The following is a 288,358-nucleotide window of genomic DNA, read 5'->3' on the forward strand; positions in this document are numbered from 1 at the left end:
GGGTCAGGAAGCTGAGGGAGTTCATGACTGAAGTCTCATTGCTCAATGGGTTTAAGGAAAGAAGTGAAAGTTGGAATGGCTGTTACAAGGTATTGGAAAGGGAGCTGATCTGTGAATTGACAAGAGCAGTGAAAGTTGGGCTCCACACATCTATCGTGTCATCTGAATAAAATGGTTATGATTTTTCTGCATCGGCATTGAACTGCCTATGTGTGGCAACCAGGAAAACAGATTATCAGATTGATCCAAGATTTGAATGTAACAAGGATGTGGTGGAAAGGTATGGTGGTGAGGACACTTGGAGATTTATTAACAGAGAAAGTGAGGAACTCCAGGAACTAGGCTGGGGGAGAACAAGAGGAGCCATGGTGGTAAAATTGACGGGACAAAAACAGAGAGAGCAGAGGTTTTGTGGGTCTTGGTGAGTGTGGTAAACAGGTAAACTGATAGACCAGGATGATAGTAGGTAATGGTCAAGAGTAGGGTACTCAAGTATAAGATTTCAGAGAGGGGCCGGCCCCGTGGCCCAGTGGTTAAGTTTGCACGCTCTGCTTTGCCGGCCCAGGGTTTCACTGGTTCGGATCCTGGGCGCAGACATGGCAACGCTCACTAAGCCATGCTGAGGTGGTGTCCCACATAGCAGAGCCAGAAGGACCTACAACTAGAATATACAACTATTACTGCGGGGCTTCAGGGAGAAGAAGAGGAGGGAAAAAAAAGAAGAAGATTGGCGATAGATTTAGTTAGGTGCCCATCTTAAAAAAAGAAAAAAAAGATTTCAGAGAGAAGACATTTCTGGGTGATGTCAGGTCCAACCAGGCTGTGGGAGTGGGAGACTGAAGTGAAAGAGAGAAAGGTCATTGGTGCCCAGGCTACAATGTTGCATGAGTCTTTCCATGAGTGTTAAAATCCCCAGGATGATGTGGGTAGAGAGGAGTATCATGAATGAGGTGTCAAAGTCCTCAAGGAGTGGGGGAAGAGAAGATAAGAAGGTCAGAAGATGTCAGCCACACCTATGGCGAGTCTGGCCCGGATCAAAGGCGAAGTTCGTACATGAGAGTAGCAGAGTCATGGTCTGAAAGAAGCAATAGGGAGCAAGGGTGCTGCTACCCGAAGGCTCCAAGATGTTGATGGTATAAAGGAAGACGGGGTCTCCACCTTAGAGAGAGGTGGGGGATGTTCTTAGGGCTTGGCCAGGTTTCTCCTAAGGCTAGGACGTGGAAGAGTTTGAAGATGGTGGGACCACTGATCTGGATGACAGCAGGGCAGGGGTCAGGAGGGAGGGGAGTAGCTGCCGGGCTTCAGGGAAAGGAAGCGCAGCCTGGTCTGGGCGTGCGAGGACGCCGTGAGGCCCACGTGTTGGCTGGTGACTTAGGATGGCAGGGATGAGAGGCACAGGCAGGGTGTGTTGGCCGCAAAGTTCTGGGCAACTGCATGTGGAGGCCTCAGGGGTCTTAGATCCAAACAGAGCGATGAAGAGTTTTGCTGATGTCCTGGAGGAGGGAGAGTAGGAGACTCTGCAGAGATCATGCCCGGAAAAACTCCTCCCCAGGAGGTTGCAGAGTTCCCAGGACATTGACCACTTGCTGGAAAAAAAACAGTTGCTTATGGTTACTTCGAGGACAAAGATATTACTTGTAGACTCTTTAAAGGGCAAAGATTAAGCCGAAAGGTCTCTTAATGGATATTAGTTTAAGTGAACTGAAATAGAGAGTTGAGCTCCTCTGTTACTCATGGAATACGAGAACTTCAGAGCCGGAGGGACCCATAGGAGAGCATCCTCTCCTCAGCATACACTTTAGCGGTCTCCACCCTCAGCCCCCGTCTCCTGCTCCAGCTTGTCCCCCATTACTGCCGGGGGGCTGCCCTTCAGCAGGCTCCGACTCCTGCACCTCCTTGGACTTGTCAAGCTCCCTCATAGCCCCCTGATACGAGCGCATGCTCTTGTCTTTTCTTGGAAGAAATCTTCCCCACTTCTGTCTGCCTAACTCCAACTCATTTTTCAAGCCTCAGAGCAAAGCCAAACTTTCCTCCTGTGTAAAGCTCTTTCTTGCTCTCCCCGGTGTGCAGTGTTCCTGCTGCGCTCTCTCATGCTTCCATGAAAGCAATGATCTTATCACAGTAGAATTGCTTGCTGCCGCATTGTGATTTCTAAGAAATACATATTTGGTCATTCAGATGACCAAACTTTATTTCTCATATATGTTCGGTCTTTGTCCACGGTTCCTGGCTCACAGCTCTCAAATTTCCTGAGCAATGAGAGTAATGGGAGCATCTTTTATTATATTTGGCCTCTTGTCCTCAGTTCCTGAAACTGCTTTAGAGCCATAAAGGTGAAATTGGTGTCTTGTTACTCATAACAAGCCTCTTTCCGTCACAACTGGGTTTATACTAATGAAGTGACTTTTGGAAAGCACGTAGGGATGGGGAGTGGTTGCCAGGAGAATCAACCATGAATAGAGGGTTGGAACTTTCAGCTGCCCTGACCCACCATCCAAACTCTGGGGAGAGGGGAGGGGCTGGAAGTTGACTCAATCGCCAGTGGCCAATGGTTTAATCAACCGTGTAATGAAACCTCCATACAAACCCAAAAGGACAGAGTTCAGAGAACTTCCGGGTTTCCATGTGCCTCTGTGCCAGGCCCCAAATACCCTAAGGACAAAGTTCCTTTGTTTGGGGCCTTACCCTATGTATCTCTTCATCTGGCTGTTGATTCTTATCCTTTAATATCCTTTGTGATAAACTGGTAACCTAGTGAGTAAACAGGTTTCCTCAGTTCTGTGAGCAGCTCCAGCAACTTAATCGAACCCACGGAGGGGGTTGTGGGAACCTCTGATTTACAGCCAGTCGGTCAGAAGCACAGGGAACAACCTGGCCTTGCACCTGGGCTCCGATGCAGAGGCCAGTCTGATGGGACAGAGCCCTTTACCTGGGGAATCTGAGGCTATCCGGGAAGATAGTGCCAGGATTAGTTGAATTGTAGGACCCTAAGCTAGTGTCAGAGAATTGCTTGGTGGTGTGGGGGAAGCCCCCATCCACACACTGGAATTGGGTCCAGAACCCCATTCCTTGCCTATCTCTTAACTGGACTGTACACTCTGAGGTTGAAGACTGTCTTTTCACGTTATATTCCTAACTCCTAGAACAGCGACGGACAGTACAGATTCCCAGTAACTTGTTGGTGAAGGAAGGAATGAGTGAGTGACTGAATGATCGAATGAACAAACGAATGAACAAGAGAATGAGTAGTGGAGAGAGACTTGGGAGTCTCTGACCCAGGGGGGTAACGCTTGCCCGGCGTCGCATGAACAAGGCGGTCTGTGTGTGTGGTATTGTTCAATCCTCGTAGTAACTTTGAGGCAGATGCTTCTAATTTATTAGTTAGTCTTCACTTTACAGGTAAGGAAACCAAGGCTCAGAAAAGATAAGTGATTGTCCAAGGTGACATGGAATCTCATTTGCAGGATGGGGCTTTGAACTCTGGTCTGTGAAGTTCTGTGTCTATTATGCATCTTCACACCCAGCTCTTTTGAGCCTCAGGGTCTCAGTCAGTGATTAAATGCATGGATTTTGGGGCCAGATAAATGCTGGACTCAAAGCCCAGCTCTGCCACTTAGGAGCTGCTGTCCTTAGGCAAGTTACTTAGCCTCTTGAAGCCTCAGTCTCATTATCTATAAAATGCTGCGGGTGGCGGGGGTGGAGGAGGAGGAGGTCGAAGCGGAGGGGCTGCAATAGCGCTGTTCTGAAATCTAAGTGAGACCACGTATGCCAAGCTCTTCGCACAGGGCCTGGCCCATAGGGAAGTCTCAGTATATATTAACCTTCATTTTGATTGCTGGTTTTTTAAAAAAAATAAATTTAGAAATTTTCTTACAACCTAGATCTAGTCAAATCCTGGTGAACAGATTCATACCACTTTATAAACCAGGATATCAAATTATTAATTCACAATAAGATTGCCGGGCAGACCAGACACCATGTTACCCTCCCAACCTCTTCCCTGGGGACAGCGCCAGGGACATACTGAGAAATTCTCATTACTCACCTCACGCTTTTTTAGATTCTGTTATGACTATTATTCCTCTCTTTGCAATGTCATTTGAGCTTCTTTGCATACATGTGCATACACATTTCCGCCTTGATTTACATGGAGCCATGCTGGTGAAGGTCTCCTTAGTTAAACTTCAATCAAAGAGGATGCCCCTTCCCTGACCTTTGAGCATACTATCTTGGGCTCTGTCTCCCTGTGAGAACTGAGGTCCGTCCCCGTCCATTGACGTCGCATCCTGTTTATCCTCCAAGGAAAGGAAGGCAGGTTTTTATTTATGGGCCAAATGACGTATCATATAGAGTTGCAAAGAATTCCTCCCTGGAAAGCTCAGCAGCGGAGGGCCAAGTTCATCAGTCAAAGACACTACTGATGTGAAGGGAACAGGACCAAGTGTCCTCAGCCGCCCTGAGAACGCCTTTCCTGAAGTATTTGTCTGAGAGGAGGCCTGACGTTTCTGCCGTTTGCGAAGGAGCCCGTGGGGCTGCTGTCTTAACTAAGGAGGCAGCTGGTAGCTCTCTCCTCCAGTCGGCCCTGAAATGTGGTGAAATTCCTTTGTTTTCCACAGCCAGTGGAGGGGAGCTGAGAGGTGGGAGCGGGGGTCAGTACAGAACATTCTTAAGTCACACCTGGCTCCCGGCCCCCAGAGCCGGCCAAGCAGATTCTTTACGGTCCTTCTCTCTGTCTTTCTTTTTCTTTCCCTTCCACCCTTCCTTTTACTTTCCTGTGTGTGTGAACCTACATAGACCACTTTAATAAACCTATAATGAAGATTAAATATATTTAGGATAAAGTGTACTTTTACTGTAATTCTTTTTAAATTAAATAAAAATTCTGAAAGGTCAAGGAATGTATCATAGGAGTATCAGGAAAGAGCAAATCTCCAACATCTTATTTGAGAAAAGAGATTTCAGATGTGAGTTGAGGGTTGCAGTCTTCACAGAACCGGGTCTCAGAGCTTGGCCTCGCCTCTGACGACACGTGGCCGCGTCCAGCCGCGTGCTGGTTTTCTCCTGGGTGAGAAAGCACAGGGTGTGTTGTATTTGGGGGTCATGTCCACTCTGACTCGTGATGTGCCTTCTCGTCCAATTCTTGTTTGGATGACTGAGTGCTCTCCTGGGTAACGGGATCGAGCAGTTTTATACAACTCAGGGATCGCCACCACACGTCTTAACATCGGCAGTGATGAAACTTCTAAGGCATTAAGCCCAACAACTCAAAGAAATACCATAACATATGTGAGGGTTTGGCTTTCCAGCTTTACTTGAAATTATTTTTTCCCAAGAATAATTTTTTTCTTGGTTTGACCTAATCTCTTTCAGTTGCTGGGATGTGCAGTTGATATTAGCTCAACGGAGTCAGGTGGGTCCATGCAATGATGCTTCCAACATCCTGTCCTCACGCTCCTGCATCCTCTGTAACCTCTGTGTCCCTGCGTGGCACAGTGACACCTGGGGCTTCGCTACACCTTGGAACTGCTTCCCTTCCCTTCTCCCAACGGCCTGCCCCTCTGCCTTAACGCACTTTTCAGTCTGTCCCTCCATGGCACTCATCTGTCCAGCCTGGAAACATTCTTGCCTTCTCCATCTTGATCGTGGTAGTGTTTAACAACTGGTAGGGGGTGAGGGCGGGTGGCTGACTTGCAGCATTTGCCAATTTCTGTAGTAGAAACACTCTCATCATGGGAGTATTTCAAGCCAGTTTAACAAGAAGCTCACAGAATTCCTGAAAATTTAATAACCAGCTCTCCCAAAGGTAGAGGATTCTGGTGCATCATTGCCACCTTCCCTTGGCTCTGCGCTTACTTGAACTTTCTCCTTCTCTTGGTTGTGAAACTTCTCAAAAAGCAAGTATAATTATTACTTATACTTCCTGACTTTATACTCTCCCCTTGAGTTTTTATAATCTGGGTTTTTCCTCTTTAAGATCATTAGTAATTTTTGTTGTTGTTGTTGTTACAAAAGCTATCCATTCAAAGTTCAAAAGCAAAAGTAAATTCCATCAACAAAAATGAAAAAGAGTACAAAAGAGACATGGGGGCCGGCCTGGTGGCGTAGTGGTTAAGTTTGTGCACTCCGCTTCAGTGGCCAGGGGTGAGCAGGTTTGGATCCTGTGTGTGGACCTATGTACTGCTCATCTAGCCATGCTGTGGCAGCATCCCACATACAAAATAGAAGGAGATTGCAACAGATGTTAGCTCAGCGACAGTCTTCCTCAAGCAAATAGAGGAAGATTGGCAACAGATGTTAGCTCAGGGCCAATCTTCCTCACCAAAAAAAAAAAAAAAAGAGAGAGAGAGACACCATCGAGGAACTTAGAATTGCAAACCTACACTCTTGTTTCTCATTTTCTCTAGCTTCTCTGCCCCTCTGGTCACTAGTGACCTCCCTCTCTCCAGAAGCTCTCCTTTCTTTGGCTTCCATAAGGCTGAACTGTCCTGTCCTCCTGTCTCTCTGATGTACCTTTCTCCTCTCTCACTTCTTCCTTCTCCACCCTCACAATGTCCATGTCCCAGAGCTCTGTCCTTAGCCCTCTACTTTTCTCTTCATCATCCCCATCAACCTTGACGTTGATGACTCACAAACAGATCTTTCCATATGGGACCTCTCTTATGAGCTCCAGTTCAGTATCTCAGGCGCCTGCAGATCCTTTCTTCCCAGAAGTCTAGATAGTCCAGAATAGACTCCATCAGCTTGACATCTACATCTCTGCCACCCGTATTTCTCCTGTTTCTGTTAAAGAAGGCACCATCCTTCCAGCCACTAAGGCTACAAATATCATAGATATGGCTTCCTCCGCACTCTTCACCCATACATCCTACTTAACGAATTTCTCAGCTACCTTTTACTCCACTTTACCTCCACAGTTTAGACCATTATTACCTGCTGTCGTATCTTCTGGCCTCTAGAATTGATAAGAATTCCTCTCCTGTTGATAAGAAACCCAGCTATAAGATTTATATTTATAAAGCATAGCTCTGACCAGTCTCACCTTCCTGCTCAGAAGCATTGATTACACCTGAGGTTGAACCCTAGCCTAGCATCAAGGCCCTCAGTGACACGGCCCCTGGTTATCTCCAACATTATCTGCCACTCCAGCATTCACCTGCCCCTGGACCTTGTCCATGTTGTTCCCTCCGTCTGGAACTCCTCGTCCCCTGTTTCTACATATCTAAGTCTGCCCATCTGCAAAGTCAAGTTCACATGCCGCCTCTTCCATGACTCTTTTCTGAGCTCCCCAGCTGTGAATAATTGCACCTCCATTCTCTGCACTCTTAGAATGCTTTTCTTTACCTCTCTTGTGACACGTCACTTTCTGCCTTGCACTAGAGTAATTTGTGGAAGGAAGGAGGAAACTAACATGTATTAGACGGTCACTGCGTTAGGACTTCTTATTACCTCCTCCAATGTTTACACAGCCCTGGGAGGTGGATACTACTACTGCTTGTTATAGAAGAGGAAACAGTGGCTCAGAGTGGCACCATGGACTTGAACTCCTATGATGGCCTGACTTCACATCTGTGCTCTTACCACTCCATCGTGTGTATGCCTTAACTCTCCTCTGGACAGTAAGGTTCTTGAGAGTAAGGACCATACTTTTTTCATCTTTATACACTTCAAGACTCCCAGTACAGGGCTTGCCACTGGCCGGCGCTCTGAATGCTGAGGGACTGAATGAAGGATGGATTGGCTGGTTGGTCCGCCCATTGCTCGTTTCCCAGCTGTGCTGCGATTGCAGCTGTGCATTCCAGAGTTACACATGCTATAAATCTCTTGCGGCCCCTTCACGTTTAGATGTTTTTCCTGCTCTCTGTGTCCTACTTATGTGTCCCTCTTTGATTGGCGAGCTTTGAAGGAGGCTGAGATTGAATCTGCAGTACTCTTTTGTCCAGATCCTGAGCATAACAAGCAACAAATGATTTCTGGAGATGAAAACAAGTTGTTTTTCAGGATGATATTATGCTGCTTTTTAGACAATTCTACTTGCTTCTCATTTCCTCCATCTCATTTTAACAGATCAAAGTGTTTGTAGAGTCCACTGTGATATCACTTCTCTTAGGAAAACTATTTATTCTCAAGACCCCAGCCTATTGTGACCTGTGCTGCTGCTCCCGCCATCCACCCCCACTCCCCGCTCATTGTTCTCCAGGGGTCTGTGCAGGTGTGGGCCTTCCTACGAGCCACACCTCTGGTCCTGACTCCCTCCCACCGAAGCTTACCTGTCCTGGTCTCTGCTAGATCTACTTAACTAATCTTATAAATTAACTGGGACTAGACAAACTTTCCCAGGATTATTGCATTAATTCCTTACTCTTTCCAGTTGAGCAGTGGCTTTATGGAATAATTTTATTGAAAAAAGTAACTGTAATGGTGGGCATTCAGGCATCACGGTCTCCTGTTGAGAAAGATATTTTAGGGCAGGGGGACTTCTCTGAGGAACCTCCCATTGCACCAGCTACTTGTACATCTGGCCCCATCCACACAGCATCTCCCTGCTCCCACCTCCAACACTCCACACTTGATTTGCAGCCAGGAATGGACAACGAGCAAAGCTCCCATTGCTGCTCCCATGACCCGTCTGATACGCAATATGACTCGCAGACCAGGCTGATGAAACTGGTGACAAAGACAAATGTGATTTCCCCCAAGAGCAAGAGTGACAGACAGCCCCCGTGGGGCTGGGTACTGCCCGGCCTAAGGGAATGGTCATCAAACCGGTGGAAGAGCCTCAAAGAACAGCAGGGCAGAGCTGCTGCTCTCCTGCCTCCCTGTGTATCAGCCATGCCTCTGACAGGAGGTGATGCTGACCTGCGCTGTGTGGCACACCTTCTTGGTGCCTTGTGAGACAGACAACGGGGCCCCACAGAGACACAGAGCTCCTTGGCAGGGCTGGAGGGGAGGGCACCACACTTTCACTGCCCTGCAGATAGTGGGACAAGTAGGACTCACATTTGCTTTTGTTTTTTCAAGAGCTCCAAGGAGTCTCTCCCGCGGTGTGTTGCTTTGATATTAGAAAATCCTTGTTTGCCTCCGAATGCATGAAGAAATCCCACCAAGGCCCTGGCTTCCTGGGGGTGGATTTCACAGGCATCGCTGGCCCTGAGCAGCTGTTGTGGGATTTCTGACTTTTGAACGCACATTCGTTCCCATGAGGAGCTCCAGGGACATCTAAGCCCTTGGATCCTTCCTCCTCTGCCTGTCCTCGCTCTGTCCCCAACATGTATTACTGCAACGGCTCTGGGCTCGTTCAGTAAAAGGTTGTCCCTTTTAATCCAGCATTAATAAAATGTGTTCTAGCTAATTTGCATGTGTTTATCTGAATCTCAGTGTATGAAATGTAACGCTAAGAAGTAAAATTGTTCTACTGTGACTATGGATAATGTTATTATTCGCCTTTTTTTGGATATGGGAAAAATTTCATTTGTGGCAAAGTGATATATTGAAGAAGAGAGAGCGTATGCCCCTGATAAAAGGGCTAAAAATTCACCAGATAAATGTCAGGCATTCTAAATAGACAGACAGGTAGAAAACTGGATAAAAATATATACACATTATATATGTGTGTGCGTGTATATATATAATTATAGTTATAGAGAGATGCTAATCTTAAGTACTAAATGATGGGGGTTCAAACCTCCTTTTTCTTTAGGGAGAAGGAAAACTGAGGCCAGGCTGTGAGACAGAGGAGAATGGGCTGATCTCCCATCAGAGATGGAATCTAATCTCTTGCATAATTGACCAGAACAGTTGTTTGTCATGTGCTGGCTCCTGGCCCTGACACCATGGATTCACCTACGGGGCTCACCAGTTCAGGAGGGAAGCAGAGGTCCAGGGCTGTCCCCAGCGTCTGCAGAGGCAGGCCATGACCAAGGGTGTGCTCACAAGACAGGCCACGCCAGGGCCCCAGGAAATTCCCCCTGAAACATCCTGGGAGTTCAGCCTTTGGAAAGGCCTGGTCCGCGTGTACTTGACCTTTCAGCTGCCACGCAAGCAGGAAGTAATCCCCAGCAGCAGCAGCATCCTTGAATATGAAGAACAGCTCAGTCCCAACTTTGCCAGCAGTGTTAAGGAATGAGAAGCTCTGAAACTTAATCTTCTAAGCTCTTTAACATTTTGAACAGTTTCTTGACCTCTCAGAATCATCATTATGAAAAACCATAAATGCAATCTTCACTTTAGAGGCAAGATCATCTAATCTAGCTGCTAGTCTCAGGACTAGCTACATGAAATAATCTGATAAACTTGCCGAGAATAGATTCCTACCTCCCATTCTAAATTCTAGTAGTGGGTCTGGAGTGGTCCTGGAATCTGCATTTAAACAAGCTGATGTATAGCCAGATTTGACACCAGCCTGGTCTAACTCTCCATGAGCATAGAAATCTCTTCCACAATATTTCTGGGCCAAAGAGTCTTAACCACATTGTTTCTCTTACTGAGCTGAAATCTGCCATAAAGAAATGTTTACCAATGTGTCCTCGTTTACCCCTTAGCACAATAGATCAAAGCCTCTGAATTTGAGGGGTTGCGAGAACAGCCCAGGGCAGAGGAGTTGGTGCGTTGTGAATAGGACACTGCATGTGTGCGCATGTGTGCTGTGCACAGAAATGCATGCCTGCACGTACTGGGGGCACTGGTTGGAATCAGGCATGAGGCAGAAGAGGGAAGCTAACATTTAGAGACGAATTGAGGGCTTGGAAAATCCATGTCCAGCAGCCATCAAGATCCAAGGAAGCTGAAATTGGGGCAGGATGAAAAGGACAGGTGTGCAAAAGCAGAGCAGTGCCAACAAAAGACCAACTCACCCAGAGACTCCATCAATGATGTGGCTGGTGGAGGAGGAACAGAGCCCGATCTTCAGAAATGGGGGACTGGAAGAGAGGGGGCAGGAAGCTGGCATCAGGCACCAGCTGATGTTAGGGGAACTGGTACAGGGAAACCTCCAAATGCCCAAGAGTCTTGAGCAAAAGGAAGCCAGTCATTCCTCCTAGCTGGGGGAGGAGAAGGAGTGGCTGGCTTAGAGTGTCAGAGTAGCATCAGAATTGTTTCTAGCACAGATCCCATTAGCTCATGGGGCAAGAGCTGTCATCAGCATGGGCCCTTTCATTCTGAGAAGTGACAGGGGACCGGACAGAGGGATGGGTCTCATTTGGGGCTTCTACTGTGCTGCCAGGATGGAGCAGGCCCCAAATCCTTGGGTCTGCAGCTACTTCTCAGTTTTCATGGACCCTTTGGTTAGGCACCTTCAGTTACCATATTCCAGAAGCAGCTTAATCAGTGTGGAATAGAGTGGAACTAATACCTTCTTTGTTCTGGACATCACACTGCTCTTACTGTAGCTCCCAAATTGCTCTTTCGACTTTTAGCACTCCTTCACCAAGACTGGTATGCATTGACCTTCAGACATCTAAACCCCCTACAATCTTCTTACAGAACTTCTCTTAAAATCAGATTTGCATATAAGTGGAGACTTTACATTTTTCCCTATTTAGTTTTATCTTTTAATTTTGACATGCCGTTTCCAGGTTTTGGAGGTTTTTCTGAATCCTGATCCATGGCCAGTGTATTAGCTATCCCCCACAAGTTGATGTCAGTGGCAAATTTGATCAACATGACTTTGATGTCGTCATGTAGTTTTTAAAAAGAGTTTAGACAACACAGAATTGATATAAATCTTGGCGGTACAGTAGTAAGGACCTCTGCTCACCTTGATGTTGAATAATTGATGTTCTTCAACCAGAACAAAGTCACCTGCTTGCACTGTTGCACACAGCAGTTTGTAAATGACTCAATTACAGGATTTATCAAAGTGTATCCTAACTACGTCTTTACATAGCTGTCTCACTCACCAGGCTGACTTTCTCCGAGGCAAGGACCACGTTTTATTCATTTTTGTGATTTCAATGTCTAGCGCAGCCTGCCTCGTAAGTGTGTGACGTCTGTGGTACGGATGACTCGTCTGGCTGACGTTTCCCCAACTTGTCTACAGAGATGAGTATCAAGAAGACTCCTTCATCATCTTGTCAAAACGAAGGTCTTCTCTTATCCCGCATTTCAGTCTATCAAGAAATGGAATGAGGTGTGAGGTTAACTGGACACAAGTTAACTCCCCGGAATCATTCATGCTTCTCCGTAATGAATACGAAACATCAGCTTAATAACATGCCATCAGTTTGTTAATCTAACCTAGACATATGCTAATACTCAAGGTCACATTCATTGGTCTGTGTAGTTTTGGGTATCCACCTACTTCAGTGCCCCACCCCCCTGCCCCAGTTGAATATCTGTAGTCCTTTTGCCTCCCACCATTCCCTATGATTTCTCAGATTCCTAACTGTCTCTGCCTCCAGCGAGCCTCCCCCACGCTCCCCAGTTGTTCCTCGCTGGATCCTGCCTTTCTGAATTGCTGGACTGCCTTCAGTGCCAGCTGCCTATTTCCTCTCCTTTTTGGGGGGGGGGGGGTGAGGTGAGGAAGTGCCCCTGAGCTAACATCTATGCCAGTCTTGCTCTATTTTTTGTATGTAGGATGCTGCCACAGCATGGCTGGTGAGCCTTGTGTAGGTCCACCCCTGGGCTCCAAACCCGCAGACTCCGGGCCACCCAAGCAGAGCGTGCGAACTTAACCACTCTGCCACCAGGCCGGCCCCATCCTGCCCTTTCTTGAACCACACTTCCCTGTTAGCTAGGAGTCAACATAGGTCTCTGCGTTCAGGTCTGGAAGAGAGGGTGAGAATGTTGCCTGGGGGCCCGCGCCCTCTCATGCTTTGCCTGGCTCGGGGCAAGGAGCCACTGGAGAATACATGCAGGGCACTTTTAAGCACCCTCCCCCCAAGAATGCTTGAATAACCCTGCGGGGAAGAGGCCTCCACAAAATCATGGAGATTGGATTTCCTGCTCGCCCTGGAAGAAGGGGTAAGAGGAGGCTTGACGCGATTGAGAAAAATTGAAGAAAGTGGCTTGTCTTCCTTCATGAGCATCTCAGGGCTCATTTATACCATTACATAAGCATGTCTTCCCTTCTGGTTTTAAGATCATTTCCACTGATAGAGAAGACAGGGAGAAAGCTAGGACTGAGCATTTCTGTCTTCACCAAGCTCTCTTTTGCCATCAGGCCACCTGCCAAGCACAGCTTCGACGCTTCCAGGCTTTATGCTTCCTGAGTCTAGTCTCACGTTCGCATTACTCTGTCCTTTGTGTCCATCCTCAGCTGTATGTTCCCATCTTATATATTCTTTCAACAAAGAGTTATTGAGTGCCTGCTGTGTACCTGGCAGTGGGCCGGCTGGAGGTCCAGCACTGAACAAAACAGGGAACAAGCCACCATCAATCCTGCCCTTATGGGGCCTATGGTCTACCAGGATTCAGACACAAACAGGACACATGAGGAAAACAACTGGTATGTTGGAGGGTGAAGACTGCTGTGGAGGCGAACAAAGCCGAATAGGGGATTGGGTGCTGGCGTCTGAAGGACGAGGAGTTGAGATGTTAAATAGTGTGGTCTGGGGAGGCCTCACTGAGGGTATCTGAGTCACCTCAAAGGGGAGGTGGTGGGGGAGCAGGCCGTGCAGGTGCCTGGGGAAGGGGGTTCCGGGCAGAGGGAACCACAGGCCTGAGGTGCAATCTACATGCTTGTTCAAGGAGGCCAGACTGACAGGCGCAGGGAACTGGAACTGGTGCTGTTAAAATCGGAATTCCCCAGAGAACCTGCTAGTTTCTCCTTCCCTGTGTCAGAATAGACTACTCCGGACTCTGAGGCAGCAACGCTTTAGGGGACATGGAAGTAAGCATCCAGGGCTCTGTCCCACAGGAGGTGGCCCCAGGTGGTTATGCTTTCTGAGTTTTTGATAATAGGTCATCTGCTGTCATTTTGTTCATTTGTTACATACATAATCACTGTGTGCCCATTATATAGCCATGAATGAAACATTCCCATCCCTGACCCTATGTACTAGAGGATGCCAAGAATACAAGCAATTATGCTGATAGAGGACACACAGAGAGGTCCAGGTGGCTTCTGGTGAGAAATGATGTCCAAACCGCCTCTTGAACACTGGGCAGGAAGGAGTGGGCCAGGCAAAGAGGTGGGGGAGAGCCTTCCAGACAGAGCCTGCCCAGGGTGTCAGAGGGCCCTGCACTCCTTCAAAACACTCTCAGATAGTTCCGGATGTCCACGAGGATGTGAGGGTGCTGAGGGTGAGTGGGGGGAAGGATGCAGAGAGACAAGAGTGGCCAGGCCTGGTCATGTCGAGTGGTGTCAAGGAGGACTGGATTCTAAGTAGAGAGGAAGTCATTGAGCAGTTTGACTAGGGAGTGACATGGTCCCATCTGCCGTCTCTAGTGACGTGAAGAGAACAGATTGGAGAGAAGCATGACAGGCAGCAGCAAGACCTGCGGGAAATGATGGTACCTGAACTTGAGCGGCCTTAGAGGGCAGAGAGACAAAGGGATGGACTCAAGATTAGGCACCTGGTTTGCAGGTCTCAGGTTCATTTGTTGTCTGGCGTCGGGGAGAGTGGGGAGTCACAGATGACACCCAGGTGTCCGATTTGAAAACAGTGGGTGGTGGCGCCTCAACACTTCCTCTCTTCCAACCTCTCAGTTCCAGCTCAGCTTTCCTAGAAGCAGAGACTGAGAGGAGGATTCTGACACCCACGGTTTCTTGAGGGAGTCTCTCAGGAGAAGGGCAGTGGAGGGAGCAGGACGGCGCAGGGAGAAAGCTAAGCAAGGGTGTGGTCCCAGCCGGAGACTGCTGCACCGGAGCTCGAGAGCATGAACTGCACCCAGTTTGGTGGCACCTTGAGGTAAAGCAGCCCACCTTTATCAGTCAGCCCCTGTATCAGTCAGCTGTTGGCTGTGGGCTGCCTGGGTGGGGACGGTAGGATGCTTATAACCCCTGAGTGAGCTGGATCTTGTTCTGCCAAAGACAATTCTCTTAAGAAGGGGACACCTGTGTGCCAATAACAGCTAATATTCCCAGGGGGAAAGGGGAGGCAGGAGTATATGCCCAATGAAAGTGGCCTGGGAGGGGCATCCACTCTGCTCTCATGCGCTTCTCGTCTTCTGCTGGCTGGGAAACCAGATAACCAAATAAGCAGATAACTGATTTGGGGGATGTTATGGACTGAATGCTTATGCCCTCCCCCCAATCTATATGTTGAAATCCCAGCCCCCAATGTGGTGGTATGAGGAGTTCATGAGGATGGAGCCCTCGTGACAGAGATCGTTGCTCTTATAAAAGGGACTTCAAAGAGCCTCCCTGACCCCCCACCATTGAAGGTACAAGAAGAAGGCAGTCTGCGGCCCAGCAGAGGGCTCTCACCCCACCCTGACCACGCTGGCACCCCGGCCCTCGGACCTCCAGCTCCAGAACTGGGAGTCATAAATTCCTGTTGTTTATAAGCCACCGAGTCTGTCATACTTTGTGACAGCAAACAGGAGATGTACCAGAGACTGAGGGCCTGATTCGCTTGCTAATGAGTGATTTTGAAACGCTGGCTTTAGAAATCTTTATTTCTACTTCAGAAGGTTTGTCTGCTCCCATCCAGTTCTTATTTGTGTTTGGTATAGTTGAAAAAGTAGGTTCTGGGTAAATGAGCTGTTGTTTGGATCCCAAACAGATTGTCCCAGTCTTACTGCAGGAGGACAGCTGTGGCGCAAGACTCTGGAAGGCGACATTCGCATCTTAGCCTATGCGAACAGCGCCCCCAGGAGCTCGGGGTCGGGGGGTGGTGTGGCCTGCGCAGCCCTGTGCGGGGGCCCAGGGACGTCCGGAACTCGGCACCAGGAGATGCGCGCCAATCCTGCCTCAGTTCGCTCCAGGCGCAGCCCTTGTTGCTGGCTGGAGTGGGGCTGGCAGAGGAGTGGGGAGAGGCTGCTGGGCACGGGGCGCTGCCAGCCTTGCTGCTCCGTGAAAACGCCGCAGCGCCAAACACGGATTACGAAGGTCCGAGGGCCCTGCAGGAGGCCTGCGCCGGGCCTCCCGCCCGCGGCATCCGACGCGCGACCGTGACCTTGCCCCCGCCGGACTGTGGCTCTTTCACAACATCGCTGGGACGTGTCCAGGTTGCCCTGGAAACATGCATGGGCTCTACTGTCAAAACCCAGACCCCTCAGACCTGCTGCAAAATAAACAAGATGTACAAGGCCAAGGGCCTGTTTCCGCGGCCCCCCCGGGCTGCGGGGAAAGGGCTCGGGAAGGGCCACAGTCCAGCCGCGGGCCTCTTGCTGGAGAAGGTGCCTCTTCCTCCCTCCAGGAGGCTCTGCTCACACAGTGGACTTTCCCTTACAGGGAGCTAGGAAAGGGAGTGAAGGGGCGTGGAGGGCGGAGGGCTTCGGGATCCGGAAGGCTGGATTGAGATTCGGGCTCCTGCACCCACTAGCCACCCCCTTGTCAAACAGGCCCCCCACCCATCTCCCAGGGTTGTGGTTGGGCTGAGATGAGAGCATGCGGTCAAGCGCTGAGCCTGGCGCGGGCGCATCCCTCCAGTGGCAGCTGGTGAGGGAGCTTCGTAAACGGCCTTCTCCCACAGCCTCGTGCCATTGGCGGATTCGCGGAGTCCTCGTTGGCGTCGGTGCCCGGAAGCTTGATAAACACCGGGACTCTGCTTCTTCCGAGGGGATTGCTGCTTCCCTGAATGGCTCATCCCTTGACATTCAGTCTAATTATTGCCTTTTTAGTTTGCCTGCAATGATCCACATTACGCAAGAGCTCAGCCTGGTAAACACCTTTAATGTTTGTAACTATGGTTTCTTTTGTGTAGTCCTTTTCACGCTCCAATAAGGGAGATTAAAAAATAAGGAACTCTAGTAATACGTAATTATTGTAGAAAAATTAGATAATATAGATAAGCAACAACCAAAAATATAATTAAAATAATCCTAATCATTCCGCCCAGAGAACACCACTGTAACATTGATTCCAGACTTTTCCCCGTGTAAACATATGTCGTTTTTAAAACAAATTTGGTTCATATTCTACGTATAGCTCTTTAAACTGCTTTTCCAACTTATATTTGCTGAACATCCTTTTAAATAAGTAAAGATAGAACCATAATTCACAGCATCATTTAAAACGGCTATCTACTTCTCTTTTACAGATCCTTTACCAAATATTCAGTAAGTTTGGATAATTTTTGCTACTATAAACAACACTGCAGTGAGTAATCTTGCGCATCTATCTTCTGCGTTTATCCACTCGTTTCCTAAGAACAAACTCCTGGAAGTGGAATAATATAAAGAGTATGCATCTGTCGAAGGCTCTGATGCACATTGACGAATTCTTGCACAAATGTGCCTATTTCCAGTCCCTCCAGTCAGAGAATGTGGGTCATTTTTCTCATACTCACACCAACACTGGTTATTGTTCTTTTAAATTTTTTTCCAGCCCAGTGTATGAAAAATGCATTCTTGTTATGTTTTCTTCTGTTTGTTTAATTACTAAGGAGATTTGTCACTTTTGCTACTTATCGGCCCTCTGTCTTTCTTATTTTATTAAATCCTTCTTCATTACTACTCCTAGTCATTTTCCCATTAGGGTGTTTCTCATTCTTTGTTGATTTGTGTGAGCTTTCTATAATAAACTCTTACACAAACCTCCACCCAGGGTTTATTCTCCTTAGGGCGTATGAGAAATTACCGCGGGAACGCTCTGGCGGAGGTGCCGTTGAGCTCAGGTTCCCTCAAGGGGGCCTTTAAAAGAGAGAGGTCACTCCCACTGGAGGGTGGGGGGGCTCCAGGGCTTCTTGTGTTTACTGTTGAAACTAGTACTAACCAAGAGGACTGCACTTGGGGGGCAGCAGACCCAACATTTGGCCTTGGCAGGACACTGGGTCCAGATGCTGCGAGGTGGGGATGTAGGTGGCGCTGTGCTGATGTGTCAGCTACACTTGTGGTCCTCAGACGGGCAGCATCGGCACTGCTCAGAAACATCTTTAGCAATGCAGATCGTCAGGCCCCAGCCCGGGAGACTTATAATCACTTGTAAGACTTGGTAAAATGTGCAGATGTAAAATTTACCCTCTTAACCATTTTTAAGTGTACAGTGCAAAGGCGTTAAGTCTGTTCACATTGCTGTGCCACCATCACGACCACCCATGGTAGAACTTCATCATCCCAACTAAAACTCCATACCAAGTAAACACTGACTCCCTCCCCATTTCCCCCTCCCCCAGCTCCTGGCAACCGCCATGCTACTTTCTGTCCATGCATTTCACTTCTCTGTCCCTCATATAAGTTGAATCATACACTATTAGTCCTTTTGTGTCTGGCTTATTTTACTTAACATAAGGTCTTCAAGGTTCATCCATGTCACAGCCTGTGACAGGATTTCCTTCCTTTTTAAGGCTGAACAATAGTCCAGTGTATGGACATACCACATTTTGTCTATCCATTCATCTGTTAATGGAGCTGACTGCATTTTGAGGGGCAATATGCACATGATTCAGCGGGGGCAGGGTTAAACGCAGATTTTAGTCAATTATTTCTGGGATGAGGCTTAAGACTCCACAGCAAGCCTCTGAAACAGCTGTCCTGCAAGCCAGGCCAATGCTTCACCTACTGCGTCCCATCCCACTCATAAAAATAAGACACAGCACCAAGGGCTCATACCAGTGAGTGAGTCCCACAAATCTTACAGGAAGCTTTTTAAAAATATAAATTGTTCATTTTGTTCCAGCCACCACTGCCGTCTGACAGGCCAGAGCAGGTCTGAGTGCCTCTCGGCCAGACCAGGCCTCCTCAGCTGGCCTAGTTCTCAACTCCCTGTAGGCCCCCCAACCTGCTTCACCCTCCCCCCCACCAGCACTGTTTTCATCTGTTCTGTATATTTGACTTCTCTCATTTTGAATGAGGATCCTGAGGCTAAAAGCCTGTGTTGTGCATTCATTCATTCAACAAATATTTATTGAGCCTTGCTATGTGCAAAGCACTGTTCATTCTTGATATGGAGGATACAGCAGAGAACAAATGAGACGAAATCCCTGCCTTTATTAGCTTTCATGCTGGTGGGGACATTGATAAGAAACAAGATACGCAAGCAGAATATTGGCTAGAAATCCATATTAAGCATGACAAATAAAGCAGGGGAGACAGAGAGGAATTTCGGGGGTGATGTTGACATTTTAGAGAGGGAGGCCAGAGCACTCTCCACTTAGGAAGTGACAGTGGGGTAGAGACGTGAGGGAGCCAGCCATGTGGGTATGTGAGAGACTCATTCCAGGCAGAGAGAAGGGCATGTGCAGAGATCCTGAGGTAGAAGCTGCCTGGGGCATCTGAGGAGCATCAAGGAGGCCAGTGTGATGGGGACAGAGCGAGGGAGGCAGAGGAGGGAGGAAGATGAAGCCAGAAAGGCAGCAGGGTTAGCTCATGGAGGGCCCTAGGTCAGCGCTGCCCACTAGCAATGTGAGACCACAGGTGCACCTTTCAGTTTTCTAGTGGCCATTCTAAAAATGTAAAAAGAGACACGTACAATTAATTTTAATGTATTTTATTTAACCAATATATCTGAAATATTACTATTTCAACATGTGGTTGCTACAAAAATTGTTAATGAGATATTTTACTCTTTTTTTGGTATCGTGTTTGAAGTCCAGTGTGTATTTTGTGTTTACAGCGCATCTGATTGTTGACTAGCCACAGGTCAAGTGCGCAATGGCCACATGTAGTTAGTGGCTACGGTTGCAGTGGGCAGCAGAATCTAGATCATATGAAGACCTTGACTTTTGCTCTGAGGGTGTTTTAAAATGTAGGTTTTATTATTATTCAAGTCTGGCAAGGCCAGTGGATCAGGATACGGCTGCCATTGAAAAGTTAGTTGGTTATACCCACAGTTCCCAAGAGAAAGGGGCACGCCATACCATGGGGGCCACACAGCGAGGCACCAGGTCAGTCAGGAGGCAGAGGGCAAGGGGTAAATGTGAGCAAGAGCCTTCATTGTAGTTTCTATGGGAAGGAATGAGAAAGTCCGGGCAACAGGCTTAGGATTGTCTAGTTTGGATAATCCCAGTGGGCTCTGGGTGCTGAGGGCAGGGGAATAGTGGCTCAGAGTGTGCGAGCTCCATGGAGGAGGTGGTGGGAGTGTGGGCTCTGGACTGGCTGATTTGCCTAGGAAAGGCCAGTTGTTTGCTATCCCTAGGAGCTGGCCAGCTCCGGGAAGAATAGTCTCTCCATGGGCAGCAAGGCCCCCAGAAGTCAAAGTATCAGAAATATGAGGTTAATACAAAGAGAACTAGGAGCACTGCAGGGCTGGAGCCGGAGGGGTGCGAGCTGGCTGCCGAGTGTGCCGGACTCGGGCGTCCAGTGGAGGGGAGGCAGAAGGGCAGTGAGGGTGGAAACAGGCACATCTGGGAGGCTGTGGCAACCCTCCGGGGGACAGGAAGGGGCCTGGGCAGGGATGGAGGCTCTGGGGGTGGGGGCTGCGTTCTAGACAGAGACAGACAGACAGACACATGAGTAAAATGATTCCTCACATGAGCACCTGGGTGCTGAACTAAATGAAAATAAGCACTTCCCAGTGTAGTTTTGGGGAAGAGCAGGATAACACATTTGTTGAAATACTTAGGGATATTTAGGAATTCCATAAAATTCCGCGAGAGTGTAGACAGTGAGGTAATACTGAAAGAGACACAGAGTTATTCTCCGCTGGCTCCTCACCGCATCGGGACAGTCCCTCTGCCAGGCCTGGTTGGGTCATTACATTTCCCGGCGTCCAGTCAAGACATTCCAGAATTACTTGTTGATATTTTCTTCGTAATCTCAACAGAATGCTTTGGATGCCTGGGGTCTGGCCTCCTCGTGCATTGTCACTAACCCCAGGCCAGCTGCAGGAAGCACAGCCTCTGGGGACATTGCCCCTTTGCATTCAAAACAAAAGTGAGTCAAGCCATACCTAGAGCTCACTGAGCCATGAGGTAAGAGAGAAGCACTGAGTCAAACGGAAACCACCGCTTTCCTGGAAAGCAGGTGCCGCAGCCGGGGACTCTCTTTATCTCGGGTGACTAGAAAGCCTCAGGGCCGATCTGTTAGCACCTGTGCCGGAAATCACAGACCAGGGAGGGGCCGCTTGAAGGAGCCCCTGCAGAAGTGATATCCCTATTCCGAAGTTTTTCCCATGACTGGAGCACATCTGGGACTCGCTTCTCCTTGGCAGTGGCTGTCAGAGTCCATTTAAGCCACATTAGAAACCCCATCTCATTTTTTAGAAGAAAACTAACGGTGTTACCCATTTTGATCTCATGTTATCTACTATATTTGACTCTAAATTATGTTTTTTTGTTACTTTCTGAGTCCATTAAGAGAAAACAACAACAAAAGGCCCATGTCCTTTACATCCGAAGTAATTACATGCAAAGGCTACCAATTCGTTCAGTTCATTATTTCATCGCTGAAATAAGCATATCGTTCCAACTAAATATGTATTTAATCTCTTCTAGAAAAATTATTTATGGAAAGATTATCCTGAATTTACAGACAGAAAAGTTTACAGATCATATGTGTACAGGCTGGTGGATTTTCAGGAACTGAACCAGGGCCCACACCGCCACACAGAATAGTGGCCTGGCTGGCCCCTGTGCTCCTCTTGGGCTAGGTATTACCCTGACTAAGGCCAGGGTCAGGTGTAGCAAGTGAGGCCCCCAGGTGCAAAATTTAAGGAGATGCTGGCTCTCAGAGAGAGCGTGTGAGCCTCCTTATGTTTTGCTGGAGGCACCTGAACTTCCCTGTCCCTGGTCCCAACCTTGATCCTGACCTCTAGCAGCACAGGTTACTTCTGCCTGCTTTCGAGCTCTGTGGAAACGAAATCATCCCATATGCACTCTTGTGTGTCTGACGTCTTTCGCTCAATGTTATATTTGTGAGATTCATCCATATTTTTGTATGGAGCTGTAGTTTGATCACTCCTGTTGCTGTAGAGCAGTCGTTCTCAAACTTGGGTGGACACCAGAGTAACCTGGGGGCTTATTAAAACACAGACTGCTGGGCTCCATTCCAGAGCTTCTGATTCAGTAGGTCTGGGGTGGGGCCTTAAAGTTGGCTTCTCTAACAAGTTGCCCCATGATGCTGATTCTGCTGGCCCAGGGACTACACTTTGAGAACCACTGCTGCATAGTATCCCACTGTGGAAATATCCCATCAGGTATTTGTCCATTCTAATGTTGACGGGCAGCTGCGTTTCCAGTTTTGGACTATGACAAATAGCGCTTCTCCAAACAGTCGTGTGCATGTTTTGTGGTGAACTATGTACCTGCTTCTGTTGGGTGTACCCCTAGGAGTGGACTTGCTGCGTCTTAGAGTGTGCATATGATCAGTTTTGGATAAATACTGCCAAACAGGTTTCCAAAGTGGTTGGATCAATTTGCATTCCCCTAGCAGTTTATGAGGGTTTCTGTCACTCTACATCCTTGTCAACACTTGATGCTGTCCATCCTTTTTCTTTCAGACATTCTGGTGAGTGTGTACTAGAATCTCACTGTGGTTTTAATTTGCTTTCCCTTGATAATGAATAAAGCCGAGCACCTTTTCCTATTGTATTGGCCATTTGGATATCTTCTCTTGTGAAGATCTGTTCAAGTCTTTGACCCGTATTTCTGTCGGTGTCTGTCTTTTCTTCCTTGTCAGCAGGAGTGCTCTGTGAGTCCTTTGTCAGATGTATGCACTGCAAATACCTTCTCCCACTCTGTGCTGCTTTCTCACTTCCTTCAGTGTCTTTTGATGAACAGAAGTTCTTACTTTTAATATAGTCCAATTTACTATCTTTTTTCTTTATGGTTAGCATGCTGTGTCCTCTAAGTTTCCAGATGACTATTTTGAATTAGGCATCCAATGCTCACTTGGAAATGTAAGTGTGGGTGCAATGAACCCAACCTTTTGAATCCAGAGCTGTCAACCACCATGTGTGCACTTTCTTCTCATCGTGGGTTGTCCTCAAGCTTTCCCATTTGTGCTGCATCCTCACCTTGTCTGCTCCTACCCTGATCTCCTCCCTCCCACCCTCCTATCGAAGGTTCTTCCATGTGGCCTCATACAGCTCCTGCAAAAAACACACCCTCTCCAGCTGGCAGTCTCCCTCCTCTCAGGTTCCTAGAGCTCATGGCAGGGTCCCTGTTGGGCTGTGGACTTGGGCTTCAGTCCTTGAATGTCCCCTGTGATGATAATGGTAGTGACCTGCTCCACAAAGCCCACTGGTCCATAGCACAAGATGGCTGATTGGCCTAAGTGCTCCTGAGTCAGACATGACCATGGGGTCTCCTTCTCAGGCAAGAGTCCTTCCTTCCAGGGAAACATCTATCTCTGTTACCAGCTGGTGCTCTTTCATTACTCTCCCCATCCGGATGTCCAAAATCCCAAATGTCATGACTGGATTTTAGAATGGAGTTCAATCTCTTAAAGTTGGATTAGGTCAAATTCAATTCTGCAGATTATATTTATCACACCATGAACATGCCTCCCCAGTCTACCAGGCAGGGCGGTGTGGGTCCTGGGCAGAGCCAGCCCCCTCAGGTGAGCAGGACTCACATGGGCTCCCACGAGCAGGTGGGTTCAGCATGTTTGTGTTTGGCGAGAGGGTGAAATATTGGTGACCACGAGCTCACAACAAGTGGCCAAGAGGAGTTCACAGATAGACAGTGAGGCTGTCAAGGAAGCACTGAGAGGCATAATCATGGAAAGGAGTTGGGACCAGGAATAAGCAAGTCAGGCACTGGATTGAAAATTTCTCTTCGAATGTGCTCTGGATACCTTTATTATCAATGTGTGGTCTTCACCTATAGGGATCTTGATCCACTTCTGACACAATAAGCATCACTCTCCCCAGGGCTAATAGAGTTCATTAAACATGCACACCCCTCTTCCTTGACAGAGTGGGAGATGAGGAAATGCCCCAGCCAGGCACCCTCGATATATGTCTATTACAGAGAATTTTAGATTTTCCATATTAGTGGGTAACCAGAGGCAGACAACAGAATATTGAAATTTGTTTAGGTTTTACTTTGTAAAGCATTAGATGAATTCTCTCAGCAGAACTGCATCTTTTTTATGTTTTGTCAAGTTGAGTGTTACACATTTTCATATTTCCTGAGCACACATCAGCGGCAGGGGCTGTGGGCAAGGGCCAGGAAATCAGCTGGATACGGTGAGTCACCCGACAGCTCTCGGTGTACGGCAGACACGCCAGCTGGGCCCCTGGGGAGTATCAGCGTTTTGCTTACCAGTCATATCAGGTCTTAAAACTGTGGCCCTCTCTCTCCACTCCTTTTCAGCAATCATAGTCTTCATTCCTTAACTCTCTTTACTTATCTTTTTATTTCCTTACTTGTTTTCTGGTGGTTTCATTTTCAGCCCAGCCATCCAAGCTGTGGACATCCTCCCTCCTTTGCCCTCATCCCTCTCCCCTGGTTAATTCCATCAGTCCTCCACAAAATCTCCTCCTCACAATCCAGTCCTACAGGTGAGTACTTTAAGACTCAGCCCATGATTGCCTTGTTCCTGCTCCCTGTCTGCTTTTGATCATTTATTGCTTTTCATCATTTATTGCTTGGGAGTGTTGGGAGTTTTCCCCATTCACCAGTGGTTAAAGTTAAATTTTAAAAATCAAAATTTAATATTCCAAGAAAATTATCATGAATATATGCAAAAGATTATCAGGTTGTTCATCACAACATTGTCTAGAATAGCAAAAGAAAGAAAAAGAGGTTTTGGCTGGAGGTCCAAATATCCATCTGTAGAGACTTAATTAAAGTAAGGTGTGTTCTTACAATAGTGTGTTAAAAGCTATGCAAATAATGCTGTAGAATAATATTTGATGATGTGGAAAGTTGTGTATAACATATTGTTGGTTAGAACCAACATGTAAAGGATGACCCTATCTTTGTAAATGAACCAAAATTAAGCATCTCTGGTCATAGAAAGGAAAAAAACAGCGTGAATGAGAAATAAGTGTTAATGGGATCAGCTCTGAGTGCAGGAGAATCATTCTATTTCCTTATTTTTCTTTATCTATATTTTCTACAAAATCCACATGTAAGTTTTCCAATAAGAAATAAATGAGGAGAAGAGGGGGTGGAGCAAAATGGCGGGGTGAGCTGATCCGGGATTCTCTCCCCTCCAAAATACAACAAAAGATTGGAAGAACTGAATTTCAGAGAATAAACATAAGGCCAGCTCGTTAGAGACCTACAATACCAAGAAGGCAGAGATCATAAACCTTGCTTACACCCTCGGAGGCACCAGAACGTAGGAGAGAACATCGCTCCCTCCCCTAGAGTCTGCGATCGCTGCAGCGCGGGTCGGGAAGGAGCGGGGGAGGGGCCGCGCAACCGGGGGATCATCCAGGACTCCTGCCGCTGATTCAGTGGAGACCCACTGACGGGGGGAAAGCTTCCGTCCGCGGGGACCCTATAAATCAAGGGCCTTGGGAGACCAGAGAACAGAACTGATCTCAACCCAGACCGGCGCATGTGAGTAACAGCCCCTCCCCCCTAACAAAGCCAGTGGGCGCAGCCATCTTGCCCCAAGGCAGAGAGCTAACACGCCACTCTCGACCCCCATCTAGTGGCGACAGGCTGTAACTGCAACTGAATTCTACCACCATGAGAAAAAACCGCTCCTCTACCATCCAGCAATTTATAAAAGCCCCAGACCAGAAGGAAAACAATAAAAACATAGAATTAAGTCCTGAGGACTTGGAAGTAGGTAAACTAAGTGATAATGAGTTCAGAGCAGCTATAATCAAAAAACTCAATGAGGTAGAAAGATAGAGAAACAAGCCGAGTTCTGGAGTTACTTCACAAAAGAGATTGAAATCATAAAGAAGAATCAAACAGAATTACTAGAGATGAAAAACACAATGGACCAGATAAAACAGAATACGGATTCCCTGAATGCCCGTGTAGACAACATAGAGGAGAAAATTAGCATAATCGAAGATAGACAGGCTGAATGGCACCCGACAGAGGAAGAAAGAGAACTAAGAATTTAAAAAAATGAGGAAAATCTCCGAGAGATAATGGATTCAATGAGGAGAAAGAACATAAGGATCATAGGAATTCCCGAGAATATGGAAAAGGAAAATGGAGCAGAAAGTGTGCTTAACGAAATTATTGAAGAGAACTTCCCAAATCTAGGGATCAACGGAGAAATGTGTGTAGAGGAGGGTTTTAGATCTCCTAGATTTGTCAATGTAAAAAGACCTACTGCAAGGCACATAGTAGTAAAGTTGGCAAAAAGGGAATATAAGGAAAGAATACTCAGGGAAGTAAGAAAAAAAAAGAGAATAACCTATAAAGGAGCCTCTATCAGACTGTCAGCAGATTTCTCTACAGAAACCCTACAAGCTAGGAGAGAATGGAGTGACATATTCAAAGCTTTAAAGGATAAAAATTTTCAGCCAAAAATACTCTATCCAGCAAGAATTTCCTTCAGATATGAGGGAGAAATTAAATCTTTTCCAGACAAACAAAAGTTAAGGGAATTTGTAACCAAAAGCCCTCCATTACAAGAAATCCTCAAGAAGGCTCTCATACCTGAAAAAAGAAAAAAGGGAGAAAGGGGACACAATCCACAGACTAGGGAGACCGATGGATAGAACCAGAACAGGATAGCAAATATTCAATTATAGCATTAGGGTAAAGGTAAGGAAACTACCAAAACAAGGACGATCTTAGCACTCTAACTACCAATTAATAAGATGAGTTGGAATAAAAAATGAAAATAATTATTTAGGAGGGGAAGAGCAAAGGGTCTTAATCAGTATTGGTCAAGTAAGTAAGAGACCACCAGAGAATAGACTATATTATACACGAGATTCTAAATACAAACTTCAAGGTAGACACTAAAATAAAGTACAGAACAGAGTCACAAATGATAAATAAGGAAAAATCTAAGAAACCCAGCATAAGAAATTGCAGTATTAAATGGGTAGTCTAAAGCAAACAGGAAAAGAAACGCAGGAAAACAAGATAATGAGCGACAGATTAACAGCACTAAGTCCACATGCATCAATAATCACTCTCAATGTGAATGGATTGAACTCTCCAATAAAAAGACACAGAGTGGCAAAATGGATTAAAGAACACGATCCAACAATTTGTTGCCTCCAGGAAACACACCTCAGCCCCAAGGACAAACACAGACTCAAGGTGAAGGGTTGGAGGACAATACTTCAAGCAAATAGCAAGGAAAAAAAGGCAGGTGTTGCAATTCTCATATCAGACCAAGTGGATTTCAAAATAAGACAGGTAAAGAGAGACACAGAGGGACAATATATAATGATCAAAGGGACACTTCATCAAGAAGAAATAACGCTTATAAATATCTATGCACCCAACACAGGAGCACCAAGATTCATAAAGCAACTATTAACAGACCTAAAGGAAGATGTTAAGAACAACACAATAATAGTAGGGGACCTCAACACCCCACTCACATCAATGGACAGATCATCCAGACAGAAAATCAACAAGGAAATAGTGGAGCTAAATGAAAAACTAAAACAATTGGACTTAATAGACATATATACATCACTCCACCCTGAAAGAGGTGAATACACATTCTTCTCAAGTGCACATGGAACATTCTCTAGGATAGACCATATGTTGGGAAACAAGGCAAGCCTCTACAAATTTAAAAAAACTGAAATAATAACAAGCATCTTCTCCGATCATAGTGCTATAAGGCTAGAAATTAATTACAAGAAAAAAGCTGAGAAAGGCACAAAGATGTGGAGACTAAACAACACACTACTGAACAAACAATGGATCATTGAAGAAATTAAAGAAGAAATGAAAAAATACCTAGAAACAAATGAAAATGATAGCATGCCATACCAACTCATATGGGATACAGCAAAAGCTGTATTAAGAGGAAAATTCATCGCAATACAGGCACATCTTAACAAACAAGAAAAATCCCAAATAAGCAACCTTAAAGCACACCTAACTGAACTAGAGAAAAAAGAACAAATGAAGCCCAAAGTCAGCAGAAGGAGAGAAATAATAAAAATCAGAGCAGAAATAAATACTATTGAAACGAAAAAGGCAGTAGAAAGGATCAATGAGACAAAGAGCTGGTTTTTTGAGAAGATAAATAAAATTGACAAACCACTAGCCAGACTTACAAAGAAAAAAAGGGAGAAAGCTCAAATAAACAAAATCAGAAATGAGCGAGGAGAAATAACCACAGACTCTGCAGAAATACAACAGATTATAAGAGGATACTATAAAAAGCTATATGCCAACAGAATGGATAACCTAGAGGAAATGGATAAATTCTTAGACTCCTACAATCTCCCAAAGCTCACTCAAGAAGAGGCAGACAATTTGAACAGACCAATCACAAGGAAAGAGATTGAAACAGCAATCAAAAACATCCCAAAGAATAAAACCCCAGGACCAGATGGCTTTCCTGGGGAATTCTACCAAACTTTCAGAGAGGATTTAATCCCTATCCTTTTCAAGCTATTCCAAAAAATTAGGGAAGATGGAACACTTCCTAACACATTCTATGAGGCCAACATCATGCTGATACCAAAACCTGACAAGGACACCACGAAAAAAGAGAACTACAGGCCAATATCACTGATGAACATAGATGCAAAAATTCTAAACAAAATTTTGGCAACCAGAATTCAGCAATTCATCAAAAGGATCATACATCAGGATCAGGTGGGATTCATACCAGGGACACAGGGATGGTTCAACATCCGCAAATCAATCAACGTGATACACCACATCAACAAACTGAGGAATAAAAACCACATGATCATCTCAATAGATGCAGAGAAGGCATTTGACAAGATCCAACAGCCATTTATGATAAAAACTCTGAACAAAATGGGCATAGAAGGAAACTACCTCAACATAATAAAGGCCATATACGACAAACCCATAGCCAACATCGTACTCAATGGGCAAAAGCTGAATGCCATCCCCCTGAAAACAGGAACGAGACAAGGATGCCCTCTATCACCACTCTTATTTAACATAGTACTGGAGGTCCTGGCCAGAGCAATCAGGCAAGAAAAAGGAATAAAAGGAGAGAGGATCCAAGATGGCGCCGTGAGTAGTCCTCTTTGTCTCTCACCCTTCAAGTCTACAATTATTTGGACACTTATCGCTTGACAAAGGATATCCAGACAACATCTCAGGACGTCTGAGACACCCACGCGACTATACATCGGAAGGCGGATGGACTTTCCTCTGGGAGGATGTGGAAATAGGTGAAAACTCTCCGACCCCGACGGGCAGCCTAGTACCCGCAAGCGGCTTTCTTCCAACGGACGCCCCCAGAGGATCCACACACATCTAGGCCAGGAGCGAGAACACAACAGAGGAGCGACGGTGGAAACAGGTGACCAGAACCCTACCTAAACCCCCCGCAATTACTCCTAAACGCAGAGGGAAACTTTGGAGTTGCACACCTGAGCCCGCGGGGAGAGTCTCTCCCCGCCATTGGCGGGGAGACCCAGCCTGGTGCTCGGGGCGCCCGGAGGGTCCCAGAGAGAGACACGGAGGGCACAGAGGTCTCCCAGCTGCCGTTGCCCGCCCCGTGGGACTAGGGATTGCTGGAGATCTCGGAGAGGACCGGGGCGGGGGGAAGTTTCAAAGGCCGGTTCTGCGACCCGGAGAGGAAGCACCGGAGCTCCGCCCGGGCAGCAGACAAAACTCTCTGTCTGCCGTTAGCAGAGGGGCCACGCTGAACATTCACGGCTCCGGGAGAGGCCCGGAGAGAATCCCAGAGAGCGGGGCGACCCCCAGCTGCCGTTGCCCGCCCCGTGGGGCTAGGGATTGCCGGAGATCTCGGAGAGGACCGGGGCGGGGGGAAGTTTCAAAGGCCGGTTCTGCGACCCGGAGGGGAAGCGCCGGAGCTCCGCCTGGGCAGCAGACAAAACTCTCTGTCTGCCGTTAGCAGAGGGGCCACGCTGAGCATTCACGGCTCCGGGAGAGGCCCGGAGAGAATCCCAGAGAGCGGGGCGACCCCCAGCTGCCGTTGCCCGCCCCGTGGGGCTAGGGATCGCCGGAGATCTCGGAGAGGACCGGGGCGCGGGGAAGTTTCAAAGGCCGGTTCTGCGACCCGGAGGGGAAGCGCCGGAGCTCTGCCCGGGCAGCAGACAAAACTCTCTGTCTGCCGTTAGCAGAGGGGCCACGCTGAGCATTCACGGCTCCGGGAGAGGCCCGGAGAGAATCCCAGAGAGCGGGGCGACCCCCAGCTGCCCTTGCCCGCCCCGTGGGGCTAGGGATTGCTGGAGATCTCGGAGAGGACCGGGGCGGGGGGAAGTTTCAAAGGCCGGTCCTGCGACCCGGAGGGGAAGCGCCGGAGCTCAGCCAGGCAGCAGACAAAACTCTCTGTCTGCCATTAGCAGAGGGGCCACGCCCAGCATTCAGGGCTTCCGGCAGAGGCCCGGAGAGAAGCCCTGAGGGCGGGGCGACCCCCAGCTGCCGTTGCCCGCCCCGTGAGGCTAGGGATTGCCGGAGATCTCGGAGAGGACTGGGGCTGGAGAGAGTTCCAGAGACCCAGCTTAGTAGCCTAGTGGGAAACCCTACAGGCTCACAGCAGCCTTAGGGAAAGCCTCTGCACAGCACCAGTAGAAGGCACCCAGCCGCCAGCCACAAGGCTGGAAGGCCCCAGGGCAAAAGCAGCATAGCTAGGTGTACTAACCACAGACTGTAGAAGATGCCAATAGCTCTCCTGCGACCCATAGAGGACAAGTGAGTTTTGGTGGGTGCAGAGAGCAACGGAGCAACAAATATAAGTGATCCCACCCCTGGCCGCTGGAAAAGCCCATAACACCGTTGCAGACCCCAAGGAGAGAGCACATCTAGGTGGGCTGCAACAGTAGGCACCTGCAGCCTGAAGCCCCCCTGTGACGGCCCCCACGGCAGAGGAGGGAATACAAAGGGCCACTGTGGCTACGAAGAGGGGCCCAGGCCCAGTTAGCAACTACGGACAGGGTTCCTGGTTGGTGAAGTATAAACAGCGGCTCCCCCCACCACAGCAGCTGAAACAAGTGAAAGGAGCAACTAAACTCTATCTCCATGCGGAGGCACAAATCAACAACATCAAGCAATATGAAAAAATACATTAAATCTCCAGAACAGAAAGAAGGTAACAAATACACAGAAAACAATCCCAAAGAAAATGAGATATATAACCTAAATGATGACGACTTCAAAACAGCCATCATTAAGATTCTCAATGAGTTAAGAGAGAACTCTGACCGACAACTCAACGAGTTCAGGAGCTATGTCACAAAAGAGTTTGATACGATAAAGAAGAACCAAACAGAAATATTGGAAATGAAGAACACAATAGAGGAGACTAAGAAAAATCTAGATGCTCTGAACAGTAGGGCCGATAATATGGAGGAAAGAATTAGCAATTTGGAAGATGGCAATATAGAATTGTTGCAGGCAGAGGAGGAGAGAGAAGCAAGACTTAAAAGAAATGAAGAAACTCTCCGAGAATTATCAGACACAATTAGGAGATGCAACGTAAGGATTATAGGTATACCAGAGGGAGAAGAGAAGGAGAAAGGGGCAGAAAACCTATTCAAAGAAATAATGGCTGAGAACTTCCCAAATCTGGTGAGGGAGATGGATCTGCAGGTGACAGAAGCCAATAGATCTCCAAACTTTATCAATGCAAGAAGACCAACTCCACGACATATAGTAGTGAAGCTAGCAAAAGTCAACGACAAGGAGAAAATATTAAGGACAGCCAGGCAAAAGAAACTAACCTACAAAGGAACCCCCATCAGGCTATCAGCAGATTTCTCAGCAGAAACTTTACAGGCTAGAAGAGAGTGGAATGATATATTCAAAAATCTGAAGGACAAAAATCTACAGCTGAGAATTCTCTACCCAGCGAAAATATCCTTCAAATACGATGGAGAAATAAAAACTTTTCCAGATAAACAAAAATTAAGGGATTTTATTGCCACAAAACCTCCTCTTCAGGAAATCCTCAGGAAAACCCTCACTCCTGAAAAATCCAAAAAAGGAAAGGGGCTACAAAACCAAGAGCAGAGGAGATAAGTAGCAGGACAACAACAGAGAGTAGCAGCTCTACATCAGAACAGATTAAACCATGGGACGAGAAACAAAGGAAACTGAAGAAAACCGGAAAACAAGACACAAAATGGGAGTGGAAGGCCCCCACGTCTCAATAATCACTCTAAATGTAAATGGATTGAACTCCCCAATCAAAAGACACAGAGTGGCAGGATGGATCAAAGAACAAGATCCAACAATATGCTGCCTCCAGGAAACACACCTCAGCCCCAAAGACAAACACAGACTCAGAGTGAAGGGATGGAGAACAATACTCCAAGCTAATAACGAACAAAAGAAAGCAGGTGTCGCTATACTAATATCAGACAAGGTAGATTTCAAAGCAAAACAGATAAAGAAAGATAAAGAGGGACAGTATATAATGATAAAAGGGACTCTCCACCAAGAAGACATAACACTTATAAATATATACGCACCCAACACAGGAGCACCAAAATTTGTAAAGCAACTCTTAATAGAACTAAAAGAAGACATCAACAACAATACAATAATAGTAGGGGACCTCAACACACCATTAACACCAATGGACAGAACATCCAGACAGAAAATCAACAGGGAAATAATAGAATTAAATGAAAAATTAGACCAGATGGACTTAATAGATATATATAGAACACTTCATCCAAAAACAGCAGGTTACACATTCTTCTCAAGTGCACATGGAACATTCTCAAGGATTGACCATATTTTGGGAACCAAAGCAAACATCAATAAATACAACAGAGTTGAAATAATATCAAGCATCTTTTCTGATCATAACGCTATTAAACTAGAAATCAACTACAAGAAAAAAGCAGAGAAAGGTGCAAAAATGTGGAGACTAAACAACACGCTTCTCAACAAACAATGGATCATTGAAGAAATTAAAGAAGAAATCAAATATTATCTGGAGACAAATGAAAATGAGAACACGACATACCAAATCATTTGGGATGCAGCAAAAGCAGTCCTAAGAGGGAAATTCATTGCAATACAGGCTCACCTCACTAAACAAGAAAAAGCTCACGTAAGCAACCTCAAACGACACCTAACAGAACTAGAAAAAGAAGAACAAACAAAGCCCAGAGTCAGTAGAAGGAGGGAAATAATAAAAATAAGAGCAGAAATAAACGATATTGAAACAAAAAAGACAATAGAAAGGATCAATGAAACAAAGAGTTGGTTCTTCGAAAGAATTAACAAAATTGACAAACCCCTAGCCAGACTCACCAAGAAAAAAAGAGAGAAATTGCAAATTAATAAAATCAGGAATGACAGAGGAGAAATCACAACAGATACCAATGAAATACAAGAGATCATAAGAGAATACTATGAAAAACTATATGCCAACAAATTGAACAACCTGGAAGAAATGGACAAATTCCTAGACTCCTACAATCTCCCCAAACTGAATCAGGAAGAAATGGAGAATCTGAATAGACCTATCACAAGTAAGGAAATAGAAACGGTAATCAAAAACCTCCCCAAAAACAAGAGTCCAGGACCAGACGGCTTCTCTGGAGAATTCTACCAAACATTCAAAGAAGACTTAATACCCATTCTCCTCAAACTGTTCCAGAAAATTGAGAAAGATGGAGAACTCCCTAATACATTCTATGAAGCCAACATCACTCTGATCCCCAAACCTGACAAGGACAACACAAAGAAGGAGAACTACAGGCCGATATCACTGATGAACATAGATGCAAAAATCCTCAACAAAATTTTGGCAAACCGATTACAGCAATACATCAAAAAGATTATACACCATGATCAAGTGGGATTTATACCAGGGACACAGGGATGGTTCAACATCCGCAAGTCAATCAATGTGATACACTACATCAACAAAATGAAAAACAAAAACCACATGATCATCTCAATAGATGCAGAGAAAGCATTCGACAAGATCCAACACCCATTTATGATAAAGACCCTCAGTAAAATGGGTATAGAAGGAAAGTACCTCAACATAATAAAGGCCATATATGATAGACCCACAGCAAACATCATACTCAACGGACAAAAGCTGAAAGCCATCCCTCTGAGGACAGGAACAAGACAAGGGTGCCCACTCTCACCACTCCTATTCAACATAGTATTGGAGGTGCTGGCCAGAGCAATTCGGCAGGAAAAAGAAATAAAAGGAATCCAAATAGGTAACGAAGAAGTAAAACTCTCGTTGTTTGCAGACGACATGATCTTATACATAGAAAACCCCAAAGAATCCACAGAAAAACTATTAGAAATAATCAACAACTACAGCAAAGTAGCAGGGTATAAAATTAACGTGCATAAATCAGTAGCATTTCTATACACTAATAATAAACTAACAGAAAAAGAACTCAAGAACTCTATCCCATTCACAATCGAAACGAAAAGAATAAAATACCTTGGGATAAACTTAACCAAGGAAGTGAAGGATCTATACAATGAAAACTACAAGACTTTCTTGAAAGAAATTGACGATGACATAAAGAGATGGAAAGACATTCCTTGCACATGGATTGGAAGAATAAACATAGTTAAAATGTCCATACTACCTAAAGCAATATACAGATTCAATGCTATCCCAATCAGAATCCCAAGAACATTCTTCACAGAAATTGAACAAACAATCCTAAAATTCATATGGGGCAACAAAAGACCGCGAATTGCTAAAGCAATCCTGAGCAAGAAAAACAAAGCCGGCGGAATCACAATCCCCGATTTCAAAACATACTACAAAGCTACAGTGATCAAAACAGCATGGTACTGGTACAAAAACAGGTCCACAGATCAATGGAACAGAATTGAAAGCCCAGGGATAAAACCACACATCTATGGACAGCTAATCTTCGACAAAGGAGCAGAGGGCCTACAATGGAGAAAAGAAAGTCTCTTCAACAAATGGTGCTGGGAAAACTGGTCAGCCACATGCAAAAGATTGAAAATCGACCATTCTTTTTCACCACACACCAAAATAAACTCAAAATGGATCAAAGACCTAAAGATTAGGCCTGAGACAATAAGTCTTTTGGAAGAGAATATAGGCAGTACACTCTTTGACATCAGTTTCAAAAGAATCTTTTCGGACACTGTAACTCCTCAGTTGAGGGAAACAATAGAAAGAATAAACAAATGGGACTTCATCAGACTAAAGAGCTTCTTCAAGGCAAGGGAAAACAGAATTGAAACAAAAAAACAGCTCACTAATTGGGAAAAAATATTTACAAGCCACTTATCCGACAAAGGGTTAATCTCCATAATATACAAAGAACTCACACTGCTTAACAACAAAAAAAAAACAACCCGATCAAAAAATGGGCAGAGGACATGAACAGACATTTCTCAAAAGAAGATATGAATATGGCCAATAGACACATGAAAAGATGTTCATCATCGCTAATCATCAGGGAAATGCAAATCAAAACTACACTAAGATATCACCTTACCCCCGTTAGATTGGCAAAAACATCCAAAACCAAGAACGACAAATGTTGGAGAGGTTGTGGAGAAAGAGGAACCCTCATACCCTGTTGGTGGGAATGCAAACTGGTACAGCCACTATGGAAAACAGTATGGAGATTTCTCAAAAAGTTAAAAATAGAAATACCCTATGACCCAGCCATCCCATTACTGGGTATCTATCCTAAGAACCTGATATCAGATATCTCAAGAGTCCGTTGCACCCCTATGTTCATCGCAGCATTATTTACAATAGCCAAGACGTGGAACCAGCCTACATGCCCAGAAACTGATGATTGGATAAAGAAGATGTGGTATATATACACAATGGAATACTACTCAGCCATAAAAAAAGACGAAATTGGCCCATTCACAACAACGTGGATGGACCTCGAGGGCATTATGTTAAGCGAAATAAGTCAGTCAGAGAAAGACGAACTCTATATGACTCCACTCATAGGTGGAAATTAGTATATTGAGAAGGAGATCTGATCGGTGGTTACCAGGGAAAAGGGGGGGTGGGGGGAGGGTACGGAGGGGGAAGTGGTGTACCCACAATATGACTAACAAAAATGTACAACTGAAATCTCAAAAGGTTGTAATCTATCATAACATTAATAAAAAAAAAAAAAAAGAAAAAGAAAAAGGAATAAAAGGAATCCAAATAGGGAGGGAAGAAGTGAAACTCTCGCTGTTGCAGACGACATGATCTTATATATAGAAAACCCCAAAGAATCCATTGGAAAACTGTTAGAAGTAATCAACAACTACAGCAAAGTTGCAGGGTATAAAATCAATTTGCATAAATCAGTAGCATTTCTATACTCCAGTAATGAACCAACAGAAAAAGAACTCAAGAATACAATACCATTCACAATCGCAACAAAAAGAATAAAATACCTTGGGGTAAATTTAACTAAGGAAGTGACGGACCTATATAATGAAAATTACAAGGCCTTTCTGAGAGAATTGGATGACGACATAAGGAGATGGAAAGACATTCCATGTACATGGATTGGAAGAATAAACATAGTTAAAATGTCCGTTCTACCTAAAGCAATCTACAGATTCAATGCCATCCCAATCAGAATCCCAATGACATTCTTTACAGAATTAGAACAAAGAATCCTAAAATTCATATGGGGCAAGAAAAGACCCCAAATTTCTAAAGCAATCCTGAGAAAAAGAACAAAACGGGAGGCATCACAATCCCTGACTTCAAAACATACTACAAAGCTACAGTAATCAAAATAGCATGGTACTGGCACAAAAACAGGTGCACAGATCAATGGAACAGAATTGAAAGCCCACAAATAAAACCACACATCTATGGACAGCTTATCTTTGACAAAGGAGCTGAGGGCATACAATGGAGAAAAGAAAGTCTTTTCAACAAATGGTGCTGGGAAAACTGGAAAGCCACATGTAAAAGAATGAAAATTGACCATTCTTTTTCACCATTCACCAAAATAAACTCAAAATGGATCAAAGACCTAAAGGTGAGACCTGAAACCATAAGGCTTCTGGAAGAAAACGTAGGCAGTACACTCTTTGACATCAGTATTAAAAGGACCTTTTCAGACACCATGTCTTCTCAGAGAAGGGAAACAATAGAAAGAATAAACAAATGGGACTTCATCAGACTAAAGAGCTTCTTCAAGGCAAATGAAAGCAGGATTGAAACAAAATAACAACCCACTAACTGGGAAAAAATATTTGCAAGTCATATATCTGACAAAGGCTTAATATCCATAATATATAAAGAACTCTCGCAACTCAACAAAACATCAAACAACCCAATCAAAAAATGGGCTGGAGACATGAACAGACATTTCTCCAAAGAAGATATACTGATGGCCAATAGGCACATGAAAAGATGCTCATCATCGCTGATCATCAGGGAAATGCAAATCAAAACTACACTAAGATATCACCTTACACCCATTAGAATGACAAAAATATCTAAAACTAATAGCAACAAATGTTGGAGAGGTTGCAGAGAAAAAGGAACCCTCATACACTGCTGGTGGGAATGCAAACTGGTGCAGCCACTATGGAAAACAGTATGGAGATTCCTCAAAAAATTAAAAATAGAACTACCATACGATCCAGCCATCCCTCTACTGGGTATTTATCCAAAGAGCTTGAAGTCAGCAATCCCAAAAGTCCTATGCACCCCAATGTTTATTGCAGCACTGTTTACAATAGCCAAGACGTGGAAGCAACCTAAGTGCCCATCAACAGACGAATGGATAAAGAAGATGTGGTACATATATACAATGGAATACTACTCAGCTGCAAAACACAACAAAATCATTCCATTTGCAATAACATGGATGGACCTTGATAGAATTATGTTAAGTGAAATAAGCCAGTGAGAGAAGGATAATCTGTGTATGACTCCACTCATATGAGGAATTTAAAATTATGGACTAAGAAAAGTTTAGTGGATACCAGGGGAAAGGTGGGGTGGGGGGTGGGCACAAAGGGTGAAGTGGTGCACCTACAACATGACTGACAAACATTAATGTACAACTGAAATTTCACAAGATTGTAACCTATCAATAACTCAATAAAAAAAAGAGAAAGAAATGACAGTTTTAATTTTTTTAATTTAAATTTTCAATGAATACAGACATAGTCCTACTAGGGCCTATGGAGGAGGCAGATGGGGAAGCAAATGCTCATTGGACCCCGAGCCCATGCTGCCAGGTAGGCCCGTGAGGAGGCCTGGTCTTCACAGGACGCCCAGGGGGAGTCTTACCTGAATTAGGACTGCAACTGACGCCTTGCAAGAGGCCGTTGGAAGACAGGACGCAAGTTTAAAGAACAGATGCTCAGTGATACACCAGATGTTTAACTTCCTCATCAGTGGGGAAGCTTGTTCCTAAACAGTGCTTGCATTAGTCTGCTGGGGCCGCTGTAACAAATACCACAGGCTGAGGGCCTTAAACAACAGACATTTATTTCTCACAGTCCTGGAGGCTGGAGGTCCAAAATCAAGGTGTCGGCAGGGTTGGCTTCTCCTGGTCTCCTCCTCAACTAGAACACGGCTGCCTTCCCACCGTGTCCTCACATGGTCTTTCTGCTGTGCACCATGGTCCTGGGGTCTCTTTGTGCGTCCAAATTTCCTCTTGTTATAAGAACACCAGCCAGATTCGATCAGGGCCCACGCTCAAGGCCTCGTTTACCTTAACTCCCTCTTTAAAGGCCTCATCACCAAACACAGCCCCATTCTGAGGTACTGGGGGCTAGGACTCAACATATGAACTTGAGGGGAACTCAGTTCAGCTCACGGCAGCAGCGCTCCTGTTTTCCGCGTGAACAATGAGCTCAGGCAAGCACTGGAAGCAGCCTGCTGCCTAAAGTCAGAAAGAAGGGCATCACCTCTCTTAACATTACACGCATTTTTACCTCTGTCCACCAGAGGGCAAACTTTTAAAGGGCTTATTCAAAAATGTTAGCCTTGATTTTTAGCCCTTTCTATCCTAAATAGTTTCTCTTTTAAATAGAAAATTGTTAGAAGTAGATAACACTGTGTTGTTTATTAACATCACCTACTTTCAGTTCAGGGCTCAACAGGCCATTCTTCCCTTTCTTTGAAAGTTCAAGGTCATAGACTAAGATAATTTTCTATTACTGAGCGTGAATATCTTGACTATTTCAAAACCAGTTGTTCAGGAAGGTGACTTTTTCTCATATTATCTTTTATTATAACTCCTATAATTTTGTTTTCATTATCTCATCTCCTAAACACCTTATGAGATAATGGAAGACTTATCAGGCAAGAGTGGAAAGAAAATGGATTTTCATGGCAGACTACTTGGATTTATGTGTTTGCTTATTCAATTATTCATCCAGTCAACAAACATTTGTTGTTGTATGCAAAGCAATGAGTTGGGTGCTGGATTTAAGTACTAGTTCTGCCACTTGGTGGCTATTGGGACCACAGACAAGTCAAACTTCATACATTTCCACTTCCTCATTTGTAAAGGGGAAATGATACTGACCTTGAAGGGCTGTCTTAGGACTCAGTGCAGACAGGTACTTGAAGAAGTTTGGAAAACTTCAGAGTGCAAAGCCCCTGCGGTTGTCACACACTTCCAAGCTGAATCTCCAGTTCATAGAGCAGTTTCTGGCCACCTGCTTCTGTATCTCTGGGGTGTGTATATCAGGGTGGGGTCTTAGCCCAAACCTTCTGATTGAGAATCTCTGGGGCGATTGCCCAGGAAAACCCACCTGTTAATAAGTTCACCAGCTAAAGCAAGTGCACCAGGAATCACCACTTTATCTAGCCGCAGTTTCTCGATCGCAGCACTCCCGCCATTTGGGGCTGCCTAATTCTCAGTTGCGAGGGCTGCCCTGTGCATTGCAGGGTGTTGAGCCACATCCTCGGCCTCCACCCATTAGATACCAGCACCACATCCCCCTCCTCCCCCAATTGTTACAACGACACAAATGTCAGAGACGTCACCAAATGTCCCCAGGGGTCCAAATTGCCCCTGGTTGAGGACCCCTGAGCTAGAAAAATGGAATTGGTTACATTGCCACCAAGCAGAGCCATAATCCAGTCCGGTTCCTCTGTGGGCACAGCACAGTCGGTCCACACTGCTCACACCATCATTTCTAACCTACTCGTGACCTCAGCTGCCCTTCATCACATGATACCACGTGCCAGGATGCTTTACAGAAATGGGCTCAATGGACACTTACAACCTCTTGGCGGTGGATATTAGTGTGAATTCTGGCTTATAAGTCAGGAGCCCGAGGTTCAGAAACCTGTGCCCAAGGTCACAGGTGAGTCCAGATCTGTCCCTGAACTCAATTCTTTCAGCATCACTACATCCACCGGCAATTAACAACACCCTGCCTTGTCACTCACCTTCAATAACTTACCTAATCCAATGACAGGCTCTTCAAGGACAGGAGCTGCTCTGGTGAAGAAGCTAGACAAGGTGCCTGCCTCCTGAGCCTCTGCTGGAGGTGGGCAGACAACAAAGAAGCTTCCAGGAGTAGTAAGAATCGTGAAGGAAATTTAATGCGAAGTGAAGGGATAGGCTGCAGAGCGACAGAGTGCGGAATTGGATGTCTGGGGAACTTAGCAGAGAAGGTGGCAGGCCTCTGCTCCAGGTTTTTTCTTTCTAAAGGTGGAGTTGAGTCAGGCAAAGCTGACCTGCAAGAACAGGCAGGGATGCAAGACCGCACGAGGCTGAGAGCCGTGATAAGGCAGAGAAAGCCCCTCCCTTTCTTGGGCAGGTTGATTGTAGGGAGTCAGGGTAGAGAAGTAAGCTACAGGACTGTCATAATTATTCAGCAAACTCTGTGGAATAGCGAGCGTTCTTAGTCATTCTGGGGCATCTCCACCTGTGGGGCCACCAGCAGCTTGTCTAGGGACACTCGAGCTGGGCAAGGATATGGTATCGGAATTCCACCTTCAGATCCTTGGGGGGGGGGCTTCAAACCCAACGGAGGGTTTGTATGAAGGACCCTAGTGGGCAAAAAATCAAGATGTCATCTAAGTCATCACAGGCTACCACAGCCTCAGGAGCTGCCTGGTCTCTGCAATCTTGCCGTATCCCCTTTGCTGGCAAGAAAGTTGGACAAGGCTGGCGAGGCCAGTGGCATCTGGCAAAACTGGAGGGAAAGCTGGAGTGTCTACCGCCCTCAGCTGGCAGCGCCTGGAGCCTGCAGGGAAACCCAAGGGAACCGCAGGGAGACGAGCCCAGGAAGTATGTCTGCAACAGGTGACAGGCCTGGGCAGGATGGGCTTGTCAGAGAGGCCCAGGACGAGGTGAAAAGTAAGCAGAGGAGGGGTTGGAATGGTCCAATAGATACCCATGATGGCAACCCCCAGTGAATTGTGCGGGCAGACCCGACCCTTTCAGGGCCCAGCACGGATGGCACTGACTGGGGGAGGCTCCTCCCCGGATGGAGGTACAGTGCCTCTGGTTGGACTTGAGCAGGAAGCCTGGCGCTGAGTCTTCTGCGAGGACTCGTGGCAGGAGGGCATAGAGAGGTACATGCAGAGGCACGACCTGAGAGCTTTGCTGCAGCCACCTGCTGTGGCTGGTGCTCAGCTTCTCTCCCCCTGCAGGACCAGTAGAGGGTCCCTCCTGGGGTGGGGCCTTTCCCACTCTTTCCCTTTATGAGGAGGGCCAGGGGGAAGCCAGTGGGGCTGGAAGCACACCAGCATGAGCTCTGCCTTTCTTCACCACTCAGGTGAGTGAAGACCAGCGCCCTTTGCCAGCCTCTCCGCAAGGCTGGGAGCCTGTGAGAGGGGTTTCTGCTTCCGACACAAGTCTTGCCTCCTCTGAAAGAGCATCACGCTCGCCACAGGGCATCATAATCGTCTTTTTGCTGGTGAGTCCCGTCACATGCACATTTAGCTCAATTGAATTCAACTGTAGAGGCTCAAAGAAAACTTTAAACAATAATGTAGATGAAGTGTGTGATTCTGCCCGCCATCCCCATCATGAGCATATGCCTTGGAGTATGAATCTGTGAACATTTGCATCCAGGTCTGATCTTCTCACGCTGGGAGCATCTCATACACCAATGTTTAAAGTACGATACATCCTTTTCATGCAACGTGACCTCAAAACGCAAGCCAAGCCAAGCACTTCCTCTGGTGCTCAGCCACAGAAACAGCTGTCCGTTCCGAGGCTGCGGAGAAACTGGCTGCACTGTATTTTTGGAGAGGAGGCAATTCAGAGGCCAATGGACCACCTCCCTGAGGGATGTTTTTCCAAGGATAATTTTGATTATACTTGATTTTCTCCTTGATGTTGACTTGAGAATTTACCTAACCACTGCCCGAGATGCAACTGCCCTCTGGCTTTCTTCCCTACTAAGCAGTGAGCTCCCTGAAGGCCAGGCCATGTCCAACTCATGTTTCTATGCCAAGTGCATGCCTGGCACACAGTAGGCATGGTACCAGGAATGGACGAAGAGGCAAGAGGGTAGCCAAGGCCAGGCTCCTCACAGCCTTGCTCATTTCCCTCGGGGTGGGTGGATTGAGATCTCAGAGGATTATTTGGTTCTCCTTCCAACGGGGTGAAGTGATGCAGCTCCATCTGTGCGGTGTTCCCCACTTCATCTTCTAATGTTTCTTTGGAAGGTCGATCTTGTGTTGGTGAAACTGGAACAACTGACACACTGTAAACTATACCGTATAAACTCTTACCTTTTCTCAAGGACTGCAGCCTGATGCACGGTAAGTACTCGGTAAGTACTTGCTGAGTGTTGAGTGAACACGTGATAGATGAATGAACCCACCCACCTTGTCATCTACAATGCAACTTGCTTACACTCCTTCCCTCCGAGTCTCTGGTTCCCGCTAATATGCAGTCCGCTCTCCCCAGGGACAGTCTTATGAGCTTCCTAAACACAATGTCTGAATGGAACCTGTTCCTTCCTCTCCTGATTTGGGTTCCTCCCAGCAGGATGAATGTAACACCCAGCAGGGTGAATGTCTGGCTACAATAATGATAACCTTTTTGCCTCTATTCTATATATTCCATAATGAGGAGTCTTACTCTGTAAATCTGAGTGCTAAGATGGCTAAGGACCACGGCCTCCTCCTTACTGCCCCTCACCCCCACCCCAGGATTTAGACTGGAGGGCTATTTTCCGAAGCTCTGTATTCTACAGATTGTTATGTTAACCTAAATACAAAACCCCTTGCCAACATCAGGTGTGGTTTTAATGGCACGGCCACCATCCTACTGCTTTTCCCTAGCCCAGTGTTTTTCAAACTTGGTGCCATTGAATCACCTGGAGAAAGTTTTTTAAAGGCTGATTCCCATGACTTAACCCAAGAGATTCTGATACAGTTGGCCTGTGGTGGGGCCCCGCCATCGGCATAGTGTAAAACTCCAGTAGTGATTCTAACGTGTGTCTGGGTTTGAGAACCATTTCATGTCGTCACTTCGTCCTGCCACTCTCTGGAAGGTTGTATCACACCCTTTCTTCCCTCTGTCATTCCCCTTCCAAATGCTCACCACCAAGCCAGCACAGCCTCGTCCTCCCAGTGCCGCATCCACACACCCACGTTTGTACCCAGTGCTCCATCCTGGCGTCTGCAGCAACCACTCTGCTCGCGCACTGGACCCACCCATCGCCAGCTTGAGGGCTTCACTCCCACACGTGTGGCACTCACAGCACACTCACAGCACACGGTGCTATCAGATCTTCTGTCTAAAACACAATTTCCCAGTCCCCACGTCCCCTCCAACCGTGACCGTGGCTCAGCGCCTTCCTCGTGAGTCTCCCGAGGGGTTGCCAATTCTCCCGGTCTCCCCTTCCTACCCCGCTGTTCTCTTCCTCGGCTCTTCATCCCCGGTATTCCATTGCTCTGCTCCTGTCAAGGGCACCAGTGACCTCCATCCAGCCCAATCCAATGGTCAGATCTCAGTCTGCATCTTACTGACCGTGGGCTACATTTCCCCTTTGGCGTCTAGGTTTCCACACTCTCACTCTCGTTTGCCTCACTGGACGCTTGGTCTTGGGCTCCTCTGCTGGATCCTCCTTCTCTCCTAACCGCTAAACACGTGAGAGCCCCAAGCTCAGCCTTTGGTTCTGTCCTCTCCCCTGCTCCAACTGCACACGCATTTCCAGTTATCCTGCTCAGCCCCGTGGATCTCAACACCGTCTAGCATTGTGCTGTGCAGTGTGCTAGCCGCCAGCCATGTGCGGCTACTGAGCACTTAAAATGTGATGAGTCCAAACTGAGATGTGCTGTCAGGGTACAGACACACTGGATTTTGAAGACTCAGTATGGAAAAAAATGTAAACTATCTCATTAACATTTTTGTATTGATTACATGTTGACATGATAGAATGTTGGCTCCATTGGGTTAAGCAGAATACATTAAAATTAGTGTCACCTGTTTCTTTATACGTTTTTAATGTGATTTCTAGAAATTTTAAAATTATCTATGTGGCTCGCACGTTATTCCTATTAAATGGCTCGTATGTTGATGACGCCCAAATTTCTCTCTCTAGCCTCTTTTCTCTGAGTTTTAGAGTGCTTTATCAGTCAGGGTTCTCCAGAGAAACAGCAACCATTAGTATGTGTGTGTATATACGTATATATATGGAGAGACAGAGAGAAAGAGGGAGAGGTTCATTTCAAGGACTTAGCTCACACTCTGGTGGGGCTGGCGAGTCTGGTCTCCCAGCTGGCTGGAGACCCGGGTTGCAGTCTCGAGCCTGAAGGCCATCTGCTGGCAGGATCCCTTCTTCCCCAGGGAAATTCTTTTCTCTTAAAGCCTTCACGGATTGGATGAGGCCCACCACATTATGGAGAGTAATCTGCTCTACTCAAAGGCTGCTGATTTAAATGCTAATCTTATTTGAAAAAATACGTTTACAGCAAAATCCAGACTGGTGTTTGACCAAATATCTGGACACCACACTCAGCCAAGTTGACACGTAAAATGAACCATGACGAGTGGTCTGGCCTGCTTGGTATCTGCACACTGATGTCTAGCGGCCATCTGAGACTTCAGATGTCCCAAACAGACCTCTCCGCTCCTCCCCCACCCTGCTCCTCCCCATCCCTGACAAAGACCACCCTGGTCCAAGCCACCACTGTGCATTGTCCAAACCATCTCCCTGCTTCCCCTCCCACCCCCCACCCACAGATCTCCACACAACAGCTATGGTCCCCTGTTTAAAACGCCAACTGACCAAGTAACCCCCAGGCACAAAACTCTAATGGCTTTCTGTAACATTCAGAAAAACATAGAAATCTTTACTGAAGCCCACAAGATGCAAAGAGCAGCCCTTGCCAGTTCCTCTGGTTGCCTACCCTACTACTCAGCCCCAGCCAAAGAGGCCTTCTTGAAGTCTCTCAGACACGCCTCAGAGGGCATTCCTGTCTCAGGGCCTTTGCACACTCGGCCCACTTCCTGGGAGCACTCTTCTTCCTGGTCTTGCTCCTTCCCTCCCGTCCTGTAGTGCTGAGGCGTCCTGCCAATTCCGCCCTGCTGCCCAGCCACCTCTCTGGAGCCCATCCTCGCTCCTTCGCACACCATCAGGGTGCTGTGTGCGCCCTTCCATCTCTCTAAGGGACAAGGCTGAGAGGTGACCTCACTCACCCTGTGCTGCTGGCTGCTGGACTCCAACTCCAGGCCATACTCAGCCTCTCCCAGTCTCAGTCTCTCATCAGTAGTGACAATAAGAAGAGTTTCCATTCTGTAAGTTTGTCTTGGGGGATTAAAGTGGTAATTCTCGTAAAGCGATGGCACATAGTAAATATTCAACAGATGCCAGCTAGGACCTCAGTGATTTTATTAGTCAAATGTACAGATCAGGAACTGAGAGCCTGTAAGAGGACAGTGGCAGCCTATAATCCAGGTTTGTGACTCTTTGTGCCAATTCACCCCTGAATAAGAGACTAAGCAGTAGAGTTATTTTGGGGGTGGATGGGGGGAAAATGGGGTCACATCATCCAGTTTTTAAGAGAGATTCAAGTTTCACATTAAATACAAAGTTAGCGTTGGCTACCAAGGGAGGGTTCCATGTCTCCCCTTTACTGTGTTAGCCATACTGGTTTGAATCACCACTGCCTTCCAGTCTTCCTTGTTTCCAACATAGCATGTTTTGCCTTATGGTCCCAGCAAGTGACATATTGAGATATATATATATTTTGTTGAGGAAGATTGGCCCTGAGCTAAGATCTGTGGCAACCTTCCTCTCTTTTATAAGTGGGGTGCCTCCACGTCATGGCTTGATGGTGGTGTGTAGGTCCACGCCCGGCATCTGAATCCACAAACCTTGAGCCACTGGAGTGTGCAAACTGAACCACTGCCGGCCCCAGTGACATACTGACTTTAAGGAGAAATTTGGTATCCTGGCCAGTTAAGAGTACACTGGGAGGGCAAGCTTCTCCATGAAACTGATACATAAAATGGGAACTGCAGCCTCTAATCAATGGGAAGATACAAGAGGGCAGCATTCGGCTTGCAGCGAATCCAGCCTCTAGACAGAGGAGCTGTAGCTGCGGACTGCTGACGGGGTTTACAGATGTCATCTCGGAACCACGTCTGTAATCTCCGAGAAACACAAAACGGGAGGAGCACCAGGGACTGGAGACAGAGAATGTCACAGGAATTTTCAAAATGCGGAAACAATAAGAATATACTGCATTAGACTGAACATAACTTAATCTTTCTTTGGTGATCCAGAGGGTGACTTAGAATCATTGGGCTGACGAAGCACTGTGTGCTGTAAATGGACAGATGTTCACACTTGCACGTGAGCTGTTCACAGTTAACAGCTTCCTGGACAACAGGGGTTGATTTGTTAATACTCTCTTCCATTTATTGGGCACCCTCTGTGCCAGGAGCAATGCTGAGTGCTTTCCTTACATTTTCCTGTTTAATTCTTTCTGCCACCCTGTGGGGTGTGGGTTATGAGGAAAGCCAAGCTTAGAGAGATGAAACAGCTTGTACACAGCTATCCGGGTAAAATGAGAGGACCTGAGACTCCAGCACAAATGTGTCTAATTTAAAAGCAATTGCTCTTGACTACTACTCGATCCTACCTAGAAAGAGCCAGGCTGTGTTTCAATGAGCAATAGGCCCAAGAGAAGTCAACAAAGGAGACGGAAAATCAGCACTGTGGGGAGAACAGGCAGGCGAGGTTCTGTGAAACGCCTCCGCCCTTTCCACCAGGGTGGACTTTCCCTGCTGGACGGAACAGATTCGTACAGGACAGGCGCTGTTCCACGTGAAAGGCCATGAGAGGCTTTAAACCAAGGTTCCAACTTGTGTCAGGTGAAGCGGACCTGATTGGGTGGATGGGAATCTGGAAACCTGCCCTGTTTATGCTATAGTTATGGTTTCCCATCCACACTCCTAACACCCTTCCTCTGGGACCAACACATCATTTATACTCTGTTCACCAAAACAGTCCTGCCACTTTCACATGTTCTACTTTGAATTACGTATATTTTGTTAGTCACAGGTCCTGGCAGGAAGCAAACAGAACCTCAAACTAGATAACTGAGCAGGGTTTAATGAAGGGGCTAGTCACGAAGGTCCAGGCCGGATGGGGGAAGCCAACAAGGTCATGGCGAAGATGTTTAGCTCCTGAGCTCCCCTGGCCTAGAAGGACCACGAGCAGGGGGCAGATTCCAGAGCTGGGGAGGGCAGCTGTAGGCAAGGCTGTCTGACCCGAGCCCATGACCCGAGCCCATGCCCGCACAGGATCAGCAGAGGGGGAGGGGAGGCCTGGGGGCCTGTGTAGTCTGACCTCACTTCCTTCCCAAGCCTGAGCCCAGCCACCGCCTCTCAAAGGAAGTCACCCAGTAAGAGAGCCTGTTGCTGCTCCCAGGACACAGAGCGGGGCGGACAAAGATGGAAAATGGATTTGAGTGGGGTTAACAGGAGACACCTAGCACCACCCTCTACTTCCAAAAAGAAAAAAAGGAAATTGGACTCATTAAAACAAGAGCAAATAAAAAAAAAAAAAAAGTAATAAAATGAAGTGATAAAATTCTTTTAAAAAATTAAAACAGAAAACACTCATTGAGAGGTCACCAATAGGCCCTTGAGCAGAAAACAGCCCCAAGACTATTTGATTTGGCCTGGTACGTGTCATACACATCTGAGTTTATTGCCAGAACTTAAATACGGAGAGATTTTACACAGAAATCTGGATTTCCTGCTTTTCTTGAACAATCCAAAGATCCTGCGGCAGTGGCCCCCCCCCCCCACCGGGGGCTGCTGCCCCCTGCCGGGAAGGCCCAGCCAAGCAACCTCCAGGTCCCAAAGGTCCCCATCCTCCCACAGTACAGATGTCCTAACCGCGCTGGCCCCTGTAGGCAGCTCTAACTCACACAACTGAGAGAGGCTGATGCAACTGAGTAGAAAGATAATTCCAAGCTTTGTGGCCACAAGGCAAAGAGGGAACTGGAGAAGGCTCTTTGTGTCGTAAGAGTAAGCACACCAACGCATCAAAGGCAGAAAGGTTTTTCTAGTTCCAGGGTCTGAGAAGATGGCACAGAGGCAAGGCACTTCCACTCCCCTTTCTCCTGCAGCCTTTAATGTTCACGAGAATCTCAGGCTGAGGGGCGGAAGGAGGCAGGGAGCAAGAGCAGAGGAAATGGCTGTAGCTACTCAGACTGCAGACTTTTCTGCTATGGGGGCCTCATGCTGCTCAGAACTCTTTGATGGCTCCCTATTGCCCCTGGAACAAGGGTTTTCAACAGGGGGTGATTTGCCTCCCCAGGGGACATTTGGTAATGTCTGGAGACATTTTTTATTGTCATGACTGAGAAGTTGCTACCGGCATCTTGTGAGCATAAGCCAGAGACACTGCTGAACATCCCACAATGTACAGGACAGCTTCCCGCCCTGCCCACAACAAAGACTTATCCCGCTCCAAATGTTGGGAGTCCCAAAGCTGACAAACCCTGCTCCAGAATAGAATCCAGATTCTTTCACCCCCCTTTCAAGATCTCCAGCATCTGCCCCTGCTTTTATCAACCATCTCCTGCTTCATCACCCACCCACCCTGACTCACACTCTGTACTCTGTGGCCCACTCCTTTTGTGCTCCCTTGTGTGTTTGGGCCTTTGCATAGGCTGTTCCTTCTGCCTGTAACACAAGCACATTTGCCTTCAGCTGCCCAGGAACAGTCTACATCCCCCAGGGATTACCTTAGATGCCACTTCACTTCCTCTGCGGAGTGTGGTCTCCAGGGTTCTTGTGGCATCTGCATGCTAGTAATGATCACACTGCGTCATCATCTCTGGACTAAACCTAAAAGGGTAGCGACCGGGTCTGTCTTGCCTATTGTATCTGCAGGCCTGTGCATGACAGTCACCTGCTACCACTGGATGAACACATGGCCACACCCCGATCCCTAACAGGGTTAAAGAAATCAAAGCCAAGTCCTATAAACAGCCCTAATTTTGTCTCCAAGAGAACCAGTATGGAGCCAGCGGCTCCTACAAGAAAGTGAATGAGTTTGAAAGGTTCACCAAGTCACTTCCCAGCAAAGACGGGCTCCGGCAAGCCCTGCAATTCCACCTCTCACGAGAAAACGTCGGGTTTATAGGTGGTTCTGACTTAGTTGGCTTTGAAAAACCAAGAGCCCATTGGATTTAATTATGATTCAGAGTTAGTCAGCATGGATTCACAGAAGTCCTCACTCCACATATTTATTAAGAAATCCATCGACTCTCATTTTTCTGGACAGGGCAATTTCAGACACTTCCTGTCTCCAAGAAGTCATTGCTAATATTGAATTCCAATAGTATGTGAAACTGTGGCTGGCAGCCAATAAAAGATGCTTTAAACCCCAGCCCTCCCTTGATAGCCCAGCAATTTGTGAGTAACCTAACAGGCAGCGGAATTCATTGAACTCTGCTGGCAAGAGCTGAGTGAGGATTGATCGCCCCAGAGGAGCCACTCCCGGAATCAAAGCTGCAGACGTTCATTCGCCCTGGGTTCACGACGGAATATTATTTTCCCAGAGGACTCGAAAATGTACCCTGAAGTGACAAGGGGAAATGCTAGAACACGTTTGCTTTCTCCAACTGGAAGGCAGATGCCGTTTCTAGACCCGAGCCCAGCAAGGCAGGTGTGGGGTGGTGCCAGCCAGCTCGGGCCCCTGCCTGGCACAGGACCTCAGGTCCCCGGGAGAGGAGAGGCCCCATCTGCTTGCCCAGCACGGTCTCACTGTAATGTGTGCAGCGGGTACCTTGTATTTCCTCTCTGTGGGGATTTAATGTAATGTCTGTCGAATGCAACCAGAATCTCAAAAGCACGGAGCTTTAGAGAAAGCGCCTCGAGCTGTAAATAGCAGCCAAATGAAATGCTGTGTTTTCTGTTGACTGGTGTTCCCTGGGGAAGGATCCCCCCTCCCAGGAGGAACCACATCACCAGAATCTTCCAGCAGCCCTGACAGTAGGACATGACAGTCCACAAAGAGGTGTAGAGATGACTGCTCTGTTATTACAATGAGATTAAATGTGACTCATTGTCAGGAGCAGGAAGAAGCAGTGGAGATGTTTTTCTCTCTTTCCCTGGGAAATGGTCTGAGCTGCTGGATTGCGCATGGTCTCTAGAATTAAGTTCATCATGCAATTAGCAGTTGGTTTCATAGAATCACAGGCTGTTTCAGCTCCAAAAGAACTTTGAGACCACATAGTTCAAAGCTCTACGATGTGCGTCTCATGGATAAGGCACTGGAAACCCCGAAAGCCTGAGAGATTTCTCCCAGGTCACTTGGGGAGTTAGAAGCAGAGAGGCGACTAAATTTCCTAGTCCAACCTGCTAACCCTCATATCATGCCACCTCTCAGCCCTGCCCTGAGGACACAGCCCTGCACACCTGCGGCTTAGGAACAAGCACTGGGTTTAAGCGTCTCTCTTAGTCCATTTGAGCTGCTATAACAAAAACACCATAGACTGTGTGGCTCAAACAAGAAACATTTATTTCTCACAATAAAGTCCAAGATGAAGGTGCCGGCACATTTGGCATCTAGGGAGGGCTCCTTCCTGGTTCTTAGATGGCCACCTGCTCCCTGTGTCCTCATATGGTAGAAGGAGCAAGGGGTCTCTCTGGGGTCTCTCTTTAAGGGCACTAATCCCACTCATGAGGGCACCACCCTCATGACCTAACCACCTCCTAATACCATCGCCTTGTGTTAGGATTCAGCGTGCGAATTTCACAGGACACAATATTCAGTCTATGCAGAGGGACAGGAGGTACCCAGGTGTGCACAGGTGCTCCACAGGCGCTATTTAGGCATCTTACTGCACTGGCGCTGCCTCCTCCCTGCTTCCTGCTGCCTTTCTTTTCTCCTAAATCAAAGATGGCAAAGCAAAGGGCAGGAAGGTTTCCAAGATCACAGACTGTGCTGTGATGGGTCTGTAAGTCACTAGGCAGCCTGAAGCTTTCTGGCGCCCACAGGTTCCCACATCCAGCCCATCCCGCCAGCCTCTTTCAGACGGTGTGACCAGGCTGGCCAGGAAGTTCAGCCGTTTCCTCTTGCCAAATAAATACCCGCGGAGAGGACAGTGTCAAGGAACCCAAGAGTTTTTTTGTGTGTGTCAGGAGGGTGGGGTAGGCGTGTCAGACACCCCTAGATGAAAGGCAGACTGGGCAGGAAGAACGAGCAGGTGGGTTTCCACTCTTAGAGGAACCAATGGCCTGACAGCTTGTCCCCAGCCTCCATCTCCGTGTTTGCTTCCACAGCCAGCTGGTGAAGGAGCTCCCATCTCTGATGCTGGAATTGGGAGGATGAGCTTTTCCACCCAACGCTTCAGGGGGGCTAATGAGCTCCTTGGCCTCAGGGCAGGTGTGGGAGGGATGTGCCGGGCAGGGAGGGTGATCTGATGCCCAGGTCTTCAATTGTCTGAGGCAAACTCCAGTGTCCAGGGCGATCCTGTCTTTCCTCGGGTGTGCTGGCAATCATTAAAATGGGTTTCAATGATAGAGTGGGGGAGGGCTAAATAGGACCCACAATTCTCCTTCCTCTGCAACTGGATGTGAAATACAGAGGATAGAGTTCAGGGTATTGAGGGAGAACAGAGCACGTTCACTCCCTCGCTCTGTCTACCGCCAGGCGGCCGTGGAGACGGCACCCTGCTCCAACAAGGAGCCAAAGAACTTGGCTCTCAAATTTGTTAAGTTCTGCCTCATCATTAGCTTCCCCAAGAATATTTGTTTTAAAAAAATTTTTTTAATAATAAAAATTATTTTAGAGTTTACTTGGAAACGGGTAACTTGATTGTCTTGCAAAACAGCTAAGACTGTTGGTCCCTGGTAAAAAGGTCAATCTTGTCCTTACTCCAGGGTGTATGTCAGTCTGCCTCAAGGAATTTACCAAACTAAATAACCCTGAATTCTGAAAAACATCTTATTATATATAATTTATTTATTATAAATTTATACTATTTATTTATATTATATTTATATATTATATTTAATATATTATATTATTTAGTATAATTTAATATTTTTAATATATTATATTTTAATATTTAATATATTATATTATTATATATTATATATAATATAATAATAATCTTATTATATATTATATTAGCATGAAAGAAGAGTAAACACTTTAAGTATTTAATGATAGGGTAATGGTTAAGTAAACTGTCTAAATCCCATGAAGGAATATTACTAAGCCATAACAAATGATGAAAAATGCTAAGTTCACTGAAAAAAATCAGGATATAAAATTAAATAGTATTAGTGCACCTCTATAGAGACATAGAAAACCTGCCATAAAATCTGCTAAAACACTGACAGTGATTGCCGAAGGGTGGCAGGATCATGGACGATTTCTTCTCTTTCTTTTCTAAATTTTCAGTACATAATTATATTTTTATAACATAAAGTATGAATACAAGCATACCTCGCTTTATTGTGCTACACAGATAGCGCATTTTCTACAAGACCTTCCACCAGCAAAAAGATTACAACCTGCTGAAGGTGCAGATGACCGTTAGCACTTTTAGCAATAAAATGCTTTTTAACTAAGGTACGTACTCAATGCTATTTTTAGACATAATGCTATCGCACATTTAATAGGCTACAGTGTAGTGTAAACATAACTTTTATATGCACTGGAAACCAAAAAAGATGTGTGACTCATTTTATTGCATTGCTCGCTTCATTGCAGTGGTCTGGAACCAAACCTGCAGTATGCCTGTGTAATTGTCCACAGAAAAAATATCCCACTGACCCACTGAGACATCGGTTCTTCTGGACCTGGGAGGTGGCGACCTGACTTGAAAGGAGTCCCCAGGTGGAGGGTTTGGTAATTTAGTGACAGCGTGAGTCAGCCCAGTGTGAACCCTGTGAAGCAGTTGCTACAACAGCTCCTGCTTGTTAGGTGGTATTGATAAAAGTGTGGTTTCTAGAATTCCTGCTGTTCTCTGCGCTGGCCAGGTAGCGTGCGGGGTTTCCCATGCAGAAGTGCATGCCAAGACAAGCAGAAAGCGCCCAGGGGTGGGAGGTGGAGCAGGGAGGAATCTGAGAGCCGCACGATGGGGCAGCTGAAGGAGACGGGGCGTGTGGAGCCGGAGGGAGAGAGATGCAGTGATGGCCTGCTGCTTGTCTTCAAATATTTGGGAAGCTGGAGCCTTGTTTTGTTCTTAACGTCTAATCCCTCTCCACTGGGAAGCTGATGTCTTTATCCAAGAGTGAGCAAGGGAAAGGCCACTCTTCTTCATTTGTGGCCCTGGTTCTCATTCTGTACGTGGCCTGCGCTGTTTCACACCCAGTGCCAGCTGGTGAGACAATCTAACTTCCTTATATCGAGGTTGATTTGCCAATCATAGACAGAATTCTTCCTCTGTGATTGCTTAAATTCAGACACGGACTATGAATTCTTCATCGTTATTTCTATGGACGTAGTCACCGCTCTTTCTACTTTGTTACTGCACGTCCATGCTGTGCTAGAATTTGTCATTCATTCACGTCACAAATATTTTTGTGAGCACTCGACACATGCCAGCCCTGAGGAACTTTATTGCACAAAACAGACAAAATCTTTGCCTTCAGTAAGCTTAAGTTCTAGTGAGACAGGAAGAGTTAAGGTTTACTGGGTATTTGGGTGTGTTACCTTATGTAATACTCATCCCAACCCTATTGGATAAGTACTGTGATTATCTCCATTCTAGAGATGAGGAAATGGAGGCAAAAGACGTTGAGCAAGTCATCCAACAGACAGAACCGAGGGTCCTCACTCTCACCCAGGGCCTGGGTTTGCTCTCTGTGGCTCGAGCTCACGGAGACTCACACTTCTCTGACTCAGCTGCAGGGTTGTGGCAAGTGTCTGCTGTGTGGAAATTACTTCTCTCACTCTGCTGCGGTGAGGTGGGAGGTGTCGGAAGGATTGGGGTGTGAAAAGAATGCCTTGGAAGTTGAGTACCACTTGAAGACTTGATTACCTCTCAGTGACTGTCTGTGTTGCCGTATCCCACAGACTCAGTGGAGCAGCCTCAGACTTCCTAGGGCCAGCTCAAGTGACATCACTTACATTAAATCTACAAAAGTAAAAGATTTCTTTTCAAGTAAAGTATTGTTTGTGTGTACCACACGCTGGAAAATATGCCCTAACCAACCGGATGACTGCTAAATACAAGTGGGAACCAGCACCTGAGAACCCGCCTCCGCAGGAACTGGGGGACACGGACCACCGTCTGCTAGGTGGGACGGGATTCTGACATCACCTCAGAACACTGATTTCTTGGTGATGGTGTAATCTTCATGATAACTTATTAGTTCAATTACTAACTTCTTAAGGGTATGAATATAATGGGAAATGCTAGGAGCTCTGTTCATCTTATGTCGCCTGTAAGCATTTTTATGGTTTTCTGATACACAGTCTCAGATTTCGGAAAAGATCCTTGATGAGAAAGATGATTTTTTTCCTAGCTTCTGGTATCAAATTAAGGGAGAAGCTATCCCATGTAGGGTGCTCTCTTAAAGATTACATACATTCCTTTGCTTTTAACATTAATTTTATTTATTTCTTCATCAACCTAATATTTCTTGAGTGCCTACTATGTGTCAGGCATTTTTCTGGGCACTAGGGGCCAGAGGTAAATAAGGCAGACAACAGCCCTCATGGAGTTTATATTTTAGGGGGGAGAGAGCTCATAAAAAAACACCAATAAATGTATCATATAAGGTCAGTTGGTAACAACCACTCTGGAGGAAAAGAAGACGGCTGAGAGGAGAGAACTCGAAAGGGAAGGCGGTTGAGGTGGACCTCGAGGGGAGGCATCTCTGAGGAAGTGCCAGCACCACAACTTGAGTGATAACGTAACCCGACCTGGCTGGGCACGAAGGCTTACAAGCTGTGTGACCTTGGGCAAGTTACATAGCACCTTTATTTTCTCATCACTCATCAAATGAAGACAGTAATAGAACTTCATCATAGGGGTTTTTATTAATCATTCAGTTTTTTAAAATTTTGAATTCTCTTCCTCTCCTTGTCTGCTTATTTTTCTTACAAATGTATAGTGATTGTATTTTCCAAAGAGAGAGTAAAAGGTGAACAGGTGCTTTTCCAAATGATTTTTTCTGCTGTGTGATTTGAACTCTTACAAAAAGTATAGAAAACAAGTCACATTTTGATGCACGTGTAATTCATTTTATAAACTTTTATTTTGAAATAATCATAAACTTACACGTTGTTGCAAGAATAGGACAGAGTCCCATGCACCCTTCACCCAGCTTCCCCGTGGGGACGATTGTATAGCTGAAGATGCGCCGTCCTGGGGAGGGGCTGTGACCGTGGGCGTGCGCCAGGCTGCGGGTCAGCCGTGCTGTGTCCGGCCCGGGCCTGGCTCACTGGGCGCTCGCTCTGTTGGTGTTAAACCGCACCCACGAGCTTCGTGTATTTTTCAGCACCTTATTTTTTTACAATTTATACAGGGTTAAGAGAGAGAGAGAATGAGAGAGCAAGAATGCAATCTCCTGGAGAATTCTTCTCTGTTCTCTCATGAAACTGCACTAAGATGGCAGTAAGGCAACTTTGCCAAGTATAAACTCACAAGGGTTAAAAATGGAGGAGGAGATGACAGGATAATTCAGCAGATATTTGGAGGATGAAATGAGTGAAACTAATTTAGCAGAATGGGAATTTCCGAAACCTCACTATAAACCTCAGTCCCTGTAAAGGCGGCGAGGGAACTAGGACAGGCCAATAAAAAGCAAAAAACCCAATAAAAAGAGTTCTCTGTAGGGGCAGGGCAATGGGGTGGGAAGGAGAGGAGGCAGGGGCAGGACTTCTCAAAATGTACACCGCTTGACAGTGTTTGGACTTGGGAGACCTGTGGGGTCTGATTACCGAGTGAGGAAGAGCGAGCGGGGGCGCGGCGGCGGCGGCGGGGAGCAGGGCTCGATCCCGCGGCAGCACCGGGAAGGCCGGCTGGGCGGCGCCTCTCCCGGCCCGAGGCGGGTGGGCTGGGCCGGCGCCGGGCGGGGTCCCGGGAGCGGAGCTGGGCTCTCGCTGCCCTCCTCCCTCGCGCTCTGCAGAGCCAGAGGGCTCAGGGGCGCCACACACCGCGTGAGGGGACATCAAGGCAGGGGACCTGAGTGATGAGACCCGTCTCCCTCCCCACGGGCTCCCAGGACTCCGGGAAGCCCGGCTCAGCCTCCGTCCCCAGCGGGGTGGCGGAGGATGTCTCTGCGGGAGAGACGACCTGCAGGGACGGACGGAAAGTCCCAGCCCAGTGAGAGGGCGAGGGGCCGGGGCGGCCGCGCCCCCGGAGCGGTCTTCGGTCTCCGGTCTCCGGTCTCGGGGACCGAGCCCGCCCCACCCGCGTCCGGGCGCCGCTGCCTGCGCCTCCCGCTCCGCTCCTTGGCCTTGCCTCCAGCTGCTTCGAGCTTTCAAATAGTGTTTGCAATCTCCTTCCTTTCTGTGCTCATTGTGAGGTTAATTCATATTCTTTAATCAATAAACTCTCTTTTAGAGCAGTTTTTGATTCACAGCAAGATTGAGCAGGTGAGAGAGTTCCCATATCCCGGCCCCCTGCCCCCGCCCCCACGTGCATAGCCTCCCCATGATCAACACCCCGCCAGAGCGGAAGTTTGTTACAACCGATGTACCCACACTGACACATCCTAATCGCCCGAAGGTCGTAGTTTACGCGAGGGTTCATCCTTGGTGGTCTACACTCGCTGAGTCTGGACAAACTGTCATCACAGTGCTCATCTTTAAGGTGTACAGAGCGGTTTCGCCGCCCCCAAAATCCTGGGCTCGGCCTATTCATCCCTCCCTCCCTGGGCCTCTGGCAACCACACATCCTTCTACTGTCTCCATAGTTTTGCCTTTTCTAGAATGTCATATAGTTGGCATCATAATTAATACTTTTAAAATAATTTTTTATTGCCTTACTGTCATCTTAGCAGAGTTTGGGAGAAAAAGGGTTAGAAAGCTGATGTTTTGGGGCTAGCCATGGCCGAGTGGTTAAGTTCCCGTGCTCCACTGCCGCGGCCCAGGGTTTCGCTGGTTCGGATCCTGGGCGCGGACATGGCACCGCTCGTCAGGCCACGCTGAGGCCGCACCCCACATGCCACAACTAGAAGGACCGGCAACTAAGATATACAACTGTGTACTGGGGGGCTTTGGGGAGAAAAAGAAAGTTGGTGTTTAATATGCCACATCTAAGTGAAAGGTAAGTGAACTCTGTTTTTCTACTAATTCTTTTTTAACCGCAGATGGATTCTCCATGAAGAGAAAAATCTTCCTTAGGTTGAGTTCAAAACCTGTGAGAGAGGCTTCCCTGTGGACAGACCCAGGAACTTTCAGTCCTGGGGGTGGGCTGGTAGTGCTTCTGGAAATGGGCAGGGGCCACCCTCGGGGTCGTCACAACTTCCAGGGGAAGCAGGCGAGCCCACAGTATCCAGTGTCTACATTCTCACCAAAAACTCTGTTATGGGCTGAATTGTGTCCCCCAAAAAAGATACATTGAAGTCCTGGTCCCCAGTAGCTCAGAATGTGACCTTATTTGGAGATGGGTCTATACAGAGGAAACCAAGTTAAAATGAGGCCGTTAAGCTGAGCCCTGATCCAGTATCCCTGTGTCCTCATGAAAGGGGGACATTTGGACACAGACGCACAGAGGGAAGAGGATGCGAGGGCACAGGGAGAAGATGGCCATCCACACTGGAGGAACGCCTGAGGCTGGCAGAAACTAGGAGAGAGGCCACAACAGATCCTGCCCCATGGGGCTCAGAGGCAGTGAGGCCCTGCTGACACCTTGACCTCGGACTTCTGGCCTCCAGGACTGTGAGACAATACATTTCTGTGGTTCTGAGCCACCCAGTTTGTGCTGCTCTGTTCTGCCAGCCCCAGGAAGCTAAGAACCCTACAGCTGGAAATGCTGCATGATGAATTCGCTAAGAAGAGGCTGGTTGGTTGTTTTGTTTTGTATTGCTTTGTTTAAATGGCATTGGTTTTTAAAACATAAACATTAAACTGGACACCACCACCCCAACCCCGGTCTGGAAAATTCCTTATCATTTGGCTAGAGCCCTTTGGAAGAGGAAAAAAATGACAGGTAGTTAAATACCCAGGTCTGTCTTCTCTCTGGCTTTGAAGATGAAGAAAAGCAGCTTAATTGGCTCTGGACTGTCTTGGGGGTGATTTGATATCCTTTTTAAAAATAGAGAGTGAGGAAATTGTCTCATACTGAAACGCAGCTCCGTCAGCCTCTGGTTTTCAAGGAGCCTCCAGGACTCCCACCGCCCCCCAGCCCCCAGGGCCGGCTGGAGAGACAGCTCTCCATGCTTCCCCTTAGCTCACTCTCTCCCATGCCTCCTCCATTTTCTCGTCATTTTTAGGATTTCCCCCTTTAAAGATATATCAGAATCCTGAGGAAGTTTGGAAGTGAAAAATCCCCATGCTTTGTCTTAGCCCCGCGGTCACTAGCCTCCAGTGGAGCAGAGGGAGTGCCGTCTCAGAGGGACCCTGTGCTCTCTTGCAGCCCACCCACCCCAGCGACCAGGGCAAATCCCCGGCTTTGAGGCTCCATGCAGTTGCTCAGCGCTGCCATGGTAAGGGCTTTAGCCTTCACGGCAGTCCAGTGCTGCTAAAGTGTGTTACGCATCATTAGCTTCCCATCGCCCTGGCTTCTCAGTTCGCGTCATTTATTCCAAGTCATCTCTGGCAGCTTTAGTGGAGCATAGCCCTGGAATTTGAAGAGGAGGGGAACATTTTGAAACCTCGTTAACTGTTGGTGTTTCTTCTATTAGAAACTCAAGGTCATAAAAATGCTTCATTTGGGTATTTTTTAAACGCCAAATTCTTCTGTGCCCTGATGAATTCCAGGCCGCTTCTCTGCATACACAATTCAATTGTACTCTGATGAAACATTGAAACGATTACATGACCAGATTTATTGATAACAAAAGACCGCCAAAAAATCTCCCTTTCACCTCGGCTTAATTTAAGACTGTCCCCGAAGTTTCTGGTAATAGTGTCTATCTGTTGTCGTTGGCACTTGACTAAAATGGCAAGATGGAGGGCCTGTGGGCAAATTTAAAATTTTTGTTTAGGGGCCGGCCCCCTGGGCGAGTGGTTAAGTTCGCGTGCTCCACTTCCGAGGCGCAGGGTTTCATCAGTTCTGATCCCGGGCGTGGACATGGCACCACTCGTCAGGCCATGCTGAGGCGGTGTCCCACATGCCACAACTAGAAGGACGCACAACTGAAATACACAACTATGTACCGGGGGGCTTTGGGGAGAAAAAGGAAAAGTAAAAAAAAAAAGAAAGTCTTAAAAAAAATTTTCTTTCTTTGGTTCTTTCACTGGATGTGCTAATACTTCAGAACACGGAATCCTTCATGAAGGTTTGTGTTAAGGGGAATGCAATATATAAGGGAAGAATCAGAGTAACAATACTGTTATCACAAATTACAGACCTCTTTGGAATTGTTTGCTGCGAAATTATAGTCTGTCTTCAACTTCCTTTTTGCAGCTGTGAGCTGTTTACTATTTAACCATGCAACCTTAAATTACAGAGAAGATGGAAAAAAATCCCTGTTTGGGGCATAGGCCATACTCATCTTTGCAGATACCTCGGAGTGAGCATAGCATAATATTCTTACTAGTTGTTATACAGGTTAATTCTAACATACACCTCCTGGTTGCACGTGTGGTTTTGTTTTTTTTTAAGGATTGGCACCTGGGCTAACAACTGTTGCCAATCTTTTTTTTTTTTCTGCTTTATCTCCCCAAACCCCCCCTGTACACAGTTATATATCTTAGTTGCAGGTCCTTCTAGTTGTGGGAGCATGTGTGGTTTTGAAACCACACATGGTTTATTATTATGGTATATTCATAAATAACAAAAATCTGGAAAATCTGGAAAAATTTCAAAGCTGAAATAAAATGGTTGTGATCTGGAAAGGCAAATCAAGGTTTTAACCTTTAAAAAAAATCAACTTTGTTGTTAATTTCCCTTCAGACATTTTCCAGATCTGGCAAAGGTAAACTGCAGAAAGGTCAGCCAGATTGCAGTTGGGCAGAAAATCTTATTTAGGCAGTATTATCACAACCAACTAGCACTCTTTAGAAGTCAGCCACGCGGTCAGGGACGGAGGAAGGACTTGTGACTCTCACAGCGGCCCGCCAGCCCCTGGCTGCTGTCAGTGCCCCGTGAGCATCTGCTCTGCGCTGGAGGCACAGGCAGCAGCACCGGCTTCTAGTGCCACTTCCATCCCCCAACAGCTGGTGGCCTTCGGGAAAGCATCTTCATTTTGGAGGATTCAGGTCCCTCATCTGTAAAAAGAGGGGTTAAGAGAGATGATCTTGAAGATCCCTTCCAGTTCAAAAAAGGTTCTGATTCTAGGTCATTTTCTGATTCATTAGCTGACATTGCGTGTTTATAGGAAGTTGTCAAGGAAAAAATGAAATTTGAGCAGCGTCGTGAAAATGTAGTTCAAGAGTTCCAGCGGATTCTAGGCTAGAAACTAGTCTAACTGATGCCTTAGGGATAAGTGAAGACACAACACCCTTGGAAGGATGGATTAAAATTCTTGCCCTGCCATTTCCTTAGCTGTACCAACACCTAGAGATAATGTGAAACGCCTAGCACGATATCAGAAGCCTTGTAGAAAAACATGAAATGGAAGCTATTACTGATAAGTCAGTTGCCTCCCATTGAAGCAGGAAGGGAGTGTGTGCCAAAGGAAAATACAGAGAGGGAGAGTTGTTGAAAAAGTCTGAAGCCTTTAGTGACAAACTGTAAATTACTGTGAGGGGCAATTGTGAACTATCTAGGGGTCAAGAAAGATAATCTAGAAGTCACTGCTGGAGAAGTGGGGCCACATGGACAAAAGAGGGATAGGCCACCCAGCTGGGAGACACTGGGTGTGCTGTGGTTTATCCTAGCATGATGTGGGTCTGGAATTAGCCCTAGAAATTCCCTTCAAGTTGATAATGATGAAAAGCATACAAACAGCCATGCCAAGGAACCCAGCGCCATTGCAGAGTAGAAAAGTCCTGGGAATGGAGCCTTGGAAGCCAGCCCTGGGGAGTGTGAGACAACAGGGTCCAAAGAGGGGCTGCAGAGGACACAAGTCAATAAGGCAGCCTCACAGGTTAGGGGGCTCCTGCTCATACTGGACACAATCAATTTTTATTCATTGACGGGCTCAGTGGATGGATGGATGGATGGATGGCAGCCTTGAAGTTGAAGATAGGGAGGCAGGAAAGGGCTGAAGAGTCTTTAAAAAGGTGGAATCCGTGTTTGAGAAATCTCCATTATTTCCTTCTGCCCTGATTGTTTTTTGGCTCCTCATCTTCTTGCCTGGCTGAGGACTATCTCAGGTGTCCCCAAACTTGGCTAAGCCCACAGGTTCCCTGACTAGAACCTTGAAGAGAAGCCTTTAACACACGGTAACAAGTCATTGTGTCTCTTTCAATCTCCCTGTCTCTTACTATTCTCACTGCTATTTCCCTAGTCAGGCTCTCATTCGCTGACTTCTGGCCCCACAGCCTCCAAACGGGTCTCTGCCTCGAGGTTCACTCCAACATGACCTGTTAGATCACTTAGTGTTCCTGCTCCGAAACCTGCCCAGGCTCTGCATTGTGTATCAGGTCGGACACCAGTTGTTCTGTTTGACATGCCATAATTTGTCCGAGCCCACTGTCCCAGCGTGTCTTCTACTTTCCTCCAGGAACCCTCCAGGCCAGTCAGAACTCCCTTTTCTCAAACACCCCCTGCCAGCAGTGCACCCTTGCCTGCAAAGTCCTCAGTCCACCTACCCACCCACCCACCTATCTTGTTTCCTACCAGCCCTCAGTGCTGACCTGTGCATCCTGGCTCCTCCCTATTCACACCTCTCCCTTTCCTGCCTAGACTCCATTCCTCCCCTCACTTTCCCCTTTCCCTTTGGTGATTATGCCACCAATCACAACTCGATAATCAACAGCTGGAGGGTCGGGATTACGTTTTCTAGTCCCTTCCCCATAGTACCTAGCATTGTCTGATTAATAGAAAGCTTTCTTGGCATTGATGGGATTTCTGAGGCACTTGTGAATTTACAAATTCATTTCAAATAAGTTTTACTAGTTAAAGTGAAGGAAACTACATTTCTGAAGGCCATATAAAAATTGACTTAAAATCCAAATTCCCATCTGAGTAATAAATTCAATTAAATTTTTGGACTAAAAAAAGATGCCATATTGGTTTTTCATTTCTTTGCTAGTTGTTTCCAGGCAACCTTGAACTTGTCAAATAAAAGAGTCTAAACAGAAGACTGTGAGATATATGACCTTACTTTGAAAATCCTGCCCTTGGCAGGCTAAGAACACTATTCAGCATTATGACTAGGTATTCCTTAAAGGCCAGCTCTCTTTTCTCATATTAGGTTTTTCTTGGGCGATTTTAGGAAAAAAAGTTGGTGTAGTAAAGAACATAGGATTTGGAGTATATGCTCTGAATAATTTGAATCCTGACTGTATTGCTGTGAGATTGGGAAAAAATCCTTCAAACTTCCTGAGCTTTTTAAATTTAATTTAATTTTTAATTAAAAAATTTTTTTAAAGATTGGCACCTGAGCTAACACCTGTTGCCAATCTTCTTTTTTTTTTCTTCCTCTTCTCCCCAACGACCCCCAGCACATAGTTGTGTATTCTAGTTGTAGGTCCTTCTGATTGTGCTGTGTGCTATGTGGGACGCCACCTCAGCGCAGCCTGATGAATGGTGCTAGGTCTGTACCCAGGAAGCATCGAAACCCTGGGCCACCGAAGCAGAGTGCACGAACTTCACCGCTTGGCCGAGGGGCAGCCCCTCAAACTTCCTGAGTTTTGATTTCTTTATCTCTGAAATAGGCATACTCGCCCACCCTGCCCACCTCACAATGAGGCAGCTGTGTGACGTGACTGAACAGTTGATAGAATCAGAAAGATGCTTTTTTGTCGTCATCATGATCACATCATCATCATCCCGAGAAGAACCATAGAAAGGGCAGAGGAGGAGAGGTGGACTCTTGGAATTTCTGCCTGGCTAGGCATTCAGAAGCATCCCTGTGGCTGCTGTCTGGCTGTGATTGCTAGGGCCAGCACACATGCAGCTGCAGCCAGTTCCTGAGGCACCGCCATCTCTTGCACAGCTCTGCAACCCAGAGCCACCTTTGCGTAGCCAGAATTAGAATCAGCTTGGCTGCACCTTCTTGCCTTCCACTTTCTTAATCCTTGGCCAATGGTGGCTCACTCCAACCCACCACCCCCTTTGGCCCTTGGCACCTGGCTATGGTCTTTCCCAGCCCTGGGACCATCTGGCGTAACCTGGGATGGCAATACGAATGGCGATTCCAGCCCCACGTGGGATAAATCAAAGAGAGGCCTTCGCCGTTTGCTCTGAGCTTGGTTTTGAGCCCTGATGGCTCCCCAGCCCTGCATTTGGCATCTTTCCTCTCCCTGTTCACAGAGGAAAGGAACAGTTATGCTCCCTGTGAAAATGGGGAGGCCTCTTTTGCCCTCCGTGTTCTCCTGCAGCACCAGGTTGGAACAGACGAAATAAGAGAGCCGAGGAGAACCCCTGGGGCTCTTAACTTCCACAAACCCCTCTGGTCTTCGGAGTGATTCTGTGGATGACCAGGAGAGAATTTCTAAACAAAAAGAGGGAATACTGGATTTATTAAAAAGCTTCTTCCTCCTTGCAGGGTAGAAGGAGTTCTATCTCACCACAAAATATGCCATTTCGGGAGAAAGCTAACGTTTTTCTATTATGACAAAATAAAACGTTCCTTTGTCAGGAATGGGTAAACATCACAAACGGTAGCCCATCCCTCCCCAGATGTGATGAGTGACTTCTATACTTTCTGCCCATTTTATGGTCATAAAAATCCCTCACACAGGATTTGAGAGCAACAGTGGAGGGCAATTTCTTCTGAAGAGAGATTTTCAAAGGGCATTTTAAGTCCTCAAGGACAGCTCCCAGGGCTGGCCTAGCCCTCCCCTGCGGGCTGTGGCTGGGACGGCGTCATTCTGGACTAACCTGTTACGATGGAACATCATTATTTCTCATCCTGACCCCATGAAGCCTATGAGACAGGCCCAATTATTGAGCCATATGGCAAAGAGAAATTTGGGTAAACAAGTTTGTATTTCAATAAAATTTAACAGTCCCATAAAATATAATAATTAAAATGTAAACAACCGTAGATGTACTTGCTTAAAGCTGACTTTGTAGCTCGCCAGATGGCGTGTTGTAGGTGATTTGGGTTCCGTGAGCAGAGGTGCAGAGGCAGGTAATATTTTCAATATTCCCTTCTGTCCGTTTTTCTTTTGGGGACATTTCTGGCTCGTTGTCTCACCCCCTCAGATCAGCACTATTTTACAGAATTTCTTAGGGCACATATCAGCAGTATATTGAAGGTTTTCTGTTTTTTTAAAATTTTCTTGTTTGCTTATCTGAATTCTCTCTTCCAGGAGTGGAGGGAGAGTGCTTTTCCCATAAAAAAGAGTGTTTTCCCCACATAATTCCCCTCTGTGTCCCCATCTCTGATTCCAATGCAAAGCCGCAGCGTGGACGGCTTTCCCACCCTCGCGGGGAGGTTAGAGTTAAGTTAAAGGGACAGCAGCTGTTTTTCAGCTGCAGGAGGAGTAGGGAGGGAGAGCTAATCAGCTTTCTCTTTTCCACGTTCATCCTGTCCCCAGTCTGCTTTTTCCTTCTTCGTTTCTCAGCCTCTCCTTTCTCCCCTGGACCAAAGCTACTGGGGTGGGAGCGGGAGGGGAGGGCCAGGAAATGAGAACACCAGGCGGTGAGGTTAGTGAGCCATGTATTTCTCTCCCGCCTGGACCACAGGTGCTTAGACACGTGGAGCACTTGAAAGTGAAGGGAATCCTAACTCCAAGCCTCTGTCAATTACGTGAATATCATCTTTTCTCACTCCCCTTCAAACGCACACAGTAGCCTGCAGCCTCGCTTCCAGCAGTCTTTTTCTGAAAGCAGCACTAACCAGCAGGGAGATGTTAGAAGATCTAGATTCCAATTAAGGTCGCCTCTGATTGTGCTAGACAAGTCCCTGCTACTTAGAAAACAAGGCTGAAAAATCTCAGATTAAGAAGGTTGTAGACGATAGCACAGATCAGGACCAAGGGGATTGTGTAAACCCTCTTCCTGTGAAAATTATATGAAGTGGGAGCTATAGAAGTCATCAAGTAAAAATTAAAATATTCAGTAATAACACCCCTTGCTAAACCCTGAGTTAAGACAGAGCACAGGGCAAATGGTGGCTTCCGAGCGTTACAGCTCCATCTGGTAAACCCCTGATGTGGAAGGATTATGGACCACGAGGATGAGGGTGGGGTCAGAGGCTGTGGAGGCCTCCCCTTCAACCAGCACTATTAAATGGTTCTACCGCAGGAGGGCACACAGGAAAAAGGAGGCCCAGTTTCCTCCAGCTGAAGAGCGAGAGCTGGGCTTTGCTTTTCCATATGTGGAACCAGGCAGAGTCTGATGGCCGTCGGGAATACCTTCACCCCTTCCCTCAGTGGCCACACTGCTGGCCAGAGTTAGAGCCCTGAAACTTAGCATGCTGAGTATGCACTTTAAGACTGAAATTATTCTAGTTAATATGAGAGGGACAAGCTAGACTGATGACCAGAGAGCTGTCATCCAATAAAAATTGGATTGGATTAAATTAAATGAATATGTGAATGAATGATTGCTTGAATGAATGCATGCCGTATTACCGGTGGCTTGGTGCCTGCCCTGTTGGGGTTTAACATCTAACAGGGGGGCCAAGACGAACAAACAGGAACACGAAGCTCACCATCGTGTCCCCTTGGCACTGCTCCCCAACCGAGTTGCCAGACGAGGCGGGGTGTCAGCTCTCACACTGGGCTGCTGAGAGGGCTGGGCCAATGTAATGGCTTCCTTTTGACTAGTGGAAACCCAGAAGCCCAGCAAGGTTGAATGGCTTCTCTGGGCCACTGTCAGCCATTGGTAAGCACTAGATAATCCTAACTACTTATCCACAGGATAAATATGTCTGTATCAGGATTTATTTTTAGTAACTTTTAATTTGAAAATACTTAATTTCAAATTTACAGAAAAGTTGCAAGGATCAGAATAATACATAAAACACCCATATCTTCCAGGCTCACCTATTGTTAATATTTTGCTCTATTTGCTTTATTATTTGCACACTTTCTATGTTTATATTACATTATGTCATGGAATATATGAGTGACAGACTATTTTATCTGAAGTATTTGAGAGTCAGTTGCATATATTTGGTCCCTTAACATCTAAATACTTCAGTGTGTATTTCCTATGAATGAGACTAGGATCAGCATCCTGATCAGCATCCTCCACAGGCACTCCCCTCCATGTGGCTAATTTGGGCTTCCTCAAACATGGTGGTCTCGGGGAGTTTGAACTACTTTCATGGCTTTTGAGAGGGAGTATTCCAAGCAGCAAAGGCAGAAGGTGCAGATCTCTTGAGGGCCAGCTCAGAAGTCACAGCTTTACTGTGGCTCATTCGTTAGTCCAGACAAGCCGCAGGGCCAGTTGGGTTCAAGGGCAGGAGAACACAACCCCGCCTCTAGTAGTAAAGAGTCGTCGGCCATCTTGAGTCCACCACAGCCTCATCACTTTCTATCTTGTGGTCTAGGCATTTATGTATGATTCTCCGTTCTCCTACTCAACTCTAAATAGCAAGCTCCTTGGAGGCAGGGCTCCCGTCCAACATCTTGGTCACCTCTCCCATGGTCCTCAGCTCAGTGTCTTGGAGATGCTTAATATCTATGGAATGAATACTGATTAAAAATAGACTCCTCAATAGTCCAGCCTCCTCACATTATTTCTGAGAACACTGAAACCCTATGAAAGCTCTTTGATAGTCTCAAGGTCACAAAGCCTAATGACAGTCCTATAAATCACTGTTCTAGTAGGGAGGTGTGACGGGGCCCAAGGAGGACTGCTAGGGGTCGGTGGGGATGTGGTAGGAGAGGGATTGTTGGCGTTCTCTGTCACTTGGTGCCTGTGTTTTTGAGTAAAAATCCTGCCTTGATTGGGTTAATTGGCTTATTTGGGCCATAATCTATCCATAAAATAACTGGAAACATGTCTTTTCTCTATATCTGCTCACAGAATAAGGATAGCAGATTTAAAATGCCATGGGACAGACATGGAGGGTAGAAGGATTATGGTTCTGGTACGCCCACTACTTGCAGTGGAGAGGGCTGAAAGCAGCGCCTGTCCACTTTATCCTTCCCTGGGCCACTGTGACTGTGCTTAGGAACCTATGAAAAGAGCTTGGTCAGTGGACAGGTGAGAGGTTAGCAAGTCAGGAGCCCGAATACAGCGCTGCTCAGAGCTAAACAGGAGGCGTTAGTGACTTCACTTAACGTAAAGCACACAGGATGGAGCATTCTTCCCTTAGGGACCAGAAGGGCCCCCAGCCCCATGGGAGCCAGAGCCAAGTCAGAACCAGTGCCAGAGGCTTCTGTCTCCTGCGCCAATTTGCTCAACCTCAATTTTGGTCCTCAAGATTTTTGTTTGACATTTAAAAAATTGCCTTCCCAGTCTATGGGTCCTGATTTGTGGGATGGTTCTGAATGAATTCTAACAAATTAGTGTATCTTTCTGGATCTTTATAGAGATATAGGAAGATAAATTGCATCTGTCTTCCTTGCGAGTTACAAATTCAGCAGAATGTCAGGCTGGGAAGGTGAGAAGGGAAGCATTCCTGACAGCAGCTCCACGGAGCAGCCAGCACATGCTGAACGACTGCAGGCTCTCTGACGAGGCAGACGGAATTCAGGTGAAAAATGTAAACAAACCTCACATTCTGGACCCTTGGGAAACTATTTCACACCTACGGAGGACTCTCCATCATTTTGGCCAAAAAAGCATCTCACTTATCTGGCAGCCATTTGCATGGCCATCTCAGCTATCTGTGATGCTGCCAAAATCCAGGATGGAAGTTAAAGCATCTCTGAGAAGTTAAAAGAGATGTCAAAAAATTTGTGCACAAAAATCCATGAATTTTTAGATAAAATTCCAACAAACTTGATTATCTGGTGTCCAGCTCACTGCCAGTAAGAACCACCTTTCAGAAGAATGCAGAAGGCTTCTAGAGGCAAGCATGTGAGAAGAAGGTGGCAATGACAGCCTGAGAGAGGGGAAGGAAACCAAGAGAAAACAAAAACAAACCCTAAAAACAGACGAAAGTCCTCAATAAGCATAGCATGCTGGGACCACTCTGGGAAGAGGCGGATAATCCCGTATTCTCAAGACCCTGAGGACATGGCAGGGCCACATTGCAATCTGATATAAAATGAAGATAGGACAGGGCCCGATGGTAGGAGGGGGTTGAAATATGCTCATTATATTGCCATTTATAGATACTGCTTAGAAATATGTCCTTCCAAAATGATTAGACATTTTGAAGGTTTTTACACTTAAAGGAATAGATTTCAGTTGTCTGGAAAATATGTTAACTCACTGTATTAGTCTTCTCGGGCTGCCAATTCAAAATACCACAGCCTGGGGGACTTAAACAACAGAAATCTATTTTCTCACAGTTCTGGAGGCTGGCAGTCCAAGACCAAGGTGTCGGCAGGGCCGGTTTCTCCTGAGGCCCCTCTCCCGGACTTGCAGGCAGTCACATTCTCCCTGTTTCCTCACATGGCTTTTCCTCTGTGCACATGCTTGTCTGGTGTCTCTTCCTCTTCTTACAAGGACACCACTCAGATTGGATCAAGGCTACCCTAATGACCTCGTTTAACCTTAATCACCTCTTTAAAGGCCCTGTCTCCAAATACAGTCACATTCTGAGGTACTGGAGGTTAGGACTTCCACATATGGATTTAGGGGAACAGAATTTAGTCCATGACACCAACAAAACTTTATTCCCTTATTTATGCTGTATTGTGCATCAACACAACTAGTTCAGCCTCAAAAAAAAAATTAGCAGAGCTACCAGGTAATCCTCTTATTCTAGTTATTCTGAAGCTATTGACAAGAAGGTTAAGAAAATAGTTGTTTTTAGATGGCTCTTCCACTTTTTCACACCTCTTAACACACGCGCACATGCACACACACATGTCTAGGAGATCATGTCTGGTTTATTCTATTTTCTAAGCATCTTTGAAACTTCTCCTCTCTCCTGCTACTGCCTTTGTTCTGATCCCCATCATTTCTTTCCTAAATGACAGCATCCTAACTAGTCTCCCTGAGGAGCAGGGGATTTCCCCAAAACACAGGTCCCATCATTGCCATTCTCTGACCTTCACCCCTTCAGCAGTGCCCCCATTTGCTGCTAGGATTAAGTTCAAACTCTTCAGCATGGTTTAAAAGTAGGGCATCCAAACCGATGATACCAAGGTCTGGTGAAGATGTGGAGCAACTGGAACTCTCCTGTGTTGCTGGTTGGAATGCAAAATGATACAGCTGCTTTGGAAAACAATTTGGGAGTTGCTTATAATACATACTTACCATATGGCTCGGCAATATCACTCCTCAATATTTATCCTAGAAAAATAAAAACCAACGTTGACACAAAGACCCGTACTCAAACTTTCATAATGGCTTCATTCATGATTGTCAGAACCTAAAACAACCCAATGGATAAACAAACTGTGGCGTATCCATAAAATGCAATACTACTCAGCGATACAGAGAAGCACACTCCTGAGGCATGCAACAACATGCATGAGTCTTACATGCATCATGCTAAGTCAGATTCAAAAAGCTACAGACTTTATGAATCCATTTATATGACACTTTTGCAAAGGCATGGCTATAGGGACAGAAAGCAGGTCACTGATTTCCAAGAGCTGAGCTGGGGAGGGGTTGATTAGAAAAGGGCATGGCAATTTTTTGGGTGGTGAAACTGTTCTGTATCTTGACTGTGATGGTGGCTGCATTTGTTGAAGTTCACAGAACTGCACACAAAAAAGGATGACTTTTTCCATATGTAAATTGTTCTTTATTTTTAAAAATGAGAAAACAAAAGTACTAACCATATGTCCCTATTAGCAAGTACACTTTTGCTCTCAAAAGTGTCCCCAAATTGTACAATCACAGACTTAGCCCGGGATAGACCCAGAGGGCAGACCCTAAGATAAGGACTTGTGGGCAGATACTTTGTTTGGGAAGTGATTCCACGAACAGGAATGGGAAACTGGGAAGAGTGAAACAGGGACAGAGGGAATGCCAATAACCCAGGGATGCCCCCGATGTGTAACTGGGCTTTGTCTCCATGGGGTCCTGGTCCTCGCATGGTTTGGAAGAGGAGCATTTGTCCCCTGTTCCCATCCTCTCATCCCATGTTGGCCCAGTGAGGCCCATGGAGTGTAACTTCCAGGCTGTATGTGCCTGAGGACCACATGGGTCACTGCAGGCATCCTATTCAGCATCAGAGAAGCCCTGGGATGCAAAGGGGAAGGTACAGTAGAAGCTGAGACGTGGTTCTGTCAGGTTACGCCTGAGTAAAGCTAGTTGCTGCAGCAAAGGTTGGAGTAAAAAGTAGGTTGAGATGATGTGAGGTGGAACACAAGAGATGTCACATTCAGACATCTTGCTTACAAGGCCGTTTTGTGCGGCCCTTGAATTCCTTTCTATCCTTACCTCCACCTACTCCTTCACATGCTCCCATCCCAACCACCTGACCTTGGACATTTTATGCTCTCCCTTGCCTCTGAATCCCCAAGCTAGTCCTTCTTTAGGGCTGCAACCCAAGATTGTACAGGTTGTACACTGCACAAGGGCTCCTGGCCCAGGGGACATGTTATGGCTGATATCCAGCCCAAACTCCACTTACCAAGCCAGATACCCACAGAGCTGTGTCTAACCTGAAAGGGTACCTTTTTCTGATTTGCACAAAGTCACCCTATATCCTAGAAGCAAGCCCACTGCACCTAGCACGTGTCCTCTGATCTCCACACCCTCATGTCCTTCTTTGCCTGCCTAATACCTACTTATCTTCCCAACTTTGCCTTAGGAAACATCTCTTCTTGGAAGCCTTTCCTGATCCTTGCCTACCCCACCTCCAAGCAATTAAATACCCCTAGCTGTTGTTGAATTTTGTTCTTCCAAAATTCTTATGTTGAAGCTCTAACCCCAGTATCTTGGAATGTGACTGTATTTGGAGATAAGGCCTTTAAAGAGGTGATTAAATTAAAATGAGGCCATTAGGGTGGGCCCTAATCAATATGACTGGTGTCCTTATAAGAAGAGGAAGAGATATCAGATACACAAGTGCAGAGAGAAAAGGCCACATGAGGACACAGGGAGAAGGTGACCGTCCACAAACTGAGGAGAGAGGCCTCAGGAGAAACCAGCCCTGCTGACACCTCGATCTGGGACTTCCAGCCTTCAGAACTATGAGAAAATAAATTTCTTTTGTTTAAACCACCCAGTCTGTGGTGTATCATGATGGTGTCCTGAGCTGACTAATGTAGCCCTCCTTTGTGCTCCCATAACACCTTGAGCATACTTCTATTAGTTTGTATCCCAGAGTTTGAGAATCACTGGTGTTCTTGCTTCCTCCCCCAAGATCGTGGGCTCCTTTAGGACAGTTTGATCTCGTTAGCGTTTGCTCCCCATCACCTAGCACAGTGCTCGACATCGGTATTTGTAGAATGAATGACTAGGCAGAAAAATCCTTATGTCATTTGGCATCCTGAGAAACTGCAGCTGCTGGTGCCATTAGAGGCTCAAATGAGAGGAAAAAAAATTATGAAATATGTATTCAGGAATGCAGTTTTATTCCATAAAATGTGTACGACATAGATAATACAGTGCCACCAGAGGGAAATTATGGCTTCCCATTAGTTATGGGATTGGCTTCTCTCTCTGCTCCAAATTTAACTCATCAGATTTGCCTTGATCATTATGCTGTAACAAAGATTGGCATTTTGCTGCTTCTTCTACCTTCCTCTGTCCCCAACCACTCCTGCCCACCACCCACACACAGCACGCTGGGTCAGACGTCCTTGCTGGTTCTCAAGCTGCTCTCCAGGCCTGGACTGTCTCTCCCAGCTTCCCCCTGATAACTCAAACTCATAGGACTTTGCCCAGGTTTCATGTGCTCTAGGGACTCTCCCATGACTGATTCCAACTAGATCAAATACATCTATATGCTGTCTTTACACCCTGTGAGCACAACAATCGTAGCATTGGCCACAGCACATCAAAGTTACCTGTTCTCAAGGTCATGTCCCCAGTACACCATCAATTCCTTGAAGGCAAGGACCTTCTCTCTTCCATTTAAAAAAATCTTTATCCTTGGTGTCTGGCACCATGCCTGGTATGTAAGTCACTCAACACAGGATAGCCGTTATTATGTTAATAAAATAGTAATAAATCATGAGAAAGAAAGTTAGGTGTCATATAAGTTGGTATGATTTATTTACAAACTAAATATTTTTTCCTTTCAATTTTACTTCTTTTTTTCCTGCTGATTTCTTCCTACCATAACTTGTTTGCAAATCACCGAATCTCTAAGATCGCTGAGAAAAAAATAGGAGAAAGAGCAGAGAATGAAAGTTAAAGAGAGTGAAGGAGGACATAGTTAGAGACCCTCAAACACACACACACACACACACACACACACACACACACACACACTCAGAATTGAGGATAAGGATTTTACATGCTTAGATACCCCAATTCCATCACTGGCTCTCTTGGCACCCTGAGGTGAAGTGCACGTGGTCCTGAATCTCTGAAAATAGAGATACCAAATACAACTCTTTCAACAAGGAGCTGAATGTATTAATTAATGCTTGCAAAGTTCTTTGAGGATGAAAATTTGCACACAAATCCTTATTAGTATTAGATATGGTCTCTATGATAAGCCTTAGATGTGAAATTTATGCAATAAGTCAAGTAACATGGCTCAAAAATGGAAAAGCATGTTCAATGTACAGCCCAGCATCCACATTAGTCACATAATCAACAACTCCCAAACACTCATTCCAGACCAAACTATCAATAATCTGAATTTTAATCCTTGCGTGCATTCCAATGTGATTATTGGCACAGTGTAGGGCTTTTAATCTCTTCTAGAAGATTTCCCTTTTTTGTGTTAGACACATTAAAAAGACCCCAGTTTGAAGTTTTTTTCCAGTGAAGGAAAAAGTTGACAGCACTAAGAAAATTCATATATTTCATTTTATGAGATTTGAAATGCTGGGTTTTGCCATTATGCATCCATTGTAGAGGTAACAACTAGGTTATTATAATGATAATGATTTCTTCTGTCACTTTTCTTCAGTATGGATGAGAGTCCTTAAGCTCTTTATAAGAAAGATCTACTTTTTACTTCTCTGAAACAGGGAGATCCTTATAGGTGATAACACTCCTGCTTTATGGTAATTGCTTACTTAATGTCTGTCTTCTCCCCCAGATGGTAGCTTCGTGAAGCCAGGAACTATGCCTGCCTTCTCACATGGTATGTGGCACACAGCAGGTGCTCAGTCAACCTCCTACACAGAGTGGAGGGCATAGGTGCGGAGAAAGAGAGAATGGATATTAGCAATATCAATACTATCTAAGAGAGAGAGAAAGAGATGGAGGGAGAGACAGGGAGAGCACACAGTCTAGAAGGCTGTAGAATAAGGTTTTGAGATTGAACAGAAGGTTCCTGTTTGCTAAGGTTGATAGATCTGGGTTCAAACTACCCAATTATGTGCATTTGGTTTTGCTAATACTTAAACCTATGATGTGAGGGGGGAAAAAGGATAGCAAGGTTATCTTTGAAACTTCTTTCCCTAAAGGGCAAGTATACGGCTTAGGGCAAGTCAGGTAGAAGGCCAAGCTCTCTGGAATTCACAGTCTCCCTCATTTTGGGGTGCCAGCAGCACCTTGGGTGGTACTTTTCACCTAGTTGTTTCTCAGTATGATGTATGGGTTGAGTGGTCCTATTATCACTGACTGTCATTTATGGAGTCTTTACTCTTTGTCAAGTTGAGCTTGGCATTTTACATGCTTTATCTCCGATCGTCACTATCATGCATAGAAGACATCCTCACTTTCATTTTACAGAATGAGGAAATTAAAGCCCAAATTCCACATAGCTGTTAAGAGGCAGAATGTAGATCTAAACCCACTTATTCTAAGTGATTCTTTCCCTACGCTCTGCTCTGTTGAGGGTGAGACTGCTTTTCAGATTTAAGCACGTGACTTGAACATGTCATTTAACTTTTATGAACATCCATTTCCTCATCTGTAAAGTCTCAGTGTGAAAACAGTTAATCTTTCAGGTCTGTTTTCCTCTGAAATTCTACAAGTAGAAGAACGAGGCAGAGAAGAGACTCCCTGCTGTGATGGAGCTGTCCATGGTCCTGACAAGACTGGAGCCAATAAAGCAATAATCAGCTTATCAAAGAAAGAAGCACAAGAGGCCAGAAACGCCTCCATTAATAAAGATCTTGCCGTTATTCTCTGGGTCTCTTAAGTAATTAAGCATGCAATCTCTCACTGCTGAGTGTATGGATTATGCCAGGAACCAAGCCACTGCAAATGAAAGATGTAGGTAGACTTGCACACCCTCTCCCTTTTCCCCACACCTGAAATAGCCCATGTGTTCCAGACAAATGAGCTGTAGTACATTTTGTCTCCATTTTTTTATTCTTTTGCCTTAAATTACATATTCTTTTCCTGGGCAACAGATTTTCTTGAGCCTGATTTTCAAGCTTAGCCACCCTAAGAACCAAGTGAGAGTAATTTAATGAGTTCTCTACAAGACCAAATAAGTTTGTTTTAGCATATCTTCATTGCCTCTTCCATTTATTCATATGTCACATATGTTTGTGTCAAGGGATATATACTTACTATATAAGCAGTAATATCGATTTCACTTCAAAAAAAGATGTAGTGGATAGAGGGATGTGAAACATATAAGATGAACACCCACTTACACTTTTCTCTGTCAACCATGGCTTGTTACTGAATTTTGTACCATCATTTCTTATCATTTCCAACTTGACCCTTAATGTATAATTTAACTTGTAAAATAACAATAATAAAGCTCTGGTATTTTTGAAATACTTTTACTCCATTATGACCTTGGCAAAGTTTAAAAAAGTGGCGATATTTAAAGGCATAAGGAGATCTTTCCAAACATATCAAAATAGTGTGTCCCATTCAGAATTAGTTGTAAGCTGGAACTACATTAATAAGGATGCAGTGGACCACAGTAAAAGTAAAATTCCAACAGGAACAAGCGGTAAAATCATAAAGTGGGAACAGCCCTTAGTGTTTGAGTCCCTTTTTGAACTGTTTGTTCACTCATATGCCTATATTTGTAACTATGGTTTTACACTTTCAAATATACATTCATATATTTTCACATATTCATGTACAAGTAAATACGTATGGTCGGATCTAAGCTATTTGCATAGATGTGGGGTCAGAGAAGACTCATTTTTTCCCCTCCAAATTATCCTCCTGAGTGATTTACAAGGGGAAAAGGATCTTCAAGGGGAACATTTTGAAGGTTCTAGGAGCAAGCAATGAACAAGGTGAATTCCTAAGTGAAGGCAGGGCAAGAAAGCAGAGAGCCTAGTATTGGTGCTCACCCCAGCTCCAGGGGCTAAGATCAACCTTAGGGAGGGGGAACATTTCCCCCAATTCATGTGCAAATAGACAGACTGGCGCTGGGAGGTCTGGAGGAAGCAGAAGGCTCTTTGGGCTCCTAGAGAGTCTGCAGCCTTGGGAATGTTGGAAGCGGCCCCCTGGGCAGGTGCAGCACCACCTCAGGAAGCTGCGGCAGAAACACCTGGCAGGAAATGGAGGGTGTCCAGCACTCAGGGTGGATGACCACAGGCCCGGCCAAGCAGAGCAGCCAGCAGCTTGTGCAGACTGAATAAATTCCTTGGAAGGCAGCAAGGACCTAGGGAATGCATAAATTTAGCTATGTTTGGGGGAAACAATCTCAACCTCCAGATTAGTTACAACATATTTTTCTCACATTATTGTTTATACTTATTTAAAATTTAATTTTCAATTACATTAGTAATGTATGAATGTATGCTTCTTTAGAAAACACTCAACAATTGGAGAAAGACTAAAATCCCACTTGCCATCACCCCAAAACCTGATTCTCTCTCCCTTTCTCCAGAAATAACCATGATTTATTCCTGCCATATTAAGGAACATTTTTCCATCAGAAAAATTATTGACTGGAAGTCAATGAGCACGCAAGTTTTAATACTGCCCTGACATCTTTTTTTTAAGAAACACCTGAAACATCAAGAATATAGGCAATACAAAACAGGGCAAAAAAAGAGCTTCAGATAAGATGCTGGAAATATTTGCCTCTGTGAGCCCAGTGTCTTAAATACAACACTTCTCAATGGAAGGAAAATGGAGGAGTGGAAGGTTTGGGCCTAAATGAATAATTGATGTGCCATTCCAAAGTGTTCCCATAGTGGAAGAAAAAAAGAGAAAAATCACATCCCTGACATTGTATCTACATAAGGCAAGCCTCTGCTGATAATGTCTAACCACTTTTTCCAAAAAGCTGTTTTAGTTCCACACTGATGGCTTAGGGCAGTTACAAGGTAGAAGGCAGCCTATGAACAGTTTATCAGGAGACTGATATTTGAAGATTTTTATAAAATGAGATAAAATTCCCTGGTTTGAAACATTTCACAAAGCAGACGGGATTCCTAAGGGACGGAGTAAATAGTCAAGGCCTCCATGGGCTGGTTAATTCCTTTTTCATATATTTCAATGGAGCCAGGTGATTATCTTATTATAATATGCTCTAATTGTTCTGAAATAGTCATCTGGTAAGTGGTCCTTTCATGGCCTAAAAGAATTAATGCTGCCTCCCTCTGGCTGACTGTCCAGGGGCAGAATCGTTGGCACCAGGGCATTTTGTTCTTTTTTACAGATCAACACAGTGCACAACTCAGAATGTATGACTTGGCCGTTCTCTGAAGTGCCAGGCAGAGGAGACAGTAATTCCTTCACGTATATGGAAGATAAGTCAAAGATGAGTGAGCCGGACACTTGTGGCTGATAAATTCCCAGTTATATGGAGTCCCTGCTTTTACAGCCAGTATCTTAAGAGCACCTTGCAGGACGCTTGGACAATCAAATCATCAGCCACTCTGTGCTTTCCTTCCTGCAGGAAAACACTCGGTGGGCCTCTGGAGAAGAGATCACCCTTGCTTTCTCTCTCAGTCTCTGATGCTCTGGCAAACTTGGTTTATGACCAAGTTCTTAGAATTTATTTGGTAGCCAGATTATTTTTGGACTGATGTAACTTTTAAAGGATTTGTTAAAACAAATGATTAGTTGAGGATTACAGTGACCACACACCTTGGGGGGAATGCGTCTGTGGCCGGCTGCCCTGAGCCTCAATTCTGGATTGCCCTGTTACGTATGGATTTGGGGAGAAAAAGAATGCCCCCTTGGGTAACCTACAAAGCTGGGGCGAGGGTCCCCCTATAGGTGAAGCTTCTCCTAACCACCAGCCTCCGGGCTGAGAATCTGGTCCACCTCTTCCACAAGCTGTGCGGCATGAGGGATGCCAACAGGAATACAACCCAGCCCCTGCCCCAAAGGGAGCGACACCGTGTACCTGAAAGATGAGGATGGTTGGTTCATCACAGGCCTGGTCCGCAGCAGATGCTCAGTACATTTGCCTTAATTCAAGTAGTGAGTGTGGACAGGGTGCTATGGAGGCAGGAAGGACAGTCACAGACTGTGCCTGCATGTCGGGGGCAGAGGTGGTGGGGTCAAGGAGGGCTTAAGGGAGGATTTGTAGCAATAAAATGTGAGTAGCATTTTGAGAAGTACAATTTGGCCACATGGACAGATTGTGTTTGAGAGCACTGCCTTTGGAGTCAGGCAGGCCGGTTTCAAAATCTGACTGCCACTCACTAGTTATGTGACCATGGGCAAATTTCAGAATATTTCTGAGCCTCAGTTTCCTCATCTGTAAAATGGGATCAATAATTCCCACCTTGCGGGATTGCTCTAAGAATAAAAGGAGATAACATGTTAAGCCTTTAACATGGTGCCTGGTACACTCGATAAACAGAGGCGATTATTATTACGTGAAAGCTAGGGAAGAGTGGTGTGTTCAGGGCACTGTAAGCACCTTAATAACGGTGGAACTGGCCACAAGGGAGAGGAGGCTGGAAGTGGGCAGGGTCATCTCGCAAGTGCCTCGCAGATCAGTGTTTGGGCTCTGACCTACGTCCAGAGAGACTCAGGGGAAGGGTTAACTGGGGTAGAAGTGAGGGGTGGACGACAGCCCAGTGAGCTGGATAGCGGAGTGGAGAGGAGAAGAAGGGGAGGAGCCAGTCCCCACCCAGGCCCGCTGAAGGGTAAACACAAGGGAAACGCAATTATCTGCTGTACACTCCTTACAGGATTGGAAGAGAGAAGACGACAAGATCAGAAATACTCACTTTGCAGCCGATTGGCAGTGTCACAAGATCCTACATCCTTTTGTTACGTTTGCATACATACGTCTTAACGACAAGTGGCATTTTCTTGCCCTACGTTTAGGGTAAATGCATAGAGCAAAGATCAAGCGCATGGGAAGCTGGTCTGGAGCTGCACACATAGGGGCTGTCGTTTCACTGGACTCTTCTACTTGGTCTGATTCTCCCACTTGCTAGCAAGAGGATACATGGAGCCACTTATTTTCTACTTCCAAGTTTTCTGTAATCTTCTGAGGTGAATAAAGATGTAGGGAATATAAATACTGATCTTAGGGCCAAAAAAAAAGAACTTTCCAAAACAAGAGTTCACCACCTACCAGCTCTCTGATCCTAGAGGAGTCACAGGGCCTCAGTTCCTTCATCTGCAAAATAGGGATAATAGTACTTACCTCATTAGGGCCGCTGTGAGGACCCACAAGAGGAACTGCCTGGAGGGCCTGACATACAGAGGCATTCAGTAAAAGGTAACTGAACAGGCTGCTGCTCCTGATGATGCGGAAAGAGACCCTCACACCCACCCACAAGGACTCAGAGACGAGAACGCCAGGATAGAAAAGCAGTTACTACAACACATCTCTCCCTTCTGTCTCTTAAAAAAACAAAATCAAAATCAAAACAAAAAAATTTTCATTCAGAGCGTACTCTGTACAAAATTTCAAGAGGCAGAACTTATTTTTGGCTTTCACTACGCTTAACTTTTTTAAAAACTGTGATAAAATAGACATAACATAATATTTACCTTTTTAACCATTCTTAGGTGTATAGTTTAGTAGTGTTAATTATATTCACATTGTTGTGCATCCAAACTCCAGACTTGTTTTGTCTTGCAAAATTGAAACTCCTTATCTGTTAAACACTACTCCCCTTCTCTCCCTCCCCCAGCCCCTGGCACCCACCGTTCTGCTTTCTGTCTCTATGAACTTGACCACTCTAGGTACCTCATGCAAATGGAATCATACAGTATTTGTTCTAATGTGACTGGCTTATTTCACTTAGCATGATGTCCTCAAGGTTAATCCATGCTGTAGCATGTGCCAAAGTTTCATTCCTTTTTAGGGCTGAATAATATTCCATTTTATGTATATACCACATTTTGTTTATCCATTCATGTATCAACAGACCTCTTGGCTACTACGAATAATTTTGCTATGAACAAAAGTGTACAAATAACTACCCTTCTCTGCCTCTGTCTTTCTGTAATGTAACCCAAGTTTCTGGTGCTTTCACCTTTACTCCATATTCTGTCACCAGGAAAGGAGATCTGAGAAATCATTAACACCTTGGTGCAAACATGCTTAATGTGCTATCCCTAAATGAGAATGTCTGGATTTTAAAAAGAAGACCAAAGGGAAAGGAGCAGAAGGAAATGAATATCAAGCTGTTGGAGTTCATTACCAACGAAAGCAGGACTCTGTTCCCATTAGACCAGAACTTCTTTGTCTTATGCGCCAATTCTAAACCAAGTCCATTTTAACCATTAAACTCACAGAGGAAATGTGAAAATTAAGCATACACTCATCTTAAACTGCAATCATTTAGTTTTATACTGGGAGGGAAAATCCTTATCCTGGAGAAAGCTCATTCTGGTCAAATTATGGCCCGAGTCAAACCCTAGCACCTTCCCTCTCACCCAGCCTTTCCTTGCTTGGGCCTCTCCGGAGCCTGGGCTCCTGCGCAGGTCTCATCCTCCCACCGTGGGCTTCCTTGTCTACTGTCTTTTCCTTATGACAGCTCCTGCTCTGCTGTGCCACACCTGTCAATTCATTCTCCTCTCACAGTTACCCACCACGATGGCACTGTTGCCTGAAACACAAATCCTCCTACAGCTAAAGACGTGCAACCTAGGAAATGTTTTTCTTCCGACAGACTTTACAAGCTACATTCTCAGAAAATGTTAATAAGCTGCACGAATTCTTGGTTGTTCAATGGAATCTCACTCTTCTTTCTTCAATCGTAATGCCACAGTCATTGCCCATCACATGCAATCAGTTCCAAGATCTCCGTGTTTCTTTCTCGCAGTGCCTCTCAGATCCTCCTCTCACTGTCTGGGGTGCGGGCCGACCAGAAAACAGTGAGGACACAGCACCTCAAGTCTGGAAGGCAAATACCAACCGTGGAACCACAGCCAAGTCAGTGACTGAGAGTTGGGGAGACTGACCAAGAGCTGCGGGGGGTCTGGAAAGTGGGGGTGGTGGGTTGTGGGGGAGAGGGCTGGGTGCCAGGAGAGGGGACCCTGAATTCAGGAACTGTTGTGAAAATGAGAGAGCAGGAACCAGAGACCCCAGGAGGAAATGGAGAAGGGAATTTAATCCTGTAAATAGCTTTTCGCGGACGGCCTTTGAAAGAATCGGTCTACTGCTCGGCTGTGTGTGGGGTGTGTTTCCTTTCTCTAAGACTCTCCCTTCTCAGTTAAGACTGTCATGGTATTTTAAAAATATCTTCCTCAGACCAGTTAAATCAGCCTCTGAAGGTGGGACCTAGGCATTAACTGAAACACAGCCACTTCCCAGGCGATTTTGAAGTCCGCAGAATTAACCACTGCTTCAGCCTCTCCCACTGTACCCCCATCCTCCATTCTACTTCCAGATAAATCTCTCCAAGTCTCATGTTTAGAACCCTTCAGTAGTTCTCTGTTTGCTTCTGAGTTTGCCCAGGTTCCTCGGCCTGTCGCTTGAGACACTTCGTGTCACGGCCCAGCCCACCTTACCCCTAGCCCAGTAGCTTGCTGCATTCCTCTCCCTGCCTCACTTGTGGTTTTCCCGCAATGTCCTTGGACGTGGTTGGCTGTAGCCTGGTTAACTCCTGCAGCGCAGAGGCCCTGGGAGGGGCAGGCCCAGGTACAGGGGTGGGAAGGAGAGCCCACCTGGCTGGCAGAATGCGGTGTCTGAGTACAGGCCAACGCAGGGCCTGGAGAGGTCCTGTGAGGCGCGGGGAGGGATATTCAGAGGTTTGAGCTGAAAGGAAGATCACCGATCAGAGCAGGCTCCCAGCCATGGATTTGTGGTCCCCAAGCCACGGAATGACTGATTATCAAGCCTAGCTGAGCAATGAGAACAAGGTGGCACGTCAATCGCAGCCCCAGCCCTGCTGCGTGCCAGTCTTTCATAAGATGCACCCAGAAATCTGCCACCCGCTCCCCCTCTCCCAGGGCAGCAGCATCTGCCCCTGGAGTATAGCTGCAGCCCTGGCCCCATCAGCAGGGCTGGCACAGTCTTTGGCTGCTGCACCCTGAAGGCCGGGCAGGCCGCCCAGGCCCCTGCCTGGGCGTGCTCTCCTGCTTCCCCGCCTGGCCCGGCCCCTGCTCTCCTGCACCTCGCTGCCTGGCTTTCTGCACTCCCTGGCTGGCTCGGCTCTGAGTCTGGCCCTCCCATACACTCTGCTCTGCCCTTTGGGGTCGCCCCAGCGGGACGAGATTTATAATCGTGAGTCCTTTCCAAGGCCACGCCTCCGCTCCGGCTTCATCCTTTGTCTGGTCAATTCCAGGGCCTTCTTCCTCAGTTCAGACCCCAAACGACCCCTTCCCCCACCCGCCTGCTCTGCCTCTGGCCTCATCTAGCCCTTTTTACGAGATGACACAGAGGGGACGTTTCAACATCAGACTATAGGTAAATATTTATTGATGCAGACAGATGTTTGTGTTGGTGCTAAGTGAGAAAAGCAGATTGCAAGATAGTTTGTATTTGTATGTGTTCCCCCAGGTGTGAAACACGTGCAAGGGCACTCAGCAATGTGCTAGGAGTGGTTGTCTCTGAGGGGTGGAATTATGGAAGTCTTTTCGTTTTCTTCTTTTTGTTTGTCTCTATCATCTAATTTTTCTGCAGTAAATAAGTACTGCTTTTTTTTAAATAAGGAAAACAATAAAAACATATCATTTCTACAAATAAACTGTGTAAGGTAGCTCCAAGGATCCTTGTTCTCAGAAGCAAGGCAGAGGTCCAACTGAGAGGACTGGTCCAAAAGCAGCGTCAAATTAAGAACTAGAGGTGGCAGCTGAGTCCCAAAGTGCTGGGCCCAAGCTCCCAAGGGCAGGGTAAGGGGGTGCTTAAGATCGCAACTGTTAGCAGCTTGCCTGAGTTTGAATTCCAGCTCACCACTTGACAGCTGTGCAACCCTGGCCAAGTTGCTTAACCTCTCTGTGCCTTGTTTTTCTGATATGAACAATGGGATAAGATTATTTTATGGATAATCTCATAGGAATATTTGGGGATTGAATGGATCATATTACGTAACAAATATTTCAAATGGTGCCTGGTGCGCAGTAAGTATGCAATCATTGTTAGCTATTATGGGAAATAAGGCAGGCAGGGCTGGGTCGAGAACTCACCTGGGCCCCTAACACTCTCTTCATAGCCCTGAAATCCCACCCACTCTTTAAAGTGCGTCTCAGATGCCACATCCTTCATTCAAGCCTTCCTTTTGCGAGCCTCCGACCAGGAGTGGCCTCGCTTTCCTCCGCGTCGTCTGCAGCACGCCCCAGCCCGGATGTGCCTGCCTTCTCCGCTGGTGGGGTGCTTGTTCTGTTTCCTCTTTGGAACTGTCCCGGGAAACAGTGCCGCACCTTCTACACTGTAGCACACGTTCATTATTCGAGTTCAATTGCCCATTTTGAAGACGATCAATTTGCCCTACAAAAATGCTCACTGCCTTCTCTCACCTGGAGATTTACTGCTCTGATGGAAGCGCGCTTGTCACTTCACACATACAAGAAAGACTAACGGTAGTCCTAAAATTACGATCCTGGTCAGATGTAAAGGTTTGATGTGTCAAAGAGTACCACGTTAACATCTCTGTTATTTGCAAACTAGGTTATAAATAAGATTGCAGGTTGTTTGAGTAAACCACTATCTGGCCACAAACTAGCAAATGTCTGTGATGGCATCCAAATGTCAAACGGTGATGGTGTCTCATTCCCGGCCAGTTTCAATGGGAGGAACCGTCAAGGCTGTGCTGTTGGCCTGTAGCCAGCAGCGTTGTATTTGGAGAAGGAAAATGCTAAACTTGCTCTAGTTTTGTTTTATATTTACTTCCTACATGTCTTGGCAAAGAAACTATAAATCGTTTGTTATCCTGCATATAGACCATACTTCCTTTTCAAATGTTTTTGTATTACATTTGCCAGAGAGCTGCAGAATCTTAATTGTAGTGCTGCACGGAAACCCATCAGTGCGAAGTGGAGGGGGTGTTGGCCCCTGTCTGCACAGGGCGCATGTTAGCTACACACCCTGAAGTGACGTATGTGAAATGAGAGCTCGGCGTCACACCCCTGACGCGTTACCTGGGTTAACAGCACTGCACACCGCCTCCTGCCCAAAGCCCACTGAGAATTGACCAGAGTGCTGCTGTTGCCCTGAGCACAGACTAGACGCTCAAGAAATGCTTATCGATGAATGCCTTGTGACACTGATTTAATGCTACTTTTTGAAAGGCAATGAATGGAACCTACAGAAACAGTGTCTGCACGTATGGAGCCCACAGTTTTAATGGGATGAAGTACTTATGAGCTGGGCTGGAGAAGGGGAAAATGTAACACAGGTAAAGAAAATTAAAATGTGATGGAGGGTCGTGCAGGGCTTTGGGACCCCATGGCCTGTGGATGGGCTGTGTTGAAAGGCTGAGCCCCACTTCTCTGAGGCATTTCTGAGCAGCAGGAGGTCGGGGTGACACGCAGCTGGTGGGAATATGTCTGCCCCGCTGTGACCCTGGGGTCCATGTTTATCCGGAAGCATTCCTGCTTTTCTCCTTGGCTCTCAGGACTCCCTCCCTGTGTGTGGGAGGGACTTTAGGCATAGACGCATGGATGGAAGGATGTCGACTCAGTTTGAAAACAAACTTTTAAAACTGGGAAATAATGTGGGTCAAAATGGGTAAAGTGATTGGGAATAAAAATGTCCTGTTTATTGATTCAGAAAGGCTTTTAGCTTTCATTTATAATTTTAAAAGTACAACAGGGATCATTTTAAAAGAGAAAATGACTTCACTTTGAGTCATTTGAAGAGAAATACTACTATTATTATTGCATGTGGGGTGACGCGCAGAGAGTAGTAGATTAATGCTCTCTTAATTTGCAGATCTAAAGGCCCAGTTGTAGGGAAAGGAAGAGAGGAGGAGGTGGACCATGGTGGGAGGACGGGACAGAGCTACACACCCAAACCTGCCCAGTGTGTGGAGGACAGATCTGTTTGCGCTCACTACGCACGTCCGTAGCCATCATTTCACAGCACCTGCCCGAAGGTTCTCTATTTCAAAAAGCCAGAAGTACAGAAAGGCTGTGGGGCCCCGTAGTTTCCTAGCCTGGCTGAGCCTGACCTCTCCCTGGTTTCCGCTGGCACTGGAGTGGGACACTGCTTTTAGCAGGGCTTCACTGCAGTAATCTATAAGTCATTTACTGAGTTATATTTAAACCTACAAGAATCAATCTCTAAGATCTCAGCAATTATTATTGACATAAAGGCCAGTTCCCTAAAAAATCCTTAAAAAACAATGATTTTAGATCTGGGGTGGGGGTTTGCTCTCCTCCCATCCCACAGCTCCGATTTGTTGCCTGGGGCAGGGATGTGCTCCCTCATTGCCTTCTTCTTCAGAGCACGTGTCACTGGGAGGGTCTAACAAGCAGGCCTGGGACGTATCTTTCACACGTATTGGCGCAGATTCAGGATCAGAACCCACCGTATGAATGTACTAGAAGTTGAAGCCAATGTTTTCCAGGTGGACTTTCTTAGTGGTGCTGTCATGGGCTGAACTGTGCCCCCTTGGAATTCATACGTTGAATCCCCAAATTCCAGTACCTCAAAATGTATCTATATTGGGAGATAAAGTCTTTAAAGAGGTGATTATGTCAAAATTAGGGCGTCAGTGTGGGCCCTCATCCAACATGACTGGTGTCCTTATAGGAAGAGGACGAGATGGCAGGGGGTGCGTGCACAGAGGGGAGACCATGTGAGGACACCCCAAGAGAGTGGGGTGAGAGCCAAGGAGAGAGGCCTGAGCAGAAACCAGCCCTGCTGACACCTTGATCTTGGACTTTCAGCCTCCAGAACTGTGAGACAATAAATTTCTATTGTTTAGGCCCCCAGCCTGAGGTACTTTGTTACGGCAGCCTGAGCAGACTAGTACAGGGGCTGGATCACTTCTGGGCACGTTTGTAGCTAAGCATTAAGCAGACATAATTTCATGGTACTTATTTTGCTGGGGAGCAGATTAGGAAGCATTTCAGACAGAGTCTTGTTAGAACAGATGGTATGCTCCAAGGGTGTCACTGAAGAGAGTTTAACGAAGGGATGACTTACAGACGTGTGGGCAGGGCCGAGGGGACTGAGGAGGGATGGGGCAAACCCAGGGACTAGCAACAGTGGGAAGCCATTGGCACACCTGGACCCAGAGGACAAGGGGAGGGAATGGTATTGCTGGAGCCCCTGGAGAGCTGTCGCTACAGAAGAGCATGAACGTCTCAGAGTAGAGAGAAACGGGCAGAGAGTGACGGGGACTGGGCAGGGGGTAAGTAAGCTGTCTCCTCTCTTCTCATACCCTCTCAACTCTGCCAGCACCTCCCCTGCCTGACTGTGTGATGACACAGTCCTCCGAGGCCAGCCCCCGGTCTACAGTGCGGGTCACAGAGGGGTGGGGAATAGATGAGGGCAGGTGTGAAGAATGGCCAGCGCAGGTGAGCTCGTGGAGATGGTTGGTGATCTCTCATAGATCCACTCCAGACAAGCTACAACATTCAGAACGAGGCCCCCACACCCTGTGCTTCACTGTGACTATAGCATCTTTCTTAGTTTCAGTTTCTTCATTTTTAAAAAGTGGGAATAATAAATATCTCCTTACGGGATTGTTGTGAATGAAACAATCTTTTGAAAGCCCCTGGCACAAAAGAAGTCCTCTATTAGTCATATTTATTCTTGCCCACTCCTAACCATCTCCCACCCTGAATCTTCTCTAGGTTTCTCTTTAGCCTAGTTTAGGTCTATGCCAGATTGACTAGAGTGGCTTTGTAGCAGGTTGGTTTGTGCTACAAAAACAGGACAGGAGGAAGAAAGGAATAGGTAAGCAAGTAGTTTTGTACAGCAGCTATGGAGATAAAATAAAGGTCCATTAAAGAAACAGGGAGGAGGAGGCCAAAGTAGGAAGAAGAAAAGGTGCAGAGAATTGATCACAAAATAAGAAACCAGTGACCTCTGGCCCCACTTCTCCCCAAGGGATGAAATTTCAGTCCTGTGGAGGGAAGGAGAGAGCCAGGGCAAGAGGAAGGGAGCGAGGATGGGTGGGTGGGTGGATGGAGGGATGGAGGGATGGAGGGATGTGTTTGTAGGTAGATAGATAGATGTATGGATAAGTGGATGGAAGGCTGGGTGGGTTGGTAGGTGGATGGATGGATTGATGGATGGGTTGGTAGGTGGATGGGATGGATGGATGGGTGGATGGGTGGATGGATGGATGGATGGGTTGGTAAGTGGATGGATGGATGGGTTGGTAGGTGGCTGGCAGGATGGCTGGATTGATGGATGGGTTGGTAGGTAGGTGGATGGATGGATGGATGGATGGATGGGTTGGTAGGTGGCTGGCTGGCTGGCTGGCTGGATGGATGGGTTGGTAGGTGGATGGATGGATGGATGGCTGAGTGGATGGATGAATGGATGGGTGGAGGCTTAGGTTCATGATGGTATATAACTTCTCTGTTCCAGTAACAACATTATGATTTAAGAGTCATAGAAAGAATTCTTAAGGATCCTAAGCCAGGGTTACGAAGGAAATCCTTACGGGAGCATCTAGGAACTGTTTTGAAGGTAATCTAGTTGCCAAAAGTAGATGGAAGGGTGAAAGAAAGGGGTGAGTATTATTAAGAATGGATACAAAAACACAAGGTGAATTTTAGCTCTCAATTTTCTTTTTGAAATGGGATCCATAAGTAATCACAATCTTACCCATTCTTCATCCTTCTTGGCGTCTCATAGGGAACCGTTATCTAAGTACATAACACGCATAGTAAGATCTAAGCCTCAAATAGAGTTTATACCAAAAATTAGGAAAACTTTAAAAGTGTGGTTGATGGGCTGGCAAGAGTGCTTCTCACTCAGCACGATGTCTCCCTCAGGCCAGCCCACACAAAGAAGGGGCAGTGACTGTGTGTCCAAGAGAATGGGAGCCTCAAGGATACTTCTTGGTATCAAAAAGAATGTTAAGTGAATCTCAACTCTCATCGAAAACACCAAAATGTGACTACTAATAATAGGAATTAAGCCAAAATCTAATTAGTTTTAACATGTCTGAGATAATGTCATTCTTTTCATAAGAATCTTCCACTGTCCATCTGCGTTATATTGCTCAGAATAAACAAGTATATGGAGTCCATTTGGTAGCATATTCGACCATGGGGACCACAGGACTCTTGGTCAAGTGAGCTGTTGAATGAGGTCTCCTAAACCTGTCCAAGTGAAGACCAGACTCTGGGCCAGCCTGTTCCCACCACACGCTGGACATCCAATTAAGCTGCACTTGCTCTGCCCGTTTTTCTGCCTGTTTCCATTTCTCAAGGGCAACCCTGGCTATGCACAAATTCCACCCAGTCCAGTCGTCCCCCCTTATCCTCAGGGAGTACGTTCCAAGACCCCCAGTGGATGCCTGAAACCACAGATGGTACTGAACCCCATATATACTATGTTTTTTCCCAACTAACAGGCTACAGGCACGTAGTGTATACAGCATAAATACGCGGGACAAAGGGATGATTCACGTCCCCAGGTAGGACATAGCGTGATGGCTGGAGACTTCATCATGCTACTCAGAACGGGTGCACAACTTAAAACTTATGAACTGTTTATTTCTAGAATTTTCCATCTAACATTTTCCGACCGCAGTTGATGGAGCGTACCTGAAACCATGGAAGATGAAACCTTGGATGTGGTGTATATACTAAGTATGTCTTCCACTGACAAGTGTAAATAACTGAAGGTCATTTTCTGAGACTGAACGGGGCACCCTCAAGGTGTCTGAATTAAAGGCAAACCATCCCTAATTTCGGGTACCAGCTGAAAGCAGCAGTGACTGTCAGGGCAGGAGATATTGGGCTGGAGGCAGCAGGCCTGGCCTTGCTCGGAGCATCATATTACCCTTTGCCCCCTAGACTCTCCATCTCTGTGAACACAGAGGGAAAACAGCGTGGGAAGCCAGACAAGATTGAGGCTGTTGTTAGGATATCTACTACTGTTCGCTTTCTGCTAATTTTCCTTCGTTCTCTTCATTTTAACAGAAACGTTGGAGTTTCTGGAGTACATTAGCTTGTCCCTCAAGATACTTTAGGTGCATTACAGCTTTGATTTACGTGGTTTTCATCGTCCCTTCTTATATTTTCAATATTCCTTCTCTTCCTCTAATTTTTGGAATGCTTAGATTTATTTTCTTTAAAATTGTTTTCACTTCGAATTCTATTAGTTTTCGGTTTTGTTTTTCCTCTTGATCTGTTAGTTTCTGTAATGCCTTCTGGTTTATATTTTTTATTTTGATTGCAATAATTTTATCTTTTATATCCTTGTTCTTAATTTTTTATTCTTTGTATTTTCATTTTTTTTACTTTTCTAGACTTTTATCTTTTAGCCTATATTGTATTTATCCTATCTCTATTTTTTATTTAAACATTCTTTGATTTTCAATCTTGATGTGATTTAATAAATTCTCCTACTTAAAATGTTTATTAAATGTTTTAAAATACCATTAATTAATCTTAGCTTATTAGAGTTCTTCTCCTCTTGAATGACTACTTTCCCCTTTATTCTTTTCTCTGACATTTTATCTACTTTGTGATTTCATTTTAGGGCTCATACATAGTTTAGGATTTTTGGGGGGATCAGAAGGACTAGATAGGAAACACAAACATGTGCCTCAAGCCAGATGTAGGTAATAGGGGAGCAGGCAGCATGGGCACCTAGAGATGGCATGTCTTGCCTAAAAGATGCAGATGAAGAAAAGACCACTGAAGCAAATATCTAATAAAAACCAGATATTAACAGTGCTAATTTCTGAGCAGGATTATAGTATTGTTTCTTCTTTTAGCTTGTATATATTTTCAAAATCTTACAAATGTATTGCTTTTGTAATAATGGGAGAAAAAGGAAAAAACAACAGTAAAAGACAACAATAACAAAACAGTATGCCAGACAGGCAGAACACATCTGCTGGGGGGATGTGGCAGGCAGACTCCACTGTGTGACCTGGATTTGTTTTCATATCGTCAGGAAAGAGGCTCTCGTTGCGAACAGAGGAGCTGGGGGCCTTGCTCCTTGCTGCAGCCACCCTCTCTCCCCCTCTTCATCAGGCTTCACGCTTCAATGATGGTTCTCCCCAAATCTTCACTCGCCAGGTTTCAATGCTCCTATCACCACAATTTCTTTCCAGTGAACCTACATTCCAAGTGCCACTGTTTCTTCTGAGCAACTGAATATTCTTTACATTTAATAGATATTGTGAGTCACGTTTCTTCCTTGGGTTGGAGCTATGAAGCTCAGAGCCAAATAGGTGACCCACCTTTAACTGATATTCCTAGTTTCAGCATTATCTCACAAATATCCACCCAACATATGTTCGGTCTTTGATTTCCTCATTAATTTTTTAATCCTGTTTTGTTGAATATGTTATGAGACATCTTACATCTTCTTTATAATAATATAATATATGAATAATTGATTAAATGAATATGACCTGCCTCAGTTTACCTCCTCAGTCTCATCTCTGTATAAATCTTTCCATACTTCTCTCCATTCCCTACCAACACACACACACACCCCTCCCCACATATATCAGTTTCCTGGGGCCATCCAGAATTAGCAGAGATACCTAAATTCACCACATATCCTTCATGCCTTGGCATTTGGTATATCTTCTGCCTAGAGTTGGCTCTTTGCTTAACCTTACTGGTTCCTACTCATTCTTTAGGAGTTTGAATCTTCTCCTTGAGAAACCTTCAATCAGTCTCCCTCTTTCCTACATTTCTGATTAAGATGCTTCTCCCTGCTCTCAGAGAACCCTCTGGAATAGTGTGTATCCTAACTACAATAGTTCACTTGCTTCTCTTGATCTTCTCCACTAAACTGCGAGTTTCTTGGTGGCTGAGACTTTAATTTTTCAAACATTTCCGGTAAGTGCAAGTAAAATGCTCTCTGGACACGTGTCCACATTGAAATGAGTGACAAAACATAAAATAGAAACCAACAAGAGCAATTTTAGAGGCAAGGACCTTTGTTTGGGTGAATTATATTCTTTGTAGATTTTGATCTAGTCATTTTATCATGAATCAATGTCAACGAATGACGTGATTTAAAATGGCTTGGCTTCCCTTGCAGAGTAAGGTTTCACCTATTAATATCTGTCATAATAGATTATTTGGTTTGATAGGGATTGACCTTATACTCAGTTTTATAGATAGGGAGTTCAAGTTTTCAGATTCTAACAAGTAAACATCTGCACAAGTATATTTTTGAAGCATTTCTATCTTGTCATTTATATAGCAGCCAATACATATTTCTTTAGTATTTACCATAAAACTCCAGATGTTTTCCTTCAAACGTGCTCCTTCTCCTGTCTACCCCGTCTGTAATAATATCTTCTTCCTCCTCCTCAGAAGCTTGAAACCTTGAAATAACCTCTGACATTTTAATCTCCTTCTCATCTTGCTTCCAGTCAAAGGCCAAATCCCACAGATTGTACCACGGCAATACAACACATATCTGGTCTTTTCTTTCTATTCTCTTTGCCATGTTCTCAATTTGGGCCTTCATTACCTGTCACTTACTGTGTGAACTTTATAACTCCTCTCTTTGCCTCCTATCTCTCTTCTCCAAACTACTATGCCTGGATGATAGAAGTCTTCACAATGCACACAGCTCTTCCTTTCACTCTCCTCCACAGAGCTGGGCCCAACCAAAGGGCTTAATACACTTCCTTGAACAGATAAACTACCTTCAGTGGCTCCTCAGTCTATGCAATAATGTCTGAATTTCTTAGCAAGACATTGATGGCCCTACATAGTTAAGTCCTAATCTCTTCTTCCAGCTTCACCACAAATCCCTCCAGCATTTTCCCAACTCCCCAGCTTCTCCCCACCTATGCCATTGTACTCAGTGGAGCGCCCTTCTGCCACCATCTCTGCTCGTCAAAATGACCTCTACCCTTTAAGGTTCAACTTTAAATGCTACTTCCTTCCTGCTTCCACTTAGATGGATATATTTTCCCTCTCCATGGTGTTGCAGTGGAATTTAATTCATAATCAACTTCTCTCCTAGAACCTACCACATTTTTTCTTGACTTACAATTTTTGCGTTTGAAAATATGCCTGAGTTTCCCCTTCCATTCTAGGGATTCTCCTTGATGGCAGGAAGAAACACTTGACGTGGCATCCTCCAGAGCACCTTGCAACCCAATGTCTCCTTTTAGAAATGTTTATTGAATATAATTAGCAATTTGTAGTAACTAAGAAAACTTGTTTATCACTTATGGGTAGTGAGGGCTAGTGGATGTGACATGGGACTCTTAAAGATGAGTAAAACACAGCCCTTTCCACCAAGAATGACTCACACTGGGAACTGAGGCAATCAGGAAATCTTCCAGGATGCGTTAAAATAAAAATCCTCTGTGACCCAGGCAAGTCATTTGAATTTTTTGTGTCTTAGACGACTTATCTGTCAAATATTCTATCTTTAAGGGCTTTTCTGAGGAAAAATAAAATTTTTAAGACATCCATTCAGATCTTTAAATTTTATAGGAAAAGTCATTGGATAAATAGCCCACATATAAATGGGTTTGGAATGGTTAACTAGCAAAAACCCCAGGCCCTCATGGTCAAAGAGAATGTCTGATAATAAAGGCAAGTTGTTCAGGTAGCGTCAGTCTGGGAGTTATTTCCTTCCTGTCAAAGCCCGGGAGGCTTATATAACTCTACCTTACTACAGCACAGAGATAAAAGCTGTCCTGGGCAACTGGAACAGTTAATTTTGCAGACTACGCATTGCAAGGGAGTGTTGTACGTTTCTTTCAGGAGCAAATTAGGAACAGTAATAACCCAAGCAATAAAATGAAGACTCTGTAGTTTAATAACTGAATTTGGAGCAATTGCTCTTCAATTTTTGTAATAATATGAAAGTAAGGTACACGTGGATCTAAAAACAGCATAGGTCCCAGATGAGGATGAACAAATTAGAGAATTAGAGGAGGGTCCATATGGGACCAGCACAGGGTCATCGTCGTCAGTGACATCAGGTTTTAGGGTTTGGTTTAAAAAAAAATTCCTTATTGTAACACATCGGACCATCCTACACTCTATTTGTGTTTGTTTAATAGCAAGTGTACAATGAACTTTAATGACAATGCTTCGTAAGTTTTGGTTCTGTCATTTCCACGTAACGCTTCTGTGTTGTTCGTAAAATACTGACTTCAAACAGATTTCCTTGAGGCGGTGAAAGGAATGACCTAATCAATCACCAAGTGCAGTCTTGAAAGGGAGAGGGGTGAAGAAGGGAATAATTAATATGCCCTGAACACTGGCAATTGTATGACTACTTTTTTTTTAAAGATTGGCACCTGAGCTAACATCTGTTACCGATGTTTTTTTTTTTTTCTTCTTCTTCCCAAAGCCCCCCAATACATAGTTGTATATTCTACTTGTAGGTCCTTCTGGCTTTGCTATGTGGGATGCCGCCTCAGCATGGCCTGATGAGCAGTGTCATGTCCGCACCCAGGATCCAAACCGGGGAAACCCTGGGCTGCCAAAGCGGAGCATGCAAACTCACTCAGCCATCAGGTCCATCCCCTGTATGACTACTTTTATGCTTATTTTATATGAGGGCAATGGGGGCTCGGAGACATTCAGTTATTTTCCTAAGTGAACGGTAGATGTGGACTGTCAATCCTGAGTGGTTTAATTCGAGAGCTCATGCTCTTTGCATCCCATCTACCTGCCTCCCGAGGTTCTGGGGCCCAGAGTAAGCAGACAACAAATGGCGTCTAATTATGGCCTGTGCTTATCTTGCCGTAACACACGCAGCAGCCAGGTAACTTCAGATTCTCCCTCCCTTCACCCCCCAGCAAGGTCAGGGCTCTAGGTCTGTTGGATGAGGGTCAAGAAAAGCTGACAAGCATCTGGTGGGGCAGTGTGGGAGTGGGCAGCATACACAGGCCAATGTGTCTGGGGCTACACATGCGGCCAGACACCCAGCTGCCAGGGACGCCTCAACCTTCCTGATGCTATTGCCCTCAGCTTCATGCCTTCGTGGGGGATGGAAGCCTGTTTTCCACAAGCTACCGTGGAACTCTGTAAGCCTGATACCTTGGAGCCCTCTGTCTTTGAGTGCTATTTGGGTTGCTTGGATATTAGTTATTCCTATGATATCATGAAAATCCATTCAACGAATATTAACTATATGCCTGGCATGTGTTAGGGGCTAGGATTCAAGATGAATAAGAAACAGTCTCTGCCCTATAGGAACTCCCTGTCTGGTGGGGGGACCATGAAGTAACTGTGGTAGGAAAGGCCTGTGAAGGAGTGCGAGGAGAGCCAGAGCGGGCGTGGACGACTGCAGGAAGACTCAAGCGAGGCTGACATCTGAGCTGGGCTGGGCAAGGTGAGCTTCCCAGGTGAAGAGGGGCAGGAAGGGTATTCAGACAGAAAATGCCCAGCACACGGGGAGAATGCTAGTGTGCAGGATGTGTTAGGAAAACTGGTCAGAGGTGGATAATTATTAAAGCTTATTTGCCTTTCCTGTAGATGGTGGAAGCCTTGGAAGGTTTCTGAGAAGCAGAAAGATGCAATCAGACCTATATTTTAAAAATCACCCATAAAATAGTGTGAAGACAGACTGAAGGGGAACGAAGCCAAGGGAAATGTGTTAGAAATACTGTCACAGCACAGAAGGTGATGACAGTGACCTCAATTTGGGTAGTGGCAGTGGGAAAGGAGTGGGGGACAGGCTCGAGGGAAGCCCTGGCTGGGTGTCAGAAGAGCACGTGCCTGTTGCTCTGCTGTCTCATTAGCAGCTTCCATGGCTGTCCTGGTTCATTGGAGAAACAGCTTTCCCACTGACTCTTCACTGGGTAACCCTGGGCAAATAACGTAACTTCTCTGTGCCTTATCTGTAAAATGGGCCTAACACCATGTAACCAGCAGATGTTACGAATGTTAAATATAACAAGTACACTGTACCGCAGATAGTGAATTCTCAATACATGTGACTTATTTTCACTTTCCCATAATTTTCCTCCTTTTAAAATAAGATTAAAACAATATACTGTCCTGCTCTCATCAGATAATTGGGTTAATATTCCAATTTGAGATAAATTTCCTCATTTTTCTGGGGAGGATTTTCTTCTTGTGAGATGTAGGTATGTAGATGTGGGTATTTATTTCACTCTAGTGTCAAGATAAAAATAGACACTATCCTTCAAAAGAAGGCTAGAGCAAGTGGAGCGTGTTTATAAAGATTTATGTATGGAGCTAAATTAATTCTTGAGAACTGAGGTATTTGTAATCATTACTTCACTTCATTCTGAGAACAAGTACAAATGAACATGTCAAAAACGATGACAATTATTATGCTTTTATAATTTGATTTCTTACATATTCTAATTATATTCTTTTAATTAGCAACCAGTCTTTGTTCGTTACTTCTCCAAAGTGAGACTGAACTCAGTTCCTAATGCAAAACAGTTTGTAATTTTTATGTAAGATGACACGCTATTAAGTAAAAAGAATGACAATTGTTTTTCCACTAAAGACTTAGTAATGATAAAAGAGAACTTAAGCAAATCACTGAGCAAGTATCTAATTTATAAAGCGTCTTGAAAAAGTCACTGTGTCATCACTATCACATTCATCGGATTCAAAGTAAAGATGACACTAAAACTGCCTGCATTTTAACTTTGGAAATTTATCCAACATTTTGACCAGGCAAGGGTAAAGAGGAACAAAGATGGCACATTTCAAGAGGTTTTAAAAATGTAGTTGTGAAGATCTTATTAGGACCGTGTTGGAGAGCTGGTTCATATGTATGAGAGTTGTAATAGCACTGGACAGCACGCGTTCAGCTCACTCGCGGGTCCAGGCCCATGTACCACATGCTTCACACGCATCAGATCACGGAACGTGAATGATTGATTGCCTTGCTGCACCGGAATTCTCTTTTGCATGATGCCATGTCACCACCTCTCTTGCTCCCAAATTTAATTTTACTACCTCAGCATGATACCACTTCATGGGGATAAGGGCATTGTATACGAGGTTGGACAAAGATTTACAGAAAAAAAAAAAGGGAGTAACAGAGTCTTGGGCAGTTAGAAGTAGCTAGTCTCCATGACCCCACTTTACAGGCTCTGTGTGTCTTTTATATACTAGAACAATTACATGTTTTGTTCTTGGAGATACACGCTGAAGTATTTAGAGTAATGTGTCTTGGTGTCAGCAACTTACCTTCAAGTGGTTGAGAAAAAAAGTCATGAGCACATACAGAGAGAGAGAGAGAGAGAGAGAGAGAGAGGGAGGGAGGGAGAGACTGTGATGACAAATGAAGCAAATGTCGCTGTGTGTAGACTATCGGTGAATCTGGACGAAAGGTATACGGGTTTTCATCGGACCATTCCTCCAAATTTTCTTTACATTTGAACATTTTCACTATAAAAAATTAGAGGAAACTCCCCCCAAACTAAAAAAACATACGTGATGAAGAACTTTTTAAGATTTAGCAGTAGTTGAAGGGCAACAGAATTTGTACGTTCTATGGATTTTGACAAATATATAATGTCGTGTGTCCACCATTATAATATCATACAGAGTATTTTCACTGCCCTAAAAATCCTCTGTGCCCTGCCTATGCACTCCTCCCTCCCCCTAACCCCTGGCAACCACTCAGCTTTTTTACTGTCTCCATAGTTTTGTCGTTGAGATGGAATCATATAGTGTGTAGCCTTTTTAGACTGGCTTCTCTCATTTAGCAATATGTATTTCAGATTCCTCCACGTTTTTTCAAGGCCTGACAGCTCATTTCTCTTTATCATTGAATAAAATCCCATTGTCTGGATAAACTACAGTTTGTTTACCCATTAATCTACTGAAGGATATCTTGGTAGCTTCCAGTGTTTGGTGATTATAAATAAACATTTGGTTGTAGGCGTTTGTGTGGGCATAAGTTTTCAACTCCTTTGGGTAAACACCCAAGAGCACAATTGCTAGACTGTGTGATGAGACTATGCTTAGCTTTGTAAGAAACCGACACACTGTCTTCCAAAGTGGCTGTACCATTTTGCATTCCCACCAGCAGTGAATGAGCGTTTCTGTTGCTCCACATCCTTGCCAGCATTTAGTATTATTAATTTTTGGATTTTAGCCATTCTAGAAGGTACGTTGTGGTATTTCATTATTGTCTTAATTTGCAATTCTCAGACATATAATGTTGCGCATATGCTATTTGCCATCTGTATGTTGCCATCTCTACTTTGATGAGGTGTCTGTTCAGATCTTCTGCTCTTTCTAAAATTGGGTTGTTTTCTTATTGAGATTTGAATGGCTTTTTTTTAAGCGGGTCATCTCATGAACAGAGTGAGGGTTCAAATGTATTCATTTGTTTGGTAGCTACGGCAGAAAATGCATTTCCCTTCTCCCTTACTAACAGAACCCTGACAATGTTGTAGATGAGGTCCCTAGCTTAAAATACTTAGTATTTCAGAATTGCAGTTAGGGGTGGTCAGTGTGACATGGGTCTGGCCAATAAGAAACAAGCAGAAGGTGCTGGTTGGAGCTTCCTGGAAAGATTATTAAAGGGTAAGACTTGGCTGGCATGCACCTCTTTGATCTTTTGCCTGTTGTGTTACCCATCCCCCTACCATTTTCCAGAATGTGATACAATGCCCATGAGGGGAGCAGCCATCTTGTAGGATGAAGACAAAGTCACATGTCAAGGACATTAGAGGCAATGGATAGAAGGAGCCTGAGATAGATTGACGTTGTGGAGACGTTGAAGAAACCCCAGGGCTCTCTCCAGACTTTTTATGTGATAAGAAGCACCCCCATGTGGTAAGCACTTTAGTCAAGGTTCTGTCACAGGCGCCTAATTCACTCCCTGATTCGGCAACATTTTTCAAGCACTATTAAGTGTGAGGCCCCCTAACAAGACTACTCTGAGCAATTTTTATTTAAAGGACTGGCTCACAGAAGCACTATATTTGAAAGAATTTCTCTATATTATGGACACAATACTAAGGATAGAGTTATAATTACTACATGTTCAGCAATGTACTAGGCATTATGGGGGCAGGAAACAGGAGAAAAAAATAAGGACCTTACCTCATGGAACTTACCATCTAATTAGAGAGCTAAGACTGGCCTACATGATACAATCCCAAACACCTCAGGACAGTATGATTAAGGGCTAATAGTGGATGCCAAACTCAGTGTAGCAGCAGTTCATATAAGGCGGGGTTACTGAAGAGGGAAGAAGCAAAGGAAATGTGGTTAGCAACCTTGAAAACACACTCTGGGTAGCCTATACCTTCACATTTCTGAGCTCTAAATCAGTGACCTAAATATAGACATGGAAGCTGTTTTCCTGGGTAACTGAAGACAAAATGAAGGAGAGTCATTTTAATTTGCATGCCAATTCAGCTTTGAATTCAGCAGAAATTTATCACTCTGGTTACAATATTTCAAATACAGGGACACTGTAATCATTCACTAAAATCCTGTTTACCCTATTAATTACCAGTATATTTCATGGCGACAGAATGTGGAAACTAAGTATATGTCATCTTAAAATAGAGCTTTTAAAATCCTTCCTTTGGAAGCAGTGTAGATGAACAGATTACACAGGAAGACGGGTGCGTGATTTTTCCTCTGCATTTCTGGTTCTGCAAACTTTGCTAAAATTGTTATTACCTCTATCCATTTTTCCTACCTTTTAGTTGCTGTTACAGCTGGAACAGGTGTGGATAGCTATCACACGTCTGTAAAGACAAGAGCAAAACAACCTAAATTAGTTTTTATTGGACTCTTTATTGGAATTTGAACCTTTTTCCTAAAAGTTTTTCAATTTAGTGATCTTGTTTGTAGCTAATAAAGAATAAAACCATGCAGATAAAATAAAGACAACATTTCTATTTGATGTTTTTAAACTCCTTTCCTTCAGGACCTAGGAGAACAGACTTGGCTTTCCTTTCTTTTCTTCTCTTCCTTTCCTTTCCTCCTCCCTTCTGAAGTTTACGCCGGAGTCATCAAGTACCACCTGGCTATGTTTCCATTGTCACTGGGCTTAGCTTGGGAGTTTCAGGGATATCCTGTATCTAACAGTTACTGTAGATTTTCTCACATCTGGGGTAGACGGTGTTTGGAGATAGGGTGAAGAAAAAGGGAAGAATCTGTAGAGGGAGATGAGAAGATTTTGGCAGAACGTTAACGGATTTGAGAAGGGCATAAAACCAACCGATGACATGGCTATAATTCTCTCGGGGTTGCCTGAACCCTCGGCCCTGCAGGACGTCTGACACTACAGGTAGACCTCTGTTTCCAGGAACCCTCAAAACCCAGGTGAGCCTAGGGTATAGGTGGAAACTCAAAAGGGACTGCAGTGGGCACATTGTCAGCAGGGGTGATACAAGGCCCCTTCGATAAACTCGGCTCAAAGTATCCCTACCCCTTCGCCCTGAAAGGGAGCCCGGTCAAAGCCTTATCGCGAGCCGGCGGCGGAGGACCAAGGGTGAGAGCCACCTCCTCCGCAATCCCCCGCCCCTCGGCGCCGACGCTCCGCCGCTCTTGTCGCTTCTCCATTGGCTGAGACGCTCGCCAATCCTGGTGCAGCGGCCCGGCGAGCGGGCCCTGGTTGGTGGAGCCGGCGCTGAGCCTCCCTCTTGCTCCGGCCGGGCCCCCCGCCGGGAGGGGGCGTGGCCGCGGCCGTGGCCGGGCCGGAGGCGGCGTCGCGGGCGCCGCTGCGTGCGGTGTGGTGCGGGGCGGGGGCGCCGGGCGGCCGCGGCGCGGCGGGACCATGGAGCTCGGAGCGCTGCCCCGGCGCCGGCGGCGGGCCCGCGGACCGGTGAGTGCGGGCTGCGGCCGGCCGGGCTCCCCGGTCCTGAGCCCTTCCTTCTCGGCTGCGGGCCGGGCGGCTGCTCCGGGGGAGGGGCGGGCGCGGGCCGGGCCCCCGCAGCCCCGCGGCCAAGTGAAGTTGCTGCATCGCGCCGGGCGCGCTCGGCCGGGCGGCGGGGCCCACTGCGGGCCGCGGCGCCGCCCCGCGCCTCACCCTGCAGCCCGGCTGCATCCTCTCCGCCGGCTCCCTCGCCGACCGGGGCTTCCCGCCGGCGCGGCCCGGCGGCCGTTCTCTCCCGCGCCGCCCCTCGGCTCTCGGGCTCCGGCGCTGCCCGGTGCGCGCTCCCCGGGCTGCGGAGCAGGCGCCGGCCATCCCGGCCCCAGGTGACGTGCGGGCCTTGGCTCACGCCCCGTGCACGGCGCCCGCGGCTGCCCCGCGTTCGGGACCTCCACATCCCTCCGGGCTCCGCGCGCCCTCCTCCGCGTCTGGCCCAGTCCCGCGTGCCCCCCGCCCCGGGCTCCGGCCCTCCCCAGCCCCGGCTTCGCCCTCCCCGAGCCCTCTGCGCCCCAGGGCTGCGGGCCTGCGGGGCTCCCGGCCTCAGCAGCGAGGCTTGGCTCTCGGAGGGCAGGGAAGGGGTCGGGCAGCCCGCGAGAAGCGTGCTGCTGGGCGAGGGGAGAGGGCTGCGCGCCCGGAGCCGCTTCGCCCGGATGGCTCGTCCCCGGGAGACTTTCCCTGCGCGGCGGGCGGGGGCCGCGGCGCCTGGCTCTCGCGCCTCCTCCGCGCCAGAGCTTCAGCGAGTGGAAAACCTTTTCCTCTCCGTCTGTGATACTTAGGGGCAATGGCGATTTCTTCTTCGTTTAGTCTCCTTGCGAGGGATCGTTCCCGGGTGGAGAGCAGAGTTCTTAATTATTAAGAAGCTGAGCAATGGGCTTAGGGAGGAATGGGAGCATCTCATTTTCTTAGCTGCTATTGGACGGAATAGGAGCTCTTTCTCATTTGGGGATTAATTTTAAATTCGCGGTTACTCCCAGCAATAATTTTTGAGTTTTTGAAAACTGAAAATACAAAAGGCCAGTTTTTGCCTTAAAGCTATCCAAATCAAATGCATAATGGGGCATGAAATTTTAATAAGATTCGGAATCCACATTTTATAAGGGGAGAGGCTAGCCATTTGAATATTTTGCATCCTAAAAATTAGGTTTGTCTAAGGCTTAAAATGTCTGCTTGTCTATCAAAACTAAGTTCAAAGTGTTGTAATTGACTTATCTTTCTATTGCCTCTTGGGCAAATTCTGTTGAACATTGGTTGCTTGTTTTTGTATTTGCTTTACCCAACTTTCCTTTTCTAGCAGTGAAACAATGTAGTGATTCTTTAAAGCTAGTTCTTTTATCTACTTGAGAGGTTAAACAAAAGAAAGCTGGGTTTGACCTTTCCCGTAGGCAGTTCTTATTGTGTCTGGTCTCCTTTCTAATAGCATCCACATAGTACTCATTTTTCTTTATATTTAAAGATCTTAATTTCTATTCACAAAAGCTGTGTCTTTTCAAATGTTTGAAGCTCATTAGGTTAGAAAGTTTGATTGACTTTATATATTTATGGTCTGACCTGTATTCACTGTTTTCTTGAAAAATTCAAAGAAGCTTGTTCCTGAGCTCTCAACATATACAAATTGTTCTTGCACTTCCAATTGCTGACATGAAGTTGCTTTATAAATTGTTTTATCTGTTTGCTTAAAATTTATGACGTAGTAGACAATGTTGTGCTCACTATTTTTAAAAATTCTGAAAATAAAGGTGAAACACTTTGCTAAGTGGTCATGCCAACATTGTAGCCTCCTAGCTATTCTCAATGTGTCTTCGTAGACATACTTTACACTTCCCATAGAAACCTGCATGTGGCGAATAACCATTTGGTTATTGGAACGTTTCTGCTAAAACAACGACCTATGGTAAGTATTAAAAGAATTGCCTGTACTAGTGGGCCACTGCTAGTGGTGTCCTTTTAGAGTTCCAAGAAGTTTCTTTGAAGAATACTTACAGATTATGTTTTCCGCTCCCATGTGCTGTTATCCTTCCTTCTGTTTTCTTGGGAGTGCCTCCACATTGTTGTACAGACCTTAAATTCTCAAATTCTCTTTTCAGTCCTTTTTTCTTTAGTACCCTGTTTTCCTCTTTGAGGCCGGGTTTTCTTGAGACCTGCCCTTGGGCATTTGGAACCAAATGTTGCTTGAGTCCATGTCTTCTTCTTCAGGAGTGGTTCTGTACCCATGACTTAATATTATGCTGGAAATACAGGAATGTTGTAGACCAGAAACGCATAAATAATGAATATTGTGAAATAAATTTACTGTCACTATGGAGATATATGGAGTAAAAAGTCTCAGTTCCCTTTTCCTCTTCTTATTGCTGCCCTTGTCCTGTTTCTTTCCCTAGAGGTAACCACACTTAATGTTATGGCATGTATACAGCCTTCCAGAATTTTTTCAGTAACGTTTTTTATTCAAAATCCACTTAGTGAACACCTCCTAAGTACCAGGCACTGTTTTTTCCCCCCTGAGGAAGATTCCTCCTGAGCTAACATCTGTACCAGTCTTCCTCTATTTTTTAGTATGTGGGCTGCCAGCACAGCATGGCCACTAACAGTGATGTAGGTCCACCCCTGGGAACTGAGCCCTGGCCGCTGAAGCGGAGCGCGCTGAAGTTAACCACCAGGCCACTGGGGCTGGCCCAACCAGGCACTATTTTAATACTGGGATTGCAGAAATAAGAGATGAGAGCTTTCAAGATGCTCCTAGTCTACTGAGACACACAGTTTCTGTGCAGTGCAGTAAGCGCCATGAGAGAGTCAGTCAGCAGTGAGGGCTGTGGAGCATCCATGAATGACCTAATCCATTCATTCACTGGCTTTATTCATTTAGTGTACTTCAGAGTTTATAATATGTGCTGGCGATGCAAAGATAAACAAGGCAGATACCTCTGTCAGCCCCAGATGAGCTGACTGCTGAGCTCGGTTCTCAGAGAGTTTTAACCGTTGGTCACAGTGCAGTGTAGGATAAGTGCCCTGAGAGGGGCTACCTGCAGGAGCTTGTAGGATGCCTACAAACCCAAGCTTTGGGACTATTCAGAGATGAGAGAAGCCTCCAGGAGAAGTAGGAGAGAAGGAATCCGTCAAAGTCTGGGTTGAGGAGAGTGTACAAAGTCTTGTTGGGGAGATGGTGCATTGGAGCAACTAAAAACGAAATTTAGTATGGTGGTGCGGTAGAGTGCAAGGGCAGGAAAGTGGCCAGAGATGAGACAGGAAAAGTAACTAGGGGCCTGGCCACATAGGGTCTTGTGATTCCTGTTATGAGGAGTTTGGACCCCTTTATGGGCAGTAGGAAATGGTTGGAGGATTCTGAGCCAAAGGAGGACAGAATCAGATGTACCCTTTGGAGAATGGATGGATAAGAGGGGGCAAGGCTGGAAGGAGGAGGTAGGATTGCTGGGACTTGATTGTTGGTTGGATGTGTGTGTGTGTGTTTGTGTGTTTGTGTGTCTGTGATGGGGGAGTTGGGAGAGGGAGGAGTTCAGGGCAGTGCCAAGTGCTGGCAGGATGGTTGAGTGGATCATGGTGCCATTCTTGGGGAGCGGGAGGGCCAGCAGCAGCCATTTTGGGGAAAAAATGATGGGTTACACTTGGCCTTGTTAATTTAAGGTGCCTGTGGGCCGTAGTGTTTGGTTGGCTACCTTAGGGATCTAGAAATTGGGAGGGGTCTGGCCTAGAGACACATATTTGAGCTGTTTGCTGAGGTGCTGCGATGAGCTCACAGGGAGACTGTGGGATATTAAATTAAGTGTTGAAGGAAACAGCAGTACATGACGTGTCGAACCCTGTGGAAACTACTAGCTCAGAGTAGTTAAGTCTCTGCAGTAGGTTGCACTGCATTCCTTTAATGATGTCGTCGTTGTAAAGCTGGGTTTTCAGTGGTTGCTGCCCTTTGTGAAGATCAGTGTGGAACAGGAAATAAGGGAGGTGGTATCCAGTCTGACTCCTAGGTTTGCAAAGTTGTGAGGTGCTCAACACATGCACACATACCATTAGTAAATACTTGTGGTTTATTTAAGAATGGAATAAAAATACTCATTTTCTTTCAATTGAAGGGTATTTTTTCAAATGGGTACTAAGTTGTTGGGGGCATAAATAGTTAAGTAATTAAAACTTACCTAACGATTCCATTAATCATTAGGCATTTCTTTGGCCTGAAACACTAGGCGCAGTGAACAGAGAAAGTTCTAGAACCTCTGCCTTTGCCTGTATTTGTTAATGGAGGCTTTTGGAGTAGATAAAGTTATTCAAGAAGCGTGTATGGAGTGAGAAGAGGAGTGGTGTAGAAAGTGATCAGAGGAACTCTTGTGTTTAAAAGTTAGACAGGAGACTAGGCTCCCACATTGAGTCTGAGAAGGATGAGGCCTGGGGGCATGAACGGTGGCTTGGAGGCCATGGTCCAAGAGAACCTCAGCCAAGAGGTCATTAGTAATATAGGTGACAGCAATGGCGACACAGTGATGGGGACAGGAGCGAGATGGCCAGTTTGTAAGAGAACCCTCTTACATAATAGTGGGTGGGAGCAGGAAGTGGAGCCAGTGTGTGTGGACCACTCTTAGTAAGTGTGGTGGTAAAGGGTGGCTATAGGAGGGTAGGTGAAGGGGAACCTTTTCTTCCTTTAAATGGAGGGATTTGAGCGTGTTAAAGAACCACGAGGGAGAGGGTGCTAGAGAGAGCTCCAGTCAGATAGTGATTTCAGAGTTTCCATTGGATTTAGCTCTAGGATGTAATTACTGATTTTGGCAAGAGGAGTCTCGGGGGAGCCTTATTACTGTGGATTAAGGAGTGAATGTGCCAAGAGGGGAAGCCAGTCAGGCAGGGTAGACAGTTCTTTCTAAAACTTGATGATAGAGAGGCAGTCACTAGAGAGTGACGTCTGGTGCAGGGTGGTTTTTTTTTTTTTTTTAACATTGACTTTATTTTCTCTCATTAAAAAAAATTAAGATTCTTTTACTTCCTCTCTCAAGGCATGGTTTTCTTAGGACGGGTTGGTCCTTCTCAGGGTGTGTTCCCTGGGCACGCTTGCCTCTTTCTAGGTCCTGGTGTCCTCTGGAGGTCGTATTCTCTCTGTGCCTGTCCCCTCTTGCTGCCCTATTCTCTCTGAGGCATCCTTTCTCCTGCCGTGCTTTCTCTCCTGCTTCCCTCAAGGCCAGTTTGTTAGTTTGTTTTGTGTCAGAGCCTCTCCTCCCATCTTAATGGATGTCCCCAGATAAGAATGTTTTTCCATACGCAGATTTCGCTCTTAATCTTTGGAGCCACCCTGTTCTGTTTCTTCTTCCTCTTCTCTTTGAGCTTAGCTCTTTTCTTCCGTTGACTTTAAAAAAAAAAAATTTTAAACATCTCAAACACCCCAGAGAATTTTCTCCTCTTTCAGGTCTACTAGAGCTTCTTGGCCTTGACCCTGAGCTCAGCATCTGGGATCATTTTTCCACCTTTCACTTGTGAAATTTCCCCTTGTGCCTGTTCTTAGGATGCTCTCCGACCTCCTGGAGCAATGACCTTGAAATTAATCCAAAGATATCTTCTGTTGTGTTATATATTCTTGAACTTTTTTGGTGTTTCACTTATTTAAAATTTTTCTTTCTTGTAGTTTTTGCTTTATGTTTCCTTTCAGTTCATCCACAAGTGGTTGAATGCCTCCTTTGTATCATTCTGGTTACTGGGAATAGCAGTGCTGGTATGACCAAGCTCCTGTCCTCACAAAGCTGGAGAGATAATAGAGGGTAAATTATCTGGCTGAGTAACCATAAAGTGCTTGTGGGCAGGAGCCAGACAGCATGGTGCCTTGCACACATCAGTGCTTAGTGGGTGTGTTCCAGCTTTGTCAGATAATCTCATAAACGTCGTGGTCCTGTCAAGACTGTTGTCAGGCCGTAACCTTAGCTTACAGGGGTAACAGTCAGTGCTTTCTCCCCTCCAGCCGGCCATATGCCCACAGGCTTTGTGATCTTTGGTCTTTGAGTCTTCTGTTTTCTAGCAATTGAAAACCATATTGAATTTTTAAAAGGTGTGCTCCGGTGCATGCTGAAGATTTTATTGCTGTGCTGCAGCACTTCCATTTTAGGTCGTCTCATAGCATCCTCTCACTGAGTGCTGTTACCCATTTTCTGTGTTTGGTGGATTGTATTGTAATATAAAAGTATGGGTGTGGGGGCTGGCCCCATGGCCGAGTGGTTAAGTTCGCGCCCTCTGCTACAGGCGGCCCAGTGTTTCGTTAGTTCGAATCCTGGGCGCGGACATGGCACTGCTCATCAGACCACGCTGAGGCAGCGTCCCACATGCCACAACTAGAAGAAGCCACAACGAAGAATACACAACTATGTACCGGGGGGCTTTGGGGAGAAAAAGGAAAAAATAAAATCTTTAAAAAAAAAAAAAAAGTATGGGTGTGATTGTGAACTAGAATCCGTGTGGCCATATTCTGTCAGCTAAATGGAGGAGTGGTGTATTCTTTGCACATAGTAGATCCTTAACAAATATTTTTTCATTGACTGAATATGTCACGTGTTTTGATTCATGACCATGTAGTAAGCTGAACACTATCACAATATGTAATTTTAAAAACTTAGCTGAGTCATTTTGTCCTACTCATATCACGCTTGTTTTTTCAGCCCCTCAGAATATGTACATGACAGGTTGTTTTGTTTCTTGCCTGTTTTGCTGTGTAGTCCTGTGTTAGGGAATTACTGAGGTGGAGTTCAAACCTGGTTTCCCTTTGTAAATCGTTGCTGGGCTGTATTCTTTCCTAGGTTTAGAATTAATGCTTATGGAGAGGCTTATGGATTTAAGTTGCTCCCTGTGGTGCATGCGAGGAATAGTGTCTAAACACTTAGGGAGTAAAGCATCTAGTCAAATTTGAGGGATGATATTAACTAGAAAGGTAGCAAGTACAGAGAGGGAGAAATTTATGCTTATGTTTGTATCATTCTGAGAGAGGCTCTTGCACAGCTTAGAATGAGGAGGAACAGACAGTAACATCTTAATTTTAGGAGGAAGGTTGTAATTTTCTAATATAAGACACATGTACATTTTCAGTAGAAATAGGAAAACACTTTTTGTTTTATAACCAACCCTGTTTAAAACATAGCTTGGTTCTTGGTTTTCCATAGGGTTTGTCTCCTATTTTTGTGAGTCTTTTCGAGTTAAGTATCCTGGTTTTTGATTTAAATACTAGAAATACACATAAACCCCCAAATTCCCCAATCACCATTCTTCAGATTTTAATTACACGCTGGAAACAACATTGTTTCCAAGGTCTTTACTAAAATGTGAATTGTTCTGTGAGATATCCCAGGGAGGAACTTTATTAAAATGTTACTCCTTTTTAAAAATTGGCATTGTAATTTTGAATAGTTACAAAGCTTATCAATGATAATGAAGTTCATACCTGAGCCATCATTCGAGTTTTCACAGCTTTTGTGCTGTCTGTGCATTGCATTACATAGGCAAATTAAAAGCTCCCTTCATTTCCGAAATGTTCAGTTCCCTCCCTTTTTGTTGTTCGTGCCATCCGGTCAGTTCTGATTCTTAGACACCCTGTGTACAGCACAGTGGAACTCTGCCCAGTCTTTTTTGCTCCATCCTCTTACCTCCTGCACTCTATCAGACAGTGCTCCACTGCTATTCACAGGGTTTTCATGACCAATTTTTCGGAAGTAAGTGTCCAGGTCCTTCTTTCTAGTCTTAGTCTGGAAGCTCCACTGAAACCTGTCCACCATGGGTGACCCTGGTGGCATTTAAAATCCTGGTGGCATAGCTTTCAGCATCACAGCAACATGCAGCCACCACAGTGTGACACCTGACTGACAGGTAGTCTCGTTCCCTGACTGGAAAACGAACCCAGGCCACGGTGGTGAGAATGCTGAATCTTAACCACTAGACCACCAGTCCCTCATAGTACTCTAAAAAAAAAAATTATGGAAATGACAAAACCTCAGGGACGTCATTTGAAAGAATTGTATAGGGATTAGGTATTAAAGGATTTAGAACAAAGTTTTTCTTTTAAGCTGCATTTGTGGTTACTCTTTCTTGCTAGACAAGAGTTTAGAAGTTTGTGGTTTCATTTCTCAGGCTATTTGGTTTCTAAAGATTGTCAAATTTCGTTTGAGACAAAATATGTTGCTGCGCATTTTAATATTTACTCAGCATTCTTTCCCTTTTTGGACACTGATATAACTTAGATCAACTGCATATAAGTGAAAGTTACAAATAGAGTTTTAAGTAGAATATATACTTTACCCTAATTTCTCTTGTTTGAGATGCTTATGACTTTATTAAATGTAAACAGTGGAGGCTTGTCTCACTTGTCCTCCATTAAATAAAGATTTGAGTTAGTTTATGGGAAATACTCACAATAAAGCTGAATATAAATAATGGGAATTAAAACAATGTGAGGATCAGGAATTAGAACAGTAAGACCTATAGTTTCAACAAGATTGAGGGCCGCCTGGTTCAGTGTTTTAGACACGCGGGGTTCTAACTGCTTTAATAACTGCAAGATTTCAGTGACTCGGCACAAGAAATATCTATTTCTCACCCATGTTGAAGCTTAGTGTTGGGGTCCCCGTGGGGTGGTCTTGCATGGGGCCATTCAGGTGGTCAGACTTTTTCTACCTTGTGGCTTAGCCTCTGGTAGGAAGCAGGAACCTGCTCAGTTCAGCTGGTGGCTGAAAGAGAAGCCCTGTAGGGGACATCTTAGGGGCCAGCACACAGCACCTCTCATCCCACTGGCCGTACTCATTTCTTCAGAGGGTCAAACTAACATGGTTTATGTGCTTTCTAGTGTAAGAAAGGACGCATTGCATATCCTTCAAACAGCCATTCGGGAATAAAATTAATCTCAAATAGATTTTTTGGTAAACGGTGTATAGAAACTAGTTTGAAATAATCTTTTTTTTTTTTTGAAGATTAGCCCTAAGCTAACATCTGCTGTCGATCCTCTTCTTTTTGCTGAGGAAGACCGGCCCTGAACTAACATCTGTGCCCATCTTCCTCTCTTTTGTATGGGACGCCTGCCACAGCATGGCTTAACAAGTGGTGCGAAGATCTGCACCTGGGATCCAAACCAGCGAACCCCGGGGCCGCTGAAGCAGAACGTGGGAACTTAATGGGCGCGCCACCGGGCAGGCCCCTGAAGTTATCTTCTTGATGAGCTTGAAGTGCTGGTATTTTGTGTTGTTAATTAAAAATAGCTTTAAAGACCAAGAACAGAGAGATGGTTGGTTAATTCAAAGTCAATGTACTGCATGATAAGCTTTTTCCAGAACAGGGGTTGGTAAACTGTAGCCTGTGGGCCAAATCTGGCCTTTTGCCTAATTTGGAAAGAACATTTTATTGGAACATAGACTTGCCCATTTGTTACGTATTGCCTGTGGCTGCTTTCAGGCTACAAGGCAGAATTGAGTAGAGTTAAGTAGTTCCAACAGGGACTGTCTGACCTGCAAAGTGTAAAATATTTACTGCCTGACCCTTTCCAGCCAAGCTTCCTGATCCGTATTCCAGAGGGTGAATTTCTGCCCTTTCTTCTGGAGATCACATTCTTCTAGGGAAGAAGGACACTAAATAAACAACCTAAGTACGTGTAGTAATAACGGCTATAAATAAAGAAGCAAGGGGAGAGAGTTTCAGGGAACTGCCATTTTTATCGTGTGGGCGGGGCAGGTGTCTCTGAGGTGACACTTGAGCAGAGGTGTGACTGAAGGTGAAGGAGTGAGCCGGTCAGGCATATATTTTTGGAAAGAGCTTTATGGAGGAAGGAGTAGCCAGTGCAAAGCCCTTTCAGGTGCAAGGAGGGCAGTGTGAGTGTGTGTGTGGTCACAGAGGCAATAAAGGGTCGGATCTGTGGGGCCTAATAGACCATGGTGGCTCTTAGGGTTTTATTCTGAGAGAGGTGGAAAGTCATTGCAGGGTTTTAAGGGAGGACATGATATCATTTGACTTCGATTTTAAAAGGCTCACTTCTGTGTAGAGAGTAACCGTAGGGGACAAGAATAGGAGGAGAGTGTCTCGGTGTGCTAGGCATTGTAGATGCTGAGGATATCCAGGCGAAGCAAACAGTCCCTGGTCTCCAGGGGCTGATAGTGTAGCGGAGAACAACAAGTAAGAGGTCACTGTGGTGTAGTGCTGTAGGTGGAGAAGAAAAGGTGCCCTGGGATTGCATAGGAGGGGTGCTTGATCCAAACTGGGAGATGACGCTTGACCTGAGAAAATGGAGGACACTAATCAAGACTGATTTCATGGCTATTCTATACCTGAGCTCTGAGATTCTTGGAAGGAGCACGTGAACAGACAGCCAAATCATCAAAGGTTCTAGCAGAGGTGGCAGAGGGTTTCAGATCCTAACGATTGATCTGTGGAGCCCTGTGAGAGGATGATTCTAAGGCAGCGTCGAGGCTCATGGGATCCACTGCAATGGGCACTAAGGGGCGAGGATGATCTTTGCCATCTTTGCCAGAGAGCAGGACCAAGGTGATTTTAGACTGAAGAGATTAGTACCACAGGGCTGTAGAGAAGTCTTGTGTTTTTCTAGGGAATGTGTTGTAGAGCGTGCTAACTTTTCTCATGAGCCCAGCAGCATGAATTAGTTGCAAAAGGTACTTGTGAGTAATTAAACAAATTGGTCTGCTGTCTGGTGTTATTAGATAGGACCCAGTTAAACTTTGGAAGTTATCCATAAAAATGATATTTATTTTTAAGGTAGGTGATGTTAAGCCATTTTGGATAATAATTAGCTGAAAAAATTGCTGCCATTTTTATTGGTGTAGAGGAGGTTATTCACCTTTCTCTTCTCTATACTAGAGTGTCTAGATCATCCAAAAAGAATTTTACTGATTACAATACAATTTTTAAAAGAAATAAGGAGAAAAAATAGATACATTCACAATCAGAGAGGGAGGTTTTTTTTTTTTTTTTATAGTGTCTTTGTAACTAATAGAACAAATTTTGGTAAGGATATGGAAGATTTAAACAACAGTTGATAAACTTGCCTTGCATGTCTAGATGCTGACCCTAACAACTGCAGAATGCACCTTCTTTACTTGTGCATGTGGACATTCACCCAAACTGTTAGCCTGCAGGGCAGAAGCAAGGCTCAGAATATTTCAGAGGATTGAAATTGAACAGAACAGTGTTCTCTAAATTAAACTAAAATCAGTACCAAAATGTAACTAGAAAATCTTTTCTAAATAACCCATGGGTCTTAGAAGATGTATTCCAATGGCAATTAGAAAAATTGAGAAAATATTTTGATGAGAAGTAATACAAGAATACTGTATATCAGAATTTGTGGGGTGCAGCTAAAGTCATGCTTAGAGGAAAGTTTATAGCCTTAAATACATATTAGGAAAGAAGAAAGACCAAAATTAGAAAAAGAACAACAAACTAAACACATTACAAGAGGAGAAATTAATAAAATAGGAAGCAAATATACAGTAGAGAACATCTTCAGTGCTAGTCGTTCTTTTGGAAAGACTGATCATGTCAATAATTTGGTGAGAGTAATCAATTTCAGAAAGATAGAGGCACAAGTAACCAGTATCAGGAATGAAAAAGGAAGCATCACAAAGGATCCTACAGACATTAAAGGTATTTAACAAAATGTGCTAATAAATTTTAACTTTCAGTTAAATGGTGAAATTTCTCCTGTCATTGTGGTTTTGTTATTCATTTAAATAAGACCTGGGTTCATTTGTTTTAGTATGTGTTCGGTTTTAGGTCTTTCCCATCCTTGTTGATTTGATTTTCTTTCAATATAATTTAACATGCTTCCAAAAATCAAAACTATACAAAAAAGTATGCTCAGAGAAATATCACTCTTTCCTATGTCCCTTTAACTCTGCCCTGCCTTCCCCCTTGCAGATAACTGACTTCACCATTTTCTGGTTTCTTTTTGTGAAGATATATGTATGTTTTCTTATTTGCCTTTCTTTCATATGCAGAAGGTCATATACTATATATGTTCCGTTGAACTTTACTTTTTTCACTTAGGAATGTATCCTGGAAAGTACTCCATATCAAACCCTAGAGCTCTTCAGTATTTTATTAATTTGTTTATTTTACAGGTGCATAGATCTGTGTATATAATGTGGTATGGCCACCCTGGCTTCTATATTTGGGCATTTAGTTAATTTCCAATATTTTGCAATTACAAATAATGTTGCTATGAATAACCTTGTGGATATGTATTTTTGTGTTGGAGCTCTAAAGGTTTTGTATGGAGGGTAAAGTTCTAAAAGTTGGATTTCTGGGTTGAAGGGTAAATGCATATGTCATTGTGTTAGACATTGCTAAGTTCCCCTCTGTAGAGGTTGTACGATTTTGCAGTTCTACCAGCAGTGTGTGAGTGCCTCCTTTTCTACACAAGCTTTTGAATTTTTGCCAATATAATAGGTGAAAGGTGGTTGCTTTGGTATAGTTTAATTGCATCTCCTCTATTATGGCTGAAGTTGAACCTCTTTTCATATGTTTAAAGGAAATTTTAATATTTTTTGTGAGTTGCCTATTCACGTCTTTTGCCCATTTTTCTATAGGATTTCTGCTCTTTTTCCCTTCAGTTTTTATTTTTATTTTTTTTAAACATTGGCACCTGAGCTGACATCTGTTGCCACTCTTTTTTTTCCCTTCTTCTTCTTCTCTCCAAGACCCCCAGTATGTAGTTGTATATTCTACTTGTGAGTGCTTCTGGTTGTGCTGTGTGGGGACGCTGCCTCAACATGGTGTGATTAGCAGTGCCATGTCTGCACCCAGGATCTTAACCGGCGAAACCCTGGGCCACCAATCGGAGTGCACGAACTCAACCACTCAGCCACGGGGCCGGCCCCCACTTCAGTTTTTAAAAGTTCATTTTTGTCTTAGGAATAATAGCCTTTTATATGTGTTCTATAGTGTAACTGCTTTCTGCCAGTTTATTGTCTTTTGACTTTTCTGATAGTGTTTTTTGCCAGGCAAAGATTTTATCTTCATGTTGTCAAATTTATCAAGCATTTCTTTTATTGGGTGTGAATTTTAAGTCAAGGTCAGAAAATCTTTCTGTACACCTATGTTATAGAAGGCTTCACCAATGCTTTCTTCAGGAGCTTGAATACTTTTCATGTTTAACGTTTAGATTTCTGATACAGTTGGAGTTTATTCTGGTGTGTGGTGTGAGGAATAGATTTATCTTCTTCCAAATGGCTTTTCAGTTGTCCCAGCACCATTTGTAAAGTCCGTCTTTGCTGAGTTATTTGAGATGCCACGATTGTTATAAGATTTCTGTATGCAGCTCGGGTCTGTTTTTGGCTTTTCTATTACATTCCGTTGATTGGTCTCCCTGTTCATGTGCTACTACCACAATTTTTTTTTTGAGGAAGATTAGCACTGAGCTAACATCTGTGTGTGTGTGTTTGTGTGGGACGCCTGCCACAGCATGGCTTGATGAGCAGTGCTAGGTCCATGCCTGGGATCCAAACCTGTGAACCCTGGGCCACTGAAGCGGAGTGTGTGAACTTAACTGCTGCGCCACCAGGCCAGCCCCCCACACTTTTATTCACAGAGCTTTGTTTTAATATTTGGTAGGGCTAGTTCTCCTTTATAGCTCCTCCTTTTCAATCTTTACTAAGCTATTCTGTGTGATTTTCTGCATGAACTTTAGTATCAACTTGTGTCGTTACATATAAGAGCTACTGTGTAATTTTCATTGGTATTGCATTGTATGTGTAAATTAATTTAAGGAGAACTGACAATCTGATGATGTTGTGATGTCTTAACCAAGAACAATGGATACTCAAGTCCAATTTTGTGTGCCTTTAATGAGTGTATAAATCTATAGATTTCTTCATATAGGTTTTGAATATTTCTTAAGTTTATTCTTTTCTGTTGCAATTGTAAATGGGATTTTCTCTTCCGTTACACCTTGTAACTGGTTATTATTTGTGTATGTGAAGGCTGTTGTTTTTTGTTTGTTAGTTGTATATCCTGCTACTTTGCTGATTTATTTTTTGAGTTTTATTCTTTCGGTTTTTCAGGTTTACTGTCATGTCATCAGCCAATGGAGGGTTTTATTTCTTCTGTCCATTGTTCGTGCCTTTGTTTTCTCTTGTCTAACCGCATTGGCGAATACCTCCAGGACAGTGTTAACAGTAGAAGAGATAGTGAGCCTCTTTGCTTTGTTCTTGACCTTAGTGGGAATGCCGCTAGTTTTACCCACTAAGATGTTGGTGCTCGTGTTTACATGTGTGTGCGTACATGCATGTTCTCTCTGTCTGTCTGTCTGTCTTTCTATCTAAAGTCATGTTAAGAAGTAAGTATTCATCCATTCCTATTTATTCAAGAGATTTGTTTATTAGGGATGAATGTTGAATTCTGTCAACGGTTTTCAGCTTCCTTGGAGTAATTATAGGACGTTTCTCATTAGACTTAGAAGTGTGGTGAATCATATTACTAGACTTCCAAATACTGAACCATTCTTGCATTCCTGGTGTAAACTCTTAATGTGGTGTTGGAGTCTATTCTTTAATATTTTATTTCAGATCTTTGCATCAACGTTCATAAGTGGTATTGGTTTGTAATTTTCCCTTTTTTGTGCTATCTTAATCAGGTTTAGGTATTAATGTTATACTTGATTAAGAAGAAGAATTTGGAAGTTACTCTTCCTTTACTATGTTTTAGAAGAATTTATGTAATATGGGACTAGCTGGTTTCTAAAGATTTGAAAGAATTCTCTGTGATATTGTTTAGATTTGGTTCTTTTTACATTTTTTTGGTAGCTTAGTTTGATAACTTTTTCTGATTCTTCTAGGGAAGTTAGTTGGTTTAAGCTTTCTGTCTCTGCTGGGGTCCATTTTGATACACTATATTTTCTTAAGAAATTATCCAGGGGCTGGCCCCGTGGCCGAGTGGTTGGGTTCGTGCGCTCCACTGCAGGTGGCCCGGTGTTTCATCAGTTCGAATCCTGGGTGCGGACATGGCACTGCTCATCAAACCATGCTGAGGCAGCGTCCCACATACCACAACTAGAAGGACCCACAATGAAGAATATACAACTATGTACCGAGGTGCTTTGGGGAGAAAAAGGAAAAAAATAAATCTTTAAAAAAAAAAAAAGAAATTATCCATTTCATCTAGGTTTTTAAATGTATTTGCCTTTAAGTGAGTAAAGTAGTATTTTATGATTTATATTTTTTTATGTTTGTGTATTTGCTCCTTTTTTCTTTGATAAAATTTGACTGCACTTCCTTTCAGTTTTTTATTGTGGTAAAAAGTATATAACATAAAATTAACCTTTTCACCCATCTGTAGGTATGCAGTTCAGTGGCATTAAGTACATTCATTGTTGTGCAACCATCACCTCCATCCGTCTCCAGAACTTTTTCAGCTTCCCACACCAAAATTCTGTACCAATTGAAAGTTAACTCCCCATTCTCTCCTGGCCCAGGCCCTGGCAGCCACCATTCTGCTTTCTGTCTCTCTGAATTTGCAGCATACTAGGGACCTCCTATAAGGGGATTTCGTTTTTTTAAGAACCAGAATTTTTATTAATTTGATCTGTTCTCCTCTACCACATTAATTTCAGCTTTTATCTTTATAATTACCATCTTTGTGCTTTCTTTTGATTTACCTTATTTTCATTCTAGCTTTTTGAGTTAGAAATGTAATTCATTTATTTACTTTTTAAAAAATTGCGTTAGGTGCTTAGGGCTCTGAACTTTCTTCTGATTATTAAATTCTTCCGTGGACTCTGATGTGTACTGTTTTCATTATCATTTTTCACAAATTCTGTGATTTGTTTATATATTCTCTTTCATCCAAGAGTTTAAATTTTTAGGTGCAAAGGCTTTTTTTGGTATTTGATTTCTAGTTTTATTTTTCAAAAATTTTGTAAGTTTTATTGATACAGAGAAGTCTACATATCAAAAGTGTGGAGCTTAATGAATTTTCACAAAATGAATTTACTTGTGAAACCAGAACATTACAGTGCCCCATTCAAGTCATGACCACCCCACTCTCAAAGGGCAGCCACCATGCTGACTTCTAACTTGATGAGTTTTGCCTGGTTTTGAATTTACATGATTATTGTATATGGTTCCGTGTTTAGATCTTTTAGCAGTTTTGTTAAATCCTTCTGTGTTGTTGCAAGCACTCATAGATCATTCATTCTTTTTGCTGTCTTTTATTCCATTGTGTGACTGTAGCACAATTCATTTATCCATTTATCCCTTTGGAGGGTATTTATATTATTTCCAGTGTTTTTTATTTCTAGGTTTTTTGCATTGTACTTAGAGGATATTGTTTGTAATGTTTTTATTTTGTGACTGTATTAATTATTTCTTTGTGCCTTAATATAGGATAAATGTTTTGGGTTTGTTCAAGGAAGGTATGTTCTCTATTATTAGAGTGTAATGTCCAATATATATCCAAAAAAACTATCTTGTTGGTTGTATTGTTTAGATCCTTTATGTCTTTTACTTATTTTTCCCCCTTGTCCTGTTTTGTATTTTGTGGTGTTTGAGTCTCTTATCTGTAGTGAATTTCTGTTTCTTCTTGCATTGGCTGTAGTTTCTGTTCCTTGGTTCATAGATATTAACATGTTTTTTCATTGTGAAATACAGCTTTTAAGATTTGTCCATTTGGGTACTTTTGTTTAAATTTTGTTTTGTCTGTTATGATTGCAGCCTAATAATAGCTTCCATTTGCCTGATAAGTTTTTGTCCATCCCTTTATTTTTAGCCTTTTTGAATCATTGCATTTAAGTTTGTCTCATATATACAGCATAGAGCTGGGCTTTGCTCTAAGCAAATTTGAAAATCTTTAAAATAGGCAAGTTAAACTTATTCACATTAATTGTTATAATTGATATATTTGTTTTCTGTTCTCTCATCATCTATGTTGTAATTACTGTCTGTATTATACTATGTTCATTCATTATTAGACATGTTTTCCTTGAGTTAAAAAAACCCTTCTTTTGCTGTCTAGGGAGGACTGAAGTTTTGTTCCAGTCGTTACCTTTCAGTTGTACAAGTTTCGTAGTGCCTTTGGTTCCCTTCTCTTTTTAGACTCTCCTTTTACTATCTTGTAGGTCAGCTTTAAATGGCATCCTTTGATTCTGACCTATTACCCATACAGTGGTCAGCGATCTTACTCTGTTTTCTCTTTTCTCTCCTTTCTCATCCCATTATTTTATTTGCATTTTTCTACTTTGTCAGGACAGTTGTTTATATACCGTTCTTCTGTCCATGACCCCGGTCTTGTTTTTAGTGTTAGTTCTGCAACATAAATTGCTCACTTCTTCATCAGTCCTTTTGTTTAAATTTCTTCAGTCATCCCTTGGTTGGATGTAGTTCAAGCCCAAATGCATCCATTGAATGTAATGGATTAACTTCTTTTCTGTGCATCTAGGATTATATTACTTGTGTATCTTTGGGAGTACTGAGGAAATAGTCACTCAAATCACTTTCTGTGTCTGTGACCCAGATGATGATCCTGGGTTGAGAAAGGTGATTAGAATCCTCAGGAAGGATGCATGTCTAAGTATTTTGTGAGTTCTCTCTTGTCCACGTATTTTTTTGTGGCCTTGATGGTTGAAGGACATCTTGGCTAGATATAAAACCCATGTTTTCACTTTTTTCCTTAAGTGATTCCTTAAAATGATTTTTTTTCTTTTGTCTTGCTTTGTATATTGGTTTAATAAGTTGATGCCAGTCTAATTCTTTTTTCTTGTAAGTTATTTCCTTTTTTAGCCTGGAGGCCCTGAGGATCTTTTCTGTATCCTTGAATTCTTATGGTTTATTAGGGTACATTTTAGAGTTGTTCATTCTTGGTCAGTTTTCCCCAGCCCCCAGGAGCTGACTCTTTCACTGTGTAGATCCAAGTTTTTTTTTTTTTTTTTTAATCACCAGAAAGTTTTCTTGGATAGTTGTTTTAAATGTTCTGTTTCAGTGTTTAGAATATCTTCTTCCAGAGTCTGGTATATATGTACCATGGAGCACGTGTACCTCCAATTATGTGAATGCTTGACCTTCTTGCCTGTTTTCTATTTCAGCCACTTCTTTTCTGCATACTTAGTTTATTTTTCTTTTTGTTGGTTTCTTGTTTTTTCTCAATGCCTTTTGTTAAATTTTCATTTAAATTTATTCTCCTTTAGGCGTATTTTTATTTAATCTTCATTTCTAATATGATTTTTTTTCTTTTGGGGGGAAGTTTTATTAGCTGAAATGCTTTGCTTTGCATTTTTTGTTTTCTTACAGTAGTTTTATGTGGATGTGGGATTTATTGATTGAGAGAGTGAGTGAAAATCAACTTTTTTTTGTTTTTTTTTTTAACGCAGATTTTCCCTTCTCTCTCCATCTAATTCCGCATTTACTTGCCCGACTTTCAGTGGAAGTCCTGCCTCTCTGTAAAGGCTTTGACAGCATCAGACCTCATTAGATTCCTTTCTTCTGTACTTTATAGCAGCAGTTCTCTAAGTGGTATGGGGACTCCTGGTGGTCTCTAGGACCCTTTTAGGGGTCAGTGAGGTCATACTTATTTTCATAATTATGCTGAGACATTATCTGTCCTTTTTACTTGCATTCTCTCAAAGTGTACAGTGCCGTTTTCAGAGGCAACATGATGGAGCCATAATTACCTGAAAAGACTACTAAACACACCTCCAACTAGATATCTGTGTGAGACTGAATTGGGTTCATATACAGTCATGTGTCACTTAATGGTGGAGATACATTCTGAGAAATGTGGTGTTGGGTAATTTAGTAGTTATGCAAACATCATAGAGTATATTTACACAAACCTACATAGCATAGCCTACTACACACCTAGTCTCTATGGTACTAATCTTATGGGACCACCATTGTATGTGTGGTCTGTCGTTGACCGAAATGTCATTATGTGATGCGTGACTATACTGTAACCAAAACAGCATATCACAACAGATTGAATTCAGAAAGCAGATATGAAAATCTAGCTGTCTTGTCTTAAGGCAAACCTTAAAGAAACTTGCAAAAATATAATAGTGCCAATAATTTTTTGTTTTGAGAAATACTGTTATTTTTCTTTAGAATATATTTATGTTAACACATGAGTTTATTTTGTCCTCTTCAGTGATTTAATAAGTATTTAGAACATTCTCTCTTAATTTCTAATGTGGTAAATATTGATGAATACAACTAATGAATGATAGCCCTTTGGGGTTTTAAATTGTAAGAGGTCCTGAATGATAGTTTGAGAATTGTTGCTTCATACAGCAGAGGTCCGTGTAGGGAGTTTTGAAAATACTGATGCCTGTGTCTTAGTCCCAGAAATTGTGATTTAATTGGTCTGGGGTAGGCTGTTGCATGGGCTTTGAAATTTCTAACTGATCTCTAGGTGATTCTAATATGTAGATACACTTGGGAATTTTACTGATATATGGTTGGGAATGATGGTATATCATATGCTTATTTAACTTTTGTACTTGCTGTCTTGAAAAGAGTGTAAAACAGTGGTTCCCAAATTTGCATAAAAGAATCATTTGGGAAATCTTAATTTCATTTTTGATTGTTGCTCTTATGTAGAAAAACAATAGATTTTTTTAAAATGTTTTATTTTGAAACAATTGTAGACTGGGGAAGTTGCAGAAGTAGTACAGGGAGGTCAGCTGTACTCTTCACCCTGGTTTCCCCAATGATAACATCTTGCACAACTATGATACACTATCAAAACCAAAAAATTGACATCGATACAGTCTGTAGGCCTTATTCAGATTTCACTAGGTTTTACATGCACTCATTTGTGTGTTTTGTGCAACTTACATGTATAGATTTATGTAACCACCACATCAAGTTATAGAACTCTTCCATCCCCACAAAGGAACTCTTTCATACTTCCTCTTTGCAGTCACTACAGTTGATTTTTCTATATTGATTTGTATCATTTGACATGTTGAACTTGTTTTTTAGTTCTTGTAGTTTTATTGTGGATTCCTTAGGGTTTTCTACATATAGGATCATGACATGTGCTAGTCATGAAATGGACTAAGACGACAGTGTTACTTCCTTTCCAATCTTGATGGTCTCCCTCTTTCTTTCTTTTTTGCCTTGTTTCACTGGATAGAACCATTATTATAATATTGAATAGAAGTGGTTAGAGAGAACATTCTTGTTCCTGATTTCAGGGGGCAGGCATTCAATTCTTCATACTATTAAGTATGATGTTAGCTGTAGTCTTTTCATAGATGCCCTTTATTAGGTTGAGCAAGTTTCTTTCAATTCTTAGTTTGTTGAAAGCTTTGTGTTTTCTTTTTGCTGGGAAAGATTTTCCCAGAGGTAATATCTGGTGCTAGTCTTCCTTTCTTTTTTTCTTCCCTCTCCAAAGCTCCAGTACATAGTTCTGTATTCTGATGTAAGTCCATCTAGCTCTTCTTTGTGAGCTGCTGCCATAGCACGGCTACTGACAGACGAGTGGTGTGGTTTTGTGCTGAAGCGAAGCGTGCCGAGCTTTAACCACCAGAGCTGTCAGGGCTGGCTCTGTTGGGAGTTTTTAATCACAAATGGGTGTTGGATTTTATGAGATACTTTTCCTGCAACTATTGAGATGGTCGTGTAGTTTTGTCCTTATTATTTGCTATATTAATTGATTTTTGGAGGTTACACCAACTTTGCGTTCCTGGAATAAATCCCATTTGTTCATTTGTCAATTTTGTTGATCTCCTACCATCTAGGTAGGATTTAGCCTCAAAGTTGTTAAAAACAAAAAAAAAGGTTATTATCTGATGTCTGTGACTGCATTTTAGACTATAGAATTTTAGAATGGTGATTGTGTGGGACTATCTTTTGAATGTGAAACTGATATTTAGTTCTTGTAAAAATATCAAGGAGAGAGAAACTAGGTTAAAACGCAAAAGTAAGTAAAATAGACAAGCTAGAGAAGGGGAAGGATGGTGATGATTCATTGTAAAGTATTTAATTACAATAATTATTCTTTGCTTACCTTTCACTGAGAATTTTGGATGGTCGACAAATAAAATTAAAATATTTTAATGTTCTGTGCATTACATAGGTGAGTAGTCTGGTTCCAGACAAATGTTAAATCAGTGCCAAGGATAGGAAATAAGGTTGAAAATAATAGTTGTCCTTTATTGAAGAGATATTTATATGTATTTATATTTTTAAACTGTTATTTTTTGTCTCTGTGAATTCCTGGAAAAAAAAGAAAAGATAGAAAAAGATGATTCTCTTTGCAACCCCCCTTTCTCCCCATCCTATAGTGATCTATAGACATGATATATACACCCTTGCAATGACCCTTTTCTGCCTTGAGATGACATTCATAATGGTTAGTGTGAATACTGACTATGCTGGTCGTCAGAGATCAGTGAACTGGCAGCAGAAACTAATGAACGAACTCAGAAAAAATGAAACCAAATCATGCTGAAAAGCTGATGATTTCTAGATTGACTGCATTTCTGAAACCTCAGATGTTGAAAATTGGAGATGCCTGCATTTCCAGTAATTTCTTACTGAGTATTTTTGGCTTTCCAGTACATAAAATTTCATTTAAAAATAACCTTTTAAACTTTTCCTTTTAGAAGAGTATTAGGATAGACTCTTATAAATGTGTTTGAAAGTTGGCTTTCTGTTTTTTCCCTCAGAAGTGCTGTAGCATAATGCAGTTTAAAAATATGTGCAGTTTTCCATTTCTGTCAGGAACACCTGAACGAATCTCAGTGAATGGTGTTAACAGTGTCAGTGGACTTTGTACAAAACTGGCCAAGCATTAGAGTTGTATTCTTTTGTAGCTCCAATTAGCATTCAGATACTATTTCTGAAGTGTTGGATTTCATATATTTTGGTCCTTGTTGACTTTCTTTTTTCCTAATTCTAGTGTCAGCCTCAAATTATTTCCGGTAATTTTGGAATTTTTTTTCTCCCTCTCTCTCTGTTTTAAGATTTTGTTTGTTTTGCAGGCATTCGCTGTTAATGAAATGAGGAACCCTTGTCTAGATGGGTGGAATGTGATTTCTGTTCCTAAATTGAGTATAATTTGATTTTTCCTGGTATTCTCATAGAGTGCTAAAATAAGTCATAAAATTTAGCAAATTTCATTTAAATTTAAGTTTTCAGAATTTCTGAAGTGGTAGGAATATGAACAATTAAATAGTTAAACCACATTTTTTTTTTTAAGGTGTGCTTTTTGATGAGGAAGATTGGCCCTGAGCTAAGGTCTGTTGCCAGTTTTCCTCCTTTTTCTTCCTCCCCAAAGCTCCAGTGCATAGCTGTATACTCTAGTTGTAAGTCCGTGTAGTTCTTCTGTGTGGGACACCACCACAGCTTGGCTTGATGGGCAGTGTGTAGATCTGCACCCAGGATCTGAACCAGTGAACCCCTGGCTGCCGAAGCAGAGTGCGTGAATTAACCACTGCACCGCTGGGCCGCCTCCTAAACCACATTTTTAAAAAGTCGAGTAAATAGAAATCCAGAGTGTTTTGACTTGACCACAGTGTTTCGATCTCTTCCCTTCCCTCTCCCCCAGTACAGAAACGATAAGTGCTGTATCCTAAGGTTATATTTTAATGCTTTCTCTCTGGTTATAGTGTATTGAAGTTAAATCTAGCATAGTTCTGTAACTTTTTTTTAGTCGCTAATATTTTCTTGCTGCTGTATGTAAATTGCTTCAATTAACTTTATTTTCCTAATGTGCTGTTTTTCCTTTCCAATGAGATTTCTTGTATGTGTGTCTATATATGTATGTATTTGTTTAATAGGCTTGTTACCCTGAGTTCAACTTGTGTTGGTAATTGCTTCTTTTGGAAGGAAAATAAAGGAGAAACTTCACAAATTCATATTGTGGTAGAAAGATCGTTAGGAGATAGGTGAGCTGTGAATGTCAGAGGAGGACAGGGTATAGTCACGAGTGACCTGTCAGGTTTCAGATAAGTTAGTGTAGGGAAATCAGGTGGAAGCCTTCCACCCTTGTTCCAACCAGAGTCACTACCTTCTAGCTGCTTGACATTCTGATGGAAATTTTATTAAAAAAAAAAAAGTTCTGTTAAAAAAAAGTTACAAAACCACTGCTTTTGTGGGTAGGGGGTCCCAAGTTATCTTGTTATTAATGGAAGACAATAAGAACTTCTTGGCTTTTTGTGTTTAATTACCATTTACTAGAGATTCTTTTCTTGACCATCATTTGCTATAAACTAGGCTTTGCTATCAGAAGAACAGAGGGGACATTTGGAATGTTGAAGAAGGAGGAATATGTGGGGTGATTGTTCAGTCTTTGCTTTGAGACGTTAACAGGTGCAGACTTAAACATGTTTGCTGCTATTGCTTTTGGGTCTTAGAAGTGGGAATAGAGGTATTTTCCATGAGTGGTTCATAGATTTGTGGCTTTTAAACACTGAGTTCTGTGATGCCTCAGCTTCCCCTTCTGAAGTTCTTGAACCAAATTTGTGGTGCACCTGAAGCATGTGTATAGGATTTTAGGGGTGCCTTTTGCATGCTTCATTTCTAGCTCATTTAATACTTCTATTCTTATTTTCTTTTTCACCTACTTCCCATAAAATGCTGTCTTGCTTTTCAGCACACAGTGGCACGTACATAACTGCAGTCGTACTTGGGTGGTTCCTGACTAGACCTGCCCCTGTGCAGGTTTCAGGTCAGGGCTAGATGATTAACTTCCCCCAGGACCCAATGAGACAAAATTACAGCCCGGTCAAGAGCAGGGGCTTTGGGGCCAGACTGGTTTAGCTTCAGATCTCGGCTTTGCCGTTAATTGGTTGGGTGATTTGGGGGGCATTTCTTAACTTCTATGAGCCTTGATTCCCTCGTCTAAAGAAGAACAACGCTTACCCCACAGACTTATTGTAAAGAAGTAAAGAGAGCATGTAAATAATAAATAAAGGGTTGAGTAGTGTACCAAGAATAGAAAATTGTCCAGAACTGGCAGAATAAAGAACCACAGCAATAGCAAGAAAATCCCTAAGAAACCTTCAGCTCTGTGTGTGCGTGTGAGACCACACCTTGAAAGAGGGGCAGAAACAGCCTAGATGTCCTTATCAGCTATTGATGTATCTTCTAATAGGGTAGATACTTGGAGGGCATAACTAATCAGTAAGAAAGATGCTGGCAGGCACCTCCATGATGGTCAAAATGGGGCAGGAAGAAATTAATGTAAGTGGGAAATTGGAAGCCTGGGGTCTTAGTGAAAAGAGAATAACAACTATGGTAAGGTATTGATAATATGTGTCAGTGTATAATGATTTATGGTGTTAAATGTCTTAATTACATGATCACATTTGATGTCACAACAACCCTGTAAAGTAGCTTATTATTCAGACCATCCTGGTTCCTGGTTCGCATGGGGGCAAGTTCCAAAGGCAGTGGGGAACAAGCAGGGATCGGAAAAAGTAAAAGTATTTTCCTTAATGGTGAGACACAGGAAAGTTCCCATGGTCAGTAACAGCCAGTGAGTGCATAAAGCAGGTCCCAGAATTCCTGATTCTAGTGTAAGGCTCTTTCCCCTGGAGCGAGTATGTTATTCTGTCTCTGCCCGAATGGGAATACATGAAGATGCACAGTAGTTCACAGTTAGTCAGTGTGGGCACGGCGAGGGTGGAGCTGAAGCCCAGGGATCCATAAACCCAAGCTGGCGTTCTTTTCTGCTAGGTGGTATTTTAATTGAAAATTCCTTATTCCATTGAAAATTATTTTTTTAAATTATCAAATTGATTATATTCCTTGTTTTTGTTTTTTCTTTGAACAGTTTTTCAGAAAACTGGCCCTGAACACAGTGTGCTCTGGGCTTGGACTCTCTTGGAGTCACCTTCTGTCTTAGATTCTCGGAGTGTCCCTGTTCCTGAAGGCCCGCCAGGCGTTTGAAGCTGCTCTGGCTTTGTTGTCCTTTGTTTGCTTGTGTGGTTGGGAGGCTGCTGAAGACCATTCAGTCTCCTTGGATAGCCACAGCAGAGAGTAATAGGAGTCAGGGGGATGGTTGCCACCTGAGTGAGTGGTCCAGAAAGGTTTGGAGTACAGAAGCCAAAAGACTCACAGAGAAGTGATCCACCCGAAAAGGTCCTGAGAACTCAATTCAGTGAAGTACATTTTGGGGTCAGTGCATTGAATCTGTGACCTCCTGTAAAATACTGCATCTTTGCCTAATGTTTACTGAAACCCCTAACTTTATTGGTACCCCTGGTGCTCTCCGTCTTCCTCCTCCCCCTCCAAAAAGGACGCACTTGGTTTTGCAGGATTATGGAGATTCAGCGCCGCCTACCAAAGACACTTCCTTCCAGGTGCCTCTTTTTCCCTCGCATCATGGATTAGTCACTTAGTTGCAAGGGACCAGTAAATTAATCAAATGGTGGAGGCTTCTTCTTGTTTTTTCTTGAGAGCTAATGGTTTCTGCTGGAGTACAAATGAAAAATCTCAGGATTTTAAAGATCTGTACTATGAAAATCTCTGGCTGTGGCAAATGAAAGTATCTTCTTATTAATTCCTGGGAAATACTTGCTAAGAGTACTTTTCTAGAGAGCTTAGTTTTAGAGTAAAAGTGTGATTTTAATTTCCAGTACCGTGCAGTGAGCACAGTTTTTATGAAACAGTAGTCATAGGCTCTGGAGTTGACTCCATGGCCTCTGTTAACCTGATCTGCAGGACATGTAGAGTTCTGGTTGTAAATCAGTGGAATTTTTTATTACAGAAATTTATTAAGGACAGCTTATTGGCATTGTTATAATTTCAGTCGTTTCTTCCTAATTATCAGGTAAAAGGATGATTTGAGTTCGAGGACTTCCTTACATTAAAATAAGGAACTTGTAAAAATATTCCTCAGTTTTATGTTCGGTTATCTAGGGAACTTTCACGAGCCACAAAGAAATGTGGAGAATTTTAGTTGCTGGTGTTTGTGTTCAAGGTCCATACAGGACGAGGTTTTGGAATCTCTTTCAAAGTGTGTATTGCCCTGTAGACGCACCTTACAGAAAGTCATAACTGTTTCAGAGTCTTCGTAAATGAAAAAGTTAAATCAGTTATTACTCCTTTGGTAGTTCTGATAGCTTGTGCTAAATGGCCAGGGGAGTGGGGGGAGACTAGCTTCGCATCCTCCAGGACAAGAGATGATGGGGTGGCAGATTCCCTCTGAATTGGAGCTTCCATCATAAGATACATAAAATAACTCTCCAGGCAATAGCGTAGGAAGCAAAAAAAGGAAGAAAAACCTTTAAAAAATTTACTGAAATGAGCCAATACATAATTATAATAAATAATATTTCCATGTCAAGAAGGAAGAATGAATTGATAAGAACTTGGAGAAATACCATATATGGATAAAGGGGGGAAAGTCTATGGAAATAAAAATTACCTGGTTTTTGGATCACGATGATACTGCACTGAGATCCGAATTTCAGCAGCTGTTCACGTGACCCTGTGATGGAGTGCCTCACTCCGCAGGCATGCTGTTACAGGAGTGCTTCAGGTGTGGGCTGAAGACCCATAAACTTGTTTTAAAAAATCAAATGGTTAGATCTGATTTGCTTGTAGTGGTAAGTTAGATAACTGTCATTTTGCTTTATTTGGCGGGTCATGTGGGGAGATTTGGAGACTGAAGCATAACATGTACTGCTGTTGATGAGCAGACACCCTTTCCTCGTGGTGTGTTTGCCTAATGAGGAGTTAGATGGCACGCTTCCGTAGAGCAGGTGCTCAGTAGTCTCTGTCGATAGTGTAAATTTGGTAAGCATTCACTGCTGAACCTGCGTGTTGACAGTCAGAGCACATATCCTAAAGCGAGCTTATTCTGAAAAACTATTGGCCTCTGATTGCTTTACTATGTGTATGTTTTGCTAACACTTAACTGTGGCCCCAAATGCACAATGAAAGACATTGCCTCTTGTTTGTGAGTGGAGGTAATGAGTGGTGGAGGATGTTGCTGTGGAAATCTCACTTCATAGGCCTAACCCAGAAAGAAAGGTTTGGAGTGGATTCTGTTAGAACTGATTTTTTGTTGTGTTAAAACTTCCTTCTGAGTGGTTTGGGATTGTATGGAATATGGAAAGTGTGTACTTGGATGGCACAGACCCTGGGTTTGTATGCTGGTTAGAATTGTAATGCTGCGAGAAGACCTCATTTAATGCAGTCTTGCCTTTGTTTATAGAATTTTCTATAATGAAGTAATATTTGATTTTTTCAAGTAGTTTAATGTTTGGCTCCTGTTGTTTTTCAGTCATGCTTTGAAAGACTTTCTCCACTACAAGTTATTAAAAAAAATTCGTTTGTGTTTCTTCTAGTTCTTTAGTAGTTTCATTTGTACATTTTTGCTTCATTTGGAACTTCTTTTGGTAGAAGGGGTAAGATGAGGACCGAATTTGATTTTTTCCCCTTTATTAGGTACTCAGTTGTTGTTACAATAGCATTTAATGAATAATCCTTACCTAGTGATTTGAAATGCCGCATCCATTTTGTACCGAGTTCCTGGTTATGTATTAGTCACTTTCTGCATTTTCTGATACCTTCCATTATAGGTTTATTTCTCAGAAGTCAGCACCACACTATTTAAATTATTGTAGCTTTATAGTGTTTCAGTTTCTGATAGGGATGCTCTCTACTCTTTAGTCTTCCTTTTCAGAGTTGTCTTGTCTATCTTTGCTTGTTTTTCTGTAAGAACTTTAAAATCAGCTTGTCCAGTTCCTGAGAGAATTGTTGGAGATACTTAAAAAACCTTCCTCCGTGCTGAATCATGCTCTGGATTCTTAGAGCCCCATCTGTATTCTAGACCTAGTTTGGACATTAACTGGCTCTGTAATAAAACATTAGATTCATCTTTTACTATTTTAGAGATGTTTGCAAGTGCTTTTAAAGAATTACTGCGTACTGGTAGTTTTTTCCTTACTTTCTCAATTACTAGATACAACTATTGTAAGAATCCTCAGAAGTTTTTAGCATTGCAAAGGGATCCTCATACTTGCAAAAGTTGGAAACCACTGAATTAGAGTCCTCTAAGCTCTTTTTTGTTCTAAATAAATAAAAGGTGGTATATCATCAATCCAATCAAGGATTGAATTTAAATCTTTGTAGCCACTGAAAGGGCTACTCTACTGAGAGAAACTGCAGAAATGGTTCTTGGCAAGATCATTTTTCTGTTTCTTTCTTTTCCTCTGTAAGCATTTGGTGTTTTGAAAGGAAGCATATTGTCTAGATTTTCAAAGTTCTCTAAAAACAGGATGGGGGAGTATGTTATTTCGAAGCATGTAACATGATTGCCTCTTCAGCAGAATTAAGTGCTTTGAAAGCTTGAATTCTCTGTGTTGTCATAGTTGACTATTATGATTGAAATAAGAATGGACTGTGTATCGTCTTCCCTTTCTGAGTGTTCATTGTTAGGTTGAACGAGAGCCTAGAGCCTCTGGACGGAATGATTGGCTTATGGGAGAAGATAGTCAAGGCTGTGATAATTCTCAAAAGTCAAACTTTACATTTTGAAGGGCAAATCAAATCTATAGTTTGTGTAATTCTATAACAGATTGGAAAATAATGGAACAAATGAAGAGAGAAAATTGGCCTTCATCTGTTGGTGAGAGGCAGTCACCATTAAATTAAAGTGAGCTTTTAAAATGAAGAGCTGACAATTTTTTTGGCCCCCTTTGGAAAATTACTTTCAGGATTCATTGATTTAAAATTGCTACAGGACTTAAAGAAAAAACAAACCCTAACAAAATTTATTGAAAATCATGTAATTCTATCAAGAATAATGTTCTGAAGTAGAGGGTGAAGTTTGGGATTTGTTAAGTGCAGTTACACCGCACTCAGTCTAATTAAGAATATAAATAATGTTCTTAAGCAGGAGTAAACATGATAAACAGATAAACTGGGATAAATTATCATTGTTGAAATTAGAAAGATTAAAGGAGGGAATTTAGGGAAAACAAGAATAGAAGCAAAAAAATAATCCTGGAGTATAAATTTGAAAAATTCAACATGAAAGTCAGTGTCCCGAGTCCTCAAGTGCTGTCTGTGTGCTGAACAGGAACGCAGGAGGCCAGGCGGCGGGGCTTCTGGAGGGAAGCTCTGGCTAGGAGTTTATGTTTCCTTCAGTCCAGAGTGCGTGTGACCAGAGTAAACCGGGATCAGAGTCCCATCCCACATCCCTGGCAGGGAAACTGACTGGCCCGTTTTGGGTAGTCCCTCTTGGTGCAGTCGGCTGTGGCCAGGAGGTGGGGTGGGGGCCACAAAGTCCAGGGCTTACAAGGATCATTAACCCCTCGTGTTTCTACTAAAGTCAAATAGTATCCCCCAATTGACTTCTATATCAGTTGTTAACACAGATTACATTTTGGGAAATACGTATTTTTTTCCTTGGTGTCTAGTTTGATCTTGTGAACCCTTGGAGTCTTAAAAAGCTTATTTTACAGTTTGTACTTATACCTGTAAAGTGTAAGAGTGCCTTTGTACCCCCATCCTGGCCAACACTGCGATTTTTCATGTGTTTTAATGTTACTAGTCTAATAAGTGAAAAGGGTATAACACATTGCAGCTTTAATTCGCATTTCTTTAATACTGTGTGCTGTTGGGTGTTTTTCATGTCTACTTTTCTGTTGATCACTAGATAGGTCATTGCTTGGTTCCATTCTGTTTTTGTTCAGCCAAATTTGTGGGCTACAGGAAGTCTTTTGTTTCTTGAGAGTATTACTTTGGAAGAAGTTTCAACTTGTTCTATCAGGCACCAGATTTAGTACTAAAAATGGTTCATCTCAGGACAGGCATGGGCGGAGTGGAGTGGGCAAGTGCCCGCAAAGCATTAAAGGGAAGTGATCACGGAATGGGGTGTCATGGTGGGAACCATTGTGATTGGTAGACAGCAAAGCCTTACTGCAAATTGAGCTCAGCGGGGTTCACAGACTGTATGGTTTAGAAAATTACTTATGTAGGCAAATGGGAAAGTCCTGTGGAGGCTTAGAGATTTCGGCCTGGTGTGGTGTTGTCAGTAGATGCGTTTGTATGAGGGGTTTTGCTGTTTAATGTTAGTTGAATGTTAATAAAATTGGTACCATGATAATACTTTTAGGATGATTTTTCATATATCTAGTATTTAAACCTTTCCTTTTCTTATTTCTCCAAAGCACAGCATAGCTGGGCAGATTTATGTGTGTACTTCTCTTGAACACAGTTTTGTTAGTGTAGGTTGGGGTGTAGTGTACCTTCTACCTCTGAGAGAATGTTAGAGCTCATGCTCTGGCTTGTCTTGAACACAGATACATACACTCAGTTTGGCTAGACGTTTCTGTAGATTTTGATATTCTTGAGACTGTTGTCGTGCTTCTTATGTTGAATTAAAGCCAAAGTCGTGCTGTTGAAGGCATTTTCGCATTTCTTTGCATTAGTTCTTCCTTGGCTACTCTCCATTCCTGGGTCTCTGCCCCTGTACTCTTCAGCTCCGTGTCCAGGAGAGAATGGAAAACATAAGCAGGCCTTTGCTCTTGTCTGTGTAACTTTCCCCTTCCCCTTTGGAACTAGTTCCTTTGAGACTGCAGACCCATATCTGAATAGCATTCTAAGTGTGTTTCTCATTAATATGCTTTGTCAGTCCTCCATTTGCAAGACATCATCAGGATGTTCTTGGTGTGAAGCCTGCATGCTTTGATTTCCATCCTGTTAGTTTCTTATCTGTGACCCTCTGTGGAGCAGGGTTTTTCCCCCCTATTTAATCACACTCAGAAAAAAAGGTAAGACTTCTGACATCTCTTTTTAATTGCCTCTGTACTGATAAGATTGCTATCGCTTACTCTCTATATAAAGATGTAATACGCTATTTACTTTTGCTTCAGTAATTTTTTTGAATTTTGACCTTTTTTATTTGAGGAAAAAACTGTAAAGGAAGTCATAAGATGGAAAATTGTTGATTATTCTCTTTAAATGTCCTTCCTCCTACAGATGTCATCTTTAAATGTAGATCTTAAGCCAGAAATAGCCTCTAAAAATCTACTCGTAGAAAGTAATCTGGATGAGATTTAAGTGTAACATAGATCTGGATGAGATCACTAGATGAGATCACTGAGGACAAGGTCCAAATAAATATATCTAAACTCTGGCAGTCTCATAATTCTCTAGTTTCTCCTGTATAAGAAGGAGTGAAATGCCACATGAATTTCATTCTTTCAGGAACGAGTTCTTGAACACCTACTGTGTGCCATGCCCTATTCTAGGCCCTGGGGAATCCACCAGTGAACAAAATATTTAGAACATCCCTGCCCTACCCTCACAGAGCTGACATTTTAGTGAGAGAAAGAAGCATTAAGGGGGAGAAATTAGTAAATTACACACACAGTACACACAGAGCATATGGGAAGATGATGGGTGTGTGGAGAAGAAACTATTGAAGAAGGACAAAGACTGGCAGGAGCTGCAGTTTTATTTGGGGTGGGGTCAAAGAAGATAGTATTTGAGCAGAAATTTGAAGGAGGTTTGAGGGACTAAGCCACAGGGTGTGGGGTGTCTGGGGAAGAACATTCCAGGAGAGGTCGAAGCAAGTGCAAAGATCTTGGGGCGGGGTGCTCCCTGGTGTGTGGAAGAACAGGGAGGTGGCCAGAACAGGGAGGTGGCCCGAAGTAGAATGAAGGAGAGAGAGAGTGAGAGATGAGGACAGAGTGGGAAAGGGAAGGAAGGAGGCATCCGGTCATGTAGCTCTTTTGGGTCATTGTAAGGGTTTTGGCTTTTACCTGAGTGAGATGAATGGTTGTTAGAGTGTTTCAAATAGAGGAGAGATATGATCCAGTTTTCTCTTTCACCGAATTGCTGTGGTTTCTGTGTAGAGGAGAACAGGCTGTTGGGGGCAAAGGGTAGAGGCAGGAGCCTAGGTGGGAGGCTAGCAGAGTCATCAGGTGAGAGCTGATGGTGGCCTGGGTTAGGATGGCAGCAGTCAAGGTGGGAGAAGTGGTCTGACTTTGATGTATTTGGAAGGTAGAACCACTAATAGGATTTTCTGGTGGATCTGATGTGAGGTAGTGAGGGAGAAGTTAAAGATAGCCCCAGGGTTTTTTATCTGAGCAGCTGCCAGTATGGAGTAGTCATTAAGTGAGATGGCGAAGACTGTGAAGGCCAGATCGTGGATGGAAATGAGGAGTTCATCCTGGGTAAGTTAAATTTGGAACGTGTTTTAGGCGTCTAGGTGAAGATGTTGAGTTAGCTGTCCGGTATACCGTTTCGAAGTTCAGAAGAGTGGTCTTGGCTGGAGATGTAAATTTGAGAGTTGTCAGTGTACATTTGGCATTAAAACCATGAGACTGGATAAGATCATGAAAGGAAGGAACGTGGATAGAAGAGAGAAAAGGTCCTAGGACAGAGTTGTGGGTGCGTCAGGTTGGGGAAGCTTTAGGAACATGACTTTAGCTCTTGGTTACTCCTTGCGGTGCTTCCTTCTCTACCTGGCTCTCCATTATGCTTTAATCCCAGTGTACTCAGCTGTTACTCCAGAGTGGCTGTCTGACTGGAGGAAGTATTAGGTAGTAGTTCAAACGGATCTGAAAGGAAGGAGGAAGTTGTTTTTCTCTTTTACTTCTGCATCAGAGTGATTCTAGATTGTTCTGGTCTTTGCTTGATCTTTGTACTGGTAAGCTTTACTGCATTACAGTTTTAATGACGTTTGTGATGTCACCACCCTCTGCAAAGTACTTTATTTAACCAGTCTCTAATACTATCTCATTCTGACAGTTGACTTTTTCAAAAGCAGGTAATTAATGTTAATTTAAATCTTATTTACTTTTCAGGAAATATTCCAGAATACTAGGAATATTTTTGTGAGGTTTTTTTGGGGAGTGAATCCTAGTAGTTTTTTTTTCCTGAAATTATGTAGTATTTTTACTTTACAATGTTTTCTCAATTTCTCTATCTGTAATACGAGGACATTCTCATCCGTTATCCACTGAAGGGTAATTTTTTGAGGATAAATGTCATTCAGCTGTGTGTCTGTTTTAGATATAGATAAATTATTTTTAAAGGGTGTTTCTGCAATCTGTTGTACAATTCATGTCAGTATTTTCAGTGCTTTCCCTCAGTTGTAGTCTTTTCCAAATTGCTTAAGCAGTCTAATGTTTTGCGTAATGGAAATTAGTCCTTAAGTTTCTATAGCATTTTGAGTACTGTTGCCAGGGGACGTTGTGATTTTAAGCGAGTCCCTGCCATACGGTATTGGTTCAGTGAATAAATGAACTTAGGTGAATGTGTGTGTGTGTGTGGAAGGAGGGAGAGGGTTGTACTGTAATGAAAACGCAAATGTAAAAAATATCGTCTTAGCTTGTGTATGGAAGGATCGCTTACCTTGTGAAATTTTGTACTTTAGTGTTACTGCTGGGTGCATGTTGCTTTCCTGCGCTTCTGAGCTTTTGGTTTGAGGGTGAGAAAGACTCGAGGTTGAGCTCTGCCTCCTGAGAGTGCTGAAGGGTAAACCTGAGGGCCAGCACTTCCCATTTGTAATCACACCCTTGTTTTTCTAGGCCATTTACTAAGCCACCTGAAATTTGCTGTTTTTAATTTTTATTTTACATTGTTTTTTACTATTAATCTTGTGGTTAATTTTTTTAATTCAATTTCAGATATTTTTATGTAATTGATAATGTTCTTTTATTATATCACCTGTTGTGTGTGTCTTCTTGGCATTTATTTCAGATGAGATTCTCTTGCAGACTTGTTTATTTACCCTTTCTAGGTCACTTTCCAGTAGAATCCAGGCGCTACAAAAAAAGGGAATTGTCTGTCTTTCACTACATTTTATCTCTCGTATCTAGGTACTAGTAGTAGTAGGTACTGAATAAATATTCTTGCATAAGTAAATGCCGTAGACACTATTTGTATGCTTTTCCATTTAATGGCATGGCATAAGAATTTTATCACATACTTAAAATGTCTTCTGAAATGCTGCATAGGTGGTGGCATAATAATTTATGCATCTAGCATAATTTGCTTTAAATTAATTCTTTCATTTGACATATTTAGTTTCTTCTGTATTTTATTATTATAAATAACACTGAAGGGAACATCTTTATGTATAAATCTTTGCCCTCATTTGTGTTTATTCCTTTAGGATACATCACTAAAAGCATTATTAGTTGAAATAATTTAAATAATTTAAGTCTCTTAACATATCCTGACAACCACGTACAACAGTTTTTACTCCCACTGGCATTTTACAAGAACTGTTTCTGCTGAATTTGATCTCTGATGTTACTTTCTTCCTGTTTGTGTGCATTCCCCTTGGCAGCCCCACCTTGTTGCTCCGTTCCGTTCCTCCACCAGCCAGCGCTGATGACTTGTGGCCTCTTGCTCTAGGCTCTAACTCTGTGTTTACTAGGCATCTGCCGGTTCCCCCTGCACCTCGAGCTCACCCTCCCCCAGAGTGTAATTATCATCTTTCCATCAAAATCTGCTCCTACTGCTCTGTTCCCTTTTGAGGTAAATGAAGGTCACATCTTTTCAGCACCCAAGTCGGAACTGTGGGTGTGATTCTCAGTTCTTCCTTTTTCCCCTTTATCCTTAACTAGTTTGTGTATTCCCTTTTATTTCTGTGCTCTTTGCTCCTGCCTTGGTTTAAGCTTATTACCACTGCTTTCCTGGACTATTATATTATTGCCCTAACCTCCTCCTATGTCACTTTTCTCTAATACATCATCCTCACTGCCAAAGCTATCTCCCTACATCTTCTGTTACCCATCTTCTCTTGCTTTCCTAATTAAATTAAATGCCTTCAAATTCTCCCAATTGCTTGCAGAGTGATGTCTGAACTCTGCAGCAGACTGTGTGCTCTGCCTGCCCTCCTCCCATCTGCCCCTCATCGTTTCCTCGGGAGTTTCCTCCCCCTTATTCCCCAGGTATCTTGAACCCTTGGAGCCCTGTGTGTCTTAACTCGTTTATACTTCTGTGGCTGTCCTCTGGCTGGACCCATTGCCCAGAACACTGTCCCTCGCTTGTTCACTTAACATTCACTTGCAGATTGAGCTCCCAGAAGACTTTCTCTGCCTACCCTTTTCCAATGACAGCTTCCTTTTCTGTACAACTGCCGGCATTGTTTAAGTACTTGTGTGACAGAATCTTTAGTATTATCTATTGGTAATATTTACTTACAGGTTTGTATGCTAGGCTGTATGATTGTAGGAAAGATATTTAACAAATATTAGTTGAATTAATGAATATCTCAGTAGAAACACACTTTGAGTAGATGCCTTTTCGTGTTTTTCCTGCTGCTGTCTGGTGTCATTTTGATTCAGCCTGATGAACTTTAGTGTCTTTTGTTGTATGGATCTGCTCAGCTTCGATTTATCAGAAAATGTCTTTGGTTTCTTTTGAAAAAAATTAAACCTTTTATTTTTAAATAACTATGGTCTTACAGGAACTTGCAAAAAAATTAGAGTCTCATGTACCCTTTGCCCAGCTTCCCCAATGGGGATATCTTATATAGCTCGTAGCACAATATCAAAACCAGGAAATTGACGTTAGTACATTACCGTTACCTAGGCTACAGACCTTATTCATTCTTCACTGTGTTAAATTGCATTCGTGTGTGTGTGTGTGAAGTTCTGTACAATTTATCAGGTGTGTAGATTTGTGTAACCAGTGCCACAAACAAGATACAGTACTGTTCCATCATTGTACAAGATCTCCCTTGTGCTATTTCTTTGTAATCTCATCTACCCTACCCCCTGTTCCCTGTTCTCCATCTCTATAGTGATGTCATTTTGAGAATGTTATATACATGGAATCATACTTTATGTAACCTTTTGAGATTTACCTTTTTTCATTAAGCAAAATGCCCTGGAAGTTCATTCAGGTTCTTGTATGTATCAGTCGTTTGTTCCTTTTCACGAGTAGTGTGGATGTACCAGAGTTTGTCTAACCATCCACCCAAACAACATTTGAGCTGTTTTCCAGTATTTTCATATTATGAATTAAGCTGCTATGAATGTTTGTGTGTAGGTTTTTGTATGAAGATAAGTTTAATTTCTCTGAGGTAAATACCCATGAGTGTGATTACTGGGTTGAATGGCAAGTTTGTATTTTGTTTTATTATAGGATCTTGCCAAACTATTTTCCAGAGTAGCTGTACCATTTTACATTCCCATCACCAATGTTGGTGATCCAGTTTCTCTGTCACTAGAATTTGGTATTATTGCTATTTTTTATTTAACTCTTCTAATAGGTGTATGGTGACATCTCACTTTGGTTTTAATTTGCAGTTCCCTAATGGCCATTGATGTTGGCTCAGTGATGTTGACTGTTAATGTTAATGATGATTGTCATCCATATCTCCTCTTTGGTGAAGTGTTTCTTTATGTCTTTTGCCCATTTATGATCGGATTTTTTGCCTTTTTTCCTCACTGCTATGTTTTGAGAGTTCTGTGCATGTTCTAGATATGAGGTCTTGGTTACATATTTGGTTTCCAGATGTTTTCTCCCAGTCTGAAGCTTGCTTTTCATCCTCTTAAGACAGAGTCTTTCACAGCTGAAGAGTTAAAAAATTGTGTGTGTGTGCTTGAATAAGACTAACCCTGAGCTAACATCTGTGCCAGTCTTCCTCTATTTTGCATATGGGTTGCCACCACAGCGTAGCTGGTGAGTGGTGTGGGTCTGTGCCTGGGATCCAAACCCGCAAACCTGGGCTGCCAAAACAGAGCGCACAGAACTTAACCACTATGCCACAGGGCTGGCCCCAAGAGTTTTAAATTTTGATGCTTTTTTTTTGAAACTGTTTTTGCTGGATAAAAAGTTCTGTGTGGCTGATTTTTTTTTTTTTTTTTTGTCTTTTCATTCTAAACATGTCAGTCCGTTGTATTCTCACTTTCATTGTTTTTGATAACGTGTAACCTTCTTAAATGTTGTCCTTGTTCCTGTTCCCTATATCTATTATGGCTTTTTTCCTCTGACTGCTTTCAATGTTTCTCTCTCTTTGGTTTTTAGCAGTTTGGTTATGCTGTGCCTAGGTCTGGTTTTCTTTGTATTTATCCTCCTTGGAGTCGAGTGAGCTGCTTGGATCTCTGAGTTGAAGTCCTTCATATCACATTTGGAAAGTTCTCAGACATTATTTCTTCTGTCCTGTTCTCTTACCTTCTGGGACTCCAATTACACACGTATTCAAGCCAGTTGACACTGTCACACAAATCTTAGGAAGTTTCATTGTTTTTTTCTCTTCAGATTCACAGAACCTTCTACTGCTATGTCCAGTTTGCTGTCAAGCTCATTGAAGTAGAATCTTGCCCACAAGATTCTTTAGTGCATTTATCATAGTTATATCTGCTGATTGCAACATCAAGGTCATATATGGGTCTATTTGTGTTGACACTTTTCCCCTTTTTTATGACTCATATTCTTCTCCTCTTTTCTCAATTTTTTGTTGTATGCTGGACCCTGTATGTAAAAAATAGTAAAGACTGGGGACTATCTAACCCCAGAAAAGGGCTTGTCCTTTTTTTTGTCATCCTGCTAATGTGGGGCCTGAGCTGGGTTTGGACTTCATAGGAGCAAGGGTTAGCTTCAGTTCATCACTAATGTCAAGCATTTTGAGAGTGGGATCAGGACTTTGTTTTGAGCAGAGCTTCAGAATGAGCCCCAGCAAGACCCTGGAGATCTCTCTGTGCTTGATAGCCAAGCTGCCAACTTTCTGAACAATGATCTTTGTTTCATAGCTTGGCTGCTAGTTTTTTTTGGACGCTGATGGGTTCTCTCTGCTCTCCAGTCAGTGGCTTTCTGCTCCTCGAGAGATCTCTCTTTGCCCTGCTCTTCGTTAGAGGAGTTTCCCTCAGCTCTCTTGCCTTCCCCTGTGTTAGATAGCCTGCTGCTCTGCATCCAGGGAAGTTCACGGGTGCCTGAGATAGGGGTCTCTCAGCTTTTCTGTTCTGTCTCCTTGTGCACTACCCATTCTACTTGTTGGAGACCTGGGAGAAAGAGTGGCAGATGGCTGCAGACTTGCTCTGTGTTTGGGGCTCCTTGGGATTCTAATCTGTCATTTTGGCTCATATGTAGACATTAAAAGTTGGTTAGCAGTTCCGCTGGCATTTTCTTATGCCTACAGATGATTCTTCTTCCTGTCCCGCAGCCAGGCCTGAAAACAGGTGTGTGTCACTTCTCTCCTGGGAAGGCCATGTCAGTAACTGGTGTTTACTTCATCTGCGTTTCTTTGTGTTCTAAGCTTTCTTATGGTTTTTTTTCTTTTGTTAAACTTGTAGTTTTATAGCTTTATCCAGCTTATGTTCATTGTTAGCCAAATTTGCTTTTTTTTCTTAGCTATAAATGTGTTTAACATTTCATTAGTGAAGTATTGATGGTATCTGTATTAATTTCCAATCCTTAGGCAACCTCTTCCCTTAAGCAGTGGTCTTCAAAACCTTTTGATTGTGTATCTCATCATAAAATAATAAAAACCCCCAATATATGTATGTCTTGTAAATTCTAGATAAGTACTAGTTTATTGAACTTTTTTCACTCTTTTTGAGGAATATTAGCCCCGAGCTAACATCTGCCGCCAAACCTCCTCTTTTTTTGCTGAGGAAGACTGGCCCTGAGCTAACATCCATGCCCATCTTCCTCTATTTTATTTGTGGGACACCTGCCACAGCATGGCTTGCCAAGTGGTGCCGTGTCTGCACCCAGGATCTCAACTGGCGAACCCCAGGCTGCCAAAGCGGAATGTGCAAACTTAACCTCTGTGCCACCAGGCCAGCCCACTTTTTTCACATTTTTAAGACCTTAAACATTATAAGATTGATAAAACTTAAAAGATTTTATTTTTATTTGATATCATTATTGATGATAGTGGATATAAATATCTATTTCAATTCATTGTTTTGATGATTTTGAAAAAGTTTTCTTAACGAGTTTCTTGTAGATCTGTTTAGATCATGATTGTTTTTAACTCATCTAGCTGACAAGAGCAAGTCATACCTGGAGAAGTATCAACTTTGCCATTTTCTTGTTATTCGTATATTATCAGAATTATTTGTAATCCTTTTTTGTTGTTGTTGTTCTGGGAATCTTATCTTTATACCTGTCTTCTAGTTCGTGAGGATTAGTTTTGTTAAAACTGGTTAAAATGGTTTGTAATTCCACTTGCCTGGGCCCCTGCAGAAAATCATTACCAGCGACAACCTGTGGAGCTGAAACTCTGCTTTCCTTACAGGGTGATTTTGTACCTTGTGTGATACGTGACTGCTGACCTATGGTGCCTAAGAAGACATGATGTCTTATGTATATTAAATATCAGTAGAATTTTCTTCTCTCCCCCACATCAGTCATTGTGTGTCTCCATCCCCCAGTGCTCTGCACTCTGTAGATCATTGATTGACCCAGAGAACTGAGACCATGCATATGTTTTGGAAGCAACTCCTTTCGTGTTCTCAGAGGCATCTTTGCCTCTGTCCAGGGAGTGGTCTCTCAGACCCTCTTAGAGTAGCCGTTTCCCGGGCCCCTGACAGGCCCCCGTCTAGAGCCCAGCAGGTCCTTCAGGAAGGACGCCCCCTGTTAAGTCCTGCGACCACCTGTCTCTTCCTAACGTTACAGAATGGAGGTTACAGTCATCTCATGGGATTCGATTTGTTCAGACGAAGTGGATGAAATATTTCCAAAGGCATCATCTACTATAAATGGACTGGGGAGTTCAAACCTTGCATTTGTCACTTAGAAGCTTGTGGTAATATTCAGTTATTTACTCTCCGAAAATGGCTCACGTTGTTACCCGGGGGTTATCATACCCACCCCTACCCTCCTCTTCAGGCTCTGAGGATTAAATGATGTACTGTATGCAGCAGTGCCTAGGAGACATCCCACGGCTTGACTGGCTTACCTAGGATTATGGTGGAGAGACATTTTGAGATTAACCTGTAATAGTGGAGTGCACAGTAAGGTGAGTGGAGTGGATACCCAATAACTTTCCATTTCCTGAGTTGTCTTTACAATTTACAATTTAAATTTAAATTATTATTTAATTTCAAATGAAAGAAGGTGGGATAGTGGTGAAAAGCATAGTCTCTGGAAGCAGATTTTCTGGGTTTGAATCTCAACTCCATTATGTACTGTGTGACCTTGGGCAAATCATGTAACTTCTCTGTTCCCTAGTTTCCTCTTCTGTAAAATGGAGATAATAATGGCACCTACCTCATGGGGTTAGTGTGAGGACTAAGTGATAGACATAAGCACAGAAAGCACAGAAGCAGAGTGCCTCGCTCAGCGTTGTGGGCTCAGTAAGTGTTAGCTACCATGCTTCTCATTTTTTCCCTGTCCAAACGCCCCTGTGTGAGGACAGATATAATCCTGGGTAAATTTCAGCCCAGCAGAGAATGCATGATAAAATCCTGCCTAAAAATGGGTTTTAAATAAGAAATCTCACAGTGTTCGTGGGAGCTGGGGTGCTCTTTCTTTTGTTGGGTGGCTAGTATTGGAAGCCAGGTGTTTTCAGCTCTTCTTTCCACGACTTGAATCTCCTTGTGTTGGAGTTATCAGCAGAAGAGGAGCATACCCACCCTGCCTCTCTTACTACCCTGAGAAGCAGCAGTCCCCAGCTCTGGGGGATCTTGGTGTTGCTTTCTCCTCTCCACATCCTCTGCCCACCTTCTCCCTTCCGTCCTTCTTTCTCTCCTCAATTGTTGCAAGAATGTGGTGTGTACTGGTGGTGATTGCTTTCTTGGTGGCAGGCTACCCTGGTGGCAGTCTCTACAGACTATCAACGTATGCTTCTTTTAGGTTGAAAATTCTTGAGTTTATACGTTATGTACTAAGGAGGGCCATGATGTGTTGAAATTGCATGATTTTGTCAGTTTAATGTCTTCAGTATTTTTAGATGCAATAACTCATTTACTTGTTTTCAAATGGATTTTAAATATTGCTTACTCCTTTTATGTTAAGATTTAAGGGGTCCTTAATTTTAAGCATTGAGATTGATAAAAATGGTGTTTAATCTATGTAATTACGTGAAAATTAATACAACTATGCATCTTTGGTATCTAAATTATACAGTATTTATTTTACATATTTAAATTTCCTGGAGTTTCCACATATTTAAATTTCCTGGAGTTTCATTTATCCCAGTAGTTTTGAGGGGAGAAGATAATAATTGCTTATGAAAGTTGCTGGAGTGCATTTTGACTTCGAGTCTGTTGCCTGTCCCTGTGTGTAGGTTCTTGCCACATTAATTTCCTCATTTAGTCCTTTAGTCATGATCCCTGTGCTGGAAGGTTCCGTGGAGTTGAGATCTGCCCTTGGGAGGGTGGGCTTTTTTCGACGTTGAGAGAAGAATGCTGTCAACTCTTAGGGATTATGTTGGGCAGTGGAGGGAATAGAAGCAGAATCTGGATCTTGATATCTTGATTCCTTCAGGGTTGACACATTCAGCTAGCATTTAATGCAGAATTCAGAGTATTAACAGAAAACTACAGAAGTAAAAGGAGCTTTCATTAAGTAAAATAAACACTAAGATTTCAAGTATCAAAATACCTCTGTTTGGAATATCCACATTTCTGTGCCCTTCCAGTGGGTAGATTGGCCGTCATTATCCTTTCCCGTAGAAATCAAAGAAGAGCTGGGTCAGCCACGTCCAGTACGTTGGCTACTTGCCACAAGCATCAGCTTTGTCACCTGGAGACAGATGGTGCTGCTGCCATAACTTGAGGAGGATGAGAAAGTGGCGTGTTCTCTGCGTACACAAATGCGGTGGTATCAGCACTTCCCCTTTGCCACAGCGGCCTGGGTGACTCCCGATTGTGGCGGGTGCTTTTCCCCTCCTTGTCTGATGACAGGTGTGTGTTTACCTTTTTGTAGTAGGGGGTTAGCAGCTACCATTTATTAAGTGCCTCTGCCACCTTGCTGTGCCCTGTGCCACCCCCGCCCCCCCCCCGGCCGTCTTTACACTCTAAGGGGAGGTACTGTTGGCCTTATTTTACAGATGGGGAGATGGAAGCCCAGACAGTAACTTTCCCAGAGTCCACTGCTTTGGGTGTCTGATCCAGGTGTGTAACTCAGGTCTCTGATGCCCACACCTCGTTCTCTGCCCTTTGCATATGTTTCCCACGAGATCGTATTGGAAGCCACTAATTAAATGATTACTGCTTAATAGGAGAGGGAATTTAACATTAGAAATATTTTCAGTGGTAATAAGTAACTTTCTAGGTGACTGAAATTTTACATTCATTTCTGGGTGGTGATAATGTTTTTCCTTGTTTTTGTCTTCTCTTGTAAGCTGTGGTGTTCTTGTAGTGTGGTGGGGAGCCGATCAGCTCCCTGGTTTCTTTAGATATAGTGTGCATTGGGTTTGATTGGAGGCTCGGGAGAACTGAATGTAGTCGTGTTGTAAAACGTTACTGCTGAGCTTGTCTGTCTTGTTTGAACACACAGTCTCCCCTGAGGGTGGGAGTTGATGGGCCCATTTGTTATAGTGGCTGTGACTGGAGTTCATCCTCAGGGAGAAAAAAATAACTGAAGTTACTTGTTGAATTGCACATGAAATCTTTATGTCAGCTTTAGTACTACATGGCTAGCTTTGAAATATATTTTGATTCTGGGATATGTAAAAATTATCATGGAAATGAAAAAAAGCCCCTGCAAAACCTGCAATGCAGCGTTTACATCTGCTGTTTTCATCTGGTAATCTGCAGATTTCCTACATATTTTTGTGCATTTAAGTAATAATTTTCTGTGTCCAAATTTAAGATGCCACATATTTAATGAAACTAAGCAGTAATCCTGATTAGGTTGTGATCTGTTTGGTATCCAACAGGATGTTGATTGCTGACTGCATGGTATTGTAGCCTAGGTTGTCATGTTGTTTAGTATGAGTTTGAGGGGGAAGGATATAGGGTCATGGAGAGGTGAGTGTCACTGCGGCTGGTACCTGTGTTACATTGGTCTTTCTCTTGAAATAGCTGTGGAAATGCAGAACTCTAGGTTTAAGCTGAAAATAAAAAAAAGACAACAGTCTCCGTGTTTTGGCCAGTTGAGGAAGGCTCGGCAGGTCCCTGTGTAGGGGCCTGGATGGTATCTGTGGTGGGAATTGGACTGTGGTTGATGTGAGGACGGGTTGGAAAGTCAGGGTCAAGAGAACCAAGGTGGGCCTGGAAGTTACAGGTGTGGGTCCTGGCATGAACAGAAACCAGGTGGATATCGAATGAAGGCAGGTCATAGCAAGGAGTTAAAAGCACAGACAACCAGAGGATCAGGTTCACAGGTGCTCAGGAACCAACATGCAGTCAGAAAACAGGGACAGTTTATGGGTATGGGAGAAGGGCAGAGACTCAGACCACTTAAAGATGGAAAGTAGCTTTAACCATTGTTAAGAAAACCTCTTGCATATTTATTTATGATGGCCTGGAAATGACTTCCAGGATTTTCTAACCTAGCTGCAGCTCGGAAGGTGGGGCCAAAGCAAAGAGTAATGCCGTAGTTGGGATGCTGAAGTTAGGAAAAGAGAGACACTAGTCTGCTTGCTGATTCTTTGATAGATGGCATCATAAACAATAATTTAGTGTATGCCTGTTATGTACATGGTGTTGTAGACATTAAGAAATGTAAGATTCAGTTTTTACCTTCATGGAGCTTCTAGTTGAGTCGAGAAGACAGAGCATGTGCATCTGAAGGTAAACCACATGGAAAGTGGATGTGTTGGGTATCACATGGTGATACTCATCCTAGTTCGGCTGGGCTGAATAGTCCAGAAAACGTGGGGAAGAAGGGAGAGTGAGTCACAGAGGAGCTGAGTGAGGCATTCGAGGTGGGACGTGGGGTGAGGAGTGCAAGGGAGTGCCTCTCCCACCTTGGCTTGCTGTTTCGCTGTGGCGCCTGTTTCCTGATTTGTGAGAAAGTTAAAGTAATCCCCACCTTTCGTGTTGGTGTCAGGGTTGTTGTGGAGATTAAATGAGACAATTTATGTGAAAGCCCTTTGTAAATGGCACCCTGGATTCTAATGGAAGTTGTCACTAATAATTTGCCGTTTGCAGTGGAGAGCCTGTTGGATAACAGCTTTGTTTAATTCACTCATCATATGTAAATGAGATTGCACTCTTGCAATCAAAGGTGTTTAATGAAGGTCATGATTAGATGTAGAGGAAGAGTTGAGACTGTTTTTAAGTAAGGGTTAGTATATGTCTGAGATTTCACTTATAAACTTATAAATAAATAATTCGTCTTGAAAATTAATGTTTCATGTGTAACTGAAGTGTTTTACATTTTTGGTTAATAAAAAGAGGAAATATATTTGAAGAGTAAGCTGCTGAGCTGTGAAAAAAATAGGAGTCCATTTAGTAGCAAAATTACGTGATGCTTCTCATTCTCCATTCTAAAACAGACTATTTTTAGCATCTCTTTGAATCAGTGATGAATTCCAGTTACAGGATTCAGTAATTAAAGCAGAGAAAAATATAACATCGTTGAGGCAAGAAAATCTTTTTACTTGAGTTGGCTCTGTTTCAAGGTTTAAACTGTTATCTTTGGGGGCCTTCCTGGAATCATTCGTTTGTCATCTTTCTGGGGTCAAAAGCAACAGGAAAAGCGCCAGAACGTCAGCCAAGGACACAGTGTCCTACTTTTTAAGAAGGGACGTTTAAAAAATTCTGGGATTTCTTAACGAGTAAGTTTGTTGTATCTGTGTTATCTGCAGAATTCTGGAACAAATTTTCAGGGGTCCCTTGGCTTCACCCTGTTTTCCTGTCCTCAAGTCCTTCCTGTTGGTCAATTCTCTCCCCTGTCAGGAACTCTGCCCCTCTGTTCCCTGTGTCTGTCCTGCCTGCTCCTTTCTTTTCTGCATTCTCAGGCTGCCCCTGAGTATTGCGAAAGAACATTGCGAGATGATGCCAGTTGGACCGCTCCACATTCGTATTTAATGATTGTAGATTGTTCTATAATGTTGCTGAACAGCTTTTTAAAAACTTGCTCCTAGTCAGCAATCTTTCCTCAAGCTGGAAGCTTCATTTTATTTTGAGCAAGTTATTATTATTATTTTATCTTTCCCATTGCACAAAAGCTCATTAACTGTTTGGTTGAATTGAAAGAATGAATGTTGTGTTGACCCAAATTCTCCTGCTCTTTGCCTGGGTGGAGCCCAGCGCTTAAAGTGGTGACCACGGAGCCAACATGAGGTCACCAATGCCAGGCATGTCCAGCATTTATGGTTGAAGTAGGTCAGGAAGATGTATTGGGATTGTTTTTTTTAAACCTAGGCATTCAAGAAAATCCACTTATTTGACAAATGTTTTTTGAGTGTGGCTTGTGTGCCAAGCATTGAACCAAGTACTAGGAATTACAAAAAAGAAAGTGAAAAAGATACTTCACAGTGAAGAGTGGAGTTAAGGGTCAAAAGTATAAGGTGGCTGCCCAGGGCCAGACCCCTCTACCATGAGCATTAAAAATGCCAGAAACAGACAAAAAGCTTAATAGTCACATGTAGCAGAAGCATTGTACGACTAGATAATCCATTTTTCCTTTGAGAACTGATTGATTGTTGTAAATTTCTGAACATTTTCAACCTCTAAATTCTTTGATCTCTTAGCAGTGCAGTACTTTTTGCCATGGTAATGATTAAAATAGGCAAATTTAAGAGTAGAACTAAATCTGAGCATCTTCAGTCGTCTTGGTTTTAGGTTTTTATGCCCATTTGTTTGTTCACTGTTTGGTTTGTTCTGAACCAAACACTGAGGAAGGGGTTGCCATGAGCTCCCTTCCTTGAGAAGCCCTGGGGACCGACAGGCGGGGTGTCCTGGTGTGATGGGGGCAGGCTGTGCAGGTGGTGCCTGGAGGTGGCCCGGTGCTCAGTGGGAGAAGCTGGCAGGGGCGCTTCGCTGCTTGTGTACTGTGCCCGAGGCCAGGCCCCTGCCTCGAGTCAGCTCAGTCAGTTCTCAGGTCTCGTTTGTGTAGTTCAGGGAAACTTAGACAGACTGCTCGGAGCCTGAGAGGGTGTAACTGGGGCAGCCAGTTTGAGCTTGAGTCTGGCTCGAGAGCCCACTGCACTGTGGCGTTTTGTTTTGCCCTCTGGTTTAGTGGGTGCAGAGAAGGGGGAAGTGGACCTGCCAGGGAGCTGAGCAGTGCCCTGCAGTAGGAGTGACCAATGAGTTCTGCTCCCTGGTCAGAAAGGGGCCTGGAGGGGTAGCAAGTTGGGCAGGGCAGGTGTGGAGAAATGCATGTGTCGTGTCGCATTGGTGTGACTGCAGCAAGAGGAGAAGGGAGGGGAGGCCGCTCTGCAGGAGGGAAAGCCTAGGGATCCTGTTCCCAGGAATTGGCCTCCGCTGCCCCATCGTGGGGCAGGGAGGGGTCTTTCTGAGCAGGAGTGTACCCAGTGTGGCAGCAGCATCAGGAACTGGAAGATTAAGCCAATCAAGCACAAGGACTGGCAGTGTTTGTGAAAGGGCATGCAGCTTTCCTCAGGGCACAGCTGATCGATGTGGTTCTGAGCACTGCATCTCCTAAAGGACGCCCAGAGAGCACCTGGGAGAGGCTGCAGGGACGAACATTTAATCCTGCCCTCAGGCACTGGGGAGCTTCTAGATGGGTTTCAGTGGGCAGAACAGAGGGCATTGGTGTGAAGTTATAAAGTTGTAGGCTTCAACAGAATATAAAGAAAGCCTTATTTCAAACAGTGTTTCTTAACGAGCGGGGTTGCAAACTCCTGAGTTCGCTGGCCCTGAGCAGTGCTGGGCAGGGCGTGCAGGGATGTGGTAGAGGGGGGCCCTGCACCCACAGGGGCGGGTCTGCCAGCCCCTGCACCTCTCGCCTTTGCTGCCCTTCCAGCAAGTGCCTGAGAGTGTCCCCTCGCCTCCCTGGAGCCTGGCAGGGGATCCGACACACCTGACTTCCTGACGTCCTAACATTTAGGTGGTGAGACAGCACTTATCTCTACATTAACCTTGCATGCTCTGTGCCTCTCAAAGGACAGTAATCAGTCTCTTGGTGTCACTTTGTTCCACATGCAAATTTTAAGTCTTTTCTTGTTATTGCAGCTGGAACTAGTCCTCTCTCACAGCACTTTGCGTGTGTCTTTCTTGCCACTTAGTATTTTCGAACTTGCAGTGTGGTGACTTTCTGTATGTAGCATCGCCTTTGTCTGATTCATGGTTATATTTCTCACACATAACAGGAGGACAGTAAATGTTTGAATGGATCGATGAGTAGTTGATGTGGCCCAGATCTTTATCTGGGCTACTCGATTCTCTGGCCAGGGAGTGTTAGCCCAGAGGGATGGGCCAACCGTGGATCTCTGCAGTCGTTTTATATCAGGAATTGACCCTTCTTTCTTTATATTTTACTAGGCAGTTATTGTTCATCAAGTGAAGGGGAAGAAAATACTGTTTTATGACATTTATATTTAAGTCTGTGATAAACAATTTTTAAATGAACAACTTACTCAAAACTGGGGGAGTGTTTCTTCATCTGCACTCTCAGGATAATTAATGTGGCTTTGTTAATTACTAACTGAAAGCATACCTGGCTGAGGATGTGACACACGTAGGTGCTCATAGAACGCCAGCTGGCTGACATTTCCATCTTACTTACAGCAGTCCCCCTTCTGCTGCTTGTTGTATGTTTTTTGTGTTTGTTTACCCTTCCCAGCAATGGGAACTGGAGCTCAGATAAGCACCCTGAAGAGGCCAAGGAGGCGAGCACAGAGATTGCTGTTTTCTCTTGTTCTTAGACATGCGCTTCTTACTGAAAATATTCATGTTGGGCCTTCTGATGAGAGAGTAGAGGCTGCACGTTCTGAAGTGTCTAACGCTCTTGTCAGTAGAGCTTTATATATGAATGGTTAGCAGCATTGATGCTGTGATCTCATGGAGAGGAGCTTACGGTTTGACTCTGGTTAAGAAGGTAGCACTGGGAAATGCAGTGGGGAAACATCTGAAACACGTGTGCGTGTTACACTCACTTCTCATTTCAGGAAAACTGGAATTTGGAAGCTTAAGAGAGGTGGCAAGGACCAAAATAGTAAACAAATCCTACTATAATCAGATTAGGGTAATGTTGGCAGATTAACAATGAGTTGTTTAGATACAACCTGTTCTCAGGTTAAACATTTTCTTGTCACAGTTATTTATTTCCTATTGACTTTGGATGTTGTGGATATCTGAGATTAAAGGGCATATTGCTAGGGGAAACTTTATTATCATTGACCTTTTAAAATGCTCTATAGAACAAAATTAGGTATTTCATGAGATAAATTCAGTCATTTCTCTCACCAGAGTACACAGGAATGTAAACTGAACTGCTTAGGAGGTGAATGCTCTGTAATATATTTGAAACTACCTGAACTCATCATAAAACTTTCTGGTCCTCTCTCCCTCCCCCCTTTCTTTCTTTTTTTAAAAAAAGTCATGTTTTACTAGATGGTTATTTATCCCAGCTTGATTGATTATCTTTGGTCTGTGATTACTCCCTAAGTTATAGCTTGATATGGTTTCATAACATAGTTTTCTTTTCTTTTTTTTTTATACTGAATGGCATACGGGGTTTTAATTAGTAGTAGTATTTTAAGAATTAGCCTGAGATCTGTAGACAACATAAATAGATTTTGATGCCACCATATTGAGGGCATTATTTGAAACCAGGATGACCAAGGATAGGTACTTCTCTAATGGGATTTTTAAAGGGAGGAGTCCTTAAAGATCTCCCGGTTTGTTCCTCTGTTTGTTGATTTGTTCATTCATCTATTCGACAAATATTTGTGTCTCTGTATGTTTTTCATCTTGGTATTTCTTTTCTCAGATACTGTAGTAGCCCCTCAGCTCACCTCAAGCCTGAACCCTAAGAGCTGCCTTGTTCAGTACAGTAGCTACTAGCCACATGTTGCTATTCCAATTAACATTAATAAAATGAAACAAAATTAAAGTTTGAGAGGGGCCAGTCCCGTGGCCCAGTGGTTAAGTTTGGTGCGCTCCACTTCAGCAGCCTAGGCATAGACCCTTCACATCAGCACCTTTCATGTCAGCAGCTGTGCTGTGGTGGTGACCCACATACAGAATAGGGGAAGATTGGGCATGGATGTTAGCTCAGGGCGAATCTTCCTCAAGCAAAAAGAGGAAGATTGGCAACAGATGTTAGCTCGGAGCCAATCTTCCTCAGCAAAAATAAAATAAAATAAAAAATCAGTTCCTCAGTCGTACTAGCCACATTTCAAGTGCTCATTTGAGTGCTCTATGTGGCTGGAGGCTGCCGTATTGGACAGCGTCCATCTATAAAACAGGTCCATCATTGCAGGAGTTCAGCTAGACAGTGCTGCCTTACTGTTCCTTGTCTCCACCCTCTGAGACATCTCAGAATCCTGTCCACTTGTTCAGTCAACACCTACGTCTCAAGTTTGTTCCCTTTAGAAAATTCTCCTGTCTTATTTTAAGACATCATCATCTGTCATCTAAGTTAAGGCTCCAGTATTACCAGGGCTGTGAAGCCTTTCCTGCCACTTCCTCCCTCAAGTGTCGGCCACTCCATCCTTCCGCTCTCTTAATACCGTGGATGCATCTTTATCACGCTGAATGCTAATTCCTTGCTTACTGGACTTTTCTGGTGGACCAAGAGGTTCTTAGGGATGCCGGGTTGCCCTTTGATTTTCCAGAATAGGGACACCCCCAGTGCCTGACACATTACCACAGTAAGTAAGTGTTTCTTGAGCAGATAGAGAAATGAGTGGGTGGTGGAGGAGGCTGCACTGTGCTGCGTTCTGAAGCCTGGGGACAACTTGGATGCCTGGAAGCTAGAAGAGAAGAGGGCGTTCATGGTGGAGGAGCCTCTTAGACTCAAGCCAAGTGCCAGGAAATTACAGGGCAGCTGTGCTCCTAGACTCTAGCCGTAGAGGAGCATTTTCAGCACCACTCAGAGCTTCACCGTGGGACACAAACTGACTTTGAATTCTGGTCTTACATATAAACATGTTTCCCTGTGCTTGATAATATGACACCTCTTAGTAGAGGTGCTGAGTTTCGCAGTTAATAACCTTAACCTGTAACTTCAAAAGAGTTAAAGATATGCTTTCCCCTGTAAACTTAGGCAACACACTCATAAAATCGAGTTAATTCTTCAAGACTGTTCTGGTTCCTGATTTACGTTAGACATTTTAGCAGCGTAGTAGGAAAGAAAAATGCATGTGTACACCTCAAAAAGGAGGCCGTCTAGTACAATAATTCAGAAGAGAGACTGGAGCGAGACAGACCCATCCTGATCCCGCCTCTTCCAAGCTGTGTCATCCTGGGCAGGTCACCTTCAGGTCCTCAGTTTGCTCATTTTTTTTTCTTTATTCTACATGAGGGTATTTTTTTAAGGTATGCTTTTTGGTGAGGAAGATTGGCCCTGAGCTAATAACATCTGTTGCCAATCTTCCTCTTTTTTTTTTCTCTCTGCCCGAAGCCCCAGCACATAGTTGTACGTCCTAGTTGTAAGTCATTCTGGTTCTTCTGTGTGGGGTGCCACCACAGCATGGCGAACCCTGGGCCACTGAAGCAGAGCACGTGAACATAACCACTCGGCCACCGGGCAGGCCCCTCAATTTCCTCATTTTTAATGGCGATTTTGCCTGCCTCATGGAGATTAAGTTAAATGTATATGACATGTTAGCACTATGCTTAATCCTAAGTAAAGCATTCACAAAGTGATAGCTAATAACAAAATAATAGTTCCATACCCTTTCACAAAATGGGAAAATTCATAGTTGTGTTTCCCAAAGAAAGAGTTATTAACACGATTGCTAAACATTAGTGGTCTGTGTATCGGACCCTTTCCTTGCCCTTATGCACAGCTAGATATAACCATCTCTAAAGCGAAGTGTCTGTAGTGCTGGTTACTTTCAGAATAATGCAAATAAGATGATCTGGTAGAGGTAAAATTTGGCCTTGATAGTCTAAAATGCAGGAGTAAGTCTCAGTATTTGGAAATAGGTGATCATTTCTGCAAATTACTTAGGAAAAACTCACTTTTCTCTTTTACTCTGCGTAATTGAGACCATGCTGTACAGCTGCTTCTAAAGAAGGGGGAGAAAATTGTGTGCTGCTTTTAAACAAGCAAACTGGTAGGAAGTGTATAAATTAGCGTATCATTAAATGATCTGTTTTTTCCGTCCTTTCAAAAGGATCGTGACAGTCTTCACTTTGTGGGTTGTCCTTGTCTCCCGGCCTACATGTGATTCATGCACGTCCAGGTAGTTTTCTGTAAAGTTGCTTTTCTTGCAAACAGAAGCTGCACACTTCTCCTTGCCCAGCCTCGCTTTTCCCTCCCTACCCTTCCTGACTTCCTCCCGAAGCTGTCGATACAGCCCACCCCTCTTCTGGGCCCCATGCTCTTGCTTTCCTGCATCTGCCTTGTTGTATTACAATTATCTGCGTGTATTAGTCACCCTCACCAGCCTGTGAGTTCTTTCAGGAGCAGGCATTTTCTTACTCATTTTTGTGTCTGCAGTGTTTAAAGGGGGCTGACTTAGACAATCTTGTAAAGATTTGCTAAATGAATGAATGCTTATTCACTAAATTTTTCTTGTATGTATTCTTCCATAACTCTGTTTGAGTTGGAAGCTATATCATATATTTTAGTACCTCATAGCTCCAGCACATTGGTAAACCATATCAGATTGTTCTATAGGCTTCCTGTCAGTATCACTTATCCTGGAAACACTTTATAGGGTCAATTCAGCAGGTATTAAATCTTTGTTACTGTTTTATCCCCATATGTGCTGTTAAAATATTTATAAAGTGATCAAGATATTTATCAAATTTAAATACTTTTGTGTGAAAAATTAATACAAATGCTCCTATCTGATACAGTTCTTGTGTGAGTGATCAGTATTCACTTCACTCTGCGCAGTCTCAGAACCTAGAATGTATGTGTTGTTGAGTAAATGCATTGAGCGGTTCAGTTGAATATACCTATAATATGCTTGACTTTGTTTTCTGCCCTTTGGTTATTATTTACTGTGACTCCTTGAAGTTAATTTCAGAGCTTATTCCAGGATAGGGAGTTGGAAATACACATGAATTTCATATACCTTATTAGCTCCTTGCTTAAACTAATTAAAAAAGATCGAGTTCTGGGATTAGAGCTGCCTTGATGAAGTTGTTGAAATGTGAAATCTGAATTTAAGACTTTCTTGAAGACTTGAAAGCATTTTACTTACTGATAGTTAACTTTGTTTGTTTGTTTTAGTTTTAATTTTGATTGCTGTTACTACTGATGCTGAGCCAAAGTGGTGATGCTGCCCGAGGGGAATTTCTGCAACCCATGAGTCAACAGTTTCACGGTAAGAGTGTGTGCCTTTTACTCTAAAGCCATTTAATTTCTATAACATGATAGTTTAGAATTTTAATTTGAATCAGAATAGTATAAAATATTTTAATATTTCAAAATATTAAATGCTAATATATTTTAATTATAGCAGATAATACTCTAGAGCTTTAGATCCTAATCAACAGTTGAAGAATTTGAAAGAGAAAAATGTAATTTGATATATTCATTTCATATTAATTTAAGTGTCAAAAACAAATATGGCTGTATAGTTTATGATTTATTAAACTGGGGTCTCATTTTCCTCTTTATGTAATTTTCCCATTTACTTTTTATTTCCTGGGGTTTATCCAGTACTTTATTACCTGAATCTTGTTAATAATGAATGGGCATGCGAAGTCAAGATGACAAAACTTAAACATAGTTGGGTTTTACTCTAACTTGCTCTGAACTGAGGTGGTGGTGATTCCAACAGCAGCTAAAATGAGGTTTTGAATTATTTATGGTTGTAAATTATCCACATTGCTCTATCTTCGAGGGCTAATTCAAGAGCAATGAGACATAGCCAACTAGAAGGCAAGTTATTCCTTTGAGGCTCACTTTCCTCACGTGCAAAAGGCTGTCATTCATTTGTCTTCCCTGTTTTATAGAGTTGTAAAAATAAAATGAGATGCTTTATGTGGAATTGTCCTTTTTTTTGGAAGAGTAGAGGGAGAGAATAACAAAAGTCTTTTGGTTTTGAGATGGTATTGAGAGAGAACATATTGTTCTTAATATCCTTTAGAGAAAAAGATGAAGACTTATTCTCTGAGTTTATCTCACCTTGACCTTGGGCATATCATTACATTAATTTGCTATCAGAAAATTGGATTTGATTCCCATACTTAGACCTTATGGGTAAATTTTTATGAATATATCTGTATTATTTGACCACAATGGAATTAAGCTAGAAATCAGTATCAGGTATCTGGGAAATCTCCAGATATTTTTAAGTTAAATATCACATTCTAAAAATCCCATGGATCAAAGAAGAAGTCACAAGAGAAATTAGAAAACATTTTGAATTGAATGAAAATGAAAAGACAACATATCAAAATTTATGGCATGTGCCTAAGGCAGTACTTCAAGGGGAAATTTACAGTGTTAAATGCTTCTATTAGAGAACAAAAGTTTTGAAACAATAATCTAAATTTTCACCTTAGGAAATTAGAAGCCAAAGAGCAAATTAAACCCAGAATAAGCAGAAGAAGGAAACGATAAAGAGCTGAAATCAATGAACTATAAAACAGAAAAACAATAGAAAAAAATCACTGAAGCCAAAAGCTAGTTCTTTAAGAGAGCAATTAAATTGATAAGCCTGTAGTCACAATAGTCAGGAAAAAAAAAAGAAATAGACAAATTTCTAATATCAGAAAAGAAAGAAAGATCATTAGTACAGATCCTACAGATAGTAGAAAGATAGGGAATATTATGAGCAGCTTATACATTTGATAACTTAGGTAAATGGACAAATTCCATCAAAGACAGAAGCTACCAAACCTCACTGAAGAAGAAATGGATAACCTGAATAGCTCTTTATTAAGGAAATTGAATTTATAGTTAAAAACCCTCTCCAAAAGAAAACTCTGAGCCCCAAAGGACTTACTGGTAAATTCAATCTACCTATTAAGAAAGAAATAATACTAATAATTATATACCAACTCTTCAGAAAATAGAAAGAAGGGAACACTGTTTTATGAGGCTGGTATTAGTCTGATACAAAAATCAAAGATATTACTCAGCAAAATATTAAGGAATTGAGTGTAGTTTATATAAAGAGGATAATGCATCATGCCCAGGTGCCATTTATTCCTGAAATGCAGGGTTGGTTCAACATTTAAAATCAATCAGTATAGTTTACAGTATCAACAAACAAAATAGCAAAAATTTAAAAACCCATATGATCATCTCAATAGATATAGAAAAAGCATTTAACAATATTCATTCATCTATTCATGATAAAAGATCAGGAAAATAGAAGGGAACTCGCAGAAACGTAGGAATGGAAGGGAGCTTCCTCAACTTGATAAAAGGTATCCATGGAAAACCTGCAGCTAATACAAACTATAATTATTGGTGAAAGCCTAAATGCATTTGTCTGATGTTAGGAACAAAGCAAGGATGGTCACTCACCAATCCTATTCAGAATTGCCCTAGTTGGTGCAGTAAAGCAGGACAAAGAAATAAAAGGCATTTAGACAGGGAAAGAAGAAAAGTCAAATTCAGGATTCCCATAGCCAGGAACCTGAGAAATGTAGATTTTAGCCTTCTAGCCTCTGTGATCTAGGGCAGAGGACAGAAAGAGATAGGCACAGATGTTGAATGCCAGTAGACAGTATCTACCTCATTTTGGTTTCTGTGGTTATCATCTGAAAATCATAAAAGCAAGGCAACATTTAAACTTGGGGTTTTAAGATACTGTTTTCTTTAACATGAAAAGTTCAAAGTCAGCATAATCTGTTGAGAGAGTCTTATTTCAGTGTTTTCTTCTTTCTGCTAACACAACTGGAAATCTGTATGTAGCACTTAAAAGTTATGTGTTGGTTTAAACTACATTTAATAGCTCTAGTTGTTTAATTTAAAGAAAAAGGCTGTCTGAAACAATGTTAGGATGTCCTCTTGAATTCTAAGAGGGCAAAAAAAAAATTATTTGTTAAATCTGTTGTAACTATCATTTAGCTTTGAAAGAGTTAAAATTTTTTATGTTTGCTGTCTCCATCTTAGAATATATTGACACGTTTTGTAGAATAATATAAACACATATTATGCCTGTAGATTTCTGCTAAGTAATTTCCAAGTACTAGCTTATTTTTATGATAGTTGGCAGTATAAAACTGAGGAAATCTTGAGTCTTGGTTCCAATTGCCTGGGGTAGTTATGTGACAAGACAGTGTCTCTGAATGTTTTTACTGGAATTGTTTCTAAGTCTCTTGTAGTGAAATAGTTTTTCAGCCTAAGTAGAATGCTTACAAAGTTAAACAAATATGTAATTCAATAATTGTGTGCATTTCTACTTTAATTACATGTTATTGGCCATATCACTTGATGCTGAGAACTTGGTGCATGGCAGAGTGGTATAGTAGAGGGAGAGTGAGTTTAGGAGTTAATGGAAAATCTTGAATTCAAATGCTAAAAACATACAGGCTTAAGCTTTTGAACAAAATCCACTTAAATTCTTGATCCTCATTTCCCTCATCTGTAAAAGGAGGATAATAATCTTGATGAGCTGCTGAAAACATTAAAAATAATACTCAGAGCATCCAGCAGACAGTGGGCACTCAAATGACGCTAATAGCAGATCTTAGTTGCAGAAACATTGTAAGACTTTGGCATCTGACAGGACTGGTTTTGAATTTAAGTTCTTATACTTAGTAATTTTGTCAGTTTGGATAAATTACTTTTTAAGCTCTAGTTTCTTTATCTGTTAAGTGGGGGCAATACAAATCTATAAAGTTGTAGTGGGACATAAATGACATAATACATATAAAAGTGGTAATTTCATATGGTTCACCTTGATATTTCAGGGTGTGGTGACTTTTCTTTATACACTTGGCAAATCATCTAATTTTGTAGCGTATAGTTTGTTTCCTCTAGGAACTTAAATTTATTTTTAATGCATTTTGCATTTTCTTTGTTAACTTGTTTGGTGAATGTCATTCTTAAATAATTGATGCGACAGAGTAGAGTAGAAAAAAATACGTGATATATCTTTCTTAACAAAAAGAGGAGATAGTAACTAATTTTTGAGAAGACTTTTAATTTGTGGTTAACTAGATAATTAGAAACAAAAACTAGAGCTTTTAAGAATTAAACTTTGAGGCAGGTAGATTCTGAGTACCTGAAAATTCTTGGTGAATTTTTCAGATTCTTTGAGATCAGTGTTTTTCAAAGTCACATCTTCCCAGCAAGTGTTACATTACTCTTGATGGTTTTAGCTCCTGAGTGTTTGTTCATGTATTTTATATTATAATAGTAATGCAACATTGGCTTAATTTAATCTTGTGTTTGTAAAATGTTTGTAGATAGTATGTTTATTGTACCTTGAATAAGGAGCTAACAATTTTAGTTTTATTTAAAAGGGCATTAATTTAACAAATATTGAATGTGGGTTATAAATAAGAATAATAATATTGCAGTTAACAGCTTATGAGCTTTTCATATTCATCACAATGTGATTACAGGCTGACTGGTGCTGATAAATGGCTTCCTCCTCTTCCTATCCAATTAAAGTGAAAAAGGAGGCAGTTAAAGTTTTTTTGACTTGGCAAGTAAGCATCCTGAGCCAATAACAAACTGACTAACAAGGGATCATTTCTTCCTGGAGAGGGGGCAAGACCCTGGAAGAGAAGCAGCCCTAATGAAAGAGAATACCAACCAAATATGCTAACATAAAGTATATGGCGGCGTAGGCAGACTCTGAACTCACCTTCTCCTACGATCAAAAGCAGGTTACAACTATTCTTGGAAAAATTACCTTGGAGAGAGAACTGAAAACTGGATAAAAAGAACTCCACAAGGGACAGTCCTGACTGAGGCAAAAGAGGCAGGAATTCCTTCTGGAGAGAAAAAACCCACCTTCATGAGCAGTGGAGCTTCACAGCCGGCCAGCGGGGAGGCACCCTAAGGTATGCAGCTTTCCCTAGAGGAGTGGGGACCTGAGCCGGGGTCATGTTACCGCTATAAGCATCCTTCAGACTCAGCACAACTGAGATAAGTGTCCTGCTATCTGGCTTCACTGGCTACTAACTACAATGGGAAATACCCCCAGAAAAGCTGTTGACTTAAGCAGAATAAAGCCAGCTCTTAAAGGGCTCATGCACAAATTCACCTGTCTCAGCAACCTAAAATCACCAGAAAGAAGGCTTTACAGTCCTTTGGTGAAAAGAGATTCACCTGGTAGGCTCTGAGTGCATCTCAGTGAGAGGTGAGACCTCTCCAGAGTCTGAGACGTTGGTGGCGACCATTGTTGTGACCTAGTACAGGCCTGCTCACACAGACACTGGTAGATACCATTTAAGTTCTTCCCCTGCTGCTACCCCAGGATCTGCCATATCCACTAGAGCACAGATTTAATGCAGGTCAGCCAGGTGGCAGTGCATGCTAGGGACTGACCTCACCCACCAGCAAGCCCTCGGGCTACTGGTTGTCCTGCAGAGACTGGGTGCCTTGATCCCCTACAGGCAGGTGAGTATGTCTGCCTCTGTGGGGCAGGGCCAGTGTGAGGACCAGGTGAACTGTAGGGTGCATTGGTGGAGAGGAGGGGGCCTCTGCAATGGGGGGATTGGGTATGCTCCAGGGGGTTGGAAAGTGTGCATGGGCCAGGACTATGTTGACGAACTGTGTGGACCTGTGGGAGGTGGGGTTTACCAGTGGCAGAAGACCTGTGCTTCACAAACAGCCACAAAGGGGATCAGCCCCACCTCCCAAAGCCTGAAACAATTGGGTGCTCCCGTGCCTAGGGCCAGCCCCACTCAGCTGCAATCCTGAGAGAGCTAATGACAACCTTGCAGGCCTAAGGCCTACAGCAACTGTAAGCCCCTGAGCCTGGCAACCAGGTACACTGGGCAACCTACTCATTTAACGGGAAAACTGCAACAGGAGTGTGCTATTAGACCTTGTAGCCAATGGTGCTGGGGATCCCGAACCCTATTTACAAACAACTGGCCACAGAAGCAAAGACTAGACTCCCTGGGTACCTGCATTAAGAGCAACCCTGCCACAGAAGAAGGACACAAGCAACCCACACAGGGCTCACCCATGGAACATTTAGACTGGTGATGAGAGGGAAGCATGTTGCTGGGCCTCAAAAGGCGTCTCTTACATAAGGCCACTTCTCCAAGAACAGGAGACATAGCTGACTCATCTAATACATAGATATAAGCACAAAGAGGCATAATGAGGCAAAAGAGATACGTTCCAAGCAAGGGAACAGGACAAAACCCTAGAAAAACAACTAAATGAAACAGAAATAAGAAATCTACCTGGGGGCTGGCCTCGTGGCTGAGTGGTTAAGTTCGCGTACTCCGCTGCAGGCGGCCCAGTGTTTCATTGGTTCGAATCCTGGGCGCGGACATGGCACTGCTCATGAAACCATGCTGAGGCAGCGTCCCACATACCACAACTAGAAGGACCCACAACGAAGAATATACAACTGTATACCGGGGGCTTTGGGGAGAAAAAGGAAAAAATAAAATCTTTAAAATAAAAAAAAAAAAGAAATCTACCTGACAGAGAATTCATGCAAAAACTCATGAGGATGCTCACTGATATTGGGAGAAGACTGGATGAACACAGTGAAACCATCAACGAAGAATTGGTAAATATAAAAAGGAACCAGTCAGAAATGAAGAAAACAATACTGGAAATGAGAAGTTCACTAGAGGGACTCAATAGCAGGGTAGATGATACAGAAGAAGGAATCAGCTAGCTGGATGAAAGACTAGAAGAAATCACCCAAGCTGAACAGGTAAAAGAAAAAAGAATTAAAGAGAATAAGAACAGTCTAAGAGAAATCTGGAAAAACATCAAACACACTAACATTTGTATTATAGGTGTCCCAGAAGGAGAAGAGAGAGACAAAGGGGCAGAGAATCTATTTGAAGAAGTAGTAGCTGAAAACTTTTCTGACCTAAGGAAGGAAACAGACATCCAGGTACAGGAAACACAGAGAGCACCAAACAAGATAAACCCAAGGAGGCCCACACCAGACAATTATAATTAAAGTGTCCAGAATTAAAGAGGGAATCCTAAACACTGCAGGAGAAAGGCAACAAGTGACATACAAAGGAAAGCCTATGAGGCTATCAGCCGACTTCTTAGCCAAAATCCGACAGGCTAGAAGAGAGTGGCATGACTTATTTAAAGTGCTGAAAGGAAAAAGTCTACAGCAAAGAATAGTCTATTCAACAAGGTTATCATTCAGAATGGAAGAAGAGAGAAATAATTTCCCAGACAAGCAAAAATTAAAGGAGTTTATCACCAAGAAACCGGTTCTGCAAGAAATGCTGAAGGGACTTATTTAAGTTGGAAAGAGAAGACCACAAATAGGGATAAGAAAATGATTTTTTTTAAAAAAACCCACTTGTAAACACAAAAATACAGTAAAGATAGATCAACCACCTATGAAGATAATATGAAGGTTAAAAGACAAAAGTATTAAAGTTACCCATTTCAATGATAGGAAGATGATGGATACACACACAAAATAAGAGATTAGATAAGATTTCAAAAACATAAAATGTTAGGGGAGGGAAGTAAAAGACCAGAGCTTTTAGGAAGAGGTCAAAGTAAAGACTACCAGTTCAATATAGATTGCTATATAAGTAGAATATTGTATAGGAACCTCATGGTAATCACAAACCAGAAACTTATAATCAATAAACAAATAAGTAAGAGGAAAGTAATCAAGCATATTACTAAAGAAAGCCATCAAACGACAAGGGTGGAGAGCAAGAGAAGAACAAAGGAACAGAGAAGAACTACTAAAACATCCATAAAAAAGGTAACAAAATGGCAATAAATGCATATTTATCAATAGCTACGTTAAATGTTAGTGGACTAAATGCTGCAATCAGAAGGCACATGGTGGCCAATTGGATAAAAAAACAAGATCCTTATATATGCTGCATACAAGAGACACATTTCAGACCTAAAGACACTCACAAACTGAAAGTGAAACGATGGAAAAAGATAGACCATGCAAATGGCAATGAAAAGAAAGCTGTGGTAGCAATACTTACATCAGACAAAGTAGACTTTAAAACGAAAACTGTAACAAGAGACAAAGACGGGCACTACATAATGATAAAGAGAGCAATCCAACAAGAGGATATAACACTTTTAAATATCTATGCATACAGTACAGAACCACCTAAGTATATAAAGCAATTATTAACAGACATAAAAGGAGAAATAGTAATACAATAATAGTAGGAGACTTTAATACTCCACTGAAACCAATGGATAGATCATCCAAACAGAAGACCAATAAGGAAACATTGGCCCTAAATGACACATTAGGCCAGATGGACTTAGTAGATACATATAGAACATTCTATCCAAAACCACAGAATACACATTCTTTTCAAATGCACATGGAACATTCTCTAGAATAGGTCACATATTAGGCCACAAAACAAGTCTCAATAAATTTAAGAAGATTGAAATAATACCAAGTATCTTTTCTGACCACAAAGGTATGAAACTAGAAATCAACGACAGAAAGAAAACCAGAAAACCCACAAAAATGTGGAGATTAAACGTAATGCTAGTGAACAATGATTGGATCAATGAAGAAATCAAAGGGAAAATTAAAAAGTACCTGGAGACAAATGAAAATGAAAGTACGACACACCAAAATCTATGCAAGACAGCAAAAGTGGTTCTAAGAGGGAAGTTTATAACAATTCAGGCCTACCTCAACAAACAAGAAAAATTCCAAATAAATAATCTAAGTGCACCTAAAGGAACTGGAAAAAGAAGAATAAACAAAGCCCAAAATCAGCAGAAGGAAGGAAATAATAAAAATCAGAGGAGAAATAAACAAAATGGAGACTAAAAAAATATACAAAAAATCAGTGAAATCAAGAGGTAGTTCTTTGAAAAGATAAACAAAATTGACAAACCTTTAGCTAGACTCACCAAGAAAGAAAGAGAGAAGGCTCAAATAAATAAAATCAGAAATGAAAGAGGAGAAATTACAACAGACACCTCAGAAATACAACAGATTATAAGAGAATACTATGAAAAGCTATACGCCAACAAATTGGATAATCTAGAAGAAATGGATAAATTCTTAGAAACATACAACCTTCCAAAACTGAATCAAGATGAAGTAGAGAATTTGAATAGACCAGTCACCGGTAAGGAGATCGAAACACTAATCAAAAACCTCCCCAAAAATAAAAGTTCAGGACCAGATGGCCTCCCTCGTGAATTCTACCAAATATTCAAAGAAGGCATAATCCCTATCCTTCTGAAACACTTCCAAAAAATTGAAGAGGAGGGGAAGCTTCCTAACTCATTCTATGAAGCCAACGTTATCCTGATACCAAACCAGACAAGAATAACACAAAAAAAGAAAATTACAGGCCAATATCATTTATGAACATCGATGCAAAAATCCTCGACAAAATACTAGCAAATCAAATACAACAATACATTAAAAAGATCATACATCATGATCAAGTAGGACTTATTCCAGGGATGCAGGGATGCTTCAACATCCACAAATCAATCAACGTGATGCACCACATTAACAAAATGAAGAAGAAAAATCACATGATCATCTTAATAGATGCAGAGAAAGCATTTAACAAGACACAGCATCCATTTATGATGAAAACTCTAAATAAAGTGGGTACAGAAGGAAAATACCTCAACATAATAAAAGCCACATATGACAAACCTGCAGCTAATATCACTCTCAATGGAGAAAAACTGAAAGCTATCCCTCTAAGAACAGAAACCAGACAAGGATGCCCACTTTCACCACTCTTATTTAACATCGTGTTGGAAGTCCTAGCCAGAGCAACCAGGCAAGTACAAGAAATAAAAGGGATCTAAATTGGAAAAGAAGAGAAACTGTCACTGTTTGCAGATGACATGACTTTATATATAGAAAACCCTAAAGAATCTAAAAAACTTGTAGAAGTAATAAATGAATACAGTCAGGTTACAAGATACAAAATCAGCATGCAAAAACCAGTTGCATTTCTATACACTATGAAGTAGAAGTAAGAATACAATCCCATTTACAATTGCAACAAAAAGAATAAAATACCTAGGAATAAACTTAACCAAAGAGGTGAAAGATCTGTACACCAAAAACTATAAAATACTGTTGAAAGAAATTGAAGAAGACACAAAGCCATGGAAAGATATTCCGTGCTTCTGGATTGGAAGAATTAGCATAGTTAAAATGTCCATACTTCCTAAAGCAATGTGTAGATTCAATGTAATCCCTATCAAAGTTCCAACAACATTTTTCACAGAAATAGAACAAAGAATCATAAAATTTATATGGAACAGGAAAAGTCCCCGAATAGCCAAAGGAATCCTGAGGAAAAAGAACAAAGCTGGAGGTATCACACTCCCTGATTTTGGAATAAAGCTATAATAATGAAATCAGTATGGTGCTGGCACAAAAAACACACACGCAGATCAATGGAACAGAATCGAGAACCCAGAAATAAACCCACACATCTATACAAGGGAAGCAAGAGCATACAACGGAGAAAGGAGAGTATTTTCAATAAATGGTGTTGGGAAAACTGGACAGCCACATGCAAAAGATTGAAAGTAGAATGTTATCTTATACCACGCACAAAAATCAACTCAAAATGGATTAAAGGGTTGAGTGTAAGACCTGAAACCATAAAACTTCTGGAAGAAAACATAGTATGCTCTTTAACATCGGTCTTAGCAGCATTTTTTCAAGTACCATGTCTGACCAGGCAAGGGAAACAATAGAAAAAATAAACAAATGGGACTACTTCAAACTAAAAACTTCTGCACAGCAAAGGAACCATCAACAAAACAAAAAGACAACCTAACAATTGGGAGAAGAAAGTTGCAAACCATATATTAGTTAAGGGGTTAATATTCAAAATATACAAAGAACTCATACATCTCAACAACAAAAAAACCCAACAATCTAATTAAAAAATGAGCAAAAGATCTGAACAGAGATTTCTTCAAAGACGATATACGGATGGCCAACAAGCACATGAAAAAATGTTCAACATCATTAACTATCAGGGAAACGGAAATCAAAACTACAATGAGGTATAACCTCACTCCAGTCAGAAGAGCTGTAATTAACAAGACAGGAAACTAAAAGTGTTGGAGAGGATGTGGAGAGAAGGGAACTCCATACACTGCTGGTGGGAGTGCAAACTGGTGCAGCTCCTATGGAAAACAGTATGGAGATTCCTCAGAAAATTAAGAATAGACCTCTCATGTGATCCAGCTATTCCACTGCTGGATATTTATCCAAAGAACTTGAAAACACAAAGGCATAAAGATACTTGCATCCCTATGTTCATTGCAGGATTATTCACAAGAGCCAAGACTTGGAAGCAACCTAGGTGCCCATCAAGGGAAGAATGGATAAAGAAGATGTGGTATATATACACAAGGGCATACTACTCAGCCATAAGAAATCATGAAATCTGGCCACTTGTGACAACATGGATGGACCTTGAGGATATTATGTTAAGTGAAATAAGTCAGAGGGAGAAAGTCAAATACCGAATGATCTCACTCATAAGTAGAAGAGAAAAACAGTGACAAACACACACATAGCAAGAGAGATTGGATTGGTCATTACCAGAGGGGAAGGGCAGAAGGGTGGAGGGTGAAAGAGGTGCTTAGGCACATGTGTGTTGTGATGGATTGTAATTAGTCTTTGGGTGGTGAACATGATGTAATCTACGCAGAATTTGGAATATATTACGATATACACCTGAAAGCTATATAATGTTATAATCCAATCTTACTGCAATAAAAAAATGAAAATAAAAAATAAAATGATGAAATATCTTCTATAAACGAAATCTTGGAAATGTAGACCAACTTCTTCCTTTTACAGTCAGTTGACCTCACAGCAGGTGGTTACGTGCTTAGTTCCATAGTGGGAGGGGTGGTGAGAAGGAGAGAGACTAGAAGCATGGAAGTCAAGGATTATTTGGATATTGAGGCAGACAGTTTTTGCTACCTGGGCTGCTTTTATGTACCGATAAGACAGAGAAGTGAAGGAGCCTTGGCTTCTTGGTATATTTTCAAGTGAAGGAGCCTTGGCTTCTTGGTATATTTTCAAATAGGACTTGTAGGAGGAATGTTTACAAATGAGAGTGTGGTAGGCAGAGCACTAGCGGAAGTCAGAAATTGAGATTCTAGTGTCTTCTCGTCCTTGGCAGATCTCCGCGATCCAGGAGATATTGCTTCTGTTTGTCTCAATCTCTGGTTGTAAAATGAAGAAGTTGGTCTAGATCTCCCAGGTTCCATTTATCCAAAGAAAGTTTATTACTTTATCAAATAGCTGATTTTGTCTGACTAGTCAAAACAGGGAAGGAAAATAGTTCTTAGTAAAATCATCTGTGAGGTTCTTAGATTAGTAACATGCATCAGAATAAATTTTTATGCATGACAAAGGAATATAAAACAAATGGAGCCTCAAATATAAAATGTATTCTGAAGTCCCAGATATACTGAGTATCTGGTCATATGCTCAGCAGACCCATCTAGGGACTCGGAAATAAAATAGGAATATATGTAAAAAATATTTTCCATCTAGTAGGGACTCAGTAATTTATTTAAAATTTAAAAAATCCAAACTAAAGAAGGACATAACAGAGCATAAAAGTCAATATAGATAAGTAGAAATAAATGGTGGAAGGTTCTACAACAAGTTTTTTCAAGCCTCTCTCACCCTCACTCGTGACACCCAGAAGAGAAGGACAGGGGTAAGAGAAAGGATTTTTTTTTTAACAGGCTCCCCATGTTGCTTTTCCATGTTCTCCTTCATGAGCAATTGTTTTTCTCCACCCTTACTGGCTTTGAGGTTTCTTTGCACAGCAGAGAAACGACAAGACAGGAGCCAATGGTGGAAACCTTGGTGGAGGGAAGTCACAACCTAGCTGTCTTCTCTCCACCTTTTCCATTAAAACCAGAGGTCAGTTTCCACCTGGAGTGTCTTAAGGTGCCATTTTGTAGCCCACAGAAGACAAATGATCACTTCTTGCCTCTGATATGTCCTCCAAAAATAGGTACTTGGCAGAGGTTTCAGATATGTCATCATGTAGACATAAATCTGCTTTGTTTCTTGGGATACTTACTATTTACTTGTTGAGGCTCTTCAGCAAAGACCAGAAAACTTTTTAAAACTAATGGCATGCTACTTGAATAAGAACACCGTTCTTCCACCCGCTGGTGTTTGTGGGGGAGCCTCCCCAAGCCAGGCACGGTGCCGTGGGAGTGCCGCACAGTGTGTCCCCACCCTGTGGAGTCTTTCTGGTTGTTTTAATTTCCAGGTATGAGAAATACCTTTAAGATAGTGCTGGTCACACTGGATTGTAACTTTATTTATATGTCTGTCTCCCTCATGAAACCATTAATTCCTTGAGGAAAGGGATTTTGTTTTATTTTTGTCTGTTTATTCTTTGTATTCCATAGGCTAAAGCATAATAAAAACGCACTAGCTGTGTGGAGAGCAGGTGAATCCAGTGTGGGTGTTTCTGAAAGGCAGCTGTGATTAAGAAGCTTGCACAGGGCCATGCAGTGTTCGAGGCAGTGCTGGCACTGGCACGCAGGTCCCCCAGTTCCTAATCCAGTGTTGTGTCACTGTGCCCTCCTGTCTCATCATGCAGAAACATACAGACCATGTTCTGAGTAGAAAACGTAAACTTTGATCCCAGTGAAACACTGTTGATTACGTCTCATGCCGTCTTTCCCCCTCCACCCCCTGCTCCATCACAACTTTCCTCTAAAGCTTAATTAAAAGAAGAGATGAGGCCGTGTAGCTCTAGAAGATAGTGTAGCAGGGTGGGAGTTGAGGAAGCCCACGCTCTTCCTTTGGCTGTGGGGATATGACATTCGTGGTGCATATCTCCTGGAGAATGTCAGTCGGCAACCAGGGTGCTGTAAAACTGGAGTGAGCAGACATGGCCCTGCCCCTCAGAATGAAACGGGCCCAGTGGGTAGTACCATGGGAAGTCAGGGGAAGGGCTCGGGCAGCACCATGCTGAGCTCTGTGTGGGCCTGGGGACAGGACCACTTCTGCCTGGATGACTTTCATTCTGAGGACAGAACTCGTACATAGGAGTCCGCGTGATTAAAAAGCCCAACATCTGCAGCAGGCGCACGTTTGGTTTGGTGTATGTGGTAAGGCTGTGCTGTGTGGCTGTGCTCTGCCAGGCGTGGCACTCCGCTTGCCTGGCACGCAGCAGTCAGAGCAAAGGTTACCAGCATATCAGAATAGGAAAGACAGAACCATTAACACCGTCAGGGTCTGCAAACTGTGCAAGTTCTCACAACCACAGGGTAGTCTTTATGGCTGCATAGTGGAGAAGAAAATCTGTCAGAAAATCTGTTCATTCAATTTTGTACACTCAACCAGCTCTAACTAGCCGTAAGTTTATAGTTTTAAAGTGTGGAATAAAGACAGTGCAGTTAATATAGTTACTCTGCATCCTATCAGCCCTTTCTACAGTCACAGTATAAATTGGGGAATGATCAGAGTGGCGGGTTTCAATGTAATTTATACTGCCCATTGCAGTGTATTCCATGCCTGAAAGCTGTGCTCTGTGCAAATATAGTAGCATTATTCTTTTCTTTCCAAAATAATCTGCTCACTTTGGGGTCTGCACACACAAATACTCAGAGTACACTCAAGTGTTCACTCATCAGAAATGTCCTTTACTTTCCTTCCTCCTTTGGGAATACAGTTAAAACTTCAAAGTCTTCTTAACTAAGAAGCTGATATGTTCATCTTGTTCTTACTGTGGTGGCTGAGAGTTTCTCTTCCAGTTAGGATGTAAAAAGTTAAAGAGAACATTGCTTCCATCAATAAGAAAGAGAAACCAGATGATGTACAAAGTAATCATTTTTCTTGAACTCTGAAGAGGGTCAAGGCCTCCTGAGGAGAGACGGGACACTTGAGACGTTTAGCAGAGCGTGGGAGGATCCGGTGTACCCCACAGAAGCAGGTAAAATGAGGTCTTAGAGGGTGAATGTGGGTTAACACGCATCAGTTTAGAATAACCAGGAGCCCAGGTACAAGGGAAGTTCACATTCGCTCAAAGACTCTTTTCTACAGGCTTCCACCAGGTGCTCATAGAAGGATTAGAGGCCTGGAGACCAGACAGAACCCCTCTTGGTGGTGGAGCCGTGCAAGAGCTCATCATGTTGGGGGTTAGGCACAATGTAACGTACCGTCTGCTCCCCCAGACCCTTCTCTCCTGTGGCATGAAAGTTGCTCAGAGGGCAGCAGATCCCCTAACCCCCAGGACCCAAGCAAATAGCTACTGCTTCTGGTGGGAGGCTAAGGAAACCCTTCTTCCTGCCCTTTGTAACCAGCAAAGATCCTCTGCTTCTGGGGCAAAGCATAGCAGCAAAAGCAGGGCCACCTCTTAGGCCCCTGATCTTTCACTGGCACAAAGCAGAGTTCTCCTTTGGCTGCACAAGGGACAGGAAACTCTCATGCCCAAGATGGGGACAGTTACGAGGCAGAGTTTAGCTGCCATGGGGAAGAGAGGCACAGGTGCTGAGGAGGCCCCACTCTGAGGTCCAGGTCCACAGGTCCTTCCTAAGATTTAGGTTGGGCCAAGGGAGCCAAGAATTTTCCCTGCTGCAACTGTGAACCCGGCTCCTGGAAACAAAGCAACAGCAGCCCTCTGCTGGATGGCAAATGTGGAGAGGGACCACCTTTGTGACACAAGTGAGAAGGGACTGCAGGGTGGAGCAGGAGCACTAAGAAAAATCTGGCATTCCAGACCCCATACAGGGCACAAGGTAATAGCCCATCGCTAGGGGATTTTGGTGCTGTGCTGTAGTAGACAACAATAGCAACATATCTGTTCAACCTTGAGTAGGTTGACTTAATCTAGTGATGGCAAGCCAGAAGACCATGTGAGCCCATTTCCAGGTGGAAATACTGTTTGCCTCATTTACTACTGTTCTACAAATGATGTCCATTATTCAGCAAAAACCATGGCACAAAAAAGGCGAGGAGGAGTGACCTGTTGTCAGGAGATAAGGCAGTGAACAGGAGCAGGCTCAGAGATTCCAGGTATGGAAACTGTCAGATAGGGACTTTAACTATGATTAATGTATTAAAGGATGTAGTGGAAAAAGTGGACAACATGCATGGACTCATAGAGAATATCAACAGAGATTAAAATTATTTTTTAAAAAAGTTAAATGGAAACTACTAGAAACAAAAAATATGATAAATTGAATTTGTCAGCAAACTAGACATAGCTGAGGAAAGAATCAGCTAACTGAAGCTTAAGTCAGTACAACATAAAAAGAAACATAAAATGAAACATAAAAAGAGAGAGGAAAAGAGAAAAGGAGAATGTGTAGGAAAAAAAACACTCCTCCTGTGTTTCTTGTCTGCTCTCAGTTCTCCACTGCACACACAGCACTGTGCCTCTGACACCAGGGTGTGTGTTTCCCCACATCAGCGATTCTGTGTGACATCAGCTGGTTGTCCTACAGTTCAATTCGATCCTGACACTAGTGGGAGTTAGTGTAGACCCCACAAGGTAAGGGCTCAGTCCCACAAGACTGCCTTTACGTCATATGCCCATGACATGTCATATGTCACCTGAGCTTCTGACCAGCTGGCTGTAAACCAGGGTTCCCAGAATAACATCTTTCAAGTACCGAAAGACCAAAATTGTAAAAAGCCTCAAATCCTGTCAATCCAGAATTCTATACCCAACAAAAGTATCTTTTAAAAATAAAGGCAAAATAAAGACTTTTTCAAACAAACAAAAGCTGAGGGAATTTACTGCCAGGAGATCTGCACTATAAGAAATGTTAAAGGAAGTTCTTTAGGCAGAAGGAGTACCAGACGGCAGTTTGGATCTACACAGAGAAATGAAGAAACCCTGAAATGGTGAAAATGAGGGTAAATATGAAAGTCATATTTTTCATTATTTTAAACAACAATTGTCCAAAGTAAAAACAATAACAATGTATTGTGGGTTTATAACAGAAGTAAAATAGGACAGAGCACGGGAGGGAGAAATTGGAAATATACGGTTCTAAATATATGATGTTCTCTCACTATGCATGATGTGTTTTAGTATTATTTGAAGGTGATAAGTTAAACATGTATATCGTGAGCCCTAGGGCAGCCACTAAAAAACGTTAAAACAAAAGTGAATAAAAGCCAGTTGTGGAGATAAAATGACATCATAAAAAGTAATTAAAAGAGAGCATAAAGAGAGGCAAAAAGGAGAACAGGCACAAAAAGGCAAAGGCACAAGAACAGATGGGACAAATAGAAAACCACTAGAGAGATGGGCGGTGTAAATTCTACCATATCAGCCTTTACATTGAATGTAAATGATCTAAACACACCAATTAAAAGTGCAAGGTTGTCGGATTGCATAAAAAAGAAAGACCCAGCTATATGCTGTCTAAAATAAACCCACTTTAAAGACATGGAAAAGTTAAGATTAAAAGGAAAAGGTTTTACTATGTAAACACTGATCAAAGGAAGAAGGAATGACTTCATTAATATCAAAATAGACTTTGGGACAGCAATTGTTACCGGGGGTAAATGGAACATTACATCGTGACAATGGATTCACTTCACCAAGAAGACATGATAATCTTAAATTTTTGTATATATTCAACAGCAGACCTGCAAAATACATAAACAAAAACTGATAGAATTCAGGGGAGAAATTGACAAATCCACAATTATTGTGGCAGCTTCAACACTCCTCTCAATAACGCGTAGAAGAAGTATACTAAGAACCAGCCAAGGGAGCAGAGGGACGCAGCATCGTCATCAGTCACTGCAACTGTATACACATTCCTTTGAGGTGCACGTGGAACGGCTACCAAGGCAAACCGTTTTCTGGGCCATAAAACAAATCTCAACAAATTCAAAAGAATTAAAATCAGACAAAGCATGTCCCCTGAACACAATGAAATTAAACTGAAAATCACTAACAATAAGATATCAGGAAAAATCCACTAATTGGATTACTAAGGTGACTGCTCATCGCAGAGACACCTTCCAGGTGGTTCAGTGTGGACAGGAATGGATATGGAAAGGGACATTCAGAGAGCTTCATACTGTTTTAGATATTTGTTGAATTACTTCTATAACTTTTTTAGAAACTTTGCAATTAATCTCATTATAGGAAAACTTAAGAATTTCAGTATATGGAATTTTAAAAAGAGGTTAAATAAGTTATTGGAAGATAGGAGAGGTGCTTTAAAGTAGAAAACACATTGATGTGGTTTTGAAATTCTTTAATCATTTGACTTTAATTAGACGAGTCCTACTTGGAGAGGTTAGTGCCATTCAAGCATTAGTTGCATAGTAAGTAAAATTATAGGAAAAATTCAGGTTACTTGTACAATAAATAAAACTAGAGGGAAACTATTAAGTATCTTATTTTAGTAATGAATGTGATGTTAATATTAAAATTAAAGTAATAATATCATTAGTACTATACATTTTTTGCCCAGCGCACGTTTTTGTGTCAGGCAGACAGGGAAGATGTAATTAGTGTACGCAGGGACTCACGAGGTTAATTTGATGAGGTAATACATAAATCAGAGTTGCTCTGTATTCAACATTCTACCCCATTTTCTGTAATTAGTATCCACTTTATGTCATTTTCTGCTGGTCACCCATTCTCCTTTTTGATTTTTCACTATACCTAGTCAACGTTTGATATGTGTCACTGTTTATCATTCGAAATACATTCGAGGACTGCGTTGGGGAGGGTTATGGGGCAGTGAAATGTGATGCATTACAGTAATGAGGGTCAGAGATGAGGGGAGGGATTCTTAAGAGATTCCTCACAAATGACATTATGAAGTGAAATTAGTTACTCAGATTGCTATGAGCATGTACAAATGCTGGATGAAATATAACCAAGTGTGTGCGTGTGCGTATACAGCTTTTAAAAAATATTGCTGTGCTGGAAAGAACGAATTGGCAGCTCTGCTATAGCTGTTAGAAGCTAAGGGAGTTGAGCGGGGAATGGACACTGAAATGGATGCCGGAGGCTAGGTTTTCATTTCACATCCAGAAATGTGTCTTGGGCCAGGCTGAGGCAGTGAGCTAGAACTGAGTCCTCAGAATGAACGCTGGGGTTTGCAGAGGGTTGTCAAATCCCTTAAAAGTTGAGTAGAAAAACTGTGCTCACCAGCCCTGAGAAATAGCTTGCCATCTGTCTGGGGCTCCAGCAGTAAGAAAAAAAGCCAAACTCTTCCATGACAAATTAGAAGTCCAATTCTGTGCCAGAGTCTCGGTAGAAACAAAGACCAAATTTCTCTATGAGGAAACTCTCGTGGAGCAGGGTGCAGAGAACACACCCCAACTGTGAGCAGTGATGTGTGTTGACTTAGTAACCTGGCTGACAAACAGCTCATCATGGGGAGCCTTGAAGGCCTGGTCCCTTGGTATTCTATCTTCTCTACCAGGGCCTGGTAATACACCAAGAACTTTTTTCTAAGGGCGAGCAGTTCTCTACTGTGATGGCGTGGGCATACTTCAGAATCCCAGGGGCATGTGTTTGATTCTCTCCCTGGAGCTTGCCATGGGCTCCATACTGCGTCTTTTCCCACCTCTGACACCTCCATACCATCCAGGGTCCACTGGGTCATGTGGCCTAAACAGCTCGCTTACACCACGACCTGGTCCTGTTGCAAAGTCCTGTCTTGCTGCAGGCCCCACTCAAAGCTGGCAGCTGCCATGTCACCCAGTCTAGGGGCCAGAGCAGTATTCATAGATGCGTTGTTCCCAGGACCCAACCTAACAGGCGCCATGCTTCCTTCTTTGTGGTGAGGGATGTTAAATTTGTCTTTTACTTAGGAGGGGATATCCCAGCATGCCCCTGACCACTGGGCCCCTAGAATCTTCACTGTAGTTGCCAGACCCTGAGTCTTCATAGGGTTTATCTTCCATACTTGGGAGTGCATGTGTCTTACCAAGGTCTCCAGTGTACAAACCACCCACCACTCGCTCGTTCTGTTCATTCAGCATGATGTTGTCAATCTCTTTCCTCCCTCATCAGGCCCAGAACTAGTTATCAACTTGACATCCAGGAGGAGATGCCTGCAGCTAATTGCAGAAGCCACCTGCTGACTTGTGGGAGAGAGGCCTCTGCAGCATCTTCCAGCCCATTGGTGTGCTTACCACTTCTAGAGGGTCCTAGTGGGGCAATGGGGGGGTGTTTAGACTCAACATCATCATGGGCATCCATCAGAAGTCCCTATTCCAGTTTTTAGGATCCCAGCTTTTCTCTCCCATAGCCTGGACCTGCATAGTAGACCTACCTTGACTGAGTATTCAAATGTTTTGAGTTCTATAACTCTCACAGTTGGGTCTTCAGCTTGCAGTTCCATTACAGGTCATGATGAGGACCCGCCAAGAAGGCTCTGATGTTCTCACACTTAGCTATTAACTGTGCTAACAGCTTGCAGTATCTCATCCTTATGCAGGGTATCAGTACAACCTACAGTAACTAGCCAACTCTGCTGTTTTTGTAGGTGTTTTTCCTTCTGTATTTTCCAAGTGTCTGTGTTATTATGCCTATCACGGCATTTTACTCCACCAGGACATTTTCCGGGACACTACCAGTGAAATCTTTAGCAGTTGGATCAGGACCTTGCAGCAGGGACCATCAGTTAGGACAGTATCCTGTTCATCTGCAGAGTGGTACATGAACAAGTCCTGAATCCCCATCTTGACAACCTTTTTGCTCAGATCACTCTCGGGGCCACTTGTATTGGTCTGAGTTCTTTGAGAAACAGATGCCAAGAAGGGATCCACACCTGCAAGGATTTGATTAGGGTAAATGTCTGTGTGAAAGGAAATAGAGAGGAAGCTAGAAAAGGCAGGGAGGTGCAAGTCTGACCCTTAGTGAAGGGGAGAGGGGAGCAGTTTCTCTCATAGTTGTCTGTGGTCCAAGGGAGATTGGGCAAAGCTGTTGGGGAGTCCTTGTCTGTCTCTTGTCTTTGCCAGTTTCTCTGTTGTCGTATTTCTTGCTGCTAACTTTGTCAGTCTCCATTTCATGTGGTGAAAGAGTTACCCATCTCTGCCATTCAAGACAGTGGCAGCTAATCTGGGTATCATGGTCCCACTTCCAAATTCCTAGGGAAGGACTCTGACCTGGTTCCACCTGTGTCTTGAATCTAGTTCACAGTTATGTGAACCAGGCTGTGTCTCTCTAAATTGAGACGTTTCCCAGAGAAGTTGGACAAACTACAGATTTACCAGTAATACCTTATGTAACCTCTAATAATCCTTAAATATTTGATCAGCAATCTTTGATTTTTTTTTCCTAGCGTATAGAATGACTTTGAAGAATGAGTTGGATGGGTCATAGTTCTTCCGATGAGGGAACTGAGAGGCATACTAAGTAGTTCATCGGTGACTAATTGGGTTAATGCGTTATATGTTTGTTTTTGTAATTGCAAACCATTTTCAAGAGTAATGACTGACCCAACATTTTCTCCTTTACCTCTTCCTTGCTCTTCAATTTATTCAAAAGTGGATTAGTGTCAGATAACATAAAGGCTATCTGGGAAAAAATGCATCTATTAGAGTACTTCACACTGAATTGGAAAGCCATGAAAGTCATTTCTAGGTGATTAGAACTTTAAAAAGAAACTGCAAAACCCTATTTCTAAAATTGTGAAGACAGTAGCATGTCCTCTCTCTGTTGTCCTTTGTATTTAGACAAGTGTGGGAGCTCCAGATAAAGGGATAATGATAGTGAGAACTGAAGGCTAGGATTAATTAGCAGAGCTGAAATACTGGAACAACAGGTGAAGAGCCCAAAGAGAAGGCCAAATAGGAATATGTGTATTACATGTGAGTATAGTCGGCAGACGATTTTTAAATGTTTGAGTTGTGTTGTGGACTGTGAAAGGCATTGTGGGGAACACAGAATTTGTAGACTCAGTCTCTAAATTCAGGTAGTTTATAGTCCACCTTGAGAGAAAAGACAGTCGTCATTGCTTGCCCAGTACCAGGCACATAGACTCCTGCAGGCTGCTTGGAATAATAAGTGAGAAATGAACAAACAGCTGACATGTTGCCTCTTCTGAATCCTTCTCAGACCTCTCTACTGTTTTAAAATATGATGTATTAATAGAAAATGTGAGGTATAGTGAAGCCAACACAGATCAAGAGACGATTACCACTGGAAAGATTGTTACAGATCCCAAGAGGAGGGGGCAGGCCGCACCACAGGGGGCCACATGGTGAAGCACCAGGGTTGGTCAGGAGGCAGGAGTGAGGGGGAGCTGGTGTAAAAGCCTTTATGATGGTTTTTGCATAAAGGAACAGGTGAGGCAGGGTAAGCAGGTTCAGGATTGGCTAGTTTGAATAATTTCAGAAGGTGGTAGGGCACAGTGTTGTCCCTAGTTGTCTGGTACCCGGCCCTGGGGTGATAGTGGCCCTGAGCATGAGAGCCCGATAGAGGAGGTTGTGGGGGTATGGGCTCTGGGTTGGTAGGTTTGCATTGAAAGGTGAGCTCCTGGGTGAGTTTATTAGCTCCAGGATTTGGCTAACCCTGGGAAGGGCAGTCCCTTCAGGGTCAGCAAGGTCCCGGGTGTCGGAGCATCAGAATACAGAAAATTAAAGACATGGGGGGCCTGCCCGGTGGCGCAGCAGTTAAGTTCACATGTTCTGCTTCTCGGCGGCCCGGGGTTCGCTGGTTCAGATCCCGGGTGTGGACATGGCACCGCTTGACACGCCATGCTGTGGTAGGCATCCCACGTATAAAGTAGAGGAAGATGGGCACAGACGTTAGCTCAGGGCCAGGCTTCCTCAGCAAAAAGAGGAGGACTGGTAGTAGTTAGCTCAGGGTTAATCTTCCTCAAAAAAAAAAATTCAAGACACGATTAATACACCTAAAGAGTTAAGCCATTCTCTTTTGTGCCCTAATACCATAAGCAAGTCTCTAGGTCAGTACTTTCAGTAAGTCTCCCACATACACGTGGAACCTTCCTGTGCCTCCCGTTTTAAGTCAGCAGTTCACTGTGACACGAGAGGGCGGTGTCTGAAGTATAAAACTGAAGGCTTTTGGCAGGGATGGAGTGGGCATCAGAGCAGATGAGAGCACTTCTAACTGAGAACGTTGGGAAAGTCTTGTGTGTGTTTTCAAGACTGACTGTGTGGGAAACAGCCTGTGCCAGCTCCCAGGTATGCCAGAGTCGCGGCACGTCTGGTATTAGGGAGCTCCTCAGTTCAGGGGAAGGAGGAGAAGGTCTTTAACTAGCTTTGGCCACGCTGGTGGGACCTCTGTGTGGTATGTGTATAATTAGGATTCTGTGTATTTGAACAATTGCAGGTCCAAAGAAGTGTGCGTGGTGGGCTGGGGAGATGCTGTACTGGGATGTTTCTGGGCATGTCAGTTAAAAAATATGGGAAAAGAGTGACATTTCATCCTGAATAAATACGAAATGAATATGGAAGAGGGGACTGTTATATACATCGTCAGCATTCAGCTCCTAAATCTTGTGTTTATCCCAAATTCTTGTAAAACCCTTTTTTTGAGAAATGATTTAAAAACTTGTTCATGCTTGGGCCAGTTTCACACACCAGCAGTCTGCTGATGACTTGAGAGCCTTGTGTCCATCGGGTCGTTAGCCCACCTGTGCCACCTTTGGAAGCGTGTGCCGCCCGTCCTCCCATCGGCCGCTCCACCTGCAGTGCTCTGTGCTTCTGTGTGGAATCATGGTTTTTGTTGCTTCATTTCCTTCTAGTTCTCCTGGAGTGAATCCCTGCTGACCAGTTGTCAGTATTTTTCTTTCCCATACTTTATGTTTTCATTAAGTTTATTAATGATTTTTGCTTTTTTTCCCTATGAGGAATTCTAGTTTTCTAGTTTGTTTTATTTTGATTAGTTACCATCCTATTGCTCTAATCAATTCTCCCAGAAAGAAAAGACAACTCATGGTAAATCTTTGTACTTTCACCTAGAGACTTGTAGATCTAGAATTTTCCTATTTTAGCACTCTTTCCTTGGGGGTGTACCTCTTCTTTTCATAATTTTTGTGTAAGTATTATCTATTTTCTGTAGTTCAGCATTATCCTCGAACAGTAATCTGTTCCTTTTTTATTCCTATAAGAATAATTAACATGATAACAACATATAAGATGTAATAAAATTAATATAATCAGTGAAATTTTTTAATGTACTATATGCCAGGCACTGCTGTGAGTGATTTCTAATAATGTAATAACTCATTAAATCCTCCCTCTCTAAGGTAGGTGCTGTTATTATCTCCATTTTACGGGGAGGAAACTGAGGCACAGAGAGGTGATGTGCCATAGGCAGTGCGCCTGTGTCCACGGGTGAAGTAGTATTTGAGTCTGAAAATAAGGTCAGGACGTTCAGCGGCCACCTTACTGGACAGAAGGCAGCAGTAGTCATAAAAACACTGGATAATTGAACTTTTCCTTTCCAGCTGCCACGCATTTTTGCCCTCCTCTGCCTCCTTCCCCACGTGACCTCTGCCCCGGGACCCTTTGTGAGTTAGCCCTTATTCACCCTTCAGATTGCAGGTCAGCAGCCGTGGGCTCAGAGAGGCTGCCCATGACTCCTCAGAGAGGTCAGCACTCGGTCCCCACAAATGGTTCCATGACCCCAAGCCTTAACCTGTGCTGTTGGATCAGGGTCGCCCTTCCTTGCCAGAATAAAGTTCCACTGGGGACCTTGTCTGCTCTCACTCCCCACTGGGTCCTTGTCACCTCAGATGCTGCTGTGTCTGTGGTGGGTGCTCAGCAAGTATTTATTGGGTACATGAAGAAAGGGTTTGAAGAAAGGAGGAAGACAGACAGAGATTGATTACGTGCTTACCGCATCCCCGGTTCTTTAGGCGCAGGATACCGTGCCGTGTGCCATTCCACTGTTGTGCCGAACACCCAGCTAGAGGGCTTGAAACAAATAGGACATTATTTGTCTCGCATAACAAGAATTCCAGATTGGCGTTTCAGGGCTGGCTTGACTGCTAACAGATGTCACCAAGGTCCTAGGGCTTGCTGTGTTTCTGCTCCTGCAAGTTGGGCAATATGATCGTCTTGTCAAAACGACAGCCACTGGATTTTCTGCTGCTGTGTGAACAGTAGATTTGTTGCATGAGTCGTAGGTTTGAAACTGTGCATACTTCCTGAAAGAGAAAGTTGAGATTTTATTTTATTTATACTGTGCTTTCTGAGGAGAGGTGAAAGTAATTCGCAGGATAATGAAGGCGGCTTTCCTGAAGTGCCTCATGAGCCTTTACTGTCTGTTCTTATTTAAGGCACTGAAAGTTGATTGGAAAACTGCGTGTCGGGAGAGGTGATTGACAGGTGTCCTGTGGGTTGTCCTAGTTGGCGGTTTCAGCAGGGGAAGTGCCCTGCCCCAGCATCAGTGTTCGTAGATCTCTTCTCCTAACACATTCTCCAGGGAAAAATGTTCCAGTCTCTTTGTAGGGGGAGTAAACACAGGCTGCCAGTGTTCAGGGAGCCAGGTGGAGAAGGGAGCTGGGGGTGGAGGAGGGGAGTGGTTGCTCTGACCATTCAGTATGGGCTTTGGCTTAATACTCCTGGTTTCAGTGCATTTCCTACCCCGACCTTTAGCTGTGCCTAGTGTCTCAAGTCCTGATTCTTGAATTCACCTTTCCAGAGAGTAAATCATGGTGGATGGGGTGGAGGAGGGGCAACACAGGAAGGGAGAAGGAATTCACCAGTGGTTTTTTGTTTTTTAGTTTTTGTTTTTGGTGAGGAAGATTGGCCCTGAGCAAACATCTGTTGCCAATCTTCCTCTTTTTGCTTGAGGAAGATTATCACTGAGGTAACATCTGTTGCCAATCTTCCTCTTTTTGCTTGAGGAAGATTGTCACTGAGGTAACATCTGTGCCAATCTTCCTGTATTATGTATGTGGGATGCTGCTACAGCATGGCTTGATGAGAGGCGTGTAGGTCTGCACCTGGGATCCGAACTCACAAACCCTGGGCTGCCAAAGCGGAGTGTGCAAACTTAACCACTATGCCACTGGGCCAGCCCCCACGAGTGGATTTTTAAAAGCCAGTCCTGTTCTCACACGCCTCCATTTCCCCTGCTCCCCTACTTCATAGGTACTGGCGCCTCCTCTTCCCGGGCTTTTCTGGGGGAGGTTCTGTGGTGCAGGTGGGCTCATGTCCGGCCTCCCCCTGGCAGCCTCAGTCTGGCCTTTCTGTGTCTTAACCTGGTCAGCTCTGCCCACAGTGTCGGGCTGTGGTGTCCTCTCCTGCTCTGAGTGCTTGTGGGCTTGTGCCTGTTCTGTCTCTTGCCATTTTAGTGGAGAGGGAGGGGAGGTGAAAATGCATGTGTTCATTTGCTCGTGCTTAACTGGAGGTCTGGCATATATTATTTTTTATAAAAATAGGAGTGTACTGTACGTCAGTCTTTGAAATCTATAAAATTCATTTTAGTAATTCAGCATCTATTACATATTTAGCTGATTTTCTCGTGTAGAAATGATAGGATAATGAAACTTCCTGGGAAGGAATCAGTTTTCAAGAGAATTAAAACTCTAGATTTGTTAAAATGTGAATGTGAGCTTTAAAAAAGTCTTTTTAATTTTCAGCTCGTGAGCCATGCCGCTAGTGAAGAGGAACATCGAGCCCCGGCACCTGTGCCGAGGAGCGCTGCCCGAGGGGATCGCCAGTGAGCTGGAGTGCGTCACCAACAGCACCCTTGCTGCCATCATACGCCAGCTGAGCAGCCTGAGTGAGTCTCTCATTTCTAGAATCCCTTTGTTCTGACCACCAGTGACATTTTATGAATTTAAATATTAAATTAAATTTGATTTAATTTGATCTCTGTTCAACAATTATGTGATTGTCCAAAGAAGAGACTGTAGCTGTGAAGGAAAGAGCCTGCCTTGCTCCCTCCCTCCCGAGCTCCCAGTGAAAGGGACGGCTGCGCCCTGCTGGCCTTGCAGTACCGCTCTGAGACGATGTCCAGTTAGAATGACCAATTCTCAAATGATTAGAGAAGACCAAATGTGTGGATTTAAAGTCGTGTTACTTTTTAAAAGCTTATTAAAATGAAGATAAGATAAGCGGTGGTTTTTAAAAAACTTTTAATTATTTTGTTAAACTTTGGACGAGACTAATTGTTTTTTAAAAATGTAATAAACTGAAAGCGAGTTAATACTTGTAATATGCCTGGCACACAGTAGATGCTCTGTAAGTATTTGTTGATTAAATAATATTCCAAATGAATCGAAGAATAAAGCCCAAAATTAGTGAGATCTGCTGATTTTAGCCTACTAAAAGTTCAAATGCAGGTGCTGACTTCCGAATTGAGGTCAAATATGATTGTTAGGTATATACAGTACCATGTATTACATACCTAGGTCATGTACATACAAGCAAATGCAAACATAGGGAAGAATAGACTTTCTGTTATTCTAAATTGAATGTTAATGTGAATCACCCAAAGGATATTCCATGTTTTAAGACCCAAATATGCATGAAAATGCTTTTCTCCTCAAAGCTTTTTGAAGTTGTAAAACATTCTGAGAAATGCTTTGTTGGGTGATTTCGTTGTCCTGTGAACGTCATAGAGTGGCTCACACAGACCTCGGTGGTACAGCCCGCTGGACGCCTAGGCTGTGTGATCCTCGTCTTACGGGACCACCGTTGTATGTGTGGTCCATTGTTGGCTGAGACGTCGTTATGCGGTACGTGGCTGTGTTTCTTCCTTATTAACTTTTACATTTATGTTGTAATCTTGTTCTCTCACTTCATCCACTCCTTTTTAGTTTAGATGGTTTACACGGCATTTTGGGTGACACGTTTTCACAGTTAAATTTTTCAGGAATTCTGTTAATAACTGGAAAATCGTCCATGAAATTTCACATGCTAGTAGCCTCAAGCACAGGAGAATTTTTTTAAAAACCTCAAGTACTTTTATTTATTTTGGAGAAGAAGCATTGTGATAAGTATATTTTTCTTTAAAAGAGTTGTACTATATATTGTTATTGATAGATTTTTAATATATCTGCAACCATTGACTAAGGCAAAAGTAGCTTGGAAATTACTTAAAATGTGTTTTCGAGTTCTTCTAGAATCTAAACTAATTACAATTGATTTTTGGTAGTGGTTGTTGATGAATGTGGAAATTCATATAATTACAGGAAGATACCTTGTAAATTATTGAGGGGTGGAAATGTTTCTGTTTGCCTTCATACATTTTTGTAAGAACGTCTTAGTCTCTTGTTTTTATGGCTGAAATGTCTATTGGCGTAGAGTATAAGTGATGAAAACCAAACACAAACTTAAAGTTTTAATAGTCAAGCTATATCGCATGCATAATATTCAGCATAGTGTTATGTTAGCTGTGTTTATGGTGCCTGCTTGGCCACAGTCTCTGGTAAGTTGAAACTACCCACAGAGTACGTTTTGTTCCATGTAGTCCACTTGTGATAGAATAATGGTAGCCCGTCCAAAGACGTTCACGTCTTAATCTTTGGAACTTGTGGATATGTTATGTGACGCAGCAAGGAGGAGTTAAGGTTGTTAATGAGCTAACCGTAAGAGGAGGAGATTTTCCTGGATTATCCTCACCCATTGTACTCACTGGGGTCCATTAAGTGCGGAAGAAGGAGGTAGAAGATCACTGTGAGAAGGATGTGACGTGAGAAAGACTCGGCCATTGCTGGCTTTGAAGATGGAAGGAGACGCCGAGAGCCGTGGAATGCAGGCAGCCCCTGGAAACTGGACAACGGCAAGGACACAAATCTCCGCGAGAGCCTCCAGGAGGAACACAGCTCTGCCAACACCTTGTGTCAGCCCAGTGAGGTCCAGTTCAGACTTCTGACCTCCAGAACTGTAAGATGATGAATTTGTGTTGTTTCAAGGTTTGTGGTAGTTTGAGCCAGTAGGAATAGCAGCCGTAGGAAACTAACGCACCACTCTGGCCTTGGTTACATTTGTACACACGAATCACGGTAGCCTCTGAGTGGACCAGGGACTGGTACTGGCCTCAAGGGCGGTCAGTCCTTAGCTGGGCTCCCTCAGTGAATCTCAGCTCCGCCTCTAGTAGAGTCTCGTGGGGAGCTTTGAAACAAGAGGCTAGGAGTCACTTGAGAGATTGTGATTGGAGTGTGTACCAGCGATGCGACCTGCGACATTAGACACCATGTGTCTGGATTGAAAAGATGAGCTGCGTCAGTCATATTCTTGCAGCAAGTTTGAACTAAGAAGCACAGTGAATTTGCTGGTTTATTATAGGATCTACTGCTGAGATGTCATCCAGGACTGAAGAAGTCCTGATGGCCACCTGCAAGCCGAAGTTGTAGAGGGGGCAGAGGTTAGGAGAAGGGAGAGAGCCAGCTGGTAAAGAAAGGGAAAGGAATGTGCAGAGAGAAACAGGGGCCGGACGCGGGAGAGACACAGGGCCCAGCACGGTGGAGAGAGCAGCTGGCCCCTAGACCTGCCCAGGACGGCTTTTCAGCTCCTGTTCGGGGAGCAGTGCTCAGCTATCCTGAGAGAAAACCCTCCCCGACTTCAGGGTCCTCGTGTGCATCTGCGCTTGCAGCCCAAAGAACCTTACAAAAAGAGGAGTGAGAGTATGGGGATATGTACACCAAAGATATAATTTTAGGAAGCTAAGATACTAAATTATTAATTGATGATAGAATAGCATGATTACCAGTAATTTATTCATTGGTGTTCATTCACTCAGTAGCCTTCTAGGTGCAACATACAGTAAATAAAATCAATTTGGTGAGTACTTAGAAGTTAAAAAGCATGTATAATTGACATCAATATGGTCATAAAATAGGAAACACTGAATTATTATGACTTGCTACAACACTAGCACTTAATAAATGACACCTACATTTTGGGTGAATCTTTAGTTTTTGTGGTGTTTTCCACTAAGTAGAAATATATTATGGGAGATGAGGAAAATTATATGCAATTTTTTTTATGATCTAAAATTGTTAGGAAGAATGCTAGTTTGAAAGAATATTTTATGTTATTTTCTAATTTTGTAATCATTCATCAGGTTTTTAAAGCAGAATTTTAGGAATGAGTGAATCTGTCATATTAGAAGTCTTTGTTTTACTGAGTATTAATTCCCAAGATAAAGTCAAAACAGAATCTACTTTTTTATTCCTTTGAGTATCTGACCATTATTCAGTAGGTCCAGATAAAAATGGACCATCTTAATTTTCCTTACTTCTCTGCCCACCCTCCCATACCTGTGTTAACCAGCACCCCCCACCCCAAAAAAAACCCTCCACTCCTCAGATGTGGGTGGGTGATGTACACTTAACTGAACTTCCTGTAAGTGATACAGAGAGAGACTAGACTGTCTACAGATGCCGTCTTGGGGGGGAATCTCGGTGGGAACTTTTAAGGATTTGCCTTGCCCCTAGGCTAGTCATACCTGCCTTAAGCAGCGTAGACTTGCCCTGGGAGACCTACTCTGATAATCCAGGGTGATTAATTCTCTAGTGGTTCTAGGGAAGGAAGAACAGACCTGGAGTCTAGAAGGAATTTCTTTGTTTTTTCCCAAAAAGGAATATTAGCAATTGAGGCCTGATTCACCCGATCGTTCTGATTCTCATCACATCTCTGGGGGCAGGTCAGGGTTGTGAGGATATAAATGACTTTGCATAAAGCAAGAAAAGATACCAAATAGACCTCTGAAGCCCCTACAACTCTATATAACGTTTGGGAAATCTGTAGGTTTTTACCAGTTGCCATGCTCCCATTACATCCAAATTAGACACTTGACTTTAAAGGGCCAGAAATTTTGTCAGTATTAGATTTTTACCAGGCTCTTCAGGGAATTGAAATATTTTCAATGAGAAAATATTGATATTGGTATTGAGTTTAGGAACAGTCATAGTAGTGAAAGAGAGGAAATTTATAACTTGAATACCCTTATAGTTAAAGAAAATGGATCAAAAGCTTTCACATCTTTATCCAATAAAATAAAAAAATTAGTGTTTAATAATTTTCATATCTTTGTTCCTTTGAGTGTTACTAACTTCTGATGTGAGTGATAAGGCGGCAGGAAAGCCACTTTTAAAGACAGTTTTGGTTAGTAGTGTGTTACTTGGTTTTCTAGCTGTAGAATATTGATTTTTTTCTCAAATATAACAGTTTAGTGTAGCAATTAACATTCAATCAGGAGAGCTTTTCATCATTTTCCTTGATTAATAATCTGAGTGCTCTTGTTCCTATCAGCTAGTTGCTCAATTAAAATTACAGTGTCTTGCAATCAAATTCCTACTGATAATATAAGGTAATTTTAATATAGTTTGCTTAAAAAAGGAAATGGGAACGTAAGGCATATGTGCCTAGGGTGACACAAGTCCTTTTTAATAGACTTGGTTTTATACTTCTTTTCTCTTTGTTCTTGTGAGAATAACTGTCTTATATTCTCCCTCTTATGAAGGTTCCCAAGATGTCACAAAAAAATGAATGAGACCTTTAGTGCATCCCCCCACCCCAAGGTTTTTGGTTATATTTGATGGTACTAATAAGATAATACAGAGAACTTAGCACAGGAAAACACAAAGGAAAAAAGATACAGAATTTTCATTAATCAGAGGAAATCAGTGGTAATGCTTTGTATATATCTTTCTAATGATGGTATTTTATTATACATATGGTTTTATAGCTTATACTTGTTACTGAGCGAAGGCCTGCTGCCAGATAGAAGCCAGTACTGTGGCACTGGCTTTTGAGAAAAGAAAGAGCTTTATTGTATGACTGGCCAGCAAGGAGACAGGAGGCGAAGCTCAAATCTGTTTCCCTGAGCAAAGCAGGGACAGACTTTTCAGGAGTTGGGAGTGGGAGTGGTTATGCAAAACACTAGCTTGGCAGAATCTGATGGGATGGTGAGAGTGTAAGGGTCTTATAAGTCCTGTGTACTACAAATCAAGGGACCCCTGCTTCTTACTAGAGCCACTTTCTCATCACGTCGAGTTCCATGGTTAGGGAACTTTGGGTTCCTAGGTGGCTCGAGGTCATCTGAGGACAAGGTTTCCATCTTCTCACATGCTTCAGCTACATGATTTGCAGTTGTTGCTCATTGGGCCTATAAGATAACTTTGATCTTTTGTTGTTGATACAATAGGGCCAGTAAGAATTGGTCTATCATGGTTACGTACTCAATATATCATAAACATCTTTATTAGTTCTTCTAAGACACATTTCTTTTTTTGCTGAGGAAGATTTCCCCTAAGCTAACATCTCTGCCAATCTTCCTGTTTTTGTACGTGAGCCACCACCATGGCATGGCCACTGACAGACGACTGGTGTAGGTCCGTGCCTGGGAACCAAACCTGGGCCGCTGAAGTTGATGCACTGAACTTAACCACTAGGCCATTGGGGCTGGCCCTAAGACAGGTTTTTTGAAAGCTGGAGATTACTGTATTATATTGATATACCAAAATTATTTAACCGTTTTCCTACTGTTGGATATATACATTGTTTCTTTATGGGGGGAACACTATCAAATTCTTGTATAAAATCAGTACATACATCTCTGGTTATTTTTGGCGTCTTTTTTTTTTAAGCTTTTTTATGTCTTACACGTCATCAAATGTCCTCATAAAGAGCAAAGATAGTTTTTACAAATGGTCCAAATTTCTGAGACTCCATTACTTTTAAATATACCTCTCTTTAAAAAAAATTATTACAAAATCTATTTTCCATTAATTTCCACATTTCAAGTAATTGCATAAATGAGAAAGGAAGTCTGTTTTAGTCTAAAAGATTTTAATAAGTGATTAATATTTTTATTAATGCTCCTTATGGTACATGTTATGTTTCGTATCAAGCTGAATTCTGAGTCGACATAAAAATGCCTCCTTAAGGGCTTTCCCTGTTGTCTTTGCTTTCTGTGGTTAGATCTGGAATTCGCAGTTGTATTAATTGATTATACCAGAGCAGTTCTATGCAGAATGGAGATTTAAATATTCTGAAGGCGTGCGCTGAATAGATTTCTTGAATGTTTTTAGCCAAATGGGATTTTGAGAGGAAAAGGGGAGATTCAAATGCAGTATATACAGAAAATAGATCACAAGTACTTTTCCATGCAGGTTAAGGCTAGAGTAAAGGGTAAGTTAAGAGAAAATGTATTGATAAATCTGGACAGAAGGTGACTAGAAGAAACAGTAAGAATTAAAAAAAAAAATTAATGCCTCAAACTGAGGTAAGTATTTGTGTTTCTTGGAGACAAAGAAAACCAGAGAAGGGAGGTAAGAAGTAACGTATAGTTAGGAAGCTCTAGGGTAGAAGTTCTGTCAGGATTAGAACTGGAGGCAGATGGAATGAGAGCTCCTAAGCCCCAAGGATTGTTGGAAATTGAAGCACTTTCCCAACACACTGTTGGACCTGGAATATCAGAAGTACTTCCTCAAGGGCGTTGTAGAGGTGATTATGAGTTAGATGGCTTTTCATTTCTCCTTTCCCTAGAGAGATTTCAACACAGCAGGATTTAAATGTAGAATGATTCTTAAGAACACAAGTTGGAGAATCAGGCACATCTGACATTCAGTCCTGCCTGTCATTAAACTTTTCTGGTGTTATCATCTGTATTCTTCCCATTTCGTGAGTTTATAAGCTTATGGAAAAGTGTCTTACGTGATTTATAGCTGTTTTTCTGATTGTTTTGATTTGCACTGTTATTAGAGCAGATCGTATAAAAACTTTGAGGGAAGATTTCAAAGGTTTTTAATTTTTTCTAAAATTTTATTAACTATCATCACTGTCATATCAGGTACCTCATTTGATTATCAGCAGCCTAAAGTAGTATCCTTCCTTCAAGCAGGCCCTGTTACAGGAGTAAACGTTCTTGACGTCAGTCTCTACTATTCTTCTATACCCGTTGTTCAGCAAAACATGAAAATATGAGACAAGGAGAAGAGGAGAAAAATGTGACTCGTAATCATGAGAAAAAGAAGTTAGTAGAGACAGGATCCACAAATGACTCCAATTTTGGACTTAACTGACCAGTACTTTAAAATAGCTATTAAAAATCTATTGAAGGGATTTCCAGTTTCTAGTCTAGTGATTTAAAGAGCTTAGAAGTCACTCCCACCCATACAGTGAGAAAGAAACTGAGCAAACTGAAAAACCAGCTTTTCTTAGATTTGTCAGAGAACTGAGGTCACAGGACAAACTGCTGCACTGAAATTTGGAGAGTCAGACACTTGGATTCAGAGGCTCACAACGGACCGGGCAGAAATCACAGGGAGGTTTGCGGGAGCCAGTGTCTGCGTAGGGAGACCTGCCCTGCAGCTGGAGAAATGCTGGAGGTCCAGTGAGAACAAGTCTGAGGGTCAAAAGCTCCAAGGGGGCCCAGTGTGAGTGGGGCTCCTACACTTTTGTAAGTTTTCCTGTCTGGTGCCCTCGCAGGTTCTCTTGGTGAGGATCAGAGAAAAATCCCGTTGTGCTTCCTTGAGAGGGAGGGGAAGAGTAACTATTTTGAAATACAGCCAGAGCCTTCTGTTCTTAAATACCTGCCCTCAGAAGAAACCTTTTCACCAGAGCCTGAGGCAGTTGGATTTTATCAGAGCCTAACAGACCTGGGGGAAGGGAGAGACCCAGCTCCAGCCCCTTCTTGACTCCCTGTCTCACCAGAGGGGTAGGGGGTGAGACTCAGGGGCCCAGCTCATAGGATGACTGAGACCAAGTCATATACCATCGACAGACGAGTGGATGAAGAAGATGTGTATATATATGTACAGTGGAATGTTATTTAGCAGGATTATGAGACAGGAAACAAGAAAGAAGGAAATCCTGCCATTTGCGACATGGATGAACCTAGAAGACCTTATGCTAAGTGAAATAAGCTGGACAGAGAAAGACAAATACTGTGTCATCTCGTTTATTTGTGGAATTTAAAAAAAAGAAAGTCAAGCTCATAGAAACAAAGAGTAGAATGGTTGTTAAACTGGAGGTGGTGGCAGGGGGTGGGGGGCGTCTGAGAGGTGGGGGACCTGGGGGAGATGCTGGTCAAGGGTATAAGCCTTCAGTTATAAGGTGAATAAATTCTGGGGATCTCATGTACAGCATGGTGACTATAGTTAAAAATATTGTATATTTGAAATTTGCTAGGAGAGTGGATCTTAAGCATTCTCACCAAAAAAAATATATATATATGTGATGTGATGATGTGTTAATTAACCTAATTGTGGTAATTATTTCACAAAGTATATGCATATCAAATGACCACATTGTACATTTTCAATGTACACAATTTTGTCAGTTATACCTCAGTAAAGCTAGAAAAAAAGTTTTAACACTCTAGAACATTTCCCCTCTCCCACACCTTACGAACACATCGCCGAAGGCCTCCATGCTCCAGTTCTTTTCACTCAGTATGCCATGTCTCTGGCTTTCTACAAAAAAATTAAGAGGCATATTAAAAGACAAAACACACAGTTTGAACAGAGTAAATGTCAGAACCAGATTTCAGATATGGCATGGATGTGGGGAATTATCAGACCAGGAATTTTAAGTAACTATGGTTAAAAAGCTTAGGACTTTAATGGAAAAGTAGACAACATTCAAGAACAGATGGGTCATGTGGGCAGAGATATGGAAATTCTAAGAATAAAAAAATACATTGAAGAACAAACTGGGAGAGGTGAACAACATGCATGAAGAAATAGTTAATTTCAACAGAGAAATGGAAACTATTAAGAAAAAAATACTAGAATTGAAAAATACAGTACAGTCATGCATCATTTAACGACGGGGATACGTTCTGAGAAATGTTTCGTTAGGTGCTTTCATCATTGTATGAACATCGTAGAGTGTACTTACACAAACCTAGATGGTACATAGCCTACTACACACCTAGGCTCTATGGCACTAATCTTACGGGACCACCGTCATATACGCATTCCCTTGTTGACCTGAATGTCATTGTACAGCACATGACTGTTATCAGAAATAAAGAATTCACTTGATGGGCCTAATAGCAGAGGTGATCAGTGAGGTTGGAGACAAGTCAATAGAAATTATCCAACTGATTGACAAGAGAAAATGAATAAGAAAAAAACCCAGAGCATCCAAAATATGGGACAATATCAGATGGTCTAACACATATGTAACTGGAGTCCCAGAAGAAGAGGAGAGAGCTAGAATAGGGCAGAAGAAATTACAGTTGAGAATTTCTGAATATTGATGATAGATAGCAACCAACGGATCTGAAGCTCAGCAGATTTCATGAAGTGTAAATGAAAGAAAACTTGACATCTAGTCACATCATAGTAATGTTGCTAAAAGAACAAAGTTAAAGAGAGACTCATAAAAGGAGTTGGAGGAAAAAAGTACATTACGTGTAGGGAGCAAACAGTGTCAAGAATGACGGCTGACGTCTCATCAGGAACAATGGAAACCAGAAAACAGGGAATAAAGTCCCAAAAGAAAAAAATTGTCATGCTGTTGCTAATTAAAATATCCTTCGAAAGTGAAGTAGACGTAGCTTATTCAGACAAAATCTGAGCAAATCAGTCTTCAGCAGACCTGCACTGCAAAAAATGCTAAAAAAACTCTTTATGCTGAAGGGAAATGATACCAGATGGTAGTCTGGATCTGCAAGAAGGGAAAAAGATCACCAGAAAGAGTAAATATATGAGTAAAAATAAAAAGTTGTACAGTTCTGTGCCCAATTACAATGTGTGTGGGGGTTTCCCCACAACAAAAATTCTCGGTGACATAATCTGGGTGTCCTCTAATTCATCTCACTTCTGACACTGTCTACCTGGAGGTAGTGTCAGATCCCACAGGTGAAGGGCTCAGTCCCACAAGACTCCGCCCATGCACACACTCTTCAGGTTCCGATTGCAAGTCCAGTCTGTCACCTGTGCCTCTGATCAACTGGCTGCAGATTGGAGGTTCCAACAACCCCTTCCTTGAGGTTAATTTGCCAGAGCAGCTCAAAGAACTCAGAGAATCATTTTACTTTACTATGTTACCGGTTTATTATAAAGGAATATAATTCAAGAACACCCAGATGGAGGAGATGCCTAGGGCAAGATGTGGGGAAAGGGCGCAGAACCTCCGTGCCTTCTCTAAGCATACCCCTCTCCCCAAGTCGCCATGTGTTCACCAACCTGGAAGCTCTCTCCTTTTGGGTTTTTATGGAGGCTTCATTACATGGGCATGATTGATTAAGTCATTGGCCATTGGCAATTGATTTAACTTCCAGCCACTCTCCCCTCCCTGGAGGATTGAAAATTCCAACCCTCTAATCACAGGGTTGATTTTCCTGGCAACCAGCCTTAGGTGTGGCCCAAAAGTCAGCTCATTAACATAAGACACCTTTCTGATTCTCATCACTTAGGGAATTCCAAGTGTTTTAGGAACTCTATGCCAGAAATGAAAATGAAGATCAAATATATATGTTTTTTATTATAAATCACAAAAATCACAGTTTATTAAAAATTACATATTTGTATCTTGTGTTTAAAGATTCTTGACTATTTAAAATTTATTGTAGAGTTTATAACCTATGTTAAATTAAAATGTATGACAGTAAGAACTGTAGGAGTGGCAGGAGGTAAGTGGAATTATACTGCTGTATTTTACATTGTTTATGTAATACTATATTATTTGAAAGTACTTTAGGGTGAGTCGAGGATGCATATTTTAATTTTCAGTAACCTCTAAGATAACACATAGAGGAGATAAAATGGAGCCCTCATAATTATTTGATTATCCTAAAAGAAGGCAGGAAAGGAAGGACAAAGGAACAAGGACCAGAAAGGAGAAATGGAAAACCAATACCCGGGTGATAGAATTAAACCCAGCCATAGCAATAACTGCATTAAATGAGAGCATTGAAACACTCCACTTAAAAGGCAGAGGTTATCTGGCTGAATAAAAAAGCAACACTAAAATACATGCATTTTTAAGAATGAAGACAGATTTAAAGAAAATAATTGAAAAAATACACTATGCAAACACAGAGCATAAGAAAGCTGATGTGGCTATATTATTATCAAGTAAAATAGATTATAAAACAGAGATAAAGAAGGATATTTCATAGTGATGAAAGAGTCAATTTGTCAAGAACACATAATGTATATATAGCTAATAAGAAAGCTCCTGAGTACATGGAGTAAAATAGAACTGAAGGGAGAAATAGACTAACCCAGAATCATAGTTGGAAATTTTAATAAAAACCTCTCAGTAATTGATACAAGAAATAAAAAAGATCTTTAAGGATATAGGAGGTTTGAGCAATACTACCAAGCACTCTGACTTGATTGACTTTTATAGAACACTAACTCCCACTCTGTGGAATATACGCTCTTTTAACATTCACATGCAGTGTTCAGCAAGATGGAACATATGCCCGGCCAGAAAGTAATACACTTGAAAAGATTGAGATCAGAAAGAGTATGATGACAATGAGATAATTATAATAATCTTTTAAAATAATTCTCAAATATTGGAAGATCAGTATCTTCTAAAATAATCCATTGGTCAAAGAAGAAATCAGAATGGAAATTAGAGACTATTTCTGACTGTGTGATAATGAACACACAAAATACCAATGTTTTTGTAGGATTTAAAGAACTGCTTGGAGGGAAATTTGTAGCTTGAAATGCTTATATTGGAAAAGAAGATTCAAAATCATGAGCACGTTTCTCAGGTGAGCCCTCGCTGTTGCTCAGCAACCATGCTGTAATTCCTTTCTTCATTAGTTTCCCTGCCCTTATGGTGCCTATTTCATATCTTCTCTTTCCACCTTAAACTTCTCCACTCTGGGCTGATACTTCTTATTTCACTGGGAAAATAAAAACAGGAGAGAACTAAAGATTCCCCTTCTGTCGCATGAGCCCGCTGATCTGATCTGTACCAGTGTGTGCTGTGCCCCCTCCTTTGGAATGAATGATGTTCATGTTTCTAAAGCACTGGACTCCATTCCCTCATGCTCACTCCAGGACTGTGTTAGCCTTCTCTCTTCCCTGCGTCATCTTTTCTTCCTGTGTCTACATCGTTCCTACCAAATGTAAATACATTGAGAACTATCCCAACTTAATAAATCTCAGATCATCCTCTACCTATCTCCTTTCTCCCCTTCACAGTAAGTTTCCTTGAAAGAACTATTCATATCTCCACTGCCTTCACTTCTCTGTTGTCTCTTGTCCCCATTAAAGTTTTGTCCCATCGACTCTTGAAACTGCTTGTCGGTGTTACCAGTGACTTCTCTGTTTCCAAACTCAGTCTCGTCACTTATCAATTAGCGGCATTTGACTCAGTCGACGACTTCCTCCTTCTGGAGAAACTTTCTTTACCTGGCTTCCGGCCCAGCACACTTGGGTGTTTCTCCTACCTCACAAGCACTTCTTAATAGTCTCCTGGGGTCTTCCCTGCCTCTGCGTGTTGGAGTGCTCCAGGGCTTGGTCTCTGAAGCTTCTCTGCCTGCTCCCATTCACTAGGCAGTCTCTTCTGGTCCCATGGCTTGAAATACCATCCTTACCCTGATGATTTCCAAATTTATGTCTTCAGTTCTGACCTGTCCCCTAGACTTCAAATTGGTATATACAATTGCCTACTCGATATCTTCACTTGTATTTCTAATAGGCATCTCAAACTCAACATATTTAAAACTGAATTAATGATTTCTTATCTCTCTCCTAACCCCCCTTCTCTATCTTAGCATGTGGGAACTCTAGTCTTCCAGTTGCTTTTGATTTGTCTCTTCTTTCTCTCATTCCAGACATCTTCAGAATATGTACCAAATCCGTACACCTCCCCAGCCACTCTTCTAGTCCAAGCCACCTCAGTCTCTCACTGCCCCCCAGTAGCCCCCTGTCTGATGTCCCTGCTGCCTCGCTCTAGTCACCCCACTCCAAAGGGACGGACATTTGTTTCTCGGTCCTCTTGTGCACTTTTCCCTCTGCTCACTGGGCTCCAGCCATACTGGCCTCCTGGATGCTGCTCTCGCACTCCAAGTGTGTTTCTGCCTGGGAAGTTACTTTCCGAGATGCCGGTGTGGTCCCCTCCCTCATGTCACTCAGCTGTCTGCCTAAAATATCACCTCATCAGAGAGGCCTTTTCTGACCACCTGAGTACCAGCCACTGCCTGTCACTCTCCAGCACCTTACTGTCTTGTTTTCTTCATAGCACTTAACATCATGTGATGATGCATTATTTGTGTATTGTCCGTATAGAATATAAGCCTTGTGGCTGTGTTCACTGCTCTCTTTCTTCAAGTGCCTAGGACAGTGCCTGATGCCACAGTGGGTGCTTGATAAATGTCTGCCGAATAAACTGAATTAATCAACATCTATTATCTTAGTTCTTATAAAATTCTTAGAAAGAGTATTGTAAAGAAGTATACAAAAAAGTTAACTATGGTTAACTATGGGTGACATTTTTTAGTTTTTATTTTTCTGAATTTCCTAAATTTTCTACCGTGAGCACTGTATTACTATTGTACTCAAAGACGTTTCAGAGAGTCAGGGTGTATACTGTGGTTTTTGACTTTTACACAGACTTATAATCACAACAGAGACAAAAGAAATAAATCAGAATGCTAACAGTAGCTGTCTGAGATTGGACTTTTGGACATTTTTCCTATTGCTTACTTTTCTGTATTTTCTATATTTCTTATAATGAGCATGAATTGGTTTCATAGTAGAAAAATAAAATTTTAAAAAGGGAAAAAAAACTCTTAGGGCCCAATAATTGTTATTTTATGAAATTCAGTGGCAACTAAATTTTAACTACAGACACTGTAATAAAGTTTCTTTTTTAACTTTTTGTTTGGAAATGATTTCAGACATAAAAAAGATCAAAAATAGTGCAAAGAATTCTCATAAACTTTCACCTCTACATCATTTTACCACATTTTTCCTTTTTGTTAGACACTTCTCTCTTTTCTTCTTGCCCTCCTTTCTCCTCCTCCCTCTCCCCCAATATGTGTGTATATATTTAATGTTTTATATATTATATATATTTATATATTCGCCTCTCTCCTTTAATCTGGAGCAGTTCCTCAGCCTTTCTTTGACTTTTATGACTTGACATTTTTAAAGGGAACTGGTCATTTATTTTGTGGAATTCCCTTGGTCTGGATCTTCTGATGTTTCCTCATGATCAGATTTAGGATGTTGGCAGGACTGTCACAGAGTGATGACACATCCTCAGTGCATTTTCTCAGGAAGCTTGTTATCTGTGTGTCCCATAACTGCCCACATTAACTTTAATCACCTGGTTAACACTTTGTCCATAGGTTTCTCTACTGTGAAGTTTTTTTTCTCTGTGTAATTAAGTATCTTATGGGGAAACACATGGAGACTGTACTCCCATCCTGTTCCCATCCCACTTCTACGCACTAGTCTTAGGATCCGTTGATGATTCTTGCCCCGAACAGTTATTGTGGTGGTGGCTGCAGAATGGAGATTTTGTAATTCCGTAATTTCTTCTACATTTATTAGTTGTCGTTCTGCTCTAAGTGCCTTCACTTCTTTCCCTATTATTTACTTATTCATTCATTTATTTATTTATATTGGTATAGACTCAGGGATTCTTATTTTATTCTGTGGGTTATAATCCATTGTCTGCATTATTCATCTTGATGCTCGCATCTTCCCAGGTTTGGCCAGTGGGAGTGGTTTGAGGTTGGCTTTTCTGTCTTTTTGACATGTCTCCCCACCCCGACTCTGAGTACTTCTTTACTTTTTTTTTTTAGAAAAGCAAAGCAGGCTATCCTTAGCTCATCTTGTGCTTTTCCACCCTCAGCCCCAGAATCAGTCATTTTTCTAAGGAGCCTGGTTTCTTTTAGTGGAGAAGGAAAAGCCAAAATCTTGACAAACCAAGATCTAGATGCTAGGTGTGGTGTTAAAATTTCTGAAGGACCTTGTTATGGCTGATTTCTTGTTCTGCAGAAAGGACTCATATCAGACACTCTGATTGTTTCCAATAAATCTTCTTTCTTTTAAAATCAGTTGAAAATTCATGCATAATTTTTATGCTTTGGCAGTTTGGACGCATACTTCTCAACCTGACCTATTTGGACGCAACTTCATAATGGTCCTAATAAATCCATAAGTGGATTGTTTGTCAGTAAAGAATGAGTAAATTGCCTTTACCTCAATGTGGTTTTTAACTCAATTCAGAATTATTTTAATTTAGCTATTAATGGACTTGCTGTTGAAAGAGTGAGTAAAATTAAGCTTTTCAAATAAGTTGCTGTTTGCAAAACTGAATACTGTAATTGCAACACTTTATTCTTGTGCATCAGAAAATATAGTTTCTTCTATTTTCTTCTCTTTAGTCACTTGTCAGCTTTCAGCAGCTGGCCAAAAATTAAGTATGCAAGTCTTTAATTTCTGTTTCTTTTTATAAATTGAGAACTTCCAGTGGAAGTATAGTATCAGTTGCATGTTTTTTCAAATAGGGTTGAGCATTGAAGACAGAGGGCACATGTTATTTATCCTTTTCAACTTGTACAGAATCTAGCAGAGTGTGGTTCTCCACAGTAGTTGCTGTGCTTCGAGAATGTTGGTGTAACTTTTGCAAGAGACTACGATATGTACTCCCATATTCTTGGTGATCTGTGCTGTCTCTATTAATTAGATTTCTGCATAGCTGAAGGGAAAGGCATGGGATTTTTTGGAGTTGCATGGGAATTTTTTTAACTATGAATAGTCAAGTAGAAAAACAAAAATCAGTTGGTTACATTTTGACTATGCCTGACATTGAAAATGAACAAGTGATAGACTTGATATACAGCATTTGGAACATGGTGCTCTTTGTCTTACAGAACATCCAGCTGAAGGGGCGGCCATTTTCTTGAATGGGCTTCATAAAACCATAGTTCTGAAAGATGTTATTAGGTGTTTCCAGGCCCAGTCAGTTTGAAAATAGAGTATGCTGGATGCTTCTCTTGCAGATTCCTAATGCACATTAGCATATTAAAGATTTTGAGATGCCCCAAGGCATAGAAACATCTTTAATCTTTTTAGCCCAGTATTTCCCAAACTTACTTGAGCAGGGAGCATTTGTTGGTTGTGTACTTGTTAACAAGAAAACACTGTTATAGACCATGTGTTTTTTATCCAGGAGAGACTCCCTGAGCATTGGCTCAGCACTGGCAATGCAGAGATAAAAAGCAGAGATAAAAGCCCCAAAGAATTTGCGTAAATAAAGACAAGATCAGAGTTAGATGGTGAGGCCTGTGATTGAGGATGCTTAGGGTAATGTGGGAACACAGAGAGGAGCATCTGGTCTTACATACCCCAGTCTGCATCCTGAAGCTCATGCATTTTTATTCATTTATTACAAAATCTTTTCAAGCACCTACTGTAAGCCGGGCATGCCCTCGGCCTTGGGCAAAAGCACAGAACGAAGGAGAATCCTGACCACTTGGATGGTACAATCTAGTGAAAGGAAACAGGCAAGAAACAAGGTGAATAAGTACAGGTGTATAATTTATTACACAGTGCCAAGTGCTAAGGAGAAAACCACAGCAGGGCGGGGAGAATGGTGTGTGTGTGACTGTTTGGTGAGGTGACTGCAGATTAGCCAGGGTTGCTAGAGAAAATCTCACTTAGAAGGTGACATTTGGGTAGAGACTGGATGAAGTGAGGGAGCTATCCAAGTGAATCTCTGGGGAAATGGTCCAGGCAGAAGGAAGAGGAAATGCAAAAGCCTGAGGAGAAACAGATATGGTGGGTGTGTCTGAGAAACAGCAAGGAGCTAGCGTAGTTGGAGTGGAATATGCAAGGGAGAGGGAGTAGTTGCTGAGGCCAGGAAGGTAAATGGAGCTAGGTCACATAGGACCTTATTAGCCATTACATGACCTTTGGCTTTTATCCTGAGCGAGATGACAAGGCATAGAAGAGATAGAAAATGCAGAGGAGTGACGGGGTCCATGAGGAAGTGGGCTGGGTTTAGGGATTGCACATATTTCTTTCGACTGGAGCATGGGAAGGGACAGACGTGAGCTGTATGGGGCCTTCTGTCCCACTGAGAGGCTTCGATTTTTATCTTGAGTTGACGAGAGCAATGAAGAATTTAAATTGGAAGGGCACAGTCGGATCTTTCTTGTAGAAAGATCATTTGGCGGCAGTGTGATGAATGGATTTGAGGGTGGGAGGTGAATCTGAAAGCAGAAGAAACAAAGTTGTTGATGTAAACAGGGAGGGTCTGAGCTGAGGGGGTGGTGGGGCTAGAAGTGACGAGATCTGATGTTGAGTTAGCTGGAGAGGGAGCAGTCACAGATCACTCTTTCTGACTTGGGCTGCGTTCTGAATGGTTGATGCCTTTCAACATGGAGTTGCAGGTCTGAGTTAATGTGAAAATGAATTCCTATTTGAACTTGTACAGGATTTGAGATTCTTCATAGGGCATCCATGTGGAGATGTACATTAGCTAATTAGATGCTCAAGTCCAGTGCTCAGGTAAGAGCTTATAAGGTAGCGAACATGAATTCTGGTACCACTCCAGATACCACCTAGCTGTGGTCTTTTAAAACATACAATTTGTGTGAAGACTGTTTTATTTCTTTGCCTTCTTGGAACCATTCTCTATACCGTGGGAGTGGGAACTGTGGGCAGAACTTTATGTGACTCCAGAGAACCATACTGTAGATACTGGGCTTCAGGGGAAACTCTTTACTGCTCCACTGAAGTCAGTGGTCTGGGGCAGGAGAGGGTGTGCTTTTTGTTGGTCTCTTTATTACTCTTATTTTCTAAGAGAAAGTTCCTCTTGTTAAGACAGTTGCACCATTAGAATTTATGAAATTGTACTAATTTTAAATTCATAAGAAATGCTTATTCAGTGTCTGGGAGTAAGCATTTAAGCAGCAAAATATTTTAGTCCACTTCATTAAGTAAACAGGAAATTACCAAATATCTCATGGCCTGAAATAATTCATGGAAGTTGCTAATTTTTAACCAAGAAAGTTCAGGGAAGTATGTGATAGAAGCAGGGAATTTGAAGTTAGAAGACCAGGTTTTTGTTTCGTCTGTTTTCCCCACTTACTAGCCCTGAGGCTTAGACCACCTTTCCGAGGCTCAGTCTGGTCATCTCCCTGTTGACTCAGGAGCTGACCTGTCCGTCGCACAGGTGTGTCCCAGGAGGCCTTGTCCTGGGGCCGGGGCTGCAGTGCCGAGCAGGCAGACAGGGTTCTTCCTCTCCTGGAGCTTACAGTCTTGTGGACTACAGCAAAGCATACGGCAGGTGGATATGAAGCATTGTATAAATTGAAAAGCACTATGAAAACATTAGTTATTCTTGCTTTAAGTAAGTTTTCTCCTGGAAAGTTCAGGTTCTCTTCTTATTTGAGTGATAAATTGATAGAATGTACAAATAAAAAGAAGTGGTCGGGCTGCACACAGGCCTTACACCCTTCACGAGAATTTACTCAAAAATGGATCACAGACCTAAATATAAAACTATAAAACTCCTAAAAGTTAACATAGGAGAAAATCTAGATGACCTATGGTGATGACTTTTTAGATATGACACCAAAGGTGCAATAATGAAAGAAATAATTGATAAGATGGACTTCATTAAAATTATAAACTTCTGCTCTGTGAAAGATCTATCAAGATCTTTCTATTATTAAGAATAAGAAGACAGACCACAGACTGGGAGAGAATATTTGCAAAAAAAAATTTGCATAATCTGGTAAAGGGCTGTTATGCAGAATATACAAAGAGCTCTTAAAATTCAATAATAAGAAAATTTAACAACCTGATTAAAAAATGGAGAAAAGACATGAACAGATACTTCATCAAAGAAGATGTACAGATGGCAAATAATCATATGAAAAGATGATCAACATCATATGTGATCAGGGAAATAAAAATTAAAACAAAATACCACTACACATCCACCAGAATGGCTAAAATCCAGAACACTGACACCACCAAATACTGGTGGGGATGTGGGGCAATAGAAACCCTCATGCATTGCTGGTGGGAATGCAAAATGGTCCAGCTACTTTGGAAGACAATTTCATTGTTTCTTATAAAACTAATATACTCTTACCATATGGTCCAGCAATCAGTTGAAAATTTATGTCCACACAAAAATCTGCACCGAAATGTTTATTGATAATCACCAAACACTGGAAGCAACCAAGATGGAGACAGTAAAAAGATAGTGGTTGCCAGGAGTTGGGGAGAGGGGATGAATAGATGGAGCACAGAGGATTTTTAGGGCAGTGAAACTATTCTGTATGATACTGTAAAGGTGGGTACATGTCATTATAAATACGTCAAAATCCATAGGACGTACCAAGAGTGAGCCCTGTTGTAAACTGGACTTCGGGTGATAATGATGTGTCAGTGTGGGTTCATCAGTTATAACAAATGTACCACTCTAATGTGGGATGTTGATAGTGGGGGAGGCTGTGCGTGAGTGGGGGCAGTGTGTATATAAGAACTCTCTGTGCTCAGTTTTGCTGTGAACCTAAAACTGTTCTCAAAAATAAAGTCTTGAAAAAAAGTGGTATCTCTGTCAGAGAAGATAGAAGGCAGATAATGCTTTGCACACTCAGAGTAAGGAATTATTAAATGTTTGCTGCATAAATAAAGGAGTGGTGTTAGGGTTTGGAAATTTACTGTAAGCTGGTACTGATTCCTGTCTTGCTTGTTAAATTTTCATAAATGTTATTAATTACATTCTAAGAAAAGTAGGAGTATAGAGGTGATCCATACAGAAAAATTTAACTCAAAATTCAAAATATTGATTTTTAGAGAGTGCCAGAGTCAGCAGTGTATACCTGGATTTCAAAATATGAACTGGAATTAATGGTATTGGAAAGTGTTAGGCACAGTATATCTAATGTTTCTGATTGTGAATGAGATAAAATCCTAAATTTAGAAACCAACATGATTATCTTGGAAAGAAGAAGGAGAGTTTATGTCCTGAGATTCTGTTTATCCATAAAGCATGCAAAATGAGAGTAATTTTTTTCCAAAGAAATTTAATTTAATGGGAAACAACTTGTGTGATAGCTCATGTGGCAATTAAATGAAAATATTTTATTATCTGGAGCATTTAAAAATTCTGCGACTTTGGGTTAATTTCACATATGTATGAATGTCACTAATAAATTTTCAAAAATTCTGAAGGCCTTTGACTCTGACACTTTATTTTTGTAATCGTTTGCACAGAATCCCACGTGGCGAGATCGGCGCTGGGGAGAATGTGTGAAGGCCGCTTCAGCAGTTCTTAACAGATGGCTTTCTCCATTCATTTTCTTCCATAGGCAAACATGCGGAAGACATATTTGGTGAGCTGTTTAATGAGGCTAACAACTTCTACATCAGAGCAAATTCTCTTCAAGACAGGATTGATCGCCTCGCTGTCAAAGTTACCCAGCTGGACTCAACAGTGGAAGAGGGTAGGTAATTGCATGAAAGCAATGAGCTAGAAGTGATGTTGACAAGATGGTAGTAATTAATTGCAGGGTAATTACTGCTTTTTCTTTGGGGTGGTATGCTGATATTTCATCTTCTCTTTTCCTAAAAGGATATTGAGGGGGGAAAACCCCACAACATTGGGTTAATTCGTGATTAAAAGATTCATATCTTGTTTGCCTCATATGCTGTACTCTCTTGTAAAAAAAAATTACGCATATGGTATTTGTTTTAAAGGATTCTTCAAATGTATTCAGTATTAGAAGTCCTAATTTAGGTTATTGGTAGTTATTTTAAAGATACTTTCTTTAAAGAAATCACTCCAAAGGCATGGTCCAGCTAAGAGGGCTTATATATAGGTAGAGAGACAGAGTGAGGGCTTCTACCCAGTACTCTTGTTGAGGTTGATGCCTGTAAATAATCTTGGAGATCCTGCTGATTTAACTTCTCAGAAATAGCATTTACTGAAGGCCTTTAGGCCTCAGGGTTTAAGAATAAACTTAATATTGACAGGCACTATTCAGTTAACTGATAATCATTTCGATGATACACTCTGAAATGGTGGCAGTTTCAACAAAATTAAAACTCAACAATCCCTTTTTAAAAATTTCACCTTCTGTATCTTTTAAATGAAAAGCTGAGGTTAGACTGGGAAAAAATCTGCAACTTTTTGTATTAAGAAATGCCATTTCGTATTTACTTTAAGAAAAATGTTCAGATTAAAAATTATTTCTAACTTTATATAACATAGCTAAAGTTTCTCTTGTTGCATTAAAACAATCCTAGCATCTGATTTTTCTACTAGACTTATAATAGTAGTGTTAGTAAAAAATGAAGACTTTACTTTTTAAAAATGTAGTTATTTATGGAATTCATACCTCATCATTTAAAAAAATGTTTACTTGTGTTCATGTCTTTTTCAAAGGTCAAATTTAAATTAAGTGAATTAGAAATTTAATAAAAATATAGAGCATTGAAATTTTAATATCTGTTATGAATATTCTTTAATCAGATTTTTAAAAATTATTTGGAAAAAATAAAAATTTGAGTAGCTACTTGGTCTATTCAGATAACGAATTTTTAACATCTTCAATCATTCATTCATTTCAAATGATATCACAAATGATTTTTAAATATTTATTCATCTTCCTTTAGTTTTTTATTGGCTCTTGCCATTGGAATGCTTGTGATAAACCTTACACTGGAAAGGGTTACTCTGTAGATTAAATTTCATGAAGTTTTACAGTATATTTCACATCCTTAATTCCCTTTCCAATCAAGATTTTTCATTGTGACTTTCCTTGGTACAGATGTTGTAGTAGAAAAAACAGTTGACCAAGTTAGGGAATCTGTATTCTGTTTTGAGTCTGCTACTTTTCTACTGGGTGATCTTGGAAAAGTCACTTAACATCCCTGAGTCTCCTCTTCATTGGTCAGGTGGGTTAACGGACCAGTTTGCCCGCCTCAGAAGTGTGTCAGAGTCAGATGAGTTAATCCATGAGATGTAAAGTGTTGTGCAAACACGAGAAATAGGTATAATCAGCCCTGATTGTCTCACTCCTTAGTGTAGTTTTATATCATGCTACTTAATTTCTAAGACTATATGTATGTTGAAAAGCTTTGCCATCTTTCCTTAATGTTAGTGTCGGAAAACTTAATGTAACTTTGACATTTGTGTATTTTTTGCAGAAGTATTTCCCGCATGTATTATAATTAAACTGGTATTAACTGTTTGAATGTTTTTTTCCCCTAGGCTACCCAGATCTTTGTATTTACATGCCTGTTACACTCAGCTGTGTTCCTGTGTGGTCTCTGAGAAATGCTGTTAAAGAATGGCGCTCTGATATTAGTGCAGGGAAATAGATCACCACAAAGGAAGAGCAGACAGGATTTGACTTCATTTCATAGAGATAACAGTTATTTAGAAGAAGGAAGGATGGCTTCCAATGAACAGTTACAAACACTGTTGTTCTAGGAGATGTTTGTGATTGTGGCTCAAATTATACTTATTTCTAAACAGTTAAAAATATTTCCATGTGACTCAACTTGGGGGACTTTTCTCTAAATAGTGTCACTACAGGATATCAACATGAAAAAGGCTTTCAAAAGTTCCACGGTCCAAGACCAGCAGGTGGTTTCAAAGAACAGCATTCCCAATCCCGTGGCTGACATTTACAACCAGAGTGATAAGCCGCCTCCTCTGAACATCCTCACTCCCTACAGGTATGGATGCCCGCGCTCCCGGACCGGCTCAGCACCGCGAAGTTGAGGGCGGTGGACAGTGCTGTGAAAGTACTTTTTCAAACTTTGAAAATAAGAATTGCAGTATTATACACAGTGAAATTAGTTATTTGTACAGAATTGCTAAAGTTTTAGTATGTCAAAATATAAATAAACTTACCAAGAGAGCTCTAATTTTAGCTATTAAATGTAGATATTTTAAGCATCAGTGGGTACATTACAAAACAATATTGTGTGTGGTTAAGTTGTTCCTCATATTCAAAGTCAATTTTAAAGGAACTGAATAATTCATTTATAATGCAGCAAAATACCCGTCTCAGCGGTTTAGCACTGCAGAGACATTTGTTATTTAATTCAGAAAAATTTGTTCGGCAGCATTAGGGATTTTTAAGAGTGAATATTAAGTCAACAGGTTAACCTGTTACTGTTAAATGGTAGGACACATTATCAGGATCAAACTTCCCAAAAACAGAATGGAAAATAAATAGTGCAAAAAATTCATGTTAAGAGACCAACTAAAAACACTTTTTAAAAACAGCTCTCCTACCACAGTAGTGTTTTCTCTCCGTAGTTTGTCCTTCTTTCCAACCTCCCTGCATGTGGTTTCTCATTGTTCCTCCCTGCACATCTTGTTCCTCTCCCATCAGTTCACCCTCCTGTCAGGCTCGTTCCTTCAGCCTCTGAGGAGCCTGGCCTGTGATGGGGCGTGGTCCTCTCTGCCCCCAGGCTTAGCTCCGCCGAGGATGCTCCTGCGGACGCCTAGAATCAGTGAGTCCTCTGCTTCTGCTTCCATTCCTGCCTCCGTGGGCCCATTGGTCCTTCTCAGGGAGGGCCCAAAGCATTTCTTGCTCCGAATCCCGTCCCTTCTCAGGGTCCAGAAGGAATGTTGGACCTTCCCTTTATTGCAGCTCTGCTGGGGCAGCAGCACTTCAGGCTGCATCCCTTTCAGCATGGACGGAAAGTGTCCCTCACAATCAGGTGGTAGAGATTCTGTGATGCGAGGGGACCAAGATGCCACATTTCTCTGTGAAACAAGTACACTTTCCTGGGGGTTTTAACACACTTATTTAAAAATTAATGATAGATGTGAATCATGGTATTGTCAACCTAATGTTTAACATGTGATTTGCTTTGGTTCAATAGGCATTTTTCTGGGGCAATTTCAGTTTTGCTTAGCACTGGGATCCTTGAGGGCTTGCTTATTAAAATTTTCCTAAGAAGCCTCACTAAGTATTCTGTTCTAAAGGAACAAAACCAGAACACTCAATGAACCACTTATATTTGATTAATCAACATCATGATTAAATATTTGTGGTGATTTAAAAATTTTAATTGCATAAAAATGAATTGACTTTCATTTATATTGTCTGTGTGTATTCAGTTTTATGGAAAATAAAAATGCCTTTGACTTTTTAATAGTGTGTTTAAGAATAGCAGTGCCAACTCTAATCTACTTTTTGTTAATACAGTAATATTTTGGGTATATAAAACACATAAACAAACTTTTGCATTTGAACTTGTGTGACTCTGTCGCAACACAGTGTTAACATAGGACAAGTGCAGTGTGACTGAAAAATGAGTACTTAGTTACTACAAACATAAGACGTTTCTGCTTATATTCTTATGTCAAGGTTAACTTCTGTTTACTTATGTGAGTTTCTGCTTTCATTAAAGTATTCCATTTTTTTAAAAAGTGTGCATTTTATACGTATGTCTTAAGTTTTACAGCAAGTTACTCCCTGGTTTTTCTATATCTTTACCTGTATTGAAAGCCTAGTGTCTTGGGGAATCAAATTATATTTTTCACAATGATGTTATTTATAAAATCTCCATAATGCAGGTCCCTTGTCACTTAGGAAACTTAGAAAGGAAGGAAGGATTTTAAGTAAGTCAAGGTTAGCGAATGGAGTGAGTTGTGCTGGTTGGTTAGTGATTTTCAGTGAGAGTGACCAGAATCGCCCACATGGGCCTTGGTATGTGAGGATGAGAAGCCCAGCAGGACGTGGCATGGCAGGAACTTCAAGGACACACAGGTTTTTCCCCCGAATAGTTCAGTCAGCTTTCTTTGACTATTTGGGCGTAAATTCTTTCCTGTACTCATTTCGCTGATTTTTGCTTTCTCTGTGTGCCTTAAATGACTTCTTGAAATACTAATTTAAAATGTAAATATTCCACTTCCTCTTGAAGGTAATCTACAGACCACTTACTTTTTAAAGCATTAGTAGAATAGTGTTTACTTCATATCATGATTACTTGGACCTTTACTATTGATTTATATTACAACTTTGGATTCATATTGGCTATATTATTATTGGTTTTATGATAAATGAATAACTTATATAAGACTTGGACTGTTCCTTAGACCACAGTAATTGTAGCAGTACTTGAAAATGAAATGGCTAGAAGTGAATTTTCTTTGTGGGTTAGTACTTCCACTTAAAATATATATAGTTCATCACTTTTTCCCGAGTCACATTTATATACCATCAACAGTCTGCTTCTTTCTCAATTGAATTTATAGATGTTTGGCAAACCTGATTAAGAAAAAAGGACAGAGAACTTACTAATTTTTATGCTGATAATGAAGCTTCAGAGTAGAGGTGAATGTAGATATCCTAAAAATCCATCCCTGTCTGTGTATAGCCCCTCCTGGAATAAACAAGACAGTTCCTCAAATAATTGAGGTATTAAATATTGCTGTTTATGAGCCATGTTGTGATCTTTTAGGAGAATGTTTTTATACTGAAGTCCAAATTTGCAAGAATATTTTTTACCTAATTATTCTAGAAAAAGTTACTGTTCTTGCATGTTTACATGTTTTTTCAAATAAGGAAATTTGAGACTCGACTCCTAGCGACTCTGTGAACAGCAGAGCGGAACCCTGCCTGGTCTTTTTGCGCCATCCTCTCACCTTCCAGCGCTGTATCAGACAATGCTCTTCACACGGTTTTCATGGCCAGTTTTTTTGGAAGTGGGTGGCCAGGTCCTTCTTCCTAGTTTGTCTTAGTCTAGAAGCTCTGCTGAAACCTGTCCACCATGGGTGACCCTGCTGGTGTTTGAAATACTGGTGGCATATTTTTTAGCATCACAGCAACATGCAACTGCTACAGTATGACCAGCGATGGGCAGTTGTGTGGTTCCCTGACCAGGAAATGAACCCCAGGCCAAGGTGGCGAGAGCACCAAATCTTAACCACTGAAGCAGCAGGGTTAGTTTAATAAGTATAGGACAGTTAAAAGGCCCTATGCCGATATTATAATCTCATGAGTTAAAATTGAAGTAATATTAACTCTATATGAAAATAATCTAACAACCTTTTTTTTCCCCTGACTTGTAATACATTGACTTATAGAGATGATAAAAAGGATGGGCTGAAGTTCTATACTGATCCTTCCTATTTCTTTGACCTCTGGAAAGAAAAAATGCTACAGGACACAGAAGACAAAAGGAAAGAGAAAAGGCGTCAAAAGGTAAATAATTCTCGTATGGAAAACTTGCATATAAATGTGTAAATGGGATTCTTATTTAGAAATAAATCAGTAAATTCTTTATTTAAATGGTTGAGATGTTGGACTGAGTGCTGAAGTTTCTTCAGAGGTTGAATTTTTTACATGAAGATACAATTCAATCTAACACAGTAATACCATTTTCAATAAATACTGTCTGATTTTTTCTTTAACATTTGCTTTGCATTAACAAAAGTAGTGGCTAAAATTTCAGTTTTGTTTGTAACCATGTCTTGTAACTTCTTCTGCTCTTTCAAAATTGATAAAGCAGTCAACGTGCCATGTCAGATGTAGTGACCTGCTTTCATGTTTTTAAAGCATGCTTAACTGTTGGTTGCCAGCTAGCTGCGTTAACACCTTGGCGAGATGCTCACGTTGGGCTGAGAAGGCGTGTGAGCCGCACGTTTAGGGGGTGCATGTGCTGAAAGCGAGGCTCCTGTGGTGGGTGCAGTGGGCGGGATGCTTGCAAGGCTGAAGGGTGAGAAGCATCTGCATGGCCAGCCCCCTCGGAAGGACAAGCCCCCTCAGGTTTGGCTACTTCTGTTTTGAAAATTGTCCCTTTGTGGCCCAGAAATTAGACTTAAGCCATTCAGAAGAGTTAATTCTCCATAGGCAAATATTTGCCAATGCTTTTATATGTAAGCTTTGTTTTAAAAAATGACCACCTGTTTTGTTTGACAGGCATCAGAGTGCTTCAGTTAACACAGATGCTGTGCATGTTGTGGGCTGGCAGCCTTCAGATTTTGAGGCGTTTAGGTGTGTTGGCCCAGTAGGAGTGACAGTTTGGGGTGCGAGAGAATTTGGGATTTGAAAGCAGGATTTAAGAAAGGGAACAGGAAAACATTTTGCAGACTGCAGTGTAAGGTGTTACCATGGAATTCTAGGAAAGAATTCCAGCGGCTTGGTCATTCCTGCTCTCTTTGTGCTGGCGAGTTGGGGAGATGAATTGGGAAGTCTTGCGCAAGTTGCTGAGTGTTCAGTTGGAGAAGATACAAAGTATTCAAGTGAAGAAGAGAAAGATCCTAATCTCTTGAATGGAAAAGAAACAGATATTTAAAGGCATGTTGGTCTTAATCCCCATACCTTTTTATAGCAACAGGGCAAACACTCCAGGGTTTTAAAAGAGTACCTGCCGGGGCTGGCTCCATGGCCAAGTAGTTAAGTTCGTGCACTCTGCTGTGGCGGCCCAGGGTTTCGCTGGTTCGGCGGGTCCTGGGCATGGACATGGCACTGCTTGTCAAGCCATGTTGAGGCAGTGTCCCACATGCCACAACTAGAAGGACCTGCAACTAAGATATACAACTATGTACCAGGGCGGATTTGGGGAGATAAAGCAGAAAAAAAAAAAAAAGAGTACCTGCCTTTAAAATATGCCTGTCCTTTTTTTTTTTTTTTTTTTTGAGGAAGACTGGCCCTGGGCTAACATCTGTGCTCATCTTCCTCTACTTTATATGTGAGACACCTGTCACAGCGTGGCTTGACAAGCAGTGCTAGGTCTACACCCAGGGACCGGACCGGCAAAGCCCGTGTCGCCAAATTGGAGCAATGTGAACTTAACTGCTCCGCCACCGGGCCAGCCCCTGAACATGCCTCCCCTTTTACACATCCTTCCAGGTTTCCCTTCTCAGGGGAGTACTTTTGGCAAAAGTATTTAATTTTTTCGCCAGTGTTCTTCAGAGGAAAAGTCTTAATCTATATATGATTATTGTGTCTTTAAAATTACTTGTCATTTACTTGGCTGTTTTGTCTCCTTCTGCTGTTCCTCAAACACATAAAGTTCTGATAAGAATTTCCTATTCATTCATTTATAGAATGAATCTTTTTGTTTCTAATGCCTTTAAATGCTGGATGCACAGTGGTGAAAAAGAGAGCTGTTGCCTCGTGAAGATTAGAGTATAGTGGGAGACAATTATCATGCAGCCCCTGGAACTCATAAAGAGGCAGAGAAATTTGAAAATTCTAGTACAAATCTGCTTTATATAGGAATAGAAGATGAGGCAGGATATCCTTCATCTCCCGGGATTTCAGGAGCCCAAGTCACTTTCAGTTTGGAACTAACAAATTTATCTGGAGGAAAAATTAGTTTGGAAAATTTGGGGATAAGAAATCCATTGTTCTTGAACTTTAAGTTTCCTTAGTTTCGTTGTTTAAAAACACTAAAAAGTATAATTATTCAAATAAATATGTAGTTGTAAGTATGTGGTTACAATGCTGGATTGTTGTGAAGGAAAAAAATGGGGTGCTGTGGGTGAGATGACAAGGTGGGGGGCTAATGTGAATGAAGTGGAGTGTCAAGGAAGGCCTCTCTCGAGGGTCGTTCACGAGATCCCAGGATGGATGACAGCATTGCAGCAGTAGGTGTGTGGGAGCGTGTGTGTGGGTGAGGGCATGCTGGAGGGGTGAGGGCATGCTGGGGGGGTGAAGGCATGCTGGGGGGGTGAGGGCATGCTGGGGGGGTGAGGGCATGCTGGAGGGGTGAGGGCATGCTGGGGGGGTGAGGGCATGCTGGGGGGGTGAGGGCATGCTGGGGGGGTGAGGGCATGCTGGAGGGGTGAGGGCATGCTGGGGGGTGAGGGCATGCTGGAGGGGTGAGGGCATGCTGGGGAGGTGAGGGCATGCTGGAGGGGTGAGGGCATGCTGGGGGGGGGGGCGGTGCTTCAGCGTCGAGGAGCAGTCTGAGCAGAGGTAGCTCAGGTCGTCCTGGAGTAGGAACAGTGTGGCATATGCTAGGGATTTGATGTAGGCCAGTGTGGTTGGGAGTATAGATGCATCACTGTTAACATTTTGTCAGAGTTGGTTCACGCGTATGTGTCACATGTGTGTTGATGGGTAGATTTGGGGGCTGACCGTTGTAAAGAAAGTTGCAGATATCCTAACACTTAATCCCTAAATATGTGAGCGTATACACCTCTTAAAAGTAAGGGCAGTAGTTATCCATTTAATACAGAGCTGCTTAATCAGGACGTGTATTGGAATCACATTGAAATCTCCTTCTCTTTTTTCTTTTGGTTTTTAAAAGTATACAAACAATACTGCTGGTTGTAAAATGCTCAGATAACACTGAGGGAAATAAATCAGTTTAGAAAACTTGGGGATAAGTTTCTCCCTTCCCCGAGCATAACTAACCACTGTTAACAGTTTGGTGTGCGTATTTTCCAACCTTTTAAGCATTCATAAATATATGCATACACATTTCACAAAGTATTTTTATATACATAGAATTGGACTACACATGACTTATGCACACACATACAGACATATACATATGTTATACATATATTGACATCATTAAAGATGTACTTCATTCTTTTTAACAGTTGTGTAGTATTCCAAGGTATGGATGCTTCATAAACTATTTACCTGTTATTGTATTAATGAATATCTGGGTTGTTCTAGCTTGTTGCTGTTACAGTACTGCAGTGGGTACCCCTGTACTCATGTGTACTCATGTCCTCAGGATAAATTCCTAGAAGTCGAATGTGGGTTTTAAATTTTGAAAGATACCATCATATTGTCCCTGACCTTTAAAAGACGAACCAATTTATACTCTTAGCAAGCTTACTCCAGTCCTGGATATTATTATTGTTATTTTGGTGACCTCCGCCCCCTCAAAAAAACTTAATTTGTGTTACACAAATTAGTTAATAATATCTTTATTAACCATTTATATATGTTCTGGGAATTTCACGTTCACATCCTTCGCCAGTACATTACCTACGCCTCCTGAATACCTCAAAAGCGGTCCACTTCTCTGTCACGCTACCAGCCGTGAGCCGTCTGCCCTCCTTTCACCTACCACCTGGGTAGCTTTCTAACTGGTATCCCTACCTTTCTCCTTTATCTGTTCTCCACAGGCATCTTTACAAATGCCTTGGTATGTCATCCCTTCCCTTCTGATTCTTCAGTGGTTTCCCACTGCTCTTGGGATAAAGAACAACATTTTTAACCTATCCTTCAAGGTCTTGCCTGCCCTTCAGCTCTTGAGAGCCATTCACCCTAATTCACCAGTTACCTTCTCTCACTTCTCCTAATGTGATGCTCTCCCCTTCCTTCTCAGAGCTGTTGCACATTCTGTCCGCTCTTGGCACATGTCTCATCCGTACTCCTTTGCAGAATTCGTGCCCACTCACCCTACACATCTTGTCTCTCAGGCACTCCAGGATACCATCCCTGACTTCCAGACTAGACAGCATTCTGTTTGTAATGCATTTAAACCTTTTACCACATTTGGTAATTAGTCATTTATGTGTATGATTTTGTAGGCTTCCCCCACTGGACAGCAAGCTCCATGAGGGCAGATACCTGTCCCTTTTTTGTTTGCTATTTGCGTCATCAGTGCTTGGCACAGTGCCGGGGACATAGTAGGCACCGTGAGCTCATGGGGCTCAAGCACTGAGTCACATTTACTGAGTGTGTACTCTGTGAAACCATGTGTGGAGGTCCCGTAGAAGGAGCGTAGGACTTAAAAGCACATAGTTCTCCTTAAAGATCAGCAGATCTTATGAGGGGAGCAGGGAAAACTTGTTAACACACAGAGAAATAACTGTCCTCACCTTTAAAGAAGCACCTATGTATGTGTTGAATCCATTTTTGCTGGCAAAGTAGGACCAGAGCAAGCATGATTCTTTGTGTGGGCAGGTAAGTTGTTTCTTGTTTTTGTTTTATGTTAAGCTAGTTAGCAAGATTAGCTTAAATATTCTGTAATAATCATAGAAACTGGAAATAGAACATTTTGAATTGTTTTTTGCAAGGTGATTGCATGTTAACAAGTTAGTGAGAATTGTGTAGTGGTAGGAAATGATTTCTCTGGGTGGTGTTGCCTGATGTCGTCCGTATAATACAGAGCTAACAGGTACAGTACGTGTCAAACAGCTGAAAGCCGAGGAGAGTGAGGATTCCTTACCAAAAAGGGTGGGAACGGCTCTTGCGGTTGCATCACAGTAAGTTCCGCTTATTTAGGTTGAACAGTTAAGTGTAGTTATTTTTGTTGGGTCTGTGTTAGGGTTTTCTTGACGTTGGAGTGAATGGAATGGGGATGTCTCTTGTGTGCACGTCAGGCTTGTTACCTGTGCGTTACAACTGCATTAACCTGCTCTTTTCCTTCCCTTCTGTCTCGGCATGCTTGCCTTCTTTTCCTGGACATCAGGAGCAAAAGCGTATAGATGGCACAACCCGTGAGGTGAAAAAGGTTAGAAAAGCCAGAAACAGGCGCCAGGAGTGGAATATGATGGCATATGACAAAGAGCTTAGACCCGACAACAGGTTGTCTCAGAGTGTGTACCACGGAGCGTCTTCCGAGGGATCCCTGTCCCCAGACACTAGGTGTGTGTGTGTCTTGTGGCAAAGCCTCTGAGTAGTACTTGGTTTATTATAAATGGGAAATGCACCAGTAGCTTTGGTGTTTATATGACCGACAATATGTCTCAAAACTTTCCTTAAAAATTAAATATATATATTTTTAAATTTTGAAATAATACTTTAAAACTTTTATTTTACATTGGGTTACTTTGTATGATTTTCCATCTCTGACTTACCTTTATTGTTCAGTTAATCTAGATGTAGTGTTTTAATAACATCAATTCTGAATTTGGGCTTAGGAACTGCCAATGAAGTTCATTTTAATTTTAATAACCGTTTGATTCTTTCTCCTCCTCTTTAGCTTAGAATGTTGAATTTCCTCTGCCCTCGGTGTCTAGAAATGATTGATAGGTGGCAACTGATGTGATTAAGGAGTAACTTCATTGTTATTTTCGATAACCTTTTCAGAAAGTGATGAACAAAGGAGACGCTTATTTCCTCGGTTCACTAATCTTACGTATTCTAATTCCAGGAGAAGAATTCTGTTGGAGTTTACTTTAAAAATTTGTTAGCAATTAAGTAAAAATATTTCTTGCAGGTGTGAATGATGTGGTCACTGAGTCACATTTGTCACAAAAGGGATTCGTTGAACAAGAGGAACTGACTAGTCAATTTTAACTTAGGGTTTAATTTCCTATTTCTGCTTTTGTGAAGGGCTCATCTTCCATTTGCATGAATTCTCAGAGCCTTCCATCAGCACTAAAAAAATGTGAGGAGAGTTTGTACACGATCCAAGAAGGTTTCAAAACCAGCCACAACCTGGACATTGTGTTGTATCAGTCCTTTTTAAAAAGTTTTTATCTTTATAACCTCAATGCTTAGCACAGACTCTGCATACAGAAGATGCTTAACATTTGGAGTGCCTGTAAATATTCCTGCCGTAGAAGGGTTGTAGTCATTGGTTGGATACGAGGCAAGTTCTAGGTAATTTTTCTGTACAAGCTGTTATCTGTTAAATATTAGAAAATTATTGGACTTTGAGCTCCAACCTCAAGTTTGAATCTTTTTGTCAGCTTATTTCTATAGAAAATAAGATGATGATACAATTCTGCCCATAGTTCTTTGCGTGGGGGGGGAGGGCGGAGTACTTGAACTTGATGGCCCCCCGGGTGTCAACTTGCTTTTCGTTTTTTTCCCAACTACTTTAGTTGTGATTGTTTACTCGTGCAAAACATACACTTTATTTTGTAATACTACATATATACTCATTTTATTTCAATAGGTACAGATAGAAAATGATTTTTTTAAATCCTCGGTTGAATGATTGATATTCATTCTGGCATCTGAGATTAGATTGATCCATGTTGGGTTTAAAATTGATGGTAATTCAGATTATTTAGTATTCTGCCTTCATATTTATGTTATTTAGATATATCTTTCTCTCATTTTTTGAAAAGCAAATGGAATTATATGTTTTATTTCTTTATAATTTCCTTTTGTCTTTTATTGTTCCCTGTGGCCTCTCACTATGTTCGTGCACCAGGTAAATAGATTAGAATTCATCACTGAGCTTGGATTATGTCCCTTAAATTAATTAAGACATTTTTATTTTACTTAAGTGTATCACTTTTTTATTATAAAATTAGATTATCTTTTTATATTTGGAAATTACAGGAAAAATTAAAATGCTGTCCATAATCCTATTAAAGAGGCCACTGTTTGCATTTTATTGTATTTCTTTCCTTAGTCTTCTTTCTGTACACAAGTATGTTTCTCTTTTACAAAATTGAAGTCATGCTCTATGTTTTCTATCTTTTAACTTTTTTATTTCTTATATTCATGTTTTAAGTATTATTTAAAAACACGGTTTTTAATGTATGTATCCAGGATGACTGAGGGAAATTTGAATGTCAGATTTCATGGCATGTGTATAAGCTGTTCGTATAAGTAATAGATCTTGACCCAGTCCACATAGACTAATCATCAGTTTTTGTGGTCTCTATAGATGGTCAGGAATGTTTGATTCCCAGTGTGAACTTAGGCTGAGAACTGCTGAAATGCTTGCCCGCTGCTCTCTTTCACGTTATTCAGGAAGAGCGCTGCCTCCATGCTGACCGTCCTGTGTTTTTCCTCATCCTTTCTGGCCCTGTGTTACAGCACCCTGCTCTGCCCATGTCTCCCCACAAGACCCTGGGAGATTCATTTCCTTCTCCCCCGGGTCTCCGCTGCTGTACTTCTCGTTTCCACGTCGTCTTCACTCCCGCCAGCTCTGTGTTCTGTAATAGATAATTACTGACAAGCAGGAAGCGCCAGGACCACCCCACTCCTCTCCACATTGGCACAGTGTCATCTGTGGCTGATTCCTACCTTCCTGTCGGGGGTCTTTTTCTCCCCGCAGCTGCCCTCCTCCTCTTGTCTCTTCCAGCCCACTGGTGTCCCCGTTATGTCCGTGTCCACTCTTCAGTGCACCAGTCGCCTCTCCTGCCTGCCCTTCGTCGAAGTCCTGCCCTCCCGCACACTGCCACAGTGCTTGTCCACCTCACACGCACTGCCGTCCTTCACTCCCTCCTTCTTCGCCCCCGTCATTCGCTCCTTTTGGCCTGGTGTCACAAAGCTGCCTTATAAGGACAGCACTCTAAATTATGCCAGAATATTTGTAATTTCTGGCCCCTCATCTTATCAGAAGCACTGTGTATTTAGCTAGATAACTTTGTTTCCTTTAGAAAGTTGTGCCCAGTCTGTAACAGTCACACATACAGAGTCAAGCACACGTCATCAGTGACTTCAGAGTTTTAGGTGTTTACATTTTTAAACTCTGCTAAATCTAAATACAGTCGCCTTCTTCCCCCATTAAACGTATTTTTAACTCACTTGCCAGTTTTCATAGTTCAAAAGACAGTCATAAGCTCACCGTAATCTAGAATTTATGCTGCAATTAGGGAAGAAAAAAGAAGAAAGCAGTCTCTTCTCATTTAGAAAGCCTTTCTGGGCTGCGCCACGCTCCGGTTAAGGGAGGCTGCGTCTGAATCCACAGGTGGAAGCTCATGGGTGTCCTCCTCGCTCCCTCCACATCCCCAATGTGTGTTTGCCTGTTTCCTTCAGAGAGAGAAACACAAGCTGAATCCTAACAGAAACCTGCAAATAAATGTGAGAAAAGTAAGAACAAGAAGAGAAGAGTGGGAGAGAAGGAAAATGGGCATTGAGTTTATGAGTGACGCAAAGAAACTGGAGCAGGCAGGGAGCACGAAAGAGGACAGAGTGGCCAGAGGGTTTGTCGTTTTGCTTTCTTGGGTTCCCAGCCCTGGTTTCTGTCCTGCTTTGGCCGTCAGGGGAGGACGTGCAACCCCTACTGACAGTGTGTCCTGTAACCGTAACCCGGGCCGGGAGCACTACCTGTTACTAACGCCCATGGCGCCGTGCGGCTGCGGCTCTCCCGGGTTCCCGCGCTCCCTCCAGGGGCCCGCTGCCGTCCGGGCACCAGCCTCTCGCTCAGCCCTGCGAACTAACACCAGGTCTCTGTTCCTTTCCAAGCCTCGCTCAACTGCGAATTCAGAGGAAGCAGGAAGGCCTTTCCATATTGCACCACATTCTCTCTTTGTTTTTTGGCTAAACAGGTTTCTTCTGTTTAGGAAAAACACAATTCACTGTGTTGCATTCTTGATTTCTTTTTCTGTTCTTACTGTTAATGTTTATCCAGTTCACCTGCCATTTTATAATTTCTAATTATATACTGTCAGTTTCATTGCCACTGAAATCGTCTGTCTTAGATGCTGTTTTTAAATTAAATGGAATTTATCTTGTAGCCTTCTCTCTGAGAAAAAAGTGTGCTGAAATATTCTGAAAATGGGGCTCTGCGGTTTCCCGCCTGCCGATCTCTGCCTGACTCACTTCCAGGCTGTGACTCTGAATCCGTGTAACCCTGGGCTTGCTGCTAAAGTCCTAATTACGTTGTTGCTTGGAAGCTCGCACGGGGCTGGACTAGTTGATAGTAGAAGAAATAAATGTGTGCTTTCTGTGCACTGGCAATGTTATTGTTCAAATATATGCTTATGCCTGTTAGGGGGAATCTTTTTAACTTACTTTAAATTTCTTCCACCCCTTTTTCTTGACCCTCAGGTCCCACGCATCGGATATTACAGATTACTCTTATCCGGCCACTCCCAACCATTCTCTGCACCCGCAGCCTGTGACGCCTTCTTACGCTGCCGGTGATGCGCCACCGCACGGGCCCGCAAGCCAGGCCCCCGAGCATGAGTACCGACCGCCCTCTGCCTCGGCGAGGCACATGGCCCTGAACAGACCTCAGCAGCCGCCACCGCCGCCCCCGCCACAGGCCACAGAGGGGTCGCAGGCCTCTGCACCCATGGCTCCAGCAGACTACGGGTAATTCAGAATGCCTTGTGCTCTGCTCGCTGCTTGGAATCTTGCTGTGTGCTGTGTAAGAATTTTAACCGAACAGTCATACTTTAGAGGCCAGAATGCAGCCAGGAATGACTGGATAGAGATACTATCAGTTATGACAAATTCTATGTTAAAAAATATAGTGTCAACACTCCCCTTTTTTGTTACAGATAAATCTCAGGTTTGTGTCTGTATTCACGTACACATCCCCTTTATACACATATTTGTGTATATTTGAATGGATCCTAAGCCAAGGTGTTGATAAAGGATGATATGCCAATTTTATGAACCTGTCCTACATCCTGAAGTTTCTTTACATATCCTAGGTGAACCGCAGAGAAATATGGCAAATGAAAACTAAAACACAGCACCCCAGGCGTCACTTCTTATGCTTGGCTGGACAATCTCCTTTCGTGGTCTCTTGGTGCCCTGACATTATTCTGGCACCAGTCTCTCTTGTTTTCTGTCATTGGAGTAGAATTCAAACACCTCCTGAAAAAGACCCTCATGTTCAAATGTTTCTTAATTTAAGCACCTGTCTGTGTTCTAGCAGGCTGTCTTTAGTGCCCTCATTTTTCGCTTTGACCCTGATCCTTAAAGAGTTAGTCTCCTCAAAGTCAGTGCCCAGGAAGGTTGAATACGTGTTTCCGTTAACAAGTGTATTCTTTAATCCAGAGTGTCATGCTTCACTTTCTAAACTTGTGTCCCTCAACTTTCAGCCGTGTTCCCCCTGCCCACACAGTCCTGGGTTCTCTCTAAGTCGGGATTCTCAAGTGTGTTCTGAGGCTGTGACTAAGTGTCAGGCAAAGACGGACAGGGTCTCTGGTCTAGTTGGTTTGGAAAACCCTTGGCTAAATAGAATACAGCAGATTTCTTGGTGTAGGACTTTTCAAAGCATTTGATATTCTAATGGGCATTGTGGGTTTGGGGATTTCCATGGGATGGGATATAAAATACAGAAATTTCCGAATCTGATTGACCACAGAACCCTTTAAGACAGGTTTGTGAGTCACCCACTTCTGAGATGCCTGGTATAAAGGATGCCTTTTTGCTGCTTTTCTTAACCTCTGCCCTCAACTATTTTGTTCTAGCATTCCGCAGAAGATGACTTTTTGAGTGGTTATCTTTTTGGCACATTTCAGTAGATGATCTTGAGTTCCATCATAGTGAGTAATGTAGACCTGTGGAAATAACTGGCCCTGTGTGGATATTTACATCCTGCCATGGTTTAAATTCAAATGACAGGATGTATTGTGTTTGGGGGGAGCCTTTCTGTAAGGCATATGCGAAGCTCAGGGGATGTGACCTCTGTTGCTGCTTTGGTGACTGTGTGTTTCGTCTCTTTTTCAGGATGCTCCCGGCGCAGATAATTGAGTATTACAGCCCCTCGGGACCGCCGCCCCCACCGCCGCCTCCCGTGATTCCCTCAGCACAGACTGCGTTCGTCAGTCCTCTCCAGATTCCCATGCAGCCCTCCTTCCCGGCGTCGGCTGGCTCCTCCTACACGGCTCCTCCCCACCCTCCCTCCTCGGGGCTCCTGGTCACAGCCCCGCCTCCTCCGGGCCCCCCACCGCCCCCACCAGGCCCCCCTGGCGCAGGCTCTTCTCTCTCTTCCTCCCCCATGCATGGCCCCCCAGTAGCTGAGGCAAAGCGACAGGACACTGCACAACCACCGATAAGTGACGCCCGGAGTGATCTGCTTGCTGCTATTCGAATGGGTAAGTGGAGCACCCACATGCACACGCATCCTCAGAGAGATTCACTGTCTCCAACCAGCTACATCCTAGTCTTCTTCAAATATCTACTCTCTACACTCAGTCATCTTTTAGAATAAAATTACAGCAGGCTTGTTTGATTTTTTTTTTTAAATAGTAAGTGTGTTTTACGTAATGATAAAGAATTGAGAATTCAAGGAAGCTTTACTTGACTAGCAATAGGTAATCAAAGTGATCATTAATTAGTTGGATCTTTTCTCTGCATTCTACTCTAAGGGTAAAAGTATAAGTGAAAGAAAATGAGCTCATATCAGTGATCTAGTTTTTAAAAAAAATCTAGGATATGTCCTCGACTTTTCATATTTTTAGCTCGATGCGCTCAGCCAGTAGTTTTTCAACCTTTATTCAGCAGCAAATCTCTTTTGTCAGATGAAAGTCCTGCACTGAACCCCAGAACATGAAGCATCCAGAAGTAGAGCATCTCTGGTCAGGTCAGGGTGGGAGCCCGGCTGCTCACCCATGTGGGCCTGCCCCTCAGAGCCACATTGGATGTCTCTTCCACATCACGTGTTCTTCACCCCAGGGTGTGGCTCTGGCGGTCAAGGGCCACCCTGAGGTTGTGGGAATACTCCAGGCGTTCCTCATGCAGGGGTGCTGCATGCCTCTCGGTCACAGTTGTGTGGGGATGACTCAGGGGAGCCTGGCTGCAGCAGCAGCGGCATCATTCACAGGACAGGACGGTACGGCCGCTGCCTTTGCTCGAGCAGCCTGAGTGAGGCACACACGCCTTCCTGCAGGTCCCAGGGCTCTCTGTGTGTCTAGAACATCTTTGACACACTTTGATTTTGTCAAGAAAAGAGTCCCAGAGTTATAATACCTGGTTGATAAGGAATTTGGGGTCATAGTACGACAGTAGTTCTGCTTTTTCACGCCTGTAAGCCCTGTCCAGTAAGAGCGACACGTAACCTGGATCTGATTGTGAGGAAACCTCTGACAAACCCAGATCAAGGGACATTCTACAGAAGAGTTGCCTGTGTTCTTCAATAACGTGAAGGTCATAAAATGCTAAGACTGGAGAGCTGCCCAGATTAAAGGACATTAATGAGGCGTGGCAATTGATGCCACGGGTGATCTCGCATTGGATCCCGAACCTGGTGGAACGCTTTTCACTTGCTGTATTAGGTCTATTGGCAAAATTGAAATAAAATTTGTAGAATAGATGGTATTATTGAATCTATGCTATTAGATTGTATCTGTGCTAGTAGTCTGGTCTTGATCATTGTTTTTTTTTAGGAATTATACATGAAGTATTTCAGGGGCAGAGGGACATTATATGCCACTTATTCTCAAATGGCCCAGCAAAAAGTATGTGTGTTTGTATAAATGAGAATGACAGAGAACGACTGCCAAAACAAATGTGATCAGGTGTTACCAGGTGGGGAATCTGGGTGTAGGGTATATATGGGAATGTTCCTCTACCAGTCTTACAGCTATTCTGTAAATCTAAAATTATTTCAAAAGTTAAAGAATTAATACATTAAATCATCAGATATTTTGTTACTTATTAAGCAAGAGAGTAGACAATTGTATTTTATATTCATTTTCAACAATAAATGTTGAAACAGAGGTTTCTCGGTTACCTCGCCAGGTTAGTCAAGAGCTACTGGTGTAGAACACTGGTCCCCAAGCCTTTAGAGTACAGCGCTGTCCAGGAAAGTGTTCTGTAATGGTAGAAATGTTCCGTGTTCTATGGTCCAGGAGGGTAGCCAGTAGCCACAATAAACTTACCATCACATAGCCACCCATGGCTGGTGGCTGCCTTACTGGATAGTGCACCTCTGCCATTTCCACATGGTGTCCACGTGCACAGAAATTCTACTTAATTTTTTTATATTTCAACACGTTACTTTGCTATAAAAAACTTAGGACTTTGAGTGCACAGTCTTTTTTTTAGTCATGAAACTTCCATTTCCCAAGCTTTCCTCCTCTCAAATTTCCAAAACTTTTCATCCTTAGTGTCAGTAGAAAGAAAAAAGTCAAACAGACTTGCTAGTTTGTTTTAATTTGGAGCAGGCAGAGGGTCTTAACTCTCCACTGTGTGCCGTGTCTTCAGGAATTCAGCTGAAGAAGGTGCAGGAGCAGCGAGAGCAGGAGGCCCGGCGGGAGCCGGTCGGGGACGACGTGGCCACCATTCTGTCCCGGCGCATTGCCGTGGAGTACAGCGACTCCGACGACGACTCGGAGTTCGATGAGAACGACTGGTCCGACTGAGGCTGTGCGCAGGGGACGGCTCGGTGACGAGGCCGGTGGCCCACCAGGAGACCGTGTGTTGGAAGTGTATCGAAGATCTTAAGTGGTCTCAGCACTCACATAGTGATATTATAATCCTGTAGCTTAGCAACTTTTGTATTGATAATGTGATATTGCTTTTGCACATCCAAAACTTCTGGGTTTTTTCAGTATTTACTGTGTAATACTTAAGTGCCACTAAACATAGCAACTCGTGCTGCACATGAGGAAATGCGCTGTAACTACTGCGTTGTCCTGAAACAGCATTCTGCTTCCTTTTTCTTGGCCATGAAAGTGTTCAGTGCAGTTTGGGTTTACTCTCACTGATCATTATAATCTTGCAGACTTGCCCTGTGTTTGTGAAGCTGCCTGGTGTTAGGTCTTTGCAAGATTAACGACTGTGTGTCAGAGTGATGTCTTCCAATCAGTGAGTGATATTGTTTCAACTTTTGTTTTTTTAACGTGTTTCAGAAGAAGTTGGTTCTAGAGGGAGAGGTTTAACAAGTAAGGAGAATCAAATGTTTCTGCTTTCAGTGTTTTGCTTGGTATCCTCTGTGTGAATTTGGATGTTCTGTTGAAGAATTTCATTTTCTTTGCACGCTCTCATGAGGTGTGAAATTGGAAGGGTCATTTTCAGGCAGGATTCCCTGTGGGCGTTCACTTAGTCCCTGCTTCTTGATGATGTTTGTAAGAGGTTTCAGCAGCTCAATCAGAATGAAAATGAAGAACAGGGTTCTTTTTCCTCCAGAGGCCACTGGGGATGACACTCAAACATTTGACACCGCTTCGGCTTGGGGGCCCGCCAGCACAGACACGAGTGGTCAGGGGCTAAGGGCCGAGGTGGGCAGAGCTGCTGGGTGTCAGCCCGGGGAGCACAGGAGACCTGCCCATGTTATTTCCCGGGAGCCCTATCCCGGGTGCGGCCAGCTGGAGTTTTAGCTCCTCAGCGTGCTGCAGAGAGCGCTTCACGCGGTACCTCACTCCACCTGTGCTGAATTTTAAAAGCTTAGACTTAGGTGAAAGTAGGTATTGACAGCTATTCGCATTTCCTGGTGCTGTGGCCAGATTAGGGATCGACCACCGAGTAGGGCCTTCGCTCTCTCCTAGAAGCACACGTTCTCTGTCCTCACTAATGTTGTCGTTGGCACATTACGTTTTCAGAAGTACCTCAGATTGGAGTAGACCTGTAGCCGTGGCAAGTCCTTCTCCTCTCACCGTTGCCCTTCCTGTCACTCTTCCCCATGGGAATATGAGAGTCCCACGGGGTTTGCTTTCCTGGCGACTGCGAACCATTGGGAAACCCGTGAATGAGAGCTTATATTTTGTAATTCCAGATGAAGGATAACTGCTTGTTTAGAGTAGATAAATGCCCCAGGCTTTCACTGTAGATATGATTTCACAAATACACTAAGACACTTTACTAACTAAGGGATTCTTACCTGTGTACAGCATTTCAAATGCGTTGCAGTTATTAGTGACTCTGTCGTAGCGAAGGCATCTTTAGCTAAAGACAGTTGTTTGTATTGATGGAGGAATGTAAACAGGATGTGACTCATGGGTTTTTGTTACTGAGTTCTCCTGAGGAAATCAGGCTGCCCCCCAAATCTTGTCTGCATGTCACTGAGTGCACACTTGGGGGTTTGTGGGTGGTCATCACATGAAGCCTGTCCGCTGGATTTTAGTCACATGGATTTTGAAACTCTAAAATGCCTAATGTCTGCGTCTGCTTTCCAAGCCCATGTTTCCACCAGGGCAGCTGAGTCTCCTCTGCCAGACGAGCATCTTGGGCACAGCCTCTTGAGTTTCTGTTTCTTGGAGCTAGTCACCAATTGGCTGTCACCATAATTTTATTGAATATAAGTAATAGTCATTAATGAACTTTTAAGTTTCCCTCTCTAATTTCTCTCCTTTTTCCCCCTCCATGTAGAGGCCTACTGTGTTAGCATTATTCTTGGGACTTTTACCATTATAGTCTTACTTTGTGTTTATTACAATGTTTTGTCTTTATTGTTATGTTGAATTAGGAGCTCCCTGTATAATTCTAGAACTTGTATTCGGTAATGCTTCTTTGTTTTCTATGTTCCTTCTCTTCTCAGGATGGAGAGAATGCATAAAGCTACCACCCATGTCAGGATTTCTTCTGTTTATATCTATTACAGTAATATTAGTGGCACTTTATTCATAAATATTCATAAGCCTATTAATTATTAGTTGTCTTCCTGTAGCTTAATCAACCAGTTATTTTCAGCTTGATTTTCTGACTGTGAAAAAGCTGTTGCCCTGATGTGTTATATAGCCTTTAAAAGAATGGAAAAGGACTAAAATCCAGTTTAGATTATTTTTGCAGTATTTTTCTCAGCAAATTTGATTTATTCTAAAATTTAAGTCCAGGCTTTGTCTAATATGGTATTACATGAAAAGGAGAAAGTGAAGATTTTGAATTTTCGGTTTTCATTTTCAAAAAGGATTTACGAAAAAAATGGAAAAAAACATTTAAAAGTATATTTCATATCTATGAATTTTACATTTTAAAGTAGTTATATATGGTAAGGTTATTTTAAATTGTCCCCAGTTTTTTCTCCATATATATTTGAGTTTAATTTCCTGTAAGCTTTTTTCTCATGTCGTAGATTTAGGCAGGGGGGTGAGAAAATCACTCAGTACCACACATTAGCTACACAGACTCGATGTGGTTGAGCAAAGGCACATGATTTTCTGTTGTTCACCCCAAACCATAAGATTTGGTGCACTTATGTTTCTCTTTAGTAAGTATACTGTTAGAGAATTAACATTTTCAGTTCAGTAAATTTTAGAATATCAGAATCTTTTCTGAGCACCAAGTGGCTAGGTTGTAAAAGTTTTGTAATAATTTGCAACTGAAATACATGATACATTTAATCCATTAAAGACTAGTGGGAATGTATCAGCCAGAGTAGCAAGTAATTTTCGTTTTATAAATCAGAGTATCTGTCATCTTGGAGTATTACCAATGCTGTTGTAAATTGAATTTAAAGTGGTGTTAAAAAAACACTCCTGTTAAACAATTTTTATCTGTTTGTATATCTTACTATAGATTATGTACAAGTAACATCTAAATAAAGTTACACTTTTAACCCTAAAAGGTTTTGCTTATTTATAATAGTATTATATGTTTAACTCTTTTGGGGGAGGAAAAGTTAGAATTTGGGGAGGGTGGGCTTTTTAATTAAGGACATTTAATTTCGTTATTAGATTACAAAAGATACCACTCTGATTTCCATTTAAATTTCTACATAATCTGTGTGTAGCCGAGAGTTCAGGTGGGATTCCGTGAGTGACTCAGAGAAGCCCCAGCGTAGTTAGAAAGCAGCAGCCATTTCGGGAGCAGGAAGCAACATGTTCAGAAGATAAAGGTGTTTTAACCACATCTAGTCGTGATAATAACAGTGACTAATTACTCTGTAGCATTCATTGCTTATAGGATGCTTTCGTTTAACCCTTAAAATAATCCTGTCAAAGGAGCTTCCTCTCTCTTACGTATATGAGGGAGCTAGAGTGAAGTCAGGATGCTCGCTCAAGGGCCCAGTAGACAGAAAACTCAGTCACGGGGTAGAGTTGCCTGTGGGGAGCAAGTGGGTGTTGAGATTGGTGGGTGAGTGGGGCCGTCCGTGCTGGGGAAAGCAGCCTGGCGTCAAGGCTTCTCTCACAGCCACCTTTGAGCTGCCCGCACACACGGTGTCCCCCTCTCCCGGAGCCCGTGTCACCCAGTGTCAAAGCAGCTTCTTTGTGTGGTCTCCCCCGAGACTGTGTTCTGCGTGAACTGCATTCATATCCTGATAGCCTCAGTACAGGGTCCCATCTCCTGGACAGTGAGCGGCTCCTGTTGAATGATTAGGTGAATGATGGATTTCTGAGAGTTTTTTTACAAGAAAGTTTATTGTGTGTAACTTTAAAAATGTGAGGTATTTTACCAGGAACCATGTGTGTCCTCCCTATTAGTACTTGTCACTGGATGCATAGCCCACTTTGTTTGGTGTTTTCCCCAAGAGACCAAGCTCGGTGAGCAGGCATGGGGCCTCTTGTGTCCTGTTACAGCCTCTTTATCAAGCCCAGCGCCTGGCGCTGAACAGGTGTTGACAAATATTGAGTGACTGTCGTTTATAAAGCAGAACGGGGGGCTCTTTGCCAACAAGTGTTTGAAGGCCTAAGCGAGCATATATGTGGTAAGACATGTAGCGCACTAAGAAGAGCGCCTGACACTTGCGCACACTCGGTGAGTGTGAGCCATTACTGTCGTCTCCAGGTCACTTGCTGGAGATGAGGGAACAAGCCAGTCTCTGCCCTCATGGAACTTCTTGTCTAAAGAGAAAGAGAGACGTTAAATATTGTCAGATGAGTAATTTAGATCGTGTTCTGTGTTGCTTTCATTGGGGCTGGGGCGGGGAGTGTCCAGGCTGGCTGTGGGCCCAGGGAAGAGGCGGCCTAAGAATGAACAGAAGTTAGCGGGGGCCAGGGGAAGGCAAAGGAGCTTCTCAGTAAGTAGCGGGAGCAGCATTTGCATTCCCTGAGGTGGGAAGGACAGTATGAGGTGATAATGGGACCAAAGTATTAGCAAAATGGAAGAGCAAGTGTCATGAGGTGGGATACAAAGATGGTGGGAACCTTCCCGTGCCCAGCACTCAGAGCTGAGGGAGCTTTTTGCAAACACACCACAGCAGCAGGTAGGGACGTATAGAAAATCCCTCCATATTTGCAGCCTGTTGGTTATTCATTGGTCTTGACAGCCTCATGCCTTAGACAGTACTAACATTACATTTAGAAGGCATCTTAGATCTATTTTACTTATGTATTTGGTTTTTTGTATTCTCTTTAGAAGGCATCTTAGTGCTCAGCTAGTCCAGCTCCCTAGCATAAAGATGGGGAGACTGGCCATTGCTTGCATTGCTTGGGTCTCAAAGCTTGATCTCTTAGCTTCAGTTTTCAAGCTATGGTCTGCCTGTTCCACAGCAGACCGTCAGGAGTTAGGTAAATATCCCCAACCCCAACATTTTATTATGAAAAAATGGAAACCTACAGGAAAATTGTTCACTAAATGCCTGTATGCCCATATCTATCCATCCATCTATCCATCAATCCACCTTATTTTATGCATTTCAAAGGAAGTTCCAGTATACTTCACCCTGAACACTTCAGTATACATATCATAAATTAGAATTTAATATTTTTATTTAGTATTTTAAGGTAAAAGATACTTAGTTAAATGCACACATCTTAAGTGTACCATTCAATGAGTTTTGACAATGTATACACTCGTGTAACACAAATCCCGTCAAGACAGACAGTATCACTATGACCTCAGAACTTCCCCTCGTTCCCTTTCAGAGTCACTTCTCTCCTAGCCCAGTTCCTGAAGCAGCTACTGTTCTGGTTTTTCTTTTTACCATAGATTGATGTAGCCTTTTCTAGAACTTCATATATATGGAATAAGACAGTATGTACCCTTTTGCGTCTGGCTTCTTTCAGCATGATGTTTTGTCTTTTTTAGGAAAGTCTTGAGAACCATTCTTTTTTTTTTAAGATTTCTTTGTTGCCTTGTTTTTTTGTTTGTTTTTGGTGGAAAAGATTTGCCCTGAGCTAACATCTGTTGCCAATCTTCTCTTTTCTTTTCCCTCTCCAAAGCCCCAGTACATGGTTGTGTATAGTTGTGAGTCCTTCTGGTTCTATGTGAGCCGCCACCACAGCATGGCTACTGAGAGGTGAGAGGTGTGGTTCCATACCTGGGAGCCAAACCCTAGCCACCAAAGCAGAGCATGCTGAACTTTAACCACTAGGCCATCAGGGCTGGCTCTCAGCATAATGTTTTTGAAATTCATTCATGTCATTACATGAATCAGTGATTTACTCATTTTTATCACTGAGTAGTGTTCCACTGTATGAATATACCACAGAGGGTTTATCCATTCTCTTGGATAAGAGTAATACAAGTCTTTTCTGGACATACGTGTTCATCTATCTTGGATAAATACTTAGGAGTGACATTGCTCTGTTACAGGTAGGTATATGTTTAGTCTTACAAGAAACTGCCAGACTTTTGAGAAGTGGCTGTACTATTTTACATTCACCAGCAATGTTACTCCACATCCTTAGATGTGATTTTTTTTTTTTTAATTTATCTTGCTTGGGGTTGACTGAGCTTGAATCTGTAAATTTATGTCTTTTATGAAATTTGGGAAATATTTGGACATTATTTTTTCAAGTATGTTTTCTGTCCATTTCTGTCTGCTTCTTCTATTCCTATTACACATATATTAGACCTTTTATGCTGGCCCACAATTCCTTGAGGGTCTTTTGATTTAAAAATTCTTTTTCTCTCTGTTGTGCTGATTGGATAATTTTTATTTATCTATCTTCAGGTTCACTGATTCTGTATTCTGTCATCTGCAATTTGCTCTTAAGCCCATCTAGTAAATCTTTTATTCAGACATTACTTTTTTTGTTCTAAATTGGGTATTGGTTCTTTTTTTATTGTTTTGTTTCTCTGCGGAGATTTCCTACTTGCTCCCTTATTATAAGCTTGTTTTCCTTTACGTCTTTGAGCATAGTTACACGAGCTCTTTAAAAATTCTTGCCTGCTAATTCCAACATCTGAATCTTTTTGGAATCAAGCCCTATTGATTGCCTTTTCTCCTGAGTGCATGCCTAGTAGTTTTGGATCATATCCTAAACTTTGTGAATAATACATTTTAGAGAGTCTGGATTGTGTTAGGCTCTTCTGAAAAGTCCTGTCACCTGCCGCCCAGTGATGTTTTGCTCCATGACAGACTGCATGTATAACAGTGGTCCTATGATCCTAGTACCATGTAGCCCAGGTGTGTAGTAGGCTACACCATTTGTGTTAGTGTAGGTACCCTCTGTGACGTTCGCACAAGAATGAAATCACCCAATGACGTACTGCTCAGAACGTATCCCCGACACTAAGTGACGTGTAACTGTACTGATTTTTTTTAAGAGAAACAATCAACATGGCTAGAATTAAGCTCCCGCTCTTCCTGCACGATGCCCCCTGCAATGGACCACCGCAGGAATCTCTTCGGTTCTTTGGCTTAGCCAGGCTGCCCGGAGTCTGCCTGGCTCAGGCCTGGTTGCAGGGTCAACCAGACGTTTGGGCAGTTTTGCACAGAATTCTTGGATCCCCCTCTGGCTCTTCTTTCTAGTGTCTTCCCTCACTTTCTGTCTGCTCTGCTCACTCTGAACTTGGTCCACTTATTTTTTAAGCAAGACTGGGTTTTCTATTCAAGTTTAGCTGTCCTGCTTGGCAGGATGAGGCCTGTCCTCAGGCAAAGAGCCATTAAAAAAAAGCAGGAAATGCACCCAGAGTGCCTTCCAAGTGTCAACTCTCTTCCAATGACTTTCTGTTTCTGATTCCTCTCCATTCCGGAAATCTTCAGTAGTTGTGAGATGTGTTTTGTCCATTTATAATCGTTACCTGTAAGGAACTGGCCTAGAATGGGCTCGTCCTCCATTCCCAGGAGCCTCATTTTATAAATATTTGATGTAACATTTATTTTTTAAAATATTGTTAAATGTAATTTTTTAAAATGCAGACTCTTGTTGAATACCAGATTATAAGAGATGACCAGCATTTTGGTTTTTCTGCCAGGCAGACTTGTTTTTGCAAGGACCCTGCAATAAGACTTGTGACGTCTTTTTTAACTAACCCAGTGGTATCCGAGGGTTGTGTGCTGTGCTGTGAAACACTGGCATTTGCATGTCCTTATGTCTGTGAACCAGAATATTCTCTAAACTGTGCAAGCAAAACATAGTACATAAATAATGTGGAAACTGAGACTATTTTAACAAATTGCCAGCCTTAACCCCAGTCTCAAATTTTTATGTTCACCAGATAACCTTAATGTTTTCACTTGAGTATTATAAGTTTAAATTTACGAGTAAAGCTATACAAATAAAATACTACTTATTTTTTATTATTGGGGGTTCATTTGAAAAAAGGGTTCCACTACCTAAAAGTTGGAAAACTGCTGCTTGACTCATCTCGATCTGATTTTCTTATCTTCAGACCAAGAAGTGCTCCCACCGTTCCAGCACGTTGCACTGTACTCTGATTTTGAATTCTCTGAAGACACACAATACAGAGGTGTGTCAAAAGCTTGAGAAGACTTACATAGTTAATTGAGAGGTATCTTGACAGGGGCTTAGATGATAAAGAGATTTGCTTTCAAAGTACGCTTTCTTCACAGACCTGACACGTGGACGTATATTTGCCAAAACACAATAGCTCTCTGTTGGGAATATTTGCATATGTCATCTTTCTGAACCCCCCACCGCGTTCATCCTGTGCGCTTGCGATTTGAGTAATTAGCTTCAAATACAGCACCATTAGTTAGAAGTGGTGAATTGGTAGGTGATTTACCATGAAGAAAAATTAAGAAAATATGCCCTTTGAGAGTAATATAAAACCTACCAAGTGGTACTTACCATGAAGTGACATTTAAAAGCATTTAATATTCTAGGATGTGCTTCAGCTGTTCTGGCCAAAAACCAGTTTAAATAGAAGTCGAGCAATTTGAGAGTATGTGACCTACACAGCCTGAAAATGTGAGTGTGGCTTAGCATTTACAAGGATCAGACGTTGCCTTTTGTGTGTGCGCCTGACTGTGGCTCGAAATGTACCTTCTACCCTGTTGAAATCAAGACTTTATGATCTTGATAATTAAGTTAGGGTGTCAACTTTCAGCTCCTTTGAAATGCCTTTCACATTTCAAGGACTTAGGCATTCATTTGATTTGCAAGTTAGAGAGTTGTACCGACTCGATGTGCATCGAGGTCGAGGTCTCGGGAAAGAGCACACAGTGGGTCGCATTGGATCCTCTACCCTGACAGCCCGTGCCGCCCCACCCATGAGCTCCTGCAGCTGCAGGAGCTCTGTCTCAGGCCATTTGGACCCAGCCGCAGCGTTGTTGGGGATCCAGCCAGCCCTGTGCCCCTTCTTTCCCAGTTTCTGGGTGACTCCCGTGTCACTCTCCAATGTAAGACGTCCTCTACCTACACCACCCTCCCTTTTGCCAGGCTCCTTCCTCACAGTGGCTGTCAGCCACGTGGCCCTCACCCTCCATCTCAATCACCATCCATCCTTCCGCGTCTCCACCTCCCCCCCCCCTCCCCGCCCCCCGCCCCCTGCCAGCTTTTGGTTTCCTCCTCTCCTCTTCCCGAATGCTTTCACTTCCTGCCTGACCAGACCCTGCCACCTGAGTTTTGAGGCAACATTGGGGGTGTGGAAGCCCAAGGAAGTTAACAGAGGAGCGAGCCCTGTCAGAAATGGTTATGAAATTGTCTGAGCTGAGGTGGTCCTGACCGGTGCAGAAGGAGCGGAGCCCGACGTCCCCTTCACTGCCTTATCCGCTGAGTCTGTTTTCTTCAAGAGTGTTTCCCACACCACCCACATCAGAGTTACCTGGGATGCATATTAAAATGCAGATTTGGGGGCTCCATCTCAAACGGGGATGAGCACGGGGATCCTGGAATCCACGTTTACCCAGTAACCTGGAGAGAGGAACACTGAAGTTTAGGAAATACCATCTTAGCACTTGACCTTGCCTGGCTGCTGGGAGCCCAAAGATGCCACCTGCAGTGATCCAGGCTATTGGTCCAGCCTACTGATCACACCAAATGGGCTCGACACTGGACCCCAGACCCCACCAGAGTCTGGGGCTGCCCATCACTAATGCCTGAGTGGTGGCAGAGGGGCACTGGTGCCCACGGGGTGACTGAGTTATGACTGGTCCTTTTCATCTTTAGACCTCGGGTATAGGGACACAGAATTGCCATCCTAATTTCACACCTGGTGGCCCAGTTCTGTCTTCCTCTCAGAGCAGCTGTCCCTACCTGCTGACCCGCCCCCCAATTTCTCACTTGTTTCTGTCCACGGGTCTTGGCTGCACAAAGCACGTGGGAGACTTTATGGTCTGGAGCAGATAACGTAGAAACTCCTTTCAGCTCTTGTCGTCAAAACCCAGGGAGGAGAAATGCTGGGGTCTGATCTTTGCCCGTGGGCTGTCCCCATTGATGTCGCTCCCTGGATAGGCCTTCTTTCCCTGGCTGGAGTGGGAGGTGTTAGTCTAGTGTCTGTTCTGGGTCTACCGCCGTGGGCTCCTCGGGGTGGCGCTGGCAGGTGCTGCGGCTCAGCCCAGGAGCTCCAGGCTTCTCTCGTGGATGCCCCCGTCTCCCCTCATGGCCCCGTTTCCCTCCCTGACTTCTTCCTGGGTGGGTTTGCTTCGTGGGTTTCCCTCCAGATCCAGCCAGCTCCTGGCAGCATGGTCCTCCTCTGCCAGGCAGCTCAGATGTGTGAGGCAGGAGCTGGCAGTGGCGGGACCTCTAACCTCAGCCCCTGCTGGTGCAGGCAGCATCAAAGGAGGCACACAAGAAGCAGGGCACTTCTTTGACTTTCTTTAGATCCCACATTCTACAGGCTGCTTTTGTTGGGGGCTGGCGGTGGTCTGTCACACTGGCAGTGAAGTGGAGAAGGAAGCGTTCCTCTCCCTCAGGGTCTCAGTCTGGGGAGCTGACCAGAGCAGGCAGGTCCCTAACTGGTACCCTGCTGGGGGAGGTCCCCAGGAGTGTCCTTCCCCATTTAGTTAACTGGCTTTAACTGGGAAACAGAAAAACCTTCTTGGGTTGGCCCCACACCTAGTAATAATGGTTACCTGCCCTCTGCTAAGACAAAAGGCCGAAGAGACTGACTGACACCCTGGGGGCAACCTCACTATGAAAAAGACCCACATCTGCCTTTAACCTGATGGTCCAGGACGCACAGGGAGCGGTGGGGTGAGTGGGCTGGTGCCGGAGCCCCAGCAGCCCCTTCCCATCTCACCCGCTGGATTCATTCCTGGCGACCATTGAGCGAGGGAGCCGCGCAGTCTGTTCTGAGGCTGTTGCGAGAGAGATTTTGAAAGTAGGTTAGCACAGATGTGTCCCGTCGGGACTCGTGAGGGCGGGAGGTGGGCTTCCTGTGGTCCGCTCCTCAGTGGACATTAACCAGGGAAGATGAGCGTCAGCCGGGGGGCAAAGGAGGACAAGCCTTCCCCTCTGTGGTAGGGGCCACCAACACCGGAGCTGGGTGAAGCTCGGGGTCCCATTTAACCCAGCACGGAGTGACTCGGTGATTGGCCCTAATTGGGGATGGCTCTCAGGGCCTGACACTCAGACTGTGCCTCTGCAGGACAGAGGATAGCAGGAAGCAATTGCTGCCTCCCGGAGGGCCCCATAGGTCAGCTGAAGAAAAGAAGTGTGGCTGGGCTTGGTGGAGGCAGGCCCGTGACCCCGTCAGCATTAGTGCTGCTGAATCTCGGGCTGACCCACCCTGCCGGGAGTGTGGCCCACAAGGCTGGAGCAGCGCCTGCATTATGAGGTTGCCCCTCTGTGCCAGGCATCCCACTGGGACCTCTGCATCTGCCACCTGACTCCATACAGCGGTTCTGGGAGTGGGGCCGCGGCCCGTTTCCCAGGTGAGAAAACCGAGGCCAGGTGAGCAGCCCCGGGTGGCAGAACTGAGATTCAAGCCATGCCTGCTTGATGCGGCTCAGCTCCTCCCGCGCCAGCGCAGCCCCCAGGTGCTGGGAGGGACCGTGCAGAGGACCTGGGTGGTCAGCTCGTGGGCCCTCAGCCGGCAGTGCCTCGAAACTGAGGCAGGACTGCGACATCAAAGGCTAATGGGCTGGACTTGCGTCACTTGGGTTGGGGCCTAAAGGGCCTCCCCGAAGTGGATGGGCTTGGTGCAAGCGACAGCGTGGCCTCTTTTAACGGCAGGCTGCAGGGCTGGCTGCAAAGGCCGGCTGACCCCATGACTTGGACTAATAGCAAATTGTTGAACGCTCAGAAACACTGTGCTGCTTCCGGGGACTGTCGCTGACTCCCCGTCCCCGCCCTGAGCTTTGCTCTGGCTCTCGGTGGTTGAGGTGACATCCGACTGCCTCATTCGCTTTTTTAGTAAGTTCACGCAGTGGAATCATGCTGACATCAAAGCTGCATCATCAAAATGTCCTGCGTCTTCCTGGCCAGCGTGTAAGAAGTGGTGTTTAGGGAGGCAGTGAGCTGACGGGACTGTGGGGCCCGCCTGGGAGAGCAGGGCTGGCTGCTCAGCCTGACCCGTCTGTGACTGGGGACCCGTCCCCGTGTGAAACACCAGCAGCTCGTGCGCAGCCACCTCTGTGCTCGGGCGGCAGCGGCTCCACCCTGGCCAGTGGGTGGATGGGGAGACAGGAAGGTGGGTGTCTCCGAGAGCAGGCCCAGCGAGGACCGAGGGAGGAGGCGGGGATGTCAGGAAACAGGCCGCTGTGCGGATGAGTGACCTGAGTAGTGGGCCGAGGATCTCAGGATGTGGAGTTCAGCAAGCAGACGATGGGGACAGAGAGAAGCAGGGTGGGGCTGCCTGGGGAGATCTGGAGGGCAAAACCTTGCTTGATGTCCCCAGGATGCCACACCTGAGCCACCGGCCCTTCCTGGGTGGGGGAGACAAGGCAGGCGAGGTGTGGCTCTCTGTGGTTCCGAGCCGTCCCTGGAAGCGCCCAAGGGTCCTACATGAAGGACAGCGTGGGAAGGAGCGACCGGCCTGCAGTCACCCTGGGGAGGTGCCGGAGGGGGGCCTCTGCCGGGCAACATCTCCCGTTCTCCCAGGACCCAGCAATCCCCGGCATTTGCAGGCTTAAAACTAAAACCGTTTGGAAATCTGCCTTTGAAGGACTTGCCTCAACCCCCCTGAGGCCTCTGAAGAGGATAGGTCAGTTCTGAGCTCTGGGCCTGTGGTTCTGGGCGGACTTTGAACAAGAATCAGAGGTCTCCTGTAATAAAGAACAAAAGAAATGGAAAGCTGTGTTTCCCGTCTTCCCTGCTCCAGTCTATCAAGTGCAAGGGGGGGCTGGATGGCGGGAGATTCTGGCCCCTTCCTCCTAAAGCAAATGTCCCTGGAGTGTTCCGGATAAACCTTTCAGAGGCACCTCCACGCTTCTGCGGGAACACACTGCCCTCCAGTGGCTGGATGATGACGTGCTTCTCTGAAGACCAGCTTCAGGTTCATGCGTTCACCTCGCTCGCTCACTCACTCATTTGTTCTTTCCATCAATCCTTTTTTCATTCCTTCATTAAAAACACACGTGTTTCTCGTGCACTGAGATTGGGAGCGGATTGGTACACATTCTCTTTGAAGGGCATTAGCAAACATCGGTCAAAATTAAAACTGTACATACCTGTGATGGGGCAATTCCATATCTAGAAGTATACCCGTGGCACACTGGATTTTCCAGGAATGTGACCACAGTATTTCTGAGCCCACATTCCCTTCCAGAACCTTGCCACTGCACATGGAGAGGCAGCTCTATGTCTCTCTCTTTGAAGCGGGGTGGGGTTTGGGGGCCGCCCGCTGCCTGCCTGACTCTGGAGGCTAGGTCGCAAGAGGAGCGAGGCCTGGCTCTCTCAGCATGCCGCTTCTGGAGCTCAGCCACCACGTTGTGAGGAAGCCCAGGCCACCTGGAGAGGCCGCAGGCAAGGGTCTGGTCCAGGCTAAGGTCGCAGCAACAGCCAGCATCTCTTGCCGGCCCTGGGAGCGGGCAGGAGCTGCTGCTGCGGACGTCCAGCGGAGCAGAGGTGACCGGTCCACGGAGCTCTGCCTGGGAAACTGCAGATTTGAGCAAAAATAAGTGTCATCATCGTGTTAGGTTACTAAGATTTGGGGTAATTGTTATACAGCTTTAGTAATTGAGAGATATATTTTAGTAACTGGTATGTTTTATATTTTATATATTAAATATTATATATATTTTAGTATGTTTCAGATTTCTTTGCACATGTCCAAAATGACATATTCACCACAACGTTGTTTGAAATAACAAAAGATTAGAAACATCCTACTGTTCTCTCAATAGAATATTGATTATAGTATAGACACAATGGAATATTCTGGAACCATGCGAAGAAGGAGGATGTTTAAAAGGAATTGATGTGATCTTCAAGATACATTGTTAAAGTGAAGAAACAACGAGCGGAAAAAAGTGCGTATGTGCTATTCATTGGATAAAAGAGGGAGAAATAATATTTGTCTTTATATGTGCATAAACATTCCTGAAAGGATCCACAGAAAGCCATAGCATCCCCTCGGGGGAGGCACGGGGCGTGGGGGCTGGACCTGGGGGCTGGAATGGAGGGGAATCTCCGCTGTGGACCCTCTGAGTGCTTGTGAATTTTGTAACCAAGTGAATGTTCGCCTATCTAAAGAACATACTGATTATTTTTAAATGTATAAAATGTTTTTGGCATGCTAGACATGGGGATATAGAGAAGAAAGACATAGCTACTGCTCACCATCATAAAATTTATCTTCTTGCTCTCCTAGCAAGGCAAAACAGTAAAGCAGGAGGTGAAGAGTGAAGCTTCTAGCATCAGGCTGCTGGCTGACAATCCTGGCTTTGCTCTGTGACTCAGGCAAATTACTCAAATGACCAATTCTGTGGTTTCCTCCTCTGTTCAGTGGGGGAGAAAAAGGTCGTGTCCCAAGGGGTTGTTGAGTTTTGAGCCACTGGCTGTTGATCTATTCGGATTTTCTACTCCTTGTGTCACTTTAAGCATTTTTAACTTTTATAGAAATGTGTCCGTTTCATCTTTTATTTTGCTTTATATTTTTGTTTACTTGAATCTCCTCTCTTTCCTTGAGTAGTTTTACTCCTGGCTTGTCTACATTAGGATTCTTTTCAAAGATCCAGTTATTTGATTTTATTCACCATCTCTGTTTCTGCATTATTCCCTAATTCTTTTATTTCTACTCTGCCCTTTGGGGTTTTTGTTTGTTTGCTTGCTTGCTTGCTTGGGTTCGCTCTTATTCTTTTTGGAGTTTATCGAGTCAGAACTTAACTCATTTGTTGTTTTCTGTTGAGTGTTTTTAAAACCAATTTTACCTTTAAATATCACTTTAGCTTTCTTTGTTCTATACATTTTGACATGTGGTGTTTTTATCGTCATTCAGTTTAAAGGATTTAATAATTTCCCTTATTTCTTCTTTATTCCAAAGATTATTTTGTCATGTTATGTTTATTTTTAGTTTTCATTCATTTTGGGATTGATTTTATAAATTGATCCTTTCGGTGTTGGTTTATTCTATTTCATATAAAGTCGGAGAAGATAGTTGGAATGATGCTCATTCTTTGGCATGTGTTGAGTTGAGCCTCTGTCTGTGGCCTTACGTACAGTCTGCATTTCTGAGTGTTCCCTGTGCACTTGAAGGCGATGTGTTCCTTCCGTAATATCTAATTGATCAAGCTTATTAGACACATTAATCAAATCTTCCATACTTTCATTATTATTTGTCAGCTTGTTCTATCAGTTTCAAAGGGCACATTTAAGAATCTCTAACTCAATTGTTGATTATCTTTTCATTTATAATATTCTTTCTTTTTCTAACTGATTTTTAAAATTTTAGTCTTAAAACAGTTTTGATACCAAAATTGCTACACCAGCTTTCTTTCCTTCTTTTCTTTTTACTCTGTCACCACCATCAGAGCAGTGGCTGGTCCACAGCAAGTGTTAATATGTATGTGTGAATGGAAGGGCCCAGGGGACGGACAGGCCTCAGGGAGAAGGAGGGGCACCTGATCGGTTGTAATGGGAGTGAGGATGAGGAAGGCAGGCGAAAAGGTGGGTGGGCTGGTTGATTTGGTGGTGGGGAGACAAGGGAATTCCCACTTGAAAGCTTCTAATTTTTTTTTTTTTGGTGAAGAAGATTGTCCCTGAGCTAGTATCTGTGCCAGTCTTCCTCTATTTTTTGTATGTGGGATGCCACCACAGCATGGCCTGATGAGTAGTGTGTAGGTCTGCACCCAGGATCTGAACCCACAAACCCCAGGCTGCCAAAGCAGAGCACGCAAAATTAACCACTATACCACCATACCACCAGGCAGGCCTCCGCTTTCTTTTGGGTTATATTTGCCAGGGACATGTTCAGTAACTTTTTGTTTTAACTTTCTGTTTTCTTTTGTTTTAAATGTTTCACGCACATATGTACATATTCACATATATGTATAGATTCATATCACTTAATTACAGCATTATTTCTTCTTCTTTTCTAATCTTTATAGCTTTTATGTCTTTTTCTTGCCTTACTATATTAGTGGGTCACTATTATATATGCTGTTTGCTGTAGATATGTCACAAAAAAACCCTTCATCACATTAATAAAGTTCCTTTCAATTTCTAGTTGATAAGATTTTTGAAAGAAATCATAAATAGGTGTTGAATTTTATAAATGACTTTCTGTATTGATTTAGACATTCCTGTGATTTTTCACCTTTAATCTGTCGACTACAGATTCTATTACTCTGTTCATATTTTGCTTAGAGGTTTTGTGTTTATGTTCTTGGGTGAGATTAATCTACAATTTTCCTTTCTTAAACTACTGTCAGGTTTTGGTATCACGGTTCTGTTTGCCTTACGAAGTTAGAAAGGAAGTACTTTTGTTCTTTCCTGTTCTGTGGAGGCGCTTGTGTAAGGCTGGCGTTTGGGGTCCCTGTTTAAGGTTTGGTAGATTTCAGGAGGGAGGGAGGCCTGCTGAGTCCGGCTTTTCTCTGTGGAAGGTTTTTGCCGATTCAATTTCTTTAATGTTTATAGGGCAATTTAAATTTTTTATTTCTTCTTGAGTCATTTCTGATAAATTATCTTGCTCTGGAAATATGACTGTTTCTTGTAAATTTGGAGGAAAAGTTGCCCCGTAGACCCTCCTGTCTTTCTTAATGCCAGCAGCAGCTAGGGGCTGCCCCTTTTTTGTTACTGCAATATGAGTGGTTTCTCTCCTTTTTTCTTATTCGGGCCTGCTGGAGCTTTCTCAATTTTATTAGTCTTTTCAAAAAAAACAACCTTTAGCTTTGTTGATTCTCACAATTATGTTTGTTTTCAATTTCATTTATTTCTGCTCTGAATTTTAATATTTCCTTAGTTCTCCCTTCTTTGGGTTTATTTTGCCATTCTTTTTCTAGCTGCCTGAGATGGAGTCTTAGTTCATGATTTTTCAGCCTTTCTTCTTTTCCAACATGGTCATGCAGCGCATAAGGACGTTTCAGTCAACAATGGACTGCATACGCAATGGTGGTCCCATGCAATTTAGTACCGTACGGCCTCGTGTGTAGTCGGCTACATCATCCAGGTTTATGTAAGTGCACCCTGTGATGTTTGCGTAACAACGAAATCACCTAATGACGCATTTCTCAGAATGTGTCCCATTGTTAAGCGATGCCTGACTGTACACACGTTTCAGGGCTGTAGTTGTCCTCTAAATTCTGCTGAATTGAATTCCATTAATTGTGACATGAACTCTTTTAATTAACGTTTGGTTCAAGATATTTTTCTGATTTGCATGTGTGGATTATTTAGAAGCATGTTTCTTAATCTCCAAACATGTGAGAATTTTCTAGCTTTTTTTGGTTTCGATTTCTAGCTTTAATGCATGTAGTTCCAGAATATGTTTTGCCTGATTTATGCATGCTTTGCATGAAATTTGATGTGATTTACTTTATAAAGCAGTGTATAGCAAGTTTTGGAAAATAATGTATATGAAGTAATTGAATGCAATGCTTTTTATGTTTTGTATTGTCAACTGTTTTATATCATTACTGATTTTTTTTTAATCATTGAGAGGATGTGTTTAAAATAGCCCACTAAGAATTTGGGCTAGTATCTATTCATTTTTGAAGTTCTGCCTACCTTTCCTTCACACATTTTGATGCATGCTATTAGGGTAGGCAATGGCCGCTGTGTACGCACATGCCAGACGCTGCTCCAGTTACCTCAAGTGTAGCCTAGCTCGGCTGTCCTCACGTCCACCCTGGGAGGGGGCACTCCTGGAATCCCCAGCTCCATGTGGAAACTGAAAACTGCAGAGACTGGCCACTTTGCTGAAGCTTACACATACAGCAAGGAGCAGAGCTGCGATTGAAACAGGCCAACTCTGGAATCTGTTCTTTCAACCAAACTTTTACCTCTTTCTCCTGAACAAGCTTCTCTCATTATGGCACAAGCTTCTTTCTAGTAATTGTCTTTGCCTTAAATCTCCTGTGCCTAATATTGATAATGCTCCACTAGCTTTCTTCTGATTAACATTTTCTTTTTTTTGTTGTTTTTTTTTTCTTTGAGGAAGATTAGCCCTGAGCTAACATCTGCTGCCAATCCTCCTCTTTTCACTGAGGAAGACTGGCCCTGAGCTAACATCCATGCCCATCTTCCTCTACTTTATATGCAGGACGCCTACCACAGCATGGCTTGCCAAGCAGTGCCACGTCCGCACCTGGGATCTGAACCAGCGAACGCTGGGCCACCAAAGCAGGATGTGGGCACTTAACCGCTGGGCCAGTGGGCCGGCCCCTGATTAACATTTTTTTAGTATATCTCTCTCTGTCCTTTTACTTTCAACTTTCTGTATTCTTATGTTTTAGATATGTCTCTTATTAGCAAATATTTGGACTTTTTCCTCATTCTGATGGTTTATGTTTTAAGTGGAAAAATTTAAATTTAATATGCCCTTTCATATGTGCTGTTTAGAGCTAATAAATGAAGTCGTGCTTTCTTTTCGTCTCCTATGTCTTTCTTTTTCCTGCCTTTCCTGCTTTCTTTTGGATTGATTTTTTAAAAATCATTCTATTTTTTCTTTCAACAAGTTAGAAACTCACGTACCGTTTCCATTTTTTGAGTCATTACTCTAAGAATTACAATATGGAAACTTAATTTATCAAAGTCTAGAGTTAGTCAATAATTTTCCCCTGTGGTAATAAAAGTATTTGTTTTATGACACACGTGTGGACCAATCAGAACCCACAGTGGCTAGTCGCTCGGGCTGATGTGCAAGTACCCAGAGCCAGGATACCGGCCCTGTCTATGCACTCCTCGGGCGCAGGAAAAGGGCCTTCATTCCATGCGTCCCTTCTTAGTCGGCTCAGCCTGCATAACAAAACACCGTAGCCTGAGTGGCTTAAAGAACAGAAGTTTCTTTTCTTACCGTTCTAAAGTCCGGAAGTCCCAGAGCAGGGTGCCAGTGGGGCTGGAGTCTGGTGAGGCACCTCTTCCTGCCTCACAGACGAGGGCCTTCTCTGTGTCCTCACATGATAAGGGGGGAGAGAGAGTGAGAGAGGGAGCTCTCTGATACCTCTTCTTGCAAGGGCACTAATCCCACCATGGGGGGCCCGCCCTCATAACCCCATCTAACCCTAATCACCTCCCAAAGGCCCCGTCTGCAGACACCTCACATTAGGGGTCAGCGCTTCAACACATGGACTTTGGAGGAGCACAGTTCGGCCCACAGCAACCCCTGTCTGACTTACATGTTTTTCTTCTCTTTTTTTTAAACCTCGTAAGATAGTATTGTTTCATGTAGTCAATGTTCTTTTAGATTTATCCCAATCTTTATCATTACTTTTGCCCATCATTTCTCTGTATATTTTAGATCTTCCATTTGGGATCATTTTGTTTTTTCCTGAAGTACATTATTTCACACTTTTCTTTAGTGAGGCTCTACTGATGGAAAACTATTATGTTTTCTGAGACTATCTTTATTTCACCCTCTGTTCCTGCTATTGAACAATTTTCTCTTATCTTCAAACCACCCCCTCCCCACCCCACCCCGCCCACACACTCTGCTTGGTGCCCTGGAGCTGGGGATCCCCCAGCAACATGCCTGCATTGCCAGCGGCTCCTTGTCTGGCTCTGCGGGGACACGCTGGGGGTAAGGGGCTGTGTCAGTCAAGGTCCAATCAGGAGACAGAAATTATGTCAGTTATTTGAACAGGGATATTTTAAAATAAGCAATTATTAAGTAGAACAAGGCAAGGTGGTTAATTACTAACAGGGGTTAAAGAGGACCCCAGGAAGTCCAGAGGTGGGAGGTACAAAGGAACAGCTGCTGCTTCTAGGCTGAGCAAGAGTGGGCAAGGAAGGAACCAGGGACCAGGAGAGGGAGCCCTGCCCACAAGACTGAGGCCTCTTCAAGGAGGGGGTGGCTGCCAGAGAAGCATGCAGGCTGCTGGTGGCGAGCACCAAACCAACCAAACCAAACCAAACCAAACCGTGCCAGAGGGTGTGGGCCGGCGCTGGTCTGTGGAGAGCCCACCATCCCTGGAGGACGCGGGCAGGCTGGAGCTCGTCTGACAGGGACCTGACCTGGCTAGAGTGGGGGGACAAAGGGGGGCTGGTCTCTAGAAGCAGCCCACTGCTGGTCGAAGGCGTGGGTGGGCCAGGGCTGGTCTGCAGAGGTGGAGGCAGAAGTGCCAGCATGATATTGAAGCAGAAGAACGAAGTCAGAGGGGGACACTGGCCAACTTCCAGACTGACTGTGAAGCTGCAGTCATCAAGACGCGTGGTCCCAGGAAAGAGCAGGCAGCGGGGCAAAGTACTGGGCCTGCACGTGCACCCCGGGACTGTGGAGGCCACAGGATGGACGGGAGGCCCTGACCTGGGACAGGGCTCCAGTCACTCACTGCTGTCACTTCCTGCGTGGCCCTGGGCAGGTCCCTCACTGTTTCTGAACCTTCGTTCTCCCGTCTGGAAAGTGGTGAGAATAACACCTACCCCACAGTGTGGCTGTGAGCGTCATGAACACAAAGTCAGTGACAGAAAGGGCGGGGCCTGTGCTAGTCGTGGTTTGAGTGCCGCTGTCACCCTGTGCTTATGAGCTGAGATGGTCCAGCCAGCCTTCGTGGGAAGCAATTCTAGAGGAGTTCAGAGGCTCTCCACAGGGTGTCAGTGGCGCCTCAGAGCGCCTCAGGAAGATTCCCTGTGTCTGAGTGTGTTTGAAAGGACTCAGCAACCCTGCGGGTCCAGGAGTGGTGCCTGGGGTCCTCCCCGCTGCCCTGTCACGCCCCTGCCCTCAGGTTACCTGGCCTCCCAGTCCCTAGGTGGGCACCTCCCCTGGGCCTGCCCTCCAGAGACCTGCAGCCCACGGCCCTCCCAGCCCGCCCGTCAGTGGAGTCGTCTAAGTGAAGGGCACGGAATTAGGGCATCCGCCCTAAAGCTTCTGCTTCCCAAGGCTCCTTCTGCTTGAAAACAGGCCCTTCCATGGGGGACCACCTGCCTGATGGAAGCTGCAGGAGGGAGCCTTTAGGCTGTGCGTGGAAGCTTCACGGCTCCCTTTCGCTGTTCTACCTGGGTCCTCATTCCCACTTGAGAGGAGCAGGCGTTTAACAAGTTGTCCCCCTGCACCCGAAAGGTCTTCAGATCTGGATTGAGACGTGCGTCCCGATGGCCGGGGCGCCTTGACTTCCTCCCTGAGGAGCCCGCGGCCGGCTTCCCGGGTGACTCTGTGCAAGCTGGCCCCCGAGGGTGCTGGTCAATGCAGGTCTCAAATAAAAATAGAGAATTTACAAGAAGTCCTGATTTGTAGCTTTTGCGGATTGCCGCGGTGTTGGGTCCCACCGAGGCGTTTGCACGCCCTCGGCGGGCGCCGATCACAGCAGAGCCAGGCGCGCAGTGGCCCGGGGCCCGCGCTGCCCCGTCTCCAACCGACCGACGTGGGGACAGCAGCCACGCTGCCTCCTGCTCGTCCACGTCCCTCACCTGGCACGGCCGGGCGCTGATAAAGTGCTGAGGAAATTCTGACTCTTGCCGCTCTACCACCTTGGCTCCTTCCGCCGCTGTCCCCTCCGCCTCCCTCCCGCCTCCCGGACAGAGCGCCTCCGGCCACAGACTCCTCAGGCTCGCTTCCCCTTCTCTCACTGCGGGGCCTCCTTCTGTCCACAGGCCTGTCCCCCAGTGCCAGGGCTTGGGGAAGGTGAGGTGGCTCTGCAGCCAGGACTACCTGGGTTGGATGCCAGCTCTGCCACTCACTAGGTGGGCGCACTTGGACAAGGAACTCACCCCCACGCCTTAGTTTCCGCAGAATGGGCGTGATACTCAGCTCGTGCTTAACAGGTTGTAGTGAAAATTACAGGAGTTGCCGCACCTCAAATGCCTGCATCGGTGCCTGCTGCACACGAGCGCGAGGATCATTACAAGTGGATTGGAGGTGAGTCCTCGGGAGCAAGACGCTGCGTCTCCGTGGAGTGTCACCTCAACGTGCTGTCTAAAGGCTGGCTGAGTAGGCGTGAGTGATGCTTCAGGAGACCTCGATGGAGCGCAGGACTGTATGGAAGAGAGCCGCGGGTTAAACGTGAGGAGGCTGTCACTTCAAACTAAGCAGCCGTGTGTGTGGAGTGGCCTCTCTACCCTGGAAGCTTCTCTCCGTGGTGTCCTCTCTGTTTCATGAAGCTGAGGAAGAGCTGCTGACACAGAGAAAGAAGTCACAAAAAGAAGAGTAAGTCAGTCCAGCATTCGGGGCTGCCGACCTGTCATACAAGACAGAAACCGAGGCAAGAGTAAGCCAGAGCACCCAGCCGAGGCCACCGTGGCCCATGGGCTGGACTTAGGGATGGGGAGTGGAGTGAAGGTGGAAACTCATAGACTTGTCTGAATCTGAGCTTTGGGACCCCAAAGTCGCTCTTGGGGATGTGGGAGGGGGAGGGAGAGAGGAAGGCAAGGATGGCTCCATTTTCTCGCCCGAGGCCCTCCACAGATGGCAATGGAGGTTTCTGGCTGTGGCTTCAGCAGTGTCTATCGCTGTCCACTTTCCCTCCCCTCCCTGACCCTCGCACCCCCCTGCACGTCCCTGGCTGACAGGAGTGGAGGGACCAGTTCTATGATGGAGGAGAGAAGGCGCTGAGCAGGGCGCCTCCTGGGCTCTCTCCTACACTCTGGTTAAATGGCCTAAGGCGGTTCAAGTAAAAGAACGAGTTGGTTTCTCACCTTCTTGTGCTACCTGTTTGGGTCTGAGAAACCACTCCTTACACAATATCGTCTTCCTGTCAGCAGTTTCTTCAGGATTCTTTAGTTTTCTGCTTCGTCTTGGAGAAGATTTCGGAGTACTTTTCTTTTCTCCCAGAAATAGAATTAAGCACATCCATGCTAACAGCCAATCTGATGTTGGAGGTAAGCCATTTTTATGTAAATTAATGCAGCAGGTGGGGTTTCTATTTAAGGTTTTGGAGGACTTTTTTCCGAATCAGTACTTTTGATCCTAAATATGTGACAGTGTGCGAATCTCAACAGAGCTGGTTCAGTAACAGCACAGCTCTGTCAAGGGCAAGGTGGACGGAGATTAGCCTAATCGTTTTCAAGTTCAAGTCTCTTCTGAAGCTAAAATCCACCTGTGAAAGTCAACACACATCGACAGGAAGCCGCCCCGCATCCACGAGCTCCTCGAATCTCTCAGGGTCGGTTCTAGGAAGTGGACATGTCAGTTTTGCTCTTGAACATGACCTCATCTGCTCGCCACGTGAGCCCTCCACATGGCCCAGGCTTCCAGCTGGCTGAGCACACTCCTGATCGCCCATGGCAGCTCTCTGCATCCTGAGCCTGGGCTCGTTCATCCTGAGCAGTAAAGGCGCACTCCCCAGGGCCAGAGCTTCTGGGGCAGTCTGGTGTTGTGAGGAGGATTCTGCCTTCAGTCTGTGCTCAGTAAGAAAGCTCGGCAGACAAAGGCAGGAGCAGAGCAGCTGGGGGCCTGTTCCGTGTCATGGTCCCTTGTGGGACGTGACCTTTCCCTGCCTGGGGAATGCAGGGCTTGAGGTGGGGGATTCCGAGAGCTCCAGGCCTCCAAGGATCTTCGCTGTGGCCAGATCTCCTCCTTGCTTCTGCCAAACAGCACCGACCGACTGGACAGAGCTGAAGCAGAGGTCCCATGATCCGCCAGCCAGCCAGGTGAACATTCGTAGCGTGAGAGCGGTGGTCTTTCTGAAGGAAAGAGCTCCCTGGGGCCGGGTCTCCTGAGTTCTGTGTCTACTTGGACTTTGGTGGCTGCCATGTGACACGAGCAACCCTCTTCCCACCACGCAGAAAAAGAGGTAACACGGCATGAGCCTGTCCAGATGCAGAATCATCGCTGGTCTCTTCACGTCCCCTGTGTGAGTCAGGGTTCTCCCGAGAAGCAGACCAGCGCAGCCTCGGAGCCGTGGCTCAGCCTTGGAGCCTGGGAGAGGGCAGCTTGGAGCTTATGGGAGCAGCCTGACTTTCCGGTAAAAGGATTGAGTTGCTTGAGAAGTGTTAATAATTCTCCTATATTTTCTTCACTCAAGACCACATCAATTCTCCAGCCCTGTTCACAAGGTAGCCTGAAGAGACCTCGGCTAGGTATTGGTGTGTGAAGGCAGGGGCTGTAGCAGCCAACGTCCATGGAACCGTGGCAGGCTAACCTACGAGTGTGCAAGTAAGATAAAATATCCGACCCTCCCCAGTTCTTGACAGGAGCCCTGGATTCACTGAGCCACTGACTTCATTAATCCTGCAGCTGCCTCCCTCTGGGCTACTTATTATGCATGACAGCAAATGTCCTTACGATTTAAGCCACTTTCATGTGGGTAATCTCTTTCCTTGCAGCCAAATGCATTGTGGAAGACAGAGCAGACTGGCCCAGTCAGCTCCCTTGCCTCTCCCTGGCCGCTGCCTCACTGCTGGAAAGAGCTGCAGAACCTAAGGCTGCATCCCCACCCTCCCGCAGAGGTTGGACTTGGCTTGAGGATTCAGCTTCGGCTGTCTGGAACTGCAGGGTTTTCTCGGAGAACATGGACATTCTGAGACAGAGGCTGCTCTTCCGCCTCATCTGTTGTTTCTGCATCCCAGCAAGGTGGTGGAGGCATGTAGAGTTCGTGCAGATGCAGCAGCAGAGGTCCTGGCGTCTGGTCCCCAGCTCCGTGGCTGCCTGTGTTGAGGAGGCATGGGCCACAGCAGAGGCTGCGTGGAGCCAGCAGTTGGCGTTTTACTGATCCCTCAGCTTCCTGTTAGGGGCGAGTCAACAGCTTCTTCAGTGAGCAGCTCAGCAAGGCTGTTCCGGGAGGGTCCTCAGGGCACAGCCTCCCGCTGCTCCAGCCCTGTCAGTGCTTATATACGACAGCTGACAACTGGTAAGGAAGCCTCTGCTTCAGTTAGCTGGGGTGGGTTCTGGTTGTTTGCAATTGAACACTGACCAATACAGCAGTCTGATGGCTACAGCATTCTGGTACAGGACACAATTGGACCAGAGGCTGAGCCAGAGTGAAAAGTGGAGGCGACCGAGGTGTCATGGCTCCCTCCTCCCCTCCCCCACTTCACTTCTTCCCGAGGGAAACAGACACGGATTCTGTCAGATCCACTTTTACTCCTTTTGGGGTGAGAGAGTTAAGCAATCTTTTGTTCCTGGGCACAAAAATAATATTTATCTATTGTAGAGGATTTGTAAAGTACAGTAATTCAAAAAAAAAGAAAAGAAACTCATCTCTATTCCTTAGCACTTTGATACGTGTCATTCCCATCACATTTTCTGGGCCTGATTATGCATTTTAAAATAACCAAATCACACATTACATGCCGTTTCATACCTTTCTTTTATCCCTTAAAATATTTTGTGCTTTTCGTCTCATGATCATGTTATTCTAAAAATTATTTTAAATTGCTACAAAGTGTCATGGGGCTATATGGCAGGACATTGATGTTGTTCCTAATTTTTCATTGTGACAAACAATAGCTTGGTGCACATCTTTGTATATCTATTCTGTCTAGACCCTACAGATCGCTGATTCCCTCAGGATGGGTTCTCGGAAGTGCATTACTGGGTGAAAGACTGCAGCCACTTTCAAGGATTTGGATGTATGCTGCCAAAGCATCATTCAGCTGGATCATGTCAATTAACTTTCCCACCAGCAATGGATAAGAGTGTCATTCTCAAAGCTATTAATATTGCACATCATGATTCTGCTTAATATTTATTAATATAAGTGAAAAATGGTGTTGAATATTTTAATTTGCATTCCTTGAGACCTGGTGTAATTAACATTTCTTTTCAGGAATTGACTACAGTCCTTCTTTCTTGAATTGTCTATATTCATTCCCATTTTCTTATTGGTACGTTAGGTTTTTTATCTTACTGATTTGCAGTAACTCTTTATATATTATGGAGATTAGCTCTTGATGAATTAAAGTTTTGTAAGTATTTTTCCCCAATGGTAGCTTACTTTTCAATCTTCTCGAGGGTATTTTCTGGGGTGAAAATTTTTTAAAGTGTAAAATCTGCCAAAATTGTCTTTTATTATTTTTACCTTTGTCTACTTATAAAGGCCTCCCCAAACCTGAGTCTAGTAAATTTTTTTTCCTTCAGAGAGGAGGAATATAATGAGAAAAACTCTGCATTTGGTGTCTGGAGACCTCCGTCCCAGTCACCAGCCTGTTGTGCAGTAATAGGTAACCGAAATATTGTTGTATCAGTTACTTTAAAAGGCGTGTTAAAATCTTCAGCTCCAGTTTTGGGTTTGTCTGTTTCTCCCTTAAGCACTGTTAGCTTTTCCTCCATGCATTTTGGAGTTCCTTAGCAGACGGACACACAGTCAGGACTGTCACATCTTCTTGCTGCAGTGACCCTTTCGTCACCATGGAATGTGCTTCCTTATTTGAGTAACACTAATTTTGAAATACTTTCTCTTGATTTTTTTGTTTCAAAGTCCACTTTGTCTAATATTAAGATAGTGACTCCGATTTCTCGTAACTAGACTTTGTGTCATATATCTTTTCCCATCTTACTACTTTTAACCTGTATATGTTTTTACCCTTAAAGAACATTTCTTCTAGACAACATATACTTGGGTTTTTTTGTTTTGTTTTTTTTTAAAGATTTTATTTTTTCCTTTTTCTCCCCAACACCCCCCGGTACATAGTTGTGTATTCTTCGTTGTGGGTTCTTCTAGTTGTGGCATGTGGGACGCTGCCTCAGCGTGGTCTGATGAGCAGTGCCATGTCCGCGCCCAGGATTCGAACCAACGAAACACTGGGCCGCCTGCAGCGGAGCGCGCGAACTTAACCACTCGGCCACGGGGCCAGCCCTATACTTGGGTTTTTAAAAAAAATCCAATCTGATAATGTCTGCTAATTGGAGTGTCTAGTCTTTTTATATTTGATGTTTAATTGAAGTGTTATTCCATTTACTTTCAATGTAATTATTGCTCTAGTGGGCTTTCATTCCAGCATCTTGCTCTTCATTTTTGTTTGTTCCATCTATCCTTTATTCCTTTTTTCCCCCTTCCCTGCCTTTGAATTGATCAGGTATTTTCCGGTATTCCATTTTACATCCTCCATTGGCTTTTCTACTAGACCTGATGGTTTCGTTCGTTTATTTTTGCTCCAGGCCCTGCAACCTAGGGATGCGCCTGCGTTCCTTACTATTCACAGTGTCCCTTGGATTACTATTGTGCCTCTTCACGTAGAGGAACCTGACCACAGTGCACTCTTCCATTCATCCCTCTCCCGACTTTTGTGCTATTGTTATACATTTTACTTCTATAAATGCTGTCAACCATGTAATACATTTTTGGGGGTTTTAAACAGTCTATTAGCTTTTCAAAAAATGAGAAAAACGTATTTTGTGTCTATCTACATGTTCGCCATGCGCAGCTCTCTTTAATCCCGTGTGCACATTGATGTTTCCACCCGGCATCGTTTCCCTTTGGCCTGAGGAACTTGTTTTAACCTTTCTTGTATTGCAGGACTTTCTTTCTATTGTATTTTTATTACTATTTTTTGCCTTTGTTTTTCTGAAAGTAAATTATTTATTTCACCTTCACTTTTACACTTATTTCACCTTCATTTGCGACTCTCACCAGCATAAGTCTTACCTTTCAAGTTTTGACATTTGCATGAAGACAGTGAACATGTTCTGCCTGGGTTCAGAACTCTGGGTTGACTTTTCTTCTTTCCTTTCAGTACAGGTTTGCTTTGTTTCTCATGGGAAATCAGTTACTGTTATCGTTATTCCACTGTATGTAATACGTCTTCTTTGTTTAAATGCAGTTAAGAATTTCTTTTTCTTGGAGCCGACCCGGTGGTGCAGCGGTTGAGTTCACACATTCTGCTTCAGTGGCCCGGGGTTCGCGGGTTCAGATCCCAGGTATGGACATGGCACCGCTTGGCACACCATGCTGTGGTAGGCGTCCCACATATAAAGTAGAGGAAGATGGGCACGGATGTGAGCTCAGGGCCAGTCTTCCTCAGCAAAAAGTGGAGGATTGGCAGCAGATGTTAGCTCAGGGCTAATCTTCCTCAAAGAAAAAAACGGAAATTTCTTTTTCTTTTACTTTCAGCAGCTTGATGATGATATGCCTAAGTGTAGTTTTCTTTGTGCTTATCTTGTTTGGGATTTGCTGAGCTTTTTGTGTCTGTGGGTTGATAATTTTCCTCAAATTTGGGGAAAAAATTAGCCATTATCCCCTTGATTGTATTTTTTTAACCCCAATGTCTCTTTTTTCTCCTTCTTGCACTCCAATTACATGTTTGATAGACTGCTTAAACTATCTCACTGAGCGTCTGTTTGTGTTTTTTAAAGACTTTTTTGTGTATGTGTGCTTCGGTTTTGATATTCTTCTATTGACATGTCTTTGTATTCACTGATCTTTTCTTCTACAGTGTTATGTCTGCTGTTAGCCCACTTGGTAAAGTTTTCATTTCAAAGATTATATTTTTTGAGTCTAGAATTTCCATTTGTTTTTTAGCAGTTAAGTTCATGTACTCTGCTTTGGTGGCCCAGGGTTCTCAGGTTTGGATCCTGGGCACAGACCTATGCAGCACTTATTAAGCCATGCTGAGACAAGTGTCCCACATATAAAGTAGAGGAATATGGGCACAGATATTAGCTCAGGGACAATCTTCCTCAGCAAAAAAGAAAAGGATTGGCAGCAGATGTTAGCTCAGGGCTAATCTTCCTCAAAAAATAAAAATAAAAATAAAAATAAAAATAAAAATTGTTTCCACTTCTCTACTGCCTCTCTATCTGTCCAGTCATTATATCCATCTTTTTCTTTACTGATAATAGCTGTCTTAAAGTTCTTATCTGCTAATTCCAACATCTGTGTCATTTCTGGGTCTGTTTATATTGACTGATTTTTCTTCTGATTAGGTCTCATATTTCCTGCTTCTTTGTGTGATTATTTATTTTTGAAGTTGTGTTGGGCATTGCGGACATAACGTTGTCGAAAGTCTCAACTTTTTTCTTCTTTAAAGAGTGTTGTGTTTTGTTCTGGCAGGTTATTTATTTACTGACTTGATCTTTTCAAGGCTTGGTTTGGGCTTTTCACACCAGCTCTTACTCTTGGCCTGAAGGAGTTAATCTCCTTTCTCTGATTTTATCTGAATGCTTGTTGTGCTTTGTGGGATCCCTCCATTTTGGATGGTCAAATCTATGATGTCTTTCAGCACTGTGTGACCTCCAGAAACTCTGTTAATTCAAAACACTTTATACGTTCCTTCATGTTTTCTCTGAGTAACACTCAGATTTTTAAAAATAGAAAATATGGAATTAGTTGGAAAAGAACATATAAGCTTAAACCCAGAAACACAGTAAAATTCACATGTCCCATGATCCGTGGGCGTCAAGAGCCAAGGTTTCATGCCTGCTTCTGATCCTTGAGGATCACTTTCTCTTTTCCTGCTCCTTAGTTCTCTTCTTCTTGGGGTCCCACTAAGGAAACTAGCTTTTACTAATAAAAATCTAACCCGGATCTGCCAAAATTAATGATGGAGGGAGAGTCTCTATGGGAGGGGTGGCTAGACTTTGCATATTTCCATTCCCCTTGGGGTTCTCTTGCTTGTTTACACTGCTAAACCGTGCTGGTTTTCTGGGAAGTTACTACTCCTCATTCAGCTAAGAAGAGACTTATGACTATTATCTTCATATCCCCAGGGTGTGGCTAAGACTGGGCTAGACTTTAAGGAAGACTTTACCTAAACCTAGGGAAGATTGAAAAAAAAAAAAGGAAATAGGGGCTGGCCCCGTGGTTGAGTGGTTAAGTTTGCATGCTCTGCTGCAGGTGGCCCAGTGTTTCGTTGGTTCAAATCCTGGGCACGGACATGGCACTGCTCATCAAACCACGCTGAGGCAGAGTCCCACATGCCACAACTAGAAGGACCCACAACGAAGAATATACAACTATGTACTGGGGGGCTTTGGGGAGAAAAAGGAAAAAAATAAAATCTTTAAAGAAAAAAGGAAATAGAGTAATATGAAGCTGGATTTTCTGAATTATAAGATATGATCTATTTATCTTCATTTTACATGCTTCTCCGCCTAGCTCCTGGAATCCCTGGTGTCATTTGATGTGACAGAGCCCTTCTGTGACCCTATCCTACAGTGGCATGAGCAGAGGAGCAGTTCTAGATGCTTTAGTATTTCTTCACAAGAAAATGAGATCCAGCAACTCGTAAACACCCAACTCTCACCAGCGTAAGTCTTGCCTTTCAAGGTTTAACATTCTGTATGAAGACAGTGAAAATGTTCTGCCTTTTCTTATAGACTCCAGTAGAACAGGGGTAGAGTGTAAGACCACAGTAGGACAATTAACAGCACACCAGAGTCAGCCCACTGAAGTGATTCTACCAGAGATATGCCTGGCTGTTCACACTGGACTGTCTACAGGACCTCCTCACTATCTCTATTGTTCAAGCTCTAATAATAATAGTACTTGGGCTTGCTACGCTTCCTGGGAAGAGCTGTCTATTATTTTTGCTCCCAACTTGCTGCAGTTGCCCTGTCTCTCCGCCCTCTGTGATCTGTGTGCCATGTGATCTCACACTGGTCTTTATTTCCCCTGTGCACTCTTCTAATGCTGCTCACTGACTCCTTTCTCAAGGTCATACTTTTCCCTTCCTGATCTGCCGTGTTCTCTAAGGACAGACTCTGGTTTCCTTGGTTTCAGAAACAGTCAACAACATTACTAGTCACATCTCTTTCACTGACCCCTGACCACGCTGACTGTGCTGGCTACTTTGGCAATACTTGCCAGTGCCATTAAGACCATCCCCATCAAGTCTGCATTATCATTATACCTCTCACGTCTCTCTATTTCTCTAACTCTTCACCACAAAATGTGAAGGGTCTATTTATTTACCACTTGGGAAAGTCTAAGTCTTTGTGGAATAAACCAAAGTCTAAGGGAACTGTTTGGAGATTGTTCCACTTGGAAATCAACAATCTTCCTAATTTTCCTTCAAAACTTTCCCTATGTTCTATTGATCCCACAGTTATCTTCACGGTTTGCTCATCCTCCCCTTGGGGGTTCACAAATACATCATTCTGAACCCTGATTCTTATGTTGGCAGGTCAAGCTTTCTGTGTTGTGCCCAGAATTGTGCAATAACCATGAGGGAGAAGTACCAAGATGCTGACTCTCCTACTGTTATTCAACTAAACTGAGCAGGCATTTCTTTCTCCCCCTCCTCAGGAACTTAGCCCCTACCTTTCCAGATAGGGTCAGAAGAAAAGCTGTGACTGGGGTCGGGGCTGGCACAGGATTAAAGGGCAGGGGCAAGTTGTCAAGTGGTCTAGACATCCTTGTCCTCATTAGACCTCCCACCCCAGACTCATTAAGTCAGGATTTCAGGGGTGGGATTTGGGCACCAATCTTTTCTAAAAACTCTGCTGGTGATTCTAATATACAACCAAGGGTTAAGAACCCTGCCTTTTTTTTTTTTTTTGCTTTGGGCAAAAGCCCCTGTGGGTACAAAGGTGACTGACTGTTTTCCCTCCGGGGAGTGATGTATGCAGGTAGTCCTCAAGCTTTAGCATGCGGCAGAATGCTCTGGAGCACACATTGAAACACAGAGTGTGGGGCCACTCCGACTCAGGCCGTCTGGCTGGGGCCGTGCGGACGATTCCCGGTTGCCGGGCTGCAGCTGGTTAGGCCCGCACTGGATGACCCGCTGCTCTGTGCAGTGGAACATTTCTGCCCTCGGTCATGTGTTTGTCCTCATCGGGGACGAGATGAGTCCCTCCCTCCGAGATGAGGGGTGTAAGCCTGAAACAGAACCTCTGTCTTACTGCCCCCTCATGACAGTTAATGCTGTTGGCTTCTTGGTGGCGTTTGGAAAAGTCATCGAGGAGTTGTCACCGACCGCCTGGCGCATGACATCAGGAGCTCTGGGTTGTCTCTCCTCCAGCTCCTTGGAGGAGGAACCCGTGGTCTCAGCCTTGGGTGGGAGGAGCCACCTGAAGGGCTGGCAGTCACAGGCTTAGGAATTCCCCTGCTTTTCCTGTTGTAAAGTGGGTCACAATCCCTTTATGTGCTCATTTCCTTGAACTTTTATTTTTTTTATTTTTAAAATATATTTTTATCTTTTTTTATTGTGGTAAAATATACATAACGTAAAATTGGCCATCTTAATCATTTTTAAGTGTACAGTTCAGGAGCATTGTGTACATTCACATTGCTGTGCAGCCATCACACCACCATCTCTAGGACATTTCCTCTTCCCAAATGGAAACCTGGTGCCCATCAAACACCCATTGAACACCCCCTCCCCCAGCCCCTGGCAGCCACCATTCTCCTTTCTGTCTCTATGAATTTGAGTGCTCTGGGGACGTCATGAAGTGGAAACAGACAGTGCTTGTCCTTTTGTGACTGGTGTATTTCACTCGGCTTGATGTCTTGATGGCTGAACTGTTTTGTTTTTTTTTTTTTCCTGAACTGGTCTTTGATCTCAGTCAGAATTTTTATACCAGAGTGGTGTAGACAGAAAGAATTTGGACTCAGAGATACCTGGCTTTGACTCCTGTCTCTGCCTGTCTTGGTTGTGTGACTTTGGATGATTTACTTAATATGCCTGGGCCTCAGTTTCCCCTGAACTAAAGCAAGTCTTATAATATTTATCTCACAGAGTTGCTGGGAAGACCGTGGGACAGCAAACATAGGCGCCCGGCCCAGTGCCTGACACATACTAGGCAGTGAGAGAGAGTTAGGGGCCTTCTCTTTACCAACCCGGGAAATGGAAGTTCAAAGAGGAGAGGCAGCTCAGGCAGGGGCGCGGGGCTGCCAACAAGCAGGGTCACGTCCTGAGTCTCGCTCCTTCCTGGGCTGGTGTTACTGTTTCCTGCAAGCAGAAGTCTTGTTTCTACAAAGCGAGCTTGGACTACATCCACGTCTGTAGTGCTGGCGTGTGCGAGGGGCTGCTCTTGCCTTTTAGAGTATTTTAAAGTGAGCTATCTGCTCTGTTCTTTTTTTCTCTCTCTCATGTTTAAAATGCAGTGCTAACAAAATATTTTTGGCATAGTAAGCATAATATACTGAGAGATTTTATAAAGGATTAATGTAACTTGGAATCCAATTAAGACTAAGAAAGCGTTTCTCATTAAGATTCCAAATTATGCCATGCACTACAATTTTATGATGATTAGGGTAAGCAAAATAGCAAGATAGCTGAATTTTCTTAGCATAATGCAAACTGGATATTGTGATCATTTAAAGCCGTCTGTGGTTGTTTCTCTGTTCATTTGGTTAGTGGGAAAGGGGTGCCTTAGGTAACCTGGGCCATGCTTCCCGATGCGGGCTGCAAACAATCACCTGGGGAGACTAAAAATCCCAATCCCCGGGTTGTGCCCTAGACCAGGTACATCAGGACTGCAAGGCTGAGAGCTTGGACCCAGGCATTAGGACTTTTTAGAGCCCCAGGTGATTCCAGGGTGCAGCCAAGGCTGAGAACGTGCTCAAGTCCCAGCATTCACCCACTGGTCCTTCCTTCAATTTTCTTTTGTAGTTTTCCTCATACAGATCTGGTACATATTTGGTTAGATTTATACCTATTTAATTTTGGGGGTGCTCGTGTAAATGGTGTTATGGTTTCAGCTTCACATTCCACTTGCTCTTAGCTGTGTAGAGGAAAGTGATTGACTTTTGTTTATTAATCTTGTGACCTGCAACCTTGCTGTCATTGCTTACCACTGTCCCAGCAGGTTTTTTGGCCAATTCTTTCAATCATGTCATCTGCGAATAAAGACAGTTTTGTTTCCTCTTTCCCAGTCTGTATGCCCTATCCCCTTTTTGATCTTATTGCGTTAGCTCGAACTTCTGGCGCTAGTCGAAAAGCGGTGGTGAGAGGGGACGTCCTTGCCTTGTTCCTGATCTTAGCAACAAAGCCTCAAGTTTCTCGCCATTGAGTGAGATGTCGATACTGAACGTCTTAATCTCAAGCTCGCGTGGCCTGATGCTCAGCAAGCCAAACGCTGAGACATCGGTGCTTGGAGATGGAGAAAATGTATTCAAATTGGCCAAAATGAGAAGGTGGGAGCCTGGGTTCCCTCAAATCCACCTCCCCAAGAACAGAAGGCAGGGGGTTTATGGAGCTGGGGGGCTCGGCAGGAGGAGCTTCGGAGAAGCAAAGGGGTCTCTCCTGTTAAGCCCCTGGGCAGTCTGACTTCCGGGCCTCAACCGCTGCTGAGGGCCTGATGGCCACCCAGTGATGGCACTCTCCCCAATGGCATTCTCCTTCTCCTGCAAACAAGCTCACAAGGCCTCGCGACCCCGTCAGCCCTCAAGTCAAACAAGAAAACAGCAAATTGACGGGATTCATCTATGTCTGCGTTGGGAACAAGGTCACAAGGCAATCATGTTCTTACTGAGTACCTACAGAAGCCCTCAGGTACCTGAGGCTTCAATGTGAGTGGTAGGTTTTTGGTAGATGTTCTTTATCAAGATGGGGAAGCTCCCCCTATGCCTGGTTTGCGGAGACCAGAGGTCGTTTTGTAGCCACTCACACACTGTCTCCCAGAGACCGACCCACAGCCCTCACCCACTCAGTTTGTGTGCGTGAGTGTGACTTAGTGTGCAGACAGGCTCGTCCACTGGTGGTCACCCATTCCTTCAGGCCACACTCGCTCACTGATTGTCTGTGACGCTGCAGACACAGCACTGAGCAGGAAAGAACACATAGAACATACATGCCTTTGTTTCTTTTCATCCCAATGAAATTGTTCCATTATTTTTTCTGATTATAAAGATGCTACCAGCAATACAGAAGAGAATACAAAATAAAAATAAAAATAGCTCATATCCACCACCCAGAGGCAGCCACTGTTAACATTTTTAAAAAATGTTCAACAATGTTTATTTCAAGAGTTTTCAATAGCAAACAGAACAATCAGATAAAATTGGAAACAGTAAAGGGGTCCATGTAGACTATATGTTCTGTTGAATAGAAGGATGTCAATAAAAATGGCTTTGCTCTTTTTAGCAACAGAAGTATTCATATCTAGCAACATGAGGAAACTCTGGGAATCTTCTTTATGCAGTCAGATTAAGGGCCACATGGAGTCTAGGGTCAGCAGAGTCTAGATTAGAATAGGTTGAGTAGAAATCGTGTGAAGGCCTTGCTGCTGTAGGGAGCAGCAGCCATGGAAGAATTTTGTGAAAGGGAGGGTTACTGGGAAATGCAGACTTGTAGGATGTTACAGTGGAAAGAGCACCGGAAAAAGAGTCAGAAAATGCAGGCGCCACCAGGTGTCCCTCTAAGGAGTTACATCCTACTTCTCCACTCTGAACTTCAGTCTCTTCATCTGTCAAATAAGGGATAGAGCCAGAGAAGACTGTGTTAGTCTGTTAGGGCTGCCATAACAGAATATCCTAGACTGGGGGGCTTAAACAACAGAAATTTATTTTCTCACAGTTCTAGAGGCTGGACGTCCAAGATTAAAGTGCCGGTAGGGTTGGTGTCTGGCGAGAGCTCTCTCCTTGGGTGGCAGACAGCCATCTTCTCGTGTCCTCACATACAGAGAGAAAAAGAGAGGAGAGAGAGAGAGAGAAGAGAGAGAAGGAGCTCTCTAGAGTCTTGTCTTATAAGGACACTAATGCCCTCAATCAGGGCCCCACCCTCATGACCTCATCAACGTTGATTACTTCCTTGGAGGCCCCATCTCCAAATAGAGTCACACTAGGGGTTAGGGCTTCAGCGTAGAAATTTTGAGAGGATACATTCAGTCCATAACATTTCCTCCATGGCCCCCCAAATTCATGTCTTTCTTGCATGAAAAATATATTCATTCTCTCCCAACAGCTCCCAAAGTCTTAACTCATTCTAGCATCAACCTTAAAGTCTAAGGTCCAAAGTCTCGTCTAAATCAGATATGGGTGACGCTTGAGGTGCGATTCATCCTGAGGCAGAATTCTCTCCAGCTGGTTTGGTCACATAACCAAACAAGTTATGTGCTTCCAACATGCAGTAATGGGACAGGCATAGGACAGACATTCCCATTTCAAAAGGGAGAACTCAGAAGGAAGAAGGGGGTGACGGCTCCTAAGCAAGTCCAAGATCTAGCCAGGCAGCCCCATTGGATCTTAAGGTTCTTTGGCCCGACGCCCCATCTTCCAGGTGGCTCTGTGGGGTGGTCCCATCCTCAAGGCTTTGGGTAGAGGCTGCCTGGCCTGTTGAAACCCAGCAGTGGCCCCACCCTTTGAAAGCAAGGAAGCAGCCCTGGTGACCTCTGAAGTGCCTTTGAAGTCATTCTTTCCTTCTCTTGACGAACAGCACACAACCACAGCCTAGCAGCTGCATCAGCCCATCCTGTAGACTCCAAAATGTCTAACACACAGCACAGCCTGCCTTCATCTTGTCCCGTCTCTGTCCCCTTCAGTTCAAACTGATAGCTCCTGTCACTCAAACTGGAAATTCCAGCAATTCTCCATCTAGCTCTGGGAGACCCCTGACCCCACTCCCAGGAGGGCCTGCAGAGTCTCTGTGGTCTGCTGGACCACTTTCCCTGCTGCCTCCATGAGACAAGAAGCCAGCATCAGACCTGTTTCTCCCCTGAGGAACAGCCTGGCCTTGGCTGTGCACTCCCAGGAAAGCCCCACTTTCTCCTGGCTCCTGTTGACACCTGAGGTCCAACAGCAGGATCTGGCTGGACCACAGCCCCTCCAGCAGGACCTTGGTCCCTGCCTCTGCGGAAGAAGTGAGCGGACAGGCTGGGTCACCTCCTCTTGCGGAGACTCAAGAGATCCCACTCCACCTCCCATCTCCAGTGCACGGCCGGGTGCTTTTGTGTTCTCCTGCCTTGGTCCAAAGAGTCGTCTCTCCACCTGCTTGTTTGGCTTCCCGAGTGCCCTGCCCAGGGGATACAGGCAAAGTGGCCCGCATACTGCAGTTATGAACTGTTTTTTTTTCTTTTTTCTTGGTGAGGAAGATGGTCTCTGAGCTAACATCTGTTTTAATCTTCTTCTATTTTGTATGTGGGATGCTGCCACAGCATGGCTTGATGAGCAATGTGTAAGTCCACACCAGGGATAAAAACCTGCAAACCCCAGGCCACCAAAGTGGAGCATGTGAACCTAACCACTGTGCCACCAGGCCAGCCCCATGAACTGATTTGAAGACATGAACATGAGGTAAAATTTAAGTGTCCAAACTTTGTGGGTGCCCCTGGCAATGTTATTCTGTGTAAACTTATTCAGCTTTCTGAGCCTCAGCTTCTTCATCTGTTAAATGGGGATAATATCACCCATCTCATAGGCTTACGCTGAAGATTAAATAAGCAAATGTTTTATCAAGCACTGAGAGCCGAGCCTGGCACATCATGGTATAGAATTGTTATTTAGTAAATAAAATCCCCTTGAATCCTCACAAAAACCACACGGAGGATGGAACTATTTTCTCCCTCTTACTAACAAGGATACAAGCCAGCTAGGGGCTCTGTGCCTCACAGAGTCGCACAGCTAACAATGGCAGCTTCGGAATCATGAGTGCCTGCAGTTTGAGCAGTCTACGCCCATTCACCCAGTTCAATGCTGGGATTAACTGATCCAGTGGCGACTTGAGGCGAGATGGGTTTTCTCTTTGAACGTGATAATTTTGCACTCTGCAGCACCACCCGTCAACTTTAACACTGTCCATTCATACTCCTGACTTTTTAGCCTGCTTCTCAGCCAGTCTACTGTTCTATTAAAACAGCCTATAAAACAATGTCTGAAGCTTTCTACCAATTAACTAAAAGACAGGGAGTGGAAAGAGCTGATGTTTTAGAAAGATGAACCATGTTAATCCCGTGTGTAGCCCTTAGCCACCTGCCAGTTTTTTAATAACTGACGTTTATGTTGGACTTGCTATGATCACTCTCCTAAATTCTCTCCACATGTTAACTTCTCCATGCCTCAGTTTCCCCATCTGTATTATGGGAAGGGGGAGTTGTTCTGAGGATTGAGTTCACATGCCTATGACTGTCACATGGTAAGAGGCTTTGAACCCTGGCATTCTGGCTCCTGGACCTCTGTTTCTAACCAGCCCACTGGGGACAAGTTGAGCATCCTCCCGGCCCTTTGTCTCATGTCTTCTTTGAAAGCCAAGTGCACCACAGGGCCCAGGCAAGATGGGCGCATCTGGCAGTGGGCAGTGTGTTATTCCTGCCCCACCTTCTGGAATAAGGGTGGCTTGGTCTATAGATGACGTCGAGTAATAATGGGAGGAAGGGCCTCACTGGATCCCAAATAAACCAGCTTGTGAGTGATGAGAGGACCCCCCTCGCTCCTGCCCTCACCGTCGCCCGGGGAAGCTATGGCTGCCAGCACCGTGCACGGGTTTCCTACAGGAAGGCTAGTAAACACCACCAGCAGGACCCACTTTAGAAAGGTCCATGAGCAGCTGAGGAGGAGCCAGCTGCTGCCGATGGAACTGACGTGCCCTTTGGGGTCTGCACCCGAGCAGAGGGACTGGGGTGGTCTCTGGTAACGGAAGGCCCAAGACATCCAAATACATCATCGTGGAGGCCTCAAAGGCTCAGAGACTGGGAGCAGGAAAAAGAAACAATTCCATCATCACTGAAAAAACATCTCTTAATCTCTTTATTGAGTGATATTGCAGCTAAATCCTTCTCTTAAGAACAAGATTCCCCATTTTTTGCAACATAGGCAGGCTGAGAATTTTCCAAGTCTTTAAATTCTGGTTCCTTTTTGCTTAACAATTCTTTCTTCAGTTCTCCTTTCTCCTCTCACATTTTACTGTAAGTAGTCAGGACGACCCAGGCTGCACCTTCAACGTTTTGCTTAGACATCTCCTCAGCTGTATGTCAGTTTCATCGCTCGTAATTTCTATCTTCCACAAAACACTAGAACACAACTCAGCCAAGTTCTTTGCCACTTTGTAACAGGGTTTTTCCTCCAGTTTCCAATAACCTGTTCCTCATTTGTCTGAGACCTCACCAGAATGTCCTTTAACGTCCGTATTTCTACCAACAGACCCTGCATATCAGTCAAGGCTTTTTCTAGTGTGTACCTCAAAACTCCTCCAGTCTCCACCATTACCCAGTTCCAAAGCCGCTTCCACATTCTTAGATACTTGTTACAGCAGCGCCCCACTTCTTGGTACCAAAGTCTGTGTTAGTTAGAATTCCCCAGAGAAATAGAATAAATAGATGCACACACACACACACACACAGACATATATGACTCATTATAAGGGATGGGCTCACATGATCGCGGAGGCTGACAAGTCCCAAGATCTGTGGGGTACATCAGCAAACTGGAAACCCAGGAGAGCCTGTAGTATAGTTCCCATCTGGTCTGAAGGCCTGAGACCCAGGAGCACCAGTGATGTAGTTCCAGTCTGACGGCTGGCAGGCTTGAGACCCAGGAAGAGCTGATGTTTCAGTTTTGGATCCTATGGCAGTGAAAAAACAGGGTGTTCCAGCTCGGAGCCATCAGGCAGGAGGAGTTCCCTCTTACTCAGCCTTTTTGTTCTATTCAGGCCTTTCAGTGGCTTGGATGAAGCCCACCCACACTGGGGAGGACCATCTGCTATACTCAGTCCCCCGATTCAAATGTTAATCTCATCAAGAAACACCCTCACAGACACAACCAGAATAATGTTTCACCAAATTAACCATCACAGGGACCAATCTGGGGCTGATGCCCCTTGGTGCGGGGGTAGGGGTGTTGAAAGGTGATCCCAACACAAGCACTTTCAACTCAACAATCCTCTTTTCTTCCCCCAGTAATTTTACTGAGGTCATAATGGTCTATATAACATTGTGTAATTTCAGGTATAAATTATTATTTTTCAATTTCTGAATACACTTCATTGTGCTCACCTCCAGTAAGCTAATTTTTGTCCGTCACCATACATCTGTGCCCCTTTACCCCTTTCGCCCAGCCCCCAACACCCTTCCCCTCTGGTAACCACTAATCTGTTCTCTTTATCCATGTGTTTGTTTATCATCCACATATGAGTGAAAGCATGCAGCATTTGTCTTTCTCTGGCTTATTTCGCTTAACATCATACCCTCAAGGTCCACCCATGTTTGCAAATGGGATGACTTTGTCTTTCTTTATGGCTGAGCAGTATTCCATTGTATATGCACCATGTCTTCTTTATCCGGTCATCTGTAGAACGGCACTTGGGCTGCTTCCACCTCTTAGCTATTGTGCGTAATGCTGCAGTGAACATAGGGGTGCAGAGATCTCTTTGGATCATTGGTTTCAAGTTCTTTGGATAAATACCCAGTAGCGGGATAGCTGGATCATATGGTATTTCTATTTTTAATTTTTTGAGAAATCTCCATACTGTTTTCTACAGTGGCTGCACCAGTTTGCATTCCCACCAGCAGTGGATGAGGGTTCCCTTTTCTCCACATCCTCTCCAACATCTATTGTTTTTCGTCTTAGTAATTATAGCCATTCTGACTACCTAAAGCAATCTACAGATTCAATGCAATCACAATCAGAATCCCAATGACATTCTTCACAGAAATAGAACAAAGAATCCTAAAATTTACATGGAACAACCAAAGACCCCCAATAACTAAAGCAATCCTGAGAAAAAAGAACAAAGCTGGGGGCACCACAATTCCTGACTTCAGAATATACTACAAAGCTATAGTAATCAAAACAGCATGGTACTGGCACAAAAACAGACATACAGATCAATGGAACAGAATTGAAAGCCCAGAAATAAAACCACACATCTACAGGCAGCTAATCTTGGACAAGGGAGCCAAGAACATACAATGGAGAAAGGACAGTCTCTTCAGTAAATGGTGTTGGGAAAACTGGACAGCCACATGCAAAAAAATGAAAGTAGACCATTATCTTACACCATGCACCAAAGTCAACTCAAAATGGATTAAAGACTTGAATGTAACACCTGAAATCAACAACCCTCTTATCTTGGAAGCCCTTGGCCCTTCCTGCCCTAAATCCTAGTGTTCTCTTGAGTCACTCGCTCGGCCCACAGCTTTCCTGTCTCTTTTCATTACAAAGAGGGATGATGCTGAGATCTTACTCTCTCTCCTGAAAGCTGAGTTTTTGTCATTTTTCAAAACATCACAGATGTGTTTGTCCCAAGAAAATGCCGGTTTACAAAGAGAAGCACGTAACCTCAGGAGAAAGATGAATGTCACGGCTCCCAGGGCTCCCGGCTACAGGCTCTGTCAGCTCCACGGCTGTGAAGGGCAGAGAGATTTTTTTTAAGAAGCAGAGCTTTTCCTGTTGATGAAGTTGTAATAAATATTGATGATGCACAATGAATTAAGCTCCTGAAGGAATGATCAAAATATTGGATCCCCTGCCCTCTGGCTCAAAATAGAAATATTCCCAATATTAATGTAAAGGTTGAAATGAGGTATTTGGCCAGATCTTAAAAGTCATGGCGGGTGGCTCTAGTTGACACACAGATATCAAAACAGGCTAAGGGACATAGGCAAATGTTTATGTGCTACATACATAAGACTCAATAACAAAGAAGAAAGCTCAAGATCAGACTTCTTCCCAGATGCACAGGGTTATGTGGGTCAGTGCTGGGTCATGTGAACGCACGCTCCAGACTGACTCTAGTCTGACTCTATCTCCTTCTCCCCTTCTCTCCATCTTCACGGGCCAATCCTTTATCCGGGTCAGAGTTTAATCTCCCTGACCCTCTGGCTCTCGGTGTCTCACGTCATCTCCTTCCCACTGGTCTTGTTCCTTCTCCTCCACTCGCTGCAATCCACATTTCACAGAGTGGCTGTGTGATGGCGTAGCATCCCCGATTGAACCACTGCAATTAGTTGTGTCGTCCAGTGGAATCATAACACAAACCACAGACACAATGTCTAGTAGCTAGAAATGCTATTGCGAGCAGCCAGGTTGAAACGTTTTTAAAAAGTGAAATTAATTTTAATAATATATTTTATCTAACCCAATACAGCATATCCAGAATCATACCATTTCAACATGAAATCAACATAAAAAGTTGCTGAGCTATTTGACATTATTTTTTTCTACTAAGTCTTTGAAATCCTGTGTGTATTTTATGTGTACGATGTAGCTCAGTGCCATTTCCAGTGCTCAGCGGCCTCCTGTGACAGCGGCTTCCCTCCTGGATGGGGCAGCCCCGGAGCCTCTGCGGCTGCCCGCCTGCGCATCCTCCAGGCTCACTGTGCTCAGATCCACGGCCTTTGGGTTTCAGCCCTGTATGTGTCAAGTTCTTTCCTCCCTTAGGTCCTTCCTACGTGGGGCTCCTTTTGCCTGGCCATTCGCTCTCACTGACAGCATCATCGAAGAAGCTCCCTTCTGCTCCCTTCTCTCATTGCACTTAATACAATTTTAATTACCAATGTTCTTGTTCACTTAGTGTCCATTCTCACAGTAGAATGTATGCTTCACGAGGTGAGGGATTATTTCCATTTATTTCACTACTGCATATTAGGCGTCTAGCCTGCATGGCACAGGGAGGTACTCACCATGATTTGTTGAAAGCATGAATGGATTCCTGAGGTATAGATTCCCTAGTCTAGTACTTTTCAAAACGAGAGTTGCAATATATTAGAAAACATGAAATCAATTTGGAAAGTCAAAATAGCATTAGGAAAAAAAACTAGAATAAACTGGTCTATGTGTTTGAGGGTTGTGGTGTATCATGTTCCTAGCTGTGGACTGTGTTCAGAAGTGTGTGAAGCACTTGCCCTGCCCTGTGCTCAAAGGCAAGAGGAGGGTTTCAGTCCATCTGGGCCAAGCAAGCCCTGAGTCCCCAGGCCTGTGGGACAGGGCTGGGGTTCTACCACACTTAGGCTGTGGCCAACCTCTAGCAGAGAAGTGGCCAGACAGGATGGGGGTCATTCCTCAGAAGGCCATTCAGCGAGGGGAAGGTGTTGGCCTGGTCCTCCCCACGTGCTGGAAACCCCTGCAGCTGACAGAGCAGCAGAATGTCACGGGCAGGCGCCGAGGGCAGACCTCTGTAGAGATCAGGATGGGCGCCCTCCTCTGTCTGTCCCTGGGCGTCTGTCCCCGGGCGTCTGTCCATGGAATAGCTGCCTTGCGGAGCACCAGAGTGACCCGGCTGCAGACTCTCTCCCCGTTGATGCAGGGAGTGTTCCACACACCTCTGCAGCTGAGTGAGTGTCCCTTACTCCCTGTCATTCCGTGGGCCTCCAGATCACAGATGCAGGCCCATCATGTCAGAGTTGTAGGGCCCAGGACCTAGAATTAGGTGCCGTAAACTGCCATAAAAGCTGACACAACATCCAGCCAGGCAAGCGGAACACAGCCTCCCCAACCGCCACCAACGGCCAATTGAAATCCTGACGTTGGGTCCCAGCTGCAGCAGAAGGAGAGTCCCAGCAGGTGACTCCCAGGCAGAGGACATCCAGAGGAAGGAGGGAGGGTTGAGGGCCTTCCAACACCTCTCCTGTATTTGGGAAATTCCCTGCATTGTGAGTCCCCCTCTCTAAGGGAGAAGCCAGAGATGGACTTTCCCAGAACCCCTTGCGGCCAGGAGACAGGAGCGGGCAGACTCTGCCAATCAGCTGTGCTTATGGTGGGTTTCAGTTTGGAAGCTGGTGATGGGGGAAGCAGGAAGACAGGGCACAGAATCCATGTGGCCTGACTGGGGCAGCACCTCCAGCTCTCAGACGCATTAATGACAAGTTTGACATCAGAGTCCATGATGGCGGTGAGGTCTATGGCCAGTGGCAGCAGCAGTGGTGGGTGTCTCCCTGGGAGCAATTCTGCAGGATAATTTGGATATTGCTCTTGGTATGTAAGTCCGGTTCTCTGGCCCTGTGGGGGTTTCCTAACATCTTTTAAAGAAAACTCCCTTCTGCTGAAAGTGGTCAGAGTGGGCTTCTGTTTTGCAAATGTGATGAACCCTGACTGAGAGAGGAAGTTACTAAGACAAGGACTCAGGCTCAGAGCAGCAATGCAAGAGTCCCCTTGCCAGGCCTGGGCCAGGACGGCAGCCGGGGCCGGGCTTAAGTCTGAAGACTAGGGCTCAGGTAAGAAGGGGCAGAGGCTGAAAACCAGGTGGAGCCTGGTGTCCCCTTCTCAGCCACGTGCATTAACGGCCAGTGACAAACTGTCTTCCCGGGCAGATGCCCCTCAGGCTCCTGGCCGGTGAGGTGAACAGCTACCCGGAGGAGAGGACACACAGACAGACACAGAGGGGACACGGCTGTGTGAAGACACGCAGGGATTGGAGTGATGCTGCCACAAGCCAAGGAATGCCAGGAGCCACCAGAAGCTGGAAGAGGCAGGCGGGATCCTGCCCCACAGCCTTCAGAAACGGCGTGGCCCTGCCGACACCTGGATTTTGGACTGTTCAGGCTTCCAGCCCTGTGAGGGAGTAGATGTTTGTCGTTTTAAGCTACCCGGTTTGTGGTACCTTGTTCTGGCAGCCCTAGCAGACCAGGAGATTGTCACAAGACTCAGCTTCTTTGAGGGCCGGGATGGACTTCCCTAGAGGCCCGGCAGCAGCGTGCCTCACCCATCTGAATGAATTTGTCAGCCAGCAAATTTAGTTAAAAGGCATTACGCACCTGTCTTCGGAGGAGCACGCGGTGCACCTCCTTGCAATCCTAGCCGTGTGAACAAGTGACAAGTGCGGGGTGAGAAGGGTCCCCGCCTGCACTCCCAACCACAGCTGTCTTTCGTTTAGTTCATGGAGCCACAGCCCAGGGCTCTGGTTTCTAGCCTGCCGCCTGGGACGGCATTCCCGGAGGGGACATTTAGTCTTGCAAATTGAGTGGCTGCTGTCTGTGAGCGCAGAGTTTTGTGAATCTGTACGGGTAACACTGGGATCAGTTGTGAGTTAGGGGAAAACCCAAAATTTTAGATTTGCTTTACTTTCAAGACAAGGTAGGTAGTCCAGGGCTAGTTTGGCGCTGGAGATTCGAGTGCTCCATTTTCTACACCAGCCCCCTGACCTGCGTAATTTTTTCCAAAGATCTCTTTACCTCAAAACACACACACACACATATATATATATATATATATACACACACATATTTTTTTTCCCTTGAAACCAGCATAGGGAGGCAGGGCTGAATTGTATAGTTCAGAATCCTTTTTTAATGCTAGCAAGAACACAGATCTCACGGAGACTATTCAGATTTTTTTTCACAATATTTTGAAAGCCTTAACATTTTTTTTTCAGTTCCAAAAAATCCACTCGTGTCACCCAAAAATCTCCTGATTAATGCAATGACCACTTCTACCTGAGACAAAAAGGGGAGTTTGAAAGGACTGAGGGCACTTAGAGCCCACGCTCGTGCCTCCCCGTGGCCTCCTGGCACCCTTTCCGGGGCTCCCCAGCAGGGAAGGGAGTCGGGGGGTTCTGGAGCACCAGCCGGAGGTGGTGGGACTACGATCAGAACAGCTTAACAACTCCCTTGAAAGTACAGACTGGAAGGAAAGAAACTAAAATTCAGGGTGTGTTAAACCTCAGGTGCCGTGGCACATGTTGTCTCGTTGGACGTCCAGCGAGACCTGAGGAAACTACGACAAAGAGGGGAAAGGATTGCTGAAGCCGCGTGTCCGTCCAGTGAGCGGGCTCCTGCAGCTGCTGGCCCTCCCGCCTCCCGCACGTGCTCTTCCCAATGTCAGGCCGCGTCAGGCTCCCCAGCCGCGTGTCCGGGAGGGGCTCCAGTGCGCCTGCGCCCTCCCTCGCTCAGCCCCGGGGCTGCGGGCAAGGCCTGGGGCATCCAGCGCCCAGGCGGAGCGGGCCGGAAGTGGAGGCACTGGAAGACAGGAGGCAGGACACGGCTTTGTGGAATTTTCCAGTGCGGAGTGGTCACGTATTCATTGTTTCATCGTTATAACATTTAGCACAGGTGGTTCTAGTTGACGCTGGGCTTTGTCCTGCATTCTCTGATGCCCTGGAGGTAGTGTTACCTCTGTAACCACGTAGCACGCTGGTCACCTGCTCTCACTGGAAACACGCGCACAGCTGGGCTGGAAGCTGCCTGGTCCGAGTCCCAGGCCCCACTCTCCCCTGGTCCCCGACGTGCATCCGTGAGACGAACAGCACGCGCGCCTTGGCAGTCAGTGGCAGGCGCTCTGCCGACACGCGGGCGGGGACGGCGGCGTGGGCCGCCCTGCGCTGGGCCCCAGCCCCTTGCTTGTCTGCGGCCTGTGGAACGCGCCCCACAGACGCAGGACGGACGCTCAGCCAGAGCCGGCTCGGGGCTTGATAGTGAGGAAACCGTGCACACGCCAGACGGCACGGAAAGGTCTGTCACGCCCATAAGGAGGCTTCCTGGGGAGGGCAGGGCAGGCTTACCGAGAAGGTCCCAAAATGTCCTGAGAGCCAGAGGAGCCTGGCCTGGGTTTGTGTGGCCTTTAAGTAGGAGGCCAGGGCGGGGAACTTGCAGCAGCGCGCTCCTGTGGTTTGCATCTCCCACAGGCGACAAAGGCAAGTGCTCCGCCGGGGCTCCCTGACCAGCCGTGGGTCTGGGTGGGGGAGAGGGCGAGGGGGAGGTGTCGTGGGGCCTTCTTCTCCTCCAGAAATGAGCTTCACCAGGGTAGCTGCGAAATGGGTGCAATAAGAGAAAAACATCCTGTCTCAAGTGGCAGAGATTTTCTGAAAAATGACTGAAGCGGCTTTAGATGTAATTTTGATTAGATTCCTGGGAGGTTTGGGTAGAGAGTGTCCTGGGCTGTTCCGTCAAGTCGAGGAGCAGGTTGCCTGGTGATGTCAAGCCCCTTTCTCACAATCTGTAGGACAAAATATCCCCACGCGGATTTTCACATTTAGATTGTGTTCTTTGCTTTCACCAAGCACCCAAGTATCTGGCTTACCTGCTGGTGAGTTTAAAAGAAATCATGTGAACACTAACATCAGTGCCAGGTGGCACGGGTCCATTGTGGAGGAGTAGCAGGGTCACCAGTGTTCCACCGGGTGCACCAGATCTTCCTCTGCTCACATCTCAAGTCCCTGTAATTTCCTCCTGGTCAGTGACACCTGCAGAGAAAAGAGAACCCTTGATGGTACCCTCTGTGGGGTGACCCAGCACATCACAGAGTCTGCAAATCCTGCTCCTCAGGTCACACACCCACCTGGGGCCACACATGTGGCCAGGGCGTCTTGGAGTGGGTGAGTCTAAGTACTAACACCCTTCTGAGCCTCGACCTGGAGAGGGTCTGTGTGTCTTGCAGAATCTCCTCCTCCCCTGGGGTGAATTTTCTCTCAGGAGCCTTGATATCTCTCAGTGACATCTGACTTCAGCTGCCACCCCCATCACATGTATCAAATGGGCCTGCAGATAGACATCTGAGAGCCAGCTGGAGACAAAGATGGTGTTCTCCCCCAATTGAAAGTCTTCGGGGCAAGCAGATTCTTGAGGAAGTGAGGACACCACCTGCTGGACGATTTGAGCCGCAGCTCAGGCCCTGCCAGGACACCTGGTTAAACCCGTTCCCCAACCCAGAGCTGAGGACAAAAAGGAACAGGAAGCAGCCACAGCAGAAATAAGCAGACCAACCAGTTAATATTGGACATGGACAAATCTGGACAGTTATTGTAATCTCCATGGTAACTACTAGAAGAATATGAAAAAGTGTGTAATGAGATAATAAAAATGAGATAATAAAAAAGAATCTGTGACATACAATGTCATTAATTGTAAATGTGATAAATGCTCTAATTAATACAAAATTTGCCAGACTGGATAAAAACACAACCCAGCTATGTGCTGTTTACAAGAGACACATCTAAAATATAGGGAAGATATAGCAAGTTTGAAAGAAAAGGGTTCAAAAAGATACAGTATGCAAACACTAACCAAAAGAAAGCTGGTGTTGCTCTGTTAATATTAGACATATTATGCTTTAGAAGGAAAACAATAACCAATACTATCATACGTACAGAGAAAGACTTCATAATAATAAAAGGTTTACTACTCCAGAAAGATGCAGTAATTCTTAATTTACATGCACAGAATAATATAGCTTTAAAATATATAAAGCAAAATTGTTAAAAAGACAAATTCACAATTGTAGGAGATTTTAATGTCCTTGTCTTGGACACTAATAAAGCAAATAGATTTAAAATATAGTAAGACTATGGAAGGCATGAACAATATAATGAGCAAACGACTTAATGAATCTATTAGAACACTACACTCGACAGCTGTGGAATACACAGTCTTTTTAAGGATACAGTGACACCTCGACCATATGCTGAGCTGTTAAGTAAGTCTCAAAATTTTCAAAGGATTCAAATCATACAGAGGATATTTATTTCACTTCAACCCAATTAGGCTAAAAATCACTAACAAAAAGATAATTGTGGGGCCAGCCCAATGGTGTAGTGGTTCAGTTTGCATGCTCTGCTTCAGTGGCTCAGGGTTCACCAGTTTGGATCCTGGGTGCAGACATGGCACCACTTGGCAAGCCATGCTGTGACAGGCGTCCTACATATAAAATAGAGGAAGATGGGCACAGATGTTAGCTCAGGGGTAATCTTCCTCAAAAAAAAAAAAAAGGTAATTGCTATTTGTTTGGAAATTAAGCACTACTTTTCTAAAGAACCAATGGGACAAAGAAGAAATCATAATGGAAATAGAAAACATTTTAAATTAAATTATGATGAACTATTATGTATCAAAACTTTTTGACACAGCTAAAGCCATGCTTAAGGAAAATTTATAGCCTTAAATGCTTATATTGGATAAGAATAAATGCTCAAAGTCAATGACCTAAGAGCCTATCTCAAGCAGTTTCAAAAAGAACAGGAAAATAAAGCCAAAGAAAGCAGAAGTAAGGATATAATAAGGATAAAAGCCAAAAATAATAACTCAGTAAAATAAACATGCAAAAGAGGATAAAGAAAGCCAAAGCCTGGTTCTTTGAGAAGACTAATAAAACTCACAACCACCGGGCAAGTCTGTTAAAGACAAAAAGGAAGTAAAAAAAACCAATGTCAGGAATTATAAAGGGGATTTTTTGCTAAAGACCTGCAATCATTAAAACGATAAGAAGCAATTCTGCCAATACATTTGAAACTGCAGGTGAAATGGACAAAGTCCTGGGATCACAGCATGGGTCCTGCAATTTATGTTAAGACTGAGACCATAACAGTCACCCACGAGCATCACGTCACCCACGAGCTTCGCTCATCTCCCCTATACTCTGGAACTTGGTCTTGGCAACGCCAGACCGATGTGCTTTAGAGAGACACAATCTTGGCACAAAATTCTGCCCTGGGAAGGACGTGGTCCCCTCTGACAGAATCCTCAGGAGCCTGTGAGGTGGAAGGAGGATCTGCTTTGCCCAGCGAGGCGGCCTCAGCAGCATCTACCACTCCCTGGCAGGAGAGGGGACCCAGGGAGCATTATCCCTCCTTATACCCCCCTCACGTCAATATCAAAATCAGTTACCGAGCCAGGCAGACTGCCTGGAATGAGCCAGCTCCGATCCTGGAGGCCTGTCCACCAGGCACTCATTCCCAGGGCAAGGGCTTTCTGCACCTTCACACTATTTAAAGGCACGTGCCGTGTTTGCCTCCAGATTGTTAGGACAACACAGATTCCCTGCACAGTCCCCCTCGTGGTGGCTTCAGACATTTCCTGGAACTGACTATTAAGGGCAGGCCCGCACGCAAAGCCGGCTTGCAGTGTATAACTGAGTGCAACTGGACTGTGGGACATGTGCGGGGCAGTGACCTCTGCTGTTCTGCAAAATGCCGACACTCAGAGCAGTCCCTGCAGGCTCAACGTGACAACAATGAGCATCATGTTTGTGCCTGGGTGGCCCCACCGAGTCCTCCTTGCGGAGGAGGCCCAGGGCATGTCGGTGGAGGGGCAGCGCCCTCTGCACAGCTGCAGGCCTGAGCTCCCACAGTTAGCCTCCGATTTCTCTCTCCGTGCTGCATGTGTTCAGAAACACAGCAGCTCATGTTCTAACAGTCGTGATGTGCTTTCTAACCGTGTCTGCCCAAGGAACAGCTCTAATAGTAGAGATTAGTGCTGAACAATGGACCTCACACTTGGGCTATTGTGAGCTGGCAGTCAAGGAAGGGTGGGTGGGTGGCCTGTGCCAGCGACTTGCTGATGGAGGGGACTATTTTAGACTATGCTTTATTTTCCCCTAAATACAGTATTTAGACTACCTTGACTGTGGTTGGTCTGCCTTTATGGCACTGTGCTTTTACTTTCATCTCTATAAGAGTCGGGCGTATTGACTCTGTTCCAACTGCTCATCCTACGGAAACTTCATTTTTTCCCAGTTCATCTGAAACAATAACATATCGAGCGCCTACTTTGTGCAAGTCATATCAGAGTATCTGATTTCGTATAGCTTGCTGCCCACGAGCACCTCCACCATCAAGGGAAGCACGGTGCGGGGGTGGTTGTGGTTCAGAGAGTGGTGCATGATAGGAAGATCTTCATCGTAAGAAGAGCTAGATTCAAATCCTGGCTCTGCTGGTCTCAACTGTGGGCCCCTGGGCGAGTTAGGAAACTGTCTGGGCTCAGCGCTCCTCCTCTGCAACGGGTGGAAGTCACTGCTCTCCCGAGGAACATGCTGGGTTGGGCTCTGGACACAGATACTCTCGGTTTCCTCATTCGAACCTCCTCTTCCTGCCATATTGGGAAATGACAACTTGGCCAGATTCTACATCTTTTCATCAACTTTGTATTTTTAAAAAAACAATAATAAATCTTTAATAGATTTTTTTCTTTAGAGCATTTTTAGGTTTGCAGCAAAATTACACAGGAAGTACAGAGCGTTCCCACATGTCCCCTCTCTGCCCACACACAGTTTCCCCTATCAACCCCAGTGCTGTACAGTACGCAGCCTTCTCAGGTTGGCTTCTTCCACTTAGTAATAGGCATGTAAGCTTCCTCCTTGTCTTTTTGTGGCTTGAGATCATTTCTTTTTGTCACCAAATAATATTCCATTATATGGATGTACCATAGTTTGTTTATCATTCACCTATAACAGGACATCTTGATTGCTTTCAAGTTTTGGTAATTATTAGTATAGCTGCTATAAATACTCAAGTGCAAGTTTTCCTGTGAACATAATTTTTCAACTCAAATGGATAAATACCTAGGAGCACCACTGCTGGGTCATATGGTAAGACTATGTTCAATTTTGTGAAAAACTGCCAAACTGTCTTCCAACAAGCCTGTACCATTTGCTTTCCCACCATCAATGAACGAGAGCTCCTGCTGCCGCGCATCCTTGCCAATATTTAGTGTTGTCAGTGTTCTGGGTTGTGGCCATTCTAAGAGGTGTGTAGTGGCGTCTCAATGTCATTTTAATTTGTGTTTCCCTGATGACACATGATGTGGAGCATCTTTCATGTGTGTATTTGCCACCTGCATGTCTTCTTTGGTGAGGTGTCTATTCAAATCTTTTGCCCATTTTTTAAATTGAGTTGTTTGTTTTGTTATTAAGTTTTAATAATTCTGTGTATATTTTGAATTCATGTGGCTTGTCTTCTCATTCTCTTAATAATATCTCTTGCAGAGTAAAAGTTTTTAATTTTAATGAAGTTCAACATCGATGTTTTTCTCTCATGGATTGTGCTTTTGGTGTTGTATCTAAAAAGTCAGCACCAAATTCAAGATCACCTAGATTTTCTCCCATGTTATCCTGTGGAAGTTTTATAGTTTTGCATTTTACATTTAGGTCTATGATCCACTCTGAGTTAATTTTTCTGAAAAGTGTGAGGTCTGTCTAGATTAATTTTTTGCACGTAGATGGACAGTTTTTCTAACACCATTTGTTGAAGAGCCTCTCCTTTCTCAGAGACCAATTGATTGTATTTGCGAGTTTTTTCTGAGCTGTGTTGAACCCCACTTTCCTGCCATGTAGGGAAAGGGCAGTTCAGATTCCATATGTCTTCACCAACTTTTGTTTTTTAAAACAGTCTCACCTCAGTAGATATTTAATCCTATTCTTGTTTGTTTGTTTGAAAGCGTCTCTCTTCTCCCCCCATGGAGGCCAGAGCTGTCTAGTGACTTTGAACGTGGTCGGAGAAGGTGAGAGTGTACTTTTTTGTTTTGAACTTTTTAGCACAACAAACACGCATAAAATTGTAGCAATCAGAAATAAACAGACCACTGAATTTTCACAAATGAAACCCATGTAACTAGCACCTAAATGAAGAAACAGGACAGTGCCACTGTCCCAGAACCCCTGTCATCTCCTCTCCAGTCACTGCCCCCACTCCCGGGGAAGATGCTAACAGCTGAGGTTAGTTCTACCTGGCTTTGTAGTTTTTATAAATCTGAGCATACCACATGTATTCCTGTCTAGCTTCTCTCACTCAGCATTCTGCTTGTTGAGCTGTCATTTGGTTGTTTTCATTGCTATAGAGTATTGCCAGGGTCAGTAAACTTTTTCTGCAGAGGGCCAAATAATAAATATTTTAGGCTTTGCAAGCCATATATCATCTCTGTCACATCATCATCTTCTCCTTTTTTTGGGGGGGGTGCAGTTTACTAACCTTTAAAAATGTCAAAACCATTCCTAGCTCTCAGGCTGTGCAAAAACAGGCCGTGGGCTGTAGCTTGCTGATCTCTGGAATATTCCGTCATGTGCATAAAGTTTATTTATCTGTTTTACTCTTGATGTGAACTGGGTCGGTCCCACCTGGGGGCTATTGCGAGTGGAGCTGCTATAAACATTCTGTTGCGTGTCTCTCGGCGAATATATCCACTGTGTCACCTGGAGTAAAACTGCTAGGTCACAGAGCGTGCCTATTTCAGCTTGAGATCTTCCAAGAACGTAATTCTTTCCAAGAATGTAACACTCCCAGCAGCGTATGAACATTCTGGTTGCTCCACATTTTCGCCAGTGTTTTCCATCTTTCTCAGTGATGCCATTTTGGTGTGTGTGTCCTGCTACTTCACTGTGGTTTTAATTTGCATCTCTCTGATTACAAGTGGAGTTGAGCACCTTTTCATATGTTATTGCCCATTAGGCTATCCTCTTTTATGAAGACTTTTGCCCATTTTTCTAATAAGGTGTCTTTTGCTTATAGTCCCTAATTTTTCCTATTTCCCCAGATGCCTGATGCCAGCAGCTATTCCCGGTGCCAATTTATTAGCCAGGGTTCTTAGCTGCAAGCAACAAAAACCAACTCTGATTGGTCCTACATTAGTCAGGGTTCTCAGGAGAAACAGAACCAAAAGGATGTATATTTATTTTATATATATGCATAAATGCATTTTTATTTATCATAAAGAATTGGCTTATGTGATTATGGAGGCTGACAAATCTCAAGATCAGTCAGTCTGGAGAACAGGAGAGCTGATGGCATAGTTCTAGTCCAAAAGTCAGCAGGTTCAAGACCCAGGAAGAGCCAGTGTTTCAGTTCAAGTCCAAAGGCAGCAAAAACCTGATGTCCCAGCTCGAGATTGTCAAGCAGGAGGAAATTCTCTCTTACTCTTGGGCGGGTCAGCCTTTCTGTTCCATTCAGGCCTTCAAGTGATTGGATGAGGCCCACCCACATTGGAGAGGGCAATCTACTTTGTTCAATCTACCAATTCAAATGTTAATCTCATCAAGAAACACCCTCACAGACACACCCAGAATAGTGTCTGGGCACACTGTGGCCCAGTCAAGTTGACACATGAAATTAACCATCATAGGTCCCAACTCTGAGACTTAAGAAATAGGAACAGGGAGATAAAGTGCTGGAGCGTCAGGCTCAGAGTCTGTCACCAGGAAAATGCCCACAATCACTCTGCAGAACTGGTCCTGTGAGGACACCAGCCTGCTGGTGAGCACCAGATGTGACAGGAGCCCCGTGATGGCACTGCCACCAGGCACTGGCCAGGGACACCAGCACTGCCTGTCCACCTGCTGCTGTGGGACAGAGTGAGGCATTTGCGGCTGTCACAGCTTGTCCCCAGCCCAGGCTTTGCAGGGTGTCTGCTTCTCAGCACCAGCTTCAATTCAAGCCAGAGGCAGTGCATCTGGTTGGCAGAACCCACAGCACATGCCCGGCCTGGTTGTAAGGGATGCCGGGAGAGTGACGTTCCAGCATCCTTGGCTTTGTAAGGAGCAGTGGGGAATTCATCCAGGTATTGGGAGGCATTCAGGAATGGTCAATCAAAGGCAATAATGTCGTCTACTACATCTGCCTTCCCTCCCCTCTCCCACCCACCTTCTGCTGGGGGGGTCTAGCTACTCCTTTGCCCTGAATTCTAACCTCTGTGTTTTGGGCTGTTCCTCAGTGTAAATCTACATCTAAGTTTGAGGATCCAAGTCCAAGCTCAGGTTTGGCTGTGATCTTGATACAGACAATTTGGGATAAAAATTGGGGTGGGTTTGGCTTGACCTAGTAGGGCTGATGTGTCTCCTGCCCTCCAGATGGCTCGGCCTGCCCCTGCGGGGTCAGCCTGCGGTGGCTCACTTGCTCCCTCGGCCCGTCCTCAGCACCTCTCACGGCTGCCTGCTGTGGCAAGTGCTCTTGCTGCATGTGTCCCAGCTCAAGGAACTCTGGATTTCTTGGATCTGTTTCTCCCAGCCACTTTCTAGGTTTTTACAAAAAGAAAATGGGACAGAGATCAGACATACGGAGAATGCGAGTTCAGCAGAGGCAGGAAATCAGAACAAAAGATGATTTGAAGAAACGGAATTCCCCTTAGGGTCTCCAGAGTTAGGGGGAGTGCACTGAGGAGGACCCGGGATTCTCCCATGCATGGGATGGGGCCAGGGTTAACTAAAACTGAATTGAGGCGTGAGGGATAGATAATCCCAAATAACAGTGATTTAAACAAATAGAGGGGGAATCCTTCTATTATTTACTTAAAGACAAGGCAGAATAAAAGTTGTCTGAGGGCAGTGCATACCTGGCTGGTAGAACCATGAATTGGCATCTGAAGAGCAATTTGTTAATAATGAGAGGAATCAATTTACTTGGTATAACCAGTACAGACTGGTATGGCATGCCACATTGTTGGGGACCCAGGTCATTCTAGCGTGATTCTCAGCACATGGGTTTCCTGTCATGGCTACAATAACTGCTGTAGATGCGGCCATCACATACATATTCCGGCCAGCTGGAAGAAAGAAGGGGGAAAAGGGTGTTTTTCTTTCAAGTACATTTTTAGGTAGTGTAGACACCAGTCCTGCTTATATCTCTCACTGGCCACCCTAGGGGCAAGGAAGGTGAGTAACTGTAGTTTTATTCTGGGTAGTTTTAATTTCTGTACTAAAACAAAGGAAGGGAGGACCTCAGGAGACCCAGGCCATCTGTTCTCAAAGAGGCTGACGCAAAGCCCCAGTAAGGCTAAGCTGAGTCCCACCTTAATAAGAACTCTGATGGATGGGCACATTTTTGGATTATTCATCATTTTGGATATTTTGTGCCATGGCTCACCTTAAAAGTCTGGTGTCTTACGAACTGTCTAGAAAAGATGAGCACTGAATCTGGCCTGAGGCTGATTTTAAATTCCTTTATTTTCGAATCCCACATTACCTCTCAAGAATTTCTCTTTTCCATGGCCACTGTTTTACTGAAAGGATAATGCTACCTGAAAGCCAAACTACAACTAAGGTCTACTTTGGAAAATACAGTAGCTGAGTAGACATAAAATTCTAAAAAGGCATGCTTCACCTTATGATGATGTGACCTGAAGAACCACGTCTGTGCACGCTTCACGTGTCTCTTCTCTCGCGGTGGCCTCGGGCGACTCCCGTGGACCATGGACCGCTGCGCACAGCCGGGCTCGGCGAGCCCCTCCCGGAGCAAGCGCCCTCGGAGCAAGGCTGGCTGTAGAGGAGTCCACAGGGAGAGCGGCGAGAGGGCCACCCTCACACACTCCACACCACCAGCAGCATTAATGCCCTTTAGATATTTCCGTTCTCTTCTAAAGCCGTTCTGCAGCGGCCAGTCCTGGGGTCTCTCTCGATCTCCCAACCCTTCCTCCCGCTCAGCCTTTGAGTCTCCCCACCCCCACCCTCCATTCTGCAGAGCCGCTCACGGCCGTCTTTTTAGTCTAGGCATCCACGGGCTTCTCAACAGGCAATCATTCACTCAAACAAAAGCAGCTCTCACTCTAGAGAAGATTCTGCTGACGAGAAAAATAAGCTTTCCCTAATTTTTGTCCCTGCTTCCAACTTAGGACCAACCGGAGAAAGTCAAATATGTCCCCTAACAATCACACAGGACGCCCGCTTCTAGTCGCCCTCCTGAGCTGCCCCTGGCTCTCGGCCGTCATCAGGGCTGCCCGGAGCCTCCCTTCTCTCGGTTTGGAGCTTTCCCCAGCCCTGCCTGCCTTCGGTCTCGGCCCACACGCAGTGATGGCGGCTGAGCCGGCTCAGGACAGATGGCCTTCACCTGCTCTGGTTGGTTGGTCGTCGTTTATTTCCGCATCACTTACTACTGCATGCTTGTGATCGTTCCATATCTTTACAGAAGAGCTGTCTCTTTAGCTTTAGTGGGGCATTGTAGTCGTTGTATGGGAAGAACTTAAGGTATTTAGGCCTGATTTTGCCATTGATTTTGGAATTGTGGACAGTGCTACAATAACTATCGTTCCGCTTCATCTCACACATGTATGAATCTAGCCACAGAACAGACTGGACCGGCTGAGGGGTGGAATGGGCCTTGTTCATTTATTCCGAGTGTTCCCTGAATGCCTGCTGGTTAGATCGGGTTCCCTGGGAAACGGACTTTGAGACAGAGATGGTGCAGGATGCTGCAGAGGAGAGCTCTGAGCGCCAGCTCCTGTGAGGACAGCAGGTCCGGCACACGGAGCAACGGCCTTTCAGTAATCCTGAACTGAGGCAAGGGTGCCAGGCCTCTACCTCGACCCTGCTCCTCTGGCCAGTCCCTGGATGGGAGCCCAGGAGGGACTCAGCCGTGAGCTGTCAGCAGCTGGGGAATGAGCCTGGGTCCTGGAGGGGATCTGCGCAGTGCAGGACACACCCACCATGGGTTAGGCTGGGGACTCAGGACACTCTGCCCTGGGTCCTTGCAGGACACACAGTTCTCTGGGGAGACAGACCTGTCACCAACCAGGGACAACCAAGGATAGTCTGGGCTGTGATGGAGGAAAGCCAGCGGCTAGAAGGGGAGAGACACCAAGCACACTACGAGGCTAACGTGGAATAGACTCTTCCTTCCCCACGCGAGGGCAGGACTCAGGTTGTCTTGGTCCCACCATTCTACTGCCAGCACCCAGCACGGGGCTTGGCTGGCACCCAGGAGGCCTTGCGATCATTTGGGAAGGAATATTTGAGAAAGGCTTCAACTCGGCACCAAGCTCTGTGCTGGGAGGTGTGAGAGCAGCCTCCTGCTCCCGGCCCTTCCCTAATTGGCCCCGTGACTGCATCCCCGGTCCCTAGAAGAGAGCTGGCCACATAATAGGGGCTCAAATGATGCTTGACGAGTAAAACCTACCTGGTAGTGCCTTTATTATTCCCACTTTACAACAGTAAGTTGCTCGAGAGACACGCTTGGGTCACATTCTGAAAGGCATGGCCACCGCAACTGAGTCTGGGAGACATCAGCTCACAGGTGTTAACTGAAGCCACAGGCCTGCTACGGGCAGAGGTTGTAAGCGTAGTGGGATGGAGGGAGCCTGTGGACGGCATGTCAAAAGCAGCAGCAAGTCTAAGCAACATGCAGATTCAGAAGTACCCATTGAATTTAGCAACAGAAAAACCACCAGTGACCTTGGCAGGAGCAGTCAGAGGGGCATGGTGCATTTTTCTCGATCCACTAAATCACTGAATCGCAGGAAGCATGTATAATAGCCCCCACCCTGCCTTAATTGGAACAGTCCAGTATTTTTTACATCTTTTGAGGAACGTCAAAGCAGACCCAATTCATGAACCCACAGCAAGACTCCAGGAAAACACTCATCACTAGCCCCTGACCCCTCCCCAGCTCTGACCCCTCACCCAGGCCACAGGGCTGTTCCATGTCTCTCCTCGGGTTCCTCCTGCCTCTGCAGTTCTCCATTCCTGTCCTGGAGAGGAAGCTGTCCTGGGCTGGAGTCGGGGGAGGAGGAAGTGAGTGAGTGGAGTCCTATTCTCCTTAGAAGAGGATTGTTGTGGAAAACCTCGTCTCCTACATGTGCACAGGGTTTCACAGATTGTGCGTTAGTCCAAAGTGTTAATTTCCATCTGCTTGGATGTGGAGTTTGAGGCAGCACCTGAGTAAATCATCACTAAGATGAGTTCACACTTCTCCCAAAATTCTGTTCAGCTTTTCCTGCCTCCCGGGGTCTGATCCCGTGGCCCACCCCTCTGTCAGCAGCAGCAGACCCCTCTGCCCTCAGCTTGTCGCTCTGCCTGCCGATGTTTTGTCCTGTGGAAACGGTAAGAATGCTGTCCCTCCAGATAGTGGAGAATATTATCCTCTGTTTCAGAAGTTCTCATAACAGTGTAATGTCCCGCCCGTGTGTCCTGAGCAAATTGTGACTGACAAGAAGGTGCTGGGGCATGAATTGTTTACTCTTCCAAATCACTTAAAACAGATTCAAGGTCGTCTCCAGGGTGACTGTCATCGTCACTTGCATCCCAGGCTGTTTTCTTGAGTGAAATTGAAACGGGAGGAGTTACAGCCTCTGTGCAGGTGACTGGGCTCAGGAGTGTGTCACCCGGGAAGATCCCCCGCCGTGGGTGCTGAGCTGGCGCTCTGTTACTCTCTGGCCTCAAGACGTTTTCATGCGGTGTTCTCTACCTGGAAAATACTGCTCTTCCACCAACCAAGAAAGAAAACGTAGGCCCAAGTGTGGACTGAGAACCATCTGAGACGCCGCGCACCCTGTGGGGGCAGAAAGGCTGCCTGAAATGCAAGCTCTGTCGGGTGGAATCTCAGCTAGTGGCACAGGTCCCGGCCAGTGAGCTTTGAGATTTAGGAGGGACAGACTATATGCAAAATTACACATGCTGTCTTCTGCCTACACAGGTTCTAAGCCCACATTTTCAACTGAATCTCAGGCACAGAGGATGCTTTAGAAAATCAAACTGCTTCTCCTCTCTGATGAAAGATGAGTTTTGGTATGACATCGTGCTTGTCCACCTTCATTTCCTCCTGAAACTGTGCACACCTCACTGGCCACTCCTAACCCAGGAAGTGGCTCCTGAGCTGAGCCTGGATGGCTTGCTCAGCTCCAGGCAAGTGGCCTCTTCTTCTTCTTAGACGAACCCACTGACCTTTAGCATCTTGGAGCCCGGGGCCCAGGCGACCCACCCAGAGGTGGTTCACGGGACCTACTGGAACAATGCTGGGGATGCTGGTTAGAGGTGGGTGGGCAGGGAAGTGGGGGTCCCAAGGCAGCTTGCGAAGGGGGAGGAGCTTTGCCAGGAGGTCTGTGTGGCCCATGCTGAAGGAAGTGTTTCTCTATCTTGATGCATGTTATTACATAAGAGGACTGGGAGTAAACGCCCTGTTCTCCGCAGCTGTGAGCCTCTGCCCTGGACAAGACCTGCTTTTGGAAGGTAAAGCTCCCACAGAGTCCTCAGGATTCGGGTAGGGGACGGGCTCTGGGGCCTGTGGGCCCACTGCTGCTCACAACAGACGAGCTGCAGAGCTGGGATGAGCAAAGAAAGGATTTCCTCCTGAAAGAGGCTGAGGGAGGGCGATGTGGGTTGACTGCCACCCCAGGAAGGAGGGGTGTGGGAAGCCTGCTTTGTTGGGATGGGGTGGCCGGAGATTAGGTCTGGAGAACAGGCATGTCCAAGGGGGACTAGGGATGAGATGACACACTGTACCACGGACCCTTGCCTTAACCCGCAAGTGCTGAGCAGACCAAAGTGTGTCACAGAGTGCTGGGAATGAGAGCCGATGACAGGACCAAGGTTTATGTCGCGTTTGCAAGGGAAGAGCTGATGTCTAGGTTACACTGATGCTTTAAAATGCATCAAGCGTTGACTGTACAGTGGGGACGGTGTATCTGCGTGGGTAAGAGCACGGGCTGGAGTCTAGCAGATCTGGGCTCAAGTCCTAGTTCTACCACCTTTAGTCAACAGACAGGAAATGTTTACTGGCACAAACTCCTTTCCAGACTCAGTGCTAGGTGTTTGGGTTTACAACAGGGGTTGGGGTACTAGCTCTGGGGCTTTGGCAAGTTGAATAATGTCCTTAAGTGCCCTGATGTAAACCGGAGATGAGACCTACGGAGATGACACCTGCATCAAAAGTTGTCATCAGGATTAAATGAACATTTTCATTGCATCCAACTGGAAGAGTCCTGCTTTAAGACGATCTATTCTTCTGATTCAGTATTTCACTAATATGGAAAAAAGCACTCTCTTTAAAGTTCCTTATCACTTTAAGACAGTAATTAGATCACTTACTGGCCTCCTTTTCAACAGGACAAATGACCCAATTCCTTTAATCTTCCCTCGTTGGGTCTATTTCCTGACCCTGTAACCACCTTTAAAACTGAATTTACTCCAATTTGTCTCCAATCATTTTCCAATATGGTGTCCCTGAATGGGCACAATGGACCCGTAGAAATGTGACTAAAGGGGGCAGAGGTGAGAGGAAAGGGGGCTCTCAGCCCCACTTCTGAGTTTACTAGTCTCCCCCCACCCCATGCTCTAGGCTGAGACAGAGCCACCAATAGCCACCACCAGGGTGTGACCTGCAGGGCAAGACACTCACTCAAGAGAGTCATCAAAGTCGTCTTGTCCTCCCTTTGTGTGCTCAAATGTATCTAGGACAGAATCGACGTCTATGGAGAACACTCGCATGTGTTGCTGGCAGGATTGTAAATGGTTATCTGGAACTGTGATACAATAATTCTTCTAGGACTTTTTAAGAAAAATCGTTGGTGTGGGCAAACGTGCACAAGGATATTCCTTAAAGCATGTTTCCAAGAATAAAGTTGGAAATCATGTGGATAGTCAACAAAAAGAGAGTTGGCTAAATAAACAACACTATTTCCATTGATCTAATTCTATAGAGTCTTTAAAAAGTATGTGGTTAAAGACTACATAGTCTTTATAAAGACTACCTAGGCCACACCTACAGAAATATGTTCATGTACAGTAAGTGACAAAACAGCATGTTAAAAAATTGGGTTGTAAGACCAAACGCAGGTAAAGACGTGGCACTTCTCCTGGTCTGTGAGCATTCCCTGTCGTCACTTTAACAGTATGATCAGAGGTTTCAGAGAAGCATTCATAAATAATGGGAGGAAATACATGACCATTTCAAGCGGTTATTAATGGGGAGAGGACTTATAGATTTATGTGTCCTCTTGGTGCTTTTCTGAATTTTCTGAAGTGTCGGCAATGATCTAGGACTTTACAGTTAGAAAAGTCTTGCTGAAGTCTGCTAAGCTGCCCAGCCCTGTGGCCCTAGACCGGTCTTTGACAAAGAGCTCTGCTCTGAGAAGTGGGAGGCGGGCCAGCCCCACTCCACTTCCTCGGGCTATGATTTTAGATACTTCCCTTTGCCTCTCTGGGCTTCGTCACCTGTTTAGGGAATAATATCTGACTTTCTTAGCGTAGAGGATCCTTGCTTATGCTGACACTCGGGAGAATTTTCATTCCCAATAATAAAAACAGCTCCACTTCTTCAGCCCAGGCTAGACGCGGCTGGGTCTCCATGATCTAATCATCTTCTAGCATATTCTAGATGAGGACATTCAGGCTTAGAGAAATGGAGTGACTCAGTGGGGTGAAAAGACAGAAAGTGAGAGCTCCAGGATTCGACATGTCTCTCCACCTGCAGTCACCGACCAACCACCCTAGTTAGCACAGGACAGTCGGTCCAGGTGACGTACCTTGCAACCAGCTCGAGAACATGACTTCTACCCAGGATGGTCTAAAAGAAAAGTGCCAGCGGGGTTGGGGGTGGATCTGGGCTGTGGTCCAACTGTAAGAAGGGGTGAGATGGTGTGGCACTCTGCATGTCTGGTGACATGGATCTGACCCAGACCTCAGCGTCCACATGTAGGACAGAGGACGTGAGCTGAGAGGATGGCCCTGTCCACACTGCCAGTCTGTGGTGAGGACACATTCCCACATACAGCCACCAGATCCTGAGGGCTAGAAGTGGAGAGGGCCGGTTCGGTTGTCTGGGGATGGTGTGCAGTGTCTGTTTGCTCTCCTTCGTGGCTCTGGGAGCTGCTGTAACCCCAGGGGACTGGGCCATGGGAAATCATTCTCAGTAATACTGGCCCCATGTCCATCGCTCCAGGAAGTTTCTGGGTGACCGTTCTCTAAATCTGACCCGGCATCCAAGGTCTTACCTAACTAGCTTCATCCTCAATCTGAAAGCTCAAAGGACCCGGGCCCCCCGGGGGGAGGTTCAGGCTGTCAGGCACACGGGCTGTGTGGGGAGAGGCCTTCCTCCTGTCTCTGGTTGACAGAGACAGAGGGAGACCCTTCGTGAGGCCACGGCCACCTCAGTTTGCATACAGTTTTACAACACCCTAATAATTCTACCCCAAATTTGTGCAAAATGTTTTAGACCAGAGAGAAGTAGATTTCTCTGTTTCTTTTCTCCCCAGCCCCGTGGCTGGAGACAGTCCCTCCTTCTCTGCGGTGGGGCTGGGCCCAGGTGGACCCCCCAGAAGTTCCTGCCAGGAAGGGCAAGGCCCCGCACCCCCGGCAGAAAGGGACACGAGTCGCCACTGGCAGAGACAGCCTCCTCCCAGGGCACGCCTGTGTGTCCCCCCATCTAGATGCGCAGAGAGAAAGGGAGTGCTGAAGCCAGACTCGGAGAGGAGGGTGCGCTCCGGCTCCCTTCCCATCCTCTGCAGTCTCTCCTTGTCGGGAAGAGGAAGGAGCTGTGGACTAACTGCCCTGAAATTGGACTCGAACACTTGCAGCTCACGAAAAAATCAGTGATGTGTGAGGGGGCAGCGCGCCATCTCAGCCGGCGTGTGAACCCAGTGTCTGCCTTCTTCCTCTGACTTGGTACCCTGCCCTCCAGGCGGGAGAGCTGGCGAGGGAACACCACCGTTAGCTCCAGGCACAGAATGACTCTATGCACGAACTCTGGTTGCTGGGAGAGGGAAGAGAGGCCGCGAATTCTGACCCACAGGAGAGGTGTGTTGCCTGGGTTTGGTCTTTCTCCACATGTACCCTCCCAGGGCTGTGCGCCTGCTGAAATCATCTCCCAAGTATGGGCCACGGTGGGCGCAGAGACAAGCAGGCTGGTGCCCCTCCCTCCCTGTGCCCACAGGCAGGCCCCGGGCTCTCCCCAGCCCAGGAAAGACTGCAATACACATCCGCCTAGAAATAGTCCTAAAACAAGCTACATCTTCAAAGGCAAGATCAGAACTCATTTTTGGGGATACGTGTAAGTTTTATTTGTTTGCAACTTAATCTGTGGCTCAGCCCCTGTAGTCTTTGTCTCAGATTTTGTACATTTTAAGTTGTTCAGTCTATGCAAAAATCAGTCTAATCAGGATTCTGTAGAGATGTAATTAAATGAAATTTTGTCACCTTTTCGAGGTTTTGTTTTTCTGAAACCTACACCTAGATTCTGAGACAACCTCTGCCTTCTAACAGGTGGGCAGGGCAGGAGGGAAAACTCACATATAAATGATTATATACATATTTTACATTCTTTACACTTTATTAGAGAGATAGGCGATCTCCTGTTTCTAAAGGGCACATTTAGAGAAACTGAAACAATCAATGTATCTATTCAACATTAAGAAACGCACAATCTTTTTAGGAAGTAAAATTTATTTGTCATCCATACCACACATAAAATGACCAGAATCTCATAGACAACTGTTTTGTTTTTAAATTGTTTTATTTTGTTTTGAACTAAGCTATGACAACAAGAGCTAGAAAACTGTACATTTTCAATTCAGCAACAGAGTTACAGCATGGTGCAACTGTGATATTTAATGAAGAATCACTTGTGCCATTTAAAAAATTAAAATAAGGTGCATTAATTATCATGTGAATCACACAAAGCTGATTTTAACCCACAGGTGAAACCTTGAGGACATTGAGGAAAGAATTTAATATATTTTCAGTATTTGACATTTTATTCATTTATCTTGTTGTTGTTGCTTTTTGGTGAGGAAGATTCGCTCTGGGCTAACATCTGTTGCCAATTTTCCTCTTTTTAGCTTAAGGAAGATTGTCCCTGAACTAACATCTGTGTCAATCTTCCTCCACTTTGTTTGTGGGTCACTGCCCCAGCATGGCTCAATGATTGGTGTGTAGGTCCCCACCCAGGATCCGAACCCATGAACCCCAAGCCTCCGAAGTGGAACACGAGAACCTAGCCACTATACCACTGGGCCGGCCCCCTGTAGTTATTTTTAAAATAGTCTCTCTTATAGTTGTCTCCATGAGAAATTTAGCATATATCTAGACATGTGCTGCCCAATACAGTAGCTACTAGTCGCATATGGTTTTATTTAATTTAAAAAATTAAAAATTCAGTTCCTCTGTCTCACTAGCCACATTTCAAATACTCAGTAGCTACATGAGGCCAGCAGTTAGCGTGCTGGCTAGCACACACATAGAACGCTTCCATCATCACAGAAAGTTCCATCAGACAGCCCTGTTTCAGAGTTTTCATAGGTGATCAAAATAGATAGAATATATAGCTGATAAAGCTTTTAAAATAAGTAACCATTTAGATTGGATAGTTCTATACTAAATATTTACCAACTAAAATTATACAATCCAAAATATGTAACATCAACAGGAAACACTGACATTAAAAATAATTCACTAATTATTGAATTGTCTGCTTTTAAAAGCATGTATAAATACTCCTCTTTTTAAGGCTGGAATTTATGCTTTCAGCTGCCACCTTTGAGGACATGAAGAATGAACATACACATAAAGCCCTTAAAATGGTGCCTAACACAGTGCAAGCTCAGAAAGTGTTGGCCCTTATAGCAATAATTATCATTCAAATTATCATTATAATTTCTAATAGTCAGTCTGTTGGCAGTGCCATCAAGTTGATTCAGACTCCTAGTACCCTGAGCACAGAGCGGAACTCCGCCCGGTCTTTTTTGCGCCACATCAGACAGTGCTCTGCCGCTATTCTCGTGGCTATAGGGTTTTCATGGCCAATTCTTTGGAAGTGGGTGCGAGGTCCTTCTTTCCTCATCTGTCTTAGTCTGGAAGCTCTCCTGAAACTTGGCATCATGGGTGACCTGCTGGTATTTGAAATACTGGTGGCACAGCTTTCAGCATCACAGCAACACACAGCCACCACGGTATGATAATTGACAGACAGGTAGCGTAGTTCCCTGACCAGGAAACAAACTCAGGCCATGGCGGTGAGAGCACCAAGTCTTAACCACTGGACCACCAGGGCTGGCTAGTCAGTAGTAACAGCAAATTATTCAGTCTCGGGAGGGAACACTAGACATGGCTTTTCACATTTCAAGATTTCCTTGTCAATAAAAATCTGCCCCAGAAAGAAGTTCTGAATAGGGAATCCCATTCTGGGTCTGTCGCCTCTGAGCCAACAACCTTGGCAAGGTCACAGCCCCCCTGAGTCTGGGCTTCCTCGTCAGGGAATGGAGGGGCTTGCAAAGTCCTTTCCAGCCTGAGAATGTGGACTCCGTGACCACTAAGACATGTAAAGGATCCATGTAAAACACAAAAATCCGTGCTATGTTTTATGTTTGACAAGTCTGCACATAAATTAACAGATTTAAAAAAATATAAATGTTTCTGAGGCTGGCCCGGTGGCACAGTAGTTAAGTGAGCACGTTCTGCTTTGGCGGCCCAGGGTTCGCCAGTTCAGATCCCCGGTGCAGACATGACACCGCTTGGCAAGCCATGCTGTGGGAGGCGTCCCACATATAAAGAAGAGGAAGATGGGCACGGATGTGAGCTCAGGGCCAGTCTTCCTCAGCAAAAAGAGGAGGATTGGCAGCAGATGTTAGCTCAGGGCTAATCTTCCTCAAAAATAAATACACAAATATCTCTAAAAGTTTTTTTACTCATGCAAATACCTGTCTATACAAATGCAACATGAATAAATTTTTAAAAATCTTACATTCACAAAGTTTACGAAGCACCTGCGTGGGCTTTTAGTGATTATGCTGAAGTTCATTTCAATAGAGTTTTCAGAAATTTTTTAAAGAATTGGTGCCTAAATTAAATGTAATTAAAAACATTCTGTATAGTCAGCCCCAAATCCTTTGCACTTGACTCCTGACTCCACCACAGCTCTTGCTCCCAGAGAATGCTTTTGCCTTCTTTATACTTACCTAGGCCCACCCTGCCCTTTGAGACCCATCAGCAGCCTACTGCCTTCAGAAGCCTGTCTACACTCCACAGCACACTATCCAGGCCTCTGAGTGTCTGCGGTGTATCTGCGCCACTCCTCTGACACTGAGCCGAGGCTACCTCCAGAGCCATCTGACCTTTCACACACAGGCCACTCTGTTAATTTGACTGAGCACTTCTTAGCAGGCACCGCTTGTTTCTAAGTATTCACAGTGCTTAGCACAGTGACCCACACAAAGGCTGTGTGATTTTAGGCAAGTCACTTAACTTCTCTGTGCATCATTTTCCTTATTTGTAATGGAGAATATCAATACATGCCTCATAGCATTACTGAAAAGATTCTTCGAGATAATGTATGTAAAACTTTTATCCAGTACCTAGCTCACCAAATAGTGGAAGTCATATTAGCAGTATTACAGTCATGCACTGCATAACAATGTTTCCGTCAACAACGGACTGCACATACGATAGTGGTCCTATAAGATTAGTACCCTATGGCCTAGGTGTGTAGTAGGCTACACCATCTAGGTTTGTGTAAGTGCACTCTGTGATGTTCGCACAACGACGGAATCGTCTAACAATGCATTTCTCAGAACGTGTCCTTGTCGTTAAGCACTGCAAGACTATAGTCATAATAACACTAATGAAAAGTAACATCCAAGTAGGTTTGTGCCTACATTAAACTATATTGACCCTCCACCTGTCGTCTCTCACCCAGTACTGCAAGGTGGGTCCCAGTGGCATGCTCATCTTATAGAACCAGACCCAGAGGCGAGTAACGTGCCCCAAACCCAGCAACAGCAAGTGACAGAGAGGGGACGTGAGCCCAGAGGTCTGTGTCCAGAGCCCTGTTCCTAGTCACTTTATTAATGAAGACTACATAATTACTGGTTTACATCTTTTCCTTTTACAATTATAAACCTATTTTCACTCCAATAGAAACAGCCTCTAGTGTCAACATTGCTTGTTCAAGCCACGTCCGTCACTCTGCCAGGTCTGTAGGCAGAGGCAGGGCCCCGAAGATGTTAGGTTTTCAACCTGGGGGACCTCCTGGAATAAGTCAGTAAGAGCCAGCTGTGACTAGATGTGAAACAAATTCTGAAAAGGGGAAGAAACTTCCTGCTGACAGACTCGGTAGAGTGAAATGCGCTTCGAAACACACGGTGTGGAACACACTCTCGGGACCTGTCAGCTGCTCCTGGACTGAAACAACCACCTTACGAAGAGTGGAGGCCTGAACCAGAACAGCCTGCGTCCGCTGCCCCCAAGCCCCGCCGGCCCTGCTCTCTGCTCCGCCCACAGCGTGCTTGTGTCCAGTTCCCCGGGGGTGTGGGGTGGGGTGGTGTGGGGAGGAGGCCCTGTCCCCGCGAGGCCCTTCGTGGGGATGAGAGCCTTCAGAAGGAGCGAGGCCCCCGGGCCTGTCCAGCTGCGTCTAGCCGGGACTCCTGGGTGAGCGCGCGGGGCAGCCAGGCCAGTCTTTTTAGTTACCTTGGTCATAACCTCTGGATTCAGATGTTTCCGAAATATCCGGATTTTCACTTGAAAGCATCCCAAATCCTCAAGTGAAAATGAACTCACATCCAAGAACTATTTGGTCACTGAGCTGAGTGAGTGGCCACCTCCGTCCCAAAGCCTATTCAGAGCGGGAAGGGGCCCTCTGTGTCCTTACTGCTGGATTTGCTGCTGCTCACGTGGGATCCTGAACTTAGAAAACAGAGCGTCTTTAATAATAAGCATTTTTGACTTCACGGAAGTCCTGCAGAAAATCTGACTACTACTCTTATTTCCTGATCTTTCTGGACTGTAAGCCACAGGGCCAGGAGGTTAGTGTAAGGGGGGGATGTGATGTCAACCAACCTGCATCCTAGGAACCATGTTCAGTAGGAATCACGTAAGTGTTTTTGTCCTGACTTGGGCTCGCCCAGCCCTGCCTCTGGGACACCACAGAACTAGCCTGAAGGTCACTCAGTCAACCTCACTGAGGACTCCTCATCTGGACATCAGAGAACGGAGGTGGAAGTACGTACAGTGACAGAGGAGGGAGAAGAGTGTGGCCATACATATGTAAGCGTGCCTGTGTACACATGTATGCATGCGCGCATACAAATCACTTACTGGAGATGGTGAGTGTGGATACAGAAGGCATAGCTGGATGACTGATCTGACTGTGGAATATTCTGGAAAGTTCACAGATAGGTCATGAACAGGAAAAGGACAGACTGGCCTCTGTGATGCCAAGAAAGAGGTCTGATCGGACTTTTTCCGTCTCATTGAATTGTCTTTTTACCAATTAAACTGTCATCCACCATGTCATGTGTCATCTCACTGTCATCCACCATGGCCTTTGTGGTGGATAACAGTGGTACCGTCCTAATGGAAGGGGCAGAAGTTCAATTGAGCCTGAGGAATTAGAAAACAACCTCGGAAACAGCAACAAGTGGCCCAGCAATCCGTGCGAGGAAGCACACTGCGAACCAGAAGCGTCTCTCAGGGCGCAACGTGAGGATGGCCTGGCATGGCTGGCAGAAAAGGCTGAGGGTCCTAGTCATGCTGAGACGTTAATGTCATTAGTTCTATTAGTCCAATGTTAGGACTCAGTCAGAGCCACGCGGCGTGGTCCTCAAACTCAAACTGCATCAGAACCCATCTACAGGGCTTGTGAGAAGGTTGTAGGGTCTCACACACTGAGTCCCTGAGTCAGCAGGTCTGGGGTGAGGGGACACTCTGCACTTTTAACATGCTCCCAGGAAATGCTGATGCTGCCGGTGGGGGCCCACACTCAGAGGCCCGCTGCTACACAGCAAGCAGAAGCCGGGGTAACAGATCCTCCTGCCCTTGGCAGCTCTACACGTCGTGGCTATTGTAGCCCAGTTTGGATTGCTAGAGTTGAAGAGGCTGAGAGAAATGGTAGACGATGCAAAGGATCAAGAAAATGATCAAAAGGATACAAGATAAAATAAATCAGAAAAAACGATGTAAGTAATTGGGACAATTTTATTTGAAGAAGAGAACAATATTGTTCAACTGATATTTTCAATACACAAATGTTGACTGTGACGAGGGTGTCTCTGCATCTCCAGCGCTGGGCCGACATCAAGAGAGTCAGCGTGTACCGAGGAGGCTGAGGCTAGGAGCGCTAACGCACTGCTCAGCGTGGAGGGGACGTGCCGGACTCCAGCTTCCGAAGATATCTTGACTTCGACGATTTAGATTGCACAGAGAAAATTCCACTCCATAAGTTTTCTTCCAACTGTCAGATTCTATAGTGTCCAAGAGTAAATCTGCTCATATTTCAAAAGGATCCCGGAAGGAGTAAGGATACAGTTGGATCAAACCCATTTCC

The 288,358-nt window shown here is 43.9% G+C and overlaps 2 protein-coding genes across 12 annotated transcripts in view; one reads left to right on the forward strand and one right to left on the reverse strand.

Moving 5' to 3' along the window:
* The first annotated feature begins 99,856 nt into the window (after window positions 1-99,856).
* Window positions 99,857-221,927, forward strand: WASF3 (WASP family member 3). 10 transcript variants are annotated; one of them, XM_044777399.2, is made up of 11 exons: window positions 99,857-99,994; window positions 152,140-152,233; window positions 156,438-156,881; window positions 178,573-178,715; window positions 199,206-199,340; window positions 201,426-201,579; window positions 204,950-205,067; window positions 210,250-210,425; window positions 214,518-214,784; window positions 216,153-216,520; window positions 218,631-221,927. In XM_044777399.2, the coding sequence occupies exons 4-11, from the start codon at window positions 178,583-178,585 to the stop codon at window positions 218,786-218,788; spliced, it is 1,509 nt and encodes a 502-aa protein (XP_044633334.1). In that variant the 5' UTR covers window positions 99,857-99,994; window positions 152,140-152,233; window positions 156,438-156,881; window positions 178,573-178,582; the 3' UTR covers window positions 218,789-221,927. The 10 variants fall into 10 exon arrangements, with proteins under 10 accessions (XP_044633334.1, XP_070376536.1, XP_070376531.1 ...); XM_070520435.1 differs by lacking the exon at window positions 210,250-210,425 and adding an exon at window positions 213,504-213,670; XM_070520430.1 differs by having other exon boundaries at window positions 156,702-156,881.
* A 66,072-nt stretch (window positions 221,928-287,999) lies between these two features.
* The window catches only part of GPR12 (G protein-coupled receptor 12), a 7,474-nt gene continuing 7,115 nt past the window's right edge, over window positions 288,000-288,358 (reverse strand). For both annotated transcript variants that reach the window (XM_070520438.1, XM_014843812.3), the window contains exon 2: window positions 288,000-288,358. This exon is cut by the window's right edge. The gene's annotated coding sequence lies outside the window, so the exon portion shown is untranslated.

This window comes from Equus asinus, chromosome 11 (genome assembly GCF_041296235.1).
Source record: "Equus asinus isolate D_3611 breed Donkey chromosome 11, EquAss-T2T_v2, whole genome shotgun sequence".
In the NCBI taxonomy this organism is placed as follows: domain Eukaryota; kingdom Metazoa; phylum Chordata; class Mammalia; order Perissodactyla; family Equidae; genus Equus; species Equus asinus.

What these genes read in the sequence shown, in the direction of transcription:
- WASF3 (XM_044777399.2), top strand. Translation starts at nt 178,583, where the DNA reads ATGCCGCTAGTGAAGAGGAACATCGAGCCCCGGCACCTGTGCCGAGGA. An exon ending in ACGCCAGCTGAGCAGCCTGA is followed by an intron (nt 178,716 to 199,205) that starts GTGAGTCTCTCA and finishes TTTCTTCCATAG; the next exon opens with GCAAACATGCGGAAGACATA. An exon ending in GGACTCAACAGTGGAAGAGG is followed by an intron (nt 199,341 to 201,425) that starts GTAGGTAATTGC and finishes TTCTCTAAATAG; the next exon opens with TGTCACTACAGGATATCAAC.